The sequence below is a fragment of the Zalophus californianus genome, chromosome X (assembly GCF_009762305.2).
Source record: "Zalophus californianus isolate mZalCal1 chromosome X, mZalCal1.pri.v2, whole genome shotgun sequence".
Classification (NCBI taxonomy): domain Eukaryota; kingdom Metazoa; phylum Chordata; class Mammalia; order Carnivora; family Otariidae; genus Zalophus; species Zalophus californianus.
In genome coordinates this window covers 66,264,573-66,511,580 of record NC_045612.1, presented here as the reverse complement: position 1 = coordinate 66,511,580, position 247,008 = coordinate 66,264,573, and the positions used below count along the sequence as shown (strand labels likewise).

At 39.0% G+C, this 247,008-nt stretch overlaps 4 protein-coding genes and 2 pseudogenes across 5 annotated transcripts; 4 read left to right on the top strand and 2 right to left on the bottom strand.

Annotated features, from left to right (window-relative positions):
- Window positions 1-3,656: 3,656 nt before the first annotated feature.
- On the top strand, window positions 3,657-8,386 carry LOC113931503 (cytochrome c oxidase subunit 7B, mitochondrial). The gene is made up of 3 exons (XM_027609554.1): window positions 3,657-3,813; window positions 6,793-6,917; window positions 8,186-8,386. Exons 1-3 carry the CDS (start codon window positions 3,774-3,776, stop codon window positions 8,261-8,263), a joined length of 243 nt encoding a protein of 80 aa, XP_027465355.1. The 5' UTR covers window positions 3,657-3,773; the 3' UTR covers window positions 8,264-8,386.
- Window positions 8,387-13,338: 4,952 nt separating this feature from the next.
- ATP7A (ATPase copper transporting alpha) lies at window positions 13,339-163,532 on the top strand. Of its 2 annotated transcripts, XM_027608486.2 has the most exons (23): window positions 13,339-13,545; window positions 73,933-74,073; window positions 99,980-100,469; window positions 101,188-101,913; window positions 110,595-110,798; window positions 113,789-113,952; window positions 118,427-118,588; window positions 120,889-120,965; window positions 121,349-121,574; window positions 122,789-123,022; window positions 124,170-124,261; window positions 126,155-126,282; window positions 127,336-127,490; window positions 127,705-127,839; window positions 136,941-137,135; window positions 138,196-138,378; window positions 140,579-140,795; window positions 145,570-145,716; window positions 148,440-148,582; window positions 156,099-156,302; window positions 156,826-156,943; window positions 159,265-159,367; window positions 159,731-163,532. In XM_027608486.2, the coding sequence occupies exons 2-23, from the start codon at window positions 73,954-73,956 to the stop codon at window positions 160,005-160,007; spliced, it is 4,500 nt and encodes a 1,499-aa protein (XP_027464287.1). In that variant the 5' UTR covers window positions 13,339-13,545; window positions 73,933-73,953; the 3' UTR covers window positions 160,008-163,532. The 2 variants fall into 2 exon arrangements, with proteins under 2 accessions (XP_027464287.1, XP_027464288.1); XM_027608487.2 differs by lacking the exon at window positions 118,427-118,588.
- LOC113931704 lies at window positions 62,435-62,585 on the bottom strand (annotated as a pseudogene).
- LOC113931169 lies at window positions 129,179-131,098 on the top strand (annotated as a pseudogene).
- A 47,596-nt stretch (window positions 163,533-211,128) lies between the features above and the next one.
- PGK1 (phosphoglycerate kinase 1) lies at window positions 211,129-234,901 on the top strand. Its single transcript, XM_027609523.2, has 11 exons — window positions 211,129-211,303; window positions 216,975-217,025; window positions 224,997-225,152; window positions 225,264-225,408; window positions 227,538-227,641; window positions 228,283-228,402; window positions 231,581-231,695; window positions 231,947-232,126; window positions 233,541-233,718; window positions 233,996-234,094; window positions 234,426-234,901. The coding sequence occupies exons 1-11, from the start codon at window positions 211,239-211,241 to the stop codon at window positions 234,464-234,466; spliced, it is 1,254 nt and encodes a 417-aa protein (XP_027465324.1). The 5' UTR covers window positions 211,129-211,238; the 3' UTR covers window positions 234,467-234,901.
- Window positions 234,902-237,607: 2,706 nt separating this feature from the next.
- Window positions 237,608-245,958, bottom strand: TAF9B (TATA-box binding protein associated factor 9b). Its single transcript, XM_027608950.1, has 7 exons — window positions 245,733-245,958; window positions 245,015-245,096; window positions 244,355-244,491; window positions 244,132-244,266; window positions 243,235-243,310; window positions 240,398-240,505; window positions 237,608-239,551 (listed from the first exon to the last, which is right to left on the bottom strand). The coding sequence occupies exons 1-7, from the start codon at window positions 245,781-245,783 to the stop codon at window positions 239,391-239,393; spliced, it is 750 nt and encodes a 249-aa protein (XP_027464751.1). The 5' UTR covers window positions 245,784-245,958; the 3' UTR covers window positions 237,608-239,390.
- Between the last annotated feature and the right edge of the window lie 1,050 nt (window positions 245,959-247,008).

Below are 247,008 nucleotides of genomic sequence, written 5' to 3'. Positions count from 1 at the left end.
TGGGGCTGGATGTGGGGAGAGAGGAGCCACATAAAGGAAATTTTTGTGGTGATGTAACTGTTATGTCCTTTATTGTCCTAGGCACTTGTCAAAACTCACAGACTGGTACACCAAAAAAGAATGAATTTTACTGCATGTAAATTGAGTGAATAAAAATTAAGGTAAATTTTTAAAGAACACAGAAATCTCACCTATCATATTGGCAAAAAATTCAATACATGCCATCATCAAGGCTGTGGGGAAACATGCACCCTTATACAATGCTGGTGGAAATGCAAAATGGCATATCTACGGAGGTTAAGCTGAAAATATCCAGCAAAACTACATAAGCATTTATCCTCTGATCTAGCAATCCCACTTCTAGGAATCTAATCCAAAAAATAAGAATATATGTGCACAAAATTATTCATTTTAGCACTATTTATAATTGAAATATTCTCAAAAATACCCAAATGTTCAAATACAGGAGACTGATTGAATATACTATGGTACATCGTTGGTTTACAAACTGGACACTGTATATGCAGGGCAAGGAGAGACCAAGGAGAGATTGAGGCAGACCATTCTAAGTTGATAGTTTTTCTAAATTTTTATTTATTTTTTACTTTTAAAGATTTTATTTATTTATTTGTGTGAGAGAGCGCATGCATGAGCATGAGCGGAGTAGGGGCAGAGGGAGAGGGAGAGGGAGAGGGAGAAGCAGGTTCCCCACTGAGTGCGGAGTCTGACCTGGGGCTCAATCCCAGGACCCCGAGATCATGACCTGAGCCAAAGTCAGATGCTTAACAGACTAAACCACCCAGGAGCCCCTAAAATTTTTATTTTTTTTCTTGAAGTATAGTTGACATACAATGTTACATTAGTTTCAAGCGTACGACATAGCGATTTTACAATTCTATACATTATGCACTGCTCACCACAATGAGTGTAATCACCATACCACATTATAAAAATATTATTGACTAAATTCCCTGTGCTGTCCTTATCTCCATGACTTATTTATTTTACAACTGGAAAGTTGTACCTCTTAATCCACTCCACCTATTTCACCCATCCTCCCTCCCTCTAGCAACCACCAGCTTGTATTTATGAGCCTGTTTCTGTTTTTTATTTGTTAATTTATTTTGTTTTTTTTTTAGATTCCACATATAAGTGAAATCATATGGTATTTGTCTTTCTCTATCTGACTTCTTTTACTTAGTATATACCCTCTAGGCCCATCCATGTTGTCACAAGTATCAAGACTTCATTCTTTTTATGGCTAAGTGATATTCCACTGTGTATAACACACTTTACCCATTTATCTATCTATGGACACTTAGGTTGTGTTTTTAATAAACAAGGGAACTCATGAGGCTTGTCTTGGGGAGCTGCAAAATGACTAGAGATTCCCACCTGCCCACCAGAATCTCAAAAGTTTATATAGAGGCCTTAACTGGATTCAGTCATGTATGCTGTCCAGGTGGTCTCAATAATAACTTACTTTCTCAAGGCTATGTGGTTGGAATAGCTCCCACTTGGGAAAAGTAGGAAGAATGTACATTCCCAGAATGGGGTTTGGGTGAGGAGTATATGATTGCCTGGATCCAGCTGGCAGGTCAACTGGCAGTCGAGTCCTCTTTATTACCTCCTCCAACATACGTAAATACCATGGAGTATTTCACAGCTATAAAAAAAAGGAATGAGGAAGAGTTGTGTAAATGATATGGGTTTTTAAGATCGATTTTTCAGTGAAAAAAAAACAAAGTACAAAAGAATATACATATTATGCTACATTTGTGTAAAACAGAAGAGGAATTAGGAAAATATACACATATTTGCCCATTTTATGTATGTTGGAGGAGGTAATAAAGAGGACTCGACTGCCAGTTGACCTGCAAAAGGAAACATAGAAAAAGTTAAACCAAAAACTAACAAAGTTGGTTATCTACAGGAGGTGGAGGAAATGGAGTGGAACAGTTATGGGAGGGAATGACACTTCTCTAAGTATACAAGTTTTTATAGTTTTTACTTTTGTAATGATGTAAACATTTCTAAAATAATCCAAATATAAAACCAAATCATTTGGTTTTTCAAGATGAAAAAATTCTAAAGATGAATAAGATGAATAGTGGTGATGATTGTACAAAAATGTAGATGTACTTAATGCTACTAAATTGTACACTTAATAATTATTAATGGTAAATACTATGTTATGTACAATTTTTAAAATAAATGAGGGGTACCTGGCTGGCTTAGTTGGTAGAGCATGCAACTTTTGATCTCAGGGTTGTGAGTTTGAGCCCCACATTGGGTATAGAGCTTAGTTAAAAAAATAAATAGATAAAAATTTGAAGGGAATCCTACTGATCACATCTGGGACTCTTGATTACTAAAATAAATCATGATAGTAATGGATTATAACTACTGAATCCACAAATCCATATTGATAATGAACAAATAAATTGGAGAGGGAATAAAATTCCTCCCTACAGTAGAACACCCACTATTATATATAGAAGGAATGATAGAATTAGAAAATCACCATATGAAACTTTCATACTAATAATTAATTTGGGCAAAAATCATCAATGGATACAAAAACTAGTGGGTGAAATTTTGATGAAGAACAGGATGTTCACATAAGTCGATGTACTTTTCACGTTACTTATTTTATTACAAAGGGAAAAAAACAGTAACTTTAGGAACTTGAAAGCCACTCTTTGGACCAAAGGATTAAAGTTGCAATAATGAGACAATAATTGGACATTGTGTGCTTCCTGACAAGATACCCTAAAAAGACACATCTGTTATGTAGTGTTCCTGCCAGAAGTGCATAAACTGAATTTAATTATGAGAAAATATCAAGCACACACAATTTGTGGGAATTTTTATAAAATAACTAGCCTATACTCTTCAGGCCGTGATCCTATGTTGTGGCCTATACTCTTCAAAAATGTTACAGAACACAGACCGGTGGAGTCAGAAGGTCCATTACCGGTTCTTCCACTTACACTCATCACGTATTTACCCACATATTACGAAGTTTTTTGCTATTCTTGCAACTTTTCTCTAAATTTGAAATCATTTCAGGGGCGCCTGAGTGGCTCAGTTGGTTAAGCGACTGCCTTCGGCTCAGGTCATGATCCTGGAGTCCCAGGATCGAGTCCAGCATCAGGCTCCCTGCTCGGCAGGTAGTCTGCTTCTCCCTCTGACCCTCCCCCGCCTCACGTGATTTCTCTCTCTCTCATTCTCTCTCTCTCAAAAATAAATAAGTAAAAAAAAAATCTTAAAAAAAATAAATTTGAAATCATTTCAAAATTAAAAGTTAAACAAATTAGTATACAGTAATAGGAGACAAAAATTAGAGAAGTGAAGGAAGTTCAGGGGGCTCAAAAGCACCTGCAAGCCTCTGAAACACCAACTTGAAGCTAGTGCCTTTGATGATTCAGTCTACGATCAGTGTATCAGCTCTCTCCTGTAGAGCCCTAAACCTGGCTCCAAGGCGCGGGTGGGATGGGGAGAGTTTCTCTCATTCTTCACTAAATACCAGCACACCCCATTTACAAAGCGTGAAACTACATTTCCCAAAAAGCCTTTATCTTTCCTGTCCCTAAAGAGAATTACAATTTCTATGGGGTGTTTTTTTACAGGTCTCGCGAGATTTCATTAATTCTCATTAAAGAGCCCAGCCGAAAGCCATTTTGTTTTTCAGGGCTCTTTGCAAGGAGACTTGGGACGAAGTTGTAGCAAAGCAGCAGCTACAGTTGCACCGTTGTATCTTCAGCTTCAGAATGTTTCCCATAGTCAGAACCGCTCTAAGTCGTCTCCGAGGTAAGCAAAAATTGTGAGCAAATTATTTCCAACCGCCTTTTACCTATTTATCTTAGTGGTCTCCCGTGCCCTTTCCCTCCACCTGCATCCCTATTTCTAATCCTGAATGCGCAGTCTCCCGCCTCGCCCCAAGTAATTGGGAAGCCATCCTTAGCATTTACTTCATCTCCCAGTGTTTCTGTTTTGGTTCCCAGCTCACTTTCTGTTACCAGAGTCATAGCATAGCCCTGTTTTTTGTTTTTGCTTTTTAAATTCACTGACTTATGATTTCAGGGAAGGAGGTTCTTGGTGGACACTGCTCATTCCTTCTAATTTCGTAAATTTTAGCTTTGAGTACATTTACTCCCAAAGAACTTCTCTCCGATTCCTGTAACTGTAACGGAAGGAAACTGGAAATCTAGCTCTTTGGTTTCATTGCAAGGAGACAACCCAAGTGGTGGCCCTGCAGCTTTCATGTTGTTTGTTGGTTATTAAATAAATATTAGCTTCTTCGAAAACAATTGTAATTTTTTCTTATCTAAAAGTTTGGCAGGTACAAGGGAATTTTGAGACCAGCCTTATGTATTGAGAATACACTAGATTGGAAAGAGAAAATTCATTTCCGTACTTGATTTGCAGTGAAGGTGACCTTGAGTAATGTGAGCAGTTGTTTTACATTGAAAGTGACCTTAAGCAGTTACCATTTAGCTTCTTTAGCCATCTTTTTATTTTCAGTTTACAGAGTCAGTAGTAGTATTACTAGATTGTGTTCTAAACACTCAGAACAGCTTTGACAGTCACCAAAAAAATAGTTGCCCAACTGGTTTTTTAATATTCCAAAAGCCACATCTGTTATCTCTTTCACTTTGGGCAAATGATTTTTCTCTGAACCACACTTTCCTGCTTTGTAAAACAGGGGGTTAGCAAATAATTACTACCTCAAACAATTGTTGAGGATTATATGAGATTACCAATAGGTGGTAACTAAACCATTTCTTGTTACAGAAGAGAAGTCTAAAGAAATCCACTTGGGTGACCTGAATTTTGAGGTCATGAGATGTTGCAGAATTGTTTGGTAATTTTAATTTATTTGCTCTTTGAGCAGGTAGGGCCTTGTACCTTAGGAAAGGGAATTTTTTGTTTTTTTTTTTTAATGTGGAATTCACACTTTTACTTTTTAACTGCTCTAGAGCAGAATATATTGTGAAATGTTTGTAAATTTGCTCATCCCAAGTGTGTCTAAAGGTGAAAAGAAAACCTGTAAGGCAATTAAGAGAAATCATTAATGGTCAAATAACTAGCAGGAAATAACCCATTGTATCACATAGAAGCCATTATATTCTTAAATGCCAGTGAATGGGCAGCGTTGCTGTTTCTTTTTTTTTGTTTTTTAAATATGGCTTCCATTACAGGGGCGCCTGGGTGGCTCAGTCCGTTAAGCTTCCAATCTGTGGTTTCAGCTAGGGATGTGATCTCAAGGGTCTTGGGATCTTACTCAGTGGGGAGTCTGTTTCTCTCCCTGCTCTTTCTCTCAGATAAATAAATCTTAAAAAGATACATGCTTTCCATTACATAAGTACCATTTGAGGCTCTAAAACAATAAGGATTGGGGCGCCTGGGTGGCTCAGTGGGTTAAGCATGTGCTTTCGGCTCAGGTCATACGCGTCTGGTTCCCCGTTCCTTGCTCAGTGGGGGTACTCTGCTTCTCCCTCTGTGCCCCCCATGCCTTCTCTCTCTCTCTCAAATAAAGTCTTTAAAAAAAAATAAAACAGGATCTGTTACTTAGGAAGGAAAAAAAATTTTGGAAATACGCATTTTGCAGTCTTGGCTCTTTGCCAAGCTCTCTTAAGTGCCTCTAGAGCAGTTTGGGAACTCATTCTACTAAAGTTACAGTAAAGCAAAGTTTTAATGTTATTCTGCTCAAAAACCTTTGCCTCTACCAAAAAAGTGGCCCTCCATTATCCTTTCTAGTTTTGTCCCTATTGCTTGTCTGTACACCTCATCCTTAAACCAAACAATTTGTTTTCTAGAACACGGGGCTTTTTTTTCTCTGCTTTTTTTTCAGATTTCCCTTTCCTACATCTACATAACCAAATCCTACCTGCTGTTCAGAGTGCTTAGTTAATCTACTTTTTTTTTGTATTACAGCGATTTGTGTATACATGTCTCATATCCTTCTCTAGATTGGAGGTTACTTGAAGACGGGGTCTGTGTCTTACACATTTTCGTGTACTGTATTTCTTTTAGCATAATGTTGTACTCATTAGTAATTATTTATTTTTTAAAAGATTTTATTTATTAGAGAGAGAGAGAAGCAGACTCCCTGCTGAGCAGGGAGCCCGACCTGGGACTGAGTCCTAGGACCATGACCTGAGCTGAAGGCAGACACTTAACCGACCGAGCCACCCAGGCGCCCTCATTAATAATTTTCAAAAAAAAAAAAATCAACATTACTCTAGTTTTTGGAGGGTTTTTTTTTTTGTAATTTTAAGGTCATAAACATTTGGTATGCTTTAATTTGAAATTCATTTTGAGTTTACCCTTTTATGTTGTAAGTTGCTGAGCACTACAGAGTAAACTAGTGAAAATTTAAGTCCTAGATATTCAAATTAATGAATAGGAGCCAAATTCCAGAGGTTTGTAGTGAATGTTACTGGCATCACCTGTTCTGTTTTATCCCCCAAGATTTTATTATGAAAACTTTAAGACATAGAGAAAATTTGGAAGAATTGTATGATAAACACACAACTGCACTGCATAGATACAATTAACATTTTGATATATTTGTTTTCTCACATATCTATATATGTGTCAAATTATATTATTTTTGATGCATTTAAAGTATACTACTTTGCTTTCTGCTACAATGTTTTAACGTTGTATTGAACTGCAAAGTACTATAAAGTTAACATCCGTTGCTTTCCTGATTAGCAGTATCAATTACATGTTCTTTTTTCCTTATAATTGATATGCTTCTGTATTCCTCTTTTTTTCTTTAAGTTCAAAGCATTCCACAAACAATGGCAAGGCAGAGCCACCAGAAAAGGACACCTGATTTCCATGACAAATATGGTAATGCTGTACTAGCTAGTGGAGCCACTTTCTGTATTGCTGTATGGGCATATGTAAGTACTGTTGACTGATAATTTTCTATATTAGATGTCTTCCATTCCTACTTATTTTATGTATTCAAAATGATTTCACAGAGTAGTATACATTTTTAGTTAGGAGGGACTTCAGAGATTTTCTGATGTAATTACCCACCCAGTGCAGGAATTTCTTCCATAGCTTTAAGCATTCACATTCTACCCATCATTTTCTTTCTTTCTTTCTTTCTTTTTTTTTTTTAAGTAATCTGTACACCCAACACGGGTTTGAACTCCTAACCCTGAAATCAGGAGTTACACGCTCCACCGACTGAGCAAGCCAGGTGCACTACCCATCATTTTCTTGCAACAAGAAATTCTGATCCCATTTCCATGTATCAACCATTAGATACTAGAAACCAAAGATACTAGAAAAATTAGATACTAGTTTCCTGGATCTTCTCTTTCAGATTAAACATCCTTAGTTCTGTTAATCACTTTTTGTTACATGGTTTCCAGGGTTTTCACCATCTTGGGTCACCTTCCTTCACTTAATCAGTTTCTTTTCTAAAATTCTCCCAGAACGGAGTACAGCATTTCTGATGGTTGAGATGTACAGTGACTTGATTTCATTATTCTAGTTTTTTACATCTTACATTTAACAATCTTCTTACCAGTTGATGTACTTATTGGTTAAAAGGATAAATATATAAGTTGTTCTTAAAAGATACCTATTAACCTTGCCTTAATAAACAAAAATATTTATTAGTGGGGCTTTTCATTCTTGTTTTAACCTGAAATATACTGTCAAAATAGGTGTGTGTACTTAATTAGAAGAGTAATTAGATGTTGAACAAATGTGTGATCAGGGGCACTTTTGGAGGTGGTGTTCCTTGATGAAAGGATATTATGAAAGTGCTCTTTGGCAGTACTTAGGTAGTTGTGGTTGAGTGAAGCAGTGTTTGAGGAGGTACTAGAGAAATGTGAAGTAAAAATTTGAATTAATGAAAATTGCTCAGTCATACTAGCCACATTTCAGTTGCTCAATAGCCATATGTGGCTATTGTGTTAGTGAAAATCTAGACATTTCTTGCATCTCAGGAAGTTCTGTTGAACAGTACTGGTCTAGAGAATTAGGACAGCAATTAGCTTTGGCCTACGTGGAGGTGGCACTATATCCCAGCTGGATTTCTGTGTGTTTTTAACCTGTAGAGTAGAATACCTTTGTCACTTTTAAGAAATAGTCTCCAAGGGAGAGTGGACTCTGGTTTAAACATTTATAACTAATAGCATTTTAATTTTTACAGACAGCAACACAAATTGGAATAGAGTGGAACCTGTCCCCTGTTGGCAGAGTCACCCCAAAGGAATGGAGAGATCAGTAAACATCCCAGTTGGTGTAATACTGAATTGTTGCAAAACCAACTCATAATTGATGCCAAGTAAAAGCACTGTGCACCCATTAAAGTATGGCATGGTTGAAGAAATAAAGTACATTTGAAACCTTCGTTGTCGGTTTATTTCTTTTGTAATGAAACCAAGCTTGATCACTTTTCATTTAATCTTAGTGTTACTATTTAAGTGAGATGCTTTATAATTTCTTAAATGATTTTTCCTTTTTAAAGATTTTATTTATTTGACAGACCAGCGAGAGAGGGAACACAAGCAGGGGGAGTGGGAGAGGGAGAAGCAGGCTTCCTGTGGAGCAGAGAGCCCGCTGCGGGGCTCGATCCCAGGACCTTGGAATCATGACCTGAGCCGAAGGCAGGTGCTTAACGACTGAGCCACCCAGGTGCCCCTTAAATAATTTTTCTTTCTGAGGTAGTATGAAAGTAAAATTTGGCTGTCACCTGGAAGTCAACTTTATAGTAAGCTAAAATTACAGTTCATAAATAACTAATCACAGAGTTATTCTAGATCATCTTTTGAGTATCCAGATATTGATTATGCCTACTACATTTCATTTCTAATTTATGTTTATATTTGTAATTGGTATTAAGTTGTTTTTACTCCTTCTAAGAGAACTTGGGGTGTCACCAGACCCAAGGGAAGAGTGGTCCTATCAAATGAACTCTTAGGGTGTCTGAAGATTAGCTCCTTGGCTCCATTGGCATATTAATCTTAGAGCTTTGGGTCTTTTCATTATATTTATTTAGGATGTATTAACGAAAGGATCTGTCAAAAATAGTTTTATTTTCACTTATCCAGCTATCGGTGGTGACCTCTGCTGTTGACTTTCTGTAATTATACCAACTTTTTGATGCATGTATTTATCCTGAATTCAATATGACTTTGGATTTTATATGTAAGATGCTAACTGAAGAAAACATCTACACCATGTACTTCAGTACTTCCTTGGCTAAAGGTGTAAAAAGCCTCATTTGTTGGTAGTGCTCAAATAAGCAGAAAATGAAATTTCAGTGGAGTAATCTGTTAGCTAAATTAGAGATTCCTAAATTCACTTACCCATACAGTAAGTTTTCAGGTAAATGGCTTTTAGGACTCCAAATTTACCTGATGCAGATAAGGATTTATGCATAACCAAACATTTGAAAAATTTTTACTTATTACATGAAATTAGAAGAATGCTCTCATGGCATTATGTCCTGTTTTCTCATTAAATGCATCAAAGCTAGTAAGTAATTTCATTGAGTAGGAAAAGTAAGTTCAATGTCCCTGCAAAATAAGTCTGTTGCAAGATTAGTAACTACATGAGTGCCCGTATTTGATAAAATTTGAATGAACACTTTGTATCATATTTAGAAAGCATGTTAAAATAGTGAAGTGTACAAATGCATGTAACCCTGAGATGTGATTAAGCAAAATAAACACTTGTCTTTAAGGAAGTTTCAATGTTCCATTAGATTATTTACCTTTTTATTTTTGAATTGGCATTCCTAACGACTACAGGTAATTTTCAATATAATTTGTACCACTTCTGTCAGGTAAGTGATAATTGTCAGCTATTATGGGCAATAAAATAGGACCTTTAAAAATGTCTATTTGTCCATTTGCCAGCATATATATTGCTTTGTGTGATAAAACCTGGTGGTGGTGGTTGGCATTTTTGAACAGGCTTTTAAAGCTTAATTTTGTAGTTACCTGATGAGTAATTCTAAAACTACCTCAGCCACTACCAGAAATGAAGCAGTAGTGTAAGTCTAAATTAGTTTCATCAGTGTTCTGACCTTGCAGCTTTCCTAATGTACTGAGAGTCAAAGTTTTATCCTTTTACAAATGCACTCAATTTATCCCAAAACACATCGAGTGTTTTAATATCTAGAGTGGGAAGGTTGTCAAGTTAGTCTTCCTATCAAAAATACGTACATTTGAAGAATTTAGGTAAGTGACTTCAGAAGCATAGCCAGTCCTTGAAATGTTATTTGTTGGAGGGCTATGAAGTATTTTTTTAAAATTAGGGTGAATGTCATAAATCCCATTCTTACTTAAATGTAAGTTATGTTACTATGTGTTTTCTGTTCTTTTAAATTCATTAAACTGGGGCGCCTGGATGGCTCAGTCGGTTGGGCATCTGGCTCTTAGTTTCCACTTGGGTCATGATCTCAGGGTTGTGAGATTAATAAGCGCCAGGTCGTGCTCTGTGCTCAGTGGAAAGTCAGCTTGAGGATTCTCTCCCCTCTGCCCCTCCTCAGGCTCGCTTGTGTGCTCACTCTCATATTTTAAAAAAATAAATTCATTAAACTTACTTAGAACTAGGTACTATAGTAATTGTAGAGGCACAGATAATGAGTTCTCACCCTTGTGACTTAACTTTATTGGGGATATTAATACCACTTTATAAGCATTTTGGGGGCACCTACTATGCTCAACACCAGAAAACCTGATTACTTGACATTCCCTTCTATTTGAAAGCCCTTTAGGTAATAGAGTATATACAACTGTTGGTATGCTTGTGCATTGATAAGGGGGTTTAGGGATGATGCATTTAGAGATGTGAAGTGTTTCAGAGTGAGGGAAAGTTTCAATGACTAAGGATGTATGTAATAGTCTTGCAGCTCATAATCTACATAAAAATTTAGCTGGTAAATTTGAAACTGACGAAGGTTTATGGTTTCTGACTGAATTTCTTTGAAAGCTTAATATTGTAAGAAGATTGTTAAATGTAAGATGTAAAAAACTAAAATAATGAAAACAAGTCACTGTCAACTTGCTAATAATTGGAAGCCCACTTAAAAGCCATCTTAATTTCATGTGATGTGATTTTTAAAAAGATTATATTTATTAGCGCGCGCGTGTGCACAAGCAGGGAGTGGGGCAGAGGGATAGGGAGAGGCATGCTCCTTGTTGAGTAGAGAAGCCCAACGTGGGGCTGGATCCCAGGACCCTGAGATCATGACCTGAGCTGAAGGCATATGTTTAACTGACTGAGCCACCCAGGTGTACCCGTGTGATGTGATTTTTAAAAGATTTTAAATTTGGGGTTGAATTTGTGACTTAAGTTTGTGCACATTGATTGACAGTTAACTTAATGGCTGGGAAGTTTAGTAGTCTTGATACTTATGTGGATGAGAATAGATGGGGAAGGAATAATTCTTTCTGAAATAATTATAGGCCTAAAATCTAGATCTGTGGTCAATTTTAAAAGTTGCCTGTCAAGGCTTAATAGGAATTTGACAACAGGTGGGATATAATTGGTTTACTTAACACTTAAATATGGTTAGTGTCGGGTGCCTGGGTGGCTCAGTTGGTTGAGCGGCTGCCTTCGGCTCAGGTCATGATCCTGGAGTCCCTGGATCGGGTCCCACATCGGGCTCCCTGCTGAGCGGGAGTCTGCTTCTCCCTCTGACCCTCACCCCTCTCATGTACTCTCTCTCTCTCATTCTCACTCTCAAAATAAAAAATAAATCTTAAAAAAATCAAATAAAATACTTAAAAAATATGGTTAGCGTGTGCCACTTCTCTAAGCCTTTTACAAATATTTAATATTTATACTTCGTGTATTATTTTGAGTTTGGCAACATTATTAGACTTGGGGGCGCCTGGGGCGTCTGCCTTAGGCTCAGGTCACGACTTCAGGGTCCTGGGATCCAGCCCTGCTCAGCGGGGAGTCGGCTTCTCCTCCCTCTCCCTCTGCCCTTCCCCCTGCTCGTGCACGCGCGTTCTCCCTCTCTCAAAATCTACATAAAAAAGACTTGATACTTTATTTTTAAAGATTTTACTTATTTGGGGCGCCTGGGTGGCTCAGTTGGTTAAGCGACTGCCTTCGGCTCAGGTCATGATCCTGGAGTCCCAGGATCGAGTCCCGCATCAGGCTCCCTGCTCAGCGGGGAGTCAGCTTCTCCCTCTGACCCCCTTCCCTCTCGTGCTTTCTATCTCTCATTCTCTCTCTCTCTCAAATAAATAAATAAAATCTTTAAAAAAAATTTACTTATTTGACAGAGACAGTGAAGGAGGGAACACAAGCAGAGGGAGTGGGAGAGGGAGAAGCAGGCTTCCCGCCGAGCAGGAGTCCAATGTGGGGCTCGATCTCAGGACCCTGGGATCATGACCTGAGCCAAAGGCCGACTCTTAACGACTGAGCCACCCAGGCGCCCCGACTTGATACTTTTCTGATGGGAACTGGGTTCAAACGGTTCCAGCTGGAAATATAGTTAATTAATTTCCCCATACATCTCATGACAGATATTCAATGAAAGGAAATATGAAAAGACCACACCTCACTTTGAATTTAGTGAGATGGAGCCTGTTCCTCTTACTGTTAATATTGTTTTAAAAATCTTAGGATTTTGCTATTTTTTTAAAATGAAAATGGGGAAACAGGATTAAAAATACACTTTTCTCAAATGCTTTCTGTATCATTTATTGCATCGTATACATTTTATGCATCTCATTTCTTTCTAAACTCATGGTGGTAGATACTCTAATATTCTTTGCATCCTTGAAATCCGCTAGGTTTTTAAGATGATGGACAAGTGAATGGATAAATGGTCAAGTAGTTTTAGATTGGCGATATGAAGGTAGTGTGAGGTGAGATGCCTGCCCCAACTCCAACACATGCATAAAGATTATGAATTTAAAAGCATGAATAAAAAATTTTTTTTGAGATAATTTTTGAATGGAGGGACGAGTGCAAGTTCATAGTTATGGCATTTGCATCTGGAGTTAGGCTACACAGTAACAGAACCACGTTAATTTCATGCTGGGAAAGGCTGAATTAAGCAGATGATTTACAAAGAGGTCTATGGAACTCCATGGTTGGAGGTTAGGAAACTACAGATGACACAGGTTTTGGTGGGATTTTGTTTTGTTTTTGGTCATGGGAGGAAGGACGGTTCTCTGCGGCGCCAAAACTTCCACCCGAGGGTGCGTGTCAACCCAGGGGCAGCAGGGGGCGGGAGAAGCTCAACTCTGGGGCTCGCGTCCCTCTTCACGTGACGCGTCCCTCTCTTTGCATCTCAGGCCCTGCTTCCGGCCTGGGCGTCACCCGGAAGTGGGGGGAGTGAGGAAAGGACGGGTAAAGGCCGCAGGCCCGGGCGGCGGTGAGTGGAGGAAGAGAAGCCGTGGGAGTGCCGCCGCCGCCGCCCCCCCACCCCCACGCCACCACTACTGTGTCTTCTCCGTGTGTGTGAGATTGGAACCTGCGCGTGGATTTGCCGCTGCCACGGGCTGCGTAGCTCGCGAGGTTTAACCATAGGAAAAAAACCAGGTAAGTCCTATATAGGCTTCCTGTCGTCCCCTTCTATTGGAGAGGTGTTCTGCACTGTCAGTCTCTACTACCGAGTGTAGCGGGGTCATTTTAATCAGGGGCAGTCTCCAAACTCTCACTACTTCACAACTCTGGTATTTACCACACTTATGTTTTACCTTCCCAGCAGGGGATAATAGAGGGGAGATTGAGCCCTGACCCATATCACTTTTCTTGTACCCTTCTGGGAAAGTGTCCTGATCATCCAGTGGCCTATGTTACCTAATTAGTTGAAGGTACAAGAAGGTCCGTGCCCGGTATTGGAAGTCATATGGATTGATGACCATTAATGAAATGATGTAAAAAAAAATTTTTTTTTTTTTTTTTTTTTTTGCTTCTTGCTTTCTCTTGGAGCATAAACTAAACTGAGGGAACACTCTTGTTTCCATTTCATTTTGTTCATTCTGCCCCAGTCCCAGTAAAGTTTTTCTCCATCCCTGTGGTATCTGTAACTTTGACACTTTGTTGTAGACGTTGAGGTTATCCTAAGCACCAACAACTCTTTCATTGTTTCACAAATTCGTATTTTTAGCATCTGGTTTTTGTTTTATAGTCTGTTCATCTGCACTAATATGGTTTTGTATTGAGTCTTAATGTGTGCAGGACATTGAATAGGGTGATATTGAGGTGTGCGGGTGGTAGGGGGTATACACAAGAAACAGGACAGAGTCCCTGGCGTCAAATGAGTTTGCAGTCAAGTTAGTTGAGTTCAGTTATGAAGACAGTGGGTTCTAGCAGCCCCACTAATTGAATAAATAGACTGCTTATCTCATCCTTTTTATTTATTAATTTTTTAAAAGATTTAATTTATTTATTTGAGAGAGAGGGAGATTGAGCAAACGTGCAAGCAGGGAGAGGAGTAAAGGGGGAGAGACAAGCAGATTCCGTGCTGGGTGCAGAGCCACCCGCAGGTGGGGCTCCATTTGCGACCCTGAGATCCTGACCTGAGCCGAAATCAAGAGTCCACCACTTAACCAAGTGAGCCACCCAGGTGCCCCTCTCATCCTTTTTAAAGGATATTTTGAACTGAGATTTTATTTTTAAAACTTTCTTGTGTCTACATTCATGATACGAGAGGGTGTTTTTTGACTAGAGGGTCTCACAATGTAGTAGGAAAGACAGATACACCCTTCCAATCTCAGTAACATTGTATATTAGAGAACTTGTTATGAGAGTTCAGGGAAGGGAGCATTTGAGGTGGGCCTTGAAAATGGATAGGATTTAACTTTGCAGGAATGGAGGTAGGGGAGGGCAGCCCACGTAGCAGAAAAAATATGAGCAAAGGCTTGGGGGCCTGGAAAGATGCAGAACAAGCAACAACACACTGTACATCAACATCCCTATTTCTAACACACCCACAGCCTCTAAGATATTACTATTAAAGGAAAAAAAATACAGAATATAAAACTGGTAAGCTTACAACCATATCCAGCTACCCTCCAGCCAACAAAAAAGTTTATATATAGAAAAAATACATGAAATGACAACAGTGTTAATGTATGAGATTTAATTCTGATGTAAACTCAAATTTAAAAGAGAAAAAATAAAGCTTGCTATATTTTAATTTAAGCTTTTAATTCCAGTTAGTTAACATACAGTAGTATATTAGTTTCAGGTGTACAATATAGTGATCCAACACTTCCATACATCATCAAGACAAGTGCACTCCTTAATCCCCCTTGTCTATTTACCCCATCCCCTCACCTTCTCCCCTCTGGTTACCATCGGTTCTCTATAATTAAGAGTCTGTTTCTTGATTTGTCTCTCTCTCTCTTTTTTTTCCTTTTGTTTATTTTTATTAAAGATTTTATTTATTTGACAGAGAGAGAGACAGCGAGAGAGGGAACACACACAAGCAGGGGGAGGGAGAGGGAGAAGCAGGCCTCCCGCTGAGCAGGGAGCTGGATGTGGGGCTCCATCACAGGACCCTGGGATCATGACCTGAGCCGAAGGCAGACGCTTAACGACTGAGCCACACAGTTGCCCCTATTTTTTCCTTTTAAATCTTGCTATATTTGAATTCTGATTGATTGTTATGACTTAAATGTAATTTGGAATCAATTTTTAAATTGCTGGGAATGAATAACATCACTGTCTGAAACCAGAAGCTGTTACAGAATTTCCTCAAGGAATTTTTGCATTTCCTTTTCTCCTCCAAATTGATTTCTCAACTAGGCTTCTTAACCTGATAGAAACTATTCTTTTCCAATCTTAGTCTTAGAAAGATCTTGATTCTTGGCCTCTAGGTAGGGTTAGATTAAACACTAATCCCTCAAAGGATAGGTTAACATCTCTGATCTCTAATGCAGAAGGTTGTTTTTCTTTGAAAAATGCATGGAGAAGTAGTAGAATTTATTTGAAAATGGGAGGGAGTGATGAGCAAAAATAACCCCAACTAACACACTACAATCTTTACTTCTGTGAGGGCTTTAAGGCAACACATTCCAGGTGCCTGGGTGGCTCAGATGGTTAAGCGTCTGCCTTCGGCTCAGGTCGTGATCCCAGGGTCCTGGGATCGAGTCCCACATTGCGCTCCCTGCTCCTTGGGAGCATGCTTCTCCCTCTGCTTCTCTCTCTCTCTATGTCTCTCTCTGTCTCTCATGAATAAATAAATAAAATCTTAAAAAAAAAAAGGCAACACATTCCTTTTGTAAATTCCTCATTATAGTTTCTTTTATCTATATATTTAAAAATACTTGACAAACTTTAATCAAGACTTTTGAAACATCCCAGTGAGTGAAAATAATGTTTATTTGCCAGTTGGGAAATTAAATTGTGAGGAGAGATTTGTCTGAGGTGATACAGGCCCTGGAAGAGGTGAGAATATTTGGGAGTTTTGTCTTAAAATTCCCTCTACTCATCTTTGTTAAAGGTTTTACAGAGTTTTGTTTTTAAACGGTGATCTTTCTTAGGACATAAATCAAAATGTGGATGGAGGGGGGAGGTGGGTGGGAGAGACAGGCAACAGGCCTATTTTGGTTCAATTTACCATCCCAGCGATCATGATTTTTACTTATAAATCTCAGTCTTCAGGTTGATTTAATGTGATATAACTTACTTACTTGCTGAAGTAGTATGGCAAGAAAATTATCACAATACTTCTAGAATGTGTTTCATTAAAGTGAAAGGGTAGGATGTTTCTGGTTTCATAAATATGTTCCTAGTTTCTCCAGCACTGTTAGAAAATTGAAGTGATTTTCTTATCTTTGTGGGATTAAATGTGTGGGATATTGGTAGATTACACTAGTTTTCACAGATATTTCTTTCCTTGAAGGAAATGAGGATAAAATATCCCCATTTTGAGCCAGTTAGTTGCACTTTGTTTCATGTTTTCTGTCCACATTTAGAATTACACAGCTATGTTTTTTAAAACCTCTTTCTACTCTATAATTCTCTAGTGCAAAAGTCCAATTTTTCAGACCTATACTCAGGAGTACATTTTTGTAATTTACTAATTGAAATTAATGGATTATTTCACATTTTAGGGAAATTATTTTAACTTGGCCATTTAACCTTAGTTGATTTTGTTTTGTTTTAAAAAAGTTTTTTGCTTTATGCTGTTGTAATTGTTGGTGATCCTGCTTGTGCATTTGGTATCCCAGCCAAAGATTGGGAGGGAATAATACTGGAATTACTTCCCTCCTCTACTCTGACCTGCAAGTTTGCAGGGCATTGTATATTTCTGGAATTATGAAGAAGATGGTTTTTGCTCTCTTGAGTGTTCACCTGAAGACCTGAAAAACTGTCATCAGAGATATAAGAACAGAGAAAAAGAATTCCACAGTGGAGAGCCCTTTAAAGAAAATTCGTGGGATTGTTTAGGATAAAATTGTAGCTGACTTCTAGTGTCATGAGGATATTTAAGAGCTGATCCTTGAGCTAACAAAAGGTTACAAAGAGCTTGGTTGTAAAGGAGTTCCAAGTGTTATCTCTTTTGTTGAAGTGTTATCTCTTTTGTTGATCCTTGCACTTAAAATGGTAAGAAAAGAAAGGAGGTATCTATTTTTTTGGTGATAATAAGATTTTTTTGCTCTAAGAATTCTAATTGAGTTATTAAATCAATCAATAATAATGCCATTAAGGGGTTCCTGGGTGGCTCACTCGGTTAAATATCCAACTCTTTTTTTTTTTTACTCCCCAAGGATCAGGGAGCCCGATGCGGGGCTTGATCCCAGGACCCTGGGATCATGACCTGAGCCGAAATCAGTCGCTTCACCAACAGAGCCACCCAGGCACCCCTAAACGTCCAACTCTTGATCTCAGCTCAGGTCTTGATCTCAGGGTTGTGATTTCAAGCCTTGTGTCGGGCTCCATGCCCAGCATGGAGCCTATTTAAAAAAAAAAAGAAAGATTAACAACCTAACAGAAAAATGGAAAAATAGAAAAAAATAAAATAATAAGGCTATTAATATAAAGTATATTGTATTGATTATTAATAAATATATTATTAAAACATTACTATTAAGTTATTTGTATACAACCGGTTTCGTTTTGGCCAGTAAATTCTTTTTCTCTTCTTTTACTATGCCATTTCACTGTTATTTCTAAATATCAGTTTTTAGTTCAGACTTATAGCCACAATATTTTGGTATTAATTTTTTTAAGAAATTTATTTATTAGAGAGATTGAGGGAACAAGTGGGAGGATGGTCAGAGGGAGAAGTGGACTCCCTGTGGAGCAGGGAGCCCGACTTGGGAATCATCCTAGGACCCTGGGATCATGACCTGAGCCGAAGCAGACGCTTAACTGACTGAGCCACCCAGGCACCCTTGGTATTAATTTCTAATCACACCTGTAAGCGGGTTTTTATGTATTAGCAATCAAATTGTCTCCAAGTATTGTCCATCTAAATCAAAGTGTTTTATCTGGCTCCTCTTTTTCTAGCTAGGTGCTAGTAGGATGAATTTTAGTAGCCTTAAATTCGTTGTATGATAGTGGAAAAAAGTATTTAGTGCAGTATATTATTTGACCTTGAATTTAGGGTATGATTAGGATTGCATAAGAGTGTGTCCACGGTGTTTATTACAAAAATAACCCACAATTGCCTGTTTCTTAACTTTAGGGGAAGTGTTAAGTCATGGGATTTTGAATCTTTTTTTCTTTTTTTGGGTGCATGTAAATGAAGGAGACTAGAACTGATCCTTCCTCTGGTATGAAAAAATAAATCTGGTACTTTGTCTATAGTTTGCACTTTGGTAGGAGTTGACATATTCTTTCATAGGGCCAAATTTTATTTCTAGACCTAGCAAGTGGCTAAGCTGAGATTTAAAGCCAGTCAGTCTGGTTTTAGAACCTGTGTTACCTTACTTAAAGAAACTGTATTTTTTTAAAGTACATAGGCATTTGAGCAAAATTAGCTCTACTGGAATTAAGTTCCTGGTTTGTCCTAAAGGGAAAAATACTCACTAATCTTCTTTGAAAGTATGAATGGGCAAATAGATTTGATGATTAAAAAATTAAAGTATTGGTAGCTCAAAATTTCCTTGGTACATTCAAACTAAATTCATAAGTAAGGTCTCATAGTTTTGTTTTTAGCTGATTACATTATTTAAAGATATGCTAAAAGACCTAATGTTTAAAATGGTGTTAGTCTTATTTTGTTTGTATTTTCTAAGTCTCCCAGGAAGAGAAAAGAAATGATCTGTGTGTGTATTTCTGTCTTTTTTTGTAAAAGAAAGAATGTTCCAGAAAAGAAAAAATGTTTATTCAATACATGTATTTCAGACATTAGGTAAATACAAAACGATTTAACAGTACCTACCTTAGAGGATTATCAATGAGTTAATACATGTAATGAAGCCCTAAGAGCAGTGCCTGGCAGATAATGAACACACAATAAAGTTTAGTTACCATTATTCTTTTATTTTTTGTTTTTTTAAATATTTTATTTATTTGAGAGAGAGAATGAGCAGTGGGGAGGGGTAGAGGGAAAGAGGGAGAGAGAGAGAGAGAGAGAAGCCTACTCCCCGCTGAGCAGGGAACCCTATGTGGGGCTTGATCCCGGGATCCGGAGATCATGACCTGAGCCGAAGGCAGATGCTTAACCAACTGAGCCACCCAGGCGCCCCACCATTATTCTTTTAAAAATTATTTACTGTAAAAGTAATGTTAGCAACCCATATAATAAAATTATAAATTATAGTTTTGCAGTACTATAAATTGGGTGGACTGTAGGAGGAATATACTAATCACTCAGTACCTGCAAGCAATATTTAGTTTCCAAATTACAGCACAGAAAATGGAAAACTCAGATTGGGAGGGCACAGTAGCCTACATTACACCTACAGTATGCTAACATCCCATCTCAAAACTCATTTTGACAGCTAGCAAGTCAGATCACTCTGATGTACGTACTCTTTCTGCTTCAGCACTGAGAAAACTCAGTCTACTTGTATAATTAGTGAGCTGCAGACTCTGGGCCATTGAGCATTTCTGGATTATTTCTCTAATTGCCAAATATTGAAACATACTTTTGAATGATTTCTGAAATATAAAATATAGGCAGAGGGAAAGGCTTTATGTAGGTCTGACCTACTCTGCAAAATAGCTGCATTCTTTTTTTTTTTAGAGATTTTATTTATTTATTTGAGAGAGAGAGTGAGAGAGAGAGAGAGCCCAAGAGGGGGTAGGGTCAGAGGGAGAAGCAGACTCCCCGCAGAGCAGGGAGCCCGATGTGGGACTCGATCCCAGGACTCCGGGATCATGACCTGAGCCTAAGGCAGCTGCTCAACCAACTGAGCCACCCAGGCGCCCAAAATAGCTGCATTCTTACAAAGTTGTATGTAAGTCAAGTTTTTATAAATTACATCAGCACGCCAATGAATACATGTTTATTGTGTGCTTGTTGTATATCTAGTGTTTATGTGGGTTCTGTAAGATATGCAAAGAAGCATAAGGCGTATGCTGCAATGTCTAACCAGAGAAAGAAATCTAATACCAAACAGTTGCAGAGAAATTAGGTACTCAGCTATGAAACTGATTCCAAGGGTATTCAGAAAGAAAGTGGCTATGAGTATTTGACTTTTTTTTATAAGATTTTATTTATTTATTTGAGAGAGAGAGAATGAGAGACAGAGAGCACAAGAGGGAAGAGGGTCAGAGGGAGAAGCAGACTCCCTGCCGAGCAGGGAGCCCGATGCGGGACTCGATCCCGGGACTCCAGGATCATGACCTGAGCCGAAGGCAGTCGCTTAACCGACTGAGCCACCCGGGCGCCCTTGACATGTTTTTCATAGAGGAGGTGGGTTCATTTACTAACTCAGCAATTATTTGAGTAGCTACCATTTGCAAGGTACTGGGGATATAATTGTGTATATAACAGATATGGTCTTGCTTTTCTGGACTTACAGATGAGTGAGGTGACAGGATTTAAATATGTGGAAGAGAGCATTCCAGGTGAGGGGACCAGTCTAAACAAAATCATAGAAAGAAATGGCAAGCATGGACTATATGGCAGTGAGGGTGCTTGCCTGATTGTAGTAAAGATTTTATGTTGGGGAAGAATATTGAAAGGGATAGATGAGGGCCATCTTTTGAATGCTTTGAACAGCTATTTAAGTCTGTGGAAAGTGGAGTGGGATTAAGCCCTTGACTTGTAGGATCTGACCCCATCTCCAGGTAGAGTAACTCAGAATTGAGTTAAATTTTAAGACATCTAGCTGGTGTCACAGAGAATTGCTTGGTAGGAGAAAACTGCCACATATCTGGTGCCAGAAGTGTTGTGAATATGGTAGTAGTATGAGAGTTAAGGAGAAATATGAAAAGGAAGACTCGGTTTTTCTGATACAGCCATCCTTTGAATGTTTTGAGCAGCTATTTAATCTGTGGTAAATTCCTTGGATACCGTGTTTTGGAGAGAGTTAGCATGCATGGGCTTTGGAGTCATAGGCCTCGATTTGATCCCATTTTCATTCTAATTTGTTCCCTGAGTTTAGAATTTTTTATTTTTTGAGAGAGAGAGAGCTCGCACGTGGAGGACAGGGCAGAGGGAGAGGGAGAGAGAAAGAATCTTAAACAGGCTTGCATGCGGGGCTCAGTCTCATGACCCTGAGATCATGACCTGAACCAAAATCAAGAATCCGACGCTTAGCTGACTGAGTCACTCAGATGCCCCCCGAGTTTAGAATTTTGTATTAAGTTTTCTTAGTGACACAACTATGTAAGCAATAAAATGATATTTACACAGAGCTGCTGGGATCAGTAACCCTAGTAGCACTAAGTAGCACTAGAGAGCAATGTGTACATGAAGTGCCAGTGGGAAGTCCAAGAAGTCAGAAGTAGAAGGAGGTTAGGCAAGGAAAGAGAAAGAAATACATTCTGTGATGGTTGGTAGAATGCCATCAGAAATATCTTCAAGCAAAATAGAGTACATTTGCCTAGCCTTTGTTTTCAGTTGTTTTTTTTATGAATAGTGTGTTTCCTTTGTTCAAATATGAGGAAAAGAAACTTAACTGCAGTTATTTGACTCGGCCACTTGAAGACTTCCAGTGGTCATTTTAGGTTTTGTTCTACATTTGAAGCATCTGTTCAGTTTCAGCTTATCTTCTGTATTTGAAGCATCTGACTATACCATTGTGTCCTAGTTTTGTATTTTATTTACCTAATCACAACTTGGTCAAAAGCTTATATAGTGAGTTTTGTATATAATCTGTGTTAGTATTCTCTCAAGGCATGAGTGGATTGCCAAATGAATGCCTGTTATGACCTGCCTTTTGTTTCTTGTTACCTTTGGATTTAATGTAAGTACGATCATGTTCTAAGAAGGTTTAACAGTATTATTCTGGCACTTTCTAGAATTTTTTTCCTACTAGGTAAGTAGAAATGATCACACAAGACCATTTTTGTCTCATCCCAATCCTTTATGAGGGTGATCTCCAACCTAATTATACGGAGGACCTTTTTTTGCTTGCTTTTTTTTTTTAAGTAGGCTCCACACCCAACATAGGGCTTGAACTCACAACCTTGAGATCAAGAGTCACGTGCTCTACCGACTGATCCAGCCAGGTGCCCCTGGAGGACCTTCTTTTAATCTGAGTCTTGAGATCAGGGCAGATACAGTCATTGTAGTTCCTGAGAAGTAGTTGCTGGCTGTACTGTTCTCGCTTTCACTCTGGGAATGTTAGCTGGGATGTGTGGCAGAAAGGGGATATAGCAGAGTGGAGAAAACATTATTGGAAACCATCTTGGAGCTCCATGAAGCAAGGTTTCTGGACCTGCCAGTAGATCCTGATCTGCAGGTTGGAGACTTCTACTTTATTTCATCTAGGGCTCTTGTCTTACACAACTCCAGGGGGCAGCAGTCACATTGTTAGTCTATAAATATTATAATTATATATATAAGTCTGTAAATGTTATGATGTGCAGTTATACAATATGGCCATCCTGAAACCTACCCAAACCACTTCTGTTTCTAGCCCCTTTCTCTTCTCAATACCTACAACATTCAGCAGCCATGGTAGTCCCAAGTTCATCACTCGAATCTCACTTCCCACTTAAGGCTCTTTTGTATAACAACAGATGAAATTTAGATCTTTGAGGATTTTAAGGAGTTCTATCAGTTTTCTTACTCTATTTAAGTGTACTCATCGGTAAAATGATGATGATACCTGCCCTAACTCATAGGTTGTTAAGAGTATCAAGTGAAATAATATATGTGAAAGCACTTTATAAATTATAGAGAGCTATACAAATGTAGGATAATATTCTTTCTTGATGTGTTGTCTTGTAGTGGAAAGAGTACTGACTTTGAGACAGGAATCTAGAATTTAAGTTCCAATTCTGCTATTAACAAACTGTACTTTGGACAAATTATTTTGTGTTTCTGGGCCTTTGTTTCTTTATCTATAAAAGGAAACTAATAATGTCACTCCTCTCTACCTAGAAACCCAAGAGTTATTTTTTTCCTCACCCCACATTCAGGCAGTCACCAAGTCTGTTGTCTAGTTTTTTTGTTTTTTTGTTTGTTTGTTTTTTTAAGTAAGCTCTACACTCAATGTGGGATTGAATTTACAACCCTGAGGTCAAGAGTCACATGCTGTACTAACTGAGCCAGCCAAGCACCCCTCTTGTCTAGTTCTTGATATTTCTCAGAATTTCTCCCTCCTCTCTATCCCCATTTAGTCCCTAATCATTTCCCTTCTGGGCTATACCCTTTAAAAAATTATGCTAGGGGCACCTGGGTGGCACAGTGGGTTAAGCATCAGTCTCTTGGTTCCAGCTCAGGTCGTGTTCTCAGGGGTTGTGAGATCTAGCCCCACTTCGGGCTCCTCGGGCTCCTCTGCTTCTCACTCAGTGGGGTGTCTGCTTGTCCCTGTCCCCCTGTTCCTCTCCCTCTGCTCCCCCCCCCCCCCCGTTCTCTCTCTCTCTCTCAAAAATAAAAGCACAGACTCTGGATCAGACTTACTGGATTCAGATTTCAATTGTGTCACTTACTAGCTGTGTGACCTTGGGAAGTTCCTTAACCTCTCTCTGTCCTCAATTTCATCATCTGTAAAATGGAGATAAAATTAGTACCTATTCCATTAAGTTGTGAAGATTAAAATACTAAAAAATATTAGGTATTATTATTATTTTTTTAAAGACTTTATTTATTTGAGAGAGAGAGAGAGCACATGAGAGGGGAGAGGGTCAGAGGGAGAAGCAGACTCCCTGCTGAGCAGGGAGCCTGATGTGGGACTCGATTCCGGGACTCCAGGATCATGACCCGAGCCGAAGGCAGTCGCTCAACCAACTGAGCCACCCAGGCACTCAATATTAGGTATTATTATATATTATTATTTACTGACAAAAATTTTCATTTAAGTGTTGAATGAAAAGAAGCATGTCATAAAATATAGTACATAACTTTTATTAAAAATGTGTGTGTTTAGGGGCACCTGGGTGGCTCAGTTGTTAGGTGTCTGCCTTCAGCTAGGGTCATGATCCTGGGATCCTGGGATCAAGCCCCACGTTGGGTTCCCTGCTCAGTGGGAAGCCTGCTTCTCCCTCTCCCACTTCCCTGCTTGTGTTCCCTCTCTCGCTTTCAGATAAATAAAATCTTAAAAAAATGTGTGTGTTTATATATATACATGCATAAAATAATCTCCTAAATTTAAACACACACACACCCCCCTACCTCAAAATATTCATTTAGTTATCTCTTGGTAATGGACTGATGTGTTGTTTTTAAAAAAAATTTTTAAATATTTTATTTATTTATTAGAGAGAGAGTGAGAGAGAGAGAAAGAGAGTGCGCATGAGAAGGGTGAGGGGCAGAGGGAGAAGCAGACTCCTCACTGAGCAGGGAGCCCAATGTGATGTGGGGCTCAATCCTGGGACTCCGGGATCATGACCTGAGTGGAAGGCAGATGCTTAACCAACTGAGCCACCCAGGTGTCCCTGATTTGTTGCTTATTTTTATTTGCTTATCTATGTTTTCTATTTTTCTCCAGTAGATGTTTATTCCTTATACATTAAAGGAAAAAAAGACACAACGCATCTCTTCTGTGAAGTCTTCACTGAACTGCCTTCCTTCATCCTTTAGATCACCAGTATAACATGCATTGCTGAACTCCTTGAAGGCAGAGCCTATGTCATATTCATTCACCTTTGTATCCCCAGTCAGGCCTAGCACAGAATCTAGAAGATACTAGGAACTTGGCAATATTAGTAAGCTGCGCATCAAAGAGATCAGTTTGCTGAAAGTCACACAGCTACTAAGGGGCAGAATTTTTCTTTTTTAAGATTTTATTTTGACAGAGAGCACAAGTAGGAGGAGAGCAGGCAGAGGGAGAAGGAGAAGCAGGCTCCCCGCTGAGCAGGGAGCCTGATGTGGGGCTTGATCCCACGACTCTGGGATCACGACCCGAGCTGAAGGCAGCCGCTCAACCAACTGAGCCACCCAGGCACCCCAATAAATCTGGGAGGAAGAGGAAGAGGAGGAGGAAGAGAAGCAGCACTCAGAGAGGGCTAAGGGGCAGAATTTGGATTGTAATCCAAGTCTGTCTGGTACCAATGATGTTCTCTTTAATGTATATCAAATTAATGAACTGCTTAATGAATATAGTTGCTGTCTCTAATGAAATACTTTATGAAGCACTCCTTTGTAAACAGAAATGTGCTGTGTGAATGTAAGGATATGTTATTGTTGTTTCTTTTGTGATATTCTATTCCCACCTGCACTCTCAGTTCTGACTGGGCAAACCTGCTTTCCTGCTCCCACACACAATTTTTCCTCTCTCTATTCCACTGGCATTTTATTTTCCTTTTGTCTTTTTATATTGCTCTTGCTCTACCCACTTTTTATGAACTTGGTTTAAATTATGATATGAAGCTTTTCAGGTTAATCCATCCATTTCCATCAAACTCATTGTGCATGCGTGTTGAAGAGACTGATTTGCAGTTATCTGGCCAGGTATAATTTGTTTTACACCAAAGTATGACAGTATCATCTTTGAAAATAGATACTTAAACTTTCCCTAATTTGATCTGTTTACCTTTCTCTGTGCTATGTCCAACTTTAATTTCCTACATTCATAGCCATGCCTTTTTCAAAAGGAGGTATTGTTTTTAGCTGAAAGATGTTAGTAAGTTTAGTCTATATCTGACTTATTTCTGGTGTGTGTGTGTGTGTGTGTGTGTGTGTGTGTGTGTGTGTGTGTGTGTGTGTGTGCGTGCGCGCGCACATGAACCCTTCATTAAAAGTAGAAAAAAAGTCAGGTAAGGCAGGAGAAGAGGCACTTTGATAATTTATTTCAAAGACCCAAGAGAATATACTAAGCTGAAATTTAGAATTTAGTTATAGCTTGACTTCTTACAGCTTTTTCGGAATTAAAAAATTGAACCCACTTTAAAGCAAACTAACTAAAGGGAAGCATCCTCTTTGTGAAAATTGCATGTCTGAAATTGGGGAGGGGGAAGCTCCCTTGTAGGTAAAGCATGTTTTTTATTCTACCAAAACCCACTTTCTAAGGATTACAGCCTATTTTTGAGTCTTGGTTTTGTAAGATGACAAAGTTCATCCTAGTGCTTTTTAGGAAAGCACAGAACCCCAGAACGGAGGAATGAATTCTGAAAAAACAAAAAACTTCCTGCAAATCATAATGAATTTGTATGTTAAATTCCAAAAGTAGTAAATGTTGTTGGCTGTCTTTATTTCTGTTCAACAAATGTGCATTGAATTCAAATTAATCTTTTTTCCCAGCAGTTCAGTGGATTTGATATAACCAATTCAGTGGATTTGATTAGCCATCAGTATTAGGGCTTCTGCTGCTTGTGATACCAAAGCACTTGAGGGGTACCTGGCTGGCTCAGGTTCATGAGTTCAAACCCAATGTTAGGCGTGGAGCCTACTTAACAAACAAAAAACAAAGCACTTGAAACTTCCCAGTTAAAAACTCTAAAGGATATGGAATGATGTAGGCCTTCTCTGAATTCATTCTCATTCATCTATATAAAAAATACTTGGCTTAACAGTTGGTTTTGACAATTTGGAATTGCTATTCCCTTTTTAGAAACTGAACTCCCCATACATTCCTAGTACATTTTTCATCCTTATCTGTTCTTTTTTTTGTAATTTTAAAAAAGATTTTATGTATTTATTTGACAGAGCACAAGCAGGGGGAGCGGCAGGCAAAGGGAGAGGGAGAAGCAGGCCCCCAGCTAAGCAGGGAGCCCAACCCCAGGACCCCGGGATCATGACCCGTGCCAAAGGCAAACGCTTAACCTACAGAGCCACCCAGGCGCCCCAATCTTTATCTGTTCTGATGGTGATTGAACTTTGAACAGGAGAGGATGTTAACAGATTTTCACCTTCCTGACGGAAGTGTATAGAAAAGGACATTAAAGGAATTCAGGGGTTGGGTGTGGGTGTGGATATAGATCTGGACTGTATTTACAGAGTGTCTGCTTACTTCATGCTGAAAATTGTTCTTTGGACCTTGGTTTGATAAAAAGAAAATTTATGAGAAATATAGATGTTAGAAGTAGTCAAAGTATTCTGAAAAATAGATATATATATTAAGTTATTTTTAGGTTTTAGTCATAGCATATAAATATTTCATCTCTAAGAATTAAGACAAAATAGTTTTTCTACCAGTATTTTAACTGCTTTTTTTCTAAGTCCTGGAAAGATTGATTATATTCTTACCTGATAGGGAAGATACATTTGCATAATCAGCAAGATGAGTCACTAAGATATACCACATATACTGAGTAGTACAGTTTCCTCCAATACAAGTCAAATGTTAGTGTGCATGGGGTTGGTGGTATAAATCTACCTGATATCTTTTGGGTTTGGCTGATTTAATAGTTTTAATGAAGCCAAAGTTACAGATCTCATCTCTGTGTGTACTTGTCTTCTGGTGTCATTAGCTATACCTGTAACTCTGCTGCACAGTTTTCTGAATGCAGTTTGTTAGTTAAGAGGGAGACTAGCCCAGGGAAGAGATAGGTCAGTAAAATAGCCATCATCAATTCCCATACTTTTTTTTTTCTCCTGATAGGAGGATCTGTAATATCTAAAGGTGTTTGTAATTTCAAACACATCATACATATTTTCACTTACCAATGGAGGCTGCACTTAGAAATTTATTCCTTTGGACTTCTAGAATATTCTGCTTATGTCTCTGTGGTTTCAACTCTAGATCCCTTTTTGCCTTTATTCCAGACTATTTTGCCTTAAAAAACTTCATGGTCTAGGAGCACTTGGTGGCTCAGTCGATTATGTGTCTCCCTTCAGTTCAGGTCATGATCTCGGGATCCTGGGATCAAGACTGTATCAGGCTCCCTGCTCAGTGGGGAGTCTGCTTCTCCCTCTCCCTCTCTGCTCCACCCTTGCTCATATGCTCTTGCTCTCTCTCTCTCAAACAAATAAATAAACTCTTTTAAACAAAACAAAACAAAAACAAAAAACTTCATGGTCTCAGAGAACCGAGGAAAGCCTTGGCTCACTATATACATTTGTAGAAAGTAATAGGGCTTTTTTTTCCCATCTCCATAAAGTGATCTCAACAAATGTCTCTAGAGTTATAGATCTGCAGTTTTGGAATTGAAACCAAACAACGTTTTGGGGTTTAATAGGCTCATCTATGTTGAGTAGAGAAGTTTTAAGTGAGCCTCTGGGGATCCCATGAAATTGAGCCTCCAGTGCAGTCCAGGGTCTTTTGTGATCTATAGTACTTTTTACTAAGCATCAGTGAGGAATGAGGGATTTCACAGAAGTGAATTTTCCAGATAACTGAAATCTACCCTTTAAATTTTAGTCATTCAGAGGTCTTAAATGTGTCTTGGTCCAGTCCCTTATCAATGTATGGATCCTCCAAAGGTATCCTTGAAATACATTAACTTTTTCTAAAATAAAAATACTTTTTTTCTTATTAGAAAATTAGTAAATGGTTAATGCAAAAACAAATCTAGGCAATATTTAGATATCTGTCCCTCCTGGGTTTTGTTTTTTCTTTATAACATTTATCGCTACTTGATTTTATCTATTACTTTGTTGGCTTACTGTCCATCTTCCTCATGAGAATGTAAGCCCCATGAGAGTGTGGACTGTGTCTGTGTTCTTTTTTTTTTTTAAGATTTTATTTATTTATTTGACACAGAGAGAGAGACAGCGAGAAAGGGAACACAAGCAGGGGGAGTGGGAAAGGGAGAAGCAGGCTTCCTGCCGAGTAGGGAGCCCGATGCGGAGCTGGATCCCAGGACCCTGAGACCATGACCTGAGCCGAAGGCAGTCGCTTAACAGACTGAGCCACCCAGGCGCCCCTGTGCCTGTGTTCTTCATTGCTGTATCACCAGCATCTGGAATAGTACTTGAAACATAGTAGGAATTTAATAAATATTTGCTGACTAAATGAATGAAGAAAGTAAAAATTACCCTAATTCCATCATCCAGGTATTAGCAATTGTTGAGATTATGATTTAAATTCTTCCAAAAGTGGGGCACCTGGGTGGCTCAGTTGGTTAAGCATCTCCCTTTGGCTCTGGTCATGATCCCAAGGATCTGGGATTGAGCCCCGTATCAGGCTCCCTGTTCAGCAGGGAGTCTGCTTCTCCTCCCTCTGCCCCTCCCCCCTGCTCATGTTTTCTCCCTCTCTCTCTCTCTCTCTCAAATAAATAAATAAATATTTTAAAAAACCAAATTCTTCCAAAAGTATTTTTCTCTCACATATATCTTTTATATAATAATGTATAAAATATTTTTTACAAAAGTAGGACTACAGTCTACAGTTAGCCTTTGTAGCCTCTGTTTTTTTACTTAACTCATCATGGATGTCCTTTGGTGTCATTAAGTATACAACTATGTGTTTTTAATAGATGTATGATTATTTGACCAATTCCATATTGATATTTAGGTTGGTTTCAGTTTTTCAATCATATAAACGATGTTGTGATGAGCATCTTAGCCATACATTTTAGTACAGTTGTCTGTACTTTTCCCTTTTCTGGATATATTCTTAGAAGTGGAATTTCTGGCTTAAAAGGGCATGCATATTTTCAGGCTTTTGATAAATATTGCCAAATTGTTTTTTAGAATCCCTGCAGGTTTTAGTTTGTATTCCCATCTATGAAAACCTGGCATGAGTTCGTTCACTTGTTATTGTTGAGGACAGGCATCACTTACCCCCATCACTGCCTCCATGGGGCAGACAAGTCTTTTCCAGAGCTGGAAATGTGAATATAAGTGTCCGCTGGCATCTTGATTTCCTAATTGGAACTCACTGTGCATTTCTCCATAAGAATCAGTGCTAAAATACTATTAATATATAATCTAGCTTCATTATTGCCAAGAAACTTCTGAAGACCAATCTGTGAACCTAGCCATCATGTATACTGTTCTTTCTATGAGAAAACACTATTCATCTTCAAAATCAACTGAGAAACAACTGTATAAGGAACCCATTTTTTTGTTAAAAATAGCTTTATTGAGATATAATTTTGCATGCCATAAAATTCACCCATTGTCTATGTATAGTTCAATTATATTTATATAGTTGTGCAATTATTACCATAATCCAGTATCAGGGTCAATTTTTGTTTTCTCAGTCCATTTTTTTTGTATGGTAAAGGAGGACTTACTCTTTGAAAGGCCTCTTCACTGAAAGTTGGTGGAGTTGAACTCTAAAATTACCTATAAAATTATTTTCTAGTCTAATGATCTGAGTCTATCTCTTCAATTTGACATATGCATCTTTCTAGCATAAAATGGATTTTTTTCTTGTTTTTTAGATTTTATTTATTTGAGAGAGAAAGCGCATGCGCAGGAGCACGCAGGCGCGGAGGGGGCAGAGGGAGAGGGAGAAGCAGACTCCCCGCTGAGCAGGAAGCTGGATTTCGGGGCTTCATCCCAGGACCCTAAGATCATGACCTGAGCTGGTCAGATGCTTAACTGACTGAGCCACCCAGGCACCCCACGAGCTGGATTTTATTTTATTATTATTTTTAAAGATTTTATTTATTTATTTGACAGAGAGAGACACAGCGAGAGAGTGAACACAAGCAGGGGGAGTGGGAGAGGGAGAAGCAGGCTTCCCGCCGAGCTGGGAGCCCAATGCGGGGCTCGATCCCAGGACCCTGGGATCATGACCTGAGCCCAAGGCAGATGCTTAACCGACTGAGCCACCCAGGTGCCCTGCCCCCGCCCCCCCCCCCCCCCCCCCCCCCGCCAACAAGCTGGATTTTAAAAGCAGCAGTAAGGTCCATTGCTACCTTTAGTAGTAAAATTTTAAGGGTTGGGCAGGCATGATGCAGCCTAGATTTTGTTTGGTGTCCCATAGTAAGATCATTATTCTTGGTCCTTTAGAATATAAAAAGGTTCCACAGAATAATGAGTGCAGTCACAGTTCCCAACAGAAATGTAGGTATTAAATGGAAGAAAATGTGAGTAGTTCTCTTATGCTCCTCAATCCTCCTGGCAGTGAAGTACACAAGCTGGTGACATCCTCCAATCTACCTAGGAAGCTGGCTGCTGCAGTCCACACCCTATGGCCACTGATTCTCTGTGAAGCGCCCAGAGAAGGGACCTTTGGTGTATTCACTTAGGTCTCTACAACAGAAAACCCTGCAGAGAAGCAGAGCAAGGACAGCTGGTGCCTTAGGTAGGCCAGGTGTAGCACAGTGGGAGCAAAGAACATGGCTTCACCGTTGAGGAACGGGATCACTAGGAGGGGTCCTGCTTCCATCTCCCAGAATGCCAGCCAGCTCCTGAGTTTTCATTCATTCCCTGGAGTCCCAAACCCAGAGGAAGCCCCATGCTAGGACCGCTGCCGCCAAACACAGAAAACCCAGTTTCCATGCTCTGTAAGTTGTACTCAAGGAACCCATTTTTAAATTGAATAAATAATACATACATACATATATACATAAATAACAACCCATTTTTACATTCAATAAATACTTATTGAGGGCCTATTATATGTTTCAGAGAAATATGCTAGGCACTCAATGGATATTTCTTGATGATGCACTGTTAAGGCACCTAGTCACTGCTTACTTTGGTCAGGGCAGGATAACCAGTTGCACTTATAACTTGGGGAGGAAACATTGCTGGAATGTGTGTGTTTGTACGAGGTAGGGGACCAGGGGGAGGGGGATTCTGTAGAACTTTGGGGCCCAGGATCAAAAGAATAGCTGCCCAGAAGAGGTAGAAGGAAAAAACAGCTAGGAAATGGTAAGGAAGTAGGAGAAATGGAAGGAATTGGAAAGGTTTGTTTCAAATTAAGGGGAAGAAGGGATTCTGTTTGTGTGTCTTCTCAGGATGAGTGAGGATGGATATTCAAGTTGAATTGTGTTTGTTGCCAAAGTGCCATGTGTGAATATTAGTATTTGCAAATACCTGTACAAAGCTAATCACCAGTGTTGTTTGTACTTGAGAACAGTGCTATACTGCTACTATAGTATGTGCGAAGAATCTCTTGAATCCACTCCCTATATCTGTTATCTTGGTTCAGGCTCTAATCTTTTGACTGAATTGTTCTTTCCAGACAAATCAAGTAGGGGAAAGAACATATTTTTTGGGAGTCTAAGAGGTGTGACTTAGAATCAGACTCTACCATTCATTAGCTTCTTGGCATTAGGCAAAGAAGCTCTCATTATCTTTCTGAACTTGAATTTCGTATTCTCCAAAAGGAAGACAGTTTAACATGGTTGTTAGGATTAAAATATTTAAAAATCCCTGGCATATAATAGTAACTCATTAACTCTTAATTCCATTTCCCTTTTATTCTCGTTCCCTTTACCCCATATTTCCACCCACTATCAGCACCATCTTCCAATTTTTAAATCTTTATTTGAAAAAAAATCATAAAAGTAGTATATGAGGTTACACATGGCCACCCAACCACCCATGTTTAGCTCTTGTCCTTCTCAAACTCCACTAATATGAGAGTAAAGAAATTTTAAAAGGCTTAAACCCACAAGGACAAAAAGAGCAGGAGCAGAACATCAGCAGAGGAATGGTTTGAACACATCATTGGAAGATGGGAAACAGAAGAAGAGGGGAACCTGCATTGCCTGCAGAGGGGGATATCAATGGAAGTGAGGTCTTTTATCTCATATTATCCATGAGAGGCTCAGAACTCGAAAGTGAGTATTTTTTCCTGAAAGGCGAGGAGGAGACCCATGGCTGAAAATAAGGGATATGTTTTAAAAATGGACAGAATACGGTTGGACCCCTCAGGTCTTTTCCGTTTCCTGCTACACTAAGGCGATCCTTTTGCTTGCTTCCCCTTCCCACCCTGGGGAGTGATGTGACTGTGGACAAGTTACTTAACCTGTTTCTATCTCAGTTCTCCCATCTGGAAGATGGGGGTAATTGTAGTATTTACCTCAAGACTGGTGTAAGGGTTAGATGAGTTAATACATGCAAAACAACACTCATGGTAACCTCTTGATAAATGTTAGTTGAGGAAGGAGATGGTGCCCAGGGACTTCCCTAGCTGCCAAAGGTAGCTCTAGAATTTAGAACATGCCCCATGGGGATCAGCAGTCCTTAACACTTAGGGTGGAAGATGGGGTCTGAACAGAGGCTTTGACCCTGCAGAAAGCCTTTCCCCAGTCCCTCTCCTTTGTTCTCAACTCTGTCTTAGGAATGTTCTTGAGCTGTAAGACTGGCTTCAATTGGAGCATTGAGCTCTTATTATTCCTTTACTCAGCAAATGTTTATTGAGTGCCTGCTCTGTGCCAAGGACTACTCAGGCTGCTGGAATGACAATTAGGTCAATAATTATGTTAGCATTTATTGAGTGCTTATTGTGTGTTAAGTTTTGCTAAGTGCTTTATATATCTTTTTTTTTTTAAAGATTTTATTTATTTATTTGAGAGACAGAGAACATGAGAGGTAAGAAGGTCAGAGAGAGAAGCAGACTCCCTGCTGAGCAGGGAGCCCGATGTGGGACTCGATCCCAGGACTCCAGGATCATGACCTGAGCCGAAGGCAGTCGCTTAACCAACTGAGCCACCCAGGCACCCAGTGCTTTATATATCTTAAGTCATTTAATTCTCATTACAACCCTGTGGAAAAGATGTTATCCCTGTTTTACAGATAAGGAAACTGAGGCACAGAACTTCAGTAACATGCCCAAGGACACATAGCAAGCAGCAGAGATAGGAATCAAACCTAGGGACACCTAGGTGGCTCAGTCAGTTAAGCATCTGCCTTCGGCTTAGGACATGATGTCAGGGTTCTGGGATCAAGTCCCGCATTGGGCTCCTTGCTCAGCAGGAAGCTTGCTTCTCCCTCTGCCTGCAGCTGCCCCTGCTTTACTCTCTCTCTCTGACAAATAAATAAATAAAATCTTAAAAAAAGGAATCAAACCTAGTCTGGCTCTCAAGTCCGTGTTTTCAACCATTATGCCTCCCTACTCTTATGGAGCTTACATTTTGGAAGGGGAAGACAGATTATAAATAATTAAATAGATATTTAGTAGTGATAAATGGTATGGTAAAATGTAAAACAAGAAGATTGTGATATCAAGGGACTAGCAAAGGGTAGCTTCTAATGGAAAGATCAGTGTTTATGAGTACCAAGTAAGGGAAGTGACAGTTCTCTAAGAATTGATTACGTAGAGGGCACCTGGGTGGCTCAGATGGTTAAGCGTCTGCCTTCGATTCAGGCCATGATCTCAGGGTCCTGGGATCGTGTCCTGCATTGGGTTCCCTGCTCAGCAGGGAGTCTGCTTCTCCCTCTGCTTCTCTCTCTCCCCCTGCTCATGCACTTGCTCTTTCTCTTTCAAATGAATAGTCTTAAGAAAAAAAGAATTGATTACTTATAGTATTGCTGTCTCTGCAGATTTGCAAAGTGCCCTTTGTCTGATTTGATTCCTAATGCTATACCCACATTTTGATATTTCTAATAAAAAACAGTAACAGTTCATGTGCACTGATGGCTTACTGTGTATGAAGGACTGTACTAAGCAATTTGCATAGATTGTTTCATCTTATCCTCACAGCAGTATTGTAATAATTCTTATTTTTCAGCCGTGGAAAACTGAAGCTTAAAAAGACAAAGTGACAGGTCCAGGGCTTTAAATTCAGCAAATGGCAGAGCCAGGATTCAAACCAAGGTAGACTGATTCCGGAGCCCTTGCTCTTAAATACTTACATTTTATAGATGAAATGATTTGTCCAAGGTAACTCTTTTTTATAAACAATAATAGCAAAAAAACCCCACAATGATAGCTAACTTTTATAGAGATTCAGAGTATTCTAAGCGTTACTAGGTTTTCACAGTATCAGTGAACTTACCTATATTTTGGAGCTTCAAGATGAGAAAAGCAACACATTTGAGTGAACAGGTTTCTAGTGCTATGATTTTATCACCCCAAATTAAAAATTTCATTCATATGAACTAAAATGCATAAGTTATTTCAGCACAAAGCCAGAGCCAGGATTTGACATGAGGCCATTTGACTTTAGATTAGAGCTGTTATCCACTCCATTGCAAAGTAAAAATGTAGTTTATCTTTGTTCAATGTAATGTGGGAAACCGATCTAGTGAAATTACATTTAATAATCCCCAAGCAATGTTTGTTAAATTATTTGTAGTTTCTTAAAACTTTAAATTTTTTAGAAATAAAAGCTGAAGAGAGAGTTTTTCTTCAGAGATTTGGAGGTAGTACAGGGGAATGGTCTGGAGTGAGAGCTCTGGGGTCAGATTGTCTGATAGCTTTTGCTCATCTTCACTCTTTGATTTGCTGACTCAAGCATGACCTTGAACAGGCAACTTTGCCCTCCAAGCCTCCGTTCTTTTTATTGTGAAAGAAGCATAGTAGGCTATCTGCCTTATAAGATGAGTATGAGGACTGAGAGCCTTTCTACAAAGTGCTGGGCATGGTCCGTTTTGTCTGGCTACCTCTCATCTTGGAAATGGATCCTCATTCATCTTCCATGGATTCAAAGTGAAGCTTTGGCTCCATTGCATTGGTTTCAGTACTGCTTGAAGTCTTCTAACAAATGTATGTGAGCTTTGGAACATAGACATCCCTGACATATTGTTGCTCGGTGGCAGTTTTTTCTTTTTATTATGGTAAAATTATATTATTGTAACAAAATTTTACCATTTTAACCATTTCTAAGTGTACAGTTTAGTGGCATTAAGTACATTCATGTTGTTCTGCAACTGTCATCATCATCTATCTCTTGAACTTTTCTTGTCTTCGCAGACTGAAATGCTGTACCCATTAAACAATATTGGTGGCAGTTTTTGTTTGTTTGTTCTCAGACTTTGTGACTGAGGCTGCTAATTAGGAGAAATGTTACTCCATACAAAGAAATACATGAACAAAGAAATGTGATTAGAAATCTGTATTATCCCAAAAGCACAACCATACGTGAAAAAATGGTTATTTGGACTTTATTAAAATTAAAAACTTTTGCCCTATGAAAGAAAGTGAAAAGACAAGTCACAGATGGGGAGAAAATATTTACAAATAACATTTTTGATGAAAAGTTGTATCCAGAATAAAATTTAAAAACCCTCAAATTTCAAAATTCAACAATGAGAAAATAACCCAATAATAAAATGGGCAAAAGCTCTGACTAGACACTTCATCTAGGAGATATAAAAATAGCAAATAAAGTAAATGCAAATTAGGGAGATGCAAGTGAAAACCAGTAGAGAAATGCAAATTAAAGCCATAGTGATGATTGTAACAAATGTTGATAGTGGGCAAGGCTGTTGTGCATGGGAGGGAAAGAGTATATGGGAAATCTTACACTTTCCATTCAGTTTTGCTGTGAACCTAACAGTGCTTTAAAAAATATTTTAAAAAATCACAGTGAGATCCCACCATACACCGATTAGAATATCAAAACAAAACTGCAATACCAAGTGTTAGCAAGGCAGAACAACTGGAACTTTCAGACATTGCTAGTGGGAATGAAAAATAGTACAACCACTTTAGAAGACAGTTTCCTAGTTTTTTAATGAAATTAAACATATATTTACCATATGATTCAGCAGTTCTTCTAGGTATTCAAGAGCAATGAAACCTATGTTCACACAAAAACCTGTACGTATTTAGAGCAGCATTATTCAGTATTAATCACCAAAAACTGGAAGCAATCTAGTTATTTCAACTGATAGATAAACAGATTGTCCTATACCCATATCGTGAAATACTACTCCATGACAAAAGAGGAACTGCCTGTTGATTCATGCAATAGCATAGGTAAATCTTTTTTTTTTTTAAGATTTTTTTATTTATTTATTCATGAGAGACAGAGAGAGAGAGAGAGAGAAGCAGAGGGAGAAGCAGGCTCCCAAGGAGCAGGGAGCCTGATGTGGGACTCGATCCCAGGACCCTGCGATCATGACCTGAGCTGAAGGCAGACGCTTAACCATCTGAGCCACCCAGGTGCCCAGCATAGGTAAATCTTAAAATGCATTTAACTAAGTGAAAGAAGCCAGATTCAAAAGGCTATATAATGTGATTCCATTTATATGACAATCCGGAAAAGCAAAAGTATACGGAAGAAAACAGATCAGTGGGTACCAGGATTTAGGGATATAGGGAAGTGTTGGTTATAAAGGGGTATCAAGAGGGAATTTTGGAAGTGGTTCTCACGTCCTCCTCACCCCTGACCTCTGTTGCCAACTCTCACAAGTAACAGGCATGTAGTGAGTGTTTAAATATATTCTGGTCTGTCAACTCTCATAAGTAAAAATAAACACAACTAATTATCCCCCCCAAATCTATATTAGCAACTTTGTAGCATATAAAGTGCAATTCACCTAATGAAAGTAAATGCAACTTTATTAACTGTATGTCATATGGAAAGTCATAGAAGTGCTTTTTTTGGTAAAAAAAAAAAAGGGGGGGAATTCTATATTAAAATAAAAACTAAAAAATCTCACTTTACTGGAATTTGCTGGTCATACCGGATAAACTTTTACTACTGCTTCATCATTCAGTAGACTGTTTGGGTAAGTTAATGAGAAATTTTGTGAGCAAACTACCTACTTGAGCTCCTCAGCCTGATACAGAAAAGCTTTTATCTTGCAGTACAGGCAGCCCAGGATGGAAGGTGCTAAAACAAGGTAAATGCTTTCCATTTATAAGTATCTTAAAAGTTTAAATGTTATAGGGAACAAGATTTTTTTTCAGAGAATGTTTTTATTTTTTTTCATGATTTTATTTAAATTCCACTCAATAGAGTGTTTCGGGTGTAGGATTTAGTGATTCATCACTTACATACAACACCCAGTGCTCATCACAACAAGTGCCCTCCTTAATATCCATCACCCACTTAACCCATGCCCCCCACTTACCTCCCCTCCAGTAACCCTCAGTTTGTTCTCTATAGTTAGGAGTCTGTTTTCTGGTTTGCCTCTCTTCCCCCCCCCGCCATGTTTATCTGTTTTGTTTCTTAAATTCCACATATAAATGAAATCCTATGGTATTTGTCTTTCTCTGACTTATTTTGCTTACCATAATACTCTCTAGCTCCATCCATGTCATTGAAATTTTCGAAAGGCTTATTCATTTTTAGTGCCTTTTTAAAAAAAGATTTAAACAAAAATTTAATCTCTACATCCGACATGGGGCTCAAACTCACAACTCCGAGAACAAGAGTTGCAGGCTCTTCCGACTGAGCCAGCCAGGTGCCCCTGTTTTAATATCTTTTAAAAAAGTAAATTTAAATTTTCTCATAAACATCAGGTATCATACAACTCTTGTGAAACAGCCTGATAGCACTAGACCTATCCCAGGATTCTTACAGGATTGGGTTAACCAAAGTGGGATTTGAAGTTATTTAAGGAATATATATGGGCAGCAAGCTGAATCATCTATTTCCTAGGATTTATGGGTTTAACCCCACATGGATCATCAGTCACTCTGCTTTAATAAACAGTATGTTCATTGCAGTGAACTTCATAAAGTACAGCAAAAAATCCTAAGTACTACCAGAACTACTGCTCTCCAAAATAACTTTATTTGGTCTTCCAAACTTCTTCCTGTGCAAACATGCACACTTGTGTCTGTTTCTTTTTAAAACCAAAAAAGATTTACTATTCAATATATTATTGACTGTTGTTGTATATAAGACTATTTAATAGATATATAGTATTCCATTGGATACGTAGGCCATCATTTATTTTACTAGTCCTTATTTTTTTAAAAGATTTTATTCATTTATTTGACAGAGAGAGAGATAGGGAGAGCAGGAACACAAGCAGGGGGAGTGGGAGAGGGAGGAGTAGGCTTCCCGCTGAGCAGGGAGCCCGATGTGGGACTCGATCCCAGGACACTGGGATCATGACCTGAGCTGAAGGCAGATGCTTAATGACTGAGCCACCCAGGCGCCCCACCAGTCCTTATTTTTTTAGTCATTTAACTTGTATTCATATTTCTTTGTGATGAGTATTCTTATATTTATATCTTTAAATATCTTTCTATTTATTTCCTTAGGATATATTCCTCAAAGCAGTACTTCCAGATCAGAGTGGTACTTTTTCTAAGTTTATTTTTTATATCAAAGGTATATTCAGGGCGCCTGGGTGGCTCAGTTGGTTAAGCGACTGCCTTCGGCTCAGGTCATGATCCTGGAGTCCTGGGATCGAGTCCCACATCGGGCTCCCTGCTCAGCAGGGAGTCTGCTTCTCCCTCTGACCCTCTTCCCTCTTGTGCTCTCTCTCTCTCATTCTCTCTCTTAAATAAATAAATAAAATCTTTTAAAAAAGGGTATATTCACAGCGATAAAATGTTACAATACAAATAAGCATATAAAGTGAAAAGTAAAATTTTCTGACTTCCCAGCCCCCTTCCCTGAGGAACTTAGCAGATTCTTGTGTATTCTTCAAAAATTTTCAGTACATTTTCTTTTTTTTTTTTTTAAAGATTTTATTTATTCATTTGAGAGAGAGAATGAGAGAGAGAGAGAGAGCATGAGAGGGAAGAGGGTCAGAGGGAGAAGCAGACTCCCCGCTGAGCAGGGAGCCCGATGCGGGACTCGATCCCGGGACTCCAGGATCATGACCTGAGCCGAAGGCAGTCGCTTAACCAACTGAGCCACCCAGGCGCCCTCAGTACATTTTCAAGCCTATGTAATACCTACTTTTTTTTCTCTTTACACACATGGGATGATACTATGTATGATCATAATATATATATATACACATACATAATATATATTACTGTATATACACACTGTTTTGCAATTTCTATTTTTCATTTAACATATCTTGTACATCTTATATCAAGAAATATTGACCTACCTTATTTTATGAAATGGTTGTATGATATTCCATTGTGTGGATATGCTGTATTTTATTTAAATTCTTTTTTGATTAAAATTTAGGTTTTCAGTTCTGTGCTGTAATAATAAACAGTGCTTCAGTGAATATACTTGTATATATATCTTTATGAACATATCTTTTAGATAAAATTCCTAGAAGTGGAGTTGCTAGGTCATAGGGCATGTACATTATACATTTTGGTATAATGGCCTCCAGAAAAGTTGTACAAATATATACTCCCACTAACAGTATATAAAACTGGTTAATACTTTATAAGACTTTTGATAACATACTGCCACATTTTCATCCAGAAAGCTATCATTTCATGCTCCCATTAGCAGTGTAGGAGAATGTCTAACACTTACACCAGATGTTATTAAAATTCTTTTTAAGCTTTGTCAGTCTGTTATGTGAAAAATGATTTCTGTTTATTTTTATCTTCCATGACTAATGAGACTTTGTGACCATTTGTATCTTTTCATTTGTGAGTTGCCTTTTTATTTCCATTGTACATTTTTTCTTTTGTGTGTTCATCTTTTTGTGATAGATATGTAAGAGATATTTGTGTATTAAAGGTATTAATCACTTGCTTGTCATATGTATTGCTAGTCCATTTTTACATTTTGTTGTTTTTATCTTTTATCTGTGTTTTTTTCCCTGAGCAGGAGCTTTTAATTTTTATGTGTCTTGCCTTTGGTATCATGCTTAGAAAAAGGCCTTCTCTACTCCAACATTATACTGATTTTTGCTTATCATTTCTTTCAGTACCTTTTGTATTTTACATTTAAATTTGCAATGCATCTAAAATTTAGTTTAAATATATAACATGGGTAACTAACTTTACTTTTTTCTAAAACGATTAACTAGTTGTCCCAATGCTATTTGTTAAGTGAGCCACTGTTTCTTCACCTACTTGAAATGCTGTCTTGGGGTGCCTGAGCTAGCTCAGTCCATGGAGCATGTGACTTTTGATCTCGGGGTTGTGAGTTTGAGCCCCACGTTGGATGTAGAGATTACTTAAAAATAAAATCCTAATAAAGAAATGCTGTTTCTGTTTTTTATATAGTGATATATAGAAAGTCATATTTTAGTGTATAAACATATACATATACACATTTTCCCCTAATCATTCTTTCACAATTTATACGTTCTTAGATGTTTATTCTTCTTAGGATCATTGTGTCAGGTTTTATCTACCTCAGAATCCCACTGACTCTTAAATGTATAGATTAATTTGGGTAGAATTAACTTGTTTTCACGATAATCTTCATACACATTTCTTATTAAATTTATTACTATTAACATTTTTTTTTCAGGGAGATGTTGAAGTGTTATATGAATGGGATCTTTTACCATTGTATTTTCTAGGTGATTATTGTCAGTGAATGCGCAATTGATTTTGATACGTTTAACTGCCAACCTCATTGTATTCTCTTACACCTCTGTGTTAATTTAACCTCAATAAACTCTATAATTAGAGTGAATATTTCAGGAAAACAAGCATATTATCTAATACAAAAAATTTTCTATAAAACATATAAATTAATATAGACTTATATCTGCTTATTTTACTTGCTTTTTTCATTAGATTCATATAATGACCCTATGATGTAACTAATTAGCTGTCCATTCCTATATTATTTAGGACTGTGTCAAAGTATAGTCTCTGTCTTTCCTGCATTAGAATCCTCAAGGGTGTTTGTTAAAAATGCAGATTCCTGAACATCTCTGCTAATGAGTTAAGATTTTTGGGTATAGGGCTTGGGAACCTGGAGTTTTAAACCCCCCCCACCTAGGTAATTCTTAAGTACGTTGAAGTTTGGGAACCATTGGAGTGAAAACTGATGCTCTGGGAACAATTAAGTGACTTACCCAAAATTCACATAGGTAATTTATTCTTTTTTTTTTAATTGCTCTATAGTATTTTATTTTATTTTTTAAAGATTTTATTTATTTATTCATGAAAGACAGAGAGAGAGAGAGAGAGAGGCAGAGGGAGAAGCAGGCTCCCAAGGAGCAGGGAGCCCGATGTGGGACTCGATCCCAGGACCCTGGGATCATGACCTGAGCCAAAGGCAGACGCTTAACCATCTGAGCCACCCAGGCGCCCATAGGTAATTTATTCTTGACCCCAGGTTTCCTGACTCCAGGTTGAGTGCTCACCACATGTCTTGTTTCTGTCTCTCTCTGTGTGATTCCTAAAATAATAACAAAGCTTTCATTTATATCCTTAGAATATAAATCAGGAATAAATTCTTTCCACTTTTTTTCTGGTTGCCTTAAAAGTTCTGTTGAGTAGGTATGAGAACTAACATTACATGCTATATAAACTAAGTATAAAATATCTTTATGTTAGACACCTTAAAGGTTATGAGAATAAATTACTGTTATTCCTCTGCTTATTAATTAAGTATATTGTATTAAGAGAATTTGTTTCTCTGGGAACAATGTCAATTTATAAGCCTCAGGGTGGAAATGATGTGACAAAGTAGTAATCCAGGTCTTTTCAGCCTTTTGAGTAGAAAGAATGGTCAGAAAAGTGATTTATCAGTTTTACCATTTTTAGGCAGGTTGAAATGACTGTAATGTCTTGATTATCAAGGCAGTATGACCTCTAAAGTTATTTTGCCCAAGTCAGATTTATTGGTGGTGTTTGTTGTTGTTGAGTCTGAAAAAGAGATTCTCTCAACTCCAAACCACCATATTATCTCCTAATATCAAAATCTTCGTTTAACATGCAACACTCTGAAATTGCTTATTCATAGGGTTTTGATGTAATTTATCCGGGTCTTCCTAATTTGATAGACTTTCTATATTAGTAGTTTTAGAGAAGATTGAATTAATTTTGGTTGTGGAAATTTTATAAATTCCTTTGTCCCAAATTCATCCCTGAAGTCAGATTTTTAGGATAATGCTGTGTGTTTTCCTTGTTATGCCAAAGATTCTCAACCAGACAGTTTGGAAACTGGTTTGTTCATCTTTCTCTTGAGGCTTTGTATAATTTCCTGATTACAGCTGGATTTTCCTAGGGTTTTAAAACTAATCATAGTGAGATTTTTTTATTGCTGCTGTTCATTTTAAACTCCCCTTCTGTGTTTAAGGAAACTATATCTCAGTTTTTCTTTTTGCTTTTCTTTCCAATTTAAGATTACAGAATCCTATTCTGCTCATTGTTTTCATGCCCAACACTAAAATAATTCCTTTTTCTGTAGGTTTTCTGTCAGCCTTCTCTTACTGCTCTTTTCCTCACTTCCTTTATTTTTTGCAATCTCTCTCTCTCTCTCTCTCTCTCTCTCTCTCTTTTTTTTTTTGGTCATTCTTAACCTTTGCTTGTTTCTAAAAACAGGAACTGTATGTGAACTGCTTCCTCTTTTGTGTTTGGAAAAAAGCTGTCTGCAAATGTCTAAAGCTCTAGGAAAAAATTTATGCATCCATTTCCAGCAAAGAAAATATGTTTGCCCAATTTCAGCCTTTTCTTTATTATTTTTTTTCTGAATACTAAAGTAATACATGCTTATTTCCATGAAATTATAATATAGAAGTATATAAAGTAAAAAAAAATAGTCACCCCTTCGAAGGGTAATTATTTTTAATAGTTTGTATCTTTCGAGACCTTTTTCTATTCATGGATGTGCTTTCATGTCAGTATATACAGATTTAGCTCATTCTCTCTTTTTTTTTTAAAGATTTTATTTATTTATTTGAGACAGAGAATGAGAGAGAGAGAGCACATGAGAGGGGGGAGGGTCAGAGGGAGAAGCAGACTCCCCGCCGAGCAGGGAGCCCGATGCGGGACTCTATCCGGGGACTCCAGGATCATTACCTGAGCCGAAGGCAGTTGCTTAACCAACTGAGCCACCCAGGCGCCCTAGCTCATGCTCTTTAACTGCTGTGTAGTATTCTACAGTATGAATGCATCACAATTTATCTATTTCTGTATTGACGGACATTTAGAGAGTCTCCAGGTTTTGACTATTTTAAGTATGCTTACCCTTCTACATTTGTATATTTTTGTAGGTTAGATTCTTTTTTTTTAAAAGAGATTTTATTTATTTATTTATTTGACAGAGAGATAGAGAGCACAAGCAAGCAGAGCAGCAGGCAAAGGGAGAGGGAAAAGCAGGCTTCCTGCTGAGCAGGGAGCCCAATGCGGGGCTCGATCCCAGGACCTGAGCCGAAGGCAGAGGCTTAACCAACTGAGGAGCCCCTGTAGGTTAGATTCTTTTAAGTAAAATTGCTGGGTCAGGGGTTATATACATGTCGTATCTTGATAGGTATTGCAAAATTGCCTTCCAAAAAAGGCCATAATGATTTATGGTAGAATATTTTTCTGCACCCTTGACCATATTGAATAGATACAATGGTCTTTTAAATTTTTGCTGACATGATAAGCAAAAGTCATGATATCATTGTTTTATTTTTTTATTTTTATTTTTTTTAAATATTTTTATTTATTTATTTAACAGAGATAGAGAGAGAGCCTAAGTACGCAGAGTGGCAGACAGAGGCAGAGGGTGAAGCAGGCTCTCCACTGAGCAGGGAGCCTGATGCGGGGCTCGATCCCAGGATCCTGGAATCATGACCTGAGCCGAAGGCAGCCGCTCAACCGACTGAGCCACCCAGGCGCCCTGTTTTATTTTATTTTTTTTAAAGATTTTATTTATTTATTCATGAGAAAGAGAGAGAGAGAGAAAGAGAGAGAGAAGCAGGCTCCCAAGGAGCAGGAAGCCTGATGCGGGACTCGATCCTAGGACCCTGGGATCATGACCCGAGTCAAAGGCAGACGCCCAACCATCTGAGCCACCCAGGCGCCCGATATCATTGTTTTAGTTTACATCTAATTTGTAGTTCTCAAATTTGTATTTTTAAGTAGTTTAAGTAGCCTTTTTATAACAACTAAATTATATGTTAAATAAAAAGGTTTGTAAGCATACATAAGTCTTCAGCAAGAAAAAAAATGTGCACATTAAAAGAAAGTGGGTAATCTTTTCCCCCTCTTTTCATATATATGCTTGGAATAAAATAGCATAATGTACAAATTGATCATCTTTTCAGGTGTATATAAAGAAGACCCAACTGGTAGACTTTAGCATGTGTTGGGCTGATAAGCCAAGTATCTCTTTCCTAGGCTGTTCTTAACTGTTACCTGCCTGAAGAGGCCATTGCTCAAGTCTGCCAGTGAGAATGATTTAGCTTTGTGGGCAATTATGTCATAACTGATAGTTGGCTACTTATTTTTTACTTTATAAATCTTTTTAAATCTGTATTTTATTTTATTTTTTAAAGATTTTATTTATTTATTTGAGAGAGAGAATGAGATAGAGCATGAGAGGGGTGAGGGTCCAAGGGAGAAGCAGACTCCCTGCTGAGCAGGGAGCCCGAGTGGGACTCGATCCCAGGACTCCAGGATCATGACCTGAGCTGAAGGCAGTCGCTTAACCAACTCAGCCACCCAGGCGCCCTTAAATCTGTATTTTAGATGACTGATTTAGCTTACTACTATTTAACATCAACCTGTCATGAGAACTCTTTATTTATTCTGTGTTTTATAGGTCAGAGTCCCTGTAGGCATATGCACTAAATTGTTCAGAATTACACAATAAAATCGCAGAGCTAAATGGTAGCGGAAGTCTAATTTGCCAAACTATCTCAGTAGTCAGTACTGAAATGGTAAGTTGATAAGTTGATAAGTAGTGACTAAGATATGTTATTGTCAATGAAACTTCAAAAACTGAGGAGGTTCTTTTCTCTTCAGTGATTATATTACAACACTGTCTTCAAATGAGAGATTTTATTTCCTGACTTCATTAAGATATATAATATTCTATATTTTCTAAGGGTTACAAATTATATTTTTTCAAAAAGTACAGATATAGATTTAATTCTTAGTTTTCCTATCTACCAAAGGTGTGATTAAAAATAAATTTACAAGTGTAATAAGATGGACTGGAGTTACAGTCTTTTTTTCTTTCAGTTTTATTGAGATATAATTGGCATGCAGCACTGTGTAAAATTAAGGTGTACAGAATAATGACTTGACTTACATATGTTGTGAAATGATTACCACAATAAGTTTACTTAACATCTATCACCATGCATAGATACAAAAAAAAGAAAAATGGGTTTTTTTTCCTTGTGGAAAGAACTTTTAGAATTTACTCTTAGTAACTTTCAAATATACTATGCGGCAGTGTTAACTATAGTCATCATGTTGTACGTAACCAACATTTATTTATCTTATAATTGGAAGTTTGTAAATTTTGACCACTTTTATCGAATTCCCCCATCTCCTGCCACTGGTAACCACGACTCCCATCTTTTTTGGTCAAGATACCCCATACAGTATTTGTCTTTCTCTGTCCGACTTACTTCAGTTAGCATGTCAGTGAAGGATGCCCCCAAGGTACCTCTGTGTTGTTGCAGATGGCCAGAGTTCCTTCCTTTTTTTTATGGATAAATAATATTCAGCTGTGTGTGTGTGTAAATAGTGCTTTAATGGGGGCACCTGGGTGGCTCAGTCGTTAAGCGTCTGCCTTCAGCTCAGGTCATGAATCCAGGGTCCTGGGATCGAACCCTGTGTCAGGCTCCCTCATCCGTGGGAAGCCTGCTTCTCCCTCTCCCACTCCCCCTGCTTGTGTTCCCTCTCTCTCTGTGTCTCTCTCTGTCAAATAAATAAATAAAATCTTTAAAAAATAATAATGCTTTCATGAACATTAGAGAGTTGCTATCCCTTTGACATAGTGCTTTCATTTACTCCACCCCCTTTTTGAAGTTTTTATTTAAATTCTAGTTAGTTAACATAGTGTAATATTGGTTTCAGGAATAGAATTTAGTGATTCATCACTTATATATAACACCCAGTGCTCATCACAGGTGCCCTCCTTAATACCCATCTCCCATTTAGTCCTTCCCCCAACCACCTCCCCTCCAACAACCCTCATTTTGTTCTCTATAGTTAAGAGTTTCTTATGGTTTGCCTCCCTCTCTTTTTTTTCCCCTTTCCCTATGTTCATCTGTTTTGTTTCTTAAGTTCTTAAATCATATGGTATTTGTCTTTCCCTGACTGACTTATTTTGCTTAACATGATACACTCTGGCTCCATCCATGTCATTGCAAATGGCGAGATTTCATTCTTTTTGATGGCTGAATAATATTCCAGTGTGTGTGTGTGTGTGTGTGTGTGTGTGTGTGTGTGTGTGTGTGTGTGTGTGTGTGTGTATCTCCCACCTCTTCTATATCTGTTCATTAAGTGATGGACATTTGGGCTCTTTCCAAAACTTGGCTATTGTTGATAACGCTGCTCTAAACATCTGGATGCACGTGTCCCTTTGAATTAATATTTTCATATTCTTTGGGTAAATACCTAGTGGTACAATTGCTGGGTCATAGGGTAGTTCTATTTTAACATTTTGAGGAACCAGTATATAAGATATTCATTGTACGTAGTAGTGCAATTACTGGATTGTACTATAACTCTACTTTTAACTTATTTTATTTCACTTTTTTAAAAGATTTTATTTATTTATTTGAGAGAGAGAGAGAGAGAGTGAGAAACAGCATGAGAGGAGAGAGGGTCGGAGGGAGAAGCAGGCTACATGTTGAGCCGGAAGCCCGATATGGGACTCGATCCCAGGACTCCGGGATCATGACCTGAGCAGAAGGCAGTCGCTTAACCAACTGAGCCACCCAGGCGCCCTTAACTTTTTTTAAAAAGATTTTTTTATTTATTCATTTGTTCATTTGAGAGAGAGAGAGCAAGTGCGCAGAAGGAAGGGGAGTGGCAAGCAGAGGGAGCCTGAGTAGCAGGTCCCCACTGAGCAGGGAGCCCAATGTGGGGCTTGATCCCGGGACCCTAGGATCATGACCTGAGCTGAAGGCAGATGCTTAACCGACAGAGCCACCCAGGCGCCCCTCTATTTTTAACTTTTTGAGGAACCTCCATACTGTTTTCCAGAGTGGCTGCACCAGTTTTCATTCCCACCAACAGTGTAAGAAGGTTCCCCTTTCTCTGCATCCTTGCCAACATTTGTTGTTTCCTGAGTTGTTAATTTTAGCCATTCTGACTGGTGTGAGGTGGTATCTCATTGAGGTTTTGATTTCGATTTCCCTGATGCCGAGTGATGTTGAGCACTTTTTCATGTGTCTGTTGGTCATTTGGATGTCTTCTTTACAGAAACGTCTGTTCATGTCTTCTGCCCATTTTTTAATTGGATTATTTGAGTTTTTGACTGTTGAGTTTGATAAGTTCTTTATAGATTTTGGATACTGATTCTTTATCAGATAGGTCATTTGGAAATATCCTCTCCCATTCTGTAGGTTGCCATTTATTTTTTATATTATTATTATTTTTTAAGTAGGCCCAATGCAGGGCTTGAACTCACGACCTTGAGATCAAGCCTGAGCAGAGATCAAGACCTGAGCTGAGATCAAGAGTTATATGTTTAACTGACTGAGCCACCCAGGTGCCTCCAGTATGTTGCCTTTTAGTTTTGTTGACTATTTCCTTCATTGTGCAGAAGGTTTTTTTTTTTTAAGATTTTATTTATTTGAGAGAGGGGGAGAGAGAGAGAGAGAGAGAGAGTGCTTGCGTGAACGGGGGACAGGGAAGGAGCAGAGGGACAAGCAGACTCCCTGCTGAGCAGGGAGCCCAATGTAGGGCTCCATCCCAGGACCCTGAGATCATGACCTGAGCCAAAGGCAGACGCTTAACCAACTGAGCCACCCAGGTGCCCCTGAAGCTTTTTATTTTGATGAAGCCCTAGTAGTTCATTTTTGCTTTTGTTTCTCTTGCCTCAGGAGATGTGTCTAGTAAAAAGTTACTATGGCCGATGTCAGAGAGGTTGCTGCCTGTGTTCTCTAGGATTTTGATGGTTTTCTGTCTCACATTTAGGTCTTTCATCCATTTTGAATTTGTGTGTATGATGTAACAAAGTGGTCCAGTTTCATTCTTCTGCATGTTGTTGTCCAGTGTTCCCAATACCATTTGTTTGAAGAGACTTTCCCACTGGATATTCTTTCCTGCTTTATCAAAGATTAGTTGACCATACAGTTGTGGGTCCATTTCTGGGTTTTTTGTTCTGTTCCATTGATCAATGTGTCTGTTTTTGTGCCAGTATCATACTGTTTTAATCACTACAGCATTGTACTATAACTGGAAGTCTGGAATTGTGATGCCTCTAGCTTTGCTTTTCTTTTTCAAGATTGCTTTGGCTATTTGGGGTCTTTTGTGGTTCCACACACAATTCAGGATTGTTTCTTCTAGCTCCGTGAAAAATGCTGGTGGTATTCTGATAGCGATTGCATTAAATATGTAGATTGCTTTGGGTAGTATAGACATTTTAACAATATTTATTCTTCCAATCCATGAGCACGGAATGTTTTTCCATTTCTTTGTGTCCTTGTCCTCTTCAGTTTCTTTCCTAAGTGTTCTATAGTTTTCAGAGTACAGATCTTTTGCCTCCTTCATTAGGTTTATTCCTAGGTATTTTAGGGATTTTTGTGCAATTTTGTAAATGGGATTGATTCCCTGATTTCTCTTTTTGCTGCTTCATTATCAGTGTATAGAAATGTAAAAGATTTCTGTACTGATTTTATATCCTGCGACTTTACTGAGTTGGTGTATCAGTTCTAGCAATTTTTTGGTGGAGTGCTTTGGATTTTCTATATAGAGTATCATGTTGTCTGTGAATAGTGAAAATCTGACTTCTTCCTTGCTAATTTGGATGCATTTTATTTCTTTTTGTTGTCTGATTGCTGAGGTTAGGACTTACAATGCTATGTTAAATAACAGTGGTAAGAGTGGTCATCCCTGTCTTGTTCCTGGCCAGAGAGGAAAGGCTCTCAGTTTTTCCCCGTTGAGGATGGTATTAGCTGCGGGTCATTCGTATATGGCCTTTATGATGTTGAGGCATGTTCCCTCTATCCCTCCTTTGTTGAGGGTTTTTATCAAGAATGGATGTTGTATTATGTCACATGCTTTTTCTGCACCTTTTGAGAGGATCATAGGATCATTCTTTTATTAATGTGGTATATCACATTGACTGATTTGTGAATATTGAACCACCCCTGCATCCCAGGAATAAATCTCACTTGATCATGGTGAATAATTCTTATAAGGATTTGCTAGTAGTTTGTTGAGAATTTTTGCATCCATGTTCATCAGGGATATTGGCCTCTAATTCTCCTTTTTAGTGGGATCTTTGTCTGGTTTTGGAATCAAGGTAATGCTGGCCTCATAGAAGGAGTTTAGAAGTTTTCCCTCCATTTCTTTTTTTTTTTTTTTTTTTTTGGAACATTTTGAGAAGAATAGGTAGTAATTCTTTTTTTTTTTTTAAAGATTTTATTTATTTGACAGAGAGAGAGACAGTGAGAGAGGGAACATCAGTAGGGGGAGCTGGAGAAGGAGAAGCAGGCTTCCCGCAGAGTAGGGAGCCTGACGCGGGGCTCTATCCCAGGACCCTCGGATCATGACCTGAGCTGAAGACAGATGCTTAATGACTGAGCCACCAGGCGCCCCGTAATTCTTTAAATCTGTGGTAGAGTTCCCCTGTGACGCCATCTAGCTCTGAACTTGTGTTTGTGTGGAGATTTTTTTTTGCCTTTTTTTATTATGTTAATCACCATACATTACATCATTAGTTTTTGATGTAGTGTTCCATGATCCATTGTTTGCATATAACACCCAGTGCTCCATGCAGTACGTGCCCGCTTTAATACCCATCACCAGGCTAACCCATCCCCCCACCCCCTGCCCCTCTAGAACCCTCAGTTTGTTTCTCAGAGTCCATAGTCTCTCATGGTTCGTCTCCCCCTCCGATTTTCCCCCCTTCATTCTTCCATACGACCCAGCAATTGCACTACTGGGTGTTTACCCCAAAAATACAAATGTAGGGATCTGAAGGGGTATGTGCACCCCGATGTTTATAGCAGCAATGTCCACAATAGCCAAACTATGGAAAGAGCCAAGATGTCCATTGACAGATGAATGGATAAAGAAGCTGTGGTATATATATACAATGGGATATTATGCAGCCATCAAAAGGAATGAGATCTTGCCATTTGCAACGACGTGGATGGAACTGGAGGGTATTATGCTGAGTGAAATAAGTCAATCAGAGAAAGACATGTATCATATGACCTCACTGATATGAGGAATTCTTAACCTCAGGAAACAAACTGAGGGTTGCTGGAGTTGTCGGGGGTGGAGGGATGGGGTGGCCGGGTGATAGACATTGGGGAGGGTATGTGCTATTGTGAGCGCTGTGAATTGTGTAAGACTGTTGAATCACAGACCTGTACCTCTGAAACAAATAATACATTATATGTTATTTTAAGATTTTATTTATTTGAGAGAGAGAGAGAGAGCAGGAGAAGGGAGAGGGAGAGAGAATCTCAAGAGGATTTTGTGCTGAGCAGGGAGCCTGATGTGGGGCTCAGTCTCAAGACTGCATGATCATTACCTGAGCCGAAATCAAAAGAGGTGGATGCTCAACCAACTGAGCCACCCAGGCACCCTGTTTGTTGGGAGATTTTTGATTACTGATTCAATTTCTTTGTTGGTTATCGATTGGTTCAAATTTTGTTTCTTCCTGTTTCAGTTTTGGTAGTTTATGTGTTTCTAGGAATTTATCTATTTCTTTCAGATTGCCCAATTTGTTGGCATATAATTTTTCATAATATTCTCTTACAGTTAGTATTTTTGTGGTGTTAGTTGTGATCTCTCCTCTCTCATTTGTGATTTTATTTATTTGGGTCCTTTCTTTTTTCTTTTTGATAATTCTGACTAGGAGGTTCTTAATTTTATTAATTCTTTCCAGGAACCAACTCCTAGTTTCATTGATCTATTCTACTCATTTTTTTTGTTTGTTTCTGTATCATTTATTTCTGCTCTAATCTTTATTATTTCCCTTTTTTCTGCTGGCTTTAGGATTTGCTGTTCCTTTTCTGGCTCCTTTAGATGTAAAATTAGGTTGTGTATTTGAGGCTTTTTTTGCTTCTTGAGGTAGGACTGTAGTGTTATGTACTTACCTCTTATGAGTTAAAAAAAATATTTGAGAGAGAGAGGGAGAGAGAACACAAGTGGGGGAGAGGGGCAAAGGGAGAGGAATAAGCAGACTCCCTGCTGAGCAGGGAGCCTGACGTGGGGCTCGATCCTGGGATCATGACCTGAGTGGAAGGCAGATGCTTAATCAACTGAGCCACCTAAGCATTCCCCCCACCCCTTTGCCATGACCACTTTTGCTGCATCTCAAAGGTTTTGGATTGTCATGTTTTCATGTACTTTTTTATTTCTTCTTTTATTTCCAGGTTGACCCATTCTTTCTTTAGTAGGACGTTATTTAACCTCCATGTATTTGTGGTCTTTCCAAATTTTTTCTTGTGGTTGACTTCAAGTTTCACATAGCCTTGTGGTGTGAAAATCTGCATGGTATGATCTCGATCTTTTTGTATTTGTTGAGGGCTTATTTGTGACCCAGTATATGATCTATTCTGGAGAATGTTCCATGTGCACTTGAAAAGAATATGTATTCTGCTGCAGTAGGATGAAATGTTCTAAATATATCTGTTTTCGTCCATCTGGTCCAGTGTGTTATTCAAAGCCATTGTTTCTTTGTTGACTTTCTGTTTAGATGATCTGTCCATTGCTGTTAGTGGGATGTTAAAGTCCCCTACTATTATTGTATTATTATCAATGAGTTCCTTTATGTTTGTTATTGTTTTATGTATTTGGCTGCTCCCAAGTTGGGGGCATAAATATTTATAATTGTTAGATCTTCTTGTTGGATAGTCTCATTTATTATGATGTAATGCCCTTTTTCATCTCTTGTTAGTATCTTTGGTTTAAATTCTAGTTTGTATGATACAAGTATGGCTACTGGGGCTTTCTCTTTTGATGCCATTAGCATGATAAAGGAGTCTCCATTCATCCCCTCTCTTTCAATCTTCAGGTGTCTTTAGATCTAAAATGAGTGTTGTAGGCAGCATATAAATGGGTCTTATATTTTTATCCATTCTGATACCCTATGTCTATTGATAGGAACATTTGGTCCATTTACATTCAGAGTGATTATAGATAGATATGAATTTATTGCCATTGTATTACCTATAAAGTTGATGTTTCTGGAGATTTTTTTCTGTTCATTTCTAGTCTTTATTGCTTTTGGTCTTTCTTTCCCACTCAAAGAGTCCCCTTTAATATTTCTTGTAGGACTGGTTTAATGGTCATGAACTCCTTTAGTTTTTGTCTGAGAAACTTTATCTCTCCTTCTGTTTTGACTAAGAGCCTTGCTGGATAGAGTATTCTTGCCTGCATAATTTTGCCATTTAGATGTTGAATATATCATGCCACTACCTTCTGGCTTGCCACATTTCTGTGGAGTGATTTTTTTCTTTTTTCTTTTTTTTTTTACAATTTGTGGAGAAATCTGTTGCTAACCTTATTTGTCTTCCCTTGTAAGTAGGGACTTCTTTTGTCTTATTACTTTTAGGATTTTTTTCTTTATCTGTATATTTTGGAAATTTAACTACAGTGTGTCTTGGTGTTGGCCTGCTTTTGTTGATTTTTTGTGAGTTCTCCTCTGTGCCTCCTAGATTTGGATGTCTGTTTCCTTCCCCAGATTCAGGAAGTTTTCAGCTATAATTTCCTCAAATAAATTTTCTCACTCTTTTTCCCTCTCTTCCTCTGGGACTCCTATGATATGAATGTTATTATGTTTTATGGAGTCGCTGAGTTCCCTGAGTCTACATTCTTGATCCAATATTTTTCTTTCCCTCTTCTTTTCAGCTTCATTATTTTCCATACTTTAATCTTCTATATCACTTATTAATTCCTGTGCTTTTTCTGTCTTTGAGGTCATTATATCCAGTTGGTTTTGCATATTGGTTATTGCATTTTTTTATTTCATCCTGACTACTTTTTAGGTCTTTTATCTCTATAGTAAAGGACTCCCTGGTGTCTTTTATGCTTTTTTGAAGCCCAGTTAGTATCCTTATGATTGTTGCTTTGAATTCTGGAGCAGGCATATTACTTATATCTGTTTTTGTTAGATCCTTGACCATGACCTTTTTTTTTGTTCATTCTTTTGGGATGAATTCCTCCATCTTGGCATTTTGTCTAGGTATCTCTCTTCTTCTGTGTGTTAGGAAATCCTGTTATGTGTCTTGCTCCTGAGTGTAATGGCTATATTAAGAAGAGGTCACATACTGTCCAGAGCCTGGTGCTTCAGGAAGTATTTCTGGTGTATGCTGTGTGCACTCTGCTGTTGTGTCTTGTTGGCTCTTTCCCTCAGGTCAGTCCTCTGCAGTTTCTCATAGCCTGCAGTGGGGAGTGTTAGCTAGCTTGTGGCTGGTTTTTATCTAGATGTGCTCTGGTCTGCTTGTTAAAAGAGACCTGATGCTATTTCCACTAGAGCTGAAGCTTTGCAGCTCTCTAAGGTCAGTAGACATGGTGTTATGTTGGGAGGTTTGTGCTGGTCTTTGCTGGGAGGGGCCTGTTGCTCTGCTTCTCAGGTGCACTTTCCTGGAAAAGCAGTACCTCCAGAGTGCAGGGGTGTGGAGCTTGTTGTAAATGATTTTGTCCGCCACTGTTGGTGCTGTGCTGCTTACCAAAGTTAGTATATGTTGAGGGGCGGGGTAGAGAAATGTCGCCAGCCCCCTCCTTGTCCAGGAGAGGAAGCCCCCCTGAGCAGAGTGAGTAATATCTCCTTGTGTGTCCCAGGCATCCCTCAGATTCCTGCCTTCACCCTGTGTCCGGGCCGTCTGCCCATCGGGCAGTGCAGTGCGCCTGTGTTCTATCCCAGGCAGACCAGCTGAGTTTTAAAACCCCAAACTTTACAGACCTGGCCTGGCCCCAACTTGCGCTTGTTTCCTAGGGAGGGTGTTGCCACACGGGCTGATGCAGGTTTGTCCCAGAAGGGCAGTTGTACCAAAGCACAGGTATGTGGAGTTTAGGTAAAGCACAGCAATGAGCCAGCATGTAGGTTAGGCGCCCTCAGCAGGTGTCTCTGCATGGTTGCTGAGGGGTGGGGGATGAAAATGGTGCCCACAGGCTTCTTTGTCCCCTGATAGAGGATGCTGCTTCTTCCAGATGCGCTCCAAGAATGAAGAACTGCCTCTCCCAGTGAGTCCCAGGGGTTCCTTTGATCACCTTGTCTGCTCCTGGGCTGTCACCCTCCTTCTCCACAGGAGTACTGCAGCACCCTCAGGGCTCTACACCCGCTCACCATGGACCTCTAAAACTTCAGTCTTTGAGCCCTGCTAGTTGTAAAAACTCACGAAAATCAGCCTTTCTCATTTTCCCGGTGAATGGCTTTGGGGAAGTGTTTTACTTGTGTAATTCCCCCGTGCGCTCCTCTCTTTCTCTTTCTCTCTACCCCCACCCCCCTCACTGACTAGGGTTCCTTCCCCTCTGCTGTACTGGCAGTCCTTTTCTCCCCAAAATTACATCTCCATGCCTCCTTCCTTCCACAGTGTGGCTTCTTCTCTCCCTCTGGTTGTGCATTTTGTTCTGTCAGTCCTCATTGTTTTCTTGGATATTCAGAACAATTTGATATTTATCTAGCTGTGTTCCAGGGATGCAGCAAGCCTAGGGTCCTCTTACCATTCTGCCAATTTAGCTCCTCTACTCAATTTATAATTTTTATTTTTTTAAAGATTTTATTTGAGAGAGAGTGAGCAAGAGAGAGAGAAGGAGCAGGGAGAAGGGCAGAGGGAGAAGCAGACTCCCCGCTGAGCAGGGACCCTGATGTGGGACTCGATCCCAGGACCATGGGATACTGACCTGACCTGAAGGCAGACACTTAATGACTGAGCCACCCAGGTGTCCTCAGTTTATAATTTTTAAATGTATATTTCCTGTTTATTGGTATAATGGATTTCTTATTTTGTCAATTGTCTGATATAATATATATATTTGGTATATATTTACATGTGATGAAATTCACCCTATTGAAGTATATAATTTAGTGGTTTTTAGTATATTCACAGATTTGTGCAGCCATTACCGCTAATTTCAGAACATTTCATCACCCACCAGAAGAAGCTCCATGCATATATATTTTTGTAGTTTGTTTACATGGTGTTTTTACCATACACAGTTTTAAAATTTCATATAATTAGGGCACCTGGGTGGCTCAGTTGGTTAAGCGACTGCCTTCGGCTCAGGTCATGATCCTAGAGTCCCGGGATCGAGTCCCACATCGGGCTCCCTGCTCAGCAGGGGGTCTGCTTCTCCCTCTGACCCTCTTCCCTCTCGTGCTCTCTATCTCTCATTCTCTCTCTCTCAAATAAATAAATAAATAATCTTAAAAAAATAAAAAATAAAATAAAATTTCATATAATTAAATTTAAAAATCTTTTCCTTTATGGTTTCTGCTCTTGCCTTACGCTTAAAAAGGCCTTCCCTACCCCAGGGTTTGTAGTTGCTGTTGTTAATTAATATTCATTTTTATATCTTTGTAGCATTTTCTGTTTTAATTTTTTTTTAAAGATTTTATTTATTTATTTGACAGAGAGAGAGAGGGAACACAAGCAGGGGGAGTGGGAGAGGGAGAAGCAGGGCTCGATCCCAGGACTCTGGGATCATGACCTGAGCCGAAGGCAGACGCTTAACGAGTGAGCCACCCAGGCGCCTCCTGTTTTCATTTTTTTAAAAGCAATATCTAAACCCAACATGGGGCTTGAATTCACAACTCCAAGATTAAGAGTTGTATTCTGTACTGACTGAGCCAGCCAGGTTCCCTAGTACAAGGTTTTATAATAATTAAAACTTTGAAAGACATTTTAGTGTCTGGTAGGGTAACTAGCATCATTATCCTTTTAGTGATGGTTTTTATAAAATTAATGACATACTTGAAAAGTTTGGTCAAACTAAGTTGTCATTTTCAGCCTCACCAAACTTGTGTTATAGTTTTCTTGTTCTTAATCAGTTGTAGCAAATATAAAATAAGTGCTTTTTCAACTTACTCTGTATAATGGTTAAATACTGGCAATTGGTTTTAGTTTTCATAGCTATTTAATGTTTTTTCGTCATGGTTTGTGGCACTATTTTGTCTTAGAACTAAAACTGTAAGGTGGATTTTTCCTTATGAAGAAAGCGATGTCATTGCAAGCAGTCTGTTATTTACCTACAGGTTGTGTCTGACAGGCTTGAATCAGATGATTTTTTTGACCGGGGAAAAAGCATTCCAACTACCAAACAATCTTAGAATCTGAGTGACTGCTGCGCCAATACCATACTATGTTTGAAAAGTATCTGACACATTTCAGTGTCAAATAGTTGAATCCTACTACCCTCTAGTTTTCTGGGATAACAATGGCCTTGTCTGAGGCAATGGAAGTTTTATCTATACTAAAAACATGTTTTTTCCTTTAGTCTCTTATTGACATGGCAGCAGAGACTCAGCCCCTGGTGGAAAGGCACCTAGTAACTTAAGAACTATTTCTCAGTTTGTTTAGAACCTGTTCCCACCTGGGTACATTGCAGGATACCAGTATTTTTCAAGCATCCCCCCCCCCCCGACCCTACCCTGACCTTTGACTTCTTTTATTTTATGCATTTTGCAAACATTGCCCTATTAAGTTAATCCTTTTGAGGTTATTGTTAGCTCTGGACTCCAGGCTGAATTGTCTGTATAAGGGTGAGTAAGCCTGAGTGTTAGCTTCCTTAATTTTAAAAGGAGGCTACTATTATTTTTATTGCAGGATTGTTGTGAAATTCATGTTTATGATAGTTTTCTCAACTATTCAGTGCTTTAAGAAATTGAAACATCTGTATTGTTATCATAAGGACAGCTCTTTTGTAGCGAGGCAGTGATTAGCCCAGGAGTCATAAAAATGACCAGCAAAACACACTGCCTTTTCTTAATTTGAATGTTCTGTTCTTTATTTGACCTTATTAATATGTCTTAAAGTATTGACTCCTAATCTTTTGGGAATGGTCAAATTATGTTTTGAAACACGCTTGTCTACTCCAGCAGTTTCATCTGGAATATTCATCCTCTGTTTATATAATGACAGTTGTCTGATGAAAGAGATTAGGCACTCAGTATTTTGAAAACAGGTTAAAGAGTGAGATCAATTTTCATTTTAAAGGCTTATACAATTTAAACGAAAGAGATGCCATTATAAAAAAAACAATAGAGAAGTTAATGTTTTCCCTTTTTGTTTGCAATTTAGAGGTGGTAGTGATTTTATTTTGCTGTTGTTTTTTTTTTTAAGTAAGCTGTAGGCTCAACGTGGGGCTTGAACTCATGACCCCAAGATCAAGAGTTGCATGCTCTACAGACTAAGGAGCCAAGCGCCCCTAGAGGTGGTAGTGATTTTAAATAAAAGCAAATGGGTAGGAAACAAATTGATTTGGAAATATTATATGGATACCTTGAAGGCAACTGGTTTTAATGTTCGCACAGCTAGAAATTATCAGTTTGTTTAACAACACAGGGATGTTTTTATAGCCCTAGTATAATAGGGGGATTTTGGCTGTTTATATGTTTGAGTTTATCATTGGTCTCACTTACTGAATTATTTCAATTTTTAGTAACACTTCTCTTAATTTGTGCACATTCCCTATATTTTTCTTCTTTATTTCCCCCTAAAATGACCTGGCTTTTTAAAAATATTTTTTCCTCATATTTTTGAGGTATGATTGACAAATAAAAATTGTATATATTTAAAGTGTATAACATGTTTTGATATATATATACATTGTGAAGTGATTACCACAGTCAAGCTAAATTAACACATCCATCACCCCACATAGTTAACTTTTTTGTTTTTGAGAACAATTATGATCTCTCTTAGCAAATTTCAAGTATACAATATTTTTAGCTATAGTCACCGTGCTGTAAATCTCCAGATATTCATCCTACATAACTGAAACTTTCTACCTTTTTAAAAAAGTTTTTAAAAAATATTTTATTTATTTGAGAGAGAGAGAGAGAGAGAGAGTGCATGAGCAGTGGGGAGAAGCAGGCTCCCCATTGAGCAGGGAGCCGATGCGGGGCTCCATCCTAGGACCCTGAGATCAACAACCCGAGCCGAAGGCAGACACTTAACTGACTGACCCACCCCGGCGTCCCTAAAAGTTTTTATTTAAATTCCACATAGTTAACATACAGTGTAATATTAGTTTCAGGTGTACAATATAGTGATTCAACACTTAGATACAACACCCGGCGTTCATCACAAAAACTGCCTTCCTTAATCCCTGTCACCTGCTCCCCCACCCACTTTACCTCTGGTAAACATCAGTTCTCTATAGTTAAGAGTCTTTCTTTTTTCCTTTTTTTAACTCTATGATCGTTTGTTTTGTTTCTTAAATTCCACATATCAGTGAAATCATATGGTATTTGTCTTTCTCTGACTTATTTTGCTTAGCATAATATTCTCTAGCTCCATCCATGTCATTGCAAATGGCAAGATTTCATTCTTTTTTATGGCTAATATTCCTCTGTGTGTGTGTGTGTGTGTGTGTGTGTGTGTGTGTGTGTGTACACCATATCTTCTTTATCCATTCATCAGTTGATGGACATTTGGACTCTTTCCATAATTTGGCTATTGTTGATAATGCTGCTCTAAACATCGGGGTGCATGTATCCCTCTGAATTAGTGTTTTTGTATTCTTTGGGTAAATACTCAGTAGTGTGATTGCTGGATCATAGGGTAGTTCTATTTTTAAGTTTTTGAGGAACCTCCATACTGTTTTCCAGAGTGGCTGCACCTGTTTGCATTCCCACCAACAGTTTCTTCATGTCCTCACCAATACCTGTTTTTTCTTGTGTTAATTTTAGCCATTCTGACTCGTGTGAGGTGTTATCTCATTGTAGTTTTGATTTGTGTTTCCCTGATGATGAATGAGAAACATTGTACCCTTGACCAGCATTTCTTCATTTCCTCCACCCCCTGGACCCTGGTAATCACCCTTCTAGTCTCTACTTCTGAGTTGGACTTTTTTAGATTCCATGTATAAGAGAGATCATGCAGTTTTTGTCTTTCTATGTCTGGCTTATTTCACTTAGCATAATGTCTACCAGGTTCATTCATTTATTTTCCTTTAAAAAGTCTTTTTTAAAAAAAGTTTTATTTGAGAAAGAGAGCAGAGCGAGAGAGAGAGCGAGCACATGAGTCGCGGGGTGAAGGGCAGAGGGAGAGGGAGAAGCAGACTCCCCGCTGAGCAAGGAGCCCAACATGGGACTTGATCCCAGGACCCTGGGATCATGACCTGAGCTGAAAGCAGATGCTTAACAGACTGAGCCACCCAGGTGCCTGTCCTTTTAAAAATTCTTTTTAAAAAAATATTTTATTTATTTATTTGTCAGAGAGCACACAAGCAGGGGGAGTGGCAGGCAGAGGGAGAAGCAGGCTCCCTGCTGATCAAGGAGCCCAATGTGGGACTCCATCCCAGAACCCTGAGATCATGACCTAAGCTGAAGGCAGACGCTTAACTGACTGAGCCACCCAGGCATCCCTTAAAAATTCTTATAATAAAATAATTTAGTCCAACAAAGAGTATAGGAAGCCCTATAACATAAGTGTGTATCTATTACACAGTCTAAGAAGTTAAGCATTATATATATAGTTGAAATTCCCCTTTGTGCTCCAGTTGCATCCCTTCCTTCTTCCCCAAACTCCTGAATTTGGCATTTGTCATTCCCATGCATATTTTTATATTTTGGCTAACATTACTACATATGTATGCATACAGAAACAATATATGGTATTTTATGTTCCTAGACTTTTGTATCCTTGTGAAACCTTTTTTTAAGATTTTATTTATTTGAGGGGCGCCTGGGTGGCTCAGTTGGTTAAGTAAGTGACTGCTTTCAGCTCAGGTGATGATCACAGGGTCCTGGGATCGAGCCCCGCATCGGGCTCCCTGCTTGGCTGGAAGCCTGCTTCTCCCTCTCCCACTCCCCCCGCTTGTGTTCCCTCTCACGCTCTCTCTCTGTCAGTTAAATAAATAAAATCTTTAAAAGAAAGTCTTTATTTATTTGAGATAGAGCGAGATTGAGCACAAGTGGAGGGGAAGGGGCAGAGGGAGAGGGAAAAGCAGACTCCCCGCTGAGCAGGGAGCCCAATGTGGGACGTGATCCCAGGACCCCGGGATCATGACCTGAGCCAAAGGCAGATGCTTGACTGACTGAGCCACCCAGGCACTCTCTTGTGAAACTTTTTTTATTGCCTCAACTATGTTAATAGATTTATCTGTGCTGCTGCTCATAGTTCTAGTTTCTCATCCTCTGTTCTACTGACATCTGGGGCTAGATAATTCTTTGTTGTGAGTGGGTTTCTTTTTTTTAGGATTTATTTATTTTTGAGTGAGAGAGAGAGAGAGAGAGAGAGCGCGCATGTGTGAGCAGGGGGAGGGGCAGAGGGAGAGGAAGAGAGAATCTCAAGCAAACTTCCCGCTGAGTGTGGAGCGGCATGCGGGGCTCTGTCTCACAACCCCGAGATCATTACCTGAGCAGAAATCAAGTCAGTTGCCCAACTGACTGAGCCACCCAGGCACACCTGTAAATGGATTTCTTGTCCATGAAGGATATTTAGTGGTATCCTTGGCCTCTACCCACTAGATGCCAGTAGCACCTCCCCCTACCCCCCAGTTATAACCAAAAGTTTCCAGACTTTGCCAGATGTCCTTTTGGTGGTAAAATCTCCCCTCCTCCCAGTGAGAACCATTATTTTCGTTCATTAATTTTAACTACTGTATCATTCTTCACTATATATATATATATATATATATATATATATATATATATATAATACCACCACTTGTTTTTCCATTTTCTAGTTGATAGACATTTAGGTTATTTACAAAGTTTTAATTATTAGGAACACTGTTGCAATGAGCATTCTTGTTCATGTTTCCTCTGCATGTGTGTGAGGCTTTGTGTAGGGTGATAGGCCTAGGAGTGAAAATGTTAAGTTCTAGTATATGCATTTCTTCAACTTTACCAGGTATCGCCAAACAGGTTCCCTAATTGTTGTACTAATTTATACTCTCACCGCTGAATAGGAAAGATCCTATTGCTCCACATCCTCATTGACACATGTTATTGCCAGATTTTGAAATTTTTATCTACCTGATGGGTGTAAATGATATTCTTTGTGGTTTTAATTTGCATTATCTTAATTACAATTTATTAATCCAGAAACCTTTCCGAAATTATGAACACTATTTTAGGGGGATTAAAAAATAATATTTGAGCTTCTGTGATCAGCTTTCAATTAGCAATAATCGCGCCTCGGATAAACCTCATTGGCTACGATACTGCCACTGCGCAAATCTTGTGATCAGCTTTAAGAATGGTTTTGAGCAGACTTCATATATACGTGTCATGTTTGTACTCAACTCGTTCAGTTTCTGTTTCTAAACCAGACATGATGATCTAGTCATAATGCTCTTCTTCCTCTTAGGAAATGTTATTACTAATGGTGATTATCATGTGTGTTTAGGGAGTGGCTCAAAATACTTTAATAACCAGAAGTTATTTCCCTCAGTGTTGTTGGATGCTGTTGTTCTCAGAGTTACTTCATTCCTAATAGCTGCACGCCAGATTTGTTCTTTGATATTGTGATCTCCCAGAAGCCTACGTTTTACTATACCATATGAAATTGTTTATGCTCTTACTCTGTGTTCTGAGTCATTTTGCTAAATACAATGGGAGGTTACAAAAGATGTTCCTGACTTTGTACCTATCATTGAGACGTTTAAAATTCAAAAGATGGACACAGCATATGTTACAAAAATCAATTAGAGTTGTATATATAGGAGTAGTATGAGGGAGATGGAATTCTTCTGAGCTTTTGTGTGTAAAGGCCAATTTAAGTAGAGTTTTGAAGAAAAAATGCAGGTGAATTATGAAGGTAGGAGGAAATATATATTATTCATAGATGAATTAATATGCTTAAATTAGTATTTAGCCAGAAATGTGGCTGTATTAATGTAATTTTCATTTGTGCTCAGAAATTCCTTCTTCCCCAATACATACTTGCAAGTGAATTATCCAGTCATTTTAAAAGTGCCTTTCTGCTTAGTCTCTCTCAGTTCCTCAGTAAGCCTGAGAGATGCTCCAGTACTTTGGTCTGGAACAGACCCCATAAGAAAACTGTATTTCGGTTTTACATTTCTAAATAACCAGGTAAAATAGCCTTCATCTGCTGAATGACTATAATATTATAGTCCAAAAGTTTGTTACCAATTCTGTTGTTTGAACTTGACATTTTCCCATAAAACAATTTAGTCAGTTTTGGTCGTGTGCCTAGATCAACCTTCAAAAGCCCTGTTTGACCCACAACATATCTGAGTTATATGGTATTAAGTCTGAGTGTTCTGTCCTGGAGGCAGGCATCCATGTGTTATAAGAGGAAAGAGAAAGTTTCCTTTTTAAGGGGGAGGACTGACTGCAGACAACACTTTGATAGGATCTGTTTATTTTAGACCTTACTCTACTTCCCTTTTTATACCCATTACTGCTAAGGAGAGTGACCTTCTCCCCAGCCCCTGCTGTCTTTATGTTGGCCTTAAGTATCTCACCTTTGGACTTTTTACCTGGGCCCATGAGTTCCCTTCATCCAAGGTATCATTTGTTCACAATTACCTGCCTTTCCTGTCCCATCTGGGCTTCATAGGTATTAGGAGGTATAATACTAGCTATGAGTCCCTTAAACTATCAAATTGGAGTTTGTATAAAAAGAGGATACAGTGTCTCTTAAGGCAACTGACCCGGATTCTTCAAAAAGTCACTTCATGGGGGAAAAGAGATAGGGGAGGGGCTGTTTTAGATTAAATGAGACTAAAAGAAACACAATCAAATTCGGTGTTTGAACTTTGCCCGGATCCTGATTTGGGAAAAATAAAAGCTGTAAAAGATGTTCTTGGGACATTTGGGAAAATTTAAATAGAGAATTTGTATTAGATGATGTACAATCATTAATTCTCTTAGCTTTGATAATAATAGTGTGGTTATGCAGGAGTTCTTATTCTTTGAAAATGCATGCTGGAGTATTATGATTTCTAAAACTTACATTCAAATAATTTAGAAAAAATAAGGCAAATATAGCAAAATGTTAACCATTGTTGAATTCATGCAGAGGATATACAGGTGTTCATAGTACTATGTGTGGTTGAAATTTTTCATGTGTGGTTGAAATTTTTCATAATGAAAGTTTGGGGGAAAAAGGGAATATATGTATTAATATAATTTCTAAATCTTGAATATTCACGATAGTAAATTCAGGTGTATGGAGATTTTTTTTTTGATCTGCAGTAGCTAGTTCTAGCTCCTCTAAACTAATTCAGATCTCCTACTTCTTCCCTTATTTCACTTATCATTCATTCAAAGATTCAGATTTTGTCCTATTGGCAGCTGCTGCTCTGGCTAGAGGAAGGAAGATAGAGTTTCATAAGGCAGTGAAAACTTATTTTTTCATGTCGATTGTAAATCATAGATTATCAGAGTGTGAAAATCTTTGGCAGTGTGCTTCATTAGAGATCATGATTTTTTTTGATGAATAAAGGCTGCTTCAGGTCATTAAAAACAAAAATTAGACAAAATGTATTCCCTTACATTGAATAAATATTGTAAGTCTATGTAAAAATGGGTAATAATTTAATACTGTTTTCATAAGAAGTAGTAGTGGACACACCTGAATTGTTAACTGTTGCATTTGTAATAGCTTTAGCTATAACTTTAAAAGTAAATAACATAGAGGTGCCTGGCCGGCTCAGTCAGTAGAGCATGTGACCTGTGATTTTAGGGTCGTGAGTTCAAGCCCCACGTTGGGTGTGAAGATTAGAAAAATAGGGGCGCCTGGGTGGCTCAGTCGGTTGGGCATCTGCCTTCGGCTCAGGTCGTGATCCCGGGGTCCTGGCATTGAGCACCACATCAGGCTCCCTGCTCGGCGGGGAGTCTGCTTCTCCCTCTGCCTCTGCCCCTCCCCCCTGCTGTGCTTGCTTGTGCTCTTTCTCTTTCTCTCTGTGTCAAATAAATGGATAAAATCTTAAAAAAATACTTAAAAAAAGATTAGAAAAATAAAAGAAATAAACTTACAAAAAATAAAAGTAAATAACACAAGGCTTCTAGTTATGGAATGAGTAAGTCATAGTGGTAAAAGGTACAGTATAGGGAATACAGTCAATGGTATTGTAATAGCGTATAGTGACAAATGGTAGCTACACTTGTGGTGAGCATAACGTAATGTATAGACCTGTCAAATCACTATGTTGTATACCTGAAACTAACGTAACATTGTGTGTTAACCATACTTCAATAAAAATAACGATAAAAAAATAACACAAATTGACTAATAATTATGAATCAATTTCAGATAAAGTCACACTATAAATTATAATTATTCCATAATTACTGCAAGTTGAATGAAATTAAGACAGAATCATGAGCTTAGTGATGAATTTTTCTTTTTTTTAAGAAAATATTTTTTTATTTTTAGAGAGGCCATGCACTTGCAGGTGGGGGGAGGGGGAGACAGAGAGGGAAGAGAAGAAAGAGAATCTCAAACAGACTCCCCACTGAGCATGGAGCCCGAAGCAGGGCTTGATCTCATGACCCTGAGATCATGACCTGAGCCGAAATCAAGAGTCAGATGCTTTTTTTTAAAAGATTTTATTTATTTTATTTATTTGACAGAGAGATAGAGAAAGCCAGAGAGCACAAGCAGAGGGAATAGCAGAGGGGGAGGGATAAGCAGATTCTGTACTGAGCAGGGAGCCCGACATGGGGCTTGATCCCAGGCCCCTGGGATCATGGCCTGAGTTGAAGGCAGATGCTTAACAGTCTGAGCCACCCAAGCGCCCCAAGAGTCAGATGCTTAACCAGCTGAGCCACCCAGGTACCCCTCTTTCAGCTTTTCTTTCTTTGAGTTTTTACATTTTAAAAATGAATATATAGAAAATACTGTGAAGGTGCCTCAGAAAATTAAAAATAGAATTACCATATTATCCAGCATTTCCACTTCTGGGGTATCTATCCAAAAGAAATGAAATCACTGTCTCAAAGATATCTGCACCCCATATTCATTGCTGCATTATGTACAATAGCTAAGGTATGGAAAAAACCTAAGTGTCCATCGATGGTTGAATGGATAAAGAAAATGTGTATATATACATACATTATTCAGTCATTAAAAAGAAGGAAATTCTGTCACTTGCAACAATATGGATTGAGGGCATTATGCTAAGTGAAGTAAGCCAGAGAAAGGCAAATACTATATGATCTCACTTATATGTGGAATCTGAAGAAAACAAACTCATAGATACAGAGAACAGATTGGTGGGTTGCCAGAGGTGGGTGTTGGAGATGGGTGAAATGGGTGAAGGTGGTCAAAAGGCATAAACTTCCAGTTAAAAGTTCTGGGGATAAGCAATTGCACTACCGGGTATTTACCCAAAGATACAAATGTGATCTGAAGGGGTACGTGCACCCCAATGTTTATAGCAGCAATGTCCACAATAGCCAATCTATGAAAAGAGCCATGATATCCATCAACAGATGAATGGATAAAGAAGATGTGGTATATATATTATACACACACACGCGTGCGCGCACACACACACACACACACACACACACACACACACACACACACACACACAATGGAATATTATGCAGCCGTCAAAAAAACCCACGAAGTCTTGCCATTTGCAACGACGTGGATGGAACTGGAGGGTGTTATGCTGGGTGAAATAAGTCAGAGGAAGACATGTATCATATGATCTCACTGATATGAGGAATTCTTTTTTTTCTTTTGAAGATTTTATTTATTTGACAGAGCGAGAGAGCACAAGCAGGGGAGTGGCAGGCAGAGGCAGAGGGAGAAGCAGGCTCCCCGCAGAGCAAGGGGAGCCTGATGTGGGACTCGATTCCAGGACCCTGGAATCATGACCTGAGCTGAAGGCAGTCGCTTAACCAACTGAGCCACCCAGGCACCCGATATGAGGAATTCTTAATCTCAGGAAACAAACTGAGGGTTGCTGGAGTGGTGGGGGGCGGGAGGGTTGGGGTGCCTGGGTGATAGACATGGGGGAGGGTATGTGCTATGGTGAGTGCTGTGAATTGTGTAAGACTGTTGAATCACAGACCTGTACCTCTGAAACAAATAATACATTATATGTTAAAAAAAGAAGATAATAGGAAGGGAAAAATGAAGCAGGGGAATCAGAGGGGGAGACGAGCCATGAGAGACCATGGACTCTGAGAAACAAACTGAGGGTTCTAGAGGGGCGGGGGGTGGGGGGATGGGTTAGCCTGGTGATGGGTATTAAAGAGGGCACGTACTGCATGGAGCACTGGGTGAATCATGGAACACTACATCAAAAACTAATGATGTAATGTATGGTGATTAACATAACATAATAAAATTAAATTTAAAAAAACCTTTAAAAGTTCTGGGGATATAATGTACAGCAATGGTGACTATAGTTAACAGTACTGCATTGCATATTTGAAAGGTGCTAAGAGAGTAGATCATAAAAGTTCTTACCATAAGAAAAAAAATTTAAATTTAACTGCGTGGTGATTGATGTTAAATAAACTTATGGTGGTATTCATTTTACAATGTATACATGTATCAAATCATTTTGTTGTACACCTAAAACTAATATAATGCTATATAAGTTATATCTCAATTAAAAAAATGACTGGAGGGAACAACAACAAAATGGATACACTGGACTTCATCAAAATTAAAAACTTTTGGGCACCAAAGGACTCTATCAAGATGGTGGAAAGATAACCCACAGAATAGGGGAAAATATTTGGAAATCATATGTGTGATTAGAGATTAATATCCAGGATATAAAAATAAATCCTGTAACTCAACAAAAAGCCCAATTAAAAAATGGGTAAAGGAAAAAAAGGGAGTGCCTGGGTGGCTCAGTTGGCTAAGTGTCTGCCTTCAGCTCAGGTCATGATCCCAGGGTCCTTGGATCGAGCCCCGCGTGGGGCTCCCTGCTCATCAGGGAACCTGCTTCTCCCTCTCCCTCTGCTGCTCCCCCTGCTTGTGCATGCTCTCTCTCAAATAAATAAAATCTTTTAAAAAATGGGTAAAGGACTCACGTAACTTTTCTCCAAAAAAGGTATACAAATAGCCAGTAAGCACATGAAAAGATGTTCAACATCACTAGTAATCAGGGAAATGCAAATCAAAACCACAATGAGATACAACTTAACATTTACTAGACTGGCTAAAATTTAAAAAATCAGATAATAACAAGTGTTGGTGAGGAGGTGGAGAAATTAGAACCCTCATATGCTGCTAGTAGGAATGTAAAATGGCATAGCTGCTTGGAAAACTGTGGCAGTTCCTCAATTGAAACATCGAGTTATAGGACCCAGCAATTCCACTCAAGTATTACCCAAGAAAAATGAGAACACAAAAATTTGTACATAAATATTATAGCAACCTTATGCTTAGTAGCCAAAAGATGGGGGCAACCTAAATGTCAACTGATGAATGGATAAACAAAATGTGGTATATCCATACCATGGAATATAATTCAGCCATAAAAAGGAATAGGGGCACCTGGGTGGCTCAGATGGTTGGGTGTCTGTCTTTGACTTGGATCGTGGTCCCGGGGTCCTGGGATTGAGCCCCGCATCAGGCTCCCTGCTGGGCGGGGAGCCTGCTTTTCCCTCTCCCTCTCTCTGCCACTCCCCTTGCTGGTACTCTCTCTCTCTAATAAAAAATAAATCTTAAAAAAAAAAAAAAAAGAAATGAAGTACTGACACATGCTACAACATGGATGAACCTTGAAAACATTATGCTAAGTGAAAGAAGCCAGTCACAAAGGCCACATATTATATATTATATGATTTCATTCATATGAAATGTCCAAAAGAGAAAAATCTATACAGACACAGAGATTAATGGTTGCCTGGCAGTGGGGGTGGGGGGCTTGGGAGGTGGGAGGGTGATAGCTAAAGGGTATCAGGCTTCTTTTTGAGGTGACAGAAATATTCTAACATTGTGGTGATGGTTGCACATATCTGTGAATGTAACGCCTATTGAATTCTACACCTTAAATGTGTGAATTATATGCGAACTGTATTTCAGTAGAGCAGTTTAAAAAATGGTGCTGGGAGAACCTGACATCCACATGTAAAATAATGTAACTTGGATCCTTACTGCACACCATGTACAACAATTAACTCAAAATGGATTTAAAGACCTAAATGTAAGAATGAAACTACCAAACTCTTAGAACACAGAAGGAAATATTCATGGCTTTCAGTGTGGCAGTGGTTTCTTATATAGGACACCAAAAGCACAAGCAACAAAAGAAAAAACTGATAAATTTGGCTTCATGAAAATTAAGGTTTTTTTTGTTTCAAAGGATGCCATCAAGAAAGTGAAAAAAATGAAGTACAGATACATTCCACACATTGTTTTTTTGTTAAGATTTTATTTATTTATTTGACAGAGACACAGCGAGAGAGGGAACACAAGCAGGGGGAGTGAGAGAGGGAGAAGCAGGCTTCCCGGGGAGCAGGGGATCCGATGCGGGGTTCCATCCCAGGACCCTGGGATCATGACCTGAGCCGAAGGCAGACGCTTAACGACTGAGCCACCCAGGCACTCCCATTCCACACATTGTTAAACCTTAAAAATATTATGCTAAGTTAAAGAATTTCAGACACAAAGAATCACATATTGAATGAATCCATTTTTATGAAATTACCAGGATGGGCAAACCCATAGAGATAGGAAGTAGATTCATTTTTGCCAGTAGCTGTAAGGGGACCGAGGAGTGACTGCTGATGGGTATGGAGTTTCTTTTGGGGGTAATGAAAATGTTCTGCGATTACATAGTCATTATGGTTGTGTATCCTTGTGAATATTACTAAAAAATTCTGAATTGTATGTCTTAGGGTAAATTTTATAGTGTGTGAATTATATCTCAAAAAAGAATATATATATAATGAAAAATATGTGCTAAAAACCAATTAACATTTGAAAACAAGTTATCCCCAAGGAAATTCTGTGGTTTTAGATATTTGGAAATTATACTGGTAGTCCAGTTGTTCAAAGCTCCAACGATATCAGTTGAAGTAAGAAAAATCCACTTACTTGCTTTGTTAGGAGTGGAAGATGAAGTTCAGCAGCAGCAGTTTCTGTTTGTTTCTCTGAGCTTAACAAAGCTAAGATGATGTAATTGTTTTTATACCACTTGGAATAAATTTATTGCAAAGAAATGTTTTAGTTTAAATAGTTTTTCGTAAATTTTATTTATTTTTAATTGGCTTTATATTTACATAATTCAAAATGCAAAAGCATCCCTTCCAACCACCCAGTTTCTTTCCCTCCATGGAGGTGACTAATGTTACTGATTATTTGAGTCCTTCTAGAGATGTTTTTTTACATAGTGTTTTGATTTTTTGAAAAATTTCCCTCTTGTAGTTTAGCATTTTTAAAAGAAATGACTTTTGGGGCAAAAAAGAGTGTAAATCATGGTATTTATAACCCCCCTTTTGAGTTCTGTAGTTGGCCATTGTTAATTTTGATAAGTCTAAGAGAAACACTTTGGTGTCTCTAATTTTTTTTTTAAGATTTTATTTATTTATTTGACAGAGAGAGAGAGAGAGGCAGCTGGAGAGGGAACAGAAGCAGGGGAAGTGGGAAAGGGAAAAGCAGGCTCCTCGCCGAGCAGGGAGCCCGATGTGGGGCTCGATCCCAGGACCCTGGGATCATGACCTGAGCCGAAGGCAGACGCTTAACGACTGAGCCACCCAGGCGCCCCTTTCATTTTTGATTATGGCCACACAACAGGATCTTTATCCAAGGACATGGAGACCACCTAATGAATACTGGATTAATTTTATTGGACCTAAGACTTGTGTTTTTATTTGTACTTCAATTTTAGGTGATAGCATCTTCATAAGAACTGGTTATTTCCTGCTCATCACTAGTTTGGGTAACAGTTTTACTTAAGTATTTCTCTTCTTCCTCTTATACAAAATAGTACTTTCTACATAATTTGTGATCTTTGCAAAAGATCTTTTTTTTTGCAAATCTGTACAACTTGCAAGTTCTTTACATTGAGCTAATATATTCTTCCAAATAAAATTTTTATTACATAATTAAACATTTTCTAATTAACACCCTCTAATTTACCTAAACATGAATAATCTATGGTGCTCTAAAAGAGGCCCTCAGATCTACACTGGGAAGTCTCTTTTTTCCTGAATAATTTCTTAAGCCTGAATCTAGTGCTGCTTTTATCATAATCATTTCATATTACCCTTTAAGGAAAAGAGTTTTATAGAAATACATTCTTAGGGGCGCCTGGGTGGCTCAGTCGTTAAGCATCTGCCTTCCGCTCAGGTCATGATCTCAGGGTCCTGGGATCGAGCCCCGCATTGGGCTCCCTGCTCCGCAGGAAGCCTGCTTCTCCCTCTCCCACTCTCCCTGCATGTGTTCCCTCTCTCACTGTGTCTCTCTCTGTCAAGTAAAAAACAAAAATCTTAAAAAAAAACAGTCTTAGTTGTTTCTTTTCTTGTAATTTTCATGTATCTTTCTTGCTGTCTAATGGCTTAATTTAATTTTCTTTATTCTCTTTCTCCCTCTACTGTTTTGGAAGCTTTATATTCTATTTCTAGTCTCCTACTAGTTACCTTTAAATTTTTAACATGTATTCTTTTTTTTTAAATTTTATTTAGTTGACACAGAGAGAGGTAGTGAGAGCAGGAACACAAGCAGGGGGAGTGGGAGAGGGAAAAGCAGGCTTCCCACCGAACAGGGAGCCTGATGCGGGGCTCGAGCCCAGGACCCTGGGATCATGACCTGAGCCGAAGGCAGACGCCTAACCACTGAGCCACCCAGGCACCCCTTAACATGTATTCTTAACAAAATCTAAGGTTTATCTCTTTCTATACATTCCAAATAAGACCAAGCTTCTCAGAATGCCTCAACTATAAACTCCCTTGCCTATTATTGTTTTCTATTATTTCAGGTCCACTGTGCTTTTGTGTGTGTGCATGTCTGTGTGTTTGAAAAGATAATATATCCTCATATCCTCAAAATTTAAAAGATACAGAGGAGACTAGCTCTTAACTGTTATCACCACACAAAAAAAAGAAATGATAGTTAAGTGATGTGATAGAGGTGTTAGCTAATGGTGGTAATCCTATTGCTATACATATATATAGATATAGATATATAGATTACGTATGTATGTATCAAACCAACACATTGTACACCTTAAACTTACATCATGTTATGTCAATTATATCTCAACTTTAAAAAAGAGGTGCAAAAGGTTATATATTCAACATTCTTTTTTCCACCCTTATCCCCTAAACACTTAGTTCCTCTCACTAGAGGAAAACACTGTTTCCATGGGACATATTAGGTTGATCTATATGAAATTGGCAGTATTCGACTATTTTGATACGCAACAATAGCAGTTTCACGTGGTTCAAACTGATAGCAGTGGGAAAAAAAAGATTCTTGTTTTCATAGAATTTTCATTCCAGTGGGATGCGTATTAGTTCATTATTTCAGTGTAACGAATTACCTAAAAATTTAGTGGCTTGAAACAACAAACATTTATTGTCTTACAGTTTTTGTGAGTCATGAATTTGGGAGCGGTTTTGCTGGGTGATTCTGGCTCAGGGTATCTCATGAGGTTGTAGTCAGTATGTTGACTGGAGCTTCAGGCATCTAAAGGCTTAATTAAGTCTGAATATCAGCTTCTAAGATGGTTCACTCACTTGACTGTTGGCAGGAGGCCTCAAATTCTTGCCACATGAACCTCTCCCTAAGGCTGCTTGAGTGTCCTTATGATGTGGACAAGAGAAAGGACAAGGAGGAATCCACAGTGACTCCCCCCCCATAGTGCCTGCCTTTTATGAGTCATACCTTGTCTATTCCACCATATTCTGTTTGGAAGCAAGTCACTGAGCACAAGCCACACTCGAGGGAAAGGAGTTAAATTCCACCTCTTTTTTTTAAAGATTTTATTTATTTGAGAGAGAGAGTGAGCAAGTATGAGAGAGAGAACATGAGCAGAGGGAGAGGGAGAAGGAGACTGCCTGCTAAGTAGAGAGCCCGATGTGGGGCTTAATCCCAGGACCCTGAGATCATGACCTGAGCCGAAGGCAGTTGCTTAACTGACTGAGCTACCCAGGCTTCCCAAATTCCACCTCTTGAAAGAAGGAGTAACGAAGAATTTGTGAGCACATTTTAAAACCACCACAGGAAAACAGATAATAAGCAATAAACATAGTAAGTAAATTTTGGAGTATATTAGAATATAATAAGTTCTATGAAAAAAAGACAAAATAGAGCAGATGTAAGGGGAATCAGAGTGTATGTGTGTGGAAGGGATGTGGATTGCAATTTTAAGCAGGGTGGTCAGTGTAAAACTCATTAAGGGGATTAGATTTGAGTAAAGGCTTGAAAGATGAAGAAGTTAACTAAGCAGATATCTGGAAGAAGAAAGTCTATTCCAAGGGAATAGCTAAAGCAGTGGCCCTGAGGTGAGAGTAAAATGAGATGAGAGAAAAGAATACTGATCATATTTTATTAGTACAATATTTTCAGTTGAGAAGGTGGGGGGAAAGTTGAGGAAGGATTATTTCCCTGGCTGAAATTAATGAGTTCATTGTTTCTAATAGGAATGTAAAGAAGAAATCAAGATGGATCGAAGTATGGGTGTGGATTCGGTCACCATCTCTGTTGAGGGGATGACATGTAATTCCTGTGTTTGGACCATTGAGCAGCGGATTGGAAAACTGAATGGTGTACATCATATTAAAGTAAGTTAGTCTTTGGAAATCAGTGAAGTCAAATGTTGTTGACTGGAATTCTAGAAAATTACTTCTAACACTGAGATAGAAGCAGATACACTGACACATTTGGCAGTGAAGACTGGTAAGATTAATATATTTTCTTTGCCCCTTTAACTTTTCTTTTTATAAAAAATAAGAAATTATATATATTTTTCAACTTAAAAACATCTGAAGATGGAATCTTGACATTATTATGGTTGTATATTTATAGGTTTATGTTTTATAAGTATATAGATATAAAAATACTTTTTATTACTCTTAAGTTCATACTGAACTAAAATATATGTTTTCAGAGAAAGGGTTGTGGGCCTTCTTCTCTTATATAGCATGACAATTATTATGTGAAATAATAATGTACTCTTCCTTAAGCACATGCATACAAGGTCTAACAGTAATTTTCTAAGCTTTTTCACTTCAATTTTTTAAATGTTTCTAGTTAAAAAAATATATATATTTAAGTAATCTGTGCACCCACCATGGGACTTGAACTCACAACCCTGAGATCAAGAGTCACATGCTCTACCAACTGAGTCACTCAAGCTCCCCTTTCACTTCAGTTTTTTTTAAAAAAGATTTATTTATTTACTTTAGAGAAAGAGTGGGGGGTAGGGTGGGGAGAGGGAGAGAGAAACTGAGGCAGACTCAGCACTGAACACAGAGCCCCATGATCATGACCTGAGCCAAAACCAAGAGTTGGATGCTTAACCGACTGTGCCACCCAGGTGCCCCTTCATTTCAATTTTAAATTGCAAAAATAAAATTGACTATTGTCAGACCATCTTAACACATTCCTGCTATAATCCATCTCAGAATGTTACTTGATGAAAAAGAGTGGTTTATATATATATTCTAATTTGTCTGTAATGAACCTGAATTGTTAATGTAACTATTATAAATAAATAAGCTAAACGGCTTTGTTTCACGCCTTCTAAACACAAGAAGTCCCAAAGTCAATACAAGACTACTCTACAGGGAATATAATGATGCCATCCCCCCTCATATCTTATAAAAATTTTTTGAATGTTTCCCATGTTCATTCTGTGACATAGACATATGTTAAAGCTACAATGGGTCTTATATGTGACTTCAAGATTCTAACCTCCTGATTTTACAGATTAGCAAATGGAAGTTTAGAGTAATGAAGTGACTTGTGCTAAATTACACAGCTACCTATTACCAAAGCAAAACTAGAACTCACATTCCATGATTCCTGGGCCAGTGTATGTTCTGGTCATATAGTGTCTACAGATGCATTTTAATTTGCATGTGGTTCTCAAACTGGTCGTCTCTGAATTATTCTCTCATGTAAGTTCTGAAAAAATTAATCCTCATAAAGGTGCCTCTTACCACCTAATTGTTGTATTAGCTTTGTATCTTAGTCTCTGTAAATTCTTCTCAGAATAATTCTAGTATTTTTTAGTATGAAAAACCTTGAGTTATGTTTTATTTGTCATTACTTTTTAAAACTTTTTATTTTCATGTTGTTACAAATGTCTTTGATTTTAAAGTCTTTCGGGTAAAAAATGTTTTGATTAATCTTTACCCTATAATCCACCTTTCTCAATCTCAGCACTATTGACATTTTGGGCTGGATAATTTTTTATTGTGTGAGGGCTGCTCTGTGCTTTGTAGGATGTTTAGCACACCCCTGGCCTCTACCCACTGGATGCCAATAGCCTTTTCTTGTACTTGTGACAATGAAGTGTCTCCAGGCATTGCCAAATGTGCTCTGTGGGCAGAAATGCCCTCAGTTGAGATTCACTGCTGTAGTCCCTTCTCAGAGAACCTACTATATACCCTTTGGCTGTTCAGTTAGTATTTGATGATGGTGAATTGATTTATTGAATAGACTCATGTGCCCCTTTCTCTTCATATTAGCTTCTTTTGTTTTGTTTTTGTTTGCCAGTGACAGGTATAGTGAGCAGTGGTTCTCAAACCACAACATGAGAATCACCTGGAGGATGTGCTAAAACATAAATTTCTGGGTCCTACCCTCAGAGTTTCTGTTTTAGTAGGACTGATGGGGCCTGAGAGTTTGCATTTCTAACAAATGTCCGATTAACTCTAATGGTGCTGGCCCTGGGACCACAGTTTGAGAACTATTATATTGCATGAGATATGCTTACACTAAAAATTATTTGTTATTTATCTGAAATTTAAATTTAACTCGGTGTCTTGTTTTTTTAATTATTTTTTTAAATTTATGTTTTATTTTATTTTTTTTAAGTGAATTCTATGCTTAATATGGGGCTTGAACTCATTACCCCAAGATCAAGAGCTGCATGCTCTAACGACTGAGCTAGCCAGATGCCCCTGGGTGTCTTGTATTTTTATTTGCTAAATCTGGTAACCCTACTTTGAAGTCATCCTTCCTCCTTACTTTGAGTCCCTCATAAACACTGATTTATTTTTTGTCCCTATAATTTTACTTTTAAAATTTTTTAAAAAGATTTTATTTATTCATTTGTCAGAGAGAGAGAGAGAGAGAGAGAGCACAAGCAGAGGGAGAAGCAGGCTCCTCACTGAGCAGGGAGCCCGATGTGGGACTTGATTCCCGGACCCTGGGATCATGACCTGAGTCAAAGGCAGATGCTTAACCGACAGAGTCACCCAGGCGTCCCTAAATTTTACATTTTAAAAACTGACATATAAATGGAATCATACAGCCTTTTGAGTCTAGCTTCCTTCACTTAGCATTATGCATTTGAAATCTACTTACGTTGTTGTCTGTATCACTGGTTCTTTCCTTTTTATTGATGAGGGGTATTCCGTTGTGTGGATGTGCTACAATTTGCCCATTCACTCATTGGGAGACATTTGGACTATTGCCACTTTTTTTGTGATTATGTAAAACAATGCTCTGAGTGTTCACATAGGAGTCTTTGTTTGGACATAGGTTTTCTCTTGGGAAGATTCCTAGGATTGAATTTGTTCCATCATATGGTTAAGTGTATGTATCATTTGTTGAGGTGTTGGGAAATCATTTACCACAGTGACTGTACTATTTTATCTTCACCAGCAGTGTTTGTGGGTTCTGCTTTTTCCAGATTCTCTCCCACACTTGGTATTATCTTTTTAGTTATAGACATTCTAGTGGATGTGTAGTGGTATCATACTAATTGTCATTTCCTTAATGGCTGATGATGTTGAGCATTTCATGTGGTTGTTAGGCATTTGTATAACTTCTTTGGTCAAATGTCTAAAAACTTTTGTCAAATTTTTAGCTGGTTTTTTTTTGTTTCCTTATACGATTTTGATTTTATATTCCAAATATAAATCTTCTTTTAGATAAGTGTTTTGCAAATATTTTATTCAGTCTGTGGCTTGTCGTTTCATTCAATTTTTTAAAAGATTTCATTTATTTATTTATTAAAGATTTTATTTGAGAGAGAGAGAGTGAGAGAGAGAGAGATCACAAGCTGTGGGGGGGTGGGTAGAGGGAGAAGCAGACTCCCCGCTGAGCAGGGAGCTTGACGTGGTACTTGATTCCAGGACCCTGGGATCATGACCTGAGCTGAACGAAGGCAGACACTTAACTGACTAAGCCAACCAGGCGTCCTTTATTTATTTTAGAGAGAGCGAGAGAGAGAGTATGTGTGCATGAGTTGGGGGGGAGGGGCAGAGGGAGAGACTCTTCAAGCATACTCCCAACTGAGCACGGAGCCCAGCATGGGACTTGATCCCATGGCACATGAGACCATGACCTGAGCTGAAAACCAAGAGTCAGATGCTTAACAGACTGAGCCACCCAGGTGCCCCTCATTCTGTTTTTTTAAATTAAGTTTTTATTTAAATTCCAGTTAGTTAACATATAGTATAATATTAGTTTCATGTGTACAATTTAGTGATTCAGCACTTACGTACAACACCCAGTGCTCATCACAAGTGCCCTCATTAATCTCTCTCACCTATTGAACCCATCCACCTCTGGTAACCATCAGTTTCTTCTCTATAGTTAAGAGTCTGTTTCTTGGTTTTCCTCTTTTTTCCCCCATGTTTGTTTTGTTTCTTAAATTCTGCATATGAGTGAAATCATATGGTATTTGTCTTTGACTTATTTCGTTTAGCATAATACTCTGTAGCTCCATACACGTCATTGCAAATAGCAAGATTTCATTCTTTTTATTCCATTTTGTGTATATATGTATGTATACATATATGTACACATATGTATGTACACACATATATACATATATATGTACATATACATATATATACACATATGTGTATATATACACATATACATATTACATCTTCTTTATCCATTCATCAGTGGATGAACGTTCGGGCTCTTTCCAAAATTTGGCTATTGTTGATAATGCTGCTGTAAACACTGGGGACCATGTATCCCTTCGAATTAGTATTTTTGTATTCTTTGGGTAGATACCTAGTAGTGCAATTGCTGAATTATAAGGTAGTTCTATTTTTTTAAAGGAGTTTATTTATTTATGGAGAGAGAGCACACAAGTGGGGTGGGGGGCAGAGGGAGAGGGAGAAGCAGGCTCCCTGCTGAGGAGGGAGCCTGATGCAGGGCTCAATCCTAGGACCCCAGGATCATTACCTGAGCCACCCAGGCACCCCAGGGTAGTTCTATTTTTACCTTTTTGAGGAACCTTCACACTGATTTCCAGAGTGGCTACACCAGTTTGCATTCCCACCAACAGTGTAAGAGGGTTCTCCTTTCTCTGCATCCTCACTAACACATGTTCTCTCTTGTGTTGTTAATTCTAGCCATTCTGATAGGTGTGGAGTGTTAGCTAATTGTAGTTTTGATTTGTATTTCCCTGATGATGAGTGGTGTTGAGCATCTTTTCATGTATCCTTTAACCATCTGTAAGTCTTTGGAAAAATGTCTGTTCAGGTCTTCTGCCCATTTCTTAACTGGATTATTTGTTTTTTTTTTGTGTTGAGTTTTAACTTCTTCACATATTTTGGATGCTAATCCTTTGGCAGATATGTCACTTGCAAATATCTTCTTCTATTCCATAGCTTGCCTTTTAGTTTTGTTGACGATTTCCTTTGATGTGCAGAAGCTTTTTATCTTGGAAGTCCCATTAGTTCATTTTTGCTTTTGTTTCCCTTGCCTCAGGACACATATCTAATAAAAACTTGCTACAGCCAGTGTCAAAGAGATTATACCTGTGTTCTCTAGGATCCTGTTTCACATTTAGGTCTTTCATCCATTTTGAGTCTATTTTTGTGTATGGTGTAAGAAAATGTTTCATTCTTCTGCATGTGGCTGTCCAATTTTCCCAGCACCATTTATTGAAGAGACTGTCTTCTTTCCATTGGATATTCTTTCCTGCTTTGCTGAATATTAGTTGACCATAGAGTTGAGGGTCCATTTCTGGGGTCTCTATTCCTTTCCATTGATTGGTGTGTCTGTTTTTGTGCCAGTACATTACTGCCTTGATGATTACAGCTTTGTAATAGAGCTTGAAGCCCAGAATTGTGATGCCACCAATTTTGCTTTTCTTTTTCAACATTCTTCTGGCTATTCGGGGTCTTTTTTGGTTCCATATAAATTTTAGAATTATTTGTTTCAGCTCTGTGAAAAAAGTTAATGGTATTTTGATAGGGATTGTATTGAGTTTGTAGATTGCCCTAGGTAGCATAGACATTTTAACAATATTTGTTCTTCCAATCTATGAGCATGGAATGTTTTTCCATTTCTTTGTCTTCCTCAATTTCTTTCATGAGTATTCTATAGTTTTCTGAATACAGATTCTTTGCCTCTTTGGTTAGATTTATTGCTAGGTATCTTATGGTTTTGGGTGCAATTGTAAATGGGATCGACTCCTTAATTTCTCTTTCTTCTGTTTCATTGTTGGTGTATAGAAATGCAACTGATTTCTATGCATTGAATTTATATCCTGCCACTTTACTGAATTCCTTTATGAGTTCTAGCAGTTTTTGGGTGGAGTCTTTGGGTTTTCCACATAAAGTATCATATCATCTGCAAAGAGTGAGAGTTTGACTTCTTCTTTGCTGATTTGGATGCCTTTTATTTCTTTTTATTGTCTGATTGCTGAGGTTAGAACTTCTAGTACTATGTTGAATAACAGTGGTGATAGTGGACATCACTGCCATATTCCTGACCATAGGGGAAAAGCTCTGTTTTTCCCCATTGAGAATGATATTCGCTGTGGGTTTTTCATAGATGGCTTTTATGATATTGAGGTATGTACCCTCTATCCCTACACTGTGAAGAGTTTTAATCAAGAAGGGATGCTGTACTTTGTAAAATGCCTTTTCTGCATCTATTGAGAAGATCATAGGGTTCTTGTCCTTTCTTTTATTAATGTAGTGTATCACATTGATTGATTTGTGGATGTTGAACCAACCTTGCAGCCCAGGAATAAATCCCACTTGATCATGGTGAATAATCCTTTTAATGTACTGTTGGGTCCTATTGCCTAGTATTTTGCTGAGAATTTTTGCATCCATGTTTATCAGGGGTATTGGTCTGTAATTCTTTTTGGTGGGGTCTTTGTCTGGTTTTGGGATCAAGGTAATGCTGGCCTCATAAAATGGGTTTAGAAGTTTTCCTTCCATTTCTGTTTTTTTGGAACAGTTTCAGAAGAACAGGTATTAATTCTTCTTTAAATGTTTGGTAGAATTCCCCTGGGAAGCCATCTTGCCCTGGACTCTTGTGTGTTGGGAGATTTTTGATTACTGCTTCAATTTCCTTGCTGGTTATGGGTCTGTTCAGGTTTTCTATTTCTTCCTGTTTCAGTTTTGGTAGTTTATACATCTCTACGAATGCATCCATTTCTTCCAGATCGCCTAGTTTGTTGGTATAGAGTTGCTCATAATATGTTCTTTTTTTTAAAGATTTATTTATTTATTTATTTGACAGAGACACAAGAGAGGGAACACAAGCAATGGGAGAGGGAGAAGCAGGCTTCCCGCTGAGCAGGGAGCCTGACAAGGGGCTCGATCCCAGGACCCTGGGATCATGACCTGAGCCTCGAAGGCAGACACTTAACGACTGAGCCATCCAGGCGCCCCACTCATAATATGTTCTTCTAATTGTATTTATTCAGTGCTGGTTGTGATCTCTCCTCTTTCATTCATGATTTTATTTATTTGGGTCCTTTTTCTTTTCTTTTTGATAAGTCTGGCCAGGGGTTTGTCAATCTTATTAATTCTTTCAAAGAACCAGCTCTGTTTTGTTGATCTGTTTTGTTCTTTTGGTTTCTATTTCATTGATTTCTGCTCTGATCTTTATTATTTCTCTTCTCCTGCTGGGTTTAGGCTTTATTTGCTGTTCTTCACCTGCTTTAGGTGTAAGGTTAGGTTGTGTATTTGAGACCTTTCTTGTTTCTTGAGAACGGCTTGTATTGCTATATACTTTCCTCTTTAGGACTGCCTTTGCTGCATCCCAAAGGTTTTGAACAGTTGTGTTTTCATTTTCATTTGTTTCCATGAATTTTTTAAATTTTTCTTTAATTTCCTGGTTGACCCATTCATTCTTTAGTCGGATGCTCTTTAGCCTCCATGTATTTGAGTTCTTTCCAAATTTCCTCATGCGATTGAGTTCCAGTTTCAAAGCACTGTGGTCCAAAAATATGCAGGGAATGATCCCAGTCTTTTGGTACCAGGTGAGACCTGATTTGTGACCCAGGATGTGATCTGTTCTGGACAGTGTTCCATGTGCACTTGAGAAGAATGTGTATTCTGTTGCTTTAGGATGAAATGCTCTGAATATATCTGTGAAATCCATCTGGTTCAGGATGTCATTTAAAGCCCTTGTTTCCTTGTTCATCTTCTGATTAGATGGTCTATTGATTGCAGTGAGGGGGATGTTAAAGTCCCCTACTATTATTCTGTTATTATCAATGTTTTTTTTTTAATAAAGATTTTATTTATTTATTTGAGAGAGAATGAGAGACAGAGAGCACGAGAGGGAAGAGGGTCAGAGGGAGAAGCAGACTCCCTGCTGAGCAGGGAGCCCGATGCGGGACTCGATCCCGGGACTCCAGGATCATGACCTGAGCCGAAGGCAGTCGCTTAACCAACTGAGCCACCCAGGCGCCCTGAGGAAATGGTTGTTTTTCTATTTGTAGAGTTGCCGTTATTTTCTTAGATCACCCGTTGAATTCATAGGTGTTCAGAATGATTATAATATAACTTGAAGTCCCGCTTAGCTTTTCTTTTTCAAAATTGCTTTGGCTATTTCGGGTCTTCTGTGGTTCCATACACATTTTAGGGTTGTTTGTTCTAGCTCTGTGACAGATGCTTTGGTATATAGGTATATAGGGGTTGCATTAAATGTGTAGATTGCTTTGAGTAGTATAGACATTTTAACAGTACTTGTTCTTCCAATCCATGAGCATGAAATGTTTTTCCATTTCTTTGTGTCCTCTTCAATTTTTTTCATAAGTGTTCTATAGTTTTGAGAGTACAGATCTTTTACCTCATTGGTTAGGCTTATTCCTAGGTATCTTATGGTTTTTGGTGCAATTGCAGATGGGATTAATTCCTTGATTTCTCTTTCTGCTCCTTCATTATTGGTGTATAGAAATGCAACAGATTTCTGTATGTTGATTTTGTATCCTGCAACTTTATTGAATTCCTATATCAATTCTGGCATTTTTTTGGTGCAGTCTTTCAGGTTTTCTGTATAGTGCATCATGTCATCTGCAAATAGTGAAGGTTTTACTTCTTCCTTGCCAATTTGGATACCTTTTATTTCTTTTCATTGTCTGATTGCTGATGCTAGGACTTTCAGTACTATGTTAAATAACAGTGGTGAGAGTGGACATCCCTGTCTTGTTCCTGACCATAGAGGAAAAGCTCTCAGTTTTTTCTCCAATGAGAATTGTATTAGCTATGGGCTTTTTTTTAATTAAGATTTTATTTATTTATCTAATTGACAGAGAGAGAGAGAGAGAGACAGTGAGAGAGGGAACACAAGCAGGGGGAGTCGGAGAGGGAGAAGCAGGCTTCCCGCAAAGCAGGGATCCCGATGCGGGGCTCAATCCCAGGACCCTGGGTTCATGACCTGAGCCAAAGGCAGACGCTTAATGACTGAGCCACCAGGCGCCCCTACAGTTAGTATTTCTGTGGTGTTAGTTGTGATCTCTCCTATCTCATTTGTGATTTTATTTATTTGGGTCCTTTCTCTTTTTGTAAAGATTTTATTTATTTATTTGTGAGAGAAAGAGAGCGAGCAGAAGCAGGGGGAGAAGCAGGCTCCCCGCTGAGCAGGGAGCCCAATATGGGACTTGATCCCAGGACCCTGGGATCATCACCTGAGCCAAAGGCAGGCACTTAACCGACTGAGCCACCTAGGCTCACCCCTTTCTCTTTTCTTTTAAGGAAGTTTTCAGCTGTTATTTCCTCAATTAAATTTTCTATCCCCCTTTCTCTCTTTTCTTTTTCTGGTACTCCTATAATGTGAATGTTATTATGTTTGATGGAGTTACTGAGTTCCCTAAATCTGTTCTCATATTCCATAATTCTTCTTTCTCTCTTTTGTTGAACTTCATTATATTCCATTGTTTTATTTTCTACATCACTTGCTCATTCCTCTGCTTCTTTACTCCTCCTGTTCATTTTATGTAGTCTGTTTCAAATATCAGTGCATTTTTCATTTCTTTTTTTTTTAAAGATTTTATTTATTTTTTTGACAGAGAGAGACACAGTGAGAGAGGGAACACAAGCAGGGGGAGTGGGAGAGGGAGAAGCCGGCTCCCCACAGAGCGGGGAGCCCAATGCGGTTCTCGATCCCAGGACTCTGGGATCATGACCTGAGCTGAAGGCAGACGCTTAATGACTGAGCCACCCAGGTGCCCCTTCATTTCTTTTTTAAAAAGATTTGTTTATTTATTTTAGAGAGAAAGAAAGGGAGGGAGGGAGAAGGAGAGAGATTATCAAGTAGATGCCACACTGAGTATGGAGCCTGATGTGGAGTTCGAGATTATGACCTGAGCCAAAACCAAAAGTTGGATGCTCAACTGACTCTGCAACCCAGGCACCCTACAGTTTTCATTTCTGAGTGATTCTTTTTTAACTTTTTATCTGGCAGTAAGGGCCTTTCTGAATTCCATTTTTTTTTCTCAAACCCAGCAAATATCCTTATGATTGTTGCTTTAAATTCTTCACCAGGCATATTACTTATATCTGTTTTGCTTAGATTTCTGACCATGACCTTATCTTGTTGTTTCATTTAGGATGAATTCTTCTATCTTGGCATTTTGTCTAAGTCTCTGTCTTCTTCTTTGTGTTACAACATAAAAACATAAAAAACTTTTATGTTCCATGCTCCAGAGATAATGGCTTTATGAAGAAGAGTTCATTTACTGTCAAGGCCTGGTGCTTCAGGGAGCATCTCTGGTGTGCTGCATGTGCTCTACTGCTATGTTTTTGCTGCTCTATCCTTCAGGCCAGTTGTCTATAGAGGCTCTCCTTGCCTGCAGTGGGCAGCATTTGGTCCTTGGCCAGAGTGTGGAGAGTTTTAACTAGATGTGCTCCAGTCTGCTTGTGACATGAGACCTGATACTACTTACGCTAGCAAGTAGTATCCTCCTGACCAGAACTCTCTGGTCAGGAGACCTGCAGTGGGCAGGGGCTTCCACTGGTCTTCTGGGGAAGGGGCTTGCCGTGCTAGGAATGAAGGACGTTTGACTGAGAGGGGCAGTTGTACCAGAGCACAGGGGCATGGGACTTGGATCAAGCAGGCTAGGCAGCCAGTGTTGGGACCAAGCAGCCCTGGTCGGGTGGCTCTGTGTTAATGCTGAGGGGCAGGGGAGGGAAAAGGCACCTATCAGCTCTTTTGTCTCTGGAGAGGTGTCTCTGTGATGGCTCCCTCTCATGGACGTGCCCCAAGAAGAGTGAATAATCTTCCCCATGTGTGCCCCAGGTGTTCCTCAGAGCATGGTGTCTGCCCGGGTTGCTTGCCTGCCTTCTCTCCAGGAGTGGGGCAGCACTCCCAGAGCTCTATCCCAGACAAGCCAGTGACCTTTAAAACTCCAGTCTTTTAAGCCCTGCTGGTTGCAGAAACTCATGAAAATTAGCTCCTCTCATTTTCTCAGCCAATGGCTTTGGGGAAGTGTTCTCCTTCTGCATTCCCCTGTGTGTTCCTCTCTCTTTTACCTTTCTCCATGACGAGGGCTCCCTCACCTCTGAAGCACCTGCAATCCATTTCTCCCTGAAACCACATCTCCACACTTCCTACCTTCCTCCATGTGGTCTCTTCTCTCCCTCTACTTGTGGAATTTGTTCTGTCAGTCCTCAGGTTGATTTCTTGGGTATTCAGAATGATTTGATAGATACCTAGTTGTGTTTGAGGAATGAGATGAGCCTAGGGTCCTCTTACTACACCACCATCTTAGCTCCCCCTGTCTTTTCATTCTCTTACAAGTGTCTTTCCCAGAGCAGATGTTTTTACTTTTGATGAATTCCAGTTTATCTACTTTTTTTTCTTTATGGGTCATGTTTTTGGTGTCATGTCTAAGAAATCTTAGTCTTACCCAAGGTCACAAAGATTTTTCTTCTATGTCATCTAAAATTTTATCATTTTATGTTTTACCTTTAGGTCTATGATTCATTTTTGTTTAAGAGAGAGAGAGAGAAAGAGACCGCAAATGGGGAAAAGGGTTCAGAGGGAGGGGGAGAGAGACTTTTAAGCAGACTCCATGCCCACTGGGGAGCCTGACATGGGGCTTGATCTCCAAACCCTGAGATCATGACCTGAGCTGAAATCAAGAGTTGGATGCTTGGGACGCTGGTTGGCTCAGTCTCTTAAGCATCTGCCTTTGGCTCAGGTCATGATCCCAGGGTCCTGGGACTGAACCCCGCATTGGGTGCCCTGCTCAGCGGGGAGCCTGCTTCTCCCTCTCCCTCTGCCTGCCTGTCTGCCTACTTGTGATCTCTCTCTCTCTCTGTCAAATAAATGAATAAAATCTTTAAAAAAAGATCTTTAAAAGAACTTTATATTGGTGGTGGTTCTATTTACTGGAGGTTTTTATAATTTTGCATTTATACAGTATTTGTTACAATGATGATGGAAGTTAATGCAACTTTGGAATTTGATCAGCTGCATTATTCTTTTTTTTAAGATTTATTTATTTGAGAGAGAGAGAATGAGAGATAGAGAGCACAAGAGGGAAGAGGGTCAGAGGGAGAAGCAGACTCCCCGCTGAGCAGGGAGCCCGATGTGGGACTCGATCCCGGGACTCCAGGATCATGGCCTGAGCCGAAGGCAGTCGCCCAACCAACTGAGCCACCCAAGCGCCCTCAGCTGCATTATTCTTAAAATGGTTTGCCAATGAGTTCAGATCCACATGTGAAATGTACATTTTTAGACACACTATCCAGAGTAGATGTTAATATTCTAAAGGGAGTTTTGTCCAACTGGATATCACAGTTAGCACAACATTTAAACTCAGGGATCAGTGGATTCTTTCTAATAATCAGAAGCTCATTATATTTTTAAGTACATGAGTTATTAAATTTGGACTAGAATATCTGGTGTATCTCCAGATCAAATAGATAATTATGAGAGCTCTGTCTTTTAATTAATCTAAACATTAATTTTTACCCATTCACACTGATTTTACCCAATTACATTTTGTAATTTTCTTGCTAATCATAACTGTCCAACAACTAGATGGGTATTTTCCAGTGTGTTGATTAGAAAAAAGGATGGCAAAAGTACCTCTGCACCCTTCAGTTCCACATCTTTAAAAATGAGTCATTCAATTTCATTGAGTAATAAGTATGATACCTGCATTTGATTTATCTTTAAATGAAAGCAGTCAAACTTCCTCCACTTGATCTAAGGTGGCTGATGCTGGGGGGCCAGAATAGAAGCTGAATCTTACTAATTGTCTGTGCTAACTGCAGTAAAACTCTTTTAACCATCCAAAAGCTAGTTCACATACTTTTTCTCCAAATGACTTAGGTACTTAACTGTCCACAGACAACTAGTGCATTTTCCAGAACTCCCAACTCTTTGTATGGCAAACTACTTTAGATTAATATTTGTTTTCCCCAACATATTCATGTATAACTAAAGGAAAGGATTCTGCTTTGACATTTGCAAGTACATTCCTGTATAGATTTTCAAAAAAAGTCTGTTGCACCCCATTCATATGTAAGGCTGCTATTTCCACTGTGTCTTCTAGAATTCCCCTGTGCTTCATAAGGTCTGTTTAAGGTCAGAAAAATGCGATTGAATTGAATTAACTTGTAAAGGAAAAGTAGCAGTGATAAGAGGTGAAAGCACTTTGTGTTATCAATGGTGATTTATGTGGATCCCAGTGACAGATCCTTAAGGCTATACTTTCCAGGGCACATTCATAATTTGATTGCTAAAAATAAAAGGACATTTACCTTTTCTGCCTTTACCAGCTCTCCCTCTCCTTCAGTCAAAAGCCCATATGATATAGCATATATTAGTGACCTTTCTTCTTTTTTCTTTCCTTTAAAAAATATTTTACTAAGTATTTAGTCTTCTAGGCACAGAGACAGATTTATTGTGAAGCTTATGTTTCATAGCCTCTTGCTTGCGTTGACCCCTTCTGAGACTCTGGAAGGAGTCTTAGTTTGTTCACATGGTTGTATGTTTTTGCAAAAGTAAAATATTTTAACCACAAACATTTAAGTCCATTGTCTATTTCTACTTAGCCCTCTGGTAGACTTTCCCTTTGTGTTGAGAAGTATTGGATTTGCCATGGGCATTTTGGGGTATCTGACTAAGGGAAGGTTGAGTTGGGGATGTTTGGTTTGGGGTTAGTAGGATATTTGGCCAAATGTGGTTCTTTTTTTTTAAGATTTTATTTATTTATTTGACAGAGAGAGACACAGCAAGAGAGGGAACACAGCAGGAGGAGTGGGAGAGGGAGAAGCAGGCTTCCTGTGGAACAGGACGTGGGGCTCAATCCCAGGACGCTGGGATCATGACCTGAGCCAAAGGCAGATGCTTAATGACTAAGCCACCCAGGCACCCCTGGCCAAATGTGGTTCTTAGTCACTTCTGTATATAGTGAAATTTTTCCTAGGAATTCTGGTGTGGGAATGTCTTCCAATTACCCCTACCACCCATATTGCCAATTCACTCAGTATTACGACATAAAGGTGTAGGGCCCAGTGTAAAAATGATAAAATGATTGTTATCAATTCAAAGAGTTGGGGCACCTGGGTGGCTCAGTCTGTTAAGCATCTGCCTTCCGCTCCAGTCATGATCCCAGGGTCCTGGGATTGAGCCCTGCATCAGGTTCCCCACTCGGTGGAGAGCCTGCTTCTTCCTTTCCCTCTGCCTGCACTCCCCCTGCTTGTGCTCGCTCTCTGTCAAATAAATAAATAAAAACCTTTATAAAAAAAAACAAAAAAACCCCAAAATATTTAATACTAATCACTACACAAGTAAACTTCTCTGAAAATCTCTGTAATCTTATACTACATATATGAAAGAAACTTGATAGTTTTCCCAAGTTTGAAAACAGCTCTAAAAATTTATTAATACTTATTTGTGACATTGAAAGGAACTTTACTAAGCTATCATTAATAAAAAATATTTTGACATATGAGAATAACTAAATTATCATTCTTTTCTCTATATAGAAAATGACTTTACAAAGTTATTATCAAATGAAGCAGGAGAGTATACAGTGAAAATATAGGAAAAGAAGATATAGAGGTGTATCACCATTTTATATTTGGTGGCTTTCTAAAATTTGTAACTTGTTATTTTGTTATAGTTTTATATTATTTGTTATAGTTTTATATTATTTTTCTTTTAAAAAATATTTATTTGAGAGAGAGAGTGAGAGAGATCATGAGAGCAGGATGAGGGGCAGAGGGAGAAGCAGACTCCCCGCTGAGCAGTGAGCCCGACATGGGGCTCGTTCCCAGGACCCTGGGATCATGACCTGAGCTGAAGGCAGACACTTAACCAACTAAGCCACCCTGGCTTCCCTAGTTTTGTATTATTTTTCTTAAGGAAAACCCTTAAAATGTTTGCATTTCAGAGGCCACAAAAGGTGGATTCACTTCTTTCTATGCATCACATAGAAAATTGTCCTGTGCAAACATACTTTATCATCAGAATGCAGCTCAACATGTTAATAATAGATAAATATTGGTCACTTTTTAAAGACTGTTAAGGTTTCAAATTTCTGGATCACAGTTACAGCTGAGATTATATTTAAGATTAATGTGCAGTCAATTTAGAAAACAAATTTGGAGGGGCACCTGGGTGACTCAGTTGGTTAAGTGTCCAACTCTTGGTTTTGGCTCAGGTCATGATCTTAGGGTCCTGAGATAGAGCCCTGCCTCGGTCAGAGTCAGCTTGAGATTCTTTCCCTTCCTCCCTCTCCCTTCCTCTTTGCTCCTTCCCTGGCTTGTGGACACTTGTGCTCTCTCTCTCTAAAATAAATAAATAAAATCTTAAAAAAAATGGAAAACAGATTTAGAGAGGACATTTTTTCAACTAAGTCAAGGAGTTCTTTCTTGTTTGGAATAAAACTCTGAAATGAAGTAACGTAATTGTGATGTTAAATTGAGTGGGGTTGTTTTATTGAAAAAATGCTACAGTGGAACAGATTAGAGCTTTAATTAACAGAATTCAAGGAGAGTTGAATAGTCAAGATGTCTCTAATTTTGTAATAAGTAGAATTAATGTGATTATTTCTCTTTGCAGCATCAGCATTTAAATACATTTTGGGAATTGTGTCTTACCTTATAAAGTTTGTAAATGAGTATAATCTTGTTTGTCTTGTCCATGTGAAGACTGTAGACTTTAAAGAGATTAACCCAAAGTTTAATTTAATCACTCAGTGGTCTGTTCAGGGGAAAAATAAAATGGGCAGATAATGTGAAGGTCTTTCTCTGGAATTATTTGGCCTTTTTGAAAGGGGAAATGTAAAAACAAATTTAATTAGGTACAAGTACTGAATGACTCCAAAGATTAATGCCTTATTACCAAATTACATTTGTCCTTGAAATTTATACTGCTAGCATTTTGAGTGCTTTTCCCCTTTACTCAGATAAAGGCTGCAGTCCATACGCCTAATTTAGACTGTCCTTTAAAAAATGGCCACCTAGATGCTAGCAGTTACCAAATTCATCCTGTGGACCAATACATTCCTTGCTCCCCTTAACTGTTTTTTTATTATTGAAAAAGTAACACAAATAATACAGAGTAAAATCCCCCTCCCAACAGAAACCAGTTATGTTTGCTAATGTATGTATCCTTCCAGAAATAGACTATGAATGTAAAATGGTTTACCTGTATATATGTGTATCTATATAGACATCCATCTATCTATCTAAAAATGGAAGCATATATCCACTGAGAAAAGAGGAAGAACTGAAATAAAACAAAAGCATTTTTTTGGGGTCTCAGAATTACAATTCAGGAAGCACAGATTTAGGTAGCAACCCAAATTGTGTTCCTCTAGGGAACAAAAGTCAGAGGTTTTTAAAGACAAAGAGGAACGCTTGTATACATTGTTTACAAAGAATTTGGGTTGGTATTGGTATCAGAAAACTAATTTTGGCTAAACATAATTGATTGCTAAGCCTATCACTAAGCAAAAGTCTGTTAATGTAGTAAGTTGCAGATGTTTATGCAGAGTCCTTGGAATATTTGTGGTTTGGCCCAGTTCAGAAATTCATGGTTCCACCAGGTGAGGACATGTATAAGGCCCACCTCCTTAATAGCCTCCTGGCTCCATTTTAAAACCCCTTGACATAAGTAACTCCATTTTCTTTTACCTTTCACATATACTATATATAATATACACATATTATATGTATATATTATCTGTACCTTGCTTTTCTCACTTAGCAAATATATCTTAGAGATTGTTCCATATCAGCATATAGAGATGAATTTTTTTTTATTTCTACTTGGAACTTACTTCATTTTCTAACTTTTCTATGGCAAATGATAGAGCATCGAACATTCTGTTTTTCAAACATTGTGTTAGAGTAAAACAGGCATTTTGCTTAATTCCTAGGTAATAATTATCCATCATGAAGATGTAGAGTCAGTTATTCAAAAAGGGTTAGGTTTCTGATTTAGTTGAACTTTACCCCAAATTTCAAAACAAGGTCAAATTCAATATAGAAATCTAGCAGTGAAGGAATGGTATGGACAGGGAGTTTCACTATTTCCTTTGTATAATTTTGTATTTAAATGTTTCGTAATGAATAACCATGCATTAGTTGAATAATTTTTGAAAAAATGATAATAGCAATGAAAACAATGCTACAACTTAAAACAATCTAATCTCTGCATCTTTTTCATTTTAAGATATTTGGTTTTTGAATTTTTTTCATAAAAACTTTAATCAATTTTAACAAACGTATCACACTGAATGTAATACATTAAGTAATAATAGGGGATACTATAAAGGAAGAGTTTTATGCGAAATCTGTACTACCTGTTCAGTATTCTTTTTTTCCCAGTGTTTATTTAAATTCTGATTAGTTGGGGTACCTGGGTGGCGCAGTTGGTTAAGTGGCTGCCTTTGGCTCAGGTCATGATCCCAGGGTCCTGGGATCGAGCCCCATGTCGGGCTCCCTGCTCAGTGGGGAGCCTGCTTCTCCGTCTCCCTCTGCCTGCTGCTGTGCCTACTTGTGCACTCTCTCTATCTCTCTGTCAAATAAATAAATAAATAAATAAATAAATAAATAAAATCTTCAAAAAACATAAATTCTGGTTAGTTAACAGTGTATTATTAGCTTCAGGTATACAATATAGTGATTCAGCACTTCCATACAACACTTGGTGCTAATCCCAACAAGTGCACTCCTTAATCCATCAACTATTTAACCCATCTCACCACTCACCTCCCCTCTGATAACCATCTCTTTGTTCTCCATAGTTAAAAGTCTGTTTCTTGGTTTGCCTCCCTCTCTCTTTTTTCCCCCCTTTGCTCATTTGTTTTGTTTCTTAAATTCTAGATATGAGTGAAATCATGGTATTTGTCTTTCTCTGACTGACTTATTTCGCTTAGCATAATACTCTAGCTCCATCCATATTGTTGTAAATGGCAAGATTTCATTTTTTTTATGGCTGAGTGATATTCCTTTGTTCCATATCTTTATCCATTCATCAGTCAGTGGACAGTTGGTCTGTTTCCATAATTTAGTTAGTGCAGATAATGCTGCTGTTAAGCATCGGGTACATGTATCCCTTTGAATTAGTATTTTTGTATTATTTGGGTAAATACCTAGTAGTGCAATTTCTGGGTCATAGGGTAGTTCTATTTTTAACTTTTTGAGGAACCTCCATACTGTTTTCCAGAGTGGCAGCACCAGTTTGCATTCCCACCAACAGTGCAAGAGCATTCTCCTTTCTCTGCATCCTTTCCAACAACTGTTGTTTCTTGTGTTGTTGATTTTAGCCATTTTGACAGGTGTGAGGTGGTATCTCATTGTGGTTTTGATTTGTATTTCCCTGATGATGAGTGATGTTGAGCATCTTTTCATATGTCTGTTGGCCATCTGTATGTCTTCTTTGGAAAAATGTCTATTCATGTCTTCTGCCCATTTTTTATTTGGATTATTATTTTTTTGGTGTTGAGTTTGATAAGTTCTTTACGTATTTTGGATCCTAACGCTTTATCGGATATGCTGTTTGCACATATCTTCTCCCATTCAGTAGGTTGCCTTTCTGTTTTGTTGATGGCTTGTTTCCTTTGCTGTGTAAAAGCTTTTCATTCTGGTGTAGTCCCAATAGTTTATTTTTTTATTTTTTTTTTTAAGATTTTATTTATTTAGTCATGAGAGACAGAGAGAGAGAGAGAGAGAGAGGCAGAGGGAGAAGCAGGCTCCCAAGGAGCAGGGAGCCCGATGCGGGACTCGATCCCCGGACCCTGGGATCATGACCTGAGCCGAAGGCAGACGCTTAACCATCTGAGCCACCCAGGCGCCCCAGTTTATTTTTGTTTTTGTTTCCCTTGCCTTAGGAGACATATCTCGAAAAATGTTGTGATGGCCAATGTCAGAGAAATTACTGCCTGTGTACTTTTCTAGGATTTTTATGGTTTCAGGTCACACATTTAGGTCTTTAATCCATTTTGAGTTTATTTTTGTGTATGGTGTTAAAAAGTGGTCCAGTTTCATTCTTTTACATGTAGTCCAGTTTTCCTAGTACCATTTATTGCAGAGACTATCTCTTTCTCATTGTATATTCTTCCCTCTTTTGTCATAGACTCGACCATATAAGCGTGGGTTTATTTCTGGGTTTTCTTTTTTTGTAAATTATGTTCAGTTAGCCACTGTATAGTACATCATTAGTTTTTGATGTAGCGTTCAATGATTCATTAGTTGTGCATAACACCCAGTGCTCATTACAACGCATGCTATTTCTGGGTTTTCTATTCTGTTCCATTGATCTATGTGTCTGTTTTGTGCAAGTACCATACAGTTTATATTAATGGCTTTTAATTTTCAGTATCCTGTATTGAAGCATCAAAGTAGAGTGTTACTTGATTAATATATACACATTTTTTCAAAAAAGAATAATATAATTTTATTGTAAAATATGTAATCTATATTGGGTTCCTTCTATGTATTTTAAATAGTTTTTAGTTGAGTCAAAACTATTTGTGGTTGGTGACTCAAACATATTAGAAATTCAAGGTAGGGGGCACTTGTGTGTCTCAGTCGATAAGCGTCTGACTTTGGGTCAGGTCATGGTCCCAGGGTCCTGGGATCGAGCCCTACATCAGGCTCCCTGCTCAGCGGGAAGCCTGCTTCTCCCTCTCCCACTCTTCCCTGCTTGTGTTCCCTCTCTCGCTGTCTCTCTCTCTCTCTGTCAAAATAAATAAATAAAATCTTTAATAAAAAATTAAAAAAAAGAAATTCAAGATAACTGATGAATCATTTCACTTTTCTGACTTCAGTCTATATAAAATGATAGAATCCTTTCAAGCTCTGAAAAACCCCTGATTACCTTTATGTTGAGTTGTTATAAAAATGTAAGAAAGGGGCGCCTGGGTGGCTCAGTCGTTAAGCGTCTGCCTTCGGCTCAGGTCATGATCCCAGGGTCCTGGGATCGAGCCCCGCATCGGGCTTCCTGCTCAGCAGGGAGCCTGCTTCTCCCTCTCCCACTCCCCCTGCTTGTGTTCCCTCTCTGCCTGTCTCTCTCTCTCTCTGTCAAATAAATAAAATCTTAAAAAAAAAAGAAAATGTAAGAAAGTGAGCTTTAAACCGGTCTCTTAGGAAAATGAAGCTCTTTGAGTTAGGGTGATTTGTCCAAGGTTCTAGCTTTCATCCTACTTGAGAGCAAATTTTATAGAAGTCACATGCAGATTAAGTATACTGTGCTTGAATTTCATGTTTTAGGCATTTCAGTAGATAAAGAATACCATTCTCATTAAAATAATGGATCTTTATAATTTCTATGGACATTTAGCACCCTCTACTCTACTATTAATGCTGTTGAGACCACAGAATATGTTTGATTTATTTTCTTTTCTTCTCTTCCACTCCTGCCTTCATCTAAATACAGTGAATAGTCTTCCACCTTGAGTCCTTCCTATGAGTCACATTCATAATTTGTAGACTGGTATATGTTTATTTTTATTTTAATGGAAAAATAATTCTTATAAAAATAGAAATAACAGCATTGGTTCTTTTTCAAATTTTATTTTATTTAAATTCAATTAGCTAACATACAGAGCATCATTAGTTTCAGATGCAGAGTTCAGTAATTCATCAGTTGCATGTAACACCCAGTGCTCATTACATCAAGTGCCCTCCTTAACTCCCATCACCCAGTTACCCCATCCCTCCATCCACCTCCTGTCCAGCAACCCTCACTTTCTTTCCCATAGTTAAGAGTCTCTCATGGTTTGTCTCCCGCTCTTATTTCTTCCCATTCACTTTTTCCCTCCCTTCCCCTATGATCCTCTGCATTGTTTCTTATATTCTTTTTTAAGATTTTATCTATTTATTTGAGAGAGAGAGGGAGAGAGAGTGAGCACGAGTCAGGGGGAGGGGCAGATGGAGAAGCAGACTTCCCGCTGGGCGGGGAGCCCGACACAGGCCTTGATCCCAGGACCCTGAGATCATGACCTGAGCTGAAGGCAGACGCCTAACCGACTGAGCCACCCAGGCGCCCCTGTTTCTTATATTCTTCATATGAGTGAAACTATATGATAATTGTCTTTCTCTAATTGACTTATTTTGCATAATAGCCTCCAGTTCCACTCATGTCAATACAAATGGACTTCATCCTTTCTGATGGCTGAGTAATATTCCATTGTGTGTGTGTGTGTGTGTGTGTGTGTGTACACACATCACATCTTTCTTTTTTTAAAGATTTTATTTATTTGACAGAGAGAGATACAGCGAGAGAGGGAACACACGCAGAGGGAGGGGGAGAGGGAGAAGCAGGCTTCCTGCTGAGCAGGGAGCCCGATATGGGGCTCGATCCCAGGACCCTGGGATCATGACCTGAGTCGAAGGCAGACGCTTAACGACTGAGCCACCCAGGCGCCCCTACACATCACATCTTCTTTATCCATTCTTCTGTTGAAGGACATCTCAGCTCTTTCCACAGTTTGGCTATTGTGGACATTGCTGCTATGAACATTGGGGTGCAGGTGCCCCTTCAGATCTCTCCATTTGTATCTTTGGGGTAAATCTAGTAGTGAAGTTAACAGCATTGGTTCTTAATGAAAGATTGAGAGAAAAAGATAAGCTTTTGAAACTTTGGAACAATATGGTGAATAGGTGGAGGTGGTTTTCGTTGGCAGGGATAATGTGAAAGAGTTAAGCCGACCCAGAATCATATTGCTACCAGCAATTTCCGGGTTTACGGAGTCAGTGCTTGTTTTTGCTCACCATTGTATCCGTAGCAGCTAGCACAGTGCCAGGCACACAATAGACACTCAGTAAGTATTTGTTGAATAAATAAATGTTATTTTAGCTTCCTGGCAAAGGATTTGGTATCCAAGGTATTATGATAATCACTATGTGAATTTCCTCTTAAAAGAAACAAAGGTACTGCTTGTTTTTGTTTCCTTTGAGACTTTAGGCTTGAAAAGTCTCTTTGATACCTAACTCTTAGATATTCTTAGATATCTAACAGTCAGAGGAAAAGTTACCCCAAAGGGGAACATTTTTGTTTGTGCTAAGTGTGGTAGCTAGCTTTAAAACACACAAAAAGAAGTTACTAAATGAGGAAGTGTTTTTAGTCTACAGCATGAAAACAACATAGGGTAATATAACTTTTGTAAGTAGTATTTTATATACATAGTTGCCTTATTTCCTTATGTCTTTTATAATTAGAAGATAGGCCAGTGCAGTAGAAATTACAGCAAGCCATCTAGTGAGAAAGTGATTTTTGCTTATAAAGTCAGTTTTGAGTACAGTTTCTCGTTGGGTATGTTGGTAAATTAACATTTTTTGGGGAGGTGGAAATTAGCTCAAAACCAGATCTTTTTAAAAAGATACCATATACAGTGTATTTAAACATAAAGAGAAAGGAAATTTCCACCCTTTCAAAAAAGTTTGGTACTTTATCATAAAAAAGTATAGTAGTACCTGGAGCAATACTGTCCAATGCAGTGTACTGCAATTATGGAAATGTTCTATTTATACCCAGTACCATATAGCAGCCACTTAGCCACAATGGCTGTTGAACACTTGAAATGTAGCCAATACAACTAACTGAATTTTTTTATCTTTTTTGTTTGTTTAAGACAATTATCATACAGTAAAATTAACTTCTTTTTGGTATATGGTTCTATGATTTCATTTTTTTAGTTTGGTGAATTTTAACACATGTATAGATTCATTTAACTACCACCACAGCCAGGACACTAATAGTCCCGTCACGCCAAAAAACTCTCCTGTGCTGCCCCTTCATAGTCACTCCTTTCCCACCCCTCATCTGTTCTCCAGCTTCCTCTTTAGTTTGAATGTTTACATTTTTTTATTTTTTTAAAGATATTTATTTATTTGAGAAAGAGAGAGAACACAAGAGGGGGAAGGGCCAGAAGGAGAGGGAGAAACAGACTCCTCGCTGAGCAAGGAGCCTGATGTGAGGCTTGATCTCAGGACCCCGGGATCATGACCTGAGCCAAAGGCAGTTGCTTAACGACTGAGCCACCCAGGTGCCCCTCTTTAAATTTTTTTTAAAAGATTTTATTTATTTGAGATAGAGAGAGAGTGCATGAATTGGGGGGAGGGGTAGAGGGATAGAAGCAGACTCCCTGCTGAGCAGGGAGCCCAACTCAATCCTAGGACCCTGAGATCATGACCGAGCTGAAGCAGATGCTTAACCGACTGAGCCACCCAGGTGCCCCTGAATATTAAATTTTTTAAAGTAATTTTCTTAATCAGAAAATCATTGACTTCAGTAGACTCAGATTAGAGTTTAAAAGAAAATCTCTTTAGAGATACAAAAACACAAAAGCCTTCATTTTATAGTGACTATATTTATATTGCATCTCTGAAAAGTATATGTCTGAACTACATGTAGTTTGGCTATACTGCAGCTTATTCATGAGAAATGTTATGTGGCATATTCCAAGATAAAATTTTTAAATTATTTTCCCACTTCTGTTTTGGATCCCTTATGCTAGTGATCTCTTCCATAACTAAGAGCAAGCTGACCAACTAGAATTATCAGTCTTAGAATCTTTTTTGTTCCATGGGTGCGTTTTAAGATTCCACCAAATATCTAGCCATTGATTACCAAGCTAAAGGAAGAAATAAAAATATTAAGTTCATTAATATAAGTGACAGATTTCACTATATAACTATTGTAGACAGTTTAAAGTGATACTTCCTACTCAATTACTTTTTTAAGTAGACTCCACACCCAGTATGGAGCCTAATGCACGGCCTCAACTCATGACCCTGAGATCAAGACCTGAGCTGAGATCAAAAGTCAGACACTTAACTGACTGAGCCACCCAGGCGCCCTGATTTTTAATTACTTTTAATTATATTTTGGGATTGCTTTTATTTATGGAACAAAGATTTTCACCAGGAATCCATAGTAATAATAATAATAATAATAATGCCCATATTTTTAAAAGATTTTGTCAGAGAGAGAGCACAAGCAGGGGGAGTGGCAGAGGGACAGGGAGAAGCAGGCTCCCCACTGAGCAAGGAGCCCGATGCGGGACTTGATCCCAGGACCCTAGGATCATGACCTGAGCGAAGGCAGACACTTAACCGACTGAGCCACCCAGGTGTCCCAATAATGCCCATATTTTAACTGCCTTTAGAACATTAATACCCTACCGCCTCTCAGAATCAATGGGTCTAAAACTAAATTTATCATCTTTCTTTTCCCTCTGCTCCAATCTCTTAACTTCCTCCAGTTTTCCTCCTCTATCTCTGATAATAGTTAATGGCAACAGCATCTATACATTGGCCCACTCTGTAAACATGTAAGTCATTCTAATCATATCCTTTATTATCTATAATGTCCTTACTAATTCTTGCCCTCCCAAATGTATGTTGGAACTGCCCCTTTTTCTTTAGCCCCAGTGTTCATGCCTTAATTCAGATCTTCTCTGTACCACTGTGCAATCGCAATAGTCTCCTGATTTTCCATCCTGTGTCACTCCATTCTACCCCAAATGTCTCCAGAATGATTCTTCTCTAAAATGCTAATGCAATCATGTCATTCCCCTGCTTAACTTTTCCATAACCCTATTACCAATATGATAAATTGCAAACCATTATTGGCATAAAAGGGGTCCCATAATAAATCAGTTGCCTAATTCTCTCGCTTATGATCTTTATCTACTTTATCCATTTGTCTGGAATTCCTGCCTCATGCGTCCTTGCTGATTTCTGTTTGTCCTTTTACATTAAGATATTATCTAAGAAGCCTTTTCTGACCCATATTCCCAGGGATGAATACATGTCTGTTTTCTGTATTTTCTGTTCTAGTATTGCTCCCTGTGACTGTCATGCTCAGCTTTGTGTCTTGAGAATCCTTGTTCCTGGCACATATAATAGGTGCTCAATAAATATTAGTTGTTCAGTGTTTACCTTTAACTCACTGCTATAAAGAACTACTTTCTTATGTATTTACTCATATGATCCTTATAACAACCCAGCCCTAGAAGAATATAGGGCATATTTCCCCATTTTTCAGATGGTAAAATTAATGAGTGTGATTTGTTATTAAGTGGAGAATTTTCAGTGGAATGCAAATCTTCTGACTCCCAGCCCAGTAATTGTGTTTGTGTGTATGACTACATCATTAATTTTCGTAAGGTATCAGCCAAAGATATGCATGCAATCATGGTAGTAGTTAAATTATATACAGTAGCTGAGCTTTAGGAATCCAGTCATTGTTTTTATCATTGAATCATGTGAAACAATAAAGATGTTCTTATTTTGAATAAAAGTAATACTAGGCTGTAGTAACTTAGAAGGTTATAGGAATATATGCTACAAAATCCTACAATACTACCTTTAATCATAAACTAGCATGCTTATATCTTTTCTCCCAAAGTTATCTTAACTGAGCATCTTAAAATTTAAACTTCATATCACCTTTTATTTTCGGCAGCCAATCCTGTTTCCTTTATCTTTTGAATTGGTAGAGTGTGAAGTATTGAAATAATTTGTAAAAGGAGATAGTAAAGAAGAGTTGTTTGTTGTGAAATTCTAGGGTGTGTTTGTCCATGTGTATGTTTCAAAAGCCTAATCAGTACTTGAGTCACATACACCTACGTATAACTTTATCATTCCTATAAGTACAGAAGACATTTTCTGTTTCTTTCCAAAGAGAATAGTAAAGATGAGAACTAATAGAGAAGCTTCACTTGATTGAATTATTTGTTCCATTCTTCTTGAATGTGGTATGATGATTGCTAATTTTTCAGTTCTAGGTCATGAAATTTAATTAAACTGACTTGAAATTTTGTTCCAAAAGGTTTCACTGGAAGAAAAAAATGCAACTATTATTTATGACCCTAAACTACACACTCCAAAGACCCTACTGGAAGCTATTGATGACATGGGCTTTGATGCTATTCTCCACAATCCTAATCCTCTCCCTGTTTTAACTGAGACTGTGTTTCTGACTGTTGCTGCTTCACTGGCTGTGCCATGGGACCATATCCAAAACACATTGCTCAAGACCAAGGGTGTGACAGACATTAAAATTTCCCCTCAGCAAAGAACTGTAGTGGTGACAGTAATCCCTTCTATAGTGAATGCCAATCAGATAATAGAGCTGCTTCCAGATCTCAGTTTAGATACCGGAACTCTGGAGAAAAAGTCAGGAACTTGTGAAGATTACAGTATGGCTCAAGCAGGTGAAGTCATGCTGAAGATGAAAGTAGAAGGGATGACCTGCCATTCATGTACCAGCACCATTGAAGGAAAAATTGGGAAGCTGCAAGGTGTTCAGCGAATTAAAGGTAATATATCTTGTGTTATTTGTTTTGTGAGCTTAATTTTCCATTTTGGTCGTTGAGGTTTTTGCTTTCTTCTTAAGCATGGGTTTTGAATCCACTGGACTAAAATAACTTACGGCTTCATTGAAGTCTGGGGTACAGTGTGCATATACCCAGGGTTAAATTAATGATTATAATTAAAAGTTACATGGGTCTTAAATAAGCAGAAAAGGCAGCAGGAGTAGCAATTCATGGAGTTCAGGGTTTATATTTTTTTAAAACATTTTTTTTTATTTGAGAGAGAGAGAGAAACAACATGAGAGGGGAGAGAGTCAGAGGGAGAAGCAGGCTCCCCTCTGAGCCAGGAGCCCAATGTGGGACTCGATCCCAGGACTCCGGGATCATGACCCGAGCTGAAGGCAGTCGCTCGACCAACTGAGCCACCCAGGCGCCCCGGAGTTCAGGGTTTTTAATGCAACATGCCTGGGGTCCTCTCTACCTCTAATATATTTCTATTCAGGCATGTGGAAACTTGGAGATCATAGATATAGTGGTCATATTTTTTTTAGTTTTTTTCAGTCTGTGTCGATAACATTTTCTGAAAAGAACTGAAATAGCTTAAGAAAGGATACTGACAACAAAAACAGAGAAACAATTATGTGTGGTATTGATTTGGTCTACAGAATGTTTTCTGAAGTGGCCTAGGAATAACTAATATAATATTTCTCTTTTTATTAACTAGTTTCCCTGGACAACCAAGAAGCTACTATTGTTTACCAACCTCATCTTATCACAGTAGAGGAAATAAAAAAGCAGATTGAAGCTGTGGGCTTTCCAGCATTCATCAAAAAACAGCCCAAGTACCTCAAGTTGGGAGCTATTGATATAGAACGCCTAAAGAATACACCAGTCAAATCCTCAGAAGGATCACAGCAAAGGAGTCCATCATATACCAGTGATTCAACAGTCACTTTCATTATAGATGGCATGCATTGTAAATCATGTGTGTTAAATATTGAAAGTGCTTTATCTACACTCCAATATGTAAGCAGCATAGTAGTTTCTTTAGAGAATAGATCTGCCATAGTAAAGTACAATGCAAGCTCAGTCACTCCAGAAACCCTGAGAAAAGCAATAGAGGCTGTGTCACCAGGGCAATATAGAGTTAGTATTACAAGTGAAGTTGAGAGTACCTCAAACTCTCCCTCCGGCTCATCTCTTCAAAATATTCCTTTGAACATAGCTAGCCATCCTCTGACTCAAGAAACTGTGATAAACATTGATGGCATGACTTGTAATTCTTGTGTTCAGTCTATTGAGGGTGTCATATCAAAAAAGGCAGGGGTAAAATCCATACGAGTATCTCTTGCAAATGGTAATGGGACTGTTGAGTATGATCCTCTACTAACCACTCCAGAAACCTTGAGAGAAGCAATAGAAGACATGGGATTTGATGCTGCCTTGTCAGGTAATTATCACTTTTTTCTCAGATTCCCCTAATGTTTTTTATTTCCTATTTTGGATTCTTTGGCTTTCATCAATAATAAATGAGTAATAGGCACTGCAATTCCAGTTTTTGGAAGTAAGTCCTATAGAAGTAGTCAGCAATGTGTACAGAGATGCATAAGGATGTTTGCATAATTATCTGTAATATTTAAAAACTAGTAACATTAAATCATGATACATCCATATGATGAAATGCTATAGAGCTATAATAAATTATAGTACTAAAGATACTTAATACCACAGGAAAGTGTATGAGATATCTTGGTAAATGAAAAAATAAAAGCTAAAAATCTGTATATTCAGTATGTTCAAAATTTTATAAACACATATGTAAGGATTTGTACCATGTAAATGTTGTTCATATATATGAGTGATAAAATTCCTGGCAGGACATGAACTAAAATTTTAACAGTGGTTATTATATGAGTGGTAGGATAAAGGTGATATTTATTTCCATTGTGCTTGCCCATGTGTTTTGTTTTTTGTGACAAGGATGTATGTGTACATGTATAATGGGAGAAGCAATTGCTGTTTTTTTTTTTTTTTTTGCAAATGCTGTTTTGACAAGAAAAAAAGGTAGAAATAAATAATAGAATTTTAACTGTAGCTTTAAATTTGGACATTCAAATGAAACTGACTCTAGAACTGCCCCAAAGTCTATTTCCTGCCAGCCCTTACCTTGAACTGAAACCAAAAATGAATATTCAATGAATTTGCCTATGGGAACTTGTTATTTTGAACTAGAATTGAACCTAGCCTTGAATTAAACTGGAAATGCCCTAATGAAATTTCTTGCTGTAAATAAAACAGGAAAATTGTATAATTTCCAGACAATGTTATTAACTTTTGCTATTCTGATTAGAATGAAAGATATCAAATAGCTCTATTCTTTTTTTGAGCTCATTAAAACTGAAAAGCATAAAAAATTAAACACATGCTCAAATTATTGTGATGGATAAATGTCAGTGGGAGAGGACCCTGAGACATACTAAGTATTCTTAATTTTCATACTCATGACAAATGGCAGAAATTATAGAATTCTCACTTTTTAATGTAAAGATGTAGTTTGCATGCCATAAAATTCACTTTTATTTTTTTAATTTTTAAAAAAATTTTAGTTTTTTTATTTTTTAAGAGTTTTTATTTTTTAAATTTTTGTAAACTAGTATTATTTTATTATATGCTACCCTAAGGATGGCAAATATTAAGACGTCTGTGGGTCCATCTCCCATATCAATTGTATCTAAGTTTCTTTTTTTTTTTATGTTCAGGTAGCCAACATATAGTACATCATTAGTTTTTGATGTAGTGTTCAGTGATACATTAGTTGCATATAACACCCAGTGCTCATCACCACAGGTGCCCTTCTTAATACCCATCACCCAGGTACCCCATCCCCCACCCCCTCCCTTCTGTAACCCTCAGTTTAGTTCCTGGAGTCCAGAGCCTCTCATGGTTTGTCTTTCTCTCTGATTCCTCCCGTTCAGTTTTCCCTCCCTTCCTCTATGGTCTTCTGCGCTATTCCTTATGTTCCACATATGAGTGAAACCATATGATAATTGTTTTTCTCTGCTTGACTTATTTCACTTAGCATAACACCCTCCAGTTCCATCCATGTTGATGCAAATTGTGGGTATTCATCCTTTCTGATGGCTGAGTAATATTCCATTGTGTATATGAACCACATCTTCATTCATTCATCCATTGAAGGGCGTCCTGTCGCCTTCCACAGTTTGGCTGTTGTGGACATTGCTGCTATGAACATTCACCCTTTTAAAGTATACAATCCAGTGGTTCTTAGTATATTCAGAGTTTTACAGCTTTCATCACCCCCAAAAGAAACCCCATACCCATTAGCAGTCACTCCTTATTTCCCTTCCCTCTCCCTTAGCTCCTGTTATTTACTGTTCTATATTTTTCTTTATGAATTTGACAACTCTAGGTACCATATAAGTGGAATCATAGAATATTTGTCCTTTTGTGTCTAACTTCTTTCATTTAGTATACTGTTTTCAAGGCAGATAAATGTTCATCTATGTTTGTAACATATATCAATATTTCATTCCTTTTTATTGCTAAATAGTATTCCATTGTGTGTGTGTGTGTGTGTACATGTATATATATATGTATATATAATTCTTTTTTAAAATCAAATCTGATATCTGGCATTATTGTAAGCAAGAACCTCACAGACTTTCAGATTGGACCCCCACATTGGAATTTATCCTATTCATTTGGGTCTGTATTTTGGCAGCTTAAAGTATGGTTCACAGATCAGCAGTGGCAGCACCCTCACTGGGATTAGAACTAGAATCTTTGACCCACTGCATACCCATTAAATAAAAATCTACATTTTAATTTTAATAAGCTCTCCAGGTAATTCATATGCACATTAAAGTTTGAGAAGCGCTGGTGAAAATAATTTGCTGCAGTGACCTCTATAAATAAACTCTCTGAATTAAATCTATTTTAATATGTTTATTTAATGCAGTGATAATATAATAAATAATTTAAAATGGCATTTAAGAGTTTTTATATAACAGATGTGAGCAGAGTAAAAGTGACTTTCCAACAACCTCACATGGCTTCAAAGATAAACTTGAGCAATAGGAGAAATTTTGGTCAGACAAGTAAGAGTACTTGATAGTTTCTAGTACCATGTCTATCATCTACCTAGTCCTCAGGATCCATGAATGCAACATGTTCAATAACTCTTAACAATGGCTTTTACCTTAACCAACTATTGTCAAGGGCGCCAGGAATTGATTGTTCAACAAATAATTACCAGGAGCCTGTTATGTGCCCTACATCTGTTAGGGGTCATAACAAACACATTAATGGCCATGATGAATAGGTAAAAAACCTTGCCACATTGGACGTCACCATAAAAGAATTGATAGAGTTGTGACTACAGTGACCCATATTATTGGGATAAAAGGTTGATAGCAAATGATTGCATTCTGTATTTCTGCTAGAGATCATTCAGAGTTTAAGATGCCATCAGAATGGTGGCTACCCATTTTCTGAATATCAGTGTCAATGCTGATCCTGGCCTCACAGCCTATCACCATAAACCCCTTCCCAGACAGAGAGGGACCGGCACAATTTTTCTTTATGACATACTAATCCTAGGGGGGCAATAAAAGTTAAAGGAGATAGAGAAATATGAGGTGCTTTTTTCTCTTCATTGGTGAATTCTTTTTTTAATTTTATTTTTTAAAAATTTAATTCAGGTGTAGTTAACATACACTGTTACATTAGTTTCAGGTGTACAATATAGTGATTCAGCACTTCCGTACATTACTCGGTGCTCATCACAAGTGCACTCCTTAATCCCCGTCACCTATTTAATCCATCCTTCAAACCCTTCTTCTGGTAACCATCTGTTTATCCTCTATAATTAAGAATCTCTTTGTTAATTTGTTTCTCTCTTTTTTGTCCCTTTGCTCATTTATTTTGTTTCTTAAATTCCATGTATGAGTAAACTCATACAGTATTTGTCTTTCTCTGACTTATTTCCCTAATTATATTCTCTAGCTCCATCCGTGTCATTGCAAATGGCAAGATTTCATTTTTTTATGGCTAAATAATATTCCTGTGTGTGTGTGTGTGTGTGTGTGTGTGTGTGTGTGTACATGTATATATATGCACTACACTTTCTCTATCCATTCATCAATCGATGGACAGTAGGGCTGCTTCCATAATTTGGCTATTGTAGATAATGCTGCTATAAACATTGGGGTGTGTGTCTCCCTTTGATTTAGTGTTTTTGTATTCTTTGGGTAAATACCCAGTAGTGCGATTGCTGGATCAGAGGATAGTTCTATTTTTAACTTTTTGAAGAACCTCGATACTGTTTTCCAGAGTGGTTGCTCCCAGTTTGCATTCCCACCAACAGTGCAAGAGGGTTCCTTTTCCTCCACCTCCTTGCCAACACTTGCTGTTTCTTGAGTTTTTAATTTTAGCCATCCTGACAGGTGTGAGGTGCTATCTTATTGTAGTTTCGATTTGTATTTCCCTGATGATCACCGATGTTGAGCATCTTTTCATGTGTCTGTTGGCCATCTATAAGTCTTTGGAGAAATATCTGTTCAGGTCTTCTGCCCATTTTTAAATTGGATTATTTGTTTTTTGTTGTTGTTGAATTTGGTAAGTTCTTTATATATTTTGGATCCTAACCCTTTATTGGATATGTCATTTGCAAATATTGCCTCCCATTCAGTAGGTCGCCTTTTAGTTTTGTTAGTTGTTTCCTTTGCTGTGCAGAAGACTTATTTTGATGTAGTCCCAGTAGTTTATTGTTCTCTTGTTTCCTTTGCCTCAGGTGGCATATCTAGAAAAAAGTTGCTATGACCAGTGTCAAAGAAGTTATGGCCTGGGTTCTTTTCTAGGGTTTTTGGTTTCAGGTCTCACATTTAGGTCTTCAGTCCACTTTGAATTTATTTTTGTGTATGGTGTAAGAAAGTGGTCCAGTTTCATTCTTTTGCATGTAGCTGTCCAGTTTCCCCAACAGTATTTGTTGAAGAGACTGTATTTTTTCCATTACATATTCTTGCTGCCTATGTCAAAGATTAATTGACCATGTAATTGTGGGTTTATTTCTGGGCTTTCTATTTTGTTCTATTGATCTATGTACCTATTTTTGTTCCGGTACCATACTATTTTGATTACTACAGCTTTGTAATATAACTTGATGCCTGGTATTGTGATACCTCCAGTTTTCTTTTTCTTTTTCAAGATTGCCTTGGCTATTCAGGGTTTTTTGTGTTTCTATACAAATTTTAGGATTGTTTGTTCTAGTTCTGTGAAAAATGCTATTGGTATTTTGGTAGGGATTGCATTAAGTGTGTAGGTCACTTAGATTAAATGTGTAGTATAGACATTTTAATATTATTTGTTCTTCCAATCCAAGAGCATGCAATGTCTTTCCATTTCTTTGTTTTGTCTTCAGTTTCTTTCATCAGTGTTTTATAGCTTTCAGAGTACAGGTCTTTTACCTATTTGGTTATGTTTTTTCGTAGGTATTTTATTGTTTTTGATGCAATTGTAAATGGAATTGCTTTTTCTTTTTCTGCTGCTTCATTATTGGTGTATGCCTTGATTTTGTATCCTGCGACCTTACTGAATTCATTTATCAGTTCTAGTAGTTTTTTGGTGGACTCTAGGGTTTTCTATATAGTATCATCTCATCTGCAAACAGTGAAAGTTTTATTTCTTCCTTGCCATTTGGATGCCTTTTATTTCTTTTTGTTGTCTGATTGCTGTGACTAGGACTTTCAGTACTGTGTTGAATAAAAGTGGTGAGAACAGACATCCATGTCTTGCTCCTGATCTTAGGGGAAAAACTGTTTTTCACCATAGAGTATGATGTTAGCTGTGGGTTTTTCATATAAAGCATTTATAATGTTGAGGTGTGTTCCCTCTAATACCTCCTTTTAGAGGGTTTTTATAATGAATGGATGTTGTAATTTGTCATGCTTTTTCTGCACCTATTGAAATGATTTTTTTTCTTTTTTCTTTTTTTTTTGTTGATGTGATGTATCACATTGATTGATTTACAAATACTGAACCACCCTTGCATGGGAGGTACTTTTTATTATGACCGTCAATCTCATCATTCTCTTAAAAAGATATATAATATATGAAGTTAAGTCTTCAGTAACCAATTAAGAAAAAACTCAAATTCTTTTCCTTTTTTGTAACCTTTTTATTTTTAATTTCAAACTTACAGAAAAACTGCAAGAGTAATACAAAGAATTCCTGTTTACCAGTTTCTCTCAGATTCCCTCATTTTTAATATTTTACCACATTTGCTTTATCATTCTCTATGTTGACAGACATACACACATAGATGCACACACACTAACTTTTTCTGAATCATTTGAGAGTACGTTGCAGAAATGATGTTTTTAATTCTTTTTAATCCATTTTCTGATTATGTATTTATTCTTCATATTACTTCAGACACCGAACCCACCAATTTTGAGGATGAGATCGGAAACCCTTTCTTGAAATTTTTGGAATCTTTTCTGATTGTTGCCTCAAGTGCAGGAAAGTCGACCTTCCTTCCTTTTGAATTCACTTAAGCATAGGTAGTGTTGCTACAGCCTATAGAAAATCTACTTGAAGAAAAGTAGTCATTTAATTCAGTGTGGCAGCTTAACACCTGCACATACTTCTGTGGAAGATGGACACTTTTGCTCTTCTGGTTGCCACACTCACTGGGGTAAAGAACACAATTCTATGGATCTTTGTTGAGAGGTCATGCCAAGGTAGCTAAAAGGGACTACCTCTATGACTTATTTTAATTTAGTACTGAACTTCCAGAGTGTGAAAATTGCAGATTTTATTATGGGTTATCTCTGGTACCTCAAATCACTGAATACTAGAACAGGACATCAAGTAATTAGCAGTATAAACTTTTTTTCAGTATCTAATTTCAGAATTAAGTCTTGATAATTATGAGAGAATGAAGTAAGCTCCTGGATGGATTTAAATATTGTATTTTTTCTTTTTTTTAAGATTTATTTATTTATTTGAGAGAATGAGAAAGAGAGCAAGAGAGCATGAGAAGGGGGAAGGTCAGAGGGAGAAGCAGACCCCCCAGCCGAGCAGGGAGCCCCATGTGGGACTCGATCCTGGGACTTGATCCTGGGACTCCAGGATCATGACCCGAGCTGAAGGCAGTTGCCTAACCAACTGAGCCACCCAGGCGCCCCTAAATAATGTATTTTTTCAAAGCCACAGCTATTTCCTCTGGGCAAATGAGCTTCCTTTTTGAATTCTTTAAGATAACAGTAGTATTTGGTAAATTTTACCATCTATTTCCTAAATAATGCTCTCATAATCTGAATGAATAAGTATAGTTTTCTAAATTGCTTTCCTTAAGATCAGATACTGACTAATTTTGGAATTGGGAGTCTCTAGTCAATTGTGATCAGTGTCTTTTGCTGTAACCCAGATGGGCTATGGTGCCATCACCTGGAAGAGTGGTGGAAATGCAGAATCTCAGGCCCCATCCTAAATGTCCTGAACCATAATCTGCATTTCAACAAAATCCCTCAGGTTGTTGTATGTGCATTAAAATTTAAGAGCTATTATACTGATTTGGGAAGTCTAGGTCATTATGAGTTAAATGATCAGGCTTTTGTTAAAGTTTCTGCAAAGATGACCTCTCTAGCATCCTGAAAACCAGCTTTGATGCAGGGATTCCTCTATGGGTTAGCCAAATAGACCTGAACCAGTTTTAACAAGTTAGGTGCCTGAAAATTTCCACATCACCTCTTTACCTCCTTATCTCTGCAGGAGAGTATAAAATCTTTAGCTTTGCAAGTGCATGGATGTGCTAGAGAGGATAACGTCTCCCTTCTTGGAGGTGATTAATACTGCAGTGGATAAACTAAAACAGAATGGCAGATTTTCTGAGACTGCAGGGGAACTTCTGGATGATAGGAGATTCCCGTTGTTCCACAGTGCATAAACATTCTCTGGAGAGATTTTTCAAATATCCCTTTTATTATTTTATTTTATTTTTTTAGTGTGTGTGCCCATGGACACACGGCGGTGGGGAGGGGCAGAGGTAGAGGTGGAAGGAGAATCTTAAGCAGGCTCCAAACCCAGCACAAAGCCTGACATGGGGCTCAATCTCACGACCCCAAGATCATGACCTGAGCCAAAATCAAGAGTCAGACCCTTAACCGACTGAGCCACCCAGGCACCCCCCAAATATTCCTTTGTACAGAACAAAGATTACTGCTGACTTACTCCTTACCTTTTCTTCCATTATCCACAGACATTTTAATGTTAAAAAATGCTATATGTTAGTATTAGTGTTTAAAATTCAAACAATACAGAAGTGTCTATAGAGAAAATGTGTTCATCTGTCTGTCATTCTCTTCCTGCCTTAACCCCATTCCTCAGAAATAGCCACCATTAATATTTTGACTTTCTTATACATGGTCTCATATATACATATACACAATTTTTAAAATTTATATATATATATATATTTTAGATTTTATTTGAGATAGAACGCATGTGAGAGAGAGAGACAGAGAGCGCAAGTGGGGTTGGGCAGAGGGAGAGGAAGAAGCAGGCTCCTCACTGAGCAGACAGCCTGACACGGGGCTCGATCCTAGGACCCTGGGATCATGACCTGAGCTGAAGGCAGATGCTTAACCAACAGCCACCCAGGCACCCTTACACAAAAATTTTTAAATGACATCATACTGCAATGCTGTTTTATAAATTGATTTTTGTTCTCTTTACTATATCATGAATTGGTTTAATGCCAGTATGCAAATCATTAACATGATGATAAAAATTGATTATAAAAATAAGAGCTATCCATCAACAAACTATTCTCTACCTGGGGTTTGCAATAGAGAAAATAACTAGAAGAACTTGGTATAACCAAAGTTTTGTTTATTCAGTTAGTTCAGATTTTCCAGAGAACTGGAATGGGCAGTATTGAAATTTGAAGTCACTTTCTGGAAAGTGTAAAAAAGCAGTGCCAAGAGCTCTAGGTCCATGCTGGTTTTAAAAGGAATGGATTGACAGTACCTGGAGGTGTGGATTGTGATGAATGGCAAGGATGAAGCTGAAGAATACCTCAAATGAAAAGAATCTTTCCCTGTCCACCAGATACAAATGAGCCATTCGTAATAATAGCTCAGACCTCATCGGAAATGCCGCTTTTGACTTCAACTAATGAATTTTATACTAAAATGATGACACCAATTCATGATGCAGAGGCAAAGACTTCATCTAAGTGTTACATCCAGGTCACTGGTATGACTTGTGCTTCCTGTGTAGCAAACATTGAACGGAATTTAAGACGAGAAGAAGGTAAGACACTCTTGGAGCCTGTTATTTTGTGTATTGATTTGAGGACTCTGTCCTTGTTGTTCTCTTAGGTGTTTCATAACCATTTTTGTGGTTCTTGCCAAGGCCTTAGGAAGTCCTGCATATGAGTAATGTGCAGGACAACCTTGACTTTCTGACAGCCAGTTTTTGTGTTTTGTTCCCAAGTTTCTATCTTGTTTACCTCACGATCACATTTTAATATCAGTGAAATTTGTAGGAAAATAGCAGAAGGAAGTATATAAGGTTACTGTTCTCTATGGCCTTGGTTGCAATGCATTTTAAGAAACATACAAATTTTCTGATAAAGCTATGCTTAAAACTAATAACTACAGTCCATCATAAGTTTCGATATTACTGTACCTGGACCAAGAACCAGACCAAAACCAAGTTTGTTTAGAATTATATTATTCTCTTCCAACAGTTTGATCACTGATCTTTGCTTGTAGTAAAAATGTTAAAAAGTTACTCAGTATCGTGTATAAATTTTAACTCTAGGTCACAAAATCTTAGAAAATTTACAGCATACCTTTTTTTTATTCAGTTATACTCAAATGTTTCACCTTATAAGTTTGCATTCATATTAATAGACTTCACACTGTGGCATAATTTGTAACCACAGAGAAATAGTTATGTTTAATGAGACTGAAATCATAGGTTTGGTACTAGCCCCAGTGTCTTAAATAATACATGCCCGTAGTCACGAGGGCCAAATAAGTAAGATTAGTATCAGCTTATCCCCTCTATATTGTGTTATTATAACTCAAAGTATATAATAATAATAATACAGCCCTGAGGTCTATAGGCCTTATATATAAAGGCTTTATATATACTATACACAGACACACACATACATACATACTCACACACATATCTTACCTTATATATACAGGCCAAACAATTATAACAAAGTGTATGTTATACAGAGCCATCTTCAGTTATTATTTATCTGCTTGTGTCATTTTTGCATGTCATTTCAGTCTCCATTATGTCTAATTAGAATGCAGTTGAGGCTGAAGCTTATATTACACTTTGAATGACTAAAAGGGGAAAGGAGGGAGGTTACAAACAAATGAAAGCAAAATAAGTTTGTAAGGTTCCTGTTTAATTTTAGAACCAACTATTTTTTGGCAATTCAGAAATAGCCTTTTTCATGAGACAAGTAATGCCTATGCTAATCATGAATCTTTTTTTAAAAAAATCCATTGTGCTGATTGATCCCTTCCAGTTGCTTCCTACTCTCCCCTTTACCACCTCTTTACCCAATTAGGGAAACCATTGGCCCAGCTGGGGTTACTATATTCACTTTAAAAAAAAAAAACTAAGTAACACTTGTTGTGTCTTAGTTTTGTTTGCATTATATTTTTAAAAATGAATAGTTTTACTTATAGTTTGAAGTAAGAGTTTAAAAAGTTATCCATAATTTATGTAAGTATGAAACCTATTTTTGAGAGTCAAATTTTCCCTTCTATTTCTGTTTGGCTATAGATTACATCCAAATGAAGCAAAAAGATTTTTTCTACTTTCTCTGTACCCTACTCTTATTACTGACGCTTTCCTATGAACTGGTCCTCTGAATTATTTGGTATCCACAAAGCCCAGAATGTAAGCATTTTATATAGAAAACTTAGATTTTATAGGTACTTTGTTTTCTTATTAAAAACTCTTACTAAGTTAATGTTCTTTTCTTTTTATCCAACCACAGAGTTAACCTATGGACTGTTGATCCCCATTCCCTGTCAGGTAGCCACCAAGTGCCATAGATTACCAGAAAGAGCTGACACATCTGCTCTGCAGAATTAATTTTCTTCCCGGCAATGTCAGCAATAGCTGGCCTAGAGAAGTAGGATGGTTGTTAATAAAAGGCTTGTGCTGGAGAACAGGATGACTATGACAAAATGAACTCCTTTGTTTTGTTAACAAGTTGGATGGCACTTTTGCCCCTTATGAATGAGAGCACTTTATATTAGTGTGTGCCAGACAGTAAAATTTGATAATTGTGAGAAATGACTATTATTTGATTATGTTATAATGTACATGTTGGTACGTTCTTGGATTCTTTGCTGTAACTGCAGTGATTTCCCTAAGTGCATGAGTTCCTTTCTCTAGGTCCCTGTCCTATTAGTTTCTACAAATGCTTTATATTTACACAATAAGTTCTCAACCTATTGCAGTTCATGGGTCTTACTTGGATCCCAATTCAAAAAAACGAACTGTGTTAGGCAAACTAATAAACAATTATAAGACAATTCTGGAAATGTGAATTCTGCCTGGATATTTGGTGATATTGAAGAATTATTTTAGGTGTGATAATGGTATTATGGGTATTTTTTTAAGAGAAGAGTCTGTCTTTTAGAGATATGTATTTAAACATTTACATATGAAATGATATATTATCTGGATTTTGCTTCAAAATAATCAGGGTAGAGTGCAGGAAGTAAGAGGATAGGAATATAGATGAAATAAAATCAGCCCCAGTATTAATTTTTTAAAAAGATTTATTTATCTATTTTAGAGAAAGAGAGAAGGAATGGGGGGAAGGGGCAGAAGGAGTGGGAGAGAGAGAATCCTTAAGCAGATTCCCCGCTGAACACGGAGCCCAATGTGGGGCTCGATCTCAGGACCCCCGAGATCTTGACCTGAGCCAAAATCAAGAGTTGGCCACCTAACCTACTGAGCCACCCAGGCACCCCCAACCCCAGTATTATTGATAATTGTCGAAACTGGGCGATGGTTGTATCAAGTTTATTGTGGTGTTCTCTCTTTTGGGTATATATAATTGAAAATTTCCATAATAAAACATTTAAGCTAAGGCCCCCTTTCAAATAGTTTTATTTGGTTTGGGTTCAAGACTGTATAAAAATTAAGTTACATATTTCTCTAGGTTCACTTTAATCTTTTACAAATGAAAAATAAACTAATAACATTCTTTTTATAAGGATATTATCAGTTGTTTTTCTTATCAATGCTTCTAGGAATATATTCTGTACTTGTGGCTCTGATGGCTGGCAAGGCAGAAGTAAGGTATAATCCTGCTGTTATACAACCCCCAATGATAGCTGAGTTCATCCGAGAGCTCGGATTTGGAGCCACTATGATAGAAAATGCTGATGAAGGAGATGGTGTTTTGGAACTTGTTGTAAGTAATCATTTTTGTGTGATTAATAAAATTTCCAGGAAAAACTTAGGGAGGATTCAGAAAATAGTTCCAAGGATATTTAAGGGTTGGGAAAATAAGACATAAAATGAAAATTAAGGAAACTGGAAAATAGAAGGATAAGATATGACTTAATGGTGGCCTTTAAGCATGGAATGTAAAAGATAATCATATCTATATTAAGAACCAAAAAAGAAGATTTAGGTTTGAATAAATAAATGAAAATCAACTTTTAAAATATAGTATGATTCCTACCTAGTAGGATAGAAAAAAATAAATTTCAGATGCATCAAAGACTTAAATTTTATAGATGAAGCCATAAAACCAGGTGTAAGGCATATTGGTTTAAAATGGTCATTTTCTCCAATTTAGCAAATTGAGTTTTATTTGTATAACTTAAACAATTAAAACAAAAAACTTAATACTGTACCAAAATTAGTTCCAGCTCAATCAAAAATCTGAATGTAAAAAAACATGAAATTACTAGGAGAAATATTTAGAGCTCTTTTCCCCAGTATTTAATTATAAAAACTTGAGACATCAGGAAAGTCAAAAGAATTGTACAGTGGACACCCTTATACCCACCACCTCGATTCTCCATTAACATTTTAGTGTATTTGTTTTACTATACATAAGTCTGTTAATCCATTGTGTAAATAATTTTAGACCCACAAAGTTGCAAAACTAGTAGAGAATTTCTATGAAGCTTCTACCCAGCTTTTCCCAATAATAACATCCAATCTATCACTTAAAAAATAATATTAGAGGGGCGCCTGGGTGGCTCAGTCGTTAAGCGTCTGCCTTCAGCTCAGGTCATGGTCCCAGGGTCTTGGGATCAAGCCCCGCATCGGGCGCCCTGCTTGGCGGGAAGCCTGCTTCTCCCTCTCCCACTCCCCCTGCTTGTGTTCCCTCTCTCGCTGTGTCTCTCTCCGTCAAATAAATAATAAAATAAAATCTTTAAAAAAAAATAAAATAATATTAGAGTGGAAATGGCCTTTCTAACTATCATACAAAGCCTATAAAAGAAAAGATTGATAAATTCATGTACATAAAAATTTCTTTTTGGAACGGGGTGCCTGGGTGGCTCAGTCGTTAAGCGTCTGCCTTCAGCTTGGGTTCATGATCCCAGGGTCCTGGGATCAAGCCCCGCATCAGGCTCTCTGCTTGGCAGGAAGCCTGCTTCTCCCTCTCCCACTCCCCCTGCTTGTGTTCCCTCTCTTGCTGTCTCTCTCTCTGTCAAATAAATAAATAAAATCTTTAAAAAAAATTTTAAAAAGTTTCTTTTTGGAAGGAAAACACCATAAACAAAGTCAAAAGACAAGTAGATTGAATTTATTTCTTATCATAGATGAAGGTTAATTTTCTTAATATATGAAGAGGTATTATCAATCAATAAGAAAAGAAACAACCCAAAAGATAGTACAGGATATGAATTGACAATTCACGGAAAATCCAAAATGTTACCACTTTAAACATAAGAAAAGATGTTAACCCTCACTTTTAATAAGAATAAAGCAAATTAAAACTACATCGAAATGCCATTTTTCACCTATTAGATTGGTAAAGATAATACACAATTTTGTTAACACTGTGTTTGTGATTTCTTATGTATTGCTGATCGAGAGCCAATTGATACAGGCTCTCAGCAGGGGAATTTGGCAATGTCTATCAAAAGTAAAATTGTACATGCCCTTTGCTTTAGAAGTTCCACTCACAGGAAGTTATCCAACAGACATAGTTGCATATGTATGAAATGAAATACTATGTTCATTATAGTATTTATTTTATTCTATTTTTTATTATAGCAAAAGACAAGAAAAAAACTAAATGTTAATCACTGGGGACTAGATACATAAATTATAACACGTCCATATAGTAGGATACTAAGCAGATTTTTTAAAAAACGGGTGGGTTTTTATTTTTATTTATTTATTTAAAAATTTTGTTTAAAATATTTTATTTTTATTTATTTTAAAGATTTTATTTATTTATTTGACACAGAGAAAGAAACAGCTAGAGAGGGAACATAAGCAGGGGGAGCGACAGAAGGAGAAGGAGAAGCAGGCTCCTGGCCGAGCAGGGAGTCCGATGCGGGACTTGATCCCAGGACCCTGGGATCATGACCTGAGCTGAAGGCAGACACTTAACTGACTGAGCCACCCAGGTGCCCCAAAAAGATTTTATTTTTAACTAATCTCTACACCTAACACGGAGCTTAAACCCACAACCCAGAGATCAAGAATCACACGCTCCACCAACTGATCCAGGCAGGCACCCTCATGGATTTTTATTTTTTAAAGAATTTTTTTTAAAGATTTATTTTTTTATTTTAGAGACAGAGGGAGAGAGAGAGTCAGCAGACACCATGCTGAATGCAGAGCCTGACATGGGGCTCGAATCCACTACCTGGAGATCACGACCTGAGCCAAAGCCAAGAGTGGGATGCCCAATTGACTATGCCACCCAGGCGCCCCCAGTTTTTAAAGACTTCTGAAACTTAGGGGGTGCCTGGGTGGCTCAGTCAGTTAAGAAATCTGCCTTTGGCTCAGGTCATGATCCCAGGGTCCTGGAATCGAGCCCCGTGTCGGGCTCCCTGCTCAGCAGGGAGCCTACTTCTCCCTCTCCCACTCCTCCTGCTTGTACTTGTGCTCTCTTTCTCTCTCGGTCAAATAAATAAAATCTTTAAAAAAAATAAAAAATAAGACTTAATAGCTTTATTGAAATATAATTCACATACCACAAAACTTGCCCTTTTAAGATGTACAATTCAGTGGTTTTTGTATAGTTGTGCAACTATCACCATATCTAATTTTAAGAGCTTTTCATTAACCCAAAAAAGAAATGTCTTGCCTGTTAATAGTCACTCCTAATTCTTGATATTAAGTATTTGAGTCTTCTTTCTTTTTTCCCTTGGTCAGTCTAGCCAAAAGTTTGTCAATTTTGTCAGTTTTTTCAGAAACACAGTTTTTGGTTTTGTTGATTTTCTCTATTCTCTCTTTTTATTAATTTCCACTCTAATCTTTAATTTCCTTCCTTTTGCTTGCTTTACATTTATTTTTTTTTAAAGATTTTATTTATTTATTTGAGAGAGAGAGAATGAGAGAGAGAGAGCACATGAGAAGGGGGAGGGTCAGAGGGCGAAGCAGACTCCCTGCTGAGCAGGGAGCCCGATGCGGGACTCGATCCAGGGACTCCAGGATCATGACCTGAGCCGAAGGCAGTCGCCTAACCAACTGAGCCACCCAGGCGCCCTTGCTTGCTTTACATTTAGTTTGCTCTTCTTTTCTAGTATCTTAACATGGAACGTTAGGTTATTTGCGATCTTTCTTATTTTTTAATATTGACATTTATAGCTACACATTTCCCTCTGAGTACTGCTTTCATTTCAGTTACTGTACTTTTCAATTCCAGACTGTCCATTGGGCCTTTTTAATAATCTTTCTCTCTCTTTATTGATATTATTTACTTGATGAGATAGTGTTCTCATATTTTTCTTTAATTCTTTGTTTTAGAGATTTATTTAGAGAGAGAGTGTGAGTGGGGGGGAGGGGCACAGGGAGAGAGAGAGAGAGAATCCTCAAGTAGACTGCCTGCTTAGCACGGAGCCCGATGTGGGACTCCATCCCAGGACCCCAAGATCATGACCTGAGCCGAAATCAAGAATCAGCCACTTAACCGACTGAACCACCCAGGCGCCTCCATCTGATTTTTTTGAATAATGTTTCCTGGATTGCTGAAAGCTTTTATTTAATTTCCAAATTTCAAAAAAAGTTGGTTTTGACAGTTTTGCCAGTTTTCTCATTGCTTTTATGGAGGAGATAATTTTCAAATGCCTTTACTACACCATTACTGATATTCTTTCAGTAGATATTTTTGAATAAAAGCTTTGTAATTTGTTATATACTCTTTAGTCACTTCCCAGAGTCTTTAAAGAGTTGTTTTTTGAACCTTTTGTTCAATCTTATCATTGCTTTTGGGGGAAAGTCTTTGCTGAGCTCCACACACAGTCATTCCAGAAGTTCTGCTACTCCATTTTAGAATTTAATACCAGGCTGAACTATAACCTCACCCAAGACATAAGGCAAGATGCATTTTTAGACAAAGGTATAACACTTTTGTCATCCATTAACCTTCTGTAAAAGTAATATTGAAGACTAAAAAATCTAGAGGGAAACAAGACATTGAGTTCAAGAAATGATAGATGTCAAATCTTCTATCACTGAGCAGTGACAGGAAGACAGAGACTGACTTAGTGAGATCTTCTTCTATTTAACCTTTTGCAGCTGGGACCATATCTTTGTTCAATGTAATTTTATATAAAAACAGCATTCTAATGAACATATCTGAAGGATATTAATAGTGCAGATAAGATCTTGTATGTTCATCCCATATTACAATTCATGTTTAATGGAGGAAAAAGTAGATTTCTTAATAACAAAGCCTTTGTCTCTAACAGGTGAGAGGAATGACATGTGCCTCCTGTGTACATAAAATAGAGTCTATCCTCACAAAACACAGAGGGATCCTCTACTGCTCTGTGGCCCTGGCAACCAACAAAGCACATATTAAATATGACCCAGAAATTATTGGTCCCAGGGATATTATCCATACGGTTGAAGTAAGTGGTAAGATTTTGCATTTCTGTGTTCTTACCTATTCAGTCAGCAGTCCGTTGAATCACTTCAATTTTGTAGCAGAGACAATGAAAAAGATCTGGTCCCTTTCATTACTCTCAATTAACATGTCTCAAATTTAACATAAATGTGTTTACAACCTTTTTTTTTCTTGGTCTTTGTCAGGAAAAGTTAGGCAAAGGCATATTGGCACCATTAATCAGGAGTAGACTGAAGGTAGAACCACAAATCCTTTAAAAATATTTAGAAAATGGCAGTAAAGTACAATTTGTTATAAGATTAATCATTAAGAAAGCAAGCATCATGCTAGATGCTTTACTATACCTAGATCAAAGCAAGCAATGTAATTTTTAAAAATTTGTGTATAGTTGACACAACGATGTTATGTTAGTTTCAGGTATACAACATAGTGATTCAACAACTCAGTAGTTATGCTATGCTCACCACAAGTGTAGCTAGCATCTGTCACCATACAACACTATTACAATACCATTGACTTATGTTTACTATGCTATACCTTTTTTTTCCAATGACTTAGTCATTCCTTAACTGGAAGCCTGTATCTTCCACTCCCCTTCGCCCATTTTACCTATCTCCCATCTACCTCCCCTCTGGCAATCATCAGATTGCTCTCTGTATTTATAGGTCTGATTCTGCTTACAAATGTTGTATTTTTAAGTATGAAATTTAAAAAGACCAGACCCTTTTATTTGTCACAAACTTATCTCGTGTTTTTCAGTAAATCAAGTGATAGTACATGTGAAAATGCTTTAAAAGTTTTAATGTGGTATAGCCTTATTGTTATAATGATTGGAGCATATTAATAGTTCCGATAAGATCCTATTAGTGTAGATAATAATACCATTAACATCTTTGTGAAGCTAGCATTATTGAGTATTTACTATGAGCCAGTTACCAAAATTGCAAAGCTTCAACTCTTAATTTAATTCTCACAACAGTGCTGTCATCTTCATTTTGGATGTGACGAAACCCAGGTTAAGAGAAGTTAAGTTACTTGCCCAAAATCACATAGCTAGTAAGTGTCATAGCTGGGATTTGAGCCTATTCTTTCTTTTTTTAAAAAAAAGATTTTATTTATTTATTTGAGGGAGAGAGAGAGAGCTCATGCAAGCAGGAGGAGGGAGAGGGAGAAGCAGACTCCTTGGGAGTCTGACATGGGGTTCGATCCTGGGACTTCACGATCATGACCTGAGCTAAAGGCAGATGCTTAACTGACTGAGCCACCCAGGTGCCCTGAGCCTAGTCTTTTTTTTTTTTTTTAAAGATTTTATTTATTTATTTGAGAGAGAGAATGAGAGATAGAGAGCACGGGAGGGAAGAGGGTCAGAGGGAGAAGCAGACTCCCTGCTTGGCAGGGGGCCCGATGTGGGACTCGATCCCGGGACTCCAGGATCATGACCTGAGCCGAAGGCAGTTGCTTAACCAACTGAGCCACCCAGGCGCCCGAGCCTAGTCTTTTTGACTCTAAAGCTCATGCTTGCTTTTTTCACTGTGCTGTGCTACACTGCCAACAAATGTAAGATGGCAGTATTTTCCCTAGCAGTTGAAAATACAGTGTATGTTACCGTCTATGTGCATGAGTCTTACTTATGTGTAGTTTTCTTTAATACTTCGTTTTATTAGGGAAAATTTTTGTTCATGTTCTTTTTCTGAGAGAAGAAGGGTAGAAACTGCATCTGCAAAGACTTGATACTATGGTGCTAACTTTTGTGGCCTATTATTCAATTTCCTGTACTTGTTTGGGGGATGGATGGATAGATAGATGTCAAAGCTAAAATTTTTAAAAAGTGGTTAATGTACATCAATACTAGTGGATGATGCTTGTCTAAATGTAAGATTTGTGATTTTACTATTGAATTCTGTCTTTATTAGGTCATCAAACACTGATCCTGCTTTTTTCTAAAATTACGTATTAGAGGCTTTAGCTTACTTTTTGTTATAAGAATCTTAGTGAGGACAGATGCACTTGTTAGTGGACAACTAAGGACTAGTGGACTAACTGAGGACAGCTCACTCATTAGTTTGAGAACAGTAGAGTAGACATTAACTAGAGTTAAGGAACTATTCATTTCTTTGATGAAAGGTTATAAACAAAAGCAGTTAAGAGAAGGGAGCATATTTTCATCTTTGCAGTCACCAGAGTGACTTACACTCAGTAATTGAGTTGAATTCAAGTTCTTAATGACAGTACTGTGTCTTAGAATTTCTCTATATAATATTTTTATATTCAGTGAAATAATTGTTTTCTCATGAATTTCCTTAGAGCTTAGGTTTTGAAGCTTCTTTGGTCAAGAAGGATCGATCAGCAAGTCACCTGGACCATAAACGAGAAATAAGACAGTAAGTTCTTTTGGTGTGTCAATGAAAAACAGATTTTGATTCTTTGTTACAGATTTTTTTAAGAGAGAGAAAGAGTGAGGGAGAGGCAGAGGAAAAGGGAGAGAGAATCTTAAGCAGGCTCCACACTCAGCACAGAGCCTGATGCAGGGCTCGATCTCATGACTCTGAGATCATGACCTGAGCCAAAATCAAGAGTTGGACATTTAACCAATTTAGCCACCCAGGTGCCCCCTTTGTTATAACTTTAACATCCTGTTGACATGTCAGTTTTTACAATGTCATCCTTATATTGGGTGAAGTGGTCACAATTTGTATTTCCATATAGTACATAGAACTTTTAACCATCAGCTACTTACCAAAATGATTTTTCTTTTCTACATAAGGTGGAGACGGTCCTTCCTTGTGAGCCTCTTTTTCTGTATTCCTGTAATGGGGCTGATGATATATATGATGGTTATGGATCACCATCTTGCAACTCTTCACCATAATAAGAACATGAGTCAAGAAGAAATGATAAACATCCATTCTTCTATGTTCCTGGAGCACCAGATCCTGCCAGGATTGTCCATTATGAATTTGCTATCCTTTCTATTGTGTGTACCTGTACAGGCAAGTGAAATGGTAGCAAGTATATATGTTAATAATGAAAAATAGCAAAATGTGACAGGCAAGGCTATTTTCAGTTGCAAAACAGATATTAGCCAGAAGTTTTACGCTAGATGCTTTATAAAAATAATCTTAAACTGAGTGGTTAAAGTAGATAATAAATTCCATTTAACTCCTAAGGATATTGTTTAACAACAAAGCAGAGAAAAAGAGTTCAATTCAGATTTAGACATGAATTTAGCATTCATATCTGCTGTTGCGTATAACTTTATGTTTAAAGTTATAATAAAATAGATATTTTACTTATTTATATTTGTATTTAATATTCTATAGTAAACATATTAAAATTAATTATATTACTATTATATCAAGTATATTAATATATTTTAATGATTAACTTATATAAAATAAAATGATGGTGATAATTATAATATTATGTTATTATTTTAATTATTTATCCCTGGTACTGAAGTACATTACTTTCTTTATGTTTTCAACTCTTCTTTTCAGATAAACTTTTACTATGGAACACTTCATCTAATAAATTTATTCCTTTTTCTGATCCTTATAAAAGGCAGTGATGATTTTAAGAACATCTTAGTATGTTTCTCTATACTAATGAAAAACAAGCTTTTCAGTTATGTTTACCAATGAAGACAGCCAGCAGTTCCAATAGCTTGTGATATTCCACTTAGGTTGAATTTTAGGCAGGGGAGCTGAGTTTTATGTAAAAAAACCATTGTCAAAAGAATGTAATTGTTTTCTTAGTTCTTGTTTTTGCTAGCATCTAAAAGAAAAATCTAAGAATCATCTGACTTTCTTTATATTATGGAATATCTGTTGGCTTATAGAGGACAGCTGCCAAGGACTTGTACAGCAGTTTGGATCTCAACACACACATACCTGCTAAAATATACACATTATTGTTTCAGCTTAAAATCTATCTTTAGTCACCATACAATACATCATCAGTTTTTGATGTGGTGATCCACGATCCATTGTTTTCGTATTGTATGGTGACTAACATAACATGATAAAATTTAAAAAAATTAAAAAAAAAAGAACTCAAGCTCTGGGGGAAAAAAAATCTATCCTTAGTGTTTACGGATTAGATAAAAGCAAAAGGAAATTAACCTTGAGACTGTATCTTTGTTACTGAGCTCTATATATGAATTTCAGCATTTTTTAAAACAGTAATTATTGTTTCTATATTACAGTTTTTTGGAGGCTGGTACTTCTACATTCAGGCCTACAAAGCACTGAAGCATAAAACTGCAAATATGGATGTACTGATTGTGCTGGCAACCACCATTGCATTTGCCTACTCTTTGGTTATTCTTCTGGTTGCAATGTATGAAAGAGCCAAAGTAAACCCTATTACTTTCTTTGATACACCTCCTATGCTATTTGTGTTTATTGCACTAGGCCGGTGGCTGGAACATATAGCAAAGGTAAAGTAAGAAGGAGTGACATTTGTTAAAATCTTGGATGGATAAGTGATCATATTTTCTAGGCCAGTTATTGGAAATATACATTGATTTATATAGTTAACAAAAGAAGTGCTTCCATTTTGGTAACATTTTAAGTTAAATATTCCTTTAGAAGATTTACCAAACTTACGGAATTAATACTTTAGATAGGACAGTATATCCATGTTTATTTTAAGAGAGAGACATTTGCTAAGTACTTACTTATATCACATTATTAATGGAAAAATTGATGTGACCACAAGATTTAAAATAATGATGGAAAAAATATTCACCCATAATCCCTTGCTATAATGGAAATTACTTTCTAATTCTGTTCTGCGTACCTTTATATTTTACAGAGTGGCAAACATAGTATCCATACTAGTTTATCCTTAACGCTAGGAAGTTTTTTCCCCATTTTTGCAGTCCAGATATAATTATTTGGTATTTTCTAAATAATATTCTGTCAAATCATTGTGCTGTAACTCACTAAACCATTTTGGTTTTGTTCTCAGTTAGATTGTTTCCCATTTTAAATTTTAGATAATCCTGCATTAAACATATTCGTGTTTAATAGTAATTTCTGTTGAATTAGTATCTTAGGATAAATTACAAAGTATGTGAGTAAAGGGCATAAATCCTTTTGTGGCTCATGCAACAAGTTTTAGCATTCTTTTGTCAGTAAGAATATGTTAGTGAAGTAGTTTTACTACAACTTCATCAGCATTAACTCCTGTATAAATTCTTGCTAAGTTAGTAGGCATTAAATGGTGTCATAGAGTTGCTTTTGTTTGCATTTCTTCCATTAATAGCAGGAATAAACATTTTTCTACACATGAGGTATTTTATTTCTTCTTAAATTAATTGCCTAATGATGTCCTTTGCTCATGTACCTGAGTTCCTGATGTTTTTCCTGTTAATTTATGTTACTTTTTATAAATTACACCTAATAATACATTTTATATTTTGTATACTTTGTATTTTTGAAGTGAAACATTTTCTAATTTGAACTAATTAATATTCCTAAAGCTGTCTTTTTGGCAAATGTTAAGTATTGTATCTTTATTTTAGGTAAAAACCTGAGCTTTTTCTTCCTTAGCATTGTTAACATGTTTGTTTTAATTTATAGGGCAAAACATCAGAGGCTCTTGCCAAGCTAATTTCACTACAAGCTACAGAAGCAACTATTGTAACTCTTGACTCTGATAATATTCTCTTAAGGTATTTATTTTCATTCTTCCCCCTTATCTTTTTAACTTCTTACAAAAATATCAAATACACCCAGAAGTAGAGAGAAGAGTATAATGAACCCACATCAGCTATCTGCCAGATTTAACAATTATTCACATTTTGCCAAACTTCATCTATACATTCTATCTTTATATTGTTGCAGTAGTATTTTATTTATTTACTTTTTTAAAGATTTTATTTATTTATTCGAGAGAGAGAGAATGAGAGATAGAGAGCACGAGAGGGAAGAGGGTCAGAGGGAGAAGCAGACTCCCCGCCGAGCAGGGAGCCCTATGTGGGACTCGATCCAGGGACTCCAGGATCATGACCTGAGCCGAAGGCAGTTGCTTAACCAACTGAGCCACCCAGGCGCCCTGCAGTAGTATTTTAAATTCCAGTCATGTTGGTTTATTGCTAAATATTCCTGTAGTATCTCTAAAAATAGGACATATTCTTATGTAACTATAATAGCATATTGCATTTAACCAAATTAACAATACCTTAATATCATCTAATATGTATGTAGTCTATTCTCATTTCTCCTGTTGTTTCCAAAAAGTTATTTATTTATTTTAGAGAGGGGGAGAGAGAGAGTGCAAGAGAGTGAGAGTGAGTGCACACACGTGAGTTGTGGGGGGAGCACATGGGGAAGAGCTGATGGGGAGGGAATGGAAAGGAGACAGAATCTCAAGCAGACCCTGCGCTGAGCACAGAGCCCAGAGCCCATTCCCAAGCTTGAGCTTACCCTGAGATCATGACCTGAGCAAAACCAAGAGTTAGATGCTTAACCGACTGAGCCACCCAGGTGCCCCATCTCCAAAAGTTTTGTTTCTTTCTTTGAAACGGAAATCAAACAAGAGCCGTGTGTCAAAGCATTTGACTGACACGTTTCTTTTAATATAGAACAGCTCTGGGACACCTGGGTGGCTCAGTCGGTTAAGCGTCTGCCTTTGGCTCAGGTCATGATCCTAGGGTCCTGGGATCGAGTCCCGCATCCAGCTCCTTGCTCAGCGGGGAGCCTGCTTCTCCCTCTGCCTGCCGCTCCCCCTGTTTGTGTGTGTTCTCTCTCTCCCTCTCTCTGACAAATAAACCTTAAAAAAAATCTTTAATCTAGAACAGCTCTTCCATCCTGTTCGCCCTCCCTCCCCCCCTCCACGCCCTGCCCCTTACAGGTGACTTGTTAGATAACCATCCATCAATTGCCCTGTAGAATATCACACAGTCTGAATTTAACTCTTTGCTTCCTTGTGGCATCATCTAACTTGTCCTATAACTCCTGGCACCTGTAAACTGGAAGTTAGAGCTAAAAACTTGATAAGATTTCATTCTTTAAAAAAAAATTTCATTCTTTTGTATTTCTCATTTGTATACTCATAAAATTATGTAGGCAAATTTACACAATAAATTGTTTTTAAGATTTTATTTATTTATTTGTCAGAGAGAGAGAGAGAGAGCACAAGCAGGGGAAGCAGCAGGCAGAGGCGGAGGGAGAAGCAGGTTCCGTGCTGAGCACGGAGCCCAATGTGGGACTCGATCCCAGGTCTCTGGGATCATGACTCGAGCCAAAGGCAGACACTTAACCGACTGAGCCACCCAGGTGTCCCATAAATTGTTTAATTAAATAAAACCCCTCACATTATTTTCTAAAGCTTTCATTTATTCTTTCAGTCACTACTGAACAAATATATCCTTTGTGCCAGGTACTGAGCTGTTCCCCAACAGTAAACAGGACTAACACTGTAGCTCCCAGCTTAAATGTTAGGTCTAGTTTCCATTGGTAGCAATTATGGAGCCACAAGCTTGAGTTAAACCAGTAAGCTTGCATGGAAAGATCAGAGTGAGAAACATATTTTCCCAATGCTTTTTATTTTAACTCCTATCCAGTGAAGAACAAGTGGATGTGGAGCTCGTACAACGTGGAGACATCATTAAAGTGGTTCCAGGAGGCAAATTTCCAGTGGATGGTCGTGTTATTGAAGGACATTCTATGGTAGATGAGTCCCTTATCACAGGTATAGTCTTTCAGAGGATCATGACATGAAAGTAAAGTGAATCCAAAGTGTTAATAAAAAATAGGAATAAAAGGTGGAGAGCTTTTTGTAGAAACTATGGAATGAGTAAATGATGAGTAAAGAGAATAGGAATTCTTTTTAAGACTGTATTAAATAAATTTCTGTAGATTTACTTTGTGTTTTTTCATTATGCTACTGAAAGCTTTTTTCACTGATGATTGTTAATTACTAGAACGTTTAACCAAAGGCAGTTGTCTCATTCTGATGTAGAGCCCAAGAGACTTTGGCAGATTTTCCCGAGCAAATACCTATTTGTTTTCCTGCCCTAAAGACTGGTCTGGTCGGAGCTGGAGTATGACTCCGGGTTTTCCACATCAGGGTCTGCTCAAAGAAATTAGGCCTCCGAGTAGTGTTAGAGAGCTTAGATCACTAAGGCCAATCTGGAACAGAACCAAAAGAATACCTTTCCTGTCTGAACCCTCAGGATAGTCCCAGAAGAGGCTCAGTTTATGGACTATGAGGAAATAATTTCGGGCTCTGTATTTCTCAATAGGGTGCTATTGCCAGTTCAGATGGGACAATTCTTCTGGGGGGACTGCTTGCACATTTTAATATATTTAGTATCCCTGACTCTGGCCCACTAAATTGGAGTAGGAGCACCCCATTGTCCACCAGTAGTTATTATAAACAAGAACTCCCACATTTCTAAGTGCTCCTTGGGAACATATTGAGGACCAATGATCTAAGACTAGGGAGCAGCTTTAAAAGTGTCTGACACGCAAATTTGTGAAGCGTTCCATATTTAAAAAAAAAAAAAAGTATCTTTGTATAAGAGCTGACTTAATAGGTTGTTCTAGTTTAAGATATGTGTCCCTGGGGTTGGCCCAGAACTGACATAAGGAAAAAGGGAGGGCAACCTTCCCCTAGGCATTTATCCAGATTCTAGGAAGTAAGAATCTCCTTTCTACATATTTTTGACAGTTAATAAATAACAGCACATTTCAAGATAGTATGTATTTATGCTCCCTAAATCTGTCTTTACTCCTTATACAGGGGAGGCAATGCCTGTGGCCAAGAAATCTGGTAGCACAGTAATCGCTGGTTCCATTAACCAGAATGGGTCACTACTTATCCGTGCAACCCATGTTGGAGCTGACACAACACTTTCTCAAATTGTTAAACTTGTGGAAGAGGCACAAACATCAAAGGTAACTTAATTCCCTGGGAGAAACAAAAAGTATTTTTTTTAAAAGACTGCTCAGTGTAAATCTTGATCTAGTGTTTATATTTTCCTTTAACTCCAGTTGCATTAATAGGGAGATTATTAAAATATTTGTGTGTAATACCAAATATACTCTGTATTCATTATCAAAAAAGGAGACTTTGATACAAGTATTATTATTATTATTGTTAATATTCTAGGCTCCTATCCAGCAGTTTGCAGACAAACTCAGTGGCTACTTTGTTCCTTTTATTGTTACTGTTTCCATCACCACCCTCTTGGTTTGGATTATAATTGGATTTCTGAATTTTGAAATTGTGGAGACCTACTTTCCTGTAAGTGACTTGTAACAACTCTTTACCATACATAAAACAGTTTGTGAATCTTTTGCATAAACTATTAATTGGAAAATAACTTTAATGATCACTAGTATCTTTATGGGCCTGGAATGGGAGGGTAATAAGAATAACATTTGCATTTCTATAAATATAAAAATTTCCTCCTGGAAAGATTTTTTTTTCCTTATTTTTATTACTTTTTCATTATTTTCATTATGATTTTACCAAAGCGAGTACTGAACTTTTATATTTTATACCCAGTCTCATTCTCAACATGACTCTGCTTTCTCAAAGGACTGTAGGTAATATTGAGAAAAACCTTGGGATCTCAGCTCTGCCATATACCATCAGTGTGATCTTAGGTCAAATTAATTTCTCTCTGAGCTTCAGTTTCCTCATTTGTAAAGTGAGATTCTAATAATACCCATCCTGCATAACTTGCAGTTGTTGTGAAAGTTAAATAAGATGATATATCGGAAACACTTTGTAATTTATTAAATGCTTTATAAATATAGGGTAATATTAGTGCCTGTTCCTCTGTAGTTCTATGATAGTCTCTAAAGTATGGTATTGTAAAGTGGTAAAGTAGACCTGGATTGTGCCTCATATTATATAACCTTTAAGTCACTTCTGTTATCCTTGGTTTTGTCACCTGTAATGTAGTGATAATAATACTTAAATTGCAAGATTGGAATTAGTGTTGGTGAAAACATGCACATATGACACATAATAAAGCATAAGCTTTCATGTCTATGAAAGTCCCTTCCAACTGTTTCTGTATAGATAAATACCTCTTAGGTGAACGCTTAGTGTAAGTATTTGAGAACTTTTTAAGAACCTAGCACCATAACGTCATTACTACTAAGAAAGTCTTACTTTGTTGTATTTCTTTATTTTTAAAAATACCATGCTGTACACTGTTTCATGTTGTTTGTCCCTTCAGTTTAAGAACAAGTAGAATCAGGAGAGTGAGGGTGAGATGTAGAGCCTTACTGGGGACCTGAAGAGACACTTGTCGCCAAGAAGAACATTTTGAAGATTTTGTTGTCTAGAAGAGGTGTCTCTGGGATCTCACTTCTATATATTTACTGAAGATTGGAAAAGAATTAAATTAGGGGCGCCTGGGTGACTCAGTTGGTTAAGCGACTGCCTTCAGCTCAGGTCATGATCCTGGAGTCCCGGGATCGAGTCCCGCATCGGGCTCCCTGCTCGGCGGGGAGTCTGCTTCTCCCTCTGACCCTCCCCCCTCTCATGTGCTCTCTCTCTCTCTCATTCTCTCTCTCTTTCAAATAAATAAATAAATCTTAAAAAAAAAGAAAAGAATTAAATTAGGGCCATGGGGACACAGAAGGTCACAGTACCTCTGATCTTTACCATCTCCATTGATAAAATAGACTCTTTCCAGTTCGACTCTTTCCAGTCATCAATGCTCCTGAGACAATCATAAAGGATTTTCTCAATTATTCATTGGAAGAGAGGTTAGAAGACTCCGCCACTCAGGTGTTACTCACTTCCCTCTGGTCCTCGTCTGTGGCCATCTTCTCCATTAGTGGTATGACTGGCTCCTTTTCCACTGGACTTTTTGTCAACAGCTTTGGCAGGCACAATTCAATGCTTATTGTCAACCTATTGGCTGTTGCTGGTGGCTGCCCTACGGTTTTCCAAATTAGTGGAGTCTGTTGAAATGCTGATCCTGAGGGGCCCCTGGGTGGCTCAGTTGGTTAAGCAGCTGCCTTTGGCTCAGGTCATGATCTCGGGGTCCTGAGATCAAGCCCCACCTCGGTCTCCCTGCTTGGTGGGGAGTCTGCTTCTCCCTCTCCCTCTGCTGCTCCCCCTGCTTGTGCTCTTTTGCTCATGCTCTCTCGTTCTCTTTCTCTCTCTCTCTCTCTCACTCAAGTAAATGAATGGAATCTTTGAAAAAAAAAAAGAAATGCTGATCCTGGGCCAATAGATTATTGACTTCTTCTGCAGATACTGCACAGATTTTGTGCCTATGTGCATTGGAGAGATATCTCCTACCTGCCCCATGGTGGCAGGTTGGGGGGCTTTGGCATTCCTAACCAGCTAGGCATTGTCAGGATTCTGGTGGCTTACATATTTGGTTGAAAGTCATCTTGGAGATTGAAGAGCTTTGGCCTCTGCTGTTGGACTTCACCATCATTCTAGCTGTCCTGCAAAGTACAGCCCTTCCATTTTGCCCTAAAAGTCCTAGATTCTTGGTCATTAACAAAAGGGAAGAGGAGAGTGCCAAGGAGATCTTCTAGTGATTGTGGGGTACCCAGGATGTGACTCAGACAAGATATCAGGGAGATGAAAGATGAGGGTGCTAGGATGGCATAAGAAAAGCAAGTCACGGGCGCTTGGGTGGCTCAGTTTGTTAAGTGACTGCCTTCGGCTCAGGTCATGATCCTAGAGTCCCGGGATCGAGTCCCACATCGGGCTCCCTGCTCAGCAGGGAGTCTGCTTCTGCCTCTGACCCTCTTCCCTCTCATGCTATCTCTCATTCTCTCTCTCTCAAATAAATAAATAAATAAAATCTTAAAAAAAAAAAAAAAAGCAAGTCACTGTGCTGGAGCTCTTCAGCGTGTGCAGCTACTGACAGCGTATCGTCATTTCCACCATGCTCCAGCTCTCCCAGCAGCTCTCTGGAATCAGTGCCGTGTTCTGTTACTGAATAGGAATCTTCAAAGATGCAGGTGTTGGGGAGCCATTGGTGTGGGTGTGGTGAATACTGTCTTCATGGCAGTTTCTCTGTTTTTGATGGAAAGGGCAGGGAGGAAAACTCTACATCTGACTGGTCTTGGAGGGATGGCTTTTTGTTCCATTCTCATGACTGTTTTCATTGTTATTAAAGGACAAGTATAACTGAATGGGCTTTGTCTGTATTACAGCTGTCTTGGTCTTCATGCCCTTTTTTGAAATTGGTCCAGGCTCCATTCCCTGGTGTATTGTGGCCAAACTCTTCAGCCAGGGACCCTACCCAGCTGCAATGGCAGGGGCTGGTTTTTCCAACTGGACCTCCAACTTTTTTGGTTGGGCAGCTCTTTCCCCTCAGCTGCATTCTGTTTAGAAGCGTGCGTTTGTGTTGTCTTCACTGGCTTCCTTCTTATCTTCTTGGTCTTTAGTCCCTGAGACCCACGGCAGGACTTTTGAGGAAATTACACAAGCCTTGGAAGGGCAGGTGAAAGAGGCCAGTAGGGCTGACAAAGGCCCCATTGTGGAGATAAACAGCACCCTTCCCGTTAAGGAGGTCTAAGCCATGCTTCCTTCCTGTCTCCCTACCAACACAAAGAAGCAAACTCTGCCTGAATGAGAGAGAGAGAGAGAGAGAGAGAGAGAGAGAGAGAGAGAGAGAGAGAGAGACTTCATCAGGTTGTAACGCAGGACTGTTTCTGAATGCTGCTACTTGATTCTTTTCTCTTCCCACACACTTCATGAGCACTCAGAGGAACCCAGTGCTGGAGTTAGTTTTATCTTCAATGGGTTTTTAAGCATTTTATTGCTTGGACATTCTCTTCTGTTTAGGAGAGACCAACTGAACCTTCCTTCATTTCAAAAGGAATTGGCTGCTTGGCATATGACAGCTTTGCCAGCTTTTCCTCCCTCGGGTTCTATATTGCCTCACAAGGACATACAGGAGTGTAAGAGTGAGGTTCAGTCTCCCCCACCCCAGACTTAACAGGAAGCAGATCTACATGAGTGTGGAGGGCAGAGAGGGATTAAATAAGATTGCTTCTATACAGCTCTGCAGAGAAAATTAATTGGAGTTTTATTTATCTTCTGGTATTATTACATAAATATTTAGTTCTTTAAGTGTAAAGCAATTTTACCAAATAATGAGAACATAAGGAAATTGAGGGTAGAGGGATGTACTTAAAGAGAGGTTATAGGGTGGAAGATTTAATAGTGGAGAAGTCAAGGTGCAATAAGAAGGGAAGACTCTAGAAAGAAATGTAAGATGTTATTGAAGTGTACATGATGTGGTATGTGAGATTTGCCTCTTAAAAATTCCTGTCCTTCAGGTGGAAACTCTCAAGTTTAACTTCTCAGGCAAGTCATGTGCCTATATTAAGAAGCTACTGGTTTCCTTTGGAACTTTTTTCTTTGTTGAAGATTATATGTAGTATTACTTGAAATCTAGGATGATTACTAAAATAGGCATTGTAGTTAATGGTGGTTGGTGGATTCTGATTTTGGATGGAGTCCAGAGAAGGGAAGATTAATTCTAGAAATCCTTTCTCCCCTCAGTGGACCAAAAAAGTTCTTGCCCATGTAGCAGACTCTTTTTTTTTTTTTTTAACTACTCCTAACCACCCATCTGGTGGGGGAGACCTCCAAATGAGCAACCCAATTTTGTTTTTTAGGAGATTTTAATTGTTGATTTTTATTTTTTTGAAAGTTTTAATTTTAATTCCAGCTAGTTAACATACAGTGTTATATTAGTTTCAGGTATACAATATAATGATTCAATAATTCCATACATCACCCAGTGCTCATCATGACAAGTCCACTCCTTAATCCCCATCACCTGTTTAACTCATCCCTCTATCCACCTCCCCTCTGGTAACTATCAGTTTATTCTCCATAGTTAAGAGTCTGTTTCTTGGCTTGTCCCACTCTCTCTAGCTTTTTTTCCCCTTTGTTTGTTTGTTTTGTTTCTTAAATTCTACATATAAGTGAAATCATATGGTATTTGTCTTTCTCTGACTGACTTATTTAGCTTAGCTATAATGCTAGCTGTCTAGCTCCATCCATGGGGTTACAAATGGCAAGATTTTATTCTTTTTGACGGCTGAGTAATATTCCATTGTAAATATATACCACATCTTCTTAATCATTCATCAATTGATAGACAGTTGGGCTGCTTCCATATCTTGGCTATTATAAATAATGCTGCCATAAACATAGGGATGCATGTATCCATTTGAATTAGTGTTTTTGTATTCTTTGGGTAAATACCCAGTAGTGCGATTGCTGGGTCATAGGGTAGTTCTGTTTTTAATTTTTTGAGGAATCTCCAACTGTTTTCCAGAGTGGCTGCACCAGTTCCCACCAATGGTGTAAAAGGGGTTTTCTCCACATACTCACCAACACCCGTATTTTTCTTGTGTTGTTGATTTTAGCCATTCTGACAGGTATGAGGTTGTATCTCATTGTGGTTTTGATTTGCATTTCCTTGATGATGAGTGATGTTGAGCATCTTTTCATGTGTCTGTTGGCCATCTGGATATCTTCTTTGGAGAAATGTCTATTCCTGTCTTCTGCCCATTTCTTGATTGGATTTTTTGTTGGTTTTTTTTGGGGGGGGTGTTGAGTTTGGTAAATTCTTTATAGATTTTGGATACTAACCCCTTATCAGATATGTTGTTTGCAAATATCTTATCCCATTCTGTAGGTTGCCTTTTAGTTTTGTTGATTGTTTCCTTTGCTGTGCAGAAGCTTTTTATCTTGATGAAGTCCCAATAGTTCATTTTTGCCCTTGTCTCCGGAGACATGTCTAGTAAGAAGTTGCAACGGTCTAGGTCAAAGAGGTTGCTGCCTGTGTTGTGCACTAGGATATTGATGGTTTCCTGTCTCAGATTTAGGTCTTTCATCCATTTTGAATTTATTTTTTTGTATGGTGTAAGAAAGTGGTCCAGTTTCCTCATTTTGCATGTTGTTGTCCAGTTTTCCCAACACCATTTGTTGAAGAGACTGTCTTTTTCCCACTGGATATTCTTTCCTGCTTTGTTGAAGATTGATTGGCCATATAATTGTGGGTTTATTTCTGGGTTTTCTATTCTGTTCTATTGGTTTATGTATCTATTTTTGTGCCACTACTATACTGTTTTCATTCCTACAGCTTTGTGATATAACTTGAAGCCTGGAATTATGACGCCTACAGCTTTGCTTTGCTTTTTCAAGATTGCTTTGGCTATTCGGGGTCTTTTGTGGTTCCATATAAATTTTAGGATTGTTTGTTCTAGTTCTGTGAAAAATGCTGTTGGTATTTTGATAGGTATTATATTAAATTTGTAGATTGCTTTGGGTAGCATAGACTTTTTTTTACAGATTTATTTATTTTAGAGGGAGAGAGTGAGCACGAGCAGGGGGAGGGGCAGAGGAAGAGGGAGAAAATCCTCAAGCAGACTCCCCACTGAGCATGGAGCCCAGGACCCTGAGATCACAACCTGAGCTGAAATCAAGAGTCAGCCACCCAACCAACTGAGCCACCCAGGTGTCCTGGGTAGTATAGACATTTTAATAATATGTGTTCTTCTAATCCTTGAGCATGGAATATTTTTCCATTTCTTTGTGTCATCTTCAATTTCTTTCATTGGTGTTTTAGTTTTCAGAGTACAGGTCTTTCACCTCTTTGGTTAGGTTTATTCCTAGGGATCTTATTATTTTGGTGAAATTGTAAGTGGGATTATTTTCTTAATTTCTCTTTCTGCCGCTTCATTATTGGTGTGTAGAAATGCAACAGATTTCTGTAGATTGATTCTGTATTCTGCTACTTCAGTGTTAGCAGTTCTAGCAGTTATTTGGTGGAGTCTTTCAGGTTTTCTATATATAGTATCATGTCATGTGCAGATAGTGAAAGTTTTACTTCTTCATTACTGATTTGGATGCCTTTTATTTCTTTTTGTTGTCTGATTGCTGTGGCTAGGACTTCTAGTACTGTGTTGAATAAAAATGGTTAGAGTGGACAACCTTGTCCAGTTCCTGATTTTAGGGGAAGAGCTCTCCATTTTTCTCTATTAAGGATGATGTTAGCTGTGGGTTTTTCATAAATGGCCTTTATTATGTCAAGGTATATTCTCTCTAACCCTACTTGTTGAGTGTTTTTATCACGAATGGATATTGTACTTTGTCAAATGCTTTTTCTGCAACCTTTGAAATGATGGTATGATTCTTATCCTTTCTCTTACTGATGTGGATTTTTATCTTGTTGTAAGCCATAGCTTTAAAAAATTCAGAGGAGAATGTTCATAGCTAACTTTGAGTTTGTAACCTCAGCTCTGGGAGAGGATTTTTCCTGAACGATTATTATCTTGTTGATATATGTTGTTGCTTTGGCATCATCATATGCTTGTTCATCTGTTACCATGTCAAATTACCCTTGTTACCATGTTTCCATTGTATTAGGTCAAGTGCCCTTAGGGGCCCATACATTTGAGATAGTGTGAGTAAATGTGCAGTGTAGACCACACTTGAGAGAGTATGAATGTATATGTACTGTCACTTTGCTCTAGTTGGAAGTAGTTTTTTCGTAGCTTGTTTCCTCTATGTTCCTACAACCCCCTTTTGGATAGAATCTGGTAAACATCACTCTGTGTATAAATGACACTGCCTCTGTGGAATTTGTGTCTATGGCTTTTTTCCACACTTTAGTGTTCCATCTCATGTGGCTACCTTTCCTTGTTGGAGAGTTGGGGAAGAACTCCTTAAATCTTGAGATTGAGGGTGGGGGACTCTGTCTTGCTGTAGACCCAGACAATGGAAATAGTTAAGAAGAGTGTGAGATCAGGACATGTGGATTCTTGGAGGCGCTGGAGGGGAATTGTGGGGGAGAGGGGGGTTTTCTTTTAAGGGGATAAAAAACAAAGACTTCTAACTCTGGAACATTTCAGAGAGTTAGATGAGATGGAGGGATTTATGCTTACCACAGGTCACGGACACCTCCACAGATCATTTAGTTTCCTAGTATTTTTATAAATGGAAATTGGGCCCCATGACAGTTACTGCCTTTTCCCCTTTTCATATGTTGCTTGATCTCCCTTTCTCTCCTTTGTGCTTACACATTTCAGGCCCTCTAGCCAAACCCTTGCCTATGACAGTATTTTAGTTACCAGTTCTCACGGTTCCCTCTGGTCGTTGAGCCTTGGGATAAAAACTCACAGAGCTATGGAATGAGACTTTGTTGGAACAGGTGACTTCTCCTAATTGCACCTGTGCTTCCGGGTCCTCAAAAACAGTGGGTTGGCAGTAATGCAGTGTGGAAGTTATCCCATTTCTCAGTGACCAGATTGTGAATATTTCCAAGTGGATTTTTCTAATTATTATAATGTTACTGTGGTTGTTTTGAGATAAAAATTCTGAATGTAAAAAAAAAAATAGAACAGGTAGAATCATAAAAACTATGTATCTACTTCATGATATAGGGTCATTAGTATAATATAAAAACTTTTTTAAAGATTTTATTTATTTATTTGACAGAGAGAGAGAGCACAAGCAGGGGGAGCAGCAGGCAGAGGGAGAGGGAGAAGCAGGCTCCCCACGGAACAGAGAGCCAGATGTGGGGCTCGGTCCCAAGACCCTGGGATCATGACCTGAGCCAAAGGCAGCTGCTTAACCGACTGAGCCACCCAGGCGCCCCTAAAAATTTTTTTAAATGATTCACATTGGCTAATTACACATTGAACAAGAAGATTGCTGAGAAGTATTTTGGAATGTGTATCCCTTAGGGATTTTTCTAATGAGTTCAGGGGTGCTTAGGAGATTTTCCTTAATACTGTCAGTTGTATTTACTCACACAGCAAATATTCAGTGTCACTAAGAGCTGTATACTACCTGATATACTCAGTTCACACTGGTATGTTCAAAAGGATTTTACTGAAATAGGAGTAAGCTTCCTTTGCATGCTGGGTGATTTTTCCATTGTCTTTAAAGTATAGTGTGAAAGGCAGATTTATGGTCCTAGTATACAGAGATTCAAAATTCCTTTTCTTCAGGATCAGATTTGCTGAGAATTAGGTCCCATATTTGCAGCTATTTTTGAAAATCCTTAGTAAAAGCACTTATTCTCAATATAGAGGTAAAAAGCTGACTTTCATGTTCTTTAGATGAACTGCATAGTTTGTAACTCTGGAATCCGCAAAATTGAATTCCTGATTTTAGGACTATGACTTGTTTACCAGTAATGTCGCAATTTCTTATATTCATACAAGAAGAAAAAAGGTGTTTTCTTACTAGTAACCAAATTGTATATGTTGGCAGCTAAGTAGGATTATGTGTGACTTGAAAAATGTGGTTTTATTTAAATAGAGTTAAGCTTTGTTCCTTTTGTTTTATACAGCTCTAGATCAATAACCAAAATTCATGCCTTTCTCCTAAAGGGATATAACAGAAGTATCTCCCGAACAGAAACGATAATACGCTTTGCTTTCCAAGCCTCTATCACAGTTCTGTGCATTGCATGCCCCTGTTCACTGGGACTAGCCACTCCGACTGCTGTGATGGTGGGTACAGGAGTAGGCGCTCAAAATGGCATACTAATCAAAGGTGGCGAGCCATTGGAGATGGCTCATAAGGTAAGATAGTCCCCAGAACTAAGAATTGTCCCATCCAAACTGGCAATAGCACCCCTATTGAGAAAGAGAATCCAGAGTTATTTCTACATGGTCCATAAGCTGAGCTTCTTCTGGGACTATCCTGAGGGTTGAGGTAGGAAGGGTGTTATTTTGGTTCTCTTCTGGATTGGTCTTAGTTATCTAAGATCTCTAAAACTACTCCAGGCCTACTTTCTCAGAGCAGACCCTGATGTGGAAAATTGGAGTCCTCTTACAGCTTAGATTAGAAATGTCTTCAGGTCAGGAAGACAGAAGGGGTATTTGCCCAGGAAAAATGCGACCCCATGTTTGTGTTCTTCACTGTGAGATGGTGCTTATAGTAACATTGCAGTTTCTTTGCCTTTGCCACTAGCTGACAGTTTGCAGCTATGACTTCAAAAATATAATCTTATCCCTCATCTCTCTCATATTAGGATTTCCAAAACAATTTCAATCAAGGTACTTGACTTCAACTAAAACCATGTTCCTTCTAATATGTTCTTATTATGAGGATATAAACTATATACAGATGCATGTAGTAAACACAGCTTAGAACAGATTTGGAACCTCATATAACCAGTGAATACAAGCTGTTAGTGTTTATAGTAATTTTTTATTGACTTTGATATAATTTCAAACTTAAGAATTGAAAGAACAGCATAAAGAACTCCAGTATATCCTTTACTGTAGATATCAGGCTCCTTTCCTAAGAACAAGGACATTCTCTTACATAATCATAGGACAAAGATCAAAATCAAGAAATTGACATTGCTGTAATACTGTTGTCTAACCATTAGTCCATATTCCAGTATGGTTGAACATTTGCAAGGGAGGGCTATTAGATGTAACTTAGAGTATCTTTTCCCTTATTCTCCCTTACTTTTGCTCACTCAAAGACAGTTCAACTCCAATTAAATCAAAGGTCAATTTATTAAGAAACAAAATATTCATCTGTCAAAGTAAACCTATTTCTTATTTTTGGAAAGGTAGTATTAAGGACTATCAAGTCAAATAGGTGCAGTGTATTTTAATTTTCTTACAGGTGAAGGTAGTGGTGTTTGATAAGACCGGAACCATTACCCATGGAACCCCAGTAGTGAACCAAGTAAAGGTTCTAGTGGAAAGTAACAGAATATCACGCAGTAAGATCCTGGCCATCGTGGGAACTGCTGAAAGTAACAGTGAACACCCTCTAGGAGCAGCCATAACCAAGTACTGCAAGCAGGTACAATTTTTCCTTTATTTATTAATGTAGTTGTCCTCTACAGGAATTACACAGATCAAATCCAAACTGGCGTTTGTGATTTACATATATAGTTGGTAGGAGGCTCGAGAGACTTGTATTTTCTCAATTTATTTTATAATATGTGTTAGTTTCTTCATACAGAAGAGTATAAAGATGAAAGCAGAAATTAACTGTAATTTTATCACACGGATAACCCCTGTTGACTAAAAAATTAAAATGTAATGCATACAGAGAGTTACATAATGAAAAAGGAAAGCCTCGTTCCCTGCCCCCTTTCCTAATTCCTCTCTCCAGAGTTTAACAAGTGCTAATCTGTTAGCAGTCTTTTAAAATACAGTAGTCTCCCCTTATCTGCAGGGGATATGTTCCAAGACCCAAGTGGATGCTTGAAACTGCAGAGTACTGAACCCTATATACACTGTTTTCTCCTATACATACATACCTATGATAAAGTTTAATTTATAAATTAGCCAAGAGATTATAATGTATATTTTATTGATTAATACTAATTAAAATATCAATACAAATTATGTTAATTATTAAAATTAATTAATTCAAATATCAATATAAATTAATTTATAAATTAGTAAGATATTAACAATAACTATTAATAATATAGAATAATTATAATAATATACTGTAATAAAAGTTGTATGAATATGGTCTTTCTCTCTCTCTCAAAATTACTTACTGTACTGTACTCACCCTTCTTGTGATGATGTGAGATGGTAAAATGCCTGTGTGATGAGATGAAATGAGATGATGTAGGCATTGTGACTTGGTGCTAGGCTACAGTCGACCTTCTGACACTATGTCAGAAAGAGGATCATCTGCTTCCAGACCACAGTTGACCACGAGTAACTGAAACCAAGGAAAGTGAAACCATGGATGGGGGAGGGAGGACTACTGTAACAGCTTTACTGAGATACAATTCACATACTCTAAAGTTCATTGTAAATTGTACAATTCAATCATTTTTAATATAGTCCCAAAAGTGTGCACTGGTTAACCATTTTAAATGCATATCTGAACATATATGCATTTATTACGTTTTAGACTTTATGTAGACAGGTCATGCAGTGACCAATCTTTGGTACTTTGTTTTTTTTTTTATTTTATTGAATGATTTTTCCATATTAAGACTTATAGATCTGCCTCATTATGTTTAATGGCTATATTATGTTCTACTGTATGATTGGTTTTTTTTGTCTCTTACAGTGTACAGTTAATGTTCTTGTCAGCTTTTGCAAGTTTATCTTTATGTTAAATGCCTATCAGTGCAATTGCTAGATCAAAGGATACATGCAGTTAAATTCTGATGAACATTACCAATGCCCACATAGCAAATATTATCAATACCCACGTGAAGGGTTGTACCAGTTTATACTTTCACCAAAAGTTATTAGTGCTCATTTCCCCACATTCTTACTTTATTTTTTCCAATTTAATAAGTAAAAAATATTTACTCATTGATGATTTGCTTTGCATTTCCATAATTATAAATTGGGTTGAACATCTTTTCATTGGCCATTTGAATTTCTTTTTCTGTAACTTTTCTGCTTGTATCCTTTGCCTGTTTTTTTCATAGGATTGTTTACCTTTTTTTTTCATTGATTTGTATAAGTTCTTTGTAAATTATCTCATAATTTTACAGTTATGATGTGGCAATTCCTATCATTGGTGTTCTTTCCTTTTTACCAATTTACTATTTTACTGACCTGGCTTCTTTACACCCAAACCAAACAACAGAGAGGATGAAGATATAAAGAGCCAGGAAACAATGATGGCCACCAAAATTCTTTGGCTTACTAAGGACACAGAATCATACTAGAGAGGCACTCTGGTAACTAAAGGCCCTGTTCTTTGTTACCCTTTGCCCTGTACTGAATAGAAAACCTGACTTGACAGTAGAATTAAATATTTAACTTGTAATTCTCTACTGGAAAGGGCAGAGTATTGGTAAACCTTCGATGTTTTCTTTCTCTAAACTTGGTATAAATTTTAGAGAGTGCGATTAAAATAAACAATTCTGATGTTTTGTTCTAAACACTTAGAATTAACCGGGCATGCAGCATGTGTCTAAACATTTAGAATTAACCAGCAGTAATCTTTGATTGTGCTATTGATGACCTTGGATTGTTAGAACAGCAGAAGAAATCCTTCTGTTTCTATTTGTTAGGAGCTGGACACTGAAACCTTGGGTACCTGCGTAGATTTCCAGGTTGTGCCAGGCTGTGGTATTAGCTGTAAAGTCATCAATATTGAAGGCTTGCTACATAAGAATAACTGGAAGATAGAGGAAAATAATATTAAAAATGCATCCCTGGTTCAAATTGGTGCAAGTAATGAACAGTCATCAACTTCATCTTCCATGATTATTGATGCCCAGCTCTCAAGTAAGCTAATTTTCTTCATAGTACCAATTATGGGACAAATATTAACAGATGCCTAACTTTATAATCCTGAACTGTTAGATAAGAAACAAAAATTGGCATCATGGTTTCGTTCTGTCAAGTAATTTTACCATAGGCCTTCTGGTCACTTCACTTGAGTTACTCAAGAACATTTCCCAACTGTGCTGGTCCTTGATTTTACCATAGGGTGCTGAATTCTAATCTTAGCTGATCTTCCACATTAGTTCAGCTATCTTTCTTTTATTTCTTACCACAGCTACTCTAAACCTTTTATATCTTTCATGAGGTACCATGGCCTTCTCCCTTGTTCCCTAAGCAAGTTATCAGGTTTATTTTTCGCATGGAAAATTAAGGTTCTCAGACATTTAGTCTGTCGACTTTTTGCCAAGCATGATTCCTTTTTCAGGAGAAGAGGTATTCCTCATCCTGCATAATGAATCCCGTCATCTTTGCTCTAGATCTCACCCTCTCTTGATTCTTCAGGGACCTTACTCTGTTATATCCCTTCGCTTCTTTATTTTCCCACTCTCTGTACTAGCTCCTTCTCCTAAACATACAAACATTTCTTCCATCACTATTACTGTAATCCCTTTTAGATTGTATCCTGTCTCTTTTTTTCCTTTATATCTAAGCTTCTAGAAAGAATAGTCTAGGTTTGCTGAATTCACTTATTCACCACACAGCCTGGCTTCTGCCCCATCCATACTACTGAAACTATTTTTTCTAAGTGCATTGATGACTTTGTTCGGTACTCACTCCAGTGGTTTCTTCTCAGTTTGCATCCTGCATGACCTCAAATACCTAAGGCATTTGAGAATGTTGAACATTTCTTCCTTCCTAAAGCTCTTTCTTTTAATTTCATGACCATTCATTCTCTAGATTATCCTCTCACCTACCTGGCTGTTGCTTCCAATCCTCCTCTGATTCCTCTTTTCTCCTGCTCTCAAATGTTGGGTATGCCCAGGGTTTTGTTCTTTGTCTTTTTCTCATTTTATATACTCTCTGTACAATCTCCTTCATGTCTGTTGCTTGTTCTGCCATCTGTAGGCTTCTACTACCACTCCAAAATCCACATCTCTAGCCAAGGCCTGTTTTCTGAGTTTCTGGTTTGTCTATCCATCTGCCCCAAAACATAATATACCCACCAAAGTGTTCTAGCACCTCCCTACCCATTTGTGCTTGAGTGATTTTGCTAACCTGCAAATATGATTTATAACTGTCTGACTAGTACCTTTTATTATAGTGGTTTATAATTTATTTTTGAATTATGAACCTTTGGAGGAATGTGATAAAAGTTATGCCCACCCCTCAGAAAATTTTTGTTTTGGAGGTTTGCTTGTATCCTAAACCCTATCAGTGCGATTCTGTTAGGGATCCTGGCTTGCTGGCTGTCCTCTGTGGGACTTAAGACCAGTCTGTCTGGACTTTGTTCCAGGTCCATTCCCCATGATGTCTCCTGCCTGCCTATACCACCCATTTTGTCTTTTCCACTGACCTCCATGTACTCTGTGTTCCATTCATACAGAGCTACTTATAGTTCCTTTTTACATTGTGTCATTTCATGCTTATTAGATCATTTCATTCACTGTTTCCTCTGGGTAATGTTGTCTCCAGTGGCATCTACCTCATGAACTTATTTTCATTTTTCAAAACTTAGCTCACATATCTCTTCAGTGAAGCCTTTGCTGACTGACATGTATAGGCAGAGATGATTTGCTCTTCTTTTTAAATCATAACTGTACTTAATCTCTGTGTTTTTGTGCTAGGTACACTGCATGATAATGCTTTATTTACCTGTCTGATTCTACCAAACTACAATTTATTATTTGTGAACTTCCAGTACCAAGCATACTGACACATAGTAATTTTGTTCATTTGACACCTTTTATTAAGCACTGTTCAAGACACTAAAGAATCAGCAGTTAGCAGAACAGACAAAGTCACTATCTTTTGGAACTTATTTTCCCGGTGGGAGAACACAAAACAGTGAGCAAAGAGATAAGAAAATATAATATGTCTGATGGAGATAGTGCTGTAGAGGAAAACAAAGAAGGGTAGAGGGGTATAGGGAATGCTGTGAGTATTGGGTCCTATTTTACATAGGATGATCAGGGTAGGCCTCATTGAGAAGTTCATGCTGGAGCAAAAACCTGAGAAGGCGGAGGGAGAAAGCTATGTGAATATCTGAGACAAGAGCATTCCAGGTAGGAGGGATAAGTACCCAAGCCTAGTTTGAGGAACAACAAGGAGAACAGTGTTCCTGGAGCAGAGTAAATGAGTGGGAAGGTTAGAGAGTAGTACAGGACCAGATTATGTAAGGACATTGAAAGAATTTTGGCTTTTACCCTTGAGATGGGAAGCCATTGGAGAGTTTTGTGTATAGGAGTGACAGAATCCAACTTAATGTTTTATAAGTATTACCCTGGCTGCTCTGATAAAAATACACTGTTGGAGCAATAGGGGGAAGGACAGAAGCAGGGAGATGAGTTAGTAGGCTGTTGCCATAATCCAGGTGAAAGATAAGAATGGTTTGGACCAATGTGGTAGCAGTAGAGATCATAAGAAATGGTCAGAATCTGAATGTGTTTTGAAGGGAGAGCTGGCTGACAAATTTTCTCACAGATTGGGTGTGGAGTATGGGAGAAACAGGAGTCAAGAATTATGCCAAGGTTTGTGGCCTAAACATTTTAGAAGGATGAAGTTACCATTTAAGTAGAATGGGGAAGACCATTGGAAGGGCAATATTGAGGAGAACTGATCAGGAGATCGGTTTTTTACATGTTAAATTTGAGTGCCTATTAGATAGGTGCCATATAAGTGGAAATAACAAGTAGGCAATTGGCTGCACAAGTCTGCAGGTCAAGGAAATAGACTAGGTTGGAGACATAGATTTGGTAGTCATCCACCTATAGATCTGGGCCTTCTAATATGATAGCCATTCATTACATGTGACTACTTAAACTTCAGTTATTTCAATTTAATTTAAAATTCAGGGGCACCTGGCTGCCTCGGAAGAGCATGCGACTCTTGATCTTGGGGTCATGAGTTTGAGCCCCACGTTGGGTGTGGAGATTACTTAAAGGAAATACATAAGTAAACTTAAAAAAAATAAATTTAATTTAAAATTCAGCCCTTCAGCCATACTAGCCACATTTCACTGCTCAATAGCCACATGTTGCTAGTGGCTACTGTATTAAACAGCAGATACAGAACATTTCCAAATTTTGTTGGACAAAGCTGGTATAGATTGTATTTAAAGATATGAGACTGGATAAAATCATCAAAGAGTGAGAGTAGATTGGGGCGGGGAATGGTTCAAGGATTGAGCCCTACAATACGATAGGTTAAGAGATCAGGGAAATCAGCAAAGAAGACTGAGAAGAAGTGGTAAGTGAGGAGGTAACTCATAAGAATGTGGTGTCCTAGAAGCCAAGGAAAGAAAGTATTTCAGGAAGGAGGGAGCGATCAACTGTGTTAAATGCTGCTAATAAGGCAAGTAAGATGAGGAACAAGAATTAGCCATTAGGTTTATGAAAGTAAAGGTCACTGGCATACTGTGAGAACAACTCTTTGGAGTGGTAGAGACAAAAGCTTTATTGGAGTGGGTTCACAAAAGAATGGGAAGATATGAATTGGAGATAGTCAATAGAGACAACACTTCCAAGAAGTTTTGCTGTGTATAGAAGCAGAAATTTGGAGCAGTAGTAAAGAGGTAAGTGAGATCAATAGAGGTTTTTTTGTTTTGTTTTGTTTTTAAAGATAGGACTATGTGCAACAGAGATAGAAAATGTGATTATGCAGGAGAAAGAGGAGAGAATTGTAGGAGAGATGTTCTAGAATAAGCAAAGGAAGGGGGTCTAGTACATAAGTGGAGAGGTTGGCCTTAAATAGGAGCAGGGGCAGTTTAGAAGAGAAGCTAGATTGGTGTGTATATAGGCACAGGCAGTGAGAGCTTGAAGTTCTCTTCTGATTGCTTTTAATTCTTTCTGAAGTAGGAAGCAGATTCATCATCTGGCCATAGATGAGGATGGGAGAAGAGAAGGTACAAAATAGCCCTCTAGAAGGAACGGAAAATGAATGGACTAGGGAAGTGTAGAATTGCCAGACAACTCTAAGGACTTGCGTAAAGTTAGTGGTCACATGTTTAAAATGAGACATCAGTGGAGTCACCTGGGTGGCTCAGTCGGTTAAGCAGCTGCTTTCGGCTCAGGTCATGATCCCAGGGTCCTGGGATCGAGCCCCGTGTTGGGCTCCCTGCTCAGCGGGGCACCTGCTTCTGCCCCTCTCCCCTGCTCATGCTCACTCTCAGTCTCTCTCTGTCTTAAATAAATAAAAAAATAAATAAAAAATAAAATGAGACATCAGTATAGTTGTATGTTTCCATCCAACTACTACTACTACAATCAGCTACTGATGCACAATAAATATTTTGGATTTAATTCAGTTGTGTGGAAGATCAAAGGGAAAGCTTTACCAAGAAAGAAACATTTGAACTGGCTCTTGAAGAATATGATGGAGTTTGATAATTGTAGAGGAGGGGTAAGGACATTCCAGGTGGAGACAGCAACATGTGCAAAGGCCCAAAGGCATAGAAGAGCAAAGTATGTTCCTTGAAAATTTGGAAATCACTGTTGTAGGCTGTGGTCTCCCAAAAATACAACATAGTGATTGTTGGTTAGACAGGAAGAACATGCCTCACAGGTTGTTATAAATATCAAACGATCTCACTAAATGTTCTTTCTGTACTTTATTTCAGATGCTCTTAATGCCCAGCAGTACAAAGTCCTCATTGGTAACCGGGAGTGGATGATTAGAAATGGTCTTGTTATTAACAATGATGTAGATGATTCCATGACTGAACATGAAAGAAAAGGTCGGACTGCTGTATTGGTGGCAGTTGATGGTAAGGTTTTCCCTAAGTACACTGTGACTCAATGTTGTGATCTCAGTAATTATTTTATGTATATTTTTGAGAGACTTCTGAACTTGAGTGCTTTTGAAAAGCAGCCTGAATGCAAAGTGAGAATGTTAGCAATACATAATTGTTACTGATAAATTTAGAATTGTCTTGCATTTGCCTGGCTTTGTTATTTTCCTCCCTAACCTATGTTTTTGTAAAAAAGCTAATCAATAGTTGTGTATAACACCCAGTGCTCATCACCACACATGCTCTCCTTAATACCCATCACCCAGTGTTATAAGCAACTAATGAATCGTTGAACACTACATCAAAAACTAATGATGTACTCCTTGCTGGCTAATTGAACATAATAATAATAAAAATAAATAAAAAAGTAAAAAGTAGGGCGCCTGAGTGGCTCAGTTGGTTAAGCGACTGCCTTCGGCTCAGGTCATGGTCCTGGAGTCCCGGGATGGAGTCCCACATCGGGCTCCCTGCTCGGTGGGGGGTCTGCTTCTCCCTCTGACCCTCTTCCCTCTTGTGCTCTCTGTCTCTCATTCTCTGTCTCTCAAATAAATAAATAAAACCTTAAAAAAAAGTAAAAAGTAAAAATAAATAAAATAAATAAATAAAATTTTGTTTTTAGTGATTGCCTCTCCCCCAAAAAATAAAAAAAAAGCTAATCAAAGATTTTTTTAAACCTAAAAATAACATAACATTAAAGTAATAGCAAATAAAAGAATATCTATAATCTCATCACCCTAACTCAATGTCAGTTTTAACTGCATGTATTCCATTTCTGGGTTTTTTTGTTTATATATGTTATATACAATATAATATATGTACAGAATTATAATACTAGTATATATACTGTTTTTAAATGGGTGTATTCTGCATATAAATTTTACCTCAATAAAGTTGAATAAAAATTTAAAATCCCTTATACACCTATTATATTTTGCTTTATTCATTTATTTGCAATATTCATAAATATTTTCTAATTTTAATTCTGTGTAATTTATTATATACTGTAACTAAGTTAATAATTCCCTTGTTGGAAATTTAAACTATTCTTAATATTTCATTATTATAAATAACACTGATAAACATCTGTGAGGTTTTAGGTGCTTTCTTTTGTTAAATTATTTCTTGGGTAAATTTCTAGCTGTGAGATTAGTCAACATTTATAATCCTTGCTAAGCATGAAGGCAGTATCGTAGCTATGACATTTTTAGGTTCAGGAAGAAGCAGAACATACCATTTACCTTTTATCTTTTTATTTTTTTAATTATTAAAAGATTTTATTTATTTATTTGACAGAGAGAGACACAGCGAGAGAGGGAACACAAGCAGGGGGAGTGGGAGAGGGAGAAGCAGGCTTCCCCAGGGAGCCTGATGCGGGGTTCAATCCCAGGACCCTGGGATCATGACCTGAGCCGAAGGCAGATGCTTAACCGACTGAGCCACCCAGGCACCCCTTACTTTTGTTTTTAAAATAAAATAACTACTTGCAGTGATTTCTTTCCCCAGTATAAAATGCCAGTTTTCAAAAAATTGACAAGAAACGTTGGAGAGGTTGTGGAGCAAGGGGAACCCTCTTACACTGTTGGTGGGAACTCAAGTTGGTACAGCCACTTTGGAAAACAGTGTGGAGGTGCCTCAAAAAATTAAAAATAGAGCTACCCTCTGACCCAGCAATTGTACTCCTGGGTATTTACCCCAAAGACACAGATGTAGTGAAAAGAAGGGCCATATACACCCCAATGTTCATAGCAACAATGTCCGCAATAGCTAAACTGTGGAAAAGCCAAGATGCCCTTCAGCAGACAAATGGATAAAGATGTGGTCCATATATACAATGGAATACTACTCAGCCATCAGAAAGGATGAATACCCAACTTTTCATCAACATGGATGGGACTGGAGGAGATTATGCTCAGTGAAATAAGTCAAGCAGAGAAAGTCAATTATCATATGGTTTCACTTATTTGTGGAACATAAGGAATAACATGGAGGACATTAGGAGAAGGAAGGGAAAAATGAAGGGGGGGACATCAGAGGGGGAGACGAACCATGAGAGACTATGGACTCTGAGAAATAATCTGAGGGTTTCAGAGGGGACGGGGGTGTGGGGATGGGTTAGCCCAGTGATGGGTATTAAGGAGGGTATGTATTGTATGGAGCACTGGGTGTTATACACAAACAATGAATCATGGATCACTACATCAAAAACTAATGATGCTGTATGGAGACTAACATGACATAATAAAATAAAATTTAAAAAAATTAAAAAATAAACATTAAAAAAATAAATGCCAGTTTGGCCGCAATCCACCCCCTTTACCTTAAAAAGAAAAAAAAGTATTAGTTTTCAGTTTCATTTGCGTTTAAAGGACATAAAGTGTTTGGAACTATTGACCAATACTTCTCAAAGGAACAAAAAAGAGTCTTTTAGTATCCAGTAAGATCTCTCTTTCAACTTTCCAATTACTACTTTCATTAGTAACCCCTACCTCACTCTGAAATTTTCATAACTCAGTATGGAGGTTTGTCACAGATTTTGTGGAATACAGCCTGTGTGGGCTTGGAGACATTTTGAATTAAGCTTAAGCCCTGAACAGCTTTGCTTAACAAAATTAATTTCCCTCTCAAATTTTAAGTTAGAGTATTATTCCTGCTTTCACCATATTCCAAACTCTCTTATTTTCTGATACCTCCTATATTAGATGAGCTGTGTGGCTTGATAGCCATCGCTGACACAGTGAAGCCCGAAGCAGAATTGGCTGTCCGCATTTTGAAATCCATGGGCTTAGAAGTAGTTCTAATGACTGGAGACAACAGTAAAACAGCTCGATCTATTGCTTCTCAGGTAATTGGTTTACTTAGTGGTTGGGGTGGTGGGTATGTGGTAACTTGTAATTCCTCATATACATTTTGCTTCTTGCTTTCAAGTGCTAAAGATTCATATTACCTGTTATTTTCCTTATCACTGAGTATCGATACCCGGTTCTTTAAAGAACAGTTGGCATGCTATGTTGGAAGGAGTTTGGACTTTGTGTTACTCTTATAACTAAAAAAACCGTTTACTTAATTCATGAAATGCTTCAGTGACACCCTACACTAGTTTCTGTTGATACTTCCTTTGAAGTGTTGCTCCTATTCTTTACCAGTGCTGCCAGCCTAAGCCAGGCCCTCAGGCGCCCAATCTCTACTGCCTAAATTACAGCAGAAGCTCCAGGGACTTCCCTCTCTAGTCCATCCTGAACATCACTGGTGGAACCATCGCCTAATGCACCACTTTGACATATTTTTCTGCTCCCGACCCCCACATCTGCCTTATCTACAAAACTTTTCTCATACTAGTCTTTTCTACTTCAGAATGCCTCCTCCCTCTTCTTTTAAATAACACAAGTAATATATAAGTACATTATAAAAAATGCAGAAGGATATAAAGTAAAAAGTTTACCCTTTTCCCAAGCTCCCTGTCCAGTCCTATCCCCAATTTTTCGTAGGCATGTGTGTTCATATACAAATGTATAGTTCTGGTATTTTCAACATAAATTACATCATTTTTCTAATGATTGTTCATTCAGGAGTTTGCGTTTTATTTTTTATTTATTTTATTTTTTAAAAGATTTTATTTATTTGAGAGAGAGAGCAGGAGCAGGGGGAGAGGGCAGAGGCAGAGGGAGAAGCAGACTCCCCGCTAAGCAGGGAACCCAATGCGGGACTCGATCCCAGGACCCTGGGATCATGATCTGAGCCAAAGGCAGATGCTTAACCAATGAGCCACCCAGGTGCCCCAGCTGTTTGCCTTTTTTTTTTTTTTAAAGACATTTATTCAGCGTCATGATCAGACTATTACATTTAGCAATCAACAGCATGGGTGCAAAAAAAAAAAATCTACATTAAAACCCTTTGTTGGAATGCTTTACACTTTCCACAGAACAGAAACTAAAATAACCTGTTATACAACTAGTCACAAATACAGTCCTCGAGTTTTTTGCCCATACACATGAGTATTGTCTAAAACATGTCTTCTTTGTAGCAGCTAGGCCCTGCCACCACTGTGCTTGGCTGAGTTCACAAATCTGTTGTAACCTGTAGCTTCCCTGTCCCTTCTCTGGCTCTCCTCTCCTGCTAAGCTTTGTTTCCTGGCAGTAATTAAAACCTTCTGCCACTGCCATAGCTACTGCTGCTGCTGGAACCACCATAGCCACCTTGGTTTCGTGGTTTGGCAAAGTATTGGCCTCCACCACCATAGGGGCCAGAGCTTCTGCCTCCAAAATTTCCTCCTTTCATGGGTCCAAAATTTGAGGATTGATTGTTTTAATTGCCAAAATCATTATAGCTTCCGCCACCTCCAAAGTTGCTTCCATCATTACCAAATCTGTTATAGCGATCCCCACTGCCACCATATCCACCACCACCTCGACTGCCACCAAAGCCACCTCGACCACTGAAGTTCCCTCCACGACCAAAGTTGTCATTCCCACCAAAACCACCTCCACGACCACCACCAAAGTTTCCAGAACCACTTCGACCTCTTTGGCTGGATGAAGCACTAGCCATCTCTTGCTTAGATAGGGCTTTCCTTACTTCACAGTTGTGGCCATTCACAGTATGGTATTTTTGAATGACAATCTTGTCTACAGAGTCATGGTCATCAAATGTTACAAAAGCAAAACCTCTCTTTTTGCCACTGCCTCGGTCAGTCATGATCTCGATCACTTCAATTTTCCCATACTGTTCAAAATAATCTCTTAGGTGATGTTCTTCAGTGTCTTCTTTAATGCCACCAACAAAAATCTTTTTCACAGTTAAGTGGGCACCAGGTCTTTGAGAATCTTCTCTTGAGACAGCCCTCTTTGGTTCCACAACTCTTCCATCCACCTTGTGCGGCCTTGCGTTCATGGCTGCATCCACCTCCTCCACAGTGGCATACGTGACAAACCCAAAGCCTCTGGAGCGCTTGGTGTTTGGATCTCTCATTACCACACAGTCCGTAAGCGTTCCCCATTGCTCAAAATGGCTCCTCAGACTCTCATCGGTTGTTTCAAAGCTCAAACCTCCAATGAAGAGCTTCCGCAGCTGTTCAGGCTCTTTGGGAGACTCTGACTTAGACATGACGGCGGTGGGAGGGGAGACTTAAACGATGCTTACTCTGCGGCATCCACGGGCGGACCAGCTGTTTGCTTTTTATACATAACAACATATATGCCTTGGAGCTTTGTCCATAGCTGAACATACAAAGTTATTTTAGCCTTTCAACATTACTACATGGAATTCTATGGTATGGATGTATCATAATTTACTTAAACATTCCTCTAATGATGAGTATTTAGGTGGTTTTGAAGATTTTGTTAGAAACAGGCAGTGATGTAAATCTTTGGACATACATCTTTTTTGGGGGGTGGTTTTCACAGAGCTTTCATTTTTAATTTTTTATTTATTTTTAAAATTTTTATTTTAGTTCCAGTATAGTTAACATACAGTGTTAGATTAGACTCAGGTGTACAACATAGTGATTCAACAGTTCTATACATTACTCAGTGCTCATCATGGTAAGTGTACTCTTAATCCCCTTCACCTATTTTATCCATCCTCCCACCTAACTATGGTTAAAGAGTCTGGTTTTTGGCTTGTCTCTCTGTCTTCCCTTGTTCATTTGTTTTGTTTCTTAAATTCCACATATGAGTGAAATCATATGGTATTTGTCTTTCTCTGACTGACTTATTTCACTTAGCATTATACCCTCTAGATCCATCCATGTTGTTGCAAATGGCAAGATTTCATTCTTTTTTATGGTTGAGTAATATTCCAGTGTGTGTGTGTGTGTGTGTGTGTGTGTGTGTGTGTGTGTGTGTGTATAATTACATATTCTTTATCCATTCATCTGCCACTGGACACTTGGACTGCTTCCATATTGTGGCTATTTTAAATAATGCTACAATAAACATAGCAGTGCATATATCTTTTTGAATTAGTGTTTTCATATTCTTTGTGTGAATACCCAGTAGTGGAATTACTGGATCATACAGTAGTTCTATTTTTAGCTTTTTGAGGAACCTCCATACTGTTTTCCAGAGTGGCTGTACCAGTTTGCATTCCCCCCAGCAGTGCCTGAGGGTTCCCTTTTTCCCACGTCCTTGCTAGCACCTGTTTCTTGAGTTTTTGATTTTAGCCATTCTGGCAGGTGTGAGGTGATATTTCATTATGGTTTTGATTTGCATTTCCCTCCTGATGAGTAATGTTGAGCATCTTTTCACGTGTCTGTTGGCCAATCTATATATCTTCTTTGGAGAAATGTCTGTTCATGTCTTCTGTCCATTTCTTGACTGGATTTTTTGTTTTTTGAGTGTTGAGTTTGATAAGTTCTTTATATATTTTGGATACCAACCCTTTATCAGATATGTCATATGCAAATATCTTCTCCCATTCTGTAGGTTGCTTTTTAGTTTTATTGATTGTTTCCTTCTCTATGCAGAAGCTTTTTATTTTGATGTTATCCCAATAGTTTATTTTTGCTTTTGTTTCCCTTGCCTCAGCAGACCTATCTAGAGAGATGGTGCTATGGCCAAAGTTAGAAAAATTACTGCCTGTGTTCTCTGCTAGGAGTTTTATGGTTTCCTGTCTCACATTTAGTTCTTTAATCCATTTTGAATTTATTTTATTATGGTGTAAGAAAGTGGTCCAGCTTCATTCTTTTGTACATAACTGTTCAGTTTTTCTAACACCATTTGTTGAGGAGACTTTTTCCTATGGCATATTTTCCTCTTTTTTCAAAGATTAATTGACCATATAATCCTGTTTTTTTTCTGGACTGTCTATTCTGTTCCATTGATCTATGTGTCTGTTTTTGTGCCAGTACCATCCTGTTTTGTTTACCACAGCTTTATAATATATCTTGAAATCTGGGTTGTGATACCTCCAGTTTTGTTCTTTTTCAATATTGCTTTGGCTATTCAGAGTGTTTTGTGTTTCCATACAAATGTTAAGATTATTTGTTCCAGTTCTGTGAAAAATGCTGTTGGTATGTTGATAGAGATTGCATTAAATCTCTGTATTGCTTTGGGTTGTACGGACATATTAACATTTGTTCTTTCAATCCATGAGCATGGAGTATCTTCCCATTTGTCTGTGTTATCTTCGATGGCTTTCATCAGTGTTTTAAAGTTTTCAGAGTACTGGTCTTTCACCTCTATGGTTAAGCTTATTCCTACATATTTCACTATTTTTGGTGTAATTGTAAATGCTATTATTTTCTTTTTTTTTAAAGATTTTATTTATTTATTTGACAGAGAGAGAGAGACAGCGAGAGAGGGAACACAAGCAGGGGGGAGTGGGAGAGGGAGAAACAGGCTTCCCGCTGAGCAGGGAGTCTGATGTGGGGCTCGATCCCAGGACCCTGGGACCATGACCTGAGCCGAAGGCAGACGCTTAACGACTGAGCCACCCAGGCGCCCCAATGCTATTGTTTTCTTAATTTCTCTTTCTGCTACTTCATAATTAGTGTTTAGAAATGCAATGGATTTCTGTATATTGATTTTGTATCCTGCGACTTTACTGAATTCCTTCATTAGTTCTAGTAGTTTTCTGGTGAAGCCCTTGGGCCTTTCTATATATAGTATGATGTCATCTTCAAATAGAGAAAGTTTTACTTCTTCCTCACCAATTTGGATGCCTTTTATTTCTTTTTTTAAAAAAATACTATTTATTTATTTATTTGATAGAGCATGAGTCGGGGGCAGAGGCAGAGGGAGAGGGAGAAGCAGACTCCCTGCTGAGCAGAGAGCCCGATTCGGGACTCAATCTCAGGACCCTGAGATCATGACCTGAGCTGAAGGCAGGCACTTCACCAACTGAGCCACCCAGGCGCTCCAAATGCCTTTTCTTTCTTTTTGTTGTCTGATTGCTGTGGCTAGGACATCCAGTACTATGTTGAATAAAACTGGTGAGACTGGACATTCTTGGTCTGTTCCTGACCTTAGGGGAAAAGATCTGTTTTTCACCATTGAGGATGATGTTTGCTGTAGGTCCTCTAGTCTCCTGTTTATTCTCTCTAGGGTATTTTTAATTTCACATATTGAGTTCTTCATCTCCATTTGCTTCTTTTTTATGTTTTCTGTCTCTTTGTTGACAGTCACACTGAAGTCTCCACTGTTTTCTTAAGTCCAGTGAGTATCCTTATGACCATTACTTTAAGTTATCTATCAGACATATTACTTATTTTCATTTCATTTAGCTCTCTCGCTGTGATTTTGTCCTGTTCTTTCATTTGGAACATATTCCGCTGTTTCCTCATTCTGTCTAACTTTCTCCATCTGATTCTATGTGTTAGAAAAGTTGGCTACATCTCCTGCTCTTGAAACCGGTGTCCTTATGAAAAAGAGGTCCTTTAGTACCTGCAGGGCAGTGTCCCCAGTTCACTAGATCCTGGCACTTCACTGGTGTCTCCTATGTGTGTTGTGAGCAATGGACTATTTTGGTTGAATGACGTTTGCTTTCTGTCCAGTCGGTTAAGCGCCTGCCTTTGGCTCAGGTCATGATCTCAGGGTCTTGAGATCGAGTCCTGCACCGGGCTCTCTGCTCAGCAGGGAGTCTGCTTCTCCCTCTCCCTCTGCCTTCCGTCCATGTCTCTCTTTGCCTGTTGGCGGCAAGATTTGGTCCCTGTGGCATTAGTGGGCCAGTCTGGGGGCCGCCTTGAGCATGAGTTGTGTCAGATCAGGTGTTTGCCAGAGATGCGGTAGCATCAAACTACAGGGTGCTGTCCCCGTGTTGTCCCCTGAGAAACTTTCTTTGGTGGGTAGAGCCTGCCATCAGACCCGATATCTACCTCCAGCACACTGCTGCGTCCCCAGCTGGACTTGTGTGTATGATTATCTTCCCCTCTGCTTGGGGCCGGAGCTACTTTGGAGTGGTTCTGACCCCTGTTGGGGCTGCTTGCACACTGCCAGGTTTGTGGCACCACTTTAGATGGGCTCCGGCCGAGGGCAAATTGGAGGGGGCAGGTCTACGGGAGAAAGCGTGGGCAGGGCGTGGGGTTCCAGCAGGGTCTACGCTGACCTGCTGTGGGAGGGGACCTGTAGTCACCAGGGAAAACTGCTGAGTCTGGCCGGGTCAGAGGGGGTGGATCTGCAGAATTGTGTGGCAGCAGGGCACACTGTTGGCAATCTCCGTGGAGAGAGTTGGCACTGTGCTCGTTACCACAGGTATTGGGGTATCTAGGCTGCGAGCAGGGGAGGGAAATGCTGCCTGCCAGTTCTTTTGTTCTTGGAGCAGTCTCCCAAAGATCCCTGCCCCTACAGCACACACTGTGAGATTAGTAAACAAATCTCCCTCCCGTATACCCCAGGCATTTTTCAAACTGCTGCTACTATGCTGTAGAAGCTGTTTGTTGTGCTGTCTACATTGCAAGGTACTATAGTGAAGGACACTCAGTTTCTTATTGCCCTCTGGCTCTCCCAGAGCTGAACCAGCTGATTTGTGAAGTTCCAGGTGTGAAGCCCCACTGATTGTAAGAACTTGCAAAGCCGGGCCCCTCTGGGTCTCAAAGCCAAACTCTGTGGGGACTTGCCTTCCCTCTGCAGGCCCCTGTGCCTGGGGCACTTAGTGTCAGGGTCTGTTCCTCTCCCCTTCCCGGGCCCACCACACTCTTCCCTCCCACAGACTGTCCCATGAGTCCACCTGGCTCCAGCACATATCTCCCCCTCCACACCTTCCTCAATCAACATGGCCTCTTTTCTATACCTAACTGTGGAGAATCTGTTCTGCCAGTCCTTAGACCATTCTCTGGGCCATTCATACTGATGTGTGTGCATCCAGTTGCGTCTATGGAATGAGGTGAGCCCAGGATCCTCCCACTTTGCCACCTTCCCTGGAGTCAAACATATATCTTTTTATACTTGTATAAATATGTCTAGAATATGGCTAGAAGTGGAACTGCACAAATGATGTGTGCACTTTGATAGATCCTGCCAAATGCCCTCCAAAAAGATAACAGTTTACTCACCCACCGAGAATATCTAAGAGAGCTCATTTCTCCATATCCTTTTTTTTTTTTAAAGATTTTATTTATTTATTTGAGAGAGTGAGAGAAAGAATGAGCGGGGAGGAGAGGGAGAAGCAGGCTCCCAACTGAGCAGAGAGCCCAATGCAGGGCTTGATCCCAGGACTCTGGGATCACGACCTGAGCCGAAGGCAGACGTTTCGCTGACTGAGCCACCCAGGCGCCCCTTTCCGTATCCTTACTATTACTGGATATTATCAGCTTCTGAAATTTGGGACCTCTGGTGGGTGGAAAATGATGCTCATTATTGCTGTGTTATAGTGAAGGTACTAGTAATATTTCTTGAAATGAATTGAGTTTATCTTTCCTCATGTAGGTTGGCATTACAAAGGTGTTTGCTGAAGTTCTCCCTTCTCATAAGGTTGCTAAGGTGAAGCAACTTCAGGAGGAGGGGAAACGGGTTGCAATGGTAGGCGATGGAATCAATGACTCTCCAGCTCTGGCAATGGCTAATGTAGGGATTGCCATTGGCACGGGTACAGACGTAGCCATTGAAGCAGCTGATGTGGTTTTGATAAGGGTAAGTACTGTGGCCTGAATGTTGAGGTCCGTGATATTGCTCCACATGGTCAGGGTTAGTGTTGTAAAGTATATCGAGTAGAACAACCCTTTCCTTCTAATTCCTGTGCTCCCAGCCTTTGAGACTAGGAGAATTCAAGATGGGAGTATGAGAAGTCCTACTAATTACTTCCAGACTTTCTCAGTCAAGCAAAGCAGATGAGAATGACAAGCTTGTAAAATAAAGAATAAGATTGGGGAACGTACTTATAATAAAATTTTCTTCAACAAACACTTGCTGAGATTATTTTAAGTGAGGTAATCTACATAGTAGCATATAACCCCAAAAGTGTTTTCTAGACCCCTGAGGAAAATTCCTGAAAAACATCTTCCAAGGCTGACTGAAATTTTCAGCAATATTTGAACTTTATAGTTAATTCATATTACCCACCCTAAGGTACACATCATCTTCAGAATCACAGTATCAATTACAAAAGTACTTGTTAAGTTAGAGTCACTAATATCACAAATATTTCTGTTCTCAGAATGATCTTCTGGATGTAGTGGCAAGTATTGACTTATCAAGGAAGACCGTCAAGAGGATTCGGATAAATTTTGTTTTTGCTCTAATTTATAATCTAGTTGGAATTCCCATAGCTGCTGGTATGTGACTATTAGTATTACTTTTTCCTCTGAAGTCATTAGAAACCTATCATTTTGGAAGTTTTTAGTCTCATTATTAGCTTTGAGTTCAGTTTTTATAGGTAGCCTGCTGATGTGGTGAAAGGTAATATTAAAATCAATAATTATAGGGCGCCTGGGTGGCTCAGTTGGTTAAGTGACTGCCTTCGGCTCAGGTCGTGATCCTGGAGTCCCGGGATCGAGTCCCACATAGGGCTCCCTGCTCAGCGGGGAGTCTGCTTCTCCCTCTGACCCTCTTCCCTCTTGTGCTCTCTATCATTCTCTCTCTCAAATAAATAAATAAAATCTTAAAAAAAAGAAAAAAAATCAATAATTATAATTTTGAGCAATGTTCATTATGGCATAAAATGTGTAAGCATTCTGATAGGTTTATTTTATTTTCCCCTCCAACTTTATATTTTGAAAAATTTCAAAGCTATATATAACCAGGAAAAAAGATACAACGAAAACCTGTATAGTCTTCATTTAATTTAACCAATTAATAATACTTTTCCACATTGTTTCATCTCTTTCTCCATATGCTCTTACATTTATATTTATATTTATGTTTATATTTATTTACTTATTTATCTTTTGCTGAAGAGAACAAATTTACTTTTAAAGATTTATTTATTTATTTTAGAGAGAGAGAAAGAGCGAGCATGAGCAGGGGGAGGGGCAAAGGGAGAGAAAATCTACAGCAGGCTTTCCCGCTGAGCACGGAGCCGGATGCGGGGCCCAATCTCAATGAGATCATGACCTGAGCCAGAATCAAGAGTCAGATGCTTAGCCGACTGAGCCACCCAGGTGCCCCAAGAACAAATTTACTTTTAATCTCACTACCCAAACACAAGTACTGTTAGCATTTTAGTGTATTTACTTCCAGTCTTTTTTATTTTGTATCAGTTTTTTTGTCTTGTTACATGGTTATAATTATAGCACACAGAGAATTTTTTGCTCTTAACATTCTAATAGCCAACAGGTTTTTTTTTTTTTTTACGTTTGGATACCAGGAGAGAAAGAGAGAGAGATGGGGGGGGGGCAGGGAGAAAGGGGGATGAAAAAAAGGGGAGGAGAGGGATGGAGATTGATGAATTGAATAAAGGAATATGACCCAGAAAAAGCAATTTAGAATTTTTTATAGATTTTATTTATTTATTTGACAGAGAGAGACACAGTGAGAGAAGGAACCAAGCAGGGGGAGTGGGAGAGGGAGAAGCAGGCTTCCTGCCGAGCAGGGAGCCTGATGCGGGGCTTGATCCCAGGACCCTCGTATCATGACCTGAGCTGAAGGCCAGACGCTTAACGCCTGAGCCACCCAGGCGCCCCTAGAATTTTAAAATAAGCATTTGATAATGTCCTGTACTTAGGGACTTGGTAGGAGTTAGTAATAAAGTGTATTTTTTTTTTTTTTAGAGAAAGAAAGTGCAGGGGGAGGGGCAGAGGGAGAGGGGGAGAGAGAGAGAATCTTAAGCAGGCTCCATGCCCAGCACAGAGCCCAATGCGGGACTTGATCCTACGACCCTGAGATCATGACCTGAGTCGAAACCAAGATTTGGATGCTTAACCGACTGAGCCACCCAGGTGCCCCAGGAGTTAGTAATAGCAGAAGAAAATAGTTATCACTTTCTTCTTGTTCTCTCTGGTTTGAGAGCCAAAGAGAACATGAAATGATGTAAGAACAATTACAAACCTCTTTATAAATAAGGACACAAAATGCTGAGGGAACAAAAAAATAAAAGAACAATCAAAATCCAGAAAGATTAATTCATAGCAGCAAATGATTTTTTTAAAATTATATAAGTAGGGGCAGGGTGGAAAAAATATGCAAGTAATATATGATCACTGTAGAAAAGAGAAGAATACAGATAAGCACATAAAAAGTTAGAAGTACAGTAAGTCTACCTTATCCCTGTCATATAAGCCAAATGTTCAAATGTCTGTCAAATTCATACACTATTCATACACTATTGGTGGGATTATGATGTGGTCCAAGGCACTCTGGAGAACAACTGAGGAATATCCACCTAAAGTTGAAGATGTGCCCATGTTATAATGCAGTTTCACCTCTAGGTATGTTCCCTGGAGAAATTCTCAAACACGTGCACAGGGAGACATGTACAAGAATGTTCACAGCAACACTCTATCCTCCTGTTGGTGGAGATTTATGTCGCTGCCAATTTTTCACATATAACGTGCTGAATAAATATCAGACAAGGAAATGATGTGTATGTATGTATCAGAAACACATTAATAATCTGTTTCATACTGTCTGCTCTAACTAATCCAAATTTGTTTCCTAGGAGTTTTTATGCCCATTGGTTTGGTTTTGCAGCCCTGGATGGGATCTGCTGCAATGGCTGCTTCATCTGTCTCAGTAGTACTTTCTTCTCTCTTCCTTAAACTGTGAGTATGATGGCTTGCTCACATTTGTATCTTATATTCCTTTTATCATCCACAGTCAGTCTTGGTAGGTCTTATTCTTGTGTGATGGGCCCAAACTGTTCTTAATAAGAAATGTTAGCTATGTAATAGTCATCTTATGTAGTCTCTACCTAGGAAGCACAGCACTGTAAAATGTAGTACTTTGGCTCTGAGAAGTAGAATTTCTTATCATGTGACTCCATACAATTTCTTTTTTAGTGACTTTCCTAGCAGGAACCACCTTAGTAGATTGCATGCCTGGCAAATATATTTCCAGTTTTGACTGTAACAGTGTCTAGTTCACATTTGCTTATTTCAAACTAGTGTATTTTTGCATGTGTTCAGTTATAGAAAACCAACTTATGAGAATTATGAACTGCATGCCCGAAGCCAGATGGGACAGAAAAGGCCTTCAGAGATCAGCGTTCATGTTGGAATAGATGACACCTCGAGAAATTCTCCTAAGCTGGGTTTGCTGGACCGGATTGTTAATTACAGCAGAGCCTCCATAAATTCACTCCTGTCTGATAAACGGTCCCTAAACAGCATTGGTACCAGTGAACCTGACAAGCATTCCCTTCTGGTGGGAGACTGCAGGGAAGATGATGACACCACATTGTAACAGGCCACACAGAATGCTACTAGCTGATGTTGTTATGCACTGATACAGTGTTAATGATGTCTCCTTAACTTTTCCAAAATATCGTGGAAGGATTTTATATTGGTCTCATGCCCTTATGGTAGGGAATCTCTTTGAATTGCATTTGTCTAAAGGCAAAAATACCTTTCTTCAGAGCATTAGCTCTCAACCTAGCTTTATTTAAAATGAATTTCCAATACTTTTTGTTTTCTCTAGTAACAGATAAGGTAGGCCAGTGAGGTTTACAACAAGCCCTACAATTGAAGATTGCTGATTTGCTGCTAAAGTGGTAGATAATTTTTTATTTGACCAAAAATAAAAGGCTCAAGAGAAAGGATACTTAAAAGTTTGAAGATCTGAGAGCATGATCTTAAGGACATTCTTGAGCCCTCAGCCCTGCCAGGTTGGGGAACAAGGGCTTTAAAACACTGTATAAAGCATCTGGTTTTAGAAGGAAAACAGTAGAAACTGTTTAAAAATAGATGTGCCTTATTTATTACAGGCTTTCTCCCCGCCCCCCTTATTCTCCCTGCATCTTTGTCTTTGCAGTTGCTTTCTTAGATGCCCTAGTATGGTTCTTTGTTGTTGTTATTGTTCTTTCGAGTGAGCTCAGTGTAGGTGATTTTTGATTGATGAAAATAACTGACAACTTTTCCAATATCTTCTTCCTTTCTTTATCTTGTAGCCCAAAAGACCTTAAGGGTCCAGAGGGTTCCTTGTTTCCTATCTCTCCATTGTTGTAAAAAAAAAAAAAAAGATATCGGATTCTTTTCATTGACTCCCTAGCTCTGTACAAACTTTCAATTTATTCCTGCTTAGTTCCACTATAAATTGTTCTTAGTCTCTCAGCCTCAGTCCAGAAACTTAAGATTTTGAGCCTCTTCCACAGTTGACTGTTTCAGATTAACACTACCATCTTTAACATATACGGGTCATATGAAATTACCTGGATTCGCTAAATTTGTCCTTTATGGGAGAGAATACAAGACTTTAGCTGGTAGCTATAATTTAATAGATTTTCATTATATTTTAGTATTTTAGATGATTTCTCAAGATGACTTTAAAATAATGCTATTACACAAAGCTGCATTTACCAAAAAAATACAATAATTTGTAATACAGAAATGAGAATTTCCCTAGGTTGTGATACCTTTTAGCCAAATCTATACTTTTCTCTAGTTTAAAACATTTGCCCTTGCGAAGTTAGTGTGGTTCGCAAATTCAGGGGCTGTTCTCAGTGCCATATACATTTAGAAATCCCCCTCTGAGTGCCTAGGAGTTAATATACTGGTCAGAGATCTGGTACTTGTATCACTATTTAAATTCCTCCTGAGTTGCAAGATGGATTTCATATGCAGAATATGGAAGTGAAAATAAATAAATAAATTCCTAATATTTGGTTCCCATCACCATATGTAAATCTGTTAGCACAATGCCTAGTACATAGGATTTGCACTCAGTAAATGTTAGTTCTTTTCTCCCCTTGAGGTCTGTAATGAATATTAATAATCAATTTTTTAGGGCAGAGTCTACAATCAGGTAGGAGTGAGGGATGGGTTTCTTCCTCTCCTACTTCCTTTCTCTCTTATCCTTTCATACACACACAAAAAAAGTTTACCACATTATTCCATGTTGTCTTTTCAGATTTGGAAAAAAAAAATCTCATTTTTATCTCAACTATCTTAAAGAGAGAATTGAAACTATTGATGAAGGTGCTATTAATCTAGAAAGGCAAACCCATCTTAATGAAATATGAATGTGATTGTATGTCTAGGCTCTTTAAATGCCTGTGCCACCTTCCATGCTTCTCCTTTGAATTTTAATATTTGTTTTTTTCTTTTAATTCTAGTGGGTCATCATACCACTACTTGTTTCTTCTAGAAGAAACAGCCAATAGGACAAATGTATAATAGACTTTTGACAAAAGAAACACCTCTCTGTCTTTCTCCCTTACTCTTTCTCTGTCTTTGAAACACTTGAACATAGCCAGTTACTACTTTTATTTCTATGTGTGTTTCTGAGTTGTCCTTTTGGCCCCCACTTGACAAGGGACCCACGTGTCCTAGGACAGTGAGAAGAGCAGCCAATAGTCTGGGGAAAATCAAGGATTTAATTTCAACCCTTGCTATCAGAACAGAAAACATGTTTAGAAAGAATCCTGGTTTAAATACCTGAAACCATCTTTGAATTCTCTACCACAAGTCTCTTGTAATCCTGAACTCCCATTAGCTTCATAGAACAACTGTATTCACAGGAGAGAGAGAGATGATACCAGGATCAAAAACATTGCTTTCAGTTAGTAACTAGCTCTAAGTAACTAGTGGCTAGTGAGAACAAATGTTATAAATGTATATGTGTGTATGTATATGTCTATTCATACATATGTACACACACATATTTACCATGTAGAAGGAAAATGGATTTATATTTGAATTTGACATTTGAATATCTGAAGTTCTTTATTTGTTGTTCCTTTATCACTCCTCTGTATTCACTCAGTAACCATGCCCTCAGTCTGAAGATAACAAGGATGTTTTGATATCCAGTGCTGGCTCTGACTCAACAATGGGGCACCTTTTATCTTGAATATCCAAAGATGCCTTTTGAATTTCAAAGGTTAAAACACAACTAGAATATTTAGTGTCCTAGTCTAAAGAAGTATGGTGGTCAGTTGTGAAAGTAGAGGTGTTCTTTTTCCTAGTTTAGTATCAGCATTTTAGAGTGTTAAATTTGATGCCTTGTGAACAAAAAATTTTATATTGTGCTTTAACTTTTTAAAAGTTTATTTTTTTCTTTATTCAGATGTCTTCTTTCTTCAGAATGCTTAAAATAGCACTGTAGACAAGATGTTTCCAAAAATTTAAATGTGCATATCTTTTATGTACACAGCTTAAAATCAAGAATGTATGTTCTTTGAGAATTTTTTCCCCATTTCTTGTGTATCTTGCTTTAAAATTATTTTCTTAATATTTATTTTACTCTATTTTGTTATTTTCTTTGGGTGAGGCATCTGGTTATTGGTTATTTTAATAAGAATAAAAACATTCCTGGAATCACTCCCTTTGGATTTTTTGCTTGTTTATTTCTTACTTTTCTACATTTAAAAATATTATTTTACCAAATATAAAAAATATGGATTCATGCCGAATTATTAGCTATTTTTACACTAAGTTTCTGTAGTCCCTCTGAAAGTTTATCTGGTGTGAATAACCAGGTAAAGCACAAAAGCATGAAATCTTGTTCTTCAATTAAAAGAGCTTCTATCATGGCACTGATAATAGATACCATTTGTAGCCAAAACCAGGCGTCTCAACCTTATGTTTTTAGTTAAATGTTTAACTAAACATTGTTAAACATTGATTGTTTGGTACCCAAAACAGCAGTGGACAATGTTGTGCAATAATCATCTACTACAGTTAAGATACTCAGTAGTTTGTTTTTCCATTAGCATGTAATTAATCATATTTCTGCCAAGGATGTGCCTTCAAATTTATAATTATAGTATTGTAGAGGAATGTGTTTTGTCAGTGTCTCTTTTGTTAAACCATCCAACTCTTCTTCCAGCAGTTCCAAACTACCCTGGTTTAGTTTTTTTTGACTGTTCATCAATGATGGGGCAGGCTTGGAGGCAGCATTACACATTCACAAGGAGTAGGAGGGAAGAAAACTCTGGTTTCCTTCAGTTCCACCGCACCTGCTGTATTATTTAGTGAGGGTGAAAAACAAAGAAAGGAATATAGTTGTCCTCAAGAGGAATTTTGTAGTCTCTAATACATTCTTGAGATCATCTACCCCAAATGAGCTTAATGGAGACAACAGGTTTTCTTGCATTTGGTGGCCCCTGTACAGTGTTTGAGGATCCACCCAAAACATATTCCCATACCAAGCACTTCTGTGGGTTACAGAGGGTTTTATTTTATTTTATTTTTTAAAAGATTTTATTTATTTATTTGTCAGAGAGAGAGAGAGAGACAGCACAAGCAGGGGGAGCAGCAGGGAGAGGGAGAAGCAGGGTCCCGCTGAGCAGGGAGCCCGATGCGGGGCTCGATCCCAGGCCCCCGGGATCATGACCTGAGCCAAAGGCAGATGCTTGACTGAGCCACCCAGGTGTCCTGGTTATGGAAAGGGTTTTAAACTTATTGTAAGGAAAACCTCATTTTCATTTCTCTCCCCCAATCTTGAGACTATTCAGGTTGATGAGATAGGATTGGAAATGGAAACCTAAGAGTAAAATCCCTGTACCATCCACTTAGCTGCTCAGCCTCCCTCTTCTGTCGGTGTCTTGACTAACCTCCAAGAAGGATGTTCAAGATAGCAACATCCCAGGTGAGGTTTCAAAACCTTCTAGACACAAAACAAAACAAAACACCAGAAAACCTTCCTATTGGGGAATGCTTGCTATGTTAAGGCATCGAAGTCCTTGCTCAAATTCAAATAGAGACAAGAGAGGTAGAACTGTATCTTTCACAAATTTGACCAGAGCCAACCAACTCTACTTGCATAATAGCTTCCTCTTCATAGATGTGACCATTAGTTATGAAGAAGGATTAGAAGGGAGGGATGAAAGGCAAGATTCCAGGACAAGGTTTAAGTGAAGATGCTGTTACAAATAGGATCTCATGCAATGTAAGAAATCTGAGAACTTCCATACAGTCTTCTCTCTGGAAAAGTTTGAAATAGGCTGTGTAGTCTTTCGCATACTGTACCTATGGCCCTGGAGTGGCCCCCAGCTTTTCATCGTCAGCACCCAGCTCCATGCCCCCAGGCCTGTTGATAAACCGAAGTGTTGCCATTACTTTAACATTACCTGTTTCACCTCACCCAAGCAAAACTTCGATTTCCTCACTGCAGTTTTGTCACCAAGTAATAGGACAAAAATGGAGATTAATTTCACCCATCCTAAAATGCCAGTGACCTTTAAATCTGGCCAGAAGTATTTGCAGTTATTTGGAAAGATTATTTTTAATCCAAATAACTTTATTGAAATGAAAATCATCTGGCCGTGTGGAAGAGGTTTGGGGGAAAGTGGACTCCAGGATCAACTCTCCTCAGCTCTTCTTGCTACTCACAGCATTTTACCTTCCACTTTTCTTTTCTTAAGATTTATTTTTGAGAGAGTGAGGAGTTGAGTGAGCATGAGAAGGGGGAGGGAGGGGAGGCAGACTCCCCGCTCAGCAGGGAGCCCAATGTGGGGCTCGATCCCAGGACCCCGGGATCATGACCTGAGCCCAAGGCAGCTGCTTAACCAACTGAGCCACCCAGGCACCCCTACCTTCCACTTTTGTATCCACCATTTCTTAAAAACCATCACATCCCCCCATAGTGATGGGAAGAGCACTGCTTTTGGAGGCGAAGGGACCTATTTGCAAACTCCCAGTTCTGCCACTTACCACCTGGGTGACTATTAGTTTCCTCTTGATGCTGTAACAAATTACAGCAAACTTTGTGTCTTAATACAAATTTATTATCTGGAGTTCTGGAGGTCAGAGTCTGAAATGGGTCTCAAGGCTAAAATCCAAGTGTCAGCAAGTCTGTATTACTTCTGTAGGCTCTAGGAGGAATCCAGTTCCTTGCCTTTTTCAGCTTCTAGAGGCTGCCCAGATTTGTTGGCTCACAGCCCCTTCCTTGTATCACTCCAACCTCTTGCTTCCATCATCCCATTTTCTATTATTACCTCTGACCCTCTGCCTCCCTCTTCTAAAGACCTGTGTCATTGCATTGGGTCCACTCTGATAATCCAGAATAATTTCTTCATTGCAATACCCTTAAATTGTATCTGCCAAGTCTCTTCTTGCCATGTAAAGTAACATTATTTTGCCTACCACAGTGACCATGGACAATTGCTTAATCTAACTGAACTTCAGTTTCCACAAGTGCAAAATGAGGATAAGACTACCTACCTTGTAGAATTGTGAGACTTGCTAGTAATGGAGATGATATTTCCAAAACACCAAAAGGACCGTGGAAAATGCTGCCATTTCCTTGGCCTGAGCATAGGGATAGAAAGACAAACTTGCTGCAGCCACTTGGGTTTGTAGATCAGTCATTGGTCTGGAGCTGCCTGAAATGCTAATGTCCTATTTTGACGAGAGCTTCTTTTGCCTGTAGGAAGGCCTCATATGATGTGATTTAAGGAGCACCAAAAGAGCAGCCTGCTTGACCCAAATACTGCCTATACCAATCACATTCTTTTGAGTCCTTAAACTTAGCAATGTTAGCCTTTCCTTTTCTTCCATAATTGTCACTCTTCATCTTTGTGCCCGTTCAACTAAAATAACACTCCCACACTGAGGAATAGCTAAGCGCATTTTTTTTTAAAAGATTTTGTTTATTTGACAGAGACAGCGAGAGAAGGAACACCAGCAGGGAGAGTGGGAGGGGGAGAAGCAGGCTTCCCGCGGACCGGGGAGCCCAATGTGGGGCTCGATCCCAGGACCCTGGGATCATGACCTGAGCCAAAGGCAGACACTTAACAACTGAGCCACCCAAGGGGCCCCACCCAGGGGCCCCTAGCTAAGCGCATTCTTAAATTTAGGACCATAGCTGTCGGACAAAGTCCTCTCCCATAGTCATAATGAACCAGCTGCCTCTGTTCAAAATAAATTACTCTGTATGTGTTGTAATGAGCACCAGGTATTATATAAGACTGATGAGTCACAGGCCTGTAACCCTGAAACAAATAATACATTATATGTTAATTAATTGAATTTAAATTTAAAAAATTATTCTGTTCCTTATTAGGTTGAACCACTGGTTCAGCTTGTGGGAAATGCAAACTATCAGCTTCCCCGCCCCAGACCAGATGAACCAGAACCTGCCTGTTAGCAGGATCCCTGTTTGTATGTGCGTTAAAATATAAAAAGCACTACCCTGAAAACGAACTGCTTTGGAGTAAGTTGGAAATGCCTACAAATCTGTCAAAGACCCACACAGGAATCTTCCAAACTATAATCATTTGAGGACAACCTTCATAATTTTTTTCTTTTGCTATTAGAGAATGTGTTAACTGGAAAAATTAAAATTAGGAGGAGGATAAGATGGCTGAGGAGTAGCGGGACCCTAGGCTTGCCTTGTCCCTTGAACAGCTAGATAAATGCAAATCTTTCTGAACACCCAAGAAATCCATCCAAGGTCTGAGAAAACAAACTGCACAACAAGAGATTAAAAACAAAACAAAAAAACCAAAACAACCCCTGCCACATCGTGGAAGGTAGAAGCTGCAGAGAGTTAATTTGGGGGAGCAAAGAGCTGTGGACACTGCAGAGGGGAGGGAGCCCTGATCACAGAGAGAGGGGCGAGCGAGCGAGCGAGCGAGAGAGAAAACATGCTCAGGGGATTGCACAAGAAAAACTCTTCCCCAAAACCGTGGACTAGGAATAGGAGAGGGTCTGAATACCGCAAGATTTTTAGAAGCCATGAAGCGAAAGTCTGAAGTTTTAGAGGTCAGAGCCATTTTCTGGGACTTGCCGGCACCTGGCAACAGTGAAGCGAGATCGTCCCCCGGGGGATCGGCGGGGGTCTGTGCCAGGCCGATCTCTAAAATGTGGGGTTTTGAAACCCAGCCACACGCCTGAGCTAAAACACAGGAGTACGGGGCTGCCTAGCAGACGGACAGCTCGGACGCAGGCAGGGTGAAGGCAGGGATCTGGTGGAAGCCGGGGCCGCAACACGGGTGATTGTTGAAGACTGGCAGCCGCGAACATCCCGCTCCAGAAACAAGACGGCAGAGCAAGGGCGGAGCAACGCCATTCCTGCTGCCGCACCGCCCATCAGCACCGACCAACTTAAGTGAGCAAAACAGCACCACCAAGTGGAGGCCAGAGGTGCTTACACCAAACCCCGGCCCCCAGTGCCCTGCAGGTGCATTTCCACCAGGGCAGGGCAGACCGAGAATCAGGGCACCAAGGCCCACCCCCCCCACCCCCCCCCACCCCCGGCGACCAGTATGAACCCCTCCCACACACCAAGCCTGCTGATCGTAGAGTGCGTCAAAGCTTCAGCTCTAGGGGAAATACGATCCAATTTCCTTTCCTTTTGTTTTGGAGAGGTGGGGGTGGGGGAGTGGGAAGGGGCAGAGGGAGAGGGAAAGAGAGACTCTTAAGCAGGCTCCATGCCCAGAGTGGAGCCCTACTAGGGGCTCGATCTCATAACCCTGAGATCATGACTAAGGTAAAATCAAGAGTTCGACACTTAACGAATTGAGCCACTCAGGCCACCATGGGCCAGATGGGCTTAACAGATATATTCAGAACATTTCATCCTAAAGTGTGGGAAACAGAACCCCACAAGGACCACTGGTGCATGTTCGCTCAGACTCCGAGATCTCTGAGAAAACTCGAGATTGCAGGGTTAAAAATAACCCGAAAGGATCAGAGTGAAATGCCCTTGGAACGTGTGTGGTCAGTTCTAAAATACACAGCAGAAGATGTTTAGTAGATAGGAAGCCAGCTGTAAACAGCACAGTGGGCACTCTCCTCTGTTCCTTTATTCTGTTTTAAAGATTCTTATGTGCTTGACTAATCCTGTATACATGGAGGAATGTGCCTTACTACGCCCCTGCTGTAAACCATTATAGATCTATATCGCTGTAGAAGGTATGTAAGAGTATGGAAAATAAACCTCGGCACCTCGGGCTGTTTGCTCAGGGTCGCTATACTGTCGTCTCTTTTTCTCAGTTCCTTCGCTGCCCCAGGTCCCCGACTCTCAGAGGTTGACACTAAAGCAGCAGAATACACATTCTTCTCAAGTGCACATGGAACAGTCTCCAGAATAGATCATACATTGGGCCACAAATCAGCCCTCAAGTACAAAAGATTGAGATCATACTATACATATATTCAGACCATAATGATATGAAACTTGAAGTCAACCACAAGAAAAAATTAGGAAAGACCACAAATGCATGGAGATTAAAGAACTTCCTAATAAAGAATTAATGGGTTAACAAGGAAATTAAAGAAGAAATAAAAAATACGTGGAAGCAAATGATAATGAAGACACAACATTCCAAAACCTTTGAGATGTGTCAAAGGCTATCCTAAGAGGGAAGTATGTTGCAACACAGGAAAGTATCAAGAAACAAGAAAAGTCTCAAATGTACAACTTAACTTTACACCTAAAGGAACTAGAAATGGAAGAGCAAATAAAGCTTAAAGCCAGCAGGAGAAGGGAAACAATAAAGAATAGAGCAGAAATAAATGATATAGAAACACACACAAAAACCAGTAAAACCGATCAACAAAATTAAGAGCTGATTCTTTGAGAGACTTAATAAAACTGCAAAACCCCTACACAGACTTCTGAAAAAGAGAAGAGAAAGTGAGCCAAATAAAATCACGAATGAAAGAGGAGAGATCATAACCAACACCATAGAAATACAAACAATTATAAGAGAATATTGTGAAAAATTATATGCCAACAAACTGGACAATCCGGAAGAAATGGATAAATTCCTAGAAACATACAAACTACCAAAACTGGAACAGGAAGAAATAGAAAATTCGAACAGACCCATAAGCAGCAAAGAAATGGAATCAGTCATCAAAAATCTCCCAGAAAAAAAAAAAAGCCCAGGGCCAGGTGGCCTCATAGGGGAATTCCACTACACATTTATAGAAGAGTTAATACTGATTCTTTTTTTTTATTTAAAGATTTTATTTATTTGACAGAGAGTGAGAGCAGGAACACAAACAGGGGGAGTGGGAGAGGGAGAAGCAGGCTTCCCATGGAGCAGGGAACCTGATGTGGGGCTCAATCCCAGGACCCTGGGACCACGACCTGAGCTGAAGGCAGATGCTTAATGACTGAGCCACCCAGGCGCCCCAGTTAATACCAATTCTTCTCAAACTGTTCCAAAAATAGAAATGGAAGGAAAACTTCCAAACTCCTTCTATGAGGCCAGCATTAACCTTGATTCCAAAACCAGACAAAGACCCTATCAAAAAGGAGAATTAGAGACAAATATCCCTGATGAACATGGATGCAAAAGTTCTCAACAAAATACTGGCAAACTGAATCCACAGTATGTTGAAAGAATTATTCACCACGACCAAATGGGTTCTATTCATGGGCTTCAGGGCTGGTTCAATATCTTCCAATCAATCAGTGTGATAAACCACATTAATAAAAAAAAGTTAAGATCTTCTCATAGATGCAGAAAAAGCATGTGACAAAATATAGCATCCATTCTTGATAAAAACCCTCAACAAAGGAGAGAAAGAGAGAGAGAAGCAGACTCCCTGCTGAGCAGGAAGCCCAATGTGGGGCTCGATCCGAGGACCCTGAAATCATGACCTGAGCCAAAGGCAGACATTTAAACAATTGAGCCATCCAGGCGCCCCTTAATTTTTATTTCTTTGATGCCAGTGAGGTAGAACCACTTCATATTTTAAAAGCCAGTGTGTGTGTGTGTGTGTGTGTGTGTGTGTGTGTGTGTGTGTGTGTGTGTGTGTGTGTCAGATGTCTGTTCATTTTCTTTACCAATTTACCTATTCTGGTCTTAGTGTATTTTGATTATCAATTTTTATTTCCCTAGTAAGACTATTAACCTTTTGTTATATTTGTTACAAATATTTTCTCTGGTTTTCTCTTTGCTGGTATAGTTTAGTTGTTGCACATTTACCACAGTGCAGTTGGCAATATACCTCAAAAGGAGAGTTTACCAATGTTCAAACACTTAGATCCAGGGATTCCATTTCTAGAAATCTATTCGAAGAAAATAAAGTGATACAAACATTTATTCTCAAAGATGTTCTTTGTGAGATTCCCAGGGCTTATCGTTCTTGAGTTATTAGTCATAATCCAGAAAACCAAATGCTGTGGTTTTTTTCTTTTTAAAAAACTTGTGGTAAAGTGTAAATAACATAAAATTTGCTATTTTAAACATTTTTAAGCGTATGACTCAATGGCATTAAGTACATTCATATTGTGCAACCATTACCACCTACCATCTCCAGAACTTATCCTCTTGCAAAACTGAAATTTTGTACTCATTAAACAATAACTCCCCGTTCCTTCCCTCCCCCAGCCCCTAGAAACCACCATTCTACTTTGTGTCTCTATGAATTTGACTACATTATATGCCTGATGTAGGTGGAATCATAGAGTATTTGTCTTTTTGTAATTGGCCTATTTCATAATGTCGTCAATGTTCATCCATGTTACAGTATGTGTCAGAATTTCCTTCTTTTTGAAGGCTGAGTAATATTCTATTGTATACATATACCATATTTTGTGTATCCAGTCACCCTTCAGTGGACACTTGGCTTGCTTCCGCATTTTATTTTAATTTTTTAATTTTTAATTTTTTTTTATTTGAGACAGTGAGCACAAGCAGGGGGAGCAGCAGAGGGAAAGGGAGAAGCAGACCCCCAGCTGAGCAGGGAGCCCAATGGGGGGCTCGATCCCAGGACCCTGAGATCATGACCTGAGCCAAAGACAGACACTTAACCGACTGAGCCACCCAAGCTCTCCACTTCCACCTTTTAGCTATTGTGAATAATGCTGCTCTGGACGTGGGTGGACAAATATATGTTTAAGTCCCTGTTTTCAATTCTTTTGGGTATATCACAAGAAGTGGAGTTGTTGAATCATATGCTAATTTGATGTTTAATTTTTTGAGGAACTGCCATACTGTTTTCCATAGTGGCTACACCATTTTACATTCCAGCAGTGCACAAGGTTTCTAATTTCTCCACATCCTCTCTAACAGTTGTCTTCTGTATTTTTTATAATAGCTATCCTAATGGGTGTTAGGTGGTATCTCATTGTAATTTTGACCCGTATTCCCCTAATGATTGGTGATGTTGAGGTCAAATCCTGGTTTTTAACACCATCTATGTAACTAGCTATTACTTCACAGATCTTCCTCTCTCTTTCAGAGTCCGGAAGGGTATGAAAGCATAGTCTGTGTCCCTGTTATATTTAATTTCTTTCTAAGGTTTTCAGGATCTTTTGCTACCTATTTCATGTTTCCTTGCTTTTTTTTTCTTTTTTTTGAGTACTCTTTCACCTTATCCTCTAGGGAGGAGAGGATGTCTCAAAGATATCAGCAGGTACTAGAACATTCATTACTGCAAAAAGAGGTACAGTCCACCTTTTTATTTATTTTTTTAAATTTCTTTTTATTATGTTATGTAAATCACCATACACCACAGCATTAATTTTTGATGTAGTGTTCCATGATTCATTGTTTGCATAAAACACCCAGTGCTCCATACAGTACGTGCCCTCCTTAATACCCATCACCAGGCTAACCCATCCCCCCACTCCCCTCCCCTCTAGAACCCTCAGTTTGATTCTCAGAGTCCATAGTCTCTCATGGTTCATCTCTCCCCCTGATTTTCCCCCTTAATTTTTCCCTTCCTACTATCTTCTTCTTTTTTTAACATATAATATATTATATGTATATTATATGGCAGGCCAAAAAGGACTGGCATGATATCTTCAGAGCACTAAATGAGAAAAATATGCAGCCAAGAAGACTATATCCAGCTAGGCTGTCATTGAAAATAGAAGGAGAGATAAAAACTTCTAGGACAAACAAAAACTAAAGAAATTAGCAAACATGAAACCAGCCCTATGAGAAATATTGAAAGGGGTCCTCTAAGCAAAGAGAGAACCTAAAAGCAACATCGACCAGAAAGGAACACAGACAATATAAGTGAGTCACCTTACAGGCAATATAATGGCACTAAATTCATATCTTTTAATAGTTACCTTGAATGCAAATGGGCTAAATGCCCAAATCAAAAGACACAGGGTATCAGATTGGATAAAGAAATAAGACTCATCAATGTGCTGTCTGCAAGAGACTCATTTTAGACCCAAAGACACCCCCAGATTGAAAGTGAGGGGGTGGAAAACTATTTACCATGCTAATGGACACCAAAAGAAAGCTGGGGTGGCAATTCTTATATAAGACACATTAGAGTTTAAACCATGGACTACAATAAGAGATGAGGAAGGACACTATATCCTACTTAAAGGGTCTATCTAACAAGAAGATCTAAAATTATAAATATCTATGCCCCTAACGTGGGAGCAGCCAATTAAAAAGGCAATTAATAACAAAAGCAAAGAAACACATCGACAACAATACAATAATAGTGGGGGATTTTAACACCCACCTCACTGAAATGGACAGATCATCTAAGCAAAAGATCAACAAGGAAATAAACTTTAAATGACACACTGGACGAAATAGGCTTCACAGCTATATTCAGAACATTCCATCCCAAAGCAACAGAATACACATCCTTCTCTAGTGCCCATGGAACATTCTCCAGAATAGATCACATCCTAGGTCACAAATCAGGTCTCAACTGGTACCAAAAGATTGGGATCACTCCCTGCATATTTTCAGACCACAATGCTTTGAAACTAGAACTCAATCACAAGAGGAAAGTCGGAAAGAACTCAAATACGTGGAGGCTAAAGAGCATCTTACTAAAGAATGAATGGGTCAACCAGGAAATTAAAGAAGAATTAAAAAAATTCATGGAAACTAATGAAAATGAAAACACAACTGTTCAAAATCTTTGGGATACGGCAAAGGCAGTCCTAAGAGGAAAGTATATAGCAATACAAGCCGTTCTCAAGAAACAAGAAAGGTCTCAAATACATAATCTAACGCTACACCTAAAGGAGCTGGAGAAAGAACAGCAAATAAAGCCTAAACCCAGCAGGAGAAGAGAAATAATAAAGATCAGAGCAGAAATCAATGAAATAGAAACCAAAAGAACAGTAGAACAGATCAACAAAACCAGGAGCTGGTTCTTTAAAAGAATTAACGAGATTGATAAACCCCTGGCCAGACTTATCAAAAAGAAAAGAGAAATGACCCAAATCAACAAAATCATGAATGAAAGAGGAGAGATCACAACCAACACCAAAGAAATACAAACAATTATAAGAACATACTATGAGCAACTATATGCCAGCAAATTAGATAACCTGGAAGAAATGGAGGCATTCCTAGAGATGTATCAACTACCAAAACTGAACCAGGAAGAAATAGAAAACCTGAACAGACCTATAACCACTAAGGAAATTGAAGCAGTCACCAAAAATCTCCCAACAAACAAAAGCCCAGGGCCAGATGGCTTCCCAGGGGAATTCTACCAAACATTTAAAGAAGAATTAATACCTATTCTTCTGAAACTGTTCCAAAAAATAAAAATGGAAGGAAAACTTCCAATCTCGTTTTATGAGGCCACCATTACCTTGATCCCCAAACCAGAAAAAGACCCTATCAAAAAGGAGAATAACAGACCAATATCCTTGATGAACACAGATGCAAAAATTCTCACCAAAATACTAGCCAATAGGATCCAACAGTACATTAAAAGGATTATTCAACACGACCAAGTGGGATTTATCCCTGGGCTGCAAGGTTGGTTCAACATCCACAAATCAATCAATGTGATACAATACATTAATAAAAGAAAGAACAAAAACCATACGATTCTCTCAATACATGCAGAAAAAGCATTTGACAAAGTACAGCATCCTTTCTTGATAAAAACTGTTGAGTATAGGGATAGAGGTTACATACCTCAATATCATAAAAGCCATCTATGAAAAACCCACAGTGAATATCATTCTCAATGGGGAAAAACTGAGAGCTTTCCCCCTAAGGTCAGGAACATGGCAGGGATGTCCACCATCACCACTGCTATTCAACATAGTATTAGAAGTCCTAGCCACAGCAATCAGACAACAAAAAGAAATATAAGGCATCCGAATCGGCAAAGAGGAAGTCAAACTCTCACTGTTTGCAGATGATATGATACTTTACGTGGAAAACCCAAAGACTCCATCCCAAAACTGCTAGAACTCATAAAGGAATTCAGTAAAGTGGCAGGATACAAAATCAATGCACAGAAATCAGTGGCATTCCTATACACCAACAACAAGACAGAAGAAAGAGAAATTAAGGAGTAGATCCCATTTACAATTGCACCCAAAACCATAAGATACCTAGGAATAAATCTAATGAAAGAGGCAAAGAATCTGTACTCAGAAAACTATAAAATACTCATGAAAGAAACTGAGGAAGACACAAAGAAATGGAAAAACGTTCCATGCTCATGGATTGGAAGAACAAATACTGTGAAGATGTCAATGCTACCTAGAGCAATCTACGCATTCAATGCAATCTGCATCAAAATACCATCAACTTTTTTCAAAGAAATGGAACAAATAATCCTAAAATTTGTACGGAAACAGAAAAGACCCCGAATAGCCAGAGGAATGTTGAAAAAGAAAAGCAAAGCTGGTGGCATCACAATGCTGGACTTCAAGCTCTATTACAAAGCTGTTATCATCAAGACAGTATGGTCCTGGCACAAAAACAGACACATAGGTCAATGGAACAGAATAGAGAGCCCAGAAATGGACCCCCAACTCTATGGTCAACTAATCTTCGACAAAGCAGGAAAGAATGTCCAATGGAAAAAAGACAATCTCTTCAACAAATGGTGTTGGGAAAATTGGACAGCCACATGCAGAAGAATGAAACTGGACCATTTCCTTACACCACACACAAAAATAGACTCAAAATGGTTGAAAGACCTCAGTGTGAGACAGGAGTCCATCCAAATCCTAAAGGAGAACACAGGCAGCAACCTCTTCGACCTCAGCCGCAGCAACTTCTTCCCAGAAACATCGCCAAAGACAAGGGAAGCAATGGCAAAAATGAACTATTGGGACTTCATCAAGATAAAAAGCTTTTGCACAGCAAAAGAAACAGTCCACAAAACCAAAAGACAACCGACAGAATAGGAGAAGATACTTGCAAATGACATATCAGATAAAGGGCTAGTATCCAAAATCTATAAAGAACTTATCAAACTCAACACCCAAAGAACAAATAATCCAATCAAGAAATGGGCAGAAGACATGAACAGACATTTTTGCAAAGAAGACATCCAAATGGCCAACAGACACATGATGTTTGTGTTTCTTAATAAAGCTATTATGCTATCTAAATATTTATGCACAATTTCTGAGAGTTTGGTATATATGATTTCTAGTGTATACTGTCATGGTTGGAAAAGATGCATAATAACAATTTCAATCTTTCTGAATTTGTTGAGACTCATTTTGTGACCTAACGTGATCTATTTTGGAGAATATCTTATGTGCACTTGAAAAGAATAGGTATTCTGCTGTTTTAGGATGCAATGTTCTGTATAGGATAAAATGTTCTGTTAGATCTGTCTGGTCCTATATATCCTTCAAATCCACTGTTCCTTGTTGATTTTCCATTTGGATGGTCCATCCATTGATGCAAGTGGGGTGTTAAAGCCCCCTACTATTAATGCATTACTATTAATTGTGTGCATCCTTAATCTGGATTTCTGTTTCTTTTCCCAGATTTGGGAAATTTCTGACTGTTATTTCTTCAAATAAATTTTCTGCCCCATTTTCTCTCTTCTCTCCTTCTGGAATCCCTATAATGCAAATGTTATTATATTTGATGGTATCATTGAGTCCCTTAGTCTATTCTCATTTTTTATTATTTTTTTTCTTTTTCCTGTTCAGCTTGATCACTTTCCATTACTTTGTCCTCCAGGTCACTGATCCATTCTTCTGCTTCCTTTAGTCCACTATTTATTTTCTTTACTGTACTTTTAATTTCAGTTATTGGGCTCTTCATCTCTGACTGGTTCATTTTAATATTTTCTACTACTTTGTTGAGGGTCTCACTGAGGTCCTCCACTCTCTTCTCAAGTCTGGTGAGTGTCTTTATGAACATTCCTTTAAATTCTCTATCAGAGGAGCGCCTGGGTGGCTCAGTCAGTTAAGTGGTTGCCTTTGGCTCAGGTCATGACCCCAGTGGGATTGAGCCCCGCATTGGTCTCCCTGCTCAGTGGGGAGCCTGCCTCTCCCTCTGCTTGCCACTGCCCCTCCTTATGCTCTCTCTCTCTGTCAAATAAATAAATAAATAAATAAATAAATAAATAAAATCTTTAATAAAAAAATAAATTCTCTATCAGGGATATTGCCTATCTCCATTTCATTTAGCTATCTTGCTGTTACTTTTGTCCTGTTCTTTTATTTAGGAGATATTCCTCTGTCTCCTCATTTTGTCTAACTCTCTGTGTCTGTTTCTATGTGTTAGGAAAGTCAGTTATATCTCTTGCTCTTGAAAGTAGTGGTCTGAAAAGAAAAGAAAAGAAAAGAAAGTAGTGGCCTTATGAAGAAGAGATCCTGTAGTGCTCCACATTACAATATCCCATTCACCAGAACTTGACACTCCATGGGTGTGTGTATGTGCCATACTGTTGTGACTGAGCCACCTTTCCCTTCAGTCCAGTCATCTGCAGTGACTCTCTTTGCCTGTTATGAATAGTATTTTATCCTTGTGTTGTTAGTGGGCTAGTCTAGGGCTGCCTTGGGCTTGAGTTGAGTCAGACCAGATGTGGTCTGATGTGGGTGTTATCTAATTATATCCATGAGAGGAGGTGAGCCTAGGATCCTCCTACTTCATCATCTTCCCCAGATGTTCATTTTCCCCAAATGTATTCTACAAATCTGATTGCTAATTTGAAAGTAAATAAATGGGTATAAATGACAAAATGATTAATCCTGAACCATTGGTTGACAAATAGAAAAAGCCAAATCACCCTCTTCTCAAATAAAAATCCATATTGTTTTAGTTATTTCTCAGCTATTTATATTTTAATTAAAAGTGAAACTTTTAAAAGCCTTTTTGTTAATATTTTATTTTATTTATTTACTTATTTATTTTTAAAGATTTTATTTATTTATTTGACAGAGAAAGAGACACAGCGAGAGAGGAAACACAAGCAGGGGGAGGGGGAGAAGGAGAAGCAGGCTTCCCGCGGAGCAGGGAGCCCAATGCGGGGCTCGATCCCAGGACCCTGGGATCCCGATCAGAGCCGAAGGCAGACACTTAACGACTGAGCCACCCAGGCGCCCCTTTTTGTTAATATTTTAGTTTGATTTTTTTTTCAAATTAATGAGCTGGGTTTATATTTAGACTTCTTCCCAAGCACTTCTACATTTGTAAAATGCATAATGAATTTACCTCATAATATTGGATAAATTAGATAATATATATTATAGGCTGAAATGTGTCCCTCCAGACTTCATACCTTGAAGTCCTAGCCACCAGTACCTCAGAATGTGAATGTATAGGGTGATAATTCCAGGAGAGAAGTTTAAAGCAATATGGGCTTGCCTCAAGAAGCAAGCAAAATCTCAAACAACTTAACTTTATACATAAAGGAGTTAGAGAAAGAAGAACAAACAAAATTCAAAATCAGCAGAAGGAAGGAAATAATAAAGATTAGAGCAGAAATAGATGATACAGAGACTGAAAAAAACCCAATAGAACAGATCAATGAAACCAGGAGCTGGTTCTTTGATAGGATCAATGAAATTGATAAGCCTCTGGCCAGACTCATCAGAGGAAAAAGACAGAGGACTCAAGCAACCAAAATCACAAATGAAAGAGGAGAAATGACAACCAACACCATAAAAACACAATTATATGAGAATATTATGAAAAATTATATGCCAACAAATTGGACTACCTGGAAGAGGTGGATGAATTTCTAGAAGCATATAACCTGCCAGGGCTAAAGCAGGAAGAGGTAAAGGGATTGAGCAGACCAGTTGCCAGTGGTGAAATTGAATCAGTGTCAGGGAACTCCCAACAAAAGAAAGTCCAAGACCAGTGCCTTCACAGGTGAGTTCTACCAAATGTTTATTTATTTTTATTTTTTTTCATAGATGTTATTCATTTATTTGACAGAGAGAGAGAGAGAGAGAGCACAAGCAGGGGGAGCAGCAGGCAGAAGGAGAGGGAGAAGCAGGCTCTGTGCTGAGCAGGGAGCCCAAAGCGGGGCTTGATCCTAGGACCCTGGGATCATGACCTGAGCCAAAGGCAGATGCTTAACTGACTGAGGCACCCAGGTGCCCCTCTACCAAATGTTTAGAGAGGAATTGATACCTGTTCTTAAAGTATTCCAGGGGGTAGAGGAGGAAGGAGGATTTCCAATTTCATTCTGTGGGACTGGTATCACCCTGATGCCAAAACCAGATGGAGACCCCAAGGAAAGGACAAACTGTAGGCTGGTATCTCTGATAAACATGGATGTGGGTATCCTCAACAGGATGCTAGCAAACTGAAACCAACAATACATTGAAAAAAATATTCACAACAATTGGATGGGATTTATTCCTGTGATGCAAGTGTGGTTTAATATTCACAAATCATTCAGTATGATACATCACATCAATAAGGAAAAGGATAAAAAACATATTATCATTTCAATAGATGCAGAAAAAGCATTTGGCAAAATACAAGATCCATTCAGTGAAAACCCTCAGCAAAGTAGGTCTAGAGGGAACATAACTCAACATAATGGAGGCCTTATATGAAGAACTCACAGCTAGCATCATTATCAATGGTGAAAACCTGAGAGCTTTTCTCCTAGGGTGAGGAACAAGACAGGGATGTCCACTCTCACCACCTTTGTTCAACATGTTACTACTAGAAGCCCTGGCCACAGCAATTAGACAAGAAGGAATGGAGGGCATCCAAATTAGTAAGGAAGGTCTGGAACTTTCACTATTTGCAGAGGACATGTTAATATATATAGAAAACCCTAAGGACTCCATGGGAAAGCTACTGGAACTGATAAATGGATCCAGTGGAGTTGCAGGATACAAAGTCAATGTACAGAAATGTGTTGCATTCCTGTACAGTAATGATGAGGTGGGAGAAGATGAAATTGAGAAAGCAATCCCATTTACAACTGCAGCAAAAACAATAAAATATCTGGGAGTAAACTTAACCAAAGAAGTGAGAAACCTGTGCTCTGAAAACCATAGTACATTGATGAAAGAAATTCAAGGTGATGCAAAGAAATGGAGGGACATTTCATGCTCATGGATTGAAGGAACAAGTGTTGTTAGAATGTATATACTACCCAGGGCAATCTACACATTTAATGCAATCCCTATCAAAATACCAGCAGCATTTTTGAAAGAACCAGAGTGGACAATACTAAAATTGTGTGGAACCACAGGGGACCCCAAATAGCCAAAGCAATCTTGAGAAAAGGAGATAAGTCTGGAGGTTTCATGGTTCCAGACTTCAGATTGTATTGCAGGGTTGTGGTGGTCAGAGCAGTATGGTGTTGGCATGGGAGTGAATGCATAGATCGATAGAACAAAGTGGAAAACCCAGAGATGGACCCACAATTGTATGGTTGATTAATCTTTGACAAAGGAAGAAAGAATATGCAATGGGAAAAAGACAATCTTTTCAACAAATGGTGTTGGGAAAACTGGACATCTACATGCAAAAGAATGAAACTGGACCACTTTCTTACATCATGCATAAAAACAAACTCAAAATGGATTAAAGACCTAAATGTGAGCCCTGAACCATAAAAGTCCTAGAAGAGAGCACAGGCAGTAATTTCTCTGACATAGGCCGTAGCAACATTTTTCTAGATATGTCTCCTGAAGCAGGGGAAATAAAAGCAAACATAAACAATTGGGACATCAAAATAGAAAACTTTTGCACAACAAAGGAAACAATCAACAAAACTGAAAGACACTGTACTGGATGGGAGAAGATATTTGCAAATGACACATCTGATAAAGGGTTAGTATCTAAAATATACGAAGAATTTATACAACTCAACACTCAAAAAGCAAATAATACAATTTAAAAATGAGCAGAAGGCATGAACAAATATTTCTCCAAAGAAGACATCTAGATGGCCAACAGACACATGAAAAGATGCTCGACATCCCTTATTATCAGGGAAATGCAAATCAAAACTACAGTGAGTTATCATCTCACACCAGTCAGGATGGCTAAAATGAAGAAAGCAGAGGGCAATAGGTGTTGATGAGGATGTGGAAGGAAAGGAATCCTCTTGCACTTTTGGTGGGAATGAAACTGGTGCAGCCACCATGGAGTACAGTACGGAGATTCCTCAGAGAGTTGGAAATAGAACTGCCCTGTGATCCGGCAGTCACATTGCTGGGTGTTTGGCCCCCAAAATACAAAAATGCTTGTTCAGGGGGTTACATGAGCCCCTTATGTTTGTTTCAGTATTTTTACAGTGACCAAATTGTGGAAGTGGCCCAGGTGTTCAGTGATGGTTGAATGGATGAAGAAGATGTGGTGTGTGTATACAATTGAATATTGTACAGCAATGAAAGGGAATGAAATCTTGCCATTTGCAGCAGCATGGATGGAGCTAGAGAGAGCAATGCTGGGCAAAATAAGTCAGAGAAAGACAAATATCGTATGATTTCACTCATATGTGGAATTAAGAAATGAGGCAAACAAATAAAAAAGAGGGAGAGAGAGACAAACCAAGAAACAGACTCTTAACTATGGAGAGAAAACTGATGGTTGCCGGAGGGGAGATGGGCGGTGGAATGGGTGAAATAGGTGATGGGGATTAAAGAGTCCACTTATGATGAGCACTGAGTGATGTGTGGAGTTGTTGAATCACTGTATTGTAACCTAAGGCTGGTATGGCACTCTATGTTGACTATACTGGAATTAAGATAGAGAACTTAATTAAAAAATAAAGAAAATAAAATAAATAAATAAAATAAAACTGGTAGAGTAGGCCCTAACTCAATCTGACTGGTGTCCTTAGAAGAGGAAATGTGTGCACACAGAGAAACACCAGAGATGCAAAAGTGTAGAGAAAAGACCATGTAAGGATACAGTGAGAAGATGATGGTCTACGAGCTAAGCAGAGAGACCTCAGAAGAAATCTTGATCTCAAACTTCTAGCCTCCAGAACTGTGAGACTATAAAATTCTGTTGTTTAAGCCACCCAGACTGTGATATTTTGTTATGGCAGCCCTAGAAAACTAATACAATATGTAAAACTTGATGCCTGTCTCATAATAAGTACTCAACAATCACCTCCAATTCAATTAGAGCTCTTGATATAGAAAACTATACTTGCCAACCTGGCTCCTTTATGTGAAATACAAGTCTTGTCAAAATGTAAACGTTTTTTGAAATCCAAGCATGCTTTCACTTACTGAGCAGAAAGCATGATTTTAAATTCTAGTCTAGAAATAATTCACCTGGCATAGTGGACTAGCAGAAACATACTTCATGAAACCAATTCTTTTTCTTTCACTTGCAAATATCAGCTACAGTTTGGTCTTTTCCAATAATACCATTTTGCCTTATGAATTGCCCAGGACTATTAAAAATTTTTGCTCATTGTAGAAAATTTAGAAACAAAAAAATAATTAAAAATAAATATTAAATGAGAATGGAAGTATGCAGACACATTTTGACTTATATCCTTTGATGCTTTTTCTGTGCAAAAATTTTACCAGTTAAAATACTGTAAATACAATCATGTATGTTTCTTTTTGTGTTTAATTTTGTACCATAAACATTTCCCTGTTATACAAATGCAATATAAAAATAATTTTTATCAGTATAACAGTCCATAATATGGCAGTATCATAATTTATTCAACCTCTCTAATCTTTAGCATTTAGTTTATTTCTCTATTATAATAAGGCTGTCATTTGCAATGACGTGGATGGAACTAGAGTATATTATGCTAAGTGAAATAAGTCAGTCAAAGAAAGACAAATACCATAGGATTTCACTCATATGTGGAATTTAAGAAACAAAACAGATGAACATAGGGGAAGGGAAGGAAAAATAAAATAAGATGAAAACAGAGAGGGAGGCAAACCATAAGAGACTCTTAGCTCTAGGAAACAAACTGAGGGTTCCTGGAGGGGAGGTGGGTGGAGGGATGGGGTAATTGGATGATGGGCATTAAGAAGGGCACTTGATGGAATGAGCACTGGGTGTTATATGCAACTGTAGAATCACTAAATTCTACCCCTGAAACTAATGCTACACTATATGTGAACTAACTTGAATTTAAGTAAAATTTTGGAAAAGAAAAAAAAATAGGGCTGTGATGAACATCTTAGTGAAAAAACCTTTGTCTTTTTCTAATTTTTTCTGATTACAAAGTAATATATGTTTACTATAAAGTATTCACACATTACAGAAATGTATAATTTAACACATGAATTAACATATATACATCACCTGGATTTTTTTTTTACTTTTTATTCACTTTTTAAAATTTATGTGGACTAAAATTCACTCTTTTCGATGTATTGTTATGAGTTCAGACAAATGCATACAATCATGTAACCACCACCACAATTAGGTGACATTGTATTACTCCCCGCAAAATTCCATTATTTTGCTCCTTTGTAGTTAACCCTTTCTCCATCCCAACCCCGAGCAAGCACTCATCTGCTTTGTCTGCTTTGGCTGTTCTTCTTCCTCCTCCTCCTCCTCCTCCTCCTCCTCCTCCTCCTCCTCCTCCTCCTCCTCCTCCTCCTCCTCCTTTCTCCTCCTCCTCCTCCTCCTCCTCCTCCTTTCTCCTCCTCCTCCTCCTCCTCCTCCTCCTTCTTCTTCTTCTTCTTCTTCTCTTTCCCTTCCCTTCCCTTCCCTTCCCTTCCCTTCCCTTCCCTTCCCTCCCCTCCCCTCCCCTCCCCTCCCCTTTCCTTTCCTTTCTCTTTCCCTCTCTCCATCTCTTCCTTCCTTCCTTCCTTCCTTCCTTCCTTCCTTCCTTTCACCTTTTCCAGAATGTGATATAAAAAGAACCATCAGGCATGAGGGCCAGGACTAAGATGAGGCAAGTGATGTGTCTATGGTACAAAATGTAAGGAGACACCCACTCTGTTTCTGACCCTACACTGCACAACCCTGAGCACCAACCTTGCCTTATCCTACTCTTAACCCTAGGAATCAGATACCATGTGGCTTCTTTAACTTAACATAATTCATTAGAGAGTTATCATGCAGTTGCATTTAACAATGGTTGTTTATCCCCTTTTATTGCTGTGCATTATTCCATTGTACCGCATTTTTAAAAATGCAATTGTCAATTGACAGACATTTAGGTTATTTCCACTTTTTGGCTATTATGAGTAAAACTGCTAGGAACATTCATGAGAAAGTCTTTGTATGGATGTATGTTCTCATTTATTTTTTTTCTTAAGATTTTGTTAATTTGACAGAAAGAGACACAGCGAGAGAGGGAACACAAGCAGGGGGAGTGGGAGAGGGAGAAGCAGGCTTCCCGCGGAGCAGGGAGCCCGATGCAGGGAGCCCGATGCAGGGCTCAATGCAGGGCTCGATGCAGGGCTCGATCCCAGGACCCTGGGATCATGACCTGAGCCGAAGGCAGACGCTTAACGACTGAGCCACGCAGGCGCCCCTGTTCTCATTTATCTTGAGTATATACCTAGGAGTGGGATTGTTGGGTCATATGGTAAGTGTATGCTTTAACTTTATGAGAAATGGCCGAAGTGTTTTCCAGAGTGGCTTTACCATTTGGTATTCTTACCAGCAATATAGGAGAGTTTCGATACTCTGTATCTCACCAGCTCTTGGTATTGCCAGTTTTTGACAAACCCATGTAATAGGTGTGTTCATCACCTAGATTTAACAATGGTTAACATTTTGTCATGTTAATCATCCGTCTGAAGTATTTTAAATTATCATGTCATCCCACCCTTAAAAAATTTACTATGGATTTCTAAAATATATTTCCTTACATAACCACAATATCATTATTATACCTAACAAAGAATAAACAAAAATTCCTTAATATCATCTAAAACCCAGTCATATTCAAATTTCCCCAGTTGTCACTAAAACCTTTTAATGCACTCAGCATGAAAATATGAGCTAGGATATAAAATGTTGCAGTCTGTATGTAGAAAAGGTAAGTATTGTTTCTTGAATATTTGTGTGTGTGTGTGTGTGTGCACGCGCACGTATGTGTCTGTGTGTACACTAGATTGCAAAATAACTTTTTTTACTGTGGGATATGGTGCAAAAAGTTGAAAAGCTTTGATGTTAAAGGCAAAAATTTCAACAAAGTCCACTACAAAGGCAGATGTTCAATAGCACTGCTTCCTGTCGACATTTTTCTGAAGGTCCCAGTCGAGACAAAGAAAGAAAAAAGTATAAATATTGTAAAGGAAGAGACAAAACTGTCATTGTTTGCAGATAATATAATTTTCTTCTAGAAAATGTGAGAATATAGACAAAAAGTTTTGTCTTATTGTTTTTTAAAGTAATCACTAAAATTTTATTTACATTATGTTCAATCATCCATATCCACATTCAAATCTTCTTCCATGTATAGTTTCCAGTTATTCATAGATTGGTGAGTGGTCAGAGTTGTGTGGTTCTGAACAAACCCACAGAAAAATGAGAGAGAGCATCCGTTAAGTTTAGGTACAATGCACTAGCATTGTTTATTTCTTGTTGTGTATTTGTTTTCCTGGCATACTTCTTCCCTTAATTTTTTTTTTACCTTTCAATTGAAGTATACATAAAGAAAAATGTACATATCATAAGCCTTATGAAAATTCATAAACTGTATACATTCAAGTAATGAGCAGCCAATCGCTAACAGTATTGATTGTTAGCACCCCAAATCTCCCTTGTGTCCTTTTCAGTCACTACTTACCCCTGCCCCCAGATAATTAAAACAAATTTAACAACAGATTTAAAGTGCTAACTATTATTATGCTAAATGAAATAATCAGGGAAAGACAATTATCATATGGCCTCACTCATATGTGGAATATAAGGAATAATGCAGAGGACAATACGGGAAGGGAGGGAAAACTGGGAAGAAATCAGAGAGGTAGACAAACCATGAAAGACTTTGGACTCTGGGAAAAAAACTGAGGGTTGCGGAAAGGGAGATGGGTGGGGGGGTGGGGTAACAGGGTGATGGGTATTAAGGAGGGCACATGATGTGATGAGCCCTGGGTGTTATATGCAACTAATGAATCATTGAACACTACATCAAAAACTAATGATGTACTATAAGTTGGCTAATTAAATTTAAATAAGGGGGGCGGAGCAAGATGGCGGAGGAGTAGGAGACCTAGATTTCGTCTGGTCTCAGGAATTCAGCTGAATAGGGATCAAACCATTCTGAACACCTACGAACTCAACAGGAGATCAAAGAGGAGAGTAGCAACAACTATCTGAACAGAGAAGCGACCACTTACTGGAAGGTAAGATGTGCGGAGAAGTGAATCCGAGGCGATATTCGGGAAGATAGACGGCAGGGGAGGGAGCCTCCGCCGGCCGCTGCTGGCAAGTGATAGAGTCGCGGAGCACAAAATCGGAACTGTTAGAAGCGGCAGATCCGGGGAGACTCCCCTTCCTTCCCGGGGAGGAGCGGCGCGGGAATGCACCGCAGGGATCTGCTGGGTTTGGAGACTCCACACGGGGTCGGGTGCCAGAGATAGCAACGCTCGGTCACAGGCCGGGTGGGCACGGAGAGCGGCCGGAGACCGGGGACACGGGAGTGACTGCTTTTCTCTGGGGGCGCACTGAGGAGCGGGGCCCCGAGTTCTCAGCTCCTCCGGGTGGAGATTGGGAGGCCACCATTTTTGCCCTGGTCCTCCAAGGCTGTACGGAGAGCTTGCAGGGAACAAAAGCTCCTGAGATCAAACCCGAGCAGCTTGCTTAGCCCGGACCCACAAGGGCGGGGCAATTCAGCCTCCGGCAAAGACATTTGGAAACCACAGCAACAGGCCCCTCCCCCAGAAGATCAGGACGAACAGCCAGCAAGCCAAGACCAAGTTTACCGATCAAGGAGAACGGGAGAACTCCAGCGCTAGGGGAATACTGCACATAGAATTCATGGCTTTTTTTTTACCATGATGCATTAGTTCATCAAAGTTAATTTTTGTTAACTGTTTTTTTTTCTTTTTCCCTTTTTCAACCAACATCTTATCAATCTCTTTTTAAAAAAAAAATTTTTTTTATTTTTCATTTTTAGAGTCATATTTTATCCCTTCATAGTAGTTACCCTTATTTTTGGCATATATATATAAGTTGTTCTCTCTTTAAACTTTTGAGATACAGTTTCTTCTAACAGATCAAAATATACCCTAAATCACTAGTGTATGGCTCTGTTCTAGTCTCCTGCCTGATCACATTCTCTCCCTTTTTTCTTTTCTTTTTTTTAAATCTTCTTTCTTTTTTCAAACAACTTCTTATCTTATCAAGTCCTTTTATAAAATCTTTTATAATTTTCATCTTTACAGTCATCTTCTATCCCTTCATTGTATCAACCCTTATTTTGTACAGATATGTCTTTCTTCCTTTAAAATTTTAGGAGGCACTTTTTTCTAACAGACCAAAATATGCCCAAAATCTAGTGTGTGGCACTGATCTATGCACTAGCCTGGTCATATTTGATCACATTCTGCTTTTTTTGTATTGTTCTGTTTTTGTTTTTATCTTTTTTTCTTTTTTTTCTCTTTCTTTTTTCTTTCTTTCCCTTTCTTTTCCCCTGGTTTCAGGTCTTTTCTGATTTGTATACAGTATATTTGCTGGGGACGTTGTAAACCTGTTAGCATTTTGTTCTCTCATTCATCTATTCTCCTCTGGACAAAATGACAAGACGAAAAAAATCACCTCAGCAAAAAGAACAAGAGGTAGTACCGTCAGCCAGGGACCTACTCAATAAGGACATTAGTACGATGTCGGACCTAGAGTTCAGAATCATGACTTTAAAGATACTAGCTGGGCTTGAAAAAAGCGTGGAAGTTATTAGAGAAACCCTTTCTGGAGAAATAAAAGAACTAAAATCTAACCAAGTCGAAATCAAAAAGGCTATTGATGAGGTGCAATCAAAAATGGGGGCACTAAATGCTAGGATAAGTGAGGCAGAAGAGAGAATCAGTGATATAGAAGACCAAATGATGGAAAGTAAAGAGGCTGAGAAAAAGAGGGAGAAACAACTACAGGATCACGAGGGCAGAATTCGAGAGATAAGTGATACGATAAGATGAAACAACATTAGAATAATTGGGATCCCAGAAGAAGAAGAAAGAGAGAGAGGGGCAGAAGGTATATTGGAGCAAATAATAGCAGAGAACTTCCCTAATGTGAGGAAGGAAACAGGCATCAAAATCCAGGAGGCACAGAGAACCCCTCTCAAAATCAATAAAAATAAGTCAACACCCCGACATCTAATAGTAAAACTTACGAGTCTCAGAGACAAAGAGAGAATCCTGAAAGCGGCTCTGGAGAAGAGATATGTAACCTACAATGGTAAAAATATTAGATTGGCAACAGACCTATCCACAGAGACCTGGCAGGCCAGAAAGGACTGGCAAGATATCTTCAGAGCACTAAACGAGAAAAATATGCAGCCAAGAATACTATATCCAGCTAGGCTGTCCTTGAAAATAGAAGGAGAGATAAAAAGCTTCCAGAACAAACAAAAACTAAAGGAATTTGCAAACACGAAACCAGCCCTCCAAGAAATATTGAAAGGGGTCCTCTAAGCAAAGAGAGAGCCTAAAAGCAGCAAAGATCAGAAAGGAACACAGACAACATACAGTAACAGTCACCTTACAGGCAATACAATGGCACTAAATTCATACCTTTCAATAGTTACCCTGAATGTAAATGGGCTCAATGCCCCAATCAAAAGACACAGGCTATCAGATTGGATTAAAAAACAAGACCTATCCATATGCTGTCTGCAAGAGACTCATTTTAGACCCAAAGACACCCCCAGATTGAAAGTGAGGGGGTGGAAAACCATTTACCATGCTAATGGACACCAAAAGAAAGCTGGGGTGGCAATCCTTATATCAGACAAACTAGATTTTAAAACAAAGACTGTAATAAGAGATGAGGAAGGACACTATATCCTACTTAAAGGGGCTATCCAACAAGAAGATCTAACAATTGTAAATATCTATGCCCCGAACATGGGAGACGCCAATTATATAAGGCAATTAATAACAAAAGCAAAGAAACACATTGACAACCATACAATCATAGTGGGGGACTTTAACACCCCCCTGACTGAAATGGCCAGATCATCTAAGCAAAAGATCAACAAGGAAATAAAGACTTTAAATGACACACTGGACCAAATGGACTTCACAGACATATTCAGAACATTCCATCCCAAAGCAACGGAATACACATTCTTCTCGAGTGCCCATGGAACATTCTCCAGAATTGATCACATCCTAGGTCACAAATCAGGTCTCAACCGGTACCAAAAGACTGGGATCATTCCCTGCATATTTTCAGACCACAATGCTTTGAAACTAGAACTCAATCACAAGAGGAAAGTTGGAAAGAACTCAAATACATGGAGGCTAAAGAGCATCCTACTAAAGAATGAATGGGTCAACCAGGAAATTAAAGAAGAATTAAAAAAATTCATGGAAACCAATGAAAATGAAAACACAACTGTCCAAAATCTTTGGGATACAGCAAAGGCAGTCCTGAGAGGAAAGTACATAGCAATACAAGTCTTTCTCAAGAAACAAGAAAGGTCTCAAATACACAATCTAACCCTACACCTAAAGGAGCTGGAGAAAGAACAGCAAATAAAGCATAAACCCAGCAGGAGAAGAGAAATAATAAAGATCAGAGCAGAAACCAATGAACTAGAAACCAAAAGAACAGTAGAACAGATCAACAAAACTAGGAGCTGGTTCTTTGAAAGAATTAACAAGATTGATAAACCCCTGGCCAGACTGATCAAAAAGAAAAGAGAAATGACCCAAATCAACAAAATCATGAATGAAAGAGGAGAGATCACAACCAACACCAAAGAAATACAAAGAATTATAAGAACATATTACGAGCAACTCTATGCCAGCAAATTAGATAACCTGGAAGAAATGGCTGCATTCCTAGAGATGTATCAACTACCAAAACTGAACCAGGAAGAAGTAGAAAACCTGAACAGACCTATAACCACTAAGGAAATTGAAGCAGTCATCAAAAATCTCCCAACAAACAAAAGCCCAGGGCCAGACGGCTTCCCAGGGGAATTCTATCAGACATTTAAAGAAAAATTAATACCTATTCTCCTGAAACTGTTCCAAAAAATAGAAATGGAAGGAAAACTTCCAAATTCATTTTATGAGGCCACCATTACCTTGATCCCAAAACCAGACAAAGATCCCATCAAAGAGGAGAATTACAGACCAATATCCTTGATGAACATGGATGCAAAAATTCTCACCAAAATACTAGCCAATAGGATCCAGCAGTACATTAAAAGGATTATTCACCATGACCAAGTGGGATTTATCCCTGGGCTGCAAGGCTGGTTCAACATCCGCAAATCAATCAACGTGATACAATACATTAACAAAAGAAAGAACAAGAATCATATGATCCTCTCAATAGATGCAGAAAAAGCATTTGACAAAGTACAGCATCCTTTCTTGATCAAAACTCTTCAGAGTATAGGGATAGAGGGTACATACCTCAATATCATAAAAGCCATCTACGAAAAACCTACAGCGAATATCATTCTCAATGGGGAAAGGCTGAGAGCTTTTCCCCTAAGGTCAGGAACGCGGCAGGGATGTCCACTCTCACCACTGCTATTCAACATAGTATTAGAAGTCCTAGCCACAGCAATCAGACAACCAAAAGAAATCAAAGGCATCCAAATCGGCAAAGAGGAAGTCAAACTCTCACTCTTTGCAGATGATATGATACTGTATGTGGAAAACCCAAAAGACTCCACCCCAAAACTGCTAGAACTCATACAAGAATTCAGTCAAGTAGCAGGCTATAAAATCAATGCACAGAAATCAGTGGCATTCCTATACACCAACAACAAGACAGAAGAGAGACAAATCAAGGAGTCGATCCCATTCACAATTGCACCCAAAACCATAAGATACCTAGGAATAAATTTAACCAAAGAGGCAAAGGATCTGTACTCAGAAAACTATAAAATACTCAGGAAAGAAATTGAAGAAGACACAAAGAACTGGAAAAACGTTCCATGCTCATGGATTGGGAGAACCAACATTGTGAAGATGTCAAGGCTACCTAGAGCAATCTACACATTCAATGCAATCCCCATCAAAATACCATCCACTTTTTTCAAAGAAATGGAACAAATAATCCTAAACTTTGTATGGAACCAGAAGAGACCCCGAATAGCCAGAGGAATATTGAAAAAGAAAAGCAAAGCTGGCGGCATCACAATTCCGGACTTCCAGCTCTATTACAAAGCTGTCATCATCAAGACAGTATGGTACTGGCACAAAACAGACACATAGATCAATGGAACAGAATCGAGAGCCCAGAAATGGACCCTCAACTCTATGGTCAACTTATCTTTGACAAAGCAGGAAAGAATGTCCAATGGAAAAAAGACAGTCTCTTCAACAAATGGTGTTGGGAAAATTGGACAGCCACATGCAGAAGAATAAAACTGGACCATTTCCTTACACCACACACAAAAATAGACTCCAAATGGTTGAAAGACCTAAATGTGAGACAGGAGTCCATCAAAATCCTAAAGGAGAACACAGGTAGCAACCTCTTCGACCTCAGCTGCAGCAACTTCTTCCTAGAAACATCACCAAAGGCACGGGAAGCCAGGGCAAAATTGAACTATTGGGATTTCATCAAGATAAAAAGCTTTTGCACAGCAAAAGAAACAGTCCACAAAACCAAAAGACAACCAACAGAATGGGAGAAAATATTTGCAAATGACATATCAGATAAAGGGCTAGTATCCAAAATCTATAAAGAACTTATCAAACTCAACACCCAAAGGACAAATAATCCAATCAAGAAATGGGCAGAAAACATGAACAGACATTTTTCCAAAGAAGACATACAAATGGCCAACAGGCAGATGAAAAAGTGTTCAACATCGCTTGGCATCAGGGAAATCCAAATCAAAACCTCAATGAGATACCACCTCACACCAGTCAGAATGGCTAAAATTAACAAGTCAGGGAACGACAGATGTTGGCGGGGATGTGGAGAAAGGGGAACCCTCCTACACTGTTGGTGGGAATGCAAGCTGGTGCAACCCCTCTGGAAAACAGTATGGAGGTTCCTCAAACAGTTGAAATTAGAGCTACCGTTCGATCCAGCAATTGCACTACTGGGTATTTACCCCAAAGATACAAATGTAGGGACCCGAAGGGGTACGTGCACCCCAATGTTTATAGCAGCAATGTCCACAATAGCCAAACTGTGGAAAGAGCCAAGATGTCCATCGACAGATGAATGGATAAAGAAGAGGTGGTATATATACACAATGGAATATTATGCAGCCATCAAAAGGAATGAGATCTTGCCATTTGCAACGACGTGGATGGAACTGGAGGGTGTTATGCTGAGTGAAATAAGTCAATCAGAGAAAGACATGTATCATATGACCTCACTGATATGAGGAATTCTTAATCTCAGGAACAAACTGAAGGTTGCTGGAGTGGTCGGGGGTGGGAGGGATGGGGTGGCTGGGTGATAGACATTGGGTAGGGTATGTGCTACGGTGAGCACTGTGAATTGTGTAAGACTGTTGAATCACAGATCTGTACTTCTGAAACAAATAATGCAACATATATTAAGATAAAAGAAAAAGAAGAAGATAGCAGGAGGGGAAGAATGAAGGGGAGTAAGTCGGAGGGGGAGACGAACCATGAGAGACGATGGACTCTGAAAAACAAACTGAGGGTTCTAGAGGGGAGGGGGGTGGGGGGATGGGTTAGCCTGGTGATGGGTATTAAAGAGGGCACATTCTGCGTGGAGCACTGGGTGTTATGAACAAACAATGAATCATGGAACACTACACCAAAACAAATGATGTATTATATGGTGATTAACATAACAATAAAAAATTTAAAAAAATTTAAATAAAAAATAAAGTGCTACTTAGAAGTTGAATTAATGTAAACAGAATCATACTCTAACCACACCTTCTATAAAGCAATTAATCTTTTGTAACCCAGGTAATCATTTGTTATTTGTTATCATCTGAACTTTGATATATATTTGGTTTTGTTAAAGCAGAGCACATTTAAAATGTATTCCACAGACAAACTGGTATCAAAATTTGATAGCTTAAATGATCTATGACACTTCACCATCATTGGTGAAAGTAACTAAATTATCTGTGTATATACAATGTATTGTCCTTTATCTTTAATTATAATATGGCTAATAGTGACAGAAATGTGGTTGAGTTCATTGTATGACCAATCATTATTCTAGTACTATGTATATGTGAACATTATCCTTTAGTTTGTCAACATAATGTAGAATCTGCTGGAATTTGTGGGCTTGTCTCTTTATATTATGACGAGGCAAATGTTTTTGCTCAAACTTGCCTTGCTTCAAGCTTTTCTTAAAACGTTTCTCTTGCCCTCTCTTCTTTCACTTGCCTTTATTCCAGTCTTTGATCATGAGCTATTTAGGTACCCTACTGTCATTGGACATTAGGCATGTCCTAGGGTTGACCTCTTGTGCAATTGTCAATAAATGTTAATTACTTGCAGTGAGAAAGGCAACCGCCATGGTGAGTACATACCAGAAAGCTGCAGTTCTCAAAATTTATTGTGTAGTAGATTCACCTGGGGTGCTTAATAAAATTTCACAGTCCCTCTTTCATTTGCATTGTATTTTTGCATCATATGGAATTTCATCTGCCATGTGATTTAGTAACTCTCAGTGGGGCTCAGACATCTGTGTGGCAAGCCACATGGAACTAGACTGGGTTTTTGTCATGGCCACTCCATTTCTCTCTACTCTGACATTTCCCAGACTCTTATGTTTCATCGCCTCCCCTCAACCCCTTTTATTGTGGCTCATCCAACCCTCCCCTCTTCTTTTTTTTAATAATTTTTTATTGTTATGTTAATCACCATACATTACATCATTAGGTTTTTTTTGTTTTTTTTTTTAAGATTTTATTTATTTATTTGAGAGAGAGAATGAGAGATAGAGAGCACGAGAGGGAAGAGGGTCAGAGGGAGAAGCAGACTCCCTGCCGAGCAGGGAGCCCGATGCGGGACTTGATCCTGGGACTCCAGGATCATGACCTGAGCCGAAGGCAGTCGCTTAACCAACTGAGCCACCCAGGCGCCCTACATCATTAGTTTTTGATGTAGTGTTCCATGATTCATTGTTTGTGCATAACACACAGTGCTCCACGCAGAATGTGCCCTCTTTAATACCCATTACCAGGCTAACCCATCCCCCCACCCCCCTCCCCTCTAGAACCCTCAGTTTGTTTTTCAGAGTCCATCGTCTCTAATGGTTCGTCTCCCCCTCCGACTTACTCCCCTTCATTCTTCCCCTCCTGCTATCTTCTTCTTCTTTTTTTCTTCTTAACATATATTGCATTATTTGTTTCAGAAGTACAGATCCATGATTCATCAGTCTTGTACAATTCACAGTGCTCACCATAGCACATACCCTCCCCAATGTCTATCACCCAGCCACCTAACCCTGCCCTCTTCTGATGGTGTTCGTTGCACTATTCCTTTGAGCTTTCTTTTCAGAATGAAAATCTAATAATTTCTTGTTCCCATTTTTCAGGACTCTAGTTGACTGGCTAATTCATAATAAGACGTTACTGGGTGGTGGGCAACCCTCTCTGGTCCCCTCCCTCCTCCGGAGCTTTGCACTATCACTTTGCTATCACTCAATAAAACTAGCTTTGCTGGAAAAAAAAAAAAAGACATTACTGGGTGGTAATTAATATGGTAACTCTCCAACTCCTTATTTAGCCAAAGATTTCCATACTTTTACCCAAGCATTGCCTTTAACAGTAGTGTTTATGTACTTGCACGTTCAATGCGTGTGGGAAATCAGAGCAAGGGCACCACTTAGCCCAACCTGAAGCCATCTGAGGAAATTCTCTTTATATAGCTGTCTTTATATATGTCTCTTTCTATATATATATATATATATACAATGGCTAAATGATTCCATAAAAATTCCTTGTGTGCTGCGATATCACTGTTGATGATCCTCTCTGCCGTTTTCCTATGTGGCCTAAAGTGACTGTTCATGAAACTATATGTGATGACCAGAAGATAAACAGGAAGAGGTCTCACTGTCATAGAGAATGCTGAATGCATTACCTTCTCTGTGATTTCTACTGTGGTTTCATGGTATCTGGATTCTCCAGCCATTTTACAGCTCCCAGTCATGCCAGTTTCCTTGATTTCCTTCTCCATGTGTTCATTGGTGGCATGTACTCACATTCAGTGAGTGTGTAGGTAGTAGAATTTAGTGATGACTTTGGCCTTTGAGTCAATAAAAATCTTGGGCTTTCCTGATAAGAGTTTATGGATGATCTCGCTTCCCCCAGCCCCATTTTTTTTCTTTTAAAGTTGTATTTATTTAGACTAGCTTATACATTAACATGGTTCAAAAATAGAAAGAAAATAACAAGGTTTACATTTAGAACTCCATACTAACTCCTGTCCCCAACTACCCTATACTTTCCATCTTCATAAACACTTTATTAGTTTCTTATGTATCCTTTCAGTGTTCCTATGCAGATACAAGCAAAAATAAATACTGAGATTCCTCATTTTATTGTGCTTCACTTTATTGCCCTTTGCAAATATTTCATTTCATTTTAAATTAAAGGTTTGTGGCATCCCTGTGTCAAGGAAGTCTATTGGTACCATTTTCCCAACAGTATTTGCTCACTTTATGTCTCTATGTCATATGTTGGTAATTCTTGCAATATTTCAAACTTTTTTATTATTAATTTATTTGTTATGGTGATCTGTGACCAGTGAAATTTGATGTTACTGTTGTAATTGTTTTGGGGCACCACGAATCACACCCATAGAAGATAGCAAACTTAATCAATGTGTGTGTTTTGACTGCTCTGCCTACTGGCTGTTCTTCCATCTCTGGCCTTCTCCTCAAGCCTCCTTATTCCATGAGACATAACAATACTGAAATTGGGTCAATTAATAACCCTACAATGGCCTCCAAGTGTTCAAGTGAAAGTAATAGTCACACATTTCTCTCTTTAAATCAAAGGCTAGAAATGATTAAGCTTAGTGAGGAAGGCATGTTAACAGATGAGATAGGTCAAAAGCTAGGTCAACAGTTAGCAAAGTTGTGAATGCAAAGGAAAAGTTTATGAAGGAAATTAAAAGTGCTACTCCAGTGAACACATGAATGATAAAAAAGCAAAGCAGCATTATTGCTGATATAGAGAAAGTTGTAGAGGTTTGAATAGAAGACCAAACCAGCCATAGCATTCCCTCAAACCGATGTTTAATCCAGAGCAAGGCCCTAACCCTCTTTAATTCTGTGAAGACTGAGAGAGGTGAGGAAGCTGCAGAAGAAAAGTTTAAAGCTAGCAGACATTGGTTCAAGAAGTTTAAGTAAAAAAGCCATCTCCATAAAATAAAAGTGCAAGGTGAAGCAGCAAGTGTTGATATAGAAGCTGTAGCAAGTTATCCAGAAGATATAGCTAAGATAATTAATGAAGATTGCTACACTAAATAACACATTTTCAATGTAGACAAAGCAGATTTCTATTAGAAGAAGATGCCATCTAGAACTTTTCATAGCTAGAGAGAAGTCAATGTTTGGCTTCAAAATTTCAAAGGACAAGCTGACTCTCTTGTTAGGGGCTAATGCAGCTGATGGCTTTAAGTTGAAGCCAATGCTCATTTACCATTCCAAAAATTCTAGGGCCCATAAGAATTATGTTAAATATACTCTGCTTGTGCTCTATAAAGGGAACAACAAAAGCTGGGTGACAGCACATCTGTTTACAACATGGTTTCCTAAATATTTTAAGCCCACTGTTGAGACCTGCTTAGAAATAAAAGATTCCTTTCAGAATATGACTGCTAATTGATAGTGCACCCAAGAACTCTGATAAACACAAGATTTATGTTGTTTACATGTCTGTTAACACATCATCCATTCTGCAACCCATGAATCAAGGAGTAATTTTGACTTTTAAGTCTTTTTTTTTTAAGATTTTATTTATTTATTTGAGAGAGAGAGAGAGCATGAGCGGGGGTCAGGGGAAGAGCAGAGGGAAGAGAGGGAGAAACAGGCTCCCCTCTGAGCAGCGAGCCCAACACCAGGTTGGGTCCCAGCACCCTGGGATCATGACCTGAGCAGAAGACAGATGCTTAACTGATTGAGCCACCCAGGCGCGCTGACTTTTAAGTCTTTTTATTTAAGAAATACATTTCATAATGCTATGGCCGTCCTAGGTAGTGATTCCTCTGATGAATCTGGGCAAAGTAAACTAAAAAACTCTGGAAAAGATTAACCACTCTAGATGCCATTAAGAATAATCATGATTCATGGGAAGAGGTCAAAACATCAACATTAACATGAGTTTGGAAGAAGTGGATTTCAACTCTCATGGATTACTTTGAGGAGTTCAAGACTTCAGTGGAAGTAACTGAATGTGGTTAAAATAGCAAGAGGTCTAGAATTAGAAGTGGATCCTAAAGATAGGACTGAATTGCTTCAATGGCATGATATAACTTGAACGGGGGGGCACCTCGTGTCACAGTAGGTTAAGTGTCCCACTCTTGGTTTCAGCTCAGGTCACGATCTCAGGGTTGTGAGATCGAGCCCTGCATAGTGCTTTGCACGCAACACAGAGTCTGCTTAAGTTTCTCTCTCCCTCTCCTTCTCTCCCCCCTCCCTCCTGCTCTATCTTTCTCTCTCTCTAAAATAAATAAATAAATCTTAAAAAAACTTGAATGGTTGAGGAGTTGCTTCTTATGGATGGGGAAAGAAAGTGGTTTCTTGAGATGAAATCTACTCCTCATGGAGATGCTGTGAAGATTGTTGAAATGACAACAAAGGATTTAGAATATTATATAAACTTATTTGATAAAATATTGACAGGATGTGAGAGGATTGAAGGAAGTTCTACTTGGGTAAAATGTTATCAATCATCATTGCTTTCTACAGAGCAATTATTTGTGAAAGGAAGAGTCAGTTGATGTGAAAAACTTCACTGCTATCTTATTTTAAGAAATTGCCACTGCTACCTCAACCTTCAGCAACTACCACCCTGATCAGTCAGCCACCATCAACATTGAGGCAAGACCCTGCACCAGCCAAAAGATTACAACTTCCTGAAAGTTCAGATTATGGTTAGCATTTTTTAGCGATAGAATATTTAAAAAAATTTTATTAACATATAATAATATTATTTGTTTCAGGGGTACAGGTCTGTGATTCATCAGTCTTACACAATTCACAGTGCTCACCATAGTACTTACCCTCCCCAATGTCCATCACTCAGCCACCCCATCCCTCACACCCCCTCCACTCCAGCAACCCTCAGTTTGTTTCCTGAGATTAAGAGTCTCTTATGGTTTGTCTCCCTCTCTGGTTTCATCTTGTTCCATTTTTCCCTCCTTTCCCCTATGATCCTCTGTCTTGTTTCTCAAATTCCTCATATCAGTGAGATCATATGATACTTGTCTTTCTCTGATTGACTTATTTTGCTTAGCATAATACCTCTAGTTCCATCCACATCGTTGCAAATGGCAAGATTTCATTTTTGAGGGCTGCATGATATTCCATTGTGTATATATACCACCTCTTCTTTATCCATTCATCTGTTGATGGACATCTAGGCTCTTTCCATAGTTTGGCTATTGTGAACATTGCTACTATAAACATTGGGGTGCATGTGCCCCTTCGGATCACTACATTTGTATCTTTGGGGTAAATACCCAGTAGTGCAATTGCTGGGTCATAGGGTAGCTCTACTTTCAACTTTTTGAGGAACCTCCTTACTGTTTTCCAGAGTGGCTGCACCAGCTTGCATTCTCACCAACAATGCAAGAGGGTTCCCGTTTCTCTGCATCCTCGCCAACATCTGTTTCCTGATTGTTAATTTTAACCATTCTGACTGGTGTGAGCTGGTATCTCATTGAGGTTTTGATTTGAATTTTCCTGATGCCAGGTGATGTTGAGCAATTTTTCATGTGTCTGTTGGCCATTTGGATGTCTTCTTTACAGAAATGTCTGTTCATGTCTTTGGCCCATTTCTTGATTGGATTATTTGTTCTTTGAGTGTTGAGTTTGAAAAGTTCTTCATAGATTTTGGATACTAGCCCTTTATCTGATATGTCATTTGCAAATATCTTCTCCCATTCTGTCAGTTGTCTTTTGGTTTTGTTGACTGTTTCCTTTGCTGTGCAAAAGCTTTTTATCTTGATGGAGCCCCAATAGTTCATTTTTGCCCTTGCTTCCCTTGCCTTCGGCGATGTTTCTAGGAAGAAGTTGCTGTGGCCGAGGTCGAAGAGGTTGCTGCCTGCGTTTTCCTCTAAGATTTTGGTGGACTCCTGTCTCACATTTAGGTCTTTCATCCATTTCGAGTCTATTTTTGTGTGTGGTGTAAGGAAATGGTCCAGTTTCATTCTTCTGCATGTGGCTGTCCAATTTTCCCAACACCATTTGTTGAAGAGACTGTCTTTTTTCCAGCAATAAGGTATGTACATTGCTTTTTAAGGCATAATGCTATTGCACTCTTACTAGACTACAGTATAGTGTAAACGTAATTTTTATATGCACTGGGAAACAAAAAATTCATCTGACTCACTTTATTACAGTATTTGCTTTATTGTGGTGTTCTGAAACTAAACCTGTAATCTCTTCAAGTTATGCTTGTATATATTCTCATTTCCTCCCTTTCTTACACAAAAGGTAGCATATTACTATATGCAATTTTGCATCTTGCTGTCTTCACCTAAGTACATCCTGTGGTATATATCAGTGCTTACAGAACTCCCTCATTCTTTCTTACAACTTACATAGTACGGTATTCAGTTATATCAATGTATCATAGTTTATCTAGGCCCCTATTGATAGACACTTGGGATTTTTTCTTTTCTTTTGTTCCACTTAGACTTTAACTTATAATATGGTGTACAGAAGAGATTGAACTTTATCTTTTTTTAACATAGCTACCCAGTTGTCTCAAAACCATTCACTATAATTCTAGTAAGAACCACACTTGTTTGATATGTCTCATTTTTGTTAATCTATGGATTATTCCACCCTTTTCATTTTCTTCAAATTATTTTGCTGATTGTATCCCAGATCATAATTCAATACATAGATATCCTGGGATGCCTGGGTAGCTCAGTCAGTTAAGTGTCTGACTTCAACTCAGGTCATGATCTTGGGGTCCTGGGATCAAGTCCCACATCAGGCTCCCTGCTCAATGGGAAACCTACTTCTCCCTCTGTCTCCTCCCTGGGCTTGTGCTTTTTCTCTGACAAATTTAAAAAATTAAAAAAAACCCAATACATAGATATCCTAATAATTATATCTATCCAATAATGTAACTAAAGGCCCTTTAATGTAATATCCATTATTGAATATTCAGATAGAAGCTGGATGTTTAAAAGGCATTTTTATAGTATAGGGGGTAGGAGTTTGGACCTGTGGGACCTTCAAATTGCTACCAACTGTGAAATTTTTATAATTACATGAAAATATAAGCAGAGGCAAGACATGGGTAGAAGTCTAGGCAGTGACCACAGTGGCTGAAATCTGTCTTTAATATTCCTTGGAATTATTACTTTTATCTCTTCATGGGCTGAAGAATGTGCTGTAGGATATCATCAGGTCTAGGCCCAAGCAAAATTAGGACCCAGGCAAAGTATATGTGGTTGTTTTAATATATGTCTGCAAATTCCTCTATATTTCTCCCTACAAGAGGTGAAACCCAATTCTTCTATCCTCAAGTGTGGGCTGGACTTAGTGGTTACCTCTAATGAATAGAATATGGCTGAAATGATGATGTGTGACTTCTGAGACTAGGTCATAAAAGGCAATGATGGCTTCTTCCTCATCCTCTCTTTAATCACTCATTCTGGGGGAAGCTAGTTGCCTCGTCATAAGGATACTCAAACAGCACTATACAGAGGCCCATGTGGTGAGAAACTGAGGTTTCCTGCCAACAACCATGTGAATACACCATCTTGGAAGCAGATCTTCCAGTCCCAGTCAAGCCTTCAGATAACTGCAATGTCATGAGTGACCCAGAGTGAGAACCACCCAGCTAAGCTGTTCTTGAATTCATGACCAACAGAAACTGGGATATTTTTTGTTGTTGTTTTAAGGTGATGAGTTTTGGGACAAATAGCAATAGACAAGTAATATACTTTGTAATTTTTTAAAAGATTTATTTATTTATTTTAGAGAGAGAGAGAGAGAGAGAGACAGACAGACAGAGAGAGAGTGGGGGGGCAGAGGGAGAGAATCCAAGCAGACTCCCCACTGAGCATGGAGCCCAATGCCAGGCTCAATCTTATGATCCATGAGATCATGACCTGAGCCAAAATCAAGAGTTGGATGCTTAACCGACTTAGCCACCCAAGTGCCCCTGTATTTTGTTTTTTTAAGTAGGCTCCACGCTGGGTGTGGAGTCCAATACGGGGCTTGAACTCATGATCCTGAAATTGAGACCTGAGCTGAGATCAAGAGTTGGCTGTTTAACCAACTAAGCCACCCAGGCACCCCTATACTGTGTAACTTTTACTTGTGTATGAAAGATGTAGTAATTTGAGGCTTTTGATAATGTTGTCTTCCTCCAGAAAGTGTTTATATTTGTTTCTTCCTGGTGCACTACTAAGCTAGAGGTATTAGAAATTCTAGGTCATTTTATTCAATCATGGATTGAGATATTAAGAAGCTGGGCTTCATATGAGAGCTGATCTATTTCCTATTCACTCTTATTCCTAAGGTGTTGCCCTTCAAGGTCACAACCCAAAGCCTGATGGTTTATGAAAACCCCCTTTCCTTGGTAGGCCCTGAAGTCTAATTTTTCCTCTTTAGTCCCCTGAATCTAACCAAAGTTATGCTAGGTCTCTTCTCTGCCTCTTCTGGAATTGGTAGATGTCTTTATGGGAAAAATAGCTCCAAATATAGACTTAACTTCTTTGGGTTTCATTTTCCTCTTGATTCTTGGCTTTCTAATTCTTCATTACACTTCACTGAGCTTGGTAATTCTCTAATACCTTGAATGGATGCTTTTAAAATTTGTCCAGATTTTCTATTTCTCAGTGGGAGGATTAGTTCCAGTTACTGAGTCCAAGATTAACACAGTAGCAGAGGTGAAGCCCTCCCAATAATAAAGTTTTAAATATGTAAACTTGATCATACTACTTTTGCTTAAATCCCTTCAATAGTGTAGAAAGATATTTTCAGCTGCAAGCAACAGTATACTCAGTGAAATGTGGCTTAAATTATAGGGTTTGTTAATCTCAATGATAGGAAATTGGGTAATAGTAATGCAGGCAGGCTGGGTCCGAGGATGTAGAGTGGGTACCACAGGACCAGCCCAGAGGGTCTTTGGCTTTGCTCAGGATAGAAATCAAACGCGAGCCAGCAGGAAGTGAGAGCAGAGTTTATTGAAGAGAGAGAGAGAGAGAGCAGATACAGACAAAGCATTTGGGAGACTTGGAAAGGAAAAGAGCATGATTCTCTTTCTTTGGGGTCTGGGTTTTTTTACTGGGAATGATGGTCTGATGTACATGTCCTTTCAGGCATCTAGGAACTGGTTAAACAAGGATCAGTGCTCAGGTGTCCTCCATAACTCACTTATGACCTGGAGCAAGGGGTCTTGGTGTCAAGGTGTTTGGACATACATCAAGGCATGCGTAAGGCAGGGGTGCAGGTTCTAACAAGAATAAAAGCAGGAAAAGGAGCAAAGAAAATAAACAGCTTTTTTTTTTTTTAATGGGCTCCCTTCAGTTTCCCTGTCTCATTAGGGTAGAACATGATTGGTTAATTCAGTAGGTCATTGATGTCATCAAGGACCCAGGCTGAGTAACAAAATACCTCAAAAGTTAGTACCTTAAAACAACAAATAATTGAATTTAAAAAACCCAAATATTTATTATTTCACAATTTTGGTGTGTTATGAATTTGGAAACAGCTAACCTTGTTCTGGTTCAAGGTCTAATGAGATTGTAGTAAGGATGTTGGCCAGAACTTCAGGCATCTGAAAGCTTGAGTGGGCCTGCAGGATCCATTTCCAAGATGGCTCATTCACATGGCTACTGAAAGGAAGCCTTAGTTCTTTGCTGGCTGTTGATAAGAGGCCTCAGTTTGTAACCACATGGGCCTCTCCATCAGGCTGTTTGAATGTCCTCATGATACGGCAGCTGGTTTCCCCAGAGTGAATGATCTAAGAAAGAGTAAGGAAAAATCCACAATGTCTTTTAAGACCTAGTCTTGGAAGTCACACGTAGTCATTTCTATCACATTCTGTTTGTAACTGGGGGGCAGGGTAACAAGAGCACTTGGCTCTGGGGGTTCCAAATACACCAGGTTCGGCCACTCACCACCAACAAAATCCAAAGGCAGAGAGATGAGTGATGGTGAAACAAGAAAGGAATTTATTTCAGTGAGGCCAACACTGGGAAGACAGTGGACTAACATCTCAAAGACTGTCTCCCAAGTGCTGAGAATACTTCTAGGTTTATATAAGGAAATGTGGGACAAAGGTCAGTGGGTGCATGCAGGTGGCAGTAAAGGTTAGGTCAATCACTGCCTTGGGGTCAATCACAGGGGGTCTTGCTGGCTCAGGGTAGTCCTTATTGCTTGAGGAGATAGTTTCAGTTCCCATCAGGGGATGCATTGCCCACAGGGTCTTTTGCCTGAGTTAAGAGATAAGCTGGATTGTGATGCCCCCCAGTTTTGGTTTTCTTTTTCAACTTCCCCCCTGGAGATTCGGGGTCTTTTCTGGTTCCATACAAATTTTAGGATTGTTTGTTCCAGCTCTGTGAAAAATGTTGATGGTATTTAAAAAAATTTTTTTAATTAACATATAATGTATTATTTATTTCAGAGGTACAGGTCTGTGCTTCATCAGTCTTATGCAATTCACAGCGCTCACCATAGTACATACCCTCCCCAATGTCCATCACCCAGCCACCCCATCCCTCCCACCCCCTCCACTCCAGCAACCCTCAGTTTGTTTCCTGAGATTAAGAGTCTCTTATGGTTTGTCTCCCTCTCTGGTTTCATCTTGTTTCATTTTTCCCCTCCCTTCCCCTATGATCCTCTGTCTTGTTTCTCAAATTCCTCATATCAGTGAGATCATATGATACTTGTCTTTCTCTAATTGACTTATTTTGCTTAGCATAATACCCTCTAGTTCCATCCATGTTGTTGCAAACAGCAAAATTTCATTTTCTGATGGCTGCATAATATTCCATTGTTTGTGTGTGTGTGTATATATATATATGTATATATATATATATATATACATATATATATGGACCACATCTTCTTTATCCATTCATCTGTTGATGGACATCTAGGCTCTTTCCGTAGTTTGGCTATTGTGGACATTGCTGCTATAAACATTGGGGTGCATGTGCCCCTTCGGATCACTACATTTGTATCTTTGGGGTAAATACCCAGTAGTGCAATTGCTGGGTCATAGGGTAGCTCTATTTTCAACTTTTTGAGGAATCTTCATACTGTTTTCCAGAGTGGCTGCACCAGCTTTGATGGTATTTTGATAGGGATTGCATTGAATGTGTAGATTGCTCTGGGCAGCATAGACATTTTCACAATGTTTATTCTTCCAATCCATGAGCATAGAATGCTTTTCCATCTCTTTGTGTCTTCCTCAATTTCTTTCCTAAGGGTTCTGTAGTTTCTAGAGTACAGATCTTTTACCTCTTTGGTTAGGTTTATTCCTAGGTATCTTATGGTTTTTGGTGCAATTGTAAATGAGATCGATTCCTTAATTTCTCTTTCTTCTGTCTCATTGTTAGTGTATAGAAATGCAACTGATTTCTGATCATTGATTTTGAATCCTGCCACGTTGTTCGAATTGCTGTATGAGTTCTAGCAATTTTGAGGTGGAGTCTTTTGGGTTTTCCATATAAAGTATCATGTCATCTGCAAAGAGGGAGAATTTGACCTCTTCTCAAGCTATATTACAAAGCTGTGATCAGTAAGACAGCATGGTACTGGCACAAAAATAGACACATAGATCAATGGGACAGAATAAAGAGCCCATAAATGGACCCTCAACTCTATGGTCAACTAATCTTCAACAAAGCAGGAAAGAATATCCAATGGAAAAAAGACAGTTTCTTCAATAAATGGCACTGGGAAAATTGGACAGCCACTTGCAGAAGAGTGAAACTGGACCATTCTTTTACACCATACACAAAGATAAACTCAAAATGAATGAAAGATCTAAATGTGAGACAGGAATCCATCAAAATCCTGGAGGAGAACACAGCCAGTAACCTCTTCGACCTCAGCCACAGCAACTTCTCGTAAGACTCATCTTTAAAGGCAAGGGAAACAAAAGGAAAAATGAACTTTTGGGACTTCATCAAGATAAAAAGCTTCTGCACAGCAGAGGATATAGTTAGCAAAACCAAAGACAACTGACAGAATGGGAGAAGATATTTGTAAATGACATATCTAATAAAGGGCTAGTATCCAAAATCTGTAAAGAACTTCTCAAACTCAACACCCAAAAAAATAATCCAGTCAAGAAATGGGCATAAAACATGAACAGACACTTCTCCAAGGAAGACATACAAATGGCCAACAGACACATGAAAAAATGCTCCATATGACTTGCCATCAGGGAAATAGAAATCAAAACCACAATGAGATACCACCTTACACCAGTTAGAATGGCTAAAATTAACAAGACAGGGAACAACAAATGTTGACAAGGATGTGGAGAAAGGGGAACCCTCTTACACTGTTGGTGGGAATGCAAGCTGGTGCAGCCACTCTGGAATACAGTATGTAAGTTCCTCAAGAAGTTAAAAATAGAGTACCCTATGACCCAGAGATTGCACTACTGGGTATTTACCCCAAAGATACAGATGTATGAAAAGAAGGGGCACATGCACCCCAATGTTCATAGCAGCAATGTCCACAATAGCCAAACTGTGGAAGGAGCCTAGATGTCCATCAAGAAAATGTGGTTCATATATATAATGGAATATTACTCAGCCATCAGAAAGGGTCAATACCTATCATTTGCATCAACATGGATGGAACTGGAGGGGATTATGCTAAGTGAAATAAGTCAAGCAGAGAAAGTGAATTATCATATGATTTCACTTATTTGTGGAACATAAAGAGTAGCGCAGAGGATCATAGGGGAAGGGAGGGAAAACTGAATGGGAGGAAATCAGAGAGGGAGACAAACCATGAGAGACTCTTGACTCTGGGAAACAAACTGAGGGTTGCAGAGAGGGTGGTGGGTCATGGGTGGGGTAACTGGATGATGGGCATTAAGGAAGGCATGTGTTGTGATGAGCACTGGGTGTTATACACAACTAATGAATCATTGAACATTACATCAAAAAAAAAAGATAAGCTGGAAAGAACTCAATCAATTAGAAAGCATAGAGTGAGGTCAAAAGGCAGTTTAAGTCCTCTTTCATGTTCATCAGAAGTGACTCAGTAAGTATAGCCCACATTCAAGGACAGGGAATTGGACTCTGCCTTTTGAAAGGATGAATATCTAATAATTTGTGGACATATTTTAAAACTACCATGAATTGCAAACATAATGTTCTCATAGGACAGCATCCCAAGCAAGAAGTTGGGAGTAGGGGCAAAAAACAACCTTGCTCCTATAAGCAGCTCTTTTATCAGAGAGCAAAGTCCTTCCCAGAAAGTGCTAGCTGACTTCTTTTGTTTTTTTAAATAGGCTCCACTGCCCAAAATGGGGCCTGAACTCACAACCCTGTGATCAAGAGTCATGGTCTCTAACCACTGGACCAACCAAACACCCTGGCTTCTTATATATCATTTGCCTAAATTCAGTAAATGCCCGTTCCCAGACCAATTCATGACAAAGGGGAATGGGATTACCATGTTTAGTTTAGGTCAATCGTGATTCATCCCCTGAGGCTGTGAGATAAGCTTACTTTCCCTGAGTACTTGTCTTGGGCCCAAAAATCAAATCAGGTTTCTGTTAGGAAGGAAGATGGTGGCTGGGAAATAGTTGTTGAATGGGCAAGGGTGTCTTCAAAAAAATGGATTCTCATTGTTCTTAAGATAAAATTTGCTTTTTTATTATGGTTATAAGTGTGGAATTATTCCTAGAAAATATATTATAAACCCTAAGGAGTAAGTGTGGAAGCAGCTGAAATGTCAACAGCATTCCTGTTCTGGGCTGTTGAATGCAATGGCCCAGTAGGAGCAGGATCTCATGATCCCTAGGGGCAGGGCATAAGTTAGGAGCTATGAAAGAATGTGACCCTCAGTCTCCCTTTTTTGCACCTGGCGATTGCCAGCCCAAACATCCCACTCCTCCCTTATCCCATGACTGACTCCCTGTGTGCCCACGTGTTAGGGGAAAATGCAAGCCTGTTTCAAGATAATTTGCCATCCCTTCTACTTCTTTCCCATGCTTGGAGGCATCTGTCCTTGCTTTTCTGATAAAAAACAAAATAAAAGCTCTGTGCAGGATTCAGCTGTCCCTTGCGGGGGCAGCCCTGCACGGCCGCTCAGATTGGTGTCTAACTTTATTTCAGTGTGTGATGACATATAAGGCCCAAAGGATCTGGTCCCTGCTTACCTTACCTTTGATTTTATTTTATTTTTTCAAATTTTTATTTTAATTCTAGCTTGTTAACATAGAGTGTAATATTGGATTCAGGAGTAGAATTCAGTGATTCATCGCTTACATATAAAACTCAGCACTCATCACAAGTGTTCTCCTTAATACCAATCACCCATTGAGCCCATCCCTTGCCCACCTCCCCTCAATCAACCCTCGGTTTGATCTCTATAGTTAAGAGTCTCTTATGGTGTACTTCCCTCTCTTTTTGCTTTCCCTTACGTTCATCTGTTTTGTTTCTTAAATTCTACATATGAGTGAAATCTTATGGTGTTTGTCTTTTTCTGACTGACTTATTTCGCTTAGAATAATACACTCTAGCTCCATCCATGTGTGTAGTAAGAAGTTGCTAAGGCTGATGCCAAAGAGGTTACTGCCTGTGTTCTCCTCTAGGATTTTGATGGTTTCCTGTCTCACATTTAGGTCTTTCATCAATTTTGAACTTATTTTTGCGTATGGTGTAAGAGAGAGGTCCAGTTTCATTCTTTTGCATATGGTTGTCCAGATTTCCCAACACCATTTGCTGAAGAGACTGTCTTTTTTTCCACTGGATCATCTTTCCTGCTACATCGAAGATTAGTTGACCATACATTTGTGGGTCCATTTCTGGGTTTTCTATTCTGTTCCATTTCACCCATGTGTTTGTTTTTGTGCCAGTACCATACTGTCTTGATCATTCCAGCATTCTCATATAGCTTGAAGTCTGGAATTGTGTGATGCCTCCAGCTTTGCTTTTCTTTTTCAAGATTTCTTTGGCTCTTTGGGGTCTTTTGTGGATCCATACAAATTTTAGTATTATTTGTTCTAGCTCTGTGAAAAACTCTGGTGGTCTTTTGATAGGGATTGCATTAAATGCGTAGATCACTTTGGGTAGTTTAGGTCTTGGGGTCTAGCTGGTGACACTTCATTTTATCTGGACCTTAAGTGCCCTCTGTGGAAAACATTTATGTTTCTGAGTCAAATTACTTCATTCTGTTACCTGAAACTGGGTTTGCCTCTTGGTGGGTGTGGAGCCAAAAAACACAACCAAGCCAAAGAATAGGAAAAACAAGAGTTTTACTTGCCACAAGTAAAGGAGAACACCAGGATATTTCCCAAAGCAGTGTCTCCTCAAACAGCAAAACTGGGGAAGTTTTAAGCTAAGGGTTCATACAAATTCATGAAGGGGCTTCTGCAATGGGGAATTCAGCATGGAATTGGGGGCAAAAGTCATCTCAAGGTGACAGAGTCCAAATCAAAGTTAGGAGGGCCAGCAAGGGTCAGTATCATCAATTCTCTGGCTTTTCTTGGTCAGTATCCTAGTGCTCAAAAGGATTTAGATCCTGTGAAGATAATTCAAGAATGTATATCCCACATATGAGTGAAACTATATGATAATTGTCTTCCTCTGCTTAACTTACTTCACTTAGGATAATCCCCTCTGGTTCCACCCATGTCGATGCAAATGGTGGGATTCATCTTTTCCAATGGCTGAATAATATTCCATTGTATATATGAACCACATCTTCTTGATCCATTCATCTGTTGAAGGGCATCTTGGCTCCTTCCACAGTTTGGCTATTGTGGATATTGCTGCTATGAACATTGGGGTGCAGGTACCCCTTCTTTTCACTACATCTGTATCTTTGGGGTAAATACCTAGTAGTGCAATTGCTGGGTCATAAGGTAGCTCTGTTCACTCATATGTGGAACATAAGCAATAGCACGGAGGACCATAGGGGAAGGGAGGGAAATCTGAAGGCGGAGAAATCAGAGAGGGAGACAAACCATGAGAGACCCCGGGAAGCAAACAGGGTTTCAGCGGGGACGGGGTAACAGGGTGATGGGTATTAAGGAGGGTACGTGTTGTGATGAGCACTGGGTGTTATACGTAACTAATGAATCATTGAACACTACATCAAAAACTATTGATGTACTATACAGTGGCTAACTGAACATAATAAAAAAACCAAATATAAATAAAATCTTTTCAGCCTATTAAAAAAAAAGAATGTATGTCAAAGTCAATCTTTACTATTGAATCAGCACTGGGAGTTTTACCATTGATTTACTGTCCTGGATATGATTAGGTTATCTCTTGACCTGATAGTAGCTGTTCTTCTGTTCTTTCACAAGATGGCCAGGGGCCTAAAATGATTTTTCTTATGACAAGAAAGCTATTGAGACAGGGAAACTGAAGGACTGTAAAAATCTGCTTTTGTTCCTTCTCCTGCTTCTATTCTTGCTAGGCCCTGCACCTCCACCCCACTTTACACATGCCTTGTAATGCAAATAGAGTATGTCCTCCTTGTGAGAGACAAGGAGTTAATGATTTCTCTAGAATAGATAACATCTGAAGAAGGATCAGGTGAGAGTGAAAGGAAGAAGCTATCACATGCATATTACAGACCACTGGCGCCAGACATCTTGATGCTAAGTACCCCTGGCTCTAAGGAATAACACCTGGTCTTTGTTCTAACCCGTTCCTGGATGCCTGAGGGGACACATACACCAGGCAGTCACCCTCAATAAAAACCCACAGGCTCCAAACAAAGACAGGACATGCTTCTTTCCTTTTCAAGTCTTTGGATGTTTCGTCTGTATCTGCTATGTTCGATCAACTGCTTTCAGTTCGATTTCTATCCTGAGCAAAGCCAAGGACCTTCTTGGTTGGTCCTGCGGGACTCCCTCTGGGTCCTAGGACTGGTCTGTAGGCATCCCTATATCTGGTCTTTCCTTTCCCGGAGATCCCTAATTCTGCTTACAATTCCAGCCAGCTCTGCAAACATGTGGGGGCATGGAGTACCCATTTCCTGGCAAAGGTGTCTGTAATACAGTATAATTATATGTATCGACTCTATATCTGCCCTGCCTAGGTTTGAATCCACCACTTACAAGATCTGAATCCCTACGCAACCCACTAAACCTCTTTCTGCATCATTTACTTCATCTGTGAGGAAGGCAATACCTACTTCCGAGTTTGGGGACCATTATTAGTTAATATACGAAAAATGCTATTTGTTTGCCATTAGCATTAATTGTGTCAAAAACAGAACAATTACATCGCACTTTTTATTATTAAAAAGGGGGCGCTGGGGGGACCTGGGCCTTTCCCGAATTCTGAGAGATCTCAGTTATCAAGGCCAATTAGCAGCCTTACTTAGAATTCCATTTTGGGGAGCCAGGAAACCCGATTGGCTTTCCGAAGGGAACTGCCATTTGCATCCATCCCGGGAGGGCTGCCAAGAATTCCCTGGGGTGGGAGGCGGCGCTCCTCCTCTGGCTGCAGTGGGGTTGCCCCGCGCTGCAGCGGCTCAGGGCCGCCGCGCGGCACAGGGGCGGAGGCCTGGGGCCTCTCCCTCGCCCTCGTCCGCCCGGAGGTGCCACCCAGTTCCCTTCCCCTCCCCCTGCCCACTCCGCGGCCCCGCCTCCTGCCCCCACCCTCAAGTCACAAAGGTCTACGGCGGCTCGCTGCGTGCCGGACGTGACAAATGAAAACCGCACGTCCCACCAGTGGCCTCGCAGACAGACAGCGCCTCGAAGCAATGGCAGGGTGCTAGCGCCTTTCGGCCGCGGCCAATAGCGGCTGCTGGGAGCCGCGCGCCGGGGAAGGGGCGGGGTGGTAGGCGGGGCCGCGGGGCCGGAGCCGAGGTCGGCATTTCGCACACGACTGGAGTGCAGGTCGGCTGCGTTCTTCTCTGCTGTTTCAGCTCTGCCTCGTGGCCCTTGTATTGCCAAGATGTCGCTTTCTAACAAGCTGACTCTGGACAAGCTGGACGTGAAGGGGAAGCGGGTCATCATGAGGTAATTCTACACATCTCCTCGTGCTCCTTCTCAAGGGCTTGGCCACAGCCTCTTCGGCCGGAGCCAGCTTGCTTCCTCCCCTGCCCAGAAATGCTTTTAGTCCGGCTCGGCCTCGTGGGTTCTAGGCCTGCAGAGTGAGGCTTCCCACCACTGCGGCCGAGGCTTTGCCCCAGTTTTACGGTTTCTGACCTCGCCGGCCTCAGCCCAGAAAGGGATCCGTTTTTGCCCTTTGGAGGTGGATCCACCGAGGACGGGCTCAATTCCGGGACCCCCTTTGCCCGCTTCCTGTTCCTGGAATGCAGTTCCGTCGCCTCCAGCTCCCAGCAGGCGGGGTGGGACCTAATGCTTAGCCTGCAAATCCCTAGGCCCCAAAGAAGGGACCTTGAAAGGTCATTTGGTTAGTTTCCCTTCCCCCACCGCCCTAGGTCATCCCAGATAAATGAGAAAAGGCACAGATTTCAAAGGTCCCTGCACAAAAGGGAAATTTTCCCAGAAGATGTTGATTTAGATGTCCAGGAGTAGAACCCCCTAAAACATTGGGGATGGGCGGGTGAGGACGGGTGGGGCACACTGAAGGAGGCCCTGCAGAGCTTATGTAACAGGCCTCTGCGCGACACCGTTGGGCTACAGGCCATGGGGTTTACATCAGAATTGTGACACATACTGGGTAATGGTAGAGCAGGGTGTGGGTGCTCATTCTTGCCGTTCTCCAGCCTCACCTCACAGATGGCAAGAGAAGCAGGATGTTGGACGTGAGAATGGCTACCCATGCACTTTGGGGTCTTTTACTCAGCACATGTGGATCCCTGGTCACTTACCCACGTGGCTTCTCCCTTATATGCCAAAATTAGTAGTATGGTGTATGGAGCTTTTACATTTATCCTTTTGGTAAGGTGTGGTATATTTGCAAGCCAGGAGCAAAGTGCAGGACAGTTAGGTATGTAACTGGTGGATTGACTGTTGCTATACCTTGATAGGTTGTGCATCCAAGGGTGGTGCATTTTCCGGGTCACAGGGCTTGCATTGATAGCCTTGTGCAGTCCTCTGAATTTCAGAACTCCGGGCACCGTAAAAGTTAATGCAGCTCTACCCTTTTCTCTAATTTCATTATGGGCACTGTTTGCACGTGGCCTTCTCTGCTTTGTCGTGGAAATAGAAGAACTCAGTAGCTTATGGCCATGAGAAACACTTGGTGTCCACATTTTCCCAAATGACCTAGGCATTTGCAATCTGGAGAAAGTAGGAATCAAAGCCATCCTAGTATTAGAAGAGGGCCCTTTCTACCCCTCAGGTGATCTTAAGAGAGGGGATAGGTTATATGAAAAACAGGCCAGGTAGACATTGGCATGTAACTAGATTTTAGGTTTTTTAATTATTTCCTCCCAGGGCTCAAGGCTGACCTTTCCAGATAGGTAACACCAGCTCAAAGCCCAGGGGTGGGACATCACGCTGGTCACCTTCCTGCAGTTGCAGTCTTGCTTTATCTTCTGGAAACTGGTTTGAGGAATTAACTGGGTGGCTGGGAGCGGGACTTGAAGTGCTTATCTTTTCTCCCTCTGGACTTAAACATGAAATTACTTACTGTCCAAGGGCTCAAAGTTTCATTTAACACAGATTAACTTTGAGCCTTGAAATGATTGGCCAGTCCTGTTTTGCTGATGGAAAATTACCTATCCAAGGTCACTGAAATAGCAAATTGGTGGCAGAGCTAGGACTAGATTTTGGGTCTTTGGCTGCCAACCAGATCCTCTAAATACTCAACATTGTAAACAAGGATGGGCTAAAAAAGACTTTTGTCTGCTGAAGGTTGAGATCAGTATTCTCCCCGCCCCCCCCAACTAATCTGGATAAATTCTACTTCGCCTGGGGACAGGGAGTTACTTTGTTCCCTGATTATTAATGTATCTCTTGAACAGCGTCACATTTTGTAGGACTTTTTGGAAGAGCCTAGGCAGCTATGCCTTGTCAGCTCAAATTTTTTTTTCAATGCCTTTACGTGGTGGTTACTGGCTGGCAGTGTTTCAGAAATGGGGCCTCTGAGTAGTGGCTGCTTCACTTGCCTCCTCTCTTTGTCCTGCAAAAGAGAACTCTGATGTCTTGATGTCTCTGATGTTGATGTTAGCCGAGTCTTCTGGCTCCTGCTTTGAATTGTTGAGGGAACTTTAGATAGCCAGAAACCTCTGACTGGGTAATTACCAGGTTCCACCTCCATTCCCCGCCCCCCCACAGATTCCAGTTGACTTTACCGCCTTTTGAGTAAGCTTCCGGCCTATTTCTGCAATGTCATTTCTTTTCTTCCCCGCACAGATTGCCAGTCTTACTCCTTTGGTGACTTGTGAAGCACTTCACTTTTTGCTTGCTCCCTCCACCCCTCTTTTGTTTTAAACCTCACTGCTTTTCTCTAACCTGTTCTGACTTGTTAAGCAACAGCTCTGATGTAGTGGAAAAAGAAATGGAGAGGAAAAACTGAGCCGAGAAAAAGTCTTTAAGACACCCAGAATACCCCAATCTTGCAGTCAGGGGCAGTGACACAAGGGTGGGCATGGTACTTTGGAGAGCTTTTAATGGGACTGGGCCTGGACCCCTGAGATTTCAGGTGACAGAGACTTGATACTCTTATTCTAACTAAATATTTTAACATTATATTTTGAAATAATTATAGATTCACAGGAGGTTGCAAAGTTAGTACAGGGAAGTTTGTTCACCCAGTTTCCCCCAAAGGATACATCTTACAAAATTGAGGTTGCAAAGATAGTGCAGAGGTCTTTGTTCACCCAGTTTCCCCCAATGGATACATCTTACAAAATTAGAGTACAATATCAAAAGTAGGAAGTTGACATTGGGATAAAGCTTATAGTTCTGTGCTATCTTATCACATGTATAGATAGAGCTGTGTAATTCCCACCACAAGTTACAAAACTTGTTTGATCACCACCAAGACCTTTCTCTTTCTACCTCTGCAGAGTCATGCCCCCCCAACTCCCTCCATTCCAACCCCTGGTAACTACTGATCTGTTTCCTGCCCCTAAAATTTTGTCATTTCAAAAATGTTACATAAGTGGAATCACAGTATATAACCTTTTGCGATTGGCTTCCCCCCCCCCTCAGCTTAATGCCCTCGAGATTTATCCAAGTTGTTGCATGTATCAGTAGTCCATTCTTTATATTGCTGAGTAGTACTTCATGGTATGGATGTTGTGCAGTTTGTTTAGCCATTCACCCATTGATGGACATCTGGTTTGTTTCCAGTTTGGGGCTATTACAAAGAAAGCTGCTGTGAACATTGAATATTCATGCACAAGTCTTGATATGGACATTTATGCTGTCATTTCTCTTGGGTAAACACCCAGGAGTGAAATCACTGGATCATATGCTGAATTCCCAGACTGGTTTCCAAAGCAGGCATGCTATTTTACATTCCTACCAGCAGTGTAAGTGATCAGTTTTTTTGCATCTTCACCAGCATTTGGTGTTGTCATTATTTTTTATTTCAGCCATTCTGATAGCTGTGTAGTGAAATCTGAGTTTGTGCCTGAAGCTGAGCTCACCAGTGTTTCAGGGAAGTGGAAAAGGAAGGGGTGCAGATTTTAACTTAGAATGGAAGAAGTGGAATGTGTAGGCAAGACAGTTTCTGTGGCAGAGTCCTCAAAGGAGAAGCTAAAAGCAGAGCTGTTGCTGAGAGGGTAGGAGGTGATGAAGGGAGGTAAAGCACAAGCTAAGAGAAGAGAGAAGTCCAATTCTCATCAGCAAGCTATGTCATGGCAGCTTGGATAGATGACACAGATTCTTGAGTTTTTCTCCCCAAAGAATTTCCTCCCTGTGAGGGCTTGGGAGTAGGGAGCACTGAAAAGGGGTGGCTTGTGCTCAGCCTGTTGCCATTAGCCCTTTTGACCTGGGCCTTTCTGGGAGGTCGCAGGAGGGAAAAATGACACAGGTAATGGGGTACTCTATGCTCTTCAGAATGTACTTGAAGGCTGGCAGGGGCCTTGTTAGGATATTTAGAGAAGATGCTTAGAATCAGAGTCAGCCTGAAACTGAGTAGATTGTATTTCTTCAGAGGCATACTGCTTTTATTTTTGGAGACTTTTAAAATGTTTGAATATAGAATGATTCCCTCAACCCACCTTTGGAAAGGCTGCTCTTCAATGAACTAGGTTGGAGTATAGTCCTAGGGGATATAGGAAGTTGGTCCTAATAGGTCTGAGGATTTTGTAATTGTCTGATAGGCCTGGAGCATGGCAGCAGTCTTCTCGACTAGGTCCTATCTTCCTTTAGTCCCTTAGCATGTGACTGTGCTAGCTGTTTTTGTAATGGTCGATTGTGTTTTAAAAGGCAGGTCGATGCCTTCTAAAACACAAATAACAAACATTTTGGAGAAGCATTAACATTGTATCATAATAGCTGCCATTTGTATGGCACTTACTGTGTACAGGTACTAAGCCCTTGACAAATAACACTCACTCATTTAATTCTCAACAGTAACTGACGTAGATACTATCATCCGCATTCTGCAGATGAGAAAGTGTTTAAACGGGATCTTGGCAGGCAGCACTTAGCCCTAACACCTAGCTGTCACACATTGTTGTTTGCAGTCAGATTGAAGTAGGCTGAGGTTGCAGGGAGTTCAGAAGGGGGAAGGAATTACTGGTTCTTAAAAGATGGTAAAGCAGTAATCGGTTGGGTGAGAAAGAGACTGCAGTAAATTATTTGGTTGTGCCATCCTGATCACTCCTCTTCTAATTGCCTGTTTGTCAGGTAGGCAGGATCACATGTTCCGCCCTCCCCTCTCATGTTTTATGAAAGAAGCTATCTTATTTTTATTGTCTGTGTTTTGCTTGAAGAGTACTGTGTGAACTTGGTCTTGGACACTGGGTTTTTTCTGGTCACGAGGCCCCAGGCTTTCTCTGGAAAGAATGATAATCTGATGTGTTCTTTCTTCCAGTCATTTTTTTTCTTTGAGTGATGTTAGTTAGCTTCCCTAGGACCCAGAAATAATATCAAAGGAATCAGAATCAAGATGTGTTCCTTAATTACCCCTTATCCAGCCAGCCGCCATTATTACTAGATACTGTCATGCTAGGTCCACATAAAAATCTTTATAGATGGAACTGGTTTTAGCTTCCCAGGTCTTTTTTTTTTTTAAGATTTTATATATTTTTTGACAGCGAAAGAGGGAACACAAGCAGGGGGAGTGGGAGAGGGAGAAGAGGCTTCCCGCTGAGCAAGGAGCCCTAGGCGGGGCTGGATCCCAGGCCAGGACCCCTGGGATCATGACCTGAGCCGAAGGCAGACGCTCAATGACTGAGCCACCCAGGTGCCCCAAGCGTACCAGGTCTTCAGGGCTAGTTCCTGTGATGTCAGTTAGGTTTGTTTTTTAATTTTTAAGAAATTTCTCTTCTAAAGTAAATCAAAAGCTCAAAGAATTATCACGAAACTGAACACATTTGTGTAATCACCCAGGTCAAGAAATACAGAATAACCCCAGAAACACCCTCTGGTGTCCTATCCCAGTCCCTCCTCCTCCCCTCCTCCTCCCCACGGCTAACCACTATCTTGACTTCTACCACTGATTGTTTTTAAGGTGGATTTGAATTCCTGCCTTATTTAACTCGTACCCTAAAAGTGCTTCTCCTAATCTTTGAGGGAATCTGAAACTTTGTTTCTTTTTTAGAGTGGACTTCAATGTTCCTATGAAGAACAACCAGATAACAAACAACCAGAGGTAAGGTCTCTGCTAAACCTTGAGTTTGGTTTAAGATGTGTGTGGGTATATAGGATGAAATGGTTTTCCTTTCTTCGTGTAGAACTGTGTGGTAACTTAAGCCATATAGTCTTGGCTTTCCACAAACCCACTATCTGGTCTGCTTTCTTAACGAGAATGAGGAAAGTGAAAAAAGCCATCTTAAAGTGATTTTTTTTAATCTCATTTTTTGAAAATTTGAAGAATTTGGGGTTACACATTTTTTAAAATTTTTTATTGTTAGGTTAATCACCATATATTACATAATTTGTTTTGGTGTACTGTTCCATGATTCATTGTTTGTTCATAACACCCAGTGCTCCATGCAGAATGTGCCCTCCTCAATACCCATCACCAGGCTAACCCATCCCCCCACCCTCCTCCCCTCCAGAAACCTCAGTTTGTTTTTCAGAGTCCATCATCTCTCCTGGTTCGTCTCCCCCTCTGACTTACTCCCCTTCATTCTTCCTCTCCTGCTATCTTCTTCTTTTTCTTTTTTCTTAAAATATGTTGCGTTGTTTCAGAAGTACAGATCTGTGATTCAACAGTCTTACACAATTCACAGCGCTCACCGTAGCACATATCTTCCCCAATGTCCATCACCCAGCAACCCCATCCCTCCCACCCCCGACCACTCCAGCAACCCTCAGTTTGTTCCTGAGATTAAGAATTCCTCATATCAGTGAGGTCATATGATACATGTCTTTCTCTGATTGACTTATTTCACTCAGCATAACACCCTCCAGTTCCATCCACGTCGTTGCAAATGGCAAGATCTCATTCCTTTTGATGGCTGCATAATATTCCATTGTGTATATATACCACCTCTTCTTTATCCATTCATCTGTCGATGGACATCTTGGCTCTTTCCACAGTTTGGCTATTGTGGACATTGCTGCTATAAACATTGGGGTGCACGTACCCCTTCGGGTCCCTACATTTGTATCTTTGGGGTAAATACCCAGTAGTGCAATTGCTGGATTGAACGGTAGCTCTAATTTCAACTGTTTGAGGAACCTCCATACTGTTTTCCAGAGGGGTTGCACCAGCTTGCATTCCCACCAACAGTGTAGGAGGGTTCCCCTTTCTCCACATCCCCGCCAACATCTGTCGTTCCCTGACTTGTTAATTTTAGCCATTCTGACTGGTGTGAGGTGGTATCTCATTGAGGTTTTGATTTGGATTTCCCTGATGCCAAGCGATGTTGAGCACTTTTTCATCTGCCTGTTGGCCATTTGTATGTCTTCTTTGGAAAAATGTCTGTTCATGTTTTCTGCCCATTTCTTGATTGGATTATTTGTCCTTTGGGTGTTGAGTTTGATAAGTTCTTTATAGATTTTGGATACTAGCCCTTTATCTGATATGTCATTTGCAAATATCTTCTCCCATTCCGTTGGTTGTCTTCCTGGTTTCCTAGAGATGAATGCAGCCATTTCTTCCAGGTTATCTAATTTGCTGGCATAGAGTTGCTCGTAATATGTTCTTATAATTGTTTGTATTTCTTTGGTGTTGGTTGTGATCTCTCGTCTTTCATTCATGATGTTGTTGATTTGGGTCATTTCTCTTTTCTTTTTGATCAGTCTGGCCAGGGGTTTATCAATCTTGTTAATTCTTTCAAAGAACCAGCTCCTAGTTTCGTTGATCTGTTCTACTGTTCTTTCGGTTTCTAGTTCATTGATTTCTGCTCTGATCTTTATGATTTCTCTTCTCCTGCTGGGTTTAGGCTTTATTTGCTGTTCTTTCTCCAGCTCCTTTAGGTGTAGGGTTAGATTGTGTATTTGAGACCTTTCTTGTTTCTTGAAAAAGGCTTGTATTGCTATATACTTTCCTCTCAGGACTGCCATTGCTGTATCCCAAAGATTTTGGACAGTTGTGTTTTCATTTTCATTGGTTTCCATGAATTTTTTTAATTCTTCTTTAATTTCCTGGTTGACCCATTCATTCTTTAGTAGGATGCTCTTTAGCCTCCATGTATTTGAGTTCTTTCCGACTTTCCTCTTGTGATTGAGTTCTAGTTTCAAAGCATTGTGGTCTGAAAATGTGCAGGGAATGATCCCAATCTTTGGGTACCGGTTGAGACCTGATTTGTGACCTAGGATGTGATCAATTCTGGAGAATGTTCCATGGGCACTCGAGAAGAATGTGTATTCCGTTGCTTTGGGATGGAATGTTCATGTCTGTGAAGTCCATTTGGTCCAGTGTGTCATTTAAAGTCTTTATTTCCTTGTTGATCTTTTGCTTAGATGATCTGTCCATTTCAGTCAGGGGGGTGTTAAAGTCCCCCACTATGATTGTATTGTTGTCAATGTGTTTCTTTGCTTTTGTTATTAATTGCCTTATATAATTGGCGTCTCCCATGTTCGGGGCATAGATATTTACAATTGTTAGATCTTCTTGTTGGATAGCCCCTTTAAGTAGGATATAGTGTCCTTCCTCATCTCTTATTACAGTCTTTGTTTTAAAATCTAGTTTGTCTGATATAAGGATTGCCACCCCAGCTTTCTTTTGGTGTCCATTAGCATGGTAAATGGTTTTCCACCCCCTCACTTTCAATCTGGGGGTGTCTTTGGGTCTAAAATGAGTCTCTTGCAGACAGCATATGGATAGGTCTTGTTTTTTAATCCAATCTGATAGCCTGTGTCTTTTGATTGGGGCATTGAGCCCATTTACATTCAGGGTAACTATTGAAAGGTATGAATTTAGTGCCATTGTATTGCCTGTAAGGTGACTGTTACTGTATGTTGTCTGTGTTCCTTTCTGATCTTTGCTGCTTTTAGGCTCTCTCTTTGCTTAGAGGACCCCTTTCAATATTTCTTGGAGGGCTGGTTTCGTGTTTGCAAATTCCTTTAGTTTTTGTTTGTTCTGGAAGCTTTTTATCTCTCCTTCTATTTTCAAGGACAGCCTAGCTGGATATAGTATTCTTGGCTGCATATTTTTCTCGTTTAGTGCTCTGAAGATATCTTGCCAGTCCTTTCTGGCCTGCCAGGTCTCTGTGGATAGGTCTGTTGCCAATCTAATATTTTTACCATTGTAGGTTACATATCTCTTCTCCAGAGCCGCTTTCAGGATTCTCTCTTTGTCTCTGAGACTCGTAAGTTTTACTATTAGATGTCGGGGTGTTGACTTATTTTTATTGATTTTGAGAGGGGTTCTCTGTACCTCCTGGATTTTGATGCCTGTTTCCTTCCTCACATTAGGGAAGTTCTCTGCTATTATTTGCTCCAATATACCTTCTGCCCCTCTCTCTCTTTCTTCTTCTTCTGGGATCCCAATTATTCTAATGTTGTTTCATCTTATCGTATCACTTATCTCTCGAATTCTGCCCTCGTGATCCTGTAGTTGTTTCTCCCTCTTTTTCTCAGCCTCTTTACTTTCCATCATTTGGTCTTCTATATCACTGATTCTCTCTTCTGCCTCACTTATCCTAGCATTTAGTGCCCCCATTTTTGATTGCACCTCATCAATAGCCTTTTTGATTTCGACTTGGTTAGATTTTAGTTCTTTTATTTCTCCAGAAAGGGTTTCTCTAATAACTTCCACGCTTTTTTCAAGCCCAGCTAGTATCTTTAAAGTCATGATTCTGAACTCTAGGTCCGACATCGTACTAATGTCCGTATTGAGTAGGTCCCTGGCTGACGGTACTACCTCTTGTTCTTTTTGCTGAGGTGATTTTTTTCGTCTTGTCATTTTGTCCAGAGGAGAATAGATGAATGAGAGAACAAAATGCTAACAGGTTTACAACGTCCCCAGCAAATATACTGTATACAAATCAGAAAAGACCTGAAACCAGGGGAAAAGAAAGGGAAAGAAAGAAAAAAGAAAGAGAAAAAAAAGAAAAAAAGATAAAAACAAAAACAGAACAATACAAAAAAAGCAGAATGTGATCAAATATGACCAGGCTAGTGCATAGATCAGTGCCACACACTAGATTTTGGGCATATTTTGGTCTGTTAGAAAAAAGTGCCTCCTAAAATTTTAAAGGAAGAAAGACATATCTGTACAAAATAAGGGTTGATACAATGAAGGGATAGAAGATGACTGTAAAGATGAAAATTATAAAAGATTTTATAAAAGGACTTGATAAGAAGTTGTTTGAAAAAAGAAAGAAGATTTAAAAAAAAGAAAAAAAAAAGGGAGAGAATGTGATCAGGCAGGAGACTAGAACAGAGCCATACACTAGTGATTTAGGGTATATTTTGATCTGTTAGAAGAAACTGTATCTCAAAAGTTTAAAGAGAGAACAACTTATATATATATGCCAAAAATAAGGGTAACTACTATGAAGGGATAAAATATGACTCTAAAAATGAAAAATAAAAAAAAATTTTTTTTTAAAAAGAGATTGATAAGATGTTGGTTGAAAAAGGGAAAAAGAAAAAAAAACAGTTAACAAAAATTAACTTTGATGAACTAATGCATCATGGTAAAAAAAAAGCCATGAATTCTATGTGCAGTATTCCCCTAGCGCTGGAGTTCTCCCGTTCTCCTTGATCGGTAAACTTGGTCTTGGCTTGCTGGCTGTTCGTCCTGATCTTCTGGGGGAGGGGCCTGTTGCTGTGGTTTCCAAATGTCTTTGCCGGAGGCTGAATTGCCCCGCCCTTGTGGGTCCGGGCTAAGCAAGCTGCTCGGGTTTGATCTCAGGAGCTTTTGTTCCCTGCAAGCTCTCCGTACAGCCTTGGAGGACCAGGGCAAAAATGGTGGCCTCCCAATCTCCACCCGGAGGAGCTGAGAACTCGGGGCCCCGCTCCTCAGTGCGCCCCCAGAGAAAAGCAGTCACTCCCGTGTCCCCGGTCTCCGGCCGCTCTCCGTGCCCACCCGGCCTGTGACCGAGCGTTGCTATCTCTGGCACCCGACCCCGTGTGGAGTCTCCAAACCCAGCAGATCCCTGCGGTGCATTCCCGCGCCGCTCCTCCCCGGGAAGGAAGGGGAGTCTCCCCGGATCTGCCGCTTGTTGGGTCCCTGCTGGAGGAGCAGTGGCCCGACTGGGCCGCGGATCACAGTTTATGGCAACCCCAAGCTGAGAGCCCGCGCCTCAGCTCCGTCTCTGCAGCTGGCTTCCCCGCTCTGATACCTGGGAGCTCTGGCGCACTCAGTCTCCCCCGGTCTTTCTGTGACCCCAAGGGTCCTGAGACCCCACTGTCCCGCGAGGGTTCCACCCCCGCTTAGCCACTGGAGCGACGTCCCTCAGCAGAGCCGACTTCTAAAAGGTCCGATTTTGTGCTCCGCGGCTCTAGCACTTGCCAGAAGCGGCCGGCGGAGGCCCCTCCCCCGCCGTCTATCCTCCCGAATATCGCCTCGGATTCACTTCTCCGCACGTCCTACCTTCCAGTAAGTGGTCGCTTCTCTGTTCAGAGTTGTTGCTACTCTCCTCTTTGATCTCCTGTTGAGTTCGTAGGTGTTCAGAATGGTTTGATCCCTATTCAGCTGAATTCCTGAGACCAGACGAAATCTAGGTCTCCTACTCCTCCGCCATCTTCCAGGTAATCCTCGGGGTTACGCATTTTTAAAGAACATCAAAGCTGAAGGTTACTTGGCTTCCCTTGCAAAATGAAGAACTGTGCAAGAGAATTTTTTAATACTGGTAATTTTAAGCTTATAAGTATTTTTACAAGCCCCTATTCAGTATGGCCCCCATAAAATAAGTTTTTGAGAATTTTGATGTAAGGGAAAAGATGTCAGAGGTAATATTTTCAGTCAGTTTAGGCTGTTCTAAATATCTTGTCTCCAAAATCAGAAGCAGAAATTTTAAGTGGTAGAATACTCTTGCTTTTGACAAGATTGTAAAGAAGGTTTAATTTTAAATTTCAGATGAGGGGTTTGAGCTGGAAAGCTGTGCTTTCCAATGATCTAGAGCAGTGTTGTCTCTTAGGAATATAATATGAGCCACATGTAATTTAAAATTTTCTATTTGCTACATTAAAAAGGTAAAAAGAACTGGGTGGACTTAATTTTAAGTAATATATTTTATTTAATCCAGTAAGTCCAAAATAATCATTTCAATATGTAATCAATAAAAAAATTAAAGGGACATTTAACTTTTTTGGTATTAAATCTTCAAGGTCCAGCATGTATTTTAACACAGCACATCACAATCTGCACTAGTCAATTTCTAGCATTTAAGAGGCATATGTAGGTAATGGCTCCCTTATTGGACAGTGCAGGTCTAGACCCAGAACATTTTCAGATATTGGCCCCAGGGTAGAGTCTGGCATTTTACCAAGTACATCCCTGCTATACCATAGTGGAAGGTCTGTGTTTTGTACAAGGCAGCTCTGACCCTTCTTGATTTTCATTATTTTCTGCAGCACACAGAAAAAATTGGAAATAGGCCTTCAAAGGTGTTCTATGAATTAAAAGCAGAGAAGCAGGTCTGAGTACATTCTTTGCATTTTCAGAAATCCATGGATTTAACAAAAGGAAGCATTAGAAATAATAGAACTTGCCGATAAGGGATAGCTCTGAAGAATAATTTGGTTTCTTTGGGCAAACTTTGTACCTAATGAAGGTTTCTTCTTTATTTGGTGTTAGTGAGTTTTTATATATGTCAAATAGCATAAGATATTTTAGAAACATAACTTGGTTTTTTATTATTCCATTGTCTGCTGAAATGTCACCTTATCAGACTGGCCACCCTATGTAAAATCCCCTTCACCACTATTCCTCAGTCATTCTTGTCTCTCTACCTTTATTTTTTCCATAGCTCTTATTACCACCTGATAACAGACACACGCACACACATACCTATATTTATATGTGTACACACATATGTTTATTGTTTGTCTTTCCCTCCATTAGAATTTCACTTCATGAGAGCAGAGACTGTTTTATTTACTGTTGTATACTCAGAATCTGGAAAGGTACCTGGCATAAGAAGCATTCAATAAATATTTGTTGAATAAATGAATGGTTTTCTTATCAATTTCAATTTCTTAAAGACTGGAAAAAATGGAAAGTTAGTATCAAGTTTATAACAAAAATTTGACATGTTTAAAGGAAGTTTAATAATTTTTTTGGTTAAACTATAATGAGGATAATATGACATTATTTAAACTATGTTCTATATAGTATATTTTTTCCTACCAGAAAATGTGCCTTAGGATCTAGAATGGGTGCAAAAAAGTTACCACATATTTTTAAGTTTTTCCTAAATTTTCTTTAACAGTGTCAAAAGTTTGGGAATTCTAGATTTCTTCCTCAGTCACATAAGAGGGCTGTTTCAGGGGTCCCCAAGACACCTACATATACTTAATGATTCACTAGAAGGACTCACAGGACAGGACGTAGCATATAGTTCTCACTAAAGTTTATTATTACAGTGAAAGGATGCATGACAAGATCAGCAAGGGGAAAAGACACCTAAAATCTGGAGAAATCCATGCAGGGGCTTCCAGTGCTCTCCCTCCAAACTGCAGTAGTTGAATGCATTGTTTTTGCACAGAGAAGCCCATTAGACATTTGGCTCCCAAGATTTTTACTGGGAGCTGGTCATACGGGTACCCTCTGCCTAGCAACCAACAAAATTCCAGACTGTTAGAGGAAAGCAGGTGTTGAGCATAAATCACTTAGTTTGTACAGTCTAGGAGCAGTGTCAATTAGAATGGCCCATGTTTGTCAGAGAATTGAGGGACCACTTTGGAAGCCAGGTTCCCAGACACTGGCCAAGGGCCAACCTTGCAAGCAAGTCCTTCTAAAGATAGCTTCAGTCCTGATATGGTAGCTCTTTTCTGCATAAGGGGCAAAACATGATCAGATTGAATAATCCTCGGTGGATGGTTGGCATCATAATCGACTTCTTCCCCTGAACCTGAGGACCATCACTGAATTGCCAACAGTAAATTTGAAGGAATTTAGAGAAGAAAATGGGCTTTATAGTTCACAAGGCCATAAATAAAATTGTTCCCACTAATTCCTAGGAGTAACCTTGATCTACCTGCTCTCTCTTTTCGGTTACAGAATCAAGGCTGCTATCCCAAGCATCAAATTCTGCTTGGACAATGGAGCTAAGTCAGTTGTTCTTATGAGCCACCTGGGCCGGCCTGATGGTGTCCCCATGCCTGAAAAGTACTCTTTGGAGCCAGTTGCTATAGAACTTAAGTCTCTGCTGGGCAAGTAAGTGCCAGACTCTGAAGCTGGGGGACTCCGTGATAGGAGATGTTGTGAAGCATGTTGTTACTGGTTCTTTCAGACTTCTCAAGTATCTCCATCTCCTGCTCTCCCCAGGGATGTTTTGTTCTTAAAAGACTGTGTGGGCCAAGAGGTGGAGAAAGCTTGTGCTAACCCAGCTGCTGGGTCTGTCATCCTGCTGGAGAACCTTCGCTTTCATGTGGAGGAAGAAGGGAAGGGAAAAGATGCTTCTGGGAATAAGGTAGGACCTGTGACCGCGACATTATTGGGGTAAGGAGGACTGAGTCCATAAGAGACTGAAGAAAGAGGTAGTTCATGTTTATTTTGTCATTAGACGCCTTTTTATTGAAGTACAGAATAAATATATAAGTTTATTCATATATAAAGGTTATTTTATATGAATTAAAGGTTAATATTCAAAAGGTTATTTTAATATATATGATAATCTTTAATATATATATGAATATATATGAATATACATGGATATGCATGAATATATTTGAGCTATGCATTTATATAAAAGCTATGCATTTATATAAATTGTGTGTGTGTGTGTGTGTACAGATAGATACGTGGCTTGATAAATTATCACAGAGTACACACACACACCTGTGTAACCACCACCTAGGTCAAGGAATAGAATATTGGCTAGCACCCCAGAAGCCCTTCTGGGCTTCTGTTTTGTAATACCTTTGAAAAATAAGTGGATACCATTTGGGTGTAAGAGTATTCAGTGGACATGCTTTGCAGTTGTTCCTTTGTTACCCACTTGGCCCATGGTACGTGAGGATTTTTTTTTTCTGACAGCATGCGTGATAACCCTAGTGAAGGGTAGGCTATGATTCCCGAGTGCTGAGAGCAGACGTTCACAGGCATTGGTGGGGGCGGGTGTCCATGCTATACCAGGTGTGCCTGGAACAGAACAGACCCTGGTGTGTTAATGGAAGGACAGTAATATTCTTATTTCAAAGGGGAATTACCTTAATGGTTGAGCCTAGTACTCTTAAAACCATAAATTTCAATTAAGTGTGATGTAATTGGGATTTTCTTAAAAATAATTATGTGAGCAGAAAAAGTAATTTTCGTAAGTCAGGTAGAAAGGGTCTGGGGAAAATTGATGGTAGTTGGGTAAATGATGGTCATGATGATACTGCCTAGGATTTGAGACTTTTTTTTTTTTTTTACAAAGTGTAAAGCATTGTTTTGAATTCCCTGTAAGATAAGGAAGTGCAGGTATTGTCATCATTTTATAAAGAAATTTAAGTCTCCGAAAGGCAGTCATTTTACTGAAGTTCGAGGCGGTAGTGCTGTTGCTGGGCTTTATACAACTCAGTCCGCTAGATCAACAAACTTTCTATAAAGGATCAGACAATAAATATTTTAGGTTTTGTAGGCCAGATAGTCACAACTGTATGTGGTCTCTGTTGGAACTACTCAACTCTGCTGTTGTCATGCCAAAGTGACCATAGGAAAAAAACACCCAAAACAAAAATTAAAAAGAGCAACCATAGATAATCCTGGATAGTGAGCTGATATTTCAAGGCCATAATGTTTTACTTCTACCTTTTGTTTCTTTTTCTTTTCTGTAGAAGTGTATTTCTTGTTTTCTTAGATACCTAACTTGCGAAGGTTATATAGAATACCCTCTTTTAATATACATAAAATGTTTCTGAGGGCCTTTGCTGTGTCATGTTTCCACCTGCCTTCTCTGTTCCAGCTTCATGAAGAATGTGTGTGAGGGCCTCTTTCCCTTTGCAGAACAGCCTTGGTGGCTAGAAGCTTGAGTCAAGTATAATCCTAACTTTTGTAAGGAAAATATGTTAAAATGAGGATATGAGTCCAGCTAAGGAAAGGAAAAGATAATCTTTCTTTTTTAAAGATTTTTATTTGTCAGCACAAGCAGGGGGTAGTGGCAGGCAGAGGGAGAAGCAGGCTCCCCGCTGAGCAGGGAGCCCGATATGGGGCTTAATCCCAGGACCCTGAGATCATGACCGGAGCTGAAGGCAGATGCTTAACGACTGAGCCACCCAGGTGTTCCAGGAAAAGATAATCCTATCTTAGGATTTGGGGGAGAGGTCAGTGGGGTGTGATTAGCTTTGGGAGATTAGAGGTTAAGCCATGGTTCAGGAATCTTAAGTTTGCAATTTGAGGCAAGATGGAGAGCAGAATGTAGAAGTGACCAAAAGACCTGGAATATTTGGAAGAAGAAATAGATCCTGTTGCCGTTTGTGAAAATTGCTGTCCTACCAACTCTGGGTCTTTAGAGATATGCAAGAGGACTCTTGGTATGAAATGCTTTTACAGTTGTCTTTGGAGCCATCAACATTTTCTGTGTTGGTTTTCCCTTTTTTTTTTTTCTTTTTCCTGCAGGTTAAAGCTGAGCCAGCCAAAATAGAAGCCTTCCGAGCTTCACTTTCCAAACTAGGAGATGTCTATGTCAATGATGCTTTTGGCACTGCTCACCGAGCCCACAGGTACTAAGAGTCTTTTTTGACGTTGAGCTAGGAGCAATATTCCTCTGTTTACTCAGGCAGCCCAAGTTCTGGGTTGTTGTTGATTTCTGTATTATACAGAACATCATCCTTTCAGCTTCTATCTCTAATTGGAGCTGCCAGTTAGACTATGGTTCTTGTTGAATATCCTTGGTCCTTATTTTTTTGAGGAAATAAAAGTACATGTTGAGAATTGTGGAGCTTTTTGTCATGCTTCAGGAAGAGGTTGCTTTTAGGATATTTCAGGTAGAGCCCTCCCTTTGTTAACTTTGTAGGGTCAGAATCTTACGCTGTCATTAGGAAGCAAATTGAGGAACCTTCTCCTTTTGTCATCAGCTAAGTGGCTGATTGTTTATTCTGGTTAAACCCTTGACTTGAAGACTGTTAATTGGGTATCTTAAATCCTACTTAAGGTTGTTGCTTTTTACTTGTTCCTCTTGGCCCTGTTCTATTAGTCAAAAAGCTCATCTTGCACCTGTTTTTGTTGCAGTTTAGGGATGAAAACTGTGGTCTCCTGGAATCTCAGGAGTGAAAGTATTTCAGTGATAAGGAGATGGCCTCTAGAATTGGGGGGAAATTGGTAAGGATTGACCAAAATTTAAATTGTCTCTGGTCTTTTCTAGCTCCATGGTGGGAGTCAGTCTGCCACAGAAGGCCGGAGGTTTCTTGATGAAGAAGGAGCTGAACTACTTTGCCAAGGCCTTGGAATGCCCAGAGCGACCCTTCCTGGCCATCCTGGGCGGGTATGAAGAACTCTTCAAGATCATGCTTTAAATAGTGTGTGTGCCTGGTAGTAGGCCATGACTTGGGTGGTTAATTATGGTCAGAAAGCATAATCAAACTGGGTAAATGAGGAGCATTTAATAAAGGGACTATCTACAAATGTGTGGGTAGGGTTAAGGGACACCCAGAAAGTACTACATAGTAATCTGGGGCTAGCAACAGCAAACACCTTCCCTAGGCCTGAAGAGACAAAGGGAAGGAATGGTTACCAGAATCCAGAGAGGGTAGTTGTATGGAGAGGGCCCTCTGATAGAAACTGTAACCTTGTTCAAGGAACATGGGGATAGGCGTCTGGCAGGGAGGGAGCCAGGGAAAGAAATATACTCTGATCTCCCTTCAATTTTACTGATGTTCCCCCTTCCCCCACCCCCTCCCAATTGCCTGCAACCCAACTGGAGGCCAGAGGGCAAGGGACTCCCTTGATGGGCTCCATGAAGGTCAGCCTCCTGGGACAAAACAGGGCCAAGGATAGCAAGTGGAGCAAGTGGAGCTTGCTTGGAGGGAAGAATGGGAAAGATTCACCATAGGTGCTCATCTAACAATTTTTGAAGCACTTGAGCCTTTCACATACAGTCTGGCAAGAATAACTATGAACATCTCCTCATGTATTTAATTTATTATTTAGAGCTCATTTCTCCAGAATATATACCTTTTTATAGTTTTTCCTGTAGGGAAAGGTACCATGTGGATAATGATATTCTAATGGCTTAGTTAGAGGTAGAAATTCGGAATTGCAGGTTAAGAGGCTAGGAAGATAAATTTGAGTGGGGACAGAGACGTAGTACTGCTCGGATAAGAGAACTTCCTGTCACTTGGCATGGCTATCTAGCTAGCACCCTCTTTATGGCTGAAGGCCACTGACCCTTCTATAAGCATGTTCCCCCCCACCCCTGCCAAAGGATTGAACATACTCAGCATTTTCCTGTGAAAGCTGACTCTGGAGTTGGGTGTCAATTTCAGGTAGCATAGTTCTTCAGGCTTCATGAGCCCAGTTTCAGGGTCCTAAAAATAAATCAGGTGGATACAGATTGTACCTGCATTCTAGAAGCATTGCCCCTCTTGTGCACCGTGTTATAAAGGTCAGACTCTCATCTTCTCTGGAGATTGGGATTTGAGCTGCTTTTGTTTTCTATCCTTCTGTGGATCTGGAGTATGGGAGTGAGTACCACCTGGTGGTTATGATTAGGTTTAGGCTCAGCTGGAAACAGCTGTTCGGGGGGAAGTTGATGTGGAGGTTTTTTTGTTCTTTTTTTGCCACCTTTCTTCCAGTGTAGTCTTGTTAGGCCATTAACAGTTTTGGGGGAAATTTTACATTTTTTAAAAAAAATGTTACTCATCTATTTGACACAGAGATCACAAGCAGGCGGACAGGCAGGCAGAGGGAGAGGAGAAGCAGGCTCCCTGCTGAGCAGGGAGCCTGTTGTGGGGCTTGATCCCAGGAACCAGGGATCATGACCTGAGCCGAGGGCAGATGCTTCACCAACTGAGCCACCCAGGTGCCCTGAAATTTTACATTTTATTAAAAAAAATATTGTGGAAACACTGAAGCATGTAAAGAAGTTGAGAAAACAGTATACCTAATACCCTGCAGGCTTCAGCAATTATATTATCAGTACTTTTAAGCAAGTTTTAGACATATAATTTCACTTAGTAGTTCTGTATGTATCTCATAACTGATAAAGAGATTTCTTTTTAAATAGCCACCATGTTACACCTAACACAGTTTAACTATTTTGTTCCCGTCCTCTAATATCTAGTCTATTCAGAAGTTCTTCGTCATCTCAGAAATGTCTTTTTACAATTGGCTTTGTCGCATAAGGATCCAAGTGAAGTTCTGCATTGTATTTGGTTGTTAGGCATTTACTATTCTGTAATAGTCTCCCTTTTCTTACTATTTTCATTCCATTGATTTGTTGAAGAAGCAGGGCATGTGAGCTGTAGAGTATCCATCCCACATTTTTTTTTTAAGATTTATTTATTAGAGCATGTGTGTGTGTGCACAAGCAGGAGGGGAAGAGGAAGAGGGAGAGGGAGAGAGACACTGGGCTCGATCTCATGACCTTGAGATCATGACTGGAGCCAAAACCGAGAGTTGGACGCTTAACTGACTATGCCACCCAGGCGGCTTGGGTTGGGACAATTTTGAGTGGGTTCAGGGATCCCATAATTAGCAGTCTTGCTCAGGTATAATTGGCTGTCTTGACTCTGGTTTTTGTGGGGAGAAGGGGCAAAATAGACATATTTGGGTCTCATGGTTTCTTTAGATAGTAGTAGGTCTTCTAAGTAATTTTTGGTCTAGAAACACACCTTTAAGAGGTTTTCTTAGAAACAGATTGGCCTTTTGGGTTGAAGAAACATAGGGGAAAGTTAGCCAGTACTTTTTTTTTCCTTCCAAGTTTTTATTTAAATTCCACCTAGTTAACATACAGTGTAATATTAATTTCAGGTGTAGGATTTAGTGATTCATCACTTAATATACAGCACCCAGTGCTCATCATAACAAGTGCCCTCCTTCATACCCATCACCCATTTAACCCATCCCCTTACCCCTCCCCTCCAGCAACCCTCAGTTTGTTCTCTATAAAGAGTCTGTTTTATGGTTTGACTCTTTTCCTCCTATGTTCATCTGTTTTGTTTCTTTAATTCCACATCTGAGTGAAATCATGTGCTATTTGTCTTTCTCTGACTGACTTTAACTTAGCATAATACTTTCGAGCTCCATCCATATCGTTGCAAATGGAAAGATTTCATTCTTTTTATGGCTGAGTAATATTCCAGTGTGTGTGTACCACACTTCTTTATCCATTCATCAGTTGATGGACATGTGGGCTCTTTGCATAAATTTGGCTATTGTTGATAATGCTGCTATAAACCTCGGGGTGCATGTACCCCTTCGATTCAGTGTTTCTGTGTATTTTGAGTAAATACCTAGTGAGTACAGTTGCTGGATCATAGGGTAGTTATGTTTTTAACTTTGAGGAACTTCCATACTGTTTTCCAGAGTAGTTAGCCAATACTTTTGTCACTTGTGGGACATTTCTCTGTTCCTGTGCCTTGATAACAGAAACTCAGGCAGTATGTAATATTACTTCCTTAGTCCACTGTTCTTTTGTTGATGATTCTTGCTTTCCCTTCTAGAGCTAAAGTTGCGGACAAGATCCAGCTGATCAATAATATGCTGGACAAAGTCAATGAGATGATTATTGGTGGTGGAATGGCTTTTACCTTCCTGAAGGTGCTCAACAACATGGAGGTAGGAAACCAGTGTCAAGTGGATGTGAAGTGGTTCTCCATGAGAAATAGCAGGTTATGTAAATTTAAAAAAGAAAACCAGCTTCTGACATGAGCCCTTAAAACTCCCATTTTTACTTACTTTGGAAAGTTGGCTTTCTTTTGTCTTGGAATTGTTCCTTTATACTGTATTGTATCTTATTCCTGTCTGCTTTGTGAGGTAATCATGTTCTTAGTATAGAGGCTGATCTTTATCTTGGCTGCTGTGTATAGATTGGCACGTCTCTATTTGATGAAGAGGGAGCCAAGATCGTCAAAGACCTAATGTCCAAAGCTGAGAAGAATGGTGTGAAAATTACCTTGCCTGTTGACTTTGTCACTGCTGAAAAGTTTGATGAGAATGCCAAGACTGGCCAAGCCACTGTGGCCTCTGGCATCCCTGCTGGCTGGATGGTGAGTCACTTGGGTGGGTGGTAGTAGGAGTGAACAAAAAAACATTTTGATTTCATTCATTCATTCAGCCAACCAGCAAGCATTTTTAAAAGAATCTCTATAGGAGATCTTTGTTGGAGAGGGCTCCAAAAGTAGCAGTGAGGCCCTCGAGAGAATCTGGGGGGGGAAAAGCACGATTGCTGTCTTCATCAGTAATGTGGGGGCAAAACCATTTTTTATGTTCATTTACTGGTAAGTAGTTAACTATGTACTGGGGTTGGTGCTAGGTACTTTCATGATTTGGGCTGTTCTAGATTATGTTGTTACATAGAAACTTGTAAAAGAACTCTTACACGAAACATTAAGATAGTAGAATTGTACTGCTTATAAACAGGGAAAATGTATGTGTATATTAAAGATGAAATATTTGGTTGTAGTGTTCTCTACATAATACCATTTTTTAAAATAATTTTTTAAATATTTTATTTATTGGACAGAGACACAGTGAGAGAGGGAACACAAGCAGGGGGAGTGGGAGAGGGAGAAGCAGGCCTCCCGCTGAGCTGGGAGCCCGATGCGATGCGGGGCTCAATCCCAGGACCCTGGGGCCATGACCTGAGCCGAAGGCAGACGCTTAACAACTGAGCCACCCAGGCGCCCCAATACTGTCATTTTAATAGCTGTATAAGACTGTATCATGTTGACATACTAGTTTGCTTAGTTATTTTCCTCTTGTTAAGCATGTGGGCATTTAGTTCAGTGTTCCTCAATGTGGTTCCAAGGACAACAGCATTAGTAACATTTTGGAACTTACTAAAAAATGCAAGTTTCTGGGCTCTATCCCAGACTTACTGAATCAGAAACTTGGGGGTTGGGCCAGCAGTTTTTCTTTTTTTTTTGCTAGAATAAGCCCTCCTGGTGATTCCGATGCATGCCAAAGTTTGAGAACCACTGAATCCAGATCATTGTTTCTCAACCTGGCACTGTTGACATCTCAGGTAGTTTTTGTCGTGGGGAGCTGTCTTGCACATGGCAGGATGTTGAGCAGCATCCCTGACTTCTACCTGCTAGATGTCAGTAGAACCTGACCCCCTTCCCCAAGTTGTGACAACCAAAATATCCCCAGACATTGCTACAGGACCCCTGGGGAGGGATAGAATTGACCCTCGTTGAAAACTACTGATTCAGTTCTTCACAGTCATAAATAGTGTGATTACGAATGTTTTTATCAAATAACCTGAAGTTTTCCCTTCTATTTCATCTTTCATAAAGGGCATGAGCAGGTTTATAATTTTCAAGACTGAAGGGTATCTTTTGGTTCTACAAGAAACTCTAGTGTTCAACCTTGAGTTCAGGTCTTGGTGGAGGTGGTGTTTGCTCCTTTCTAAGTAGCTTCTCTTGGTAGCTCATCTTCTTTTTTAACTCCGCCCCTTAGGGCTTGGACTGTGGTCCTGAGAGCAGCAAGAAGTATGCTGAGGCAGTTGCTCGGGCTAAGCAGATCGTGTGGAATGGACCTGTGGGCGTATTTGAATGGGAAGCTTTCGCCCAAGGAACCAAAGCCCTCATGGATGAGGTGGTGAAAGCCACTGCCAGGGGCTGCATCACCATCATAGGTAAAGGGTCCTTTACAAAGTTAATGCCAGTGTAGTCTGGCAGAATTCTGATCAGAGGAAAGTTGAAGGGAAATGATTAACTTCTCCTAGGTTTCTTGGTGCCGTTTGAATCTTGAGAGCTGAACGGGTATACAGTTCATGGAGGACCCTCTTAATGAGATGGAGTTGGGGGGTTCATCATCTACCTTTTGGGCTTAAGAGCATGGTGCCTTAGTTTGGTGCCAATCCTTTTTATTTATTTATTTTCTTTCCTTTTAACTTGGCTTTCATTCAACAGGTGGTGGAGACACTGCCACTTGCTGTGCCAAATGGAACACAGAGGATAAAGTCAGCCATGTGAGCACTGGGGGTGGTGCCAGTTTAGAGCTCCTGGAAGGTGAGATTCTTCCCTTTTACTCGACTTCTTGGGGGCAAGGTTGGGGGTTATGCAGTGACAGGTGGGTAGAATGGAGTGGAGATAGTACGTGGTGTTGTCATTAGTGTTCATTATTACCTGGGCAGTACAAATGGAGAAAGTTCAAATAACGCTCCTGGCATCCATTTTGGGTGGGGAGGGGCAGAACTGGGACCCAAAATGAAGTTACCCAACTCTTGGTCCTTTATGTCCTCAGGAAGAGCAGACATGTTACTGGGAAGATAGGAGGCATAGCTGGCTTAGTGGGTCTTATAGTAATGCTGTCTGTGTGTGTGTGCTCTCTCAAAAACAGGTAAAGTCCTTCCTGGGGTGGATGCTCTCAGCAGTGTTTAGTACTTTCCTGCCTTTTGGTTCCTGTGCACAGCCCCTAAGTCAACTTAGCACTTGCCGCATCTCTACTTGGCATTAGCTAAAATCTTCCCCCATGTCAAGATTCAGCTAGTGGCCAAGAGATGCAGCACCAGGAACCATTAAACAGTTGCACAGCATCTCTGCTCCTCTTTACTGCACCCTGGATTTGCCTACATTCTTCGAGATCCCATTTGAATTTCTTAGTGACTAAACCATTGTGCATTCTAGAGTGCATATATTTATATTTTGCCTGTTAAAAAGAAAATGAGCTGTGTTAAGCTTCTCTTTTTGATGTAGCTTATTCTGATTAGCTTTGTCATCGTTTCACTACTCAGCATGGAAATAAGATGAAATTCCAATTATAGGTAGGGAGGCAAAGTTGGTGATCTATTAAATAAAAGTATCCATTGAAACTGGGATTTTCTTCTGTCATACTTTGTTAGGGTGAGAACAGAGTCTTGAGGAAGGGGTCAAATCAGCTACATTCTGAATGCAAGAAATGGGGCAGCATTGGTCAGGGAGATTAGGTAAATTAAATTTTATCTCTATTAAACATGACCATAGTTTAAAAAGTTAAGGGTTAGAACAACAAAATAGAGGCTTCAGCTTAGTCCTCCCATTTGTGATACCCATTGCCTAGAGATGACTGCTTTTACCTCTTAGCTTTTGTGGGTATTTACCTCCATGTTTCTAAGTAACATGCTTATACTTTTAATTTCTTGATTTTTATAAAAAGCTATATATTAATTTCATACATGGGAAAATTGAGCTTACAGCCTCTGTTGCACATATACTTCCCCTTCATTCACCCAGTATAGTTTGAGATTAGATCAGTAGTCTACGTTGTGATTATAAATACTAGTCACAGCTGAGCTGTGTTGTACACTATGATTCTATTATGCACCTCTTTATTTTCTTTGGAGTTAGTAAGTTTTGAAAGTTTTTTTTTTTTTTCTATGTACTTGTCACCAATTCATTCCCAGTGTGTTCATTTTTAGAGATAATCCCTCCTGGAGTCCTCTGTGCTACCACTCCAGTTTCCGCTGGCTGCTTTCTAGGTTTGCTGTGTAGCTGTTGCTTTGGGATTTCTTCTTTCCGTAGAAATCCCTTTGGGGTAACCCTGTTGGGGATTCCTTTTACCTCCTCTGAAGTGATTCTAATGTCATTCTGATTTCATTTATTGTCCTTGTACCTTTCCCTTCCTTTCTCTTTCCTGCCATTTTAATGGAGTTTTGTGAGTGAGCAGAGGTAAGCATGTGATTTGAAAAGGCCATGTTTAATCAGAATTTCTCTGCTGGGCATTTTACATACTTAGATATATATTTCACCTTTATGAAGAGAAATAAAAACTCCTGGAGGATCACAGAGCTACTAGGCCACAGCAGGGATTCAAGTCCAGGTTTGTCTGATTCCAAAGGCTGCTTTTTAATTGTGCCTCAACTCCCACAAATGCTGCTTCTAGCCTAGGATTATTTGATTTTCTGCTATTCTTTCCAGAGTTAATGGTTGCTTTAAACCTATTTTGAAGGCTTGAATTTTTAAAAATTCATTTGCATTTTAATTAATACTGTCCCCATAGTTGTAATTTTAAAATGTACCATGTTTCTGCATACCTCTAATGGTACACTGTACCCTGGTATGAGAAGCAGGAATTCTAGTCTATTCTTTTTGTAGAGGAGGCCCAGAGGTGCTACCCAGAGATCCAGCAAATTAATGTCACAGCCTGGCTAGAACTCTAGCGTACTGATCACTTTTTCCCCCCTACTGATTACCTTTCCCCCAATTATTTTATTATGCACAGAGGGATTAAAAGAATTGTATAAACACCCATAAACCTAGCACTTAGACTCTACCACTGCCAGTTCATCCATCCATCAATCTCTGATTGTACCTTTTAAGTACTTTCTACTAGACTCTGCTGCTAGGATCATTCCCCATTTATTTGGGTCATTAATCCAGAAAATGAATGGGGAAACACAAATAGCCAAATATTTGAGTACCTGCGATATGCTTAGGACATAATGGAGGAAATCTAAGAGTATTAGGTTCTGAAGGAATTTACAACCTAGTTGAGGAAGATAACATATAACAACTTGTGAGCGTAGAAACTAGAATAGTACGAGGATGTGCTTCCTGATTTAATACAGAATTATGAATTACTGATAAAATATTGCGAGGAGTTAGGCATAAGTGTAGCAAATTCAATTTTAACCTCCAGATGATAGATGTGTATGCCTGTACAGAGAAATTAAAATCTTTGTGTCATAAACTGATTCAGTCTGTTAAGCTCAGTGTTGCCTGCTTCCCTTGTTTTCCTTTTTATATCCAAAGCTTCCCTCTAGCACATGATACAAATGTCAAAAAGGGGTCTAAAATGAGAAGACCCCTTTCTACCTCAGTCCCCTAGCTACCAGTTTGCCTCTTTAGAAACAGCCACCCTAAGACTGGTTTCCTTTGGTCTAGAGCTTACTTAATGCATATAAAAAGCATATTTTCATGTGTGTGTATACATATGAATTAAAATATATATGGTAGTATATTACACACTGCTTTGTACCTGCTGTTCTGATTAGTGTTGTCTTTCGTAACTCTTTGAGTACTTCCCTCACTCTGGACTCCTTAGGATTAGTGTGCATTGTTTTCTCTTTTCCCCACATACTGGTTGTATTCCTGTATTCATACTCAGATCAAAAACATTTGTTTCCTACTTGTAAAAGGAAGAATTTGGGACCACAGTGTCCCCACCACATTTACCATGAGTACCTCTTTTAAAAAATTCCACCAGGAAGCTGGAGGACAAGAGCTGCCTTAAGTCATTCTAGAAGCTATATTAGGTAGACATAATTAGGGAAGGGAGTTCTGCAACTGGCTGACCTAGCAAGTTGCCTCAGTTATATGTACAAATTCCTACCAAAGACAGCATGTGTTTTAACAGATTTAAACCCATATTCATTTTTATTTTTGCTTTACTATGAGTCACGTGCTGATTCCAAATAAAAGCAAGCAATTCCCTGATTTATAATTAAGTCACCCATTAAGTCTTAATTGCTTTTTGGGCCTCAGAATTACTGGGTCTTGTTCATCTTCCTTGAATCCCTTAAATCAAAATTGAAAGATAAATGGTAAATTCAATTTTTTATTAATAATCTTGGAACAAATACATTAACAATTTCTTAGTTATAAACCATTTTACAATTTCGAAGGAATTTTCACATATGCTAATTAAACCCTCACAACATCCCTGTGAGGTAGGCAGGGTCGGTGTTATTTTCCTATTACTGAGAACTAGGCTCAGAGGTGAAGTAAGGTCACATAGTTGGTAAATGATGGAGCCAGGACTAGAACCTAGGCTTTTTGACATGCTGCTTCCCTGAGAACATTCAAGTAATGATATCCTATGCTATATAATGAACATTTTTCTCCTATGGTGATCAGATCCGTTTTTGTAAGTTTGATACTACCTTTTTCCTAATATTCAAAAACACTCAAATGGTGATGAGACAAGTCTCTGTCACTGAACTCTTTCTCTTCAATGTATCAAGCACCATCCTAACATGAAACTTTCTTGTGTTACAAGTTTTGAGGATCCTTGGCTATAAGTTCTAAATTATGACATGAAAATTTATTTTAGAAAATTCTGCAAAATTCCTATATTGAGTGTGTCAGACTTACTTAAAAACAAGCCTATTTATATTTTTGAAAGCTTTGAATCTTTCCCACCAAGATGTTTAAACGTGTATAAATGGAAAATAGGGACAGGTATTTAGCAACATTACTGGGAAACCTATGCACAGTACACATAAGTGCAGGTCACATTACACCAACTTGTTTTTGTTGTTGGCCTTCTAGAGGAAGGAAAACCATTAGAGAATTTTAAGGTCTGATCCCATCTATGATACCCAGCAGGGTTCAAGCAGTAGTGATCATAGCATATATGTATGTGGTAGAAAGGAAAAAAAAAAACACTTGCTCTTCAGTGGTTTTTGCCTCGGTACAGTGTAAATACACTTATCAAGGCAGATCTTAAACTATAGCATCTCTGTTAAATTTAGAAATGTGAAATATGGTGGCATTATCGACTTGGAATATAAGACCGTAACTGACCCCAAACTACGTGTCAAAAGGAGAGTAAAAGCTCAGCATGAAAGGCAATGGATAAAACTCAAGTGCTCTGGTATGGAGAGAAAAACAGCAAAGCAAACTTTCAGGCGTGTAAAGCAGGTTTTAAAAACAGGAAAATGACACTGAACTGTATTATCAGGAATTACATGTTCTTAAACTCGAGTTTTGGCCTTCTAATTAGGAGTATTGGGAGAAACTTGAGCCTGTGGGGAAGAGGTGGTACAGAAAATGAATGGGATCTAGAAATGGGTTGAGGACATGGGAGGTTAGGGATCACCAAGAAACAAATACACTCCAAATTTAGAATCCCTTTAAATCCATCCTTTCCAAAAACTACTTCCTAAAGTTAGAGATTTGGTCAGAAAAGTTGGTGAAAACAAAAATTGTGACTATTTTACCTTATAAAAGAAAGTAGTATTTAAATGTAGATTAGAAATTATGCTATTAAAGATTAGTCCACTGATGAGGCTGTAGAAACTTGAAACTTAAGTGCTGTCAGTGATATATGGCAGAAAACTGCTTCCAAATATAAAATTGTCATGGTAGAATTCAACATTAATCAAAATATTCAGAAACAAATACTTTTTTACTTGAGCCTAATGAAAAAACATTGGTATGCTTACCTAAGATACCTGTTTTAAGAAAAAAATTAAACTACTGTGAAAAATACTGCAGCTACATTTAAGTTTTCTAAGATAAAACTTGAGAAGATAGAGAATATTCTAGTTCAGTATAATGGGCTCCAAACCAACTACACGTTTGAAATACATCTTGATTGTATTCCTTACATAGTATCATTATCATCATCTTCGTGTTTTCTCTTCAATGGGTTTGATTCATTGGCCATGTTCTGTGATGAAACCATGTTGGTGGTAATAAGAATATTTTTGGGCCCAATTATTGAAGGATTAATCAGAACATTTTGAACTGCAGTTGTTGCAGGAACTGTAAAGAGGAGAAGACACCCTCAAACTGAATTACCCAATATTCAACAAGGCTAAATAAAATCCTAATAATTTAATAGCATGAATTGCAACTACATCATAGAAGAAACTTTGGTATTCATGCTACATTAAGAGTTGAATAAAATTTTTTAGTACTTTAAAGTACTTAAACTAGTATCTAGTACAACATTAAAATTCTGTTTTTTTGTTTTGTTTTAACTTAACCACCTAAAATTTTAGGTAGTACCTAGCCATGGGAAGCAGTGCACTGGACTCATGGAACATACTAAAGGCACATGTTCAGGGTCAGGAATCACATTTCCCTTATCATATAAGTAGTTTACTGTGTACAGTTAGATGTCAGAAGATGTAAAATTGAAATACATGCAGTAATAAACTATGCTGTAACAGAATTCTACTTACATATTATCCCAACTTCATATGTACCCTTCCATGAAGTGAGTGAAGGTATAATAATTTGATGTACAAGGTATATTATTTCCTTGAGCTTTTACCCCTTGCTTTTCCCTGAAGATGCCTTCGATTTGTGGACCCCAGCTTCTTTTAATTCAGTGTTGTTTGAGAATCTGATGGTCATACTGAATACTCTCCCTCCCAAAACATTACATATATGTAAAATCTCACACAATTTTAGTGGGCTCATAGACCCTTCTGAAGAACCCTGATTTGCAGCATTACTGCCACCTTCCTGGTATGATACTAAAACAACTCTTGCTATAGGAATACAAACTGTTCTATAATCACAAATTATTCACAAATTTTAAAATTCAAAAAAACTTCAAAAAAGAACCACTTGAGGCCCCCCCACCCCCGCCCATCATGTTACCTGATTTGACAGGTGTGGACTGAGAAGGTGGAATCTGCACCGTAAATCTTTGGCTTGTCACTGACACTGGAGGTGCAACTTTATTTGGGACAGACGTTTGCGGGGCTGCTGTGGTTGTAATTAACAGACCATGTTAGTTATAGGACTTCATATGGGTTCATATTCTGCACTCCTTAGCTTAACAGAAACTACCTTCAAAGCACAGGGAACTAATGAAAGGTGAGGAAAAAAATCATCAGAAATAAGCAAAGTACAAGCTCAATAGTTCAGATGCTAAAAATTCAGGATAGTACAGTGGTAAAGAACGTAGGCTCTGGAGCCTACCTTCTTGAGTTTGAATCTGGGCTTTATCACGTACTAGCTGAAAGTCCTTGGGCAAGTTTAAATTTAATCTTTTAGTACTTCAGTTTTCTCACCTGTCAAATGGGACAACAGTACCTATTACATGGGATTCTCGTGAAAATTGAAATAATCTCTGTAAAGCTCTTCAAATAGCATCTGACTCTGAATTTTAGCTACATGAAGTTGTGAAATTGAGTGTCTAAATGAGCTAGCAGAATAAAGACCCAAGTTTGCTATTCCTTATGTTGGGTGGCATTTTCAATCTCCGTCACTTACTGAGAATTAGAAAATGTCTACTAGGCTTGTGAAACTAAGTCAACATGCATCTAACAAAAGCCTATCAAATAGACCCTTTTAGGGTGCCCAGGTGGGTGCAAAAGTCATTCCTATTCTATACCCAGGTACTTTTTCAGAAAGGGATGTTGTAGATAATTTAGTCTAAACCCCCCCATCTTAATTCTGCCCATTATTCCTGGTACAACTCAAATACCACCCCATTTTATAAAACTTGATTTGCTCAGAAGTCATTGCCTGCCTCTGAAATTCCCTTGCCATAGTATGAGAGCCTTTATTAGTGTCTTATCTCGTTCACTAAATTACAAGCCTTGTCTGAGACTTTTTTATCCTTAACGAGCATATGGTTTTTGTGCCTTATTCCTAATGGGCACTCCACAAATTTTTGCTTAATGTATAAATTTTGCAAGACTCAAAAAGACATATACTGACATTATAGCTATAGCTCTCAAAAAATTTATGGAAACACGTCTGTTCCTAGTTTTTCCTTTGAGGGTGCAGGCTTTCCATATATCCCTTTCCTCGGAACCAGCAGTGTGCCCAGGGAAGAGTTGCTGAAAAAACTACAACTATCCTCCCTAGGGACAAAGAGGAAGAAAGCCTGAATGGGGGAAGAAAGCTCAAAGGTACCCAGGAATTTGGTTTTAGTGCTTTCTCTCCCCAACTCAGGAGGTGGGGCCTTACTCTAACATATCTTCATTCCTAGGCAAGTTTTCTGATGTATTAAGGGTCGGTTCAAAGAATGTGATGAAGCTTAATGAAACAGTATTAGGTATTTTGTCGAAATTCACAATAGGTAGATGTTTTCTTGGCCATTACCATAAGGATTTGCTAACATTTAAGTATGGAGTTTCAGCTTTAAAATTGAACACGGTAGATACTCAGATCTTGAATGCTTTATAAAATACATTTTTTTAAAGTTTAAAACTTGTATCTTTAATACTAGAGTTCAGCAGCTCCCTCATTCTAGATTAAAAATCTCTAAAACATGTATAATAAGTGTCTAACAGGGATAAAAATCACAACTGATAACTAAAATTGGTTAACTTGACAACATGTGTAACAGATTACCACAGCCTAGAGTTTTTTAAAAAACTGGTATTCACTAAAGTAATGAATCCACAGATAAACAGTATATGACCAAAAAGTTAGACAAATTACATAGGCAAATTTCTGTCCACAAAGGTCACGTGCAGGTAAATTAGAAGTGTACAATTAATATTATACCAGGTTGGTCTTAAAATGTTGAAATGAGAATATGAAGAGATTATCTACACACTGCAAAAATCAAATGCTGCTTACATCTTATATTAGAGCTATATGACATCTGTAGGACTCAAGTTATAAACCTAAGAGCTAAAAAAAAATCAATACAGGTCAAAGAGAAGGGTTATGTCTGAAAATACTTTATGAGAAATCCAGCAGGAATGTAGGACCAAAACACCAGGAAATCTAAATCCATTTGCGTTTTATCACCTAAACAATAAAATTAAAAAAACATAACGGTTTCTAAATACCATTCTCCATGCAAAGGAACCACGGCTCTTTGGAGAAGTGGCTGGTTGTAGGACTGGGGTAAGGGAAATTAGGATGAGCTTAGAACATCTTGTACCAGAAAGCAAGAAATGCTCAAAGAATGACGGAGCCCTGTCACAAAAGGCACAGGAGACAGCCTGAAGGGGCAATATAGTTGATAATACTACTATTCTTGAAAAGATTAGTATTAAAAACAATGATTTTTTTCTTTGATAAACTTAAGCTTTTTGTACATTTTATTTTATTCTATTTTTTGCAACTTTTTGTACATTTTAAACTTCTTTTGGTTGCATTCTTTTGCCAGTTTACCCAGAAATTTATTTCCGATAATAAGCAGGCTACTGCCATGAGTGTTTGGCAACTTGATTTGTATAGAAGGCAGAAAGAACACAGCTTAAACTTTATGGTGCCTAGTTTATACCAACAACAATGCTGGGTAACGTCCAATTCTATACTCATTTGGGATAAGATACTCCTTGTGGCTTTCTAATTTTGAAATCTGATAAAATAATGTTTATAGTTTTACTAGAGGACGAGCAAATGTTATCAATGGCAACACACATTTGGGAATTTCTGACTCAGCTTTTGACTTGGATTATAGTTCAAAATGAAGTGCCGAGGCACTTCTTTACCAGACAGAAAAGTCATTTCATTCTCTCACTTACCTACAGTAGGAGTGGAAGGTCTGCTACTAACAGCACCAACACTTAACCGTGGTACTAGTCTTCCCTGGTTAGGTCCCTAGGGGATTTAAAAAACTTATTAATTTTAATATTGTTCAGATCTGACCCTTACACTTACCAGGAATGAATTATTAATGGTAACCCATGGCAAGAATGTCCTGTTTCTGTTCCATTAGTGTTCTAAATCCAACATTTAAACTAGGGTCTTCACAAGCATATATAGTATAAACAAAACATATATCTATATAAAGGATATGAGTACACATAATATAAAATTGTATATAGTATTTAAGTTTAGGGTAGAGTCTTATTTGGGGATAACAGCTAACATCTTCATGATTTTCAATCTTAACTAGTCAGTATCTTAACCTAAAAAGAAAGATACTCTTACAGCAGAATTTCAGACAACAAAGGCAGCTAGCTGAATGTGGGGAGAACTTTTTCAGTGGTGGGGGAGGCTTAGGTCATATTTCAGAAATTGAGTCCAATTCCTGACGGTATACCATTTACTCTGTTTTAAGGTGCCACAAAAAATGATAAAATGTAAATACTGGGAGTTATGAGACCTGGGAATCAGTCCCAGCTTTGCTACTAATTCCATAGATGAATTGAGGATCAGTTCCTTGATGTGAAAATTAATTGTTGAGTTAGATGAACACTAAAGTTCCTTTTTGTTCTAACAATGTTGGATCTTATATTTTGTATTTTAACATACTAGCTAATTGCAGAGATGGTATTTTCAAGGCTATAAATTTAAAAAATCCTAGTAAATTATCTTAGTCTTTAACCTACTAATCTATCTACAGGAATTTGCTTTTTACAAATTTCCCCTAACACATCTCACCTTTTTAAAAAACTAAGCTGACCACAGATTCTTACCTTTTTAATTAAGGACTTCAGCCTATAGTTTGGAGCTGTTAAGCAGTATCTGTCAGGTGGCAGTCTGGGTCCTGCGTATGGCTTAATCAGTGGTAAAGGGGTTTGATTTTTCTGCCTTGCAATATCCAGTAAAAACTAAAAAAAAAAAAAAAAGAAAAATCCTTATTAGAACTACAATCTAAGAAAATTTTATGTAAAATGAACTTCAGATAAGTTTGCTCACATCTCTCGGAGGAGGAGAAGTAAAAGACTGATCAGCGCGACACTGGATTGCCAGTCTCACATCATCTGCATCAACATTAGGTTTCTTAGCATGGCTTGAATAAATTTTTGCATCATCCAGAATTGTAGTCACATATCCTTTAAGAACAAAACATTATTAAACATGAAAACAACTTAATGGTTACGGTCACCTTTTTTTTTTTTTTAAAGATTTTATTTATTTATCTGAGAGAGAGAGAATGAGAGATAGAAAGCACGAGAGGGAAGAGGGTCAGAGGGAGAAGCAGACTCCCCGCTGAGCAGGGAGCCCGATGTGGGACTCGATCCCGGGACTCCAGGATCATGACCTGAGCCGAAGGCAGTCGCTTAACCAACTGAGCCACCCAGGCGCCCACGGTCACTTTTCTTAATGGGAGGTTCTACTAACTTATAGAAAGTTTATGAATTTTGGTTCTATGATTGTCCTATTTGCATGGCCAATTTTAAACAGATACCACAGTATAAATACTACTGTCCCCTTAGCTTGAGCTCCCTTTTTACTGCTTTAGGCTGAATTCTATGATAGTAACTGTTCAAGCAGTTTAGTTGAAAATGTTCTTACAATAAAACAATGTTTTCAGATTCACAAGTTAGGCAAGTTTTTGGTGTTTTGTTAACTTACGGAAAGCAAATTCCAACATTTGATTTATAACCCTTGGTTCATACTCCGTAATTCCCATATCCTTCAGGATTTGTGCCATCACCTGTGGATTTGAATAAAAACGCCAGATGCATAATCTAGGTACTGGAAATCAAGACTGGACCAAAGGTAGTATTTATATTTATGATAAAAGTTCCCCCTTCTCTGGGCCCCAGACTTGTACTCATATACTTTTCCTCTCAAGTGAGTGTCGGGATCACACCAAAAGCCGTCGTAATCTCTCCTGAAAACTTTTTATTTTTTGGCGGGGGCGGGGGCAAAGAGAGAAGAAAAAGGCCCGGGTTGGCTTTCCCATCGGGAAAGCTAGGGGAGGCTACAGCTGGTTGTCATTTTCGGATGTGGCGATGGGGGAAGCTAGCATCAGTACTCTGGACGCGAGAGTCAGGGCTCACAGACCTGGCGAGACGACAAAGCGTATGGGCCCCAAGGCCCAGGAGACAAAGCCGGGTGGCTGGACTCCGCACTCTGGCGGGCCGCAAGCCTCCCCCTAGTGGGGCTGCCAGGGTTGCGGGAGAAACGCCCCGGGGTCCAGGGCACCCCCGTATCCCACTCCTTCTGGCCGCCCCGATTGAGCTGAAGCGGGTACGCGAGCCCGTCCGGAGGCCCTCCGCCAGGGCCTGCCTCCCAAGACGCCAGCCGCGCCGAGCTTCATGCCCCGCCTCTCATCCTTCGCACTTACCAAGGCATCTCTCGGAGCGTTCTTGGGAGGCGCCATCTTGCCGGACTCCATGTTATCCTGCCGCTCGTCATCCGGGGAGAGAGGGCTGCTAGCTGGCTCCTCGCTCAGGCTCCACCCCTGCGGGGTGCGGAAGGCGGGGTTAGAGCGCGGCCCCGCGGGCTGTTGCTTTTCAGCTACTGCTCAACGCCGTGGAGTCGGAGGGCAGCAGGGCTAGCAGTGGAGCCAGCCGCGGGCTCGGGAGGTTTGGAAGAGACGGGTAAGTCTTCCCTGAGGAACCCTCGGCCAACACTTGGAAGAGCCAAGAAGCTCGTCTTCATAGAGCTGTTCCCCGGTAAAATGTACCAAATGGGTCACCCTTGTCTTTTCTGGGACCCCTCTTCACACTTTACCTGCTGCTACTCTGGCCCCTTCCATTTCCCTGCAATGCCCGCAGGGGCTCCCTCCACCTGCTCCTGTGATAGGGTTGCCTGGGTAAATAACAGTTAAATTTGTCAGATCAACGACGAATACATTTTTAGCTAAAGTATATCCCCAATACTACATGGACTATACTTGTCTACGAAATTATTTGTGGTTGATCTCACATTTAAATTTAACTTGGCATTCTGTATTTTTATTTGCTAAATCTGGCAACTCTACCCTATAGCCTGCTCTCCACACAGCAGGCCTTTGGTCAACTCTCATCATGCTCAAAGCCCTGTCATTGTCGCCCATTTCCTACTGATGAAAAGCTTAAAGCCTTTGCGGGCCTGCAAGATTCTCTGCTGGAGCCCCTCCAGCCTTGTCCCTGAGTAGTTTCCTCTCTGTCCCTGCTGAGGCCCACCCAGGGCTGTCACTTTGCCTCACAGATGCCCTCCCCTCCCCAGTTTCCACGCAATAACCTGAGTGACTTTCAAAAAAAACATGGATCAGTTAACCATCTCTGGCTTAAAGTGTCCCAAAGAGAACTCTTTCTTATTCCTCCACAATCTACCAATGCCCTAGTGTTCTCCATCCCAGAAAGAGGCGCTCTGAGCTACCCAGCCCAGAAACAGCAGTTATCCATGTTATGCACCCCTCTCCCCACAATCCACAATCCACAATCTATAGCAGGTCTTATCAGGGCCACTTCCCAAAGTCGCACCATGTCTAAATGTGCCTCCACATCCTTATTCAGTGCTACCACGTGAAGAGTCTAAACCCAAACATCCATACTCACCAAGACTACAGAAATAGGTCCTCGCAACAGGGCTACCCCACATTCTTCACACAACCAAAGGGATCTCTTAGTCATAAA

Excerpts from the sequence above, each read along its gene's own strand:
- TAF9B (XM_027608950.1), bottom strand. The coding sequence starts at position 245,783 with ATGGAGTCCGGCAAGATGGCGCCTCCCAAGAACGCTCCGAGAGATGCC. Across the intron at positions 244,492-245,014 it reads AATGTTGGAATTTGCTTTCC|GATATGTGACTACAATTCTG; the intron begins GTAAGTTAACAA and ends TTGTTCTTAAAG. Across the intron at positions 239,552-240,397 it reads GTCCACACCTGTCAAATCAG|TTCCTGCAACAACTGCAGTT; the intron begins GTAACATGATGG and ends TCCTCTTTACAG.
- ATP7A (XM_027608486.2), top strand. The coding sequence starts at position 73,954 with ATGGATCGAAGTATGGGTGTGGATTCGGTCACCATCTCTGTTGAGGGG. Across the intron at positions 100,470-101,187 it reads AGGTGTTCAGCGAATTAAAG|TTTCCCTGGACAACCAAGAA; the intron begins GTAATATATCTT and ends TTTATTAACTAG. Across the intron at positions 140,796-145,569 it reads TATTGATGCCCAGCTCTCAA|ATGCTCTTAATGCCCAGCAG; the intron begins GTAAGCTAATTT and ends ACTTTATTTCAG.
- LOC113931503 (XM_027609554.1), top strand. The coding sequence starts at position 3,774 with ATGTTTCCCATAGTCAGAACCGCTCTAAGTCGTCTCCGAG. Across the intron at positions 3,814-6,792 it reads CGCTCTAAGTCGTCTCCGAG|TTCAAAGCATTCCACAAACA; the intron begins GTAAGCAAAAAT and ends TTTTTCTTTAAG. Across the intron at positions 6,918-8,185 it reads GTATTGCTGTATGGGCATAT|ACAGCAACACAAATTGGAAT; the intron begins GTAAGTACTGTT and ends TAATTTTTACAG.
- PGK1 (XM_027609523.2), top strand. The coding sequence starts at position 211,239 with ATGTCGCTTTCTAACAAGCTGACTCTGGACAAGCTGGACGTGAAGGGG. Across the intron at positions 217,026-224,996 it reads CAGATAACAAACAACCAGAG|AATCAAGGCTGCTATCCCAA; the intron begins GTAAGGTCTCTG and ends TTTCGGTTACAG. Across the intron at positions 227,642-228,282 it reads ACTGCTCACCGAGCCCACAG|CTCCATGGTGGGAGTCAGTC; the intron begins GTACTAAGAGTC and ends GGTCTTTTCTAG.